The following is a 288,358-nucleotide window of genomic DNA, read 5'->3' as shown; positions in this document are numbered from 1 at the left end:
TTTTGCAATTTTTGCGGATTTGAGCTTTGTTACCTTTGAACTCAACAATTTCTATTTTCTGTTTGGTGCTACAGAACCCACAATTATCTTACTTAGAAGGCTCCACAATAACAGAGCCCATAGGAATGACGCTAACTTCAGATTTTTTCAGCATTGAAGTGACCGTTTTTCCTTTCTCCTGAACCCTCTTTGGTGTCTGCATTTTTATGATAGGTTTTATCACTGGAGTTTTCCTCCAGGTTTTGATATTGCTTTCAGAGCTTCACCACCTTTATCTCCACGCTATGTTAGCTATGTTACTATGAGCAGAGGAGACATGATTCTCAAATTATTTATACATACCAAAAATGGCTGTACACACTGTGTACTTGTAAGACAAATGAGCTGACTTCAGTGTCATGTTGTGATCACGAGCTACGTGAATCAGAAGTGGCCATTGATAAACGTCACAACAAACAGGGAAAGACCAGCATCTTGACTTCTGCAAGCCGATTCCTGCATTGACGACGTGACAAAACCGTGATTACCCAGCAATGGTTTCCAATAACGTGCGAGACTTAGTGTGAAAGGTACAGAACATACATTTTGTATTGACATTGCAAAGGCTTCATTTTTCCTGTTTAATCTTTTCTAAGCCATTTTTCTTTGCTTTCCTTTTACTCTGTTCTAAAAAGTTATTCTGTACAAATTCAGTTCTTGGGAGAATTTACTAATTAAGCTATCTAAGAAACTTCCTGGTTTTTCCGATCGAACTACTTTAAGACTGACTTCTTTGTTCTCTTCCTGTTTTGGTTCTTCATTTTCGACTTCCGGTTTTTCTTTATTTTTATCAGCTTCTCTCTCTTTGGGTTCTTCTTTATTCTCTTCTTTCTTGTCAGATTGCGGTTCATCTACCTGCATTTCTTCTTCATCCCCTGACAACTTCTTTTCTAGTTCTTTCAGCTCTTCTTATCGATTTGATAAAAATTTGCCAGTACTTTTGCCTGGTTTCTCAATCGAATAAGGTACCACAAAACTAGGAGCTTCAATAATACACGCTGTGTTAACCATAGTCAGCAACGACTGGATAAATGAAGTGGGCTGATATGGCGTTGGCAAATCAGCAACTGGAGTCACGGATGGACTTGTAATTATTACACCCCTCCCCACAAGTATGAGCATTTGGCTCATAGGATTTTTGTGATTTGTCAGAGGACTGTCGGTGATACCTGGGAATGAGCTGTTCAGGCTGTGAGAAATGTTCAACCCAAACTTCACTTAGAGCTTCATCCTCAGAATCTTCTTGAGTTTCAGGCTTCACCGAAATTACTTAAGCGTTCCTTTGCCGAAGAGTAGCTGTTCTATCTGTAACTTTTTCTGCCTTAGCTTTTGATGAATAAACACGAAACTCATCCATCTTCTTTTTCTTTGCCTTCTTCTTTTCTGTATTCTGAGCAATAGCTTGCTTAATTTCTTGAGTGCCATTTAATTCAATGACAACTGGCTCTGATACAGTCAAAGTTAACCAATAGAATTTCAGGGTATTCAGCAATGGTATCATCAGGGTCAAAATCATGTGCACCATTTATACCGTTCACAGTAGAAGTTTCATTATTTTACACAGGTGGAGCTGGTGTAGTGGAAGATGATTCATTATGCTCCCTTATTCCATTTTGTTGTACGTTTTCAACTTCTTGACCATATTCAGCGTTATCTTTGATCACTTGTTGTTGTGGAGCAGGGGCAACTTGGCTCAATAGTAACCAAAATTGTAAAAAATGGAATGTTGATGCCAATAGATACATCAAAAGAATCAATCTATCATGCTGATTTCAAATATATAAGTTTCATTAAGTTTGCTCTTACCCATTAAAGGCTACAAGCCTGAGAATATTTGCCTGATTTTTGAAAAAAAAGGAGGAAACGTCGCTTAAAAGTTATAAAATCTTAATGAAAATCATACCATCAGGTTCAGTGTATCAGAAAACCGTTTTGTAGAAGTTTCAAGCTTTTATCTGCAAAAATGTGGAATTTTCTATTATTTGCCAGAAGAAAGATCACGGATGCGTGTTTATTCGTTGTTGTTTTTTTTACAGCGCTGATCGTATCGACCTAGTGGTCTGAGAATTTGGCGAAAGGGGCTCATTCGAACGGAAATCAAAAGTTCTACTGCTCTTTTTAAGCGACCAAAAAGATTGGAGGGCAACTAGGCCCCGTCCCCAGACCTCTTTTTTCCAAAATCGTCCAATCAAAATTTTGAGACCATCGTAATTGAAAGGGCCAATTGTCTATGCCTTTGGATGTACCACGCCCCCACCCCCAGCTACAAGGGAAAAGTCTTTAAGTTATAAAATTTCCCCATTGTTTACGCATAGTATTTGTTATTGGGAAGTATGTATACATTGTCGTGTGGGGGTGGACAAATTTTTTGCTGGGTGTTTTTCCACAAGGAAATTTTCCATGGGATGGAAGTTTCTGGGGGATGAACTTGTCAGTGAAAATTATACACTGGGGGTATTAGCCAGAATTCCTAAACAAAATACTTTTTATATGTCTTGCTTTCTCTTTTCTGTTTCAATTTTACGCATGGAGTTTTTAAGGAGAGTTTTTAATTCATTTTCGAATTAAAAAAAGGGAATAGTTGTGGGAAAAGTCAAAGTCATGGCCAATTGTAGAAAAAGCCAAGACAGATTGTCCAATTAAATGGGCATCAAGTGCAAGGTTAATTTTAACCCTTTGATTGCCGTTGTTACTGTCTCCCACTTATGCTACACCTCTCATGCATGTCACTCCACAATGCCGAACTAGAGTCAACCTGTTGAGGTTCTACCTTGCCTTTTCGCAATTATAATCGCCAAATTGGCCATTATAATTGACAATTGTCGATTATAAGTGACGAAGGCAAATTGTTTATGTATAGTCCAATTTGCCTATATATGTAATACTCAATGTATATGTATATGTAATATACATGTAATGCTATATGTAATACTCAAGGGTAAATTTTCACTGGGATCAAATTGTCTAGATAATATTTCCATGGGGTGGGGGATTTCTCTATGGAGGTGGGGCCAGATTTACTGGCATTATTTAAAAAACGTTTCTTGAAACTTTATTTAAAAAAAACAAGTTTTTTCAACTGAAATTAAGGAGTAACAATAAAATTTAAAAAGCACTGAAATTATGAAACGAACTTCTTCTCAGATTAGCATTGAGACGCTTTCGCATAATTGCATCGCCGGAATCAAATTTCAAGCTCTGAAGTCAGTGGCGTCGTTTTGAGGGTGCAAGAGGGGTTATTTCCCCCCCCCCCAGTAATTTGGTGAAACAATTATTATATAGTCCATGTCCCTTAACTCTCCGGATGTGGGCCGCTTTTACCGTCCCACTCCCAATAAACATGCTGGAATTACGCTCCTGCCTGCAGTGTCTACTGAGTCTTACTGAGTGAGCGTCTTACTGAGTTCGAACTCAGTAAATATATAGTAAAATTATATCGTTCTTCTAGTCATGGCTCACAAACTAAATAAGTAGGTTTTTCAATTGGCCAAGTCTGCTGAGCTACCACCCCAATAAAATGGGGTTAGTTTTACTTTAATAAAAAAATAAGGTCCTATTTAGTTTGTGGATTTCATGCTTAAAATTTACTTGGTTTATTATAACATTAATTGTACAATATGTTCTTTGCTTATCTAAGGATTTATGTAATGGAATATGGGCCTTCGATTCTACTATGCTAGTTCAGTCAATTAGGTAGATTGTATAAGGCCGATCGTGAAGATCTAAAATTTTGGAAATAAATTTTATTATTTGGAATAATTTCTTCATGCCAGTTGAGAAGGAGAGTTGTAAAAAAAGTTTGGATTACGAAACAACACAAACATTCCTAGAGTGATTGTATTTGGTCAATGCTAGTCAAAAATGTAGATAATAAACTGCAACTCTATCGTCATTTCGTTCAGCAGTGACTATGTTCACCAACTGTTACAAGCTTTAGATTTAACTTAATCACAGAATTGACTTACGAATGAATCCTGTCAATATGAAAAGGGCTCCAATTCCAAAATAACAGTTTTCCTGTTGTCTTCTAATAATAAAGAATATAATTTCAGAGAAACTTTCTTTTTATAGTTAATTTTGCTTGTCGAGCCACTGATTAGTATGACTCAGGCATATACAAATTTGAATCACTATGTTTAATATACTTGTTAAACTATTATTACGGGTGAGGTGCAAACAAATTTTCATTAAATTTGGGAAATTACAATTAGCAAAACTAATATTATGCATTTACTAATTTTTTGAAAAATCACAGGAAGACTAGTCACTAGTCTGAATATTTAGTTATTTTGATGTGACAATCATTATAACCTATCCTGATCAGCACAACTTTCCTTTTACATAAAATATTAAATAATTTGTAACACATATACAGCGTTTTGATTTTGGTTAAAGGATGTCTTGTATATAAAAGGAAACGTTGCCGATTTTCCTAATTCTGGGTTTATTATCTCCACGGTCCTTTTTGTTAGAGACCAATCGATTTTTTTTTCACTAGAAGTCTATTTGATAGTATTTTATGAATTAATTTCTATGCAGTAGAGTTTGATTACTGCAATTTTAGCTGATGATAATCAAGCTCGATTCTTTTTTTTTCTAGAACTTGGGCTCGTGTCTTTTGATTGTGAACCTCCAGAAAATAATATGGAGAAGGAACGGTGGAAGTATTTAAAGTAAGTATCTACTCTTATAGTGTTATTTAGCAATTTTGCTCTTGATGACTCTGTGAATGGGTGTGGATGCTGCTTTTAGGGTATATATTCTAGGCTGAATTCATTATAAAAGTAAAATAAAATTATTCATTGAATGACGTTAAAAGATACCAACAATAAACATGGTTGGGTAAGACTTAGCTTGTCACATGATCAACCTAATTTTAAACTACATTTATATTTTAATAAAATGGAACATTCAAGTTTGTCGTATCTAGTGACGATTTTGTAGTATCCATAGTTTAATAACATGAATATCATATGGCAAATGTTCCATCAGTTGGTGTCGAACACTGCAGTAATTGAACTCGTATTGCTGGATCTCGGCAAAAATAAATTTAAGCTCGTCTAAAATTTTAAATATCGAAATATATGAAACAGCCATAGAATGGCAAAGTTCTAAATTTGAAAAGATTGCGAAGGCTTGGTTTTGGTGGTATATTTGGTCCAAATCAACCTGTAAAATGTTGCAAACAGGTGAATTATATAGGAATGTTCGCAATTATTAGCGATATTTTTTTTATCTTGCATTTCGATTTTTTTGCACAAATATTTGAGCTCGGTTATTTATTTATTTACAAATTTGGCTAAAGAAGACCTTTTGAATGTTCAATTCTAATGAATTATTTTCAATTATTTGAATAATTATTTAATAATTATTTCAATCCAAAGAATTTGAAGTATTTTAATAAACATTGTATGCATATGAAAATATTGGAATTTAATTCGAATTTCGCATATGAAAACGGCGGTTCTGTAGGATAGATGTGACCATTATTTAAGAAATAATTGCTTTTATTGTTTGATATTCTTAGCTATAAAAAGGCTCCTCTAATATGCTCTTAATATAACCAACTGACTTCCCCCTTTTATGGCACTTGGTATTTACCAAGTGACATATAGCGATCGCAAATTCTGTCGGTCTGTCTGTGTGTCCCGTTTTTGCTAGTTTAGGCACTTCCAGATAAGCTAGGACGATGAAATTTGGCAGGCGTATCAGGGACCAGTCAAGATTAAATTAAAAATAGTCCTTTCCCGCCTCTTGTTCGTATTGTATAATCTATTATTACTACTTTTCTTTTCATTTTCAAATTGGTTTTAAAATTCAATGCAATATTAACGCATTGATCCAACATTACCGCTGAACTTAAAGCAAATGTGTTATACTAATTTTTTTGTATGTTGAAAGGGAAGCAATAGCGCTAAGGGAGGGATTTTATTGCAATAGCTTGATTTTTTTTTGCTTTTTAATACGTATATAACACATGGAAATCGGTGCATAATACTAAATTCTTCAATTTTAACTACAAATTTTTACTTTATAAAAATAAGCGAAACTAAATATTTATAATAAAAAAAGCGTTAATTGTTTGTTTCGTTTTTGGAAATGCTCCCAATGTCCAGTCTCTCGGAATTTCAGTCTTCCTCTTATTTCACTACTTTATCTTCTTTCTTTTGCATTCCTCCATCATTATTCAATTCTTTACATAATTATTCTTCATGTTTTAAAATTGCTTTATCGTTCCAGGTCCAGCAGTTCTCCAAAGTCTTGACAGTGCAAATGAAGTTCAAAAAGTTACTTCGCAGAGAAATACTAGTGATACTTCCAGCAGCTTACAAAGAAGATAACTTGTGGTTCCAATATGATTCAATATCAACCTCCAAAATAGAAGAAATTATCAATTACAGAATTCCAATTTTACATTTTAATCATCATATACTTTGTGTGAGTGTAGATAGTGTCGGAAGAACGCAACCCACCTAGCAATCCAACTCAATTTGCCCCATTAAGGAAAGTTGGCGTAAGATAAGGCCTCTCCAATTTCTTAGTTCGTATTTTGCCTATGTATCAAACTTGAATTACAAATTCCAACTCAAAGCTCCAATCCTTGAATATTACTTGCCAGTACTGCAGGCACCCTAAGCTAGTTTTCGTGCAGCAAACTGAAGCTAATCTTTAGGCTACGAATTTGGTCAAGTAATTTAAGGAGAATCTTTTGTGAAGTAAAGTAATATGATTTGCCTGTGGGCTTTCGAAATTCTTTTATCATCAAAAGTTCATTAGTGAGCTCTTCAATATTTAAGCCTGCAAAAAGAGCACTTATTCTATTGCATTAGATTTTGTTGTCACTAGCCTATTTCATAAGTTCTTATCTTAGTTGGTTATAATAAAGAAACAGTAATGTTAAAACGTATAATCAAATTTTCTTGCGAAATTTAGCAAAAAATAAGCAGATTTCTCACTGTATAAGATTAGTGTCTCGTCAGTTGGGTATCAAAAGATCATATCTCCATGATTGTAAATTTTCAGAAGAACAAAAAAAACCTCACAGCTTTTTTTTATTTTCCCTACGATAACCGTAAAACAAAAAAGTACTGATATGTAAAGTCAATACATATCAAACCGTTTTTATTTTATGGTTATCGGAGGAGAAATAAAAAGTTGTGAGGTTTTTTTGCTCTTTTGAAAATTTACAATCATGGAGATATTAACTTTAGATACTCGACTGAGCTCTGTATAAATGCTTTAATAATAAAAGAAGATAGTTTTAGTTTCAAGGTTTTATTTAGTTTCCTTATGAACTGCTTGTTTATGAAGGTTAGTTTCAATTTCAGTTATAGATGGAAATTATGAAAACTCTACTATCACTTGTTTCCCCTGTATAATGTGATAGCAGTGTATTTAGAATCCTTAGAAATACTGGCGAAATGAGTATACTTGATAACGTTCTTAGAAACTAGCAGTAAGTAGCAGGATTCTGCAGTTAGGATTTGATTTTGGTTTTCTTAATACGCGTTCTTTTTTTGAGTTCTGTGGAATCAAGTCAGCAAGGATTCGATGTGTTTGTAGACAGTGTAGATGGAACCGACTCTAGCCTAAAGTGTAGCCAGGGCCGTTTTTTTGTTGTTGTTTTGGAGCTAGTGTTGGAATCCTTAGAAATACTGGCGAAATGAATAGACTTCACCTTCTTAGAAACTAGCAGTAGTATTTTTTTTTTATTCTGCGGAATCAAGTTAGCGAATATATATATATATATATATATATATATATATATATATATATATATATATATATATATATATATATATATATATATATATATATATATATATATATATATATATATATGTAGACAGTGTAGGTGGAACTGACTCCACCTTAAAGTGTAATCAGGGCTAATTTTTTAAACATAGAGCTAGTGTTTGATAGTTCTTTGCTCCACCTTAGAGCCCTGACAAGTTTTTATTCTCAAGTAAACTTGAATAGAGTGCATACCGATTGTAACTTATCCATAGGATTAGTCTAAGAGTACCTGTATTTTTTTTCTTTTTTATGTGAGTTAGTAATATTTTATATAAATAATTATTGACATTGTTTGTTGAAATTTCGAGATTTGAATTTTATTTTTTGCATAAAGGAACTTTTGTGTTATAACTGAATTTTGGGAAGGTTTATTGTTTCTTGTATAAATCGTTCAAAGAATCACTGTACTTATTTGAAAAGAGGAATATTTTTAGAGTGCTTGCTTTAGTGTTTTATTTATTCCAAATATTTTTACATTGTTACTTTTCAACTAACATTTTGTTCTTTTGTACTGAAGTATTTTTATGTGTATTTGTTTTTATTCCAAAATCACTACTTTTCTTGTTTTTGCTATCTATCAGACCTTTACGTTAAAGATTTATTTTATTCAGGGTGTAAAGTCAAAAGCAAATTTTCTAGTCATAGATTTAATTCTTCATTTATATTTCTTTTTCTTCATTCCAATTCTTCAGTTTACAATATTTTAAAAACATTTAAGAATGTAAATATTTAAAGTACACTCAATAAAATAATTTATTAGGGGCTATTCTTTAGCAACCTATTCTTACATTAAAAGTGAATTCGAAAATACAACAATATTATTTTTTTTTCACCTAATGTTGCAGCACCATAAGTTTTATTTTTTAACCAAATCGGTGGTTTTGATTTTATTTTTTTGAATATCTTTTTGACCAACTAATACTAAACGCCCAAGATGACTGGTAGATTAAAAAGATCAATGGCTTTTCTTTCTTGTCTATTTTTGTTTTACTATCATCCATTCCCCCTTCTTTTATTCACTCACAACTCTTATTTTTGTTGATTTTATTCGCTTGTTCTCCAAATGACTAAATTAACTATTTAGAAAGTATTTTTTGTTTCTAAGTTTGCGTTATTCGCTATCATTAGATCGGCACTTAATCCATCTGTACCTCCTGTTTTTAACTACTTGAAATTAACACGCCACCCTTCCAGGGGTTTTAAAATGTTTTAGCACAACCTGTTCTTGCAGTTACTTTTTATACCAGCTACTTAACGATACTTTCGAGACCAGTTTTACTGGCTGGCCGAATAAGGTACACATACTCAACTATTTTCAGTGGGTTATTCAGACGGATACCTGGTTTGTTTTCCGGGCGAGGTAACAATAATGAAAAAATAACAAGAAATACCCTGAAATTCAAAAAAAAATATAAATACCGGGGGGGGGGGGATTCAACGCCTTCTTCACCTGGGTATGTTCCTGAGGGTACTATATTTTTGGGGAAGAGGGAGGGGGGATGAGTTGACCCATATAGCATAAAAAATCTGGTCTTCCCAGAATGAGGTAAGGAGAGGTTGTAAGAAATAATCTAATAAAAATTGGGACTTTTTTGCAGTGTATGAAGAGCTTTGAATAGATTGGGATGGAGGAGGAGCATGTGTAGCCGTATTGGCTCAGGCGGTTTGGTAAGTTGTTGTTGTAAGTTGTTAGTAGAAGTAGTAGAGTATGATTGTAAATACATATATATTTTTGGAAATTAAATTATATAAATAATCGGCATTTAACGGAATATGTTTTGTACAAAAGTGTGTCCAAAGATTTGTACCAAGAGTATAGGTAATTTACAAGAGTAGAAATTTGTGCTAGTGTCGACGAAAAAAACCTCGACGCAATCTAGCTTTTGGCGACCCTTGGCATTTTTTAAAGTTTTGTAATCGTTTTTCTGGCAGGAACTGAATTTACACACTTATTACTGCACTCATTTTACCAGCTACAAAAATTAAATTAATTATTCATAATTGTTACAACGAAAAAAATGCCAAGCATCACCGAAAGCTAGATAGCATTGGAGGTTTTCTGTCGACACTAGCGCCAGTTTCCACTTTCGTAAGTTACCCATACTCTTCGGTTTACACCATAATTTCATATTGGCTAATGATACACTTACGATTTCTTGTGTCTCATGTACCTAGTCTAAATACTGACAATGGAACTAGATAAAAAATTGTCGAGAGTTATGGTGCGTTCCAGAAGCCAATTATCGTTAACTATGATTACTTATTTTTGGCTATCTTAATGCTAGAATGGTGCATTACTACCCCAAACAACGCCTTTGTTTATGAATGTTGTGAAACAATCTCTGTTTATAAACATTGTATATTAACATTTCCATTTGGAACTATTACCTTGTTATATATATTCATGTATGTTCGTATTTGTAATAAATTGTTATGATCATTTTTAAAACTCGCTCCATCTTAGGATTTTCATTAGCTACACGCCTTAGTATTCACTGCAATGATTCTCTCACCGCCCTCCCGCTCAAGTGAACTTCAAAACAGTCACGAATATTCACAAGTTAGAAATATAGTCTTGCATAGTTTAGGTAAAAAAAAGAAGACAAAGGATATGGCACTAGACCCTTAAAGTCCAAACCGGCGGTGCTGATCTCCTTTTTAACCCTCTTCAGCCAGGTGGTGCAATGGGGGGTTGGGGGCTAGCCATCCTGTGCTTTCGCACACCCTTCCTGAATACTAAAGCATAACTGCAAGTTTTTTTAGGGGGGGGGGGGAAGTTATATATGCTTACGGATGTTTTACTTATCAGCTTTTGATCTCTTCCCTGAACCGAAACGATGTAGTTAGATTTTTTTTCATATCCCTAAGATGTCATCTCTAAAATACTAGTAAAATTAACGATCTTAATGATTTAAATGAACGTTCAATGATAACGATTTTCTCTGTGAACATCTTCACGTGTATACGCTTTTGAGAATTTAGAAAAAAAAGTAAATAAGAGCTCATGTATTTTTTACATTGATTGATTCTACTGCTTTTCACATCACCTTTCTTTACAATGGTATCTATTTCCAATTTCCATACCTGGTCTAATATTTCTCCGAGGTGTTGCTTGGATGGAGAGTAACACAACCATGCATTCGACTCTCAAATAAATTCCAGTAATATTCCAGGTAGAAAGATATTTATTCTGACTACCAGTAACCTGAGAAGAATTTCAACAGAATTTTCCAATCATTAAAATATAAACAAATTTTGGCATAAGAACAATTCAGGTCAAAAAGCTGTTTTTTGGAAAAAAAATGGCGGAAATTAATACTTTTATGTGGTATGATCTCTAATTTTACTTAGAAATGGCATTCAAATCCAAATTTCTGTTCGGATGAAACATCTAAATCTCCTCCGACCGTTGGTTCATAAAGATACACACGAAAAATGAACAGACATCTATAACTATAACGAATATTCGCTATTCAAAACGAATATTCATACCCCCCCCCCTCCCCCCGACTTTCTATGAGGATGTATATTTTCTTTTCTAATAACGTTTGATGAGCAACTTTGAACTTCACAAATCTTACGTATTTAGAATCTGAATAAAAATTTGTTCCTTTCGTGTATATATTGTTAGTAATATTTGCTATTTAGATTTTCGTTTTAAACAGTTCGATGTGTAATCAAATCCTTTAAGTTGTAACATTTACAGATAATTTGTACTCGTCTCTACAGGTAATATAAGTTATATGTGCTACCGGTTCAAAGAAATTTCAAAACCATTCATATAATAAGAAAAAGGATGAGATGACTAAGACATGTTCTGCGAATGACTGACTGCCAAAGATCAACCATTTTAGCCATCTAGAGCCAAACGAAAAGCAGATCGTCTCCGAATGGGGTGAGAGGACGTTGTACAGAGCAGTGGCGTAATTTTGTCAAAATCCTGGGGGGGGGGACAAAGCTGGAGCCCACTTTCCCAAATCAAATGAAAATGACAGTGAAAACTGAAAGAATGAGCCATTTAGTACCATAAGAGAAAATATATGCTAAAGAAAACTGATCCGTTTCTGTTGATGCTTGAATTATACAGGCTTGTCTTAGTTTTGACAAGATTTTTGAAGAAAGTACATCTCAGCTGGGGGGCAAACTGGAGTCGGGAAGGGGGGAACCGATATCGGGGAGGGATAGTCCCCCCTGCCCCACAGTAAATCATGCCCCTTGTAAAGAGGGAGGCTATGAATAGATTGAGATGGAGGAGGAGCGTACGTAACTGTGTTGGCCAACCCTTTATACGAAACTCACCATCTTTTCTGTGTGCTAACGATTTGTAACAACAGAAAGAACAAAAACCTATAAGCTGTATTATGTTTTTGTTATACATTGCATAAAGTGCCTTGAAAGGAAATAACCAATAAGGATCTATAGGAGACAAACTATAAGAATAAACAAAAATAAAAACAAATATTTTAATAGAAAACCATACTTAGTATATAAAAATAAGGCTCTTAAATTTGAAACTGCACTGAGCATGTACTCTTCACACTGACAGAAAATCAGAAAAAAACAACAAAAACAGAAAGGTTGAAAATCAACAAAATATTAGAAGTCCTATCACTTCTTAGCATGGTCAAATTTTAGTGGTTTTTGACATCGGTTTATAAAGTTTTTGAGACTTGCTTGAAAATTATCGGAAGAGCTCAGTAAAAAATTTGATAGATCGCATGAATCCAGCAAAGAGAATTAAATTAATTCGGATTCGAGATCAGATTAATGATTAGACTGCAAATAGATCTTTACTTAAGGTAATTTCTCTGAAGGTAAGCAGTCCAACCTAAAATTTTAATGAAGGTAAATTACGTCCAAAGTTTTTCATCGGGATTTAAAAACAAAGTAGTGATAACGCGCCAACAAATTTTAGACTGAAGGTAATTCTCTTGAAAATAAACAACCTTGCCTGAAATTTCACTGAAGGTAATATTATACTCGAAGTTTTTTAGTAGGGTTCAAAATCAGAGCAGCAATTAGACTACAACGATATTTTTACCAAAGACAATTTTACTGAAGGTTAACAACCCATACTGTAATAAAAATAAAATGACAAGAATAAAAGTTTACCTAAGCTACTTTTCCTGAAGGTAAACAACCAAATCTCAAAACTAATGAAGGCTTAATTACATTCAATTACATTCATTATCAGAGCATTGATAAGATTTCAATAATGTTTTTCTCGGATGTAATTTTACCAAAGGTAAACATGATCATCTGAAATTTTAATGAAAATAAAATTACATTCCAAGTTTCTCGTCAGGACTCAAAATCAAAGATGTAATCACGCTATAATAAAATTTTCACCGAAGGTAAGCAGCATAACAAAGTCTTACCAAACGTAAAATTGATCTCGAAGTTTTGATAAGGATCCAGAATCAAAGTAGCAATTAGACTAAAATGACCAAAGATTATGAATTCGAACAGCTAAAAAATAAAGCTATTACACGAATTGAGGGCCTTTATTTTGTTCCCTATCTTTTAAGTTTTGGAATAAAAACATTATTACCAAGAAGATAAGTCAAAAGATAATTTCAAAAGACAAGCCTACTTTTTACTAATGTATTCAGTGCGTCAAAAAAGAAATTGAGATGTCACGATCAAACATAGGATAACAACATAAGTTCAAAAAGTAGACAAGGTAATTCCACAAAACTCTTCATATATGTTTCATGATTTTTAAGGCATAGTGACACTAGAGAGTGTGTGAAACTGATTAGGGGGGTGGGTCCTTTGGCTCGTCAAAATGAGTTTAGCAGGTATTAAAAACTTACCGACCCACTGGCAAAGCAGCGCTACCCTGAAGAACTAGAAAAAATTAAAAAAAAAGCTTAATTTAATATATTGAAACTTGAACTTATATTTAACCTTATTTGAACCTAACCTGAAACTTTGAGAAACAGAGGCCTCGTATGTTCATTACAGATAGTTAAGTCATCATAAGTTTTGAAAATTATTTTGATTAAGATAGTAAGGACTAGATTAGCAGAGACCTTGTCTTAGAGTCTAGGAGCACAGAATCTAGCATCCTGGTATTAAAACAAAAAATTGGCAAATATTGGTTCTTTCTATTTTCACTCTAAAGTAAAATAAAATTCAAATTTTTTATAATTATTATTATGCAATAATTGTTCAGGTTTATGATTAGCTTTATAATAATCCTGGATAGCGCTAGATGACAATGATTGTTTCTTTCTCATTGACGGCCTTGGGTTTCTCTCTTACTCTTAGTTTCCACTCGCTGTGTTTTGCGGAAAATCGCAGCGATGTTGCAGATTGCGGACGATTTTTTATCAGTATCTTTACAGAAAAACGCAAATTCACATGCATTAAAATTCTCAAGCGAGAAAACGTGCTCCAAAATCAAATAAGTAGCTGATTGTTCAATTGTTTGCATGCCGTAATCTTTTCATCTATATGCCTTAGGTAATGACATGGTAATGACATTGGTAATGACATTGGTAAAGTCATTGGTAATGTCATGTCTAAGGCATGACAATAACAGACGATCAACATCAGCAAATACTTTTACACTCATTACACTCATCAACACTCATTACACTCATATATCAAAAGATATAATACTTTTACACTCATCTTTTGTAAGATAAGCTAAGGGTAGTTGCGATTTTTCCACATACATACGATTTTCCAAGCTTTTTTTGCGTGTTTTTTTTTGCGCAAAATAAATACGTCATTCGAATTACGCTTTTCGGCAAATCACAGCATGAAAGAACAAAGGATCCCCAGTTTTCTGTACTCTTTAACTTACACTAAAGATATTTTTAATTATATAAATATTTTGAGTTTTCTTATCAGTTTTCCATAGTTTTTATCAGTTTTCTATATTTTTTATGTGTTTTCTATAGTTTTTATTAGTTTTCTTATCAGTTTTCTATAGTTTTTATCAGGTTTCTATATTTTTATTAGTTTTCTTATCAGTATTCTATAGTTTTTATCAGTTTTCTTATCAGTTTCTTATCAATTTCCTATTTTCATCAGTTCAGCTAAGGATATTTTTCGTTGTACACTTGATTTCCTACCATAATTTTTTGAATAAATGGTGGTTGTTCACATTTCAGAATCGCGAAATCATTGAACCAAGTTTCATTTAATTTAAACCGCTCATCCTCCTCCACTTTCTTTAATAGCTTTTGACTATCAAAGCGTTTTGGCTCTAATAATAGAGATTGACTAAAGCGGACAAACTTTGAATACATGGAATCGTGTTCTTTTAAAATGTCCACAAGATTGGACTGAGTCTGAATCTTGGGTATATTCTCTTTACTTGGGTTCACTGTCCCCTCTGTAAGCTTTTCACTTTTCTTATTCACCTTTTCCCTTCTTTTTTCATTTCTTTTCTTACAAATTTTCTGACTATTTTCAATGAATATATCTATTTTAGTACATCTATCAGTATCGTGTAAACCAATTAAATCAGAATGACTAGATGTACTTTCCACATTAGCCTTGTCTGAATCATGTACCTTCTTCTTCTTCTCTGAAGCTTGACGGTTCTTTATCATTGTAGAGAGTTTCACGCCTTTTAACGAGTTTTTCTTCTTAGGGTCTGATATATCAATGAGACTATTCCAAACGTAACCACCAACCGTTTCGAGACTTATGCCGGTACAGCAGTTTAGCGCACTTATGTCGATAGGATGTGCCTCTGAAAAAAAGTAAAACGAATTACTTCCACTTCCGTTTTTAAGACGAACAGTAAATCGTTTTTTTTTTCCTGTGGGCTTGCCGCCCCTAAATTTAAAATGTATATAGTTATTCTCCATAACTTCTAATTTGTTACACATAATTTGGCAGTTTTTTATTCTAGAATTCAGCGCCCATTCCCCAGATGAAATTTAAAGGAACATGCCATTTGAGGCATTTGAGGATAATTCCTCGAGACAAAAAGATTATATTAAAATGTTTTGTTTACTTGGGGCTTGTCCCCTCTAAAATTCGTTGTGTTTACTATTGATGAGCGTCTACAATATTTGTTGCAATTTTCTGAATATATCCCCCCCCTTCCTGGATAGAATTCCAAAGAGTGCCCTGAAGAAGGCAGCATAGCAACAACAGTCGAATAAAATTATTGAAGCTGAACTGTGAAAATGTAACTTTTGCGTTGCAATGAGTAGCTTCCCATTAGACAAGCCATGGCGTTTCAGAGCTCGAAACCTGAATCTTCAAAGATATTTGAATGCTGACAATGTATTTGAATCGTCGAAATGGTGACTCGAAACCGACTTTCCACACGGAGAAAACAAACAGACAATAAAATGTTCTTGTCAAATTGCTCATGATAGGGACATGTCAGAGGAAGGAACTGAAATATTTATAGACTCAAACGATATCGGTCAAGAACGCTAGAACAAGAATGGAAGAACAAAAACTAAAAAAAAAAAAAGTTCAGTTATTTTGAAACTAAAAAGTAAGTTATCTTGAGTTGTCCGGCAATATCTAGTGGTACCGATCAAAGCAATTTTGGATACTTCCGCTGTCGTTCGAAAGGCGTTACCTGGTTCTTTGTGTAAACCTTACATTTACGGCCCACATACTCAAACTAAGCAACTTTTATGGATTGGTTAAACCAGATTTTCTTATCTCATCTTCCCATCTTATTTGTTTCCTGGAATATAGAAGTTTCTAATCTTTGAAGATGAATTATATTCTCTTTTCTAACTCATGCTCATTTTGATATCAAATTAATTTTGCTGTATCTTGCATACCTGGTCCTTATTAAAATTAAGAAGTCCGAACTGATTTTTATTTCGCCACTCCCCCTAAAATTGAAATTATGCTACATAATAGCTTTCGAACTACCGCAGAAAATGATGATTCACCGTACCGATCCTTAGAATCTGGCGTTATAATTGCGCCCATGACGTTGACTATAAGACCCAAGCTGAAAGACACTAATGACCCCATAGAAAGGATTGTAAAAAGGGTTTTTCACCAAACCTAAAAGAGTGGTAGCCTAAAGACTGAATTTTGGAATTAATATTCCCCTTACACTAGGCTAACGTATCACTTTTCAGAACCACCATGGAATTCTTTCTTTTTTTTCCAACTCCAACGGGTTTGGTTTTTTTTTCCTTGGACGTCACTCACACACAGTCTGATATACTAACTGTAATGAAAGAAATATATTGCAATAACACAAAAAAGAAACATTGCCCAACAAAGAAATTAACGAATTCTAAAACAAAAGACCCTGCAATAATAACCTTCGGATCTCTGAAATAGTATGAGATAAAAATAAATATTTTGCTTGCCGCAAACATTCAGTTTAGATTTAAATCTTTTAATTAAACATTAATTGATTTATTTAACAAAAGTCACACTACTACCATAATTTTGTCTAACAATTAATCAACTCTTTAATTTAAAAATTTGTCAATATACAGTTTTGGCTGTGATGGTAGCGATTCTCCGTTTACTTCTATACATAAATTCTTCTAATTGATACTTTTACAGAAAAAAAATGTATATTTATTAACTTTAAAATCTGTATGTCAATCTCAATAATAGCCGTTTTTACGGGTAATTCTTCTTTGTAGGCAATTCTCAGAACAAGAATATTTTTCCTGAATTGACTATTCTTTGTCACTGTAGCAAAAATAAAATAAGTAAAAAATAATAATAAAAAAGTAAAAAAAAATAAAAAGTGAAAAATAATACAAAAAAACAAAGAACGACAAAAATATCTTCCTACGGTAAAATTAACGAGCAAAGTAAAGCCAAATCGTTTTTCTTAAAACACTTAACAAGCCCGTGTCAATTTTGTTGAGCTTCAAAACAAAAACTAAATTTCTTTAAAAAACGGAGGTTTATAAGCAGAAAGTCACAACCAAATTTGATTCAAAATCCCCAATCTAATAAATTCCTTTTTGCAGCGTATATTTTTGCGTCTAATTTTTATAGTCAAAAAGTCGTGTAGCTTTCTTCGTCCGGTTAGGATTAGTATGAAGACACTTTCCCATATTCTGAAACACTCGATTTTTTCTTTAAAAACTCCACTGAAAATGAATTTTGCTTTAATATTAAGCAGTGATATTTTGATTTTTAATTTCTCAACCCAAACTTTAGCAAATTTGATATCAAATTTGCCTTATTTTTAAATCAAATCCAATAATAGAAAATAAAAGCCGAAAAAAATCAAACGCCCTAATTGTTTGGGGTTTCTAAGATTTTTATGTAACATATTTTTTTGCTGTTTTACAAGTCCCTCCCAACAAAATAAAGTCCTTTTTACGGGCCTAGTTTAAATGATTGAGGAAAAAACAGATTAAGCTAAATATAAAACATAAAATTCATACTTTAGTGTTACGGCGAGTAAACATATGCCTTGATCTTTCAGTCCTTAGTTTCTTCGTAAAATAATACTTTTAAAACAATTTTTTGAAATGCAATAGCCAGCCTTCAAAAGAAAAAAAAGGCAATGTCCCCTTGAAATCCACCTGGAATGTATCTATAGATTGTATAATTATACTAATAATATGCTACGCAAATAAAACGACATATCACGCATATCATGAACGACTGTCATCCATAGAAGTAAAAATATACGCAACAGAAAAAATTAACTTTGGGATGTTTTTTTCTCTAAAAGCATTGATATTTTCTCTGGAATTACAACTTATATCGTGGTATTTGCTGTAATACTACTTCTTCTTTTCATGTTAAAACTCAGCGCCAATTCTCGTAGGAGTTTCGACCTTAAAAATTGATTATTTCCTTAAATACAAATTCTGGCGTGCTTAAACGAAGTAAACTTTTGATTTAAGGAAAGATGATTTTGTGTCAAGATTGATTTTGTCAACAATTTACCTGTGTTAAAAACATATCCAGCATCAATAACACAGGAGCCAGCAGGTGTCTTGTGCACCTTCCCCGTCTGCCCAACGTTTAATAGGAAATTGTCAGGGTCGAACAGTAGATACAAATACTTCGTTGTTTCTGCTAAGAAAAACGACTCCATCCGGTCCTCCAAAGAATGATCTTTTACGTCTCTAATCTAAAAACATACAAGGCATTACTTTTAAAGTACACACACACATATATATATATATATATCTATATATATATAAATAAGTTGTCTGTGTGTGTGTGTGTCGAGTGACGTCATGTTTGTGTGTCGACTGACGTCATGTTTGTCGACTGACGTCATTATAAGGATTGAGCTGTATGCGTCATGAAGTTGTTTGTCGACTGACGTCATGTTTGTCAACTGATGAAATTACATACCGGGACACCACGACACAAATGATGACCGGGACACAGGGAATATAAATGACGACCTGGAACCTCAAAGAGAAATTACAGACTGGGACACCCGGACACAAATCACGACCGGGACACAGGGAATATAAATGACGACCGGGACACAGGGACACAACTACAACGGGGACGCCGGGGGCACAGGCGGGATATATAAATGACGACCGGGACACAGGGATTGTTCGAATAGAAATTACAGACCGGGACACCCGGACACAAATGACGACCGGGACACCGGGACACATCATTAGAATAATGAGGTATAGATCTGAATACGGATTGTTTTACTTAAGCACAGTTCGAACATACGCGTGAGTAAGGCTCCTGCTTTTCCGGAAATTTCTGATTTTGTTTCTAAAATAGCATTTTTTCATTTTTTTTTTATTCACGAAAATAGAATCATATCCTGCATTTTATCAACAGATGGATTACATTCAAAGTCTTGAGATATGCGCCTTTTCTTGAAACTTGATATATCGTCAACAAGAAATCTTTACTCAAAAACTAGAATTCTGATGGGTCAAATTCCTGAAAACTGCAAGAAAAGGATAATTATTAAAAAATATAGTATGAATTACCAAAATGCCAATGAAAGTTTTCAGCTATATTCTCGTTTTCATTAGCTTATTTAGACTTATCATTATTACCTCAACCTCTGGCTCTCAACCTCTTTATTATTACCTGAAACCTCTTTATTATTACATCAACCTCTTTATTATTACTGGCTCTCAACCCCTTTATTATTACCTGAAACCTCTTTATTATTACCTCAACCTCTTTTTTATTACTTGCTCTCAACCTTTTTATTATTACCTGAAAAAGATAAAAAAAAACAAAACTAAAAACAAGATAGACTAAAAAAAATAAGGGCATGTTCAAACTATGCTTACTTTGCTTAACACAACACACTTGTTTTTTAGACAAAGTTCACTAGTATAATACGGACTAGCCTTAGGTTTTAATTATAATAGATATACTAAATTTGTAAATTTCCAAATTGAAGCACTTGAGTCACACTGGAGTATTTATCCCTTTTGATGTATTTATTTATCTTTTACATAATACTATGTTTTCAACGTCTTTTGAGTAAAACATCGCCTAGATATGAGCTAGATGTGAGCCAGCCATATCTATCATATCATACAGATATGAAACATCACCGATTACCATTTAACTGTTCCGTAATTCGAAATTAAATTTGGAGTTAATCAGGGTTAATGAAAGCAAAACTGGATCCCAGGATAAGTTTCTTCATGCCTCCTCCCCCATTTTGCCCTTTTCTAAGAATCAAACTTGTAATGCAAATTTTCATACTAAGAAAAAGGAGAAAATCTTGTACTTGATTCTTTGGAGACTCGGTCCTTCGTCCCCCCCCTCTTTCCAACCATCCCTGGTTATAAATGAAAACATTGGAGGGATTATAGTTTACCCGATCAATTTTCTTCGCCAAATATACCAAATATGAGAGACTCGTATATTACCACGTTCCAGATGGAGGAAAAAGGAGGATCTGAAGGATCTGGTGCCACGAGTCTTCAGTCCTGGAGAAGTGCACGCAGTTTACAGACATTCTCGCCTTAAAAAGATAACATTGCCAAGTTTCGCCTCTTGTTGCTCTTGTTAGAAGAACCATGAAATTCGAAGTTTTCGCAGCCAATTTAAGCAAATAACAAGCAAATTGTGCCGTACTTTGGAAGTCACTCTGCAAAAATGCTCATCTATTGTGAACTAATTAGGTTTGGATACAAAGTATGGTGCATGACATCTTCAGGAAGAAACCCTTTCAACTTCAAGGTATAGAGGGGGAAGAGTAGTAGCCAAGTTGAAGAGAACTGCCTTGGAGCTCGACTTGTCAGTAAGATGATAACAGTTTCCTAGAATCCTTCATGTCAAACTATCTAATGTTTTAGGCCGTGAGAACTTCTGGTGATCTTGGGAAACTTTTGGTGATCTTGGGGTTATACTACGAACGGCACTACTTGGTTAAATCGTCTCAGGAAATACCCAATGAGGTCAGACGAAGACTTCAAGAGAGATTAAGGGCATCATTTGATTACCAATCCAACCTTTGACAAAATCGACCCAACTCATAAATTCACAAGATAGCAAGCTGGAAAAATGTGAACCCATGCTGGTAGCAAACTACATCAAGTGATGGATAGTGTCGACCGGCTGGAAAGGTTTTTGTCATTCTATCGTCCAGTAATTACAGCCAGGAGTTTGTAGAGGCCAATTTTCACTAATGTCATCGGTTATCCAAGAGTCACGTCATGGTGCTTGGCTGTAGCTCAAGAGAACGAGTCTGTCAAGTTGCTCGAAATTTTTACTCAAGAAATCGTTTTCATTCCTGGAAATCCACCTGGCGAGGATCACCCACCCTCCTCCTCCAAATTCGACTCAGACACTGAGCTTCTCAAGACATACATCACACAGTTTGGTGCCCATAGAAAAGCAAGTGCAAGAAGAACTGTGCAAGAAGAACTGCAGAGTGAAATGTCTAGCCTGCAGTCTTCACCTTCAAATTTACTGCTCTGCTGCTCTTCATAATATTTGACTCCATTCGTTCACTTTGTAAAATCCTTTCCATTAACTGAAGTTTTTTTTTTCCAAAAAGGTAAATATAGCTATCAGTTCCTATGGTTGTTCCCTTTCGGAAACACATTGTAACACACGAACTGATGGTAGAAAAAGAGAAAAAAAATGCAATGTGATTCTTAATAGATAACAAATCAAGATTCTAGAAAAGCGTCACTTATGTCCTGTATCTACGTCCCAAGGCTAGGGAAATTTATTGCTTGCACCAAAATCTAAATCAGGTACCTCTTTTTAGACAATTCAACTCCAATAAATTTGACAAATCAGCCTTTAGACTGCATTTACACTAGGCTATAGTCAAACTTGTCTAAAGAGCATTGCATTTTCTGTCTTTAAGTGGCATTTATTCAAAGATGACACTTTTTTAGCAACAACGTCAAGTTGGACTGACGTCACATTAGTTCAACTGGCGCCCTGGAAATATTTGGTTTGAAAACTGAATTTATATATTTATTTCAGTATATTTATTTCACTATTAAATTATAGAGTCCTGCTCCAATTAGTTTAACAAAATAGTTTTTAGACTACATTCACACTAGCATATTCACATGACATTTTATCCCCCTTAAATGAGCGCATTCCCTGCCACTTACCTCTTAAATAATTTATTTTTTAATGAATCGATTAGATTTCTTCTACAGCTTCTTGGCAGAAATAATACCTCTGCTTCCAATATTCATTTACCATGATTTATAATTCCATAATTATTACAACGTTTCAATCACTAGAATTTTTTGTTTACAAATTTCAACTCTAACTTCCCAACATTACAGATTTATATTTCGTTACATTTAATATATTAATCCAATTTAATAGATCAGAAACTGGATATTGTTCCTGTTAAAAGTCCTTACGAATTTCAGATAAAATTCCAAAAAATGAAGAAATATGAAACAGAGAAATTTTCTGCTGTTTCCTCACACAGTCAAATGAGGACACAGAAATCAATTCCAAAGGAAAAAACAGATATTACTATCATTCCTTCCATACTAAAAAGAATTTTTTAATTTCATTAGTTATTTGTGTGGCGTATTTCAGAAAATTAATCACATTATTTCTTATTAGAGATAAATCGCCCAGCTATTTTAAAATCAGGTGATAAAATTCTCGTTTAGGGGTTTCTTGCTATCTTGGAAAATAGTTGAGACAGGTGAATAAATCTCTCAGGAATGTATCCCGAGCCTTAATAATCTCATGTGAAGATAGTTTGAAGCACCTACCACCACTTCTCCTACCTCCAGAGGGCACTGACCTTTGAGGATCTCTAACAGTTTTTCTGCAATAAAAGTGAAACTTACAAACTAGATCTTCTGCTCTAAGAAGGCAAAAGAAAAATGTTATGTGCTCCACGCCTTTGGTCAATACCAATCTATGAAGTTACCATCTATGCCATCTATGAATACCATCCACCTACACCATCTATGAATACCAATCTATGAAGTTTCAAACATCTTTAACTATTTTTCTTGTTTTAGAAACAACTCTTAATATGGCTTAAAACTACACTGAAAATAATATAAATTGCAGTTTCAAAAACTAAACTCAATGAAGAAGAGATTAGAAACTCAAAATCCAGATAAAACATTTTTGTCAAAACTCAGAAAAGTACAAGATGTATAAACTCTTTAAATCTCTGGAAATAAGGAGAGTGTAAACATAGGAGCTTATTAATAACTTTCCAGAAAATATTTTTGGCCTTGGATTCATTCCTAAAAGTTTTATTAAACTGATCCAACTACTTCCCAAGGTAGCAAGAACCCCCTAGACTAGAACTGCACCTAACTAGTTTAATTAATGCTGAGACACAAATCTAGACAGACAAGGAAATTTCATTTCTGGAGAGACAAATAACTCCGTCTATTTCAAATCTGTATTAAGTATTAAGCCAGTAAAAGAACGGAATGTTTCGAGTCACATTTTTTTTATACAAGTAAACTCTCTATCCCTCTGTGAGAACACTAAAAAGGAGACATTTTTTATAACATCAAAACAGGAATCAGCTCCATCTTGGTTAACAATCTTACCCCAATAAGTTTAAAAAGACAGGGTTTAGGCTATACTCACGCTAGCATAACCGCAAGACGTCTTAGCACTATGCTCAATGGCGCGAAGGACATCTTCTCCCATGGTGATATATATACTATCTTTCGTAGCTCTGTACAAATACACCAAAGATTCAACAAATTCGGGCCTTAAAGGATAGCCTTCTCGTTGGCTCCTTACTTCACTGTTGTATACGTCGTACATCTCGGGCACGAAGCCATACTGTTTCATTACTTTGTGATAATTGAGTATGCTCCGTTTGGCTGAATTAACGTCTCCTGGTGAAGAGAATTTGTTGACTAAAGATTTAGTAATGAAAAAAATTACACATTTGGTTGAGTTTACATAGCTTGTGAAGATTACATATTTACTAAATATTTAAGGCAATATAAAGAGCATGATTTTTATGGCTGGTTTTAGCCTCTTGGCGGAGAAGTTATGTTGACTGAAGACTTGAATATAATATGATGAAGCATAATTTCTTGTTTTAATAAGGATATGTTTTGGCCGATTGGCCCAGACAAAAGCAAGACATCCTGTACAAGGGTAGAAGGAGGTCCTAAGGAGGGATTTAAGGAAAACAGGAGGTTCATGGGAGGCTATAAAGAGTGAAGCTTTGGACAGTAAAAAAAAAGTTGATTTTAAACGCAATGATTTATCAAAAGCTGATTTAACTGTGTTTGCCCATTTTTTTGGAAGTTGGGTAGGTAAATTTCAAGGCGGCTCAAGCTACCAAAACTTTAGATCTAGAAACAAACATTCCTGTTGTTTCTATATTTACTATTTCCAATTCTTTGTGCGAGTGCAACACTAAAGCTACATAGCTATTTAGGCTCGGAAAGCTTTATACTAAAATAATATTATGGTTCAAATTTTATGTTTTACATTACTAAGTATGATTTCAATTTACCTTATACACATAAGCATATGAACACAAAAAACTCGGAAATAAGTTAATAAGAAGCCTGCATTCACAATTCCAATGAAAATAAAATATCCATTAATATTTATATGCGGAAAACTAACGTATGGTCGACATGTTTGACATGAGCGTGGTCAATTGACCCTATTGTAAAAACTGGTTTCAATTTCAAATTTATCAAAAATCAAACTGTCATGGATTTCCCTGTAACTATAATATATATGTATATGTTTATAATATATATGTTTATATAAGAAATTCTCAGCTTACCATACATGGACACATGCCAAAGGTTCGCAAGGCTAGCTACAAGTTATAAATTTCTGATCAAGTATAATTATGTCATCAAAAATAATGCTCTGAGGAAAATGATTCGTAAACGGGTTTTCTGTAACATACAGAAATTTAATTTTTCGAGTATTTGTTTTTATACAATTTACCCGTTTTCACGTTCCTCTCCCTACAGCTACTACTACTGCTGCTAATAACAGCTCACTAGACCACCAGGCCACCTGAGGCCAGCACCGCTTATCACACTTCTCCTCCCCTCCAATATATTGAAAGGTTCACTCTTTACTGCTTCCTTTGCAGTTCTGATACCGTTTAAATCCTTCCTTATGACTTTTTCCCACCTCACTCGGGACAATTCCCTTGGAAAACGCCTAACAAACCTTCCTCATCCTTTCGAAGCACCCACTTGACTACTGTGAGGACCGTCATTTCCAATGTAAAATCCTAGTTTGTAGACTCTTCTATCCTTCTAAACTTTTCTCAACTGCGTAAGAAACACTGTGTTGCATTGGCTGTTTCACTTTTCGCATCTTTGAGGCATCGACACTCCTTACTAATAATACTATTAAGGAAAGTGAAGTTATCCACTTACTAAACTTTACCGTCATCTAATATCCCCTCTTTCCCCTCATTTATCCCTAGCCAGAGTGACTCAGTCTTCTCAACATTAATTTTCAAACCTATTGTAGTACCCTGAACTCTCAACACCTCGAAAATTCATTCGCTTTGCTAAGACTTTTGTCTAGGACAATCAAATCATTCGCATAATCTAAGTCTAGAAAAGTTTTATCTTCCCAATTGACATCACATTCCCCTAAAGCCTTTGCGGTGCTCCTAATCTACGATCCACATAAACGGGTACAGGACACATCTCTGCGTAACTCCTAATTCCATACAAACAAACTACTCATCTCACTTTTTACCTCAGCTGCAGCAACATTGGTATCTAACATAACACTAATCACTTTAATGTACTAAACTGGCACAGAATACATGAATAGACCTTCACTAAAGCTACTCTATCATCCAAATTAAAAGCCTGTTTATCAGTAAACAGGTCTGATGATTCAAGTGCCTCTCAATTATTAGCCTAAAAGTTAAAATTTGATCGATACATCCTCTATCCTTCCTAGATGTGCACTCTTCTTCTCTTAAACCTTACATAGAGTATTCTTAATTCTAAAAAGTATCATCATACTAAGTAATATACTTCCTGTAGAAACCTTCCTTATAGAGGGGTTTAATTAGTTTTCCAAAAATTGTTAGGTACTTTCCCTTGTTCAAAATCCTATTCATAATCTTCAATAAGGGGATGTTGGTTTGATAATTCAGACACTTCTCAATAATTAATTTACGAGTAAAAAAATTGATTGACCCCTCCTCTCCCCTTTCATCTTTTCTTCTCTTAAAAAATTTATCTATTAGATCTTTTATATCTATTGATACAGCTTCTTGGGCAAGCCTGAATTAGGTTGAACATGAAAGTCTGATCAAATCATGAATCAATCTGGTAATAATGAAAATAGCAACAACTAAAGAATAGATTATGGCAAGGCTTTGGCACCCTTTCTCTAAATTTTCTCTAAACAATGTGCATATAAAACACAGTATAACTTTTAAAAAAGACAGTGAAAAAAATACACATATGTGTGCAGCTCATATATTTTGATTTCACTCCTAGAAGTCTTTGTCGGGAAAATAAAATTCAAAATCCAAAAAGAAAAAAGATAGTTTAAGACAGACAAAACTCAGTGGGAAAAAAAGACTAAAATTCATATTTGAATAAAACTTCGGTGGTACTATTTTTGAATTTAAATCGATGTTGGTGGACTGTGATGAAAAAGTTGAGAGCCATGTTTAATTGCAGAAAAGGGCAAAAAAGACAATTTGAGTGAGAAACAAAGCTGACATAAGCCCTTCCAAAAAAAAGGCATTTGGAAAAATCCTCTATCTGTGTAAGAAATTTTACAATATGTGGCACACACGAATGCCGAAAATGGCAAACTGAATGGCATACTTTTATAATTTAATGGGAAGGCAGTGTTGTCTAATAGACTATTTAGGCTCAATCTAAAAAGTTGATATTTGATTTGACATCAGAGGCAACCAGTCCACAGAGGATATCTCGAAAGAAAAAAGGCACAAAATGAGCTATGTAAAATATATAGATAATTAACAATAATAGACTAACATAAAACAATCAGAAAGATTTCACATGATTGTGGAGTGGAGAAAATACAGACAAATGGATTAGGTATAGATAATGAGGTGGCAAAGATGGTAGAAAACTTTTTACGTGATCAAGAGGTACAGGTTTGGCAGCATGAAAAAAGTCCCTCTCATTCTCTTCGGCTCTGCTTTGTGGTAAAGGAATATAGGGCGAAGAGGCATTTTTAAGGTGAGTTTATGGAAGGGAGAGTGAAAGTACATTATTAGAATTAGTGCAAATAGTTTATCACTCGGGGCAATAATAAAGTATTCAGGGAGGAGGCAAGGACAGGGTGATCCTTACTTTTGCTTCATGTGTGGAGAGATGGAGGAGACTATGGGTAATATGATGTGTAACTGAGAAGAATTTAGTGAGTTTTGAAAGGAAATGCATGGAGAGTTTAAATCTGATAAAAGATGGCTGAGAAAAATAGTCAGGGATGAGTGCTTTATAAGTGTTAAAAGATTGAGATGATTTCTCAGACTACCAACAGAGCATAGAAATATATTTTTTAGATTTGTATGATGTTTTTGTTTATGTAGTGACTTGATTAAAATTGAATTTTTCGCTTTATATTACCATGGCCATAGGGCTTTTAGAGTTACAAAAGTTATTACTATTATACAATTTATATTATTCCCGATTTGAAATAGATCTATCAGTATTTAGCTTTTAACATTCGTTTTATCATCTGTGCACTGCGATTGTTTGATATTTTTTCTGATTAGCAACGATGTCTGATTAAATTTATCAGCGTTATTTGATTGTTTTTTTTTTTGTCAAATTCCAGCATCTTATATACTTTATTCTATTCTAGTTATCTCTTCTAATTTACTCTATTATAACAGTATTATAATTTATTCTTTTCTACTTCTAATTTATTTTATAATCTGTTCAAATTCAATAAGTAGTTATTTGTTGCAGTTGCCATCGTATTATTTTTAAGAGTATACTCTTTTTATTACTTTCGTATAATGAGCATTTATTTATTGCAGGTATGTGGTAAATTTTAAGAAAAAAACTTTAATTTTTTTGTTCATAATACTGGTCACATGATTTACGTGCTCTTCTTTATGTTATAGGCCTCAGAACCTAGCTGAGCACCATTGCCTCGTATCTAACATTTTGCACCAGCGTCTATAGTAAATTTTTTTTCTAAGCAGACATTATCTCTACCTACCAATTAGCGTCAAGAGTCCAGGCCAAAATGCTTCCAGATTCTGGAACACAGGCATAGTAACACTTCCTCGAGTCATGGATGCCCAAAAATACCAGTCTTCATGCCTCAAGTATTTATCCACAGCCTTCTTTCCTTCCAAAAACATTTTCATTAGTTCTGGTTTTTGAAGCAAGATAGCGCCTTTCACAAGATATTCATAATAGGAGTCAACAGCCGCACCAATGCCAGCATCAGTAGCCACCCATTGTCCATTCTGAGTATTCAAATGATTACCAAACAGACCGATTGATGATTTATGATGCCATAATGCATTCAAAGCTCTCAATGCAACCTGCAAAAACATTGATCAATATAAGACAAATAGTAAAGGTTAAAATAGGCTAATAAAATTGAATAATTATACAACAAGACTGACACACACCCACCGGCATATTTAACCACCCACTACTATTTCTGACTATTCGAAAGGCTATCAGACAAACAGACTAATGATCCCATATTGCTTTCAAAAGTCTCAATGGCACCTTCAAAAATAACTGATCAAAAATGGAAATCGACTGCCACGCCAAAACTGGCTTAATTAGCCACACACTGCCCATTCTAATTATTCAAATGGTTATTAAACAACCTGATTGACTGCTGATGGCGCCCCATAGCGGTCAAATTTCTCGATGCCACCAACCAAAATAATTGATCAATATTGAAAAATAAAGATAAAAATAATGATAAAGAAAGATGAGAAATGTTGAAGGATAAATAGGAACAAGGGAATTGTCAATGAAGCCAGCGGTTAGAGGGAATCCCAAAGTCATTCAAGTCCTGCTTTAGTTTCAGAAAGTCTTCCGTGGCATACGGCCATTTTATTAACCGTAATGGATCAAGCTGTTCCTTAGCAGCACGAAGGGGAAAGCTCCAACTGTGGCTGGACCAGTGGCAAAACGTCATCGAATAGTTTTATAGTCCACATTTGTTAATAAGAAGTACAGGTGAACCGCAACTTTTTTGTCAAGTGGTTTTACTACTCTCAACCAATGTCCCGAACTTGCACTTTTGTAACTTTTGATACTACTCAGCAGGTGAATTTATCTCTTGTACAACAAAAAAAGAAAAAATGACAAATTCCTATTAGGGTTTTGTTCCCTTTATTACGTTATTCCGCGAATTACCAAGCTATGGAAAAAAATTTAAATTGACTTAGAATGACGGCTCTTTTGAATATATTTCAGCAGCCCATTTAAAAGACACATTTGCAGTTTTTAGTTTTTCTTTGTTTTCTGGTTGAACAAAAGAGCAGAGTACAGTACAGAGTGCTACACAAGTTTGCAAAATCAATTTTGTTTCAGAACGGCTCGAATATGACTCACGCATTTGATGATGATTCCACAATTCAAATTGTCAAAGCAATCTAGGAATACCAGTAAAATACTTTTGCTAAAACAAAAAATGATATGGATTTCATTAAGTTGTATCAACTTCTCGGTTTACTTAAAAATAAATAAATAAAAAATTTCTAAATTTTAAAAAAATAAGATCTTTTAAAACTCCTCCTCGGCGTCTTTTACTAAATGAGCAGTCAAGAAGCGAATCATTTATCTCCATAAGACAAACAAGAGAAAAGTATAAAATATTATCTCAACCTTGACGCCAATAAAAGTACCAAGAACCTCTTTGGAGGTTCCGAGTTCTGAGCCTGCTTATAACTTTAGACTGCATCTAAGCTAATGACATTCTGAAAACTCTCTAAGTTGAGCATAATTTATCAGAGCAAGCATACAAGGGACCCTTAGCATTAAAATGAGCGTTTTATTTAAATGTTTCAACCATCTGGTGGAAATACTGTCAAGATCTTTGGTGTTAGGTTAGGATCACAAAGTATGAAATTAGTTCAGAGCATTTTAGTAGGGACTAAGTCAAACTCAATTGAGGGAAAATATTTAGAATATAGTGACAGAAATGTTTCTTATGATTTAATATTTCATTTTTAGCGAATTTCAGGATGAATGAACGAAACGTAAGTAATATATTTTACATATACAAGTATGAGTCATATATATAAATATTTCAGTCACTTATCACTCATCAGTGCTTTGATTTCTTTTAAACGGTTCCCTACAGGTTCAAACAGTCTTCAAGTCAGAAGTTAACTTTTAATGAAACATTATACACTTATTGGCTACTGTTCGTCCTGGCAATTCAATTTTAGTGCAAAGGATGAATGTTGCTATTAAATTTACTCAATGTTTTTCAGCTTACAGATGGCTACAGATGCGTTTTGTTACCTATTAAAGATTATACCCAAAAAAGTGAAACCCGAGTAAGTTGACTTGCAGCCCCTTTGACCCTGAGATGCCCTTTCGATGTCAAATATAATCGCGCTTAATTATCTCAAATACTAGATTTATAACTTTCCTTAGCATTTTATGAAAAGTTTTAGAGATTAGAACTTTTCTATTCAAAAAGCAGGGAATTTGGGAAAATCCGGGCTTTCTTTTCCTACCAAAGACATTCAGCCTTTCACCAATGCTCGTTCAATACATAACTTCAATGTGAATCCCGGTTTTTTAGATAATTATGTACAAATTCAAAAACATCATCAAAAAGAAAAAAAATTACTGTCCTCTGCATTTTTGTTTTATTTTGTCTTTTCTTTAATTTTGTGACATATTTTTGTAACTCAACAAACAATATTATTCCTTAATTCAAGAAAGACTAATAGCCAAAGATTTTTAAAATCTGATTTTAAAACCATATTAAGCCAGGAACTTGCATCAAATATACTGTTTCCGAAAGATGAACGTATGTTATTCAAAACCTGATTGGTTCTCTTGTTTGGAGTTTTAAGCCATTAAAAAGAATGAAAAAATTTTCGAGTCAAGTAAGCTCTCTATTTTTCTCTGCTATTACAATCTTCACTTGAAGTTGATGATTCTTTCAGTTTGAAGAAACAGGCAGAATGTGTAGAAAATATACAAAATAAGGGAGCGAGAGGTTTTAAAAATCTTGGCATTAGAAGGGAGCCAATCCTGTAGGAGGTTCAACCTTTTATCTAAGGGTTGATTCAAACATTAAAGAAACTGACAAAATCCTAGATAACTTCCGCGACAAACCAATTTTTTTTTTAATAATTAGATATAGAACAAAAGACAACTCACAACTTTTGCTTGCATTTGGTGCTGTTTTACAATATCGAAGTTTACATAATTAATTATTTACATTATTGAAGAAGTTTACATTATCAATGAAATTCATATTATTAATGAAGCTTACATTAATAATATAAGTTTACACATTATTCCCTCTTTACAAACAAAACATGAAAACACAATAACTTGAGCAAGGTTGCCAATATTAGTAGATTCATCATCTTGCACTGCAAACTGGGAATATAAAGTTACACCATTACGCTTTTTATATCTCCTTATACATCCATTATCCTGCCTTGAATGGTATCATCTAGTATCCGTGAAAATTACTTATTTTAGTGGGGACGGGGATACCAAATACAAATTTTGCAGTGTTAGGAGGAATTATCTGTCTCTTCTAGCTTATATCTTTGAGTGTACACAGATTGGATTTAATCGACTTGGCTTCTGAACAGCTTAAATGTCATGACTAAATTTCACTAAGGATTCAATAGCCCTGATAGACAACGAAAAAAGCCAAGAATTAAAAAATAAATCAAAATGAAAAAGCTAACATATTTTCGGCTTCCATTAAGTTAGATCGGCTTCTCGGTTTCATCAATTAGTCAATTTATAAACTTCAAAACAGTATAAAGAGAGACAGACTAGAGCATATTCCCCACCAAGACTCCATGGCCAGGATTTGTTTTCTGAACAACAGATATACAAATCTTTTGAAATCTTCGGTCCTTGGTTAATGTTGAAAGAGATTTAAATTGGAAATAACAGATAACAGAATGAAATAATGGAATACCCTTTTAATCTTGAAATATAAGGGGTATTTTTTAAGTAAGGTCCGTTTGTAGATAACTAAACAATGAAAGATTATTTCAAAAAAGTAAATTCATTTTCAGAAAGTACGTACTTTACTCTATTTTATTTGACGGCATAGTCACCATGTTTGTTTGAACACTTGTCATACCTCTCAACTAATTACAAAGTGACCTTTTTATGAAAACTTGCGCCAGCTCCGATAACCAAGAATTCCCTGCCGTTTTTGGTCATCATCATCATTGTAACGGTTGCCACTGAGGTGTTGCTTGAGGTGAAGGAACAGATGGTTCTTGGTGCAAGATCAGGACTGTAGAGTCGGTGGTCTAAAACTTCCCTGCCAAAGCTGTCCAGAAAATTGCGGGTTTGACCTGCAGTGTCAGGTCTTGCATTGTCATGATGAAGGACAATTCCCTTTGCAGCATCCCAAGGTGTTTGTTTTTTTGTCGCTCTGCGGAGCTTTCTGAGGCTTCTGCATTGATAGTCGCTTCTCGTTGCACGAAGTTGACCAACAAAACATCAAGTCTGTTCCAGAACACCAACGCCATGATTTTGCGGTAGGAGAGAGTCAGTTTAGCCTTCAACTATGCTGGGGAGTGTGTAAATTTCCATTCCGTTTTCTGTTGCCTCGATTTGGACCTGATATGCGAAACCCATGTTTTGTCTCTTGTTCAACCGGTTACCACCACAGTGGCAACCGTTATAATGATGACTACGACGTAAAAACGGCAGTGAACTCTTGATTATTGGAACAGGCGGCAAGTTTTTATGAAGAGGATAATTGTTTTAAAAAACTTGACAACTATTCCGAAAAATACAGTAAAGTATGTACTTTCTGAAAATAAATTTACTTTTTTAAAATAATATTTCATTGTGTACTCATGCTCAAAGGGGCCTTACTTAAAAAACACCCCTCGTAGCTTCAAATACCAAACCTAACAGACAAAACAATCAGAATAACAGATAAACAGACCTTTTCAAATATTGGATCCCCCGTTAATCTTGAAAGAGCTCCAAACTCGACGATAAACGTTCCAACACCAGCAGTACAAGTGATTGTCGTCTCGCCATGTGGAACACCGTTTCTAAGGTTTACTGTTCCATACGGCATGCCAGTATTGGTATCAAAAGCGGGAAGTAGCCTCCTTGCAGCATCTTCTGCAAGCCGAAGTAAAGGCCCATTGCAAGGCCATCCAGGTTCTAAGTCCATGCCTGATCTAAAACAATATAGTGTAAGGCGTATAACCTGATTAAAGATGGATTATTACTACTAGGAAAGTCTTTTTGTTAAGCAGCATATAATAGCCATTTAATTATTGAAAAAAAAACAACTAAAACATGCTATATAAGGTGTGGAATTCAAAAGTTTGCTTGACCAAAATTCGAAAATACACGGAAAATGCCAAAAAAAAAAATAAACAATAAAGCTGACATAATAAACGGTAGGAATGGAAATAGCCACAACCTGCTCCCTCACCACCCAAGATGATAAAATAAATGTGTTCGGGATCCTTAAAAGGCTAAAAGGTAACAACAAAGCAATTCTTAAATGACCACATATAGTTCACTCATCAAACTATTTAAGGGCCAAATTTTGCATTTTGATATTTTTTAATGTTTTATTTTTCAAAAAAGATAACTCAAATATTTAATAAATTTTGACCAAGAGTATAGCTTTTATAGTGCACATGTTTAGTTTCTTCGTCACTGATGTCCTATAAAGCCTAATTTCTGTTTAACCACACTTTCCGCTTCTAATGACACTTCCTCTGCTATACCATGTTTCTATAGGCTGTAGAGCCTCAGGGAGATGGAGGCAGCACTTTCTAGCCCGTGGCAAAGGGCCACGAAACAATCAAAGCATTTCTCAGCTTTTACCAAAAATTAGGAAAATTAGAATTCTCAAGGGGTATTTCAAGTATTTCATCCTAGTTGATACCAGGGCTAAGCAATAAATGCAATTCTGCTCTTGAAGAGCCTTGTCAGATAGACCTTTATGGCTTATCTGACAAAAAAAAAGAGAAGGAATAAAATTACCATTAAAAGCACTGCGCAGATACTTCTTCAATTACTCTCATTTTAGTGAACATAGATACATAAAAAATACAAAAAAATAGAAATATTTGGAACCGAAAATATACATGTTTCTTTTTTCGCGCATCAGAAAATAATTTTAATCACTATAAGTTTTTTGGAGAAGTTCTATTATAATCAAGACTGTCATTTTTCCATTGAGAGATGCCTTCCCTCCTGGAATGTTCACTCCAGCTGAATGTTGCAGTCCCAATGAGCAGTGTTGTCACGGGTACTATGAAAGTACTTTTTCAATAAAGTAGTTCTTTTTGAATACCTTTGGTGACAGAAGTAATTTATTAGCACTTTTTCTCAAATATTTTGTCACTTACCAATTAATAATAATAATAATTACCAATTAATAATAGAACTTTTCCAAAAGTAATTTTTGGAAAAGTTCTATTATATTCAAGCCTGTCATTTTTCCATTGGGAGATGCCTTCCTCCTGGAATGTTCCCTCCAGCTGAATGTTGCAGTCCCAATGAGCAGTGTTGCCATGGGTAGTATGAAAGTACTTTTTCATTAAAGTAGTTCTTTTTTAATACCTTTGGTGACAGAAATAATTTATTAACACTTTTTCTCAAACATTTTGTAACTTACCAATTAATAATCTTTTTATTTGTATTATTTTTCTTTTTCATTTTTATAGTTTATTTCAAAAATTTAATAGGTATTAGTTATTTCATTATTTATTTATTATATTAGTATTTAGTTCATTGTTAATTAACTATTTATATTCCTACATTTTATTTTAAAAATTAATTAGCGTTGGAAAAAGACTTTTCATTTCACTAATTAGCAAGCATAATAATAATAATAAATAATAGTAATTTTAATAAATAATAATATTTCAAATCCAGAACCTAAGAAAATTTTTCTATTCAACAAAAATTCTATGAAGAGAGTCTTCTTAAAAAAAGAAACAGCTCCTCCAATTCTTTTTATTTTTATAATATTACATCAGCCATTCCATTCATTCCCAAAATCCCTAGCTATAATGAGAATTGACAAAAAAATTCATAGCTACAATTTTTTTTTCAGTGAAAAAGTAATGTATTTTCAACACGCAATATAAAGTTGCTATTAAAAAAAACAACTTTAAACTAATAGAAAGATGGTTAAAGGCATTACTGCAGCCGTCTATCCAGTAAGGACAGAAATACATATGGCATTTCAAACAATGTCCGTTATAATACAATCACACTGATATATACTCTGCCAGCCTAACTTTCCATTTTCATTTAGAACTTTGTAGACAAAGCAGAAAGCAAGCCAATCAATAAAACGCAAGAAAAGTGGCTCCAATGGAAAAACCTATATCTCATCGTTTAATTTCCTTTCCACTTTGTCCGTAAAAAGTCAACTAAAAACGTGAGTTAAAGCAATAATCACGGCACATTTAGTTCCTTAATAATTTTAGGAAGAAAAGTCAAAACTGTTCAACAAGACTTGTAATACTTTTAATATAGCATAAAAGTCCTATTTTGTTGTCACTACCAAGTCACTCTGTTGGGGAAAAAAGTACTTAAAATTATAAAATTACTAAACAGTACAATCTTCTTCTTGTTTCTGCAGCAGGACCAGACATCCAAAATTCAGCTGTCACTTGGGAATCTGTTAAACGACAAGCTTTCCAGACTCACGTGCAGTACACTACTGGCATCTATTAACCAATTGAAGAAAATGTGCACAAATAGCATAATGCAGGTTTTCCAAATTAATTCCAGCATTTATTCTATCTACCTTAGACAATACCTATAGCACACCAATTTCATAAATAATGTTAGGAATCAAAGTAGTTTACATACTTGTGAGCTAGGAGATGAGCACTCAAAAGACCCCCGATGATTCTAATATTGGTTTCAAAGACTGATACATTGATGTTGCTGTCAAAGTTCTTGCGATTATCCACCAGCAGTTGAACCACCTTTGTATATTCTGTTACATTTCCTAGTACTAGCAGTGTGTCCAAAGCATCTATTAATGTTAATGAATAGCTAAAAAAGTGTTAATGAATCAAAATTCAAGGTTAAGAACAGAGAACAATAATTTTAGCATTCAGAATGAACAAAAAATTAAATCAATTTTCCCAACACGAGCACCAAAATCACTTGTTGAGTTAGAGACAAGGTTTACCTATCAAGCACAGACTTTCCAAACAAATAATGTTACAGGTTCTGATAACTTTAAGGGGAGGGGGAACAATTTCCATCTAAGAGTCCCCTGCATAACTAATAATACAGTATGGGTGAATACACGTCATTCTATTACAAATCTTACTACTACTGCAATTTCCTCACAACACCAAACTACCAAATACTCTCAAGCCGCAGGATTTCTTTTCAGTGATAAGTAAGGTTTTTAATTATAAAGAGAGATCTTAAAAATTTATGATATTACCCATTTTGCAAAAAAAAAACTAATGTCATCTAGGATTATCCTCCATAAACAGTTATTTGAATCGGATACGATCAGGCTCACACATACACTACGAGACCCCCCTCCCAATATGAGAGCCTAATCTGAATTTCAAAAAGTGAATGCTTGATTTATATTAAGCTATTCGAATAAGAAATTATATTTTTTAATTTGTTTGCCATGCAAAAAAGTTGAATACAGGAATAAAATTTTACCAGACTGCATTGTGTGCATTCAAAATTAAAGGCCGAGACAAGGCCAGCATTTTCTTCCAGTTTTTAGGGGTGTGTATGTACAAAAAGATATTCTGGCTTTTCACAGGAAAAGGGAGCAGTTTCTTAGCAAATATTTTAGATTAGTAAAAAATGACTGCTCAAAGAATAAAATCGTTAGAAAAGCGATCAGTCGCCATATTAAACGAGATTGGATTAGCTAAGGTGTGTATAGCAAGTATACCCTAAAATTCAATAATTAAAAACTTAGTCTTATTGAGTCAAACTTAAATATAAATATACCGCCATAAAAACACTAAAAAAACATAAAATATGTTCACATTAAATGAATGAATTTTTAACAAGAAAACACCACGTCTCTCCAGCCCTTGAGTTGTATGAAAACTAGCCTACCTGCCCCAAGTATCTGCTCCTTTGCATGAAACAGGTTTCAGTTCGTCCAGAGGATAAGCGTATTTCATATACCCATCATAAGCATGATAAAACATTTTCTTTACGTCATCTCTGAAACGAAGAATACAGTTAGGTAATTACTAAAAATACCATGCTTGTGGAAGTTTAGCTTTGTCAATTTACACAGTACATTAAATTATATTTTCAAGGTCCACTGTCCACCTTTTGATGTTTGTACATGAAGATTTATATTCCATTGTTGCACTTGTTCGCAATAGTCTTCTTTTTGTAAAACTGCTGAAGTTTATTTTATCTCTTTTATATTATTTTAAGAATTGTTTGTTTTACAAAGAAATGAACTGAATTTAAAAGAAGAAAGCTCTGCCTACATTGCCTCAATAATACCTGGAAAAAAGACGTTAATATAATTTTGTTAGTTTGTAATCAGCGTCATCAGCTGGTCTCTAACATAATTTCTAAACATTTCTAAACGTGCATACAGAAAGATTTAACAGCTTTGAAAACCACAGGAAAAATTACAAGCTTTTAGTTGCTTTTATTTCGGGAAAACGGAATGAGACCATCAGAAGCCCACTCTCAAGCTTCATCTACCGAAAACCACAAAAATACAAAGAAAAACCATACAACAGCATATTATTTGACGCTTACATGATATACCCCTTACCTAATATTACTCTAATATGTTTCTCTGACGCTCAATCCTAATGAAATATACCAAAATAAGATAAAAATTAGAAACAAATACTTTGGACACATATTTGGGCTGTATATTTGCACATTAGAGGGGAAGGGGATAATGTATAGCAGGTTTGCGAGCCTAATGTGTTAGGTACAATTATTCTGTATGTTATGTAGCAAGAATTGTTTTTTACCTTCACACTATTTAAATACTCTCACATATGATAGAAGACAAAATAAAGAGCAATTGTAACAAATGAAGATATAAAGCCTGCAGTCTTAACAGTCTTCCCTACACCATCAGCAACTTCACAAATTACTTTTCTAAAATTATTCCATCCATTTTCCACATTGTCAAATTTTAAACTCTTAAGTTTAGCATTCAACTGTTCCTGCAAAATTTCTTTCAAATTTTCACCCTGGAGTCTACCAACATCACAACTTTCTGGGAGGTAGTTATCCTTCGGAAATTTCAGCTTTAAATTAACCTTAGACACTACTTGACGGTGATCTTTACTTTTAACATCAATAACACCACTTCTATATATATACCCTAGTACCTTGTACTGATCCTGCTAGCCTTTGGTTCATAATAACATAATCAATGAGGTTTGCCGTCTTATCATTATGTGAATACCATGTCAACCTATGGGCCATTTTATGACCAAACACTGTTGGTTATAACTAAGTTTTTATACCTACAAAATTACAAAAGTCTGTAGCCATTACTGTTTTCTTTTCCTACACCAAATTTACCTAGGCTGGGATATCATCTATCCCTATTTCTACCAACCTGGGCATTAAAATCTCCTAGCAAAAATACCGTATTTCTACCTGATACCTGTAACTGTAAGTAAAATTCATCTGAGTCACTAGTATCTCCATCAGTTGGTTCAACAGGGGCATATACTACTATAACTGATATCCTGAACTTTTTAGTCATCAAATGAGCAATTAGTATTCAATTATTAATATTTTACCATCCTAAACATGACTTGGCAGCTTCCTCATTCATCATGAGCCCTACTCCCTGCTTAAGTACCCCATCCTTCCTGCCTTAGTAAACAAATTCTATGTCACCTAATTTCATGCTTCCTACCCCTAGGATATGAGTTTCTGAAACTCCTAATAAATCCAGTTCAAATGGTCTGAATTCATCAGTCAAAATGTTGATACAATAGTCAATTTTTAACATCATAACATTCCAAGGTCAAATTTTTATGTTCTTTAAATCATTGAAATTATTTTGGCCTCGGGAAAAGCAATGATTCTGGATACCAGTGCAGGACAGGGACCAACATATCTTCTCAAGTCTACACTGAAGTACTTTAGCTGGCTTAGAACTGGACAGCAAGAAGTCCCTGGGACCTCCAGTAAGTTGGAGGCTTTGCGCAATCCTGGGCCCATTTTGGTCACAACAAAGTTTTTGGTACTTAGTGATGCTCTTCTATCAACAAGAGTTGAAATCCTGCATGGACAGTCCAAAGCCTATTAACTCCAACTCATTATATATTCATGCTTAAAAATATTATGAAGAAAGAATATCCAACAATCAGAATCCCATGCAAATACTGTGTTGTTTACTATGCTATAATTTCCTCAAGAGCCACCATTCCTCAAGTGGGAAAAGTGGACTGCAAGTTCCCCAGTCTTGCAGGTACCCCAAAGGGTCCAGGGAGCCCTTTGTAGAGGCTGTTGTCCATAGATCTGGATCTTATACCCTGCTGCAGTTATCCTCCCATAGAAGATCCTCTCATGATGATGTTCTACATTACCATGCAATTTGACCCATTACTAGGAGAACGTTTGTAACTCATGGGACATGTGGACATGCCAGTGGGCCCTGTTGACAGTGCTGTCACTTACTTGAAGTACTTTTACTTGAAGTACTATTTAAGTAAAATTTTCCATTACTTGTACTTGTACTTAACTAAAAACTCTAGGGTGTACTTATTACTTGATACTTAAGTAAGATTACGAAATACTTATTACTTAAGATACTTTTAATGTACTTGTTTTTCAAATACTTTACCTTTGACACGAAAATTTTGTGTGTGTGTGCTTTGATGTTTACAAGAAAACATCACCTTTAGATTTAGATCAAACTCGAGATAGGTTTTGTGTGTCTGTGCTTTGGCAATGTACAAGAAAACATCACCCTTTAGATTTAGAGTAAACTCAGATACAGCTCCATGCCCTATTTTTGGATATGAAATAAGGTATTAGTTTTTGACGAAAACAAAATTATAGTATGATTAACACTTGGTTTAATTTTTTTTCTAAAGTTATATAACAAAGAAAATTGAAATTATTTCACAGTTCACTGGTCGACAGTGAGCTAAAATCCCTTGTTTTGTGTTAAATGTTGCATACTGTAGTCCATGTGGGCTTATATTTCTGACATTAGTGTTTAAGTTTTGTCATCTCGTCAACTAAACCAGATTTCTACCATTTCATCATCTTCAGAACCATATTATTGGTAAAACTACTGAAGCTATGAATCTTTGCCCATCTAAATGTTATCTGCAATAAACAAGAATAGGGAATTCTAGCTGGATCCAATGCAGTGGTATTTTGTCAAATTCGTTCCAGCAAATTCAGGTATTCAGACGAATCTCATTTCAGATTTGTCACTCCATTCATAAGTTATAGGTTAATTCGTTAGGTTAATCGGTTAGGTTAACTTATTAGGTTAATAAGTTATATTCGTTCCAGTAAATTCAGGTATTCAGACGAATCTGACTTCAGATTTGTCACTCCATTCATAAGTTATAAGCCCTACTAAATTAAAGGAAAACTCAACTTTCTTAAGACTTAAAACCCTCTCCCCCTCGCCCTATTTGAGATAGGGTTTTTGATACCAGAACTTGGTATGAGCCTTGAGCTTAGGCATCTTTGGTCTAGTTATCATCCACTCCCCCTTGTTAAATTTGAGCTAGGGTCCTTATCTCAAAACTTGATATGCGTCATGGTCTTAGGCCTCTTTGATTCAATTTTCATTCAGATCCATCACTCAAGTCGCAAGTTACTCTGAATTAAACAAAAAACTGTTTTAGCAGGTAAAGCCCTCTCCCCCTGTTTTATTTGAGCTAGGGTCTTCATCTTTCAACTTTATGTGTGTCATGATCCTTGGCACCAAATCTGGCCAATAAAATTTTTATCCAAATCCAACCAGCGTTTCTCCCCCTATACGTGATTACACAGACGGACGGACAGACAGACAGACGGACGGACGGATTTTGCAGCTTCTTAGGTAGCCATATTGGCTAATTGGATCCAAAAAAGGAAAACAATGGCATATCGTCATCCAGGTATCATCATCTATTTGGATAGTGGAAAATATCCATCAAGATAGGTTTTTGAGATCTGTCTGTCTGTCCGCCCGTCTGTGCAATCGAGTATAGCGGGAGAACCGCCAGTCAGATTTGTATTGAAATTGAACTATTTGGATTAAAATTGAGCATAATTAGGGCAATGGGGCTTTAAGTGTTAAAAAAGAATTCGAGTTTTTCATTTAATTCACTGTAACTTGCATATGGAGATGAAAATTGAATAAAGATGCCTAAGAGTATGATATGCATTGAGTTCTGGGATGGAGACCCAAGCTTAATTAAAAGTTGAGTTTTTCATTTAATTCAGTGTAGCTTGCGAGAGATTGATGGATCTCAGTGAAGATTGAACCAAAGGTGCCTAAGACCGTGACAGGCATCAAGTTTTGAGATGAAAACCCTAGCTCGGATAGAACGAGGGGGGAGTGGGTTCTAAGTGCTGAAAAAAGTCAAGCTTTTGGTTTAATTTAGTATAACTTGCGAATGGAGCAACGGATCCAAATGAAAACTAGACCAAAGATGACTCGGATCAGGGCTCATAAAGAGCTCTGACATCACAAGCCCTGTCTAAAATAGGGCGAGGGGTAGGGGGTTTCAAGTTTTGAAGAAGTCGAGTTTTCCTTCAGTTTAGTAGGGCCTATAAGTACTTCCACCCATGGCTTGCCCAAAGCCTGGAAATAACCCTTTTCCAAAATAAGTCATACTGAAGCCAACCTTCAACCTAATATTCTGTCCTGAAAAATTACTTTGTATGACACTTGGTATTTACCAAGTGACATATAGTGATCGCAAATTCTGTAGGTCTGTCGGTCTGTCAGTCCTGGTCTTGCTAGTTTAGGCACTTCCAGATAAGCTAGGACGATGAAATTTGGCAGGCGTATCAGGGACCAAATCAGATTAAACTTAAAATAGTTGTTTCCCCGATTTGAACATCTGGGGGGGGGGGGGAGGGAGGACGGTTAATTTGAAAAATTAGATCGGATCTTAAATACAAATTTTTATTTGGAAGGATATCATATCTCGAAGCTCTTACTTTAAATTCCGACCGGATCAGGTGACATTGGAGGGGGAAACCTAAAATCTTGGAAAATGCTTAGAGTGGAGGGATCGGGATGAAACTTAGTGGGAAAAATAAGCACAAGTCCTAGAAACGTGATTGACATAAACAAAACGAATTCACTCTCTTTTGGGGAGTTGGGGGAGGGTTTTTAAAACATGAGGTACTTCTAACTTACGAAGGAGTGATCAGATCTTGAATTTCACCGGATGAATTTTCATATTAGAAGGACCTCGTAACTCAGATCTCATGTTTTAAATAACGACCAGATCCGGTGTCATTGGGGGGATTTTTTTTTTTGGGGGGGGGGCGTAAATCTTGAAAAACGCTTAGAGTGGAGGGATCAGGATGAAACTTAGTGGGAAGAATAAGCACAAGTCCTAGATATGTGATTGACATAACCGAAATGGATTCACTATCTTTGGGGGAGTTGAGGGGGTGTTAATTCGGAAAAATTACAAAAATTGAGGTATTTTTAACTTAAGAGCGGGTGACCGGTCGTGAGGTATTTTTGAATTTGATATTAAGAAGGAACTCATGTCTCAGATCTCTTATTTTAAACCCCGACCAGTTCTGGTGACATTGGGGGAGAGTTGGGGGGGAAACCGGAAATCTTGGAAAACGCTTAGAGTGGAGAGATCGGGATGAAACTTGGTGGGTAAAATAAGCAAACGTCTTAGATACGTGATTGACGAAACCGAACTGGATCGACTCTCTTTGGGGTAGTTAGGGGGGTCCAGTGCTTTAGCGAGTTCGGTACTTCTGGACGTGTTAGGACAATAAAATTGGTAGGCGTGTCAGGGACCTGCACAAATTGACTGGATAAAGTTGATCTCCCCGATTCAACCATCTGAGGGGGGGGGGGCTGAAAGGAGAGGAAAAATTAGGTAATTTTAACTTGCAAGTAACTTGCAACCGCAACGGTTGTGCATGATGGAGCGACCTTTTGCGGTCGCTCCATTCATTGCTGGGACTGCAATTCTGCCATGTTCTTCTTTAGTTAGTTGGCTTGGTCTGTGTTTCGGTCCAACACTTTCCACTACCTTTTCATCTCTAGTGAATCAAGCCGTAAAAAACCTACGCATCGCTTACGGAAAAATATCCCCAAACAAAAGCCGATAGAACCGCAACGGTTTGTGCATGATTTATAACGCTTATTGCGCTTGTTTTTATCAGGCATGGCTCATCTGTATCGTAAGAAAAATCACCATACTCTTCGTGCGGCTTATTTCAGATATTGCAAATTCCTCCTCGGGCTTCCTAGATAGCACCAAAACAGAAAAATAATTGCTCGATTTGGTTTAATAGATATGCCTTCTTGGATTCAGTCTTCCAGTGATGATTTATGTAAAAAGACTATCTACTTTATTCACGTTTATGACCCTCTGCAGCCTTTTTTCAATATTGATACTGGTTAATTAGTCCATATTGTCTTTTGTTAGTTTGAATTTGTTTTCTTGCTGTTTATCGTTTTTGTTTATTTATAATACTCAGTACTTTGTGTTTTTTTATACTTTTACATATAATAAAGTTCGTTCATTCATTCTACAGTTTGACCAGCCGTATGGAATGCGTCCGAATCAGCGGGCTTGCTGCAGGCCCGTGATTTTATAATATATGCTTGTAGGGAGTTTTACTGACATCTGAATTGACTACACAGTATGCGGTTTGCTTGACTCAAAACCAGCCAAAGGATATAGATGTCATATCATTGTAAAGGTGCCGAGGGCGTGACATTACATCAATTGATTTTTGATTATTGAGCTTTAGTTTCTTTTATTAAAAAAGTCTGCAACTGACTCACTTGGATCCTTACTTTTAAATTTGAGTTTTTTTGTTGCTAAGGTTTTTACTTATTGAATCATAGAATGAACTACTTTATTACCTTTTATCTGTTTTAAAGCCAATCCAAAGTTTATTTTTCTATTTTCAATATTTTTTCCACCATTTCGACATGTTTCCAGTTCCAGTTCCAAAAATTGTAGGGAGGTATATGGACTAACAACAAGTCCTTTCACCTCTTTGACTTCTTCTTCAGAAAAACTAGCAACTGGAAGCGCTATTCTCCTCCAGTCTGCGAACAATGGATATATACGATTATGAACAATAATACACTGTTATTGATTATGGGAAGTGCGAGTACCTGAGCTACCTGTCCCCAGCAGTTTAAGGCACTAGGCCGGCCGGTACCAATACGGCTCTTCCTACTCATTCCCGCTCTCTTCTGCACAATCAAAAACTATGGATAAATCGCGTCCCATTAAAAATTGACTTCTTCAAGCTTTAATCCTTATTAAACAATATTTCTCTTCTTTAAGGTATCAATTGCTGCCTTAAATATCTTACGATCAATTTCCCATGGCAGGTTAGAATCCAGGATAGCTGTATAAGTATTTGGAATTTTAGCCAAGGAGCAGAAACGCTTAAGAGCAACAGTCTCCTCACTCTGAGCCTGGCAATCAAATAAAATATGCTGGATTGTTTCCTCTGTTGAAAAGCAGATCCGGCATAAAGGGGAATGATGTAGCTTCCAATTAAATAACAAGCTATTTAGAAGTAGGGCACCTGATTTCAGCCGGTAATATAGCACTGTATTTAATCTTGTATGAAATGGAGATAACATTAATGTACTGTGATTAACTTTGGATCTTTGCCTGATAATATCTCGTGAATTGAGGTCAGAGGAAGGACTAGGAGATAACATGGAAGCCTTTGCTGCTAGAGAATCAGCCATATCATTATATTTTATACCTTTATGACTAGGAACATGTTGAAAATAAACTTCATTTTCCTTGATCTTTAGATTAAGAAGCTGTCTTCTAATATTATATAAATCTTTGTCATTAGCAATTCTATTAATATTTTGGATCAGTAGTAATGCTGATTTAGAGTCGGAGAGACAGAGTATATTTTCAGATTCAATGTTATAATTTATAAGAGCATCCAAGGCCAGGCGGATGGCACATAATTCAGCAGACAAGATAGAAGATCCCAATGGGAGAGGAGAATAAATATTCAAATTCAGGGATGGGATACATGCTCCTGCTCCAGCTCTTTCCCTCTGGACAGATCCATCAGTATATATTTTTCTATAGTTGGGGTAAGCCTTTGAGATGTGTTCAGCCAAAATAGTCTGGATCTCATAATTAGGAATCAAATCTTTACTAATAGAGATAAGTTCTACTTGACAGCTTGGAGGACTCATTTCCCATGGGGGGGACTCAGTAAAGGGATATGCATGAAGCGAATGTTGATTCCAGTTTGGGACCTCCAGTTGAAACTGATTCCATGATGAATGGGCATTGGGACAGGCTGACTTCTCAGCAAAGGTATGTGCATATACAGCATGCTTGGCTCCATAAGCCTGGATTTGCGAGAAATACTTTATCCTTAGACTAGATGCTCTTTCACTTAAGGACACCAATCCCAACAGCGTTCTTAACTTTGACAGAGGAGTATGCTTATGCACACCCAAAGCTATTCGAATAGCAGAATTTTGTAAAGATTCAAGGATTTTGAATGAGGATGGGGGACGAGCTGAAAATATTTGAATCCCATATTCTATATTTGAACGAATATATAATTTGTAAAAATCCAAAATAATCTTTGGGTGACATCCCCACTTACTTCCAGCAAGTCTTTTTAGAATACAAAGTCTCTGAATAATCAGAGATTTCAAAGAATTAATATGTTCATGCCACTGCATTTTAGAATCCATTAATAAACCAAGTAACTTCACTGAATTGCAATATGGGATCTCCCTTGAGAAAATTGTCAGTGGATTAGGAGGATCTAGAGTACCATTAGTAAATATAATGGCTTTAGTTTTACTGATTGATATTGGGAAGCCAAATGCTAAAGAGAATCTCTGGACTAGACTTATATCCTGTTGAATAAGGCTTTGAAGAAGGCTAATATCCCTTCCTGACTTCCAAATGATCAAATCATCTGCATAAAGGCCAAATGATGCATGAGATACTTGAAATTCAGAAACATACAAGTTGAATAGAAGAGGACTCAATATTGCACCTTGAGGAAGTCCTCTCGTAATGGGGCATTGCTCACTTCTAGACTGATTTACTTGAACGTAAAAATATCTATCAGTTAGAAAAGACTTTATAAAACTTATAAAAGGATACGGGAAGTCAAGATTTATTAGGATTTCCAATAATTTATTGTGGACTACATTTCCATAGGCATTCGACCAGTCAAACAGAACAGCCATTGTGACATGTCTTTTTTTGAGGGAGTTACAAGCATCAATTTCTAGCCGGGTAATGTTATCTAAAGAGCTATGTCCTTTTCTGAAACCTGTTTGTTCACTAGGAAAGAGATTGTTGACTTCAGAAAACCACACAATTCTTGATAAGACAAGCCTTTCCAGAACTTTACTAAAGGAAGGTAATACTGATATAGGACGGTAAGACTTGAGATCATTGGATGAATAAGAAGGTTTTAAAGCTGAGAATACCTGAGCAATCTTCCAAGCATCTGGGAACTTTTGACTTGACCAAATAAGATTATAAAGACTTAAGAAGGCTGTATGAAACACCTTTGGGGACTCAAGAGTCCACTTCATACAAATACCATCATAACCTGGGGAAGACTTGATGTTAAGAGAATTAAGTGCTACACAAAATTCATCTTGGGAAAAAGGTTTCATCAGAGTCCCCTTATAAGAACAGGCAAGAGGGAGATTACAAAAAGGAGGTCGGCTGGGATGAAAATCTGAGCAATCGTTTTTAAAAACATTGGTAAACAGATCTGCCTTCTTTTTATCTGATACAATTGGATATCCATTCTGAATGATATCATATCTACGGTCATCATTAGGCTGCTTTCCACTATTTAGTTGGCTAATGAAATTATGGACCTTTGAAATTGGGGTTCTAAAACTGATACTTGAGCTGAAATTCAGCCATGTACTCTGTTTAGCTCTCCTACAAATTAGTTTCACCTTAGCACATGACTGCTTATAAAAGATTGCTGTTGACTGAGATGGGTGCTTTTGAAACATTTTACGAGCCTTTCTTTTTGCCAGAACTGCAACCCTACACTCATCATTCCACCAGTTCTTGGGTCTTTTGGAGCCATTGTAAAAACGTACCCTTGTCATTGGAATTGCCGATTTAGCTGACTCCAGCAGGATTGATCTCAAATTAGACTCAATGGCATTAATATCATAATTAGGAGAAACAAAGGAAAAATCTACTTCATTTAATATCTCACGAAAAAGGGACCAATTACCTTTGGAGTTGATAAATGTAGGGACGTAGGGTTTGGGAGTGTAGCATAAATCTTGAAATGATGTAAGAATTGCACAATGATCAGATTGAAGAGACGACACCTTTACCATCTGAACTAAATCATAATATGAAGAAGGACCTAGAAGCAAATCTATAGTTGAGAAAGAGTTGGAAGAAATATTATACCTGGTCTGAAAGTCAAATGGAGTGAAAATCAAGGTGTCAGGAAAATTAGACAATATGTACTCTATTCCTCTTCCTGCTTTGTTGCTACCTGCTGATTGTTCCCAGAGAGGACTGTGGGCATTAAAATCACCAAAAATAAAGGTATTATTACCTGATAATTCTGTTTCCAAGATACTTTGGATGTCCTTACTCCCACATGGATTATAAAAGGATTTTATGGCAAGATGGTTACCATTAGCTAAGGTAATTAATATGCCTACAACATCTATTTCATCCCTGTAGATAGTTAAGGGTTGAGGGGAGTGTTGGATTGAAACATGAACAAAAATTGCCACACCCCCTCCCTTTCTGTTAGTTGATCTATCCTTCCTATAGCACTTGTACCCAGGCATTTTGATTTTCTTGTACTGATGAAGATTAGTCTCTTGTAGACAAATAATTCCAATTCTCTTATCATTTGCACATTGGATAAGATCAGCAAGTTTATTTGAATTTAAAGAGACGCAATTCCATTGTAAGATCTGCAGCTTAGTTAACATAGGAAGGGTTGAATAGGTGACATGCATGATATTTTGAGAGAATGGATGATAATTCTGTTCCTATTTCATTGAGAATAGAATTGGAAAAGTAGTATTCTGCAATTTCTTTTGTTATACTGGCTTTTTTATCTTTAGCCATATTTGATTGTAATATTAGGTCCACTGATGCAACATATTTAATTAAATTAGTAATATGAAGTCCAACTCTGTCTTGCATAGTTATGGCTTGAGTAGAAATATTAGGAAAAGCTGCCACTCTTTCAGACCAAGATTTAGGCTTAGTTTTAGGATTGTTGAGGGATGGACTAGCTTCAGCCGCCTTGGGATGCTCCTTAGCCAATGGAGGGTAAGAAGTCTCAGTAGGAGGTATGAGTGCCTGATTTGGGTGGTTCTTGTTGACCTGTAGCCAGTCAGGTTTTTGAGTAAGGGCTAAATTCCCTTCTTTGGCCTCATTAACTCTTGGACCTGATGGTACTTTGGACCGCTTGGCCAGTTCCATTGCAGCTATTGGGAAAGGAACATTTTCTTGAAGAGCAATCTTTAAAACTTTAGCTCGTTGAACATATTTAGGACATGAATTGTGATCTGTTGATTGATGTCTACCATCGCAGTTTGTACATTTAGGCACTTCAGTGCATCTACTTTCTGTAGACAAGGAGTGATTACCAAGGCAATTAGGGCACCCTGGCACAGAAGAAGAACAATACTTAGATGAGTGACCAAGCTTAAAACATTTTGAGCATTGAAGAGGTTTTTCTTGGTATATTTTATGAGCTTTTTGCTGACCAAAAAGGAATACTGAGTCAAATTGGGAACTAGCAGGTAAGATAAAGAGAACACTCTTACTACTTCTTGTTCCCTTAGAATCTAGTTTGCCCATACGATGAACATCCAGAACCTCCAGCATTTCCCCCTTATTGTTCATAAGGCCATCTTTCAAGTCGTCATTTGACAGTTCCAATGGTATGTTGTACAGTACTATTTTCTGAGAATTTTTCAGGGTTGGTTTCCACCATTCAGGTGTAACAGGGATATTGCCAATTTTATTTAGGCTAAGGGCTTTGTAGGCTTCATTTCTGTCTAGAAACATAACCATTAGTGAACCATCTCTGTTCACATTCACAGTGAAGCTGCATCTAAAAGTTTTGAAAAGATTCATTCTAATGTTAGTAATATTTTTGATAGAGAAAGATTGATCTTTTACTGTTGGAGTAAAAAGGATAATGGATTTGTCCTTATCTCCACAGCTGGATTTGGGTTTGAGAGTCCCATTATTTCAGGAGGACTCATAGAAGGTTTTTTTTTCGTTTCTGTTTTCTGCCTACTGTCTGAAAATCCTCATTTAGCAGGTTGTCAGTTTCAGAGATTGGTGGCTCAGAGACAGTAATCATGGTTTCATTCAGGCTATCATCATTGGATATTGGAGATACAACAATAGGAATATCAGCTTCTGACAACCAATTAGATGCTTGGCCCCCTTCCCTGAGGGGGCTAGAAGTGTTAGGAAACATTGGGTTCAGGAAAGGGAAATTCCAGAAACTCTAACCACGCAATAGATTTATATGAAAAGGCAAAATAATACTTCTCAAACAAAAGGAGTAGCAAGAGCTTTAGTTCCATTCCCTCAGAAAATAAATGAAATCAATAATATAAATTTTTCGTCAATTGATTTCTTCTTTTCATCTCATTCTTAACACCCATGTTTCAGAATAACCCTGTATTTTTTCAAACGTGCCCGATTTGACTGAACACTAATCGCCAGAAGTTTAACAATATGTGCACTGTATTAATCCTATCATGTGATCTGTCTGATCCAATCAGAAGTTTTTTGACTGCACTTAATTGTTTGATAGTCTTTTTCTTTCAAGCTGTTGTGTTGAAAATTGGTTCAGATTATTTTTTGGACTTCATTGGGTGTCTACCAGCCAAACAAGGGAAAAAAAATATTTTCAATATTTTTTTTTATTATTCCCACATGTTTCAGAATAACCGTGTATTTTTTCAAATGTGCCAGATTTGACTGAACACTAATCACCAGAAGTTCAACTCTATGTACACTGTGTTAATCCTGTCATGTGATATCTCTGATCCAATCAGGAGTTTTTTGACTGCACTTAATTGTTTTGATAGTCTTTTGCTTTCAAGCCATTGTGTTGAAAATTGGTTAAGATTATTTTCTTGGACTACATTGGGTATGTACCAGCCAAACAAGGGAAATGGTTAAAAACGATAAAATGGAAATTCTGGTTCTTGATTAAGATTTTCAAGAGAGGAATGAACAGGGACATTTTATAAGCAAGGGAAGGGGTTAAGAAGCCTTCAAAATGGCTTTAAAAAAGGTAGCATGGGCTTTATATCAGAATATATATATATATATATATATATATATATATATATATATATATATATATATATATATATATATATATATATATATATATATATATATATATATATATATATATATATATATATATATATATATATATATATATATATATATATATATATATATATATATATATATATATATATATATATATATATATATATATATATATATATCTAGATGGTGGGTTCCACCACAACACCTAGTTGGTGGGGGGCGCCCCCCAAGCCTCCCTGCACGCGTAAGTTGTTACGCGCCATATTAGTTATGCGCCATTGTAGTTGTGTCCCTGTGTCCCACCTGTGAATATAGATATAAAACTATAAAACTGAATATAGATGTAAAACTTGCGAATATACAACATTCTTCACTGTCCCATTGTCTGTGCATATAAATAGATTGTCAGGTTTACCAACTCTTGAACATGCAGCATATAATTGTCCATGGGACAAACAATCTGTATTAAGATCTATACCTCATTATTCTAATGGTTGCCCTTGAGCTTTGTTGATGGTGATTGCTAATCAAACATTCCCTGTGTCCCCATCATCATTTATATATCCCCCTTGTGCACCTGGCGTCCCCATTGTAGTTGTGTCCCTGTGTCCTGGTTGCCATTTATATTTCCTGTGTCCTGGTTGTCATTTGTGTCCCGGTGTCCCAGTCTGTAATTTCTCTTTGACTGTCCTGGTCCTCATTTATTTTCCCGCGTCCTGGTTGTCATTTTGTCCTGGTCTGTAATTTCTCTTTGAGTGTTCTGGTCGTCATTTATATTCCCTGTGTCCCAGTCATCATTTATATTCCCTGTGTCCTGGTCATTATTTGTGTCCTGGTGTCCCAGTCTGTAATTTCCCTTTGAGTGTCCTGGTCATCATTTACATTCCCTGTGTCCTGGTCGTCATTTGTGTCCTGGTGTCCCAGTCTGTAATTTTGTCAGTTGACAAACATGACATGAGTCAACAAACAACTACATGACAGCATAATGCTCAATCCTTATAATGACGTCTATCAACAAACATGCATGATGTCAGTCAACACACAAACAACTTATTTTTATATATTTAGATATATAGAATAAATACATTAAGTAATACTTAAGTACAATTTTGGTAAGTACCTGATATTTGATACTTAAGTAAGAATTTGGAAAGTACTTATTATTTGATATTTAAGTAAAAAAGCAATGAGTACTTAATACTTGATACTTAAGTAAAAATTTGGAGTACTTGTTGCAGCACTGCCTGTTGAGTTTACATTAAAGGGGGCTTCTTCCTTATCCACCTTTATTTATGTCCCCAGGAGAGGTTGCAGTTCCTATTATGGACCCCCTTGGTATATGCCTCCAATGGAGGTACTCTACATTTCTGCAGGGCATTCCCCTATCTTTTGTCCTCTACCAAAACCTAGCATGATAATCTAATAATTAACTAACTAATGCCACTAATAAATAACTGCAGTAAATTGCAACTTTACTTTTAATTTAGACTGTAAAGTAAAGGATAAAGATAACACATACAAGGTCTATTATCCTCTGCCAAAACCTAGCATGCAAACTAATCATTAACTAACTAACTCAAAAAATCAATAGTTGCAGTAAATTGCAACTTTCCTTTTAATTTATACTCTAAAATAAAGAAAAAAGATAACACAAAAAAGCTCTATTGTCCTCAAAAGAAAACCTAGCATGTTAACTAACATGAACTAACTAATTCAACTCATGAATAGTTGTAGTAAATTGCAAATTTCCTTTAAATTTAGAGTAAAATAAAGAAAAAGATAAGACACATAATCTCTGTTGTCCTCTGCCAGAACCTAGAATGTTAACTAGCAATTGACTAAATAATGCAAATAGTTAATAGATATGATAAATTACAACTTTCCTTTTAATTTACTCTGTAAAATAAGGAAAAAATATAACACACACAAGCTCTATTGTCTTCTGTCAAAACCTAGCATGTTAACTACTGTATTTTATTGAAACTGCATTTTACTGAAAAGCAACTGTATTTTACTGAAACTGCAAAAACTTCAAAGCTTGGTCAAGACAGACTTTATAGACTATTTTGGTGATTGATAGCATGGAAACAGAGCTCTAATGAAAATTTAGCACCCTTATTAAAGGCATATTAAGCTACCTTAATGAACATTTATTTTCTTTTGAGGACAGTGCCTAAATGGAACTTTTGCTAGCCTATTTTCTATCCAACCTTAGAAATTTCAAAGGCCTAGGCAAAGCATTAAGTAAACAAAATAACCTACCTTAAATTGCTTAACCGCTTCTGAAAATCTCTGTCATTAAGCTGTAAAGAGGGGCACACAGTGAACAAAACCCAAATAGTAAAAATTAAAATGATGCCCTTAGTCCACATGAGCCTAGTTTATATATTGAAATGAAATAGTTTTGTTGATTGAGGAAGCTACTTGAAGGGAAAGCCACTAGATATTATTAACATAGAATGAGAACAAGAATTTTCCCAATTTTAAGATGGAACTAAGAAATCAAGCATTTTACGTTTTTAAATTTTACAGTGTATGAACAGGATTGTTAACAGATATTATTACATCACAAAATCAGCAAAATGTCTATAGATTTTGAAGATGTCAATCAATTTGGTGCTTGCGCAGTTTTTGGCATTATAAGATGAAGTTCATAAATATAAGCATCGTATACTTTTTTTCTCTTAAACAAAAACACTAGATACATAAAAAACCTAAAGCTGTAAATTAGCTGCTTCAATAGAGAACATGCTTTTGTCGTTTGAAATCGGTGATTTTTGTTACACTTTAGGCTTTGATCAGTATGATTAATTGTTTTATCACGTGTAACACAGAGACACCAATAGGGGAAGGGGGTAAAATTCCTCTCTATTAGATTTTCAAAAATGTGTATTTCGGTTTTTTTAAGCAATAATCACTATGGATTACGAAAAGTTCCTTTTTCGTTTATAATTACATTAGAAAAAGTAATTATCAAACACCTTGTGTTTTCCCTAGTCCCCGAAGACGTTCCGAATCGAAATTCGGCGGTGGTGGAGAGAATTTATGTCGGCGGTGGCGCGCCACCGAAAAACTATCGGCGGCGCACCACCTATTTTTCGGCGTTTTCGCAATTTTTAAGGCATTTTTCAGTAACTTTTTTAGTTTTGTTTGGAGTTTTTGATACTGTCTTTATAGAAATTCTTAGCATTTTTCACAATATTTATAAGCCATGAATTCTCTTTCTTTCATCGTTACCTAGTTATATAATATCTTGTCCGAGTGTTTAGGCAGTGCTTATACATAGGCTACTTAGATCTACAATATTCGCCTTACGACATGACTTTGCAAAAACTAGCGGAGGTTTCTAGATCGTGAGATTTACGCTTAACTCAGCAAGCGGTAGACTAAAAAATATGAGTGTAGGACTATTCATAAGATTGAGAGTTTAGAATCCGTGTTCAAATACCAAATACCCTTTAATACTGAATGTATATAATAATAACAAAGAAAAGAAGAAAAAAAGATCCATTGTAGCTGAGGGAAAAAGCTTAAATTATTCTTTTGAAAGCTTTGACTGCATTGTAATTATCACGTATATAAATGAGATTGTTCACGCGATGTGGAGCTAACATCGAACGTTTGGCAGTGACTAATCGCTAAATTCAGCGTAAAATCGCTGAAAACCACCCACAGATGGCACAGACAATAGAACGTCCGTTGTTCCAGGTGTACTCTCTTGGATAAGCTATATAGGACTAAATAAAAATCGGCAACACTTATTCATTGGCAGACCGCCGCCGCCGAACCTCACGGCGGCGCGCTGACGCGCCGACATGTTTTCGGCGGCGGCGAGTTGAGTTATTTTCGGCGGCAGGCCGCCGACTTTCGTCGCGGCTTCGGGGAATAGTTTTCCCAAATTAACGCTTTTGATTTATACTCTCCGATCAGTGAACCTGATCAGTGACTAGCGGCAGTCTAACCAGTAGGTATCCTTTTTCTTTTAGAAATTTTTCGTTGTCCATTTTAAATCCCTTGCAAATTACCAACCATTTTTTGTATTCTAGCTGAGCTCTGAACATTACTGGGGCACCATCTAGGATTCTGATCATTATTTTTGTATTTTTCATTGACAAAACAATAACTCCCTCCCCCTTCCATATTTTGAAAAATATTTTTGGCCAACTCGCTAGCAAAATCTCGTGAATGGCCAATATTGTGCATATCTTTAAATAAAAATTACAGTTTTCAATGGTGCTAATTCATAAAAATATTAAAGACACACAAAGTCTTTTTATATTTAATATTAATGAAGATAAGTAAGTATGTTTAATTTCCCCCAGAAAGTCTCTCCCACCCAAAAATAAGGATTACCATGGTAAATTCCTACCACGTTAAATTCCTTCGTAAAATTTCCTCTGAACCAGTGGCGGATTTTGGATTTTAGGAAGGGAGCGGCTCATTGTAAAAAGTTCCCTTTCTTAGTTAATCCTAACATACTTGTTGATAATGAAAATTGTATGCCTCTGCTTGTCAGTTCGGTAAAGCTATCCGCAAAACCACATTTGTAGAAACACTATCAATAGAAAATAGCGAATTCTAGCCTCTATTTCCACTATTGGCAAATCTATCAATAATGGTATTGACACTTATGTCAATGTCTTGGTAAATATGAAGAACCGTAAGCCCAGTGAGTCTTTCCCCCACCATTTTAATTCTTAGCCATCATTTCAATCTTTTCAAGGTAGGAAAATTTTGTTCAACAGACGCCAAAGTGACAGAGTTTCATGTAAGCGCGCTGAAATAGTTGGAAAATATCTACATCACAGTAGTGTTTCTGTAAATTTCCCCCTAGTGTATCAGGTATTCTATATGCACATACATTGCTTTTTTTCAGCGAACTTGCCTAGCTTTCCATTTTGCTGCTTCTCCAGTGAAGGGAGATTCACAAACAGACTGGGAGGGAAACTGATTATTGATCAGTATCGTGCTAGAAATTCATGAATCTTATCAGCAAGTTGCCGTTCTTTTGTTTCTATACAATGTGTTGGCAAGGAAATACTGAGCTTAAAAGTGTTCGGCGTTAAAACAGAAAAATGGCTTTCCAAGTCCGAAATAAACGTGTCCAAAGAGGAATAAAATTAACCGTCTATAGTAACCCTCGCGTGAACTCATAGCACATTAATCTGATCCGTTTGTTTTTGTTATCATAAGGACGGTTATGTCTAAACCTGGCTCGGTTGCTACTTTAGTTACCTCATCAATTGTTTTCTTTTTTGGACTCGCTTTCACTCTCCTAACGCTTGATTTCTAAAAGGATATGAAGGTCCTTAACATGGCTTGCTGCAGACACAGTTCATACTCTTTCAGAGATAACGCTATTGTGTTGCCTTTAGTAAAGAACCATAAGGCTTCAATGTTTATTGTTGTTGTTTTTTCTCCAGAAGAAACTTCACATAGAATGGCTGATCGAATAAATTTCAGAGGGGGCTCATTCGATTGGAAATTGGAAGTTCTAGCGCAATTTTTAAGAGTCAAAAATTATTGAGGGACAACCACCTCTACACTCTTTTTTTGCCAAAATGTTTCCGATCAAATTTTGAGATAGTCACATGGAAATAATCCAAAGGTTAAGCAACCTCGACTCCAAATTTAAGAACTCCTTCCCCCAGCCCCTGGAGCAAAGGCTATAAGCTATGCAAGTTGCTCATTGTTAACACGTAAGGATTTTTATCAGAAAAGAAGGCATTTTTGATCCTGGGTCTCCAAAAACACTTACGATATTAAGGTGAAAATTAAAAAAAATGTTGAAGGGATGCTGAATAAATCAAAATACGCTATAGGCTTGCTGGTTGTGAAAAGGGAATATTAGAGTATTTAAAGAACAACTGAGGGTATTCAGTCGAAAATTTTAAGGTGTATTGAGAAAATGTTGAAGAGAGATATAAGGGCAGTCAGCCCCCCACCTGCTCGTTTTAGCAGACCGCTTTGCTCAATACTGATTGAAACTTTAGTATTGTCAATTAGTTCAAACTGGTCAAAAGGTCTAATAGCTATTCTTCCAGGAATGCCACGTCCCCATAGCCCCAGGACAAGGATTGTAAATTATTCAATTTTTCCATTGTTGGTCTGCTGGATTTATCATTAGGAAAAGGGAAATATTTGACTATGAGTGTTTCCAAAAAGGCTAAGGTTCGAGGTGAATCTTTGGAGAACGCTCACGGTTATTTTATGCTAAAAAAAAAAATCTGCAATATTTGTAAGAACGGCTGAGGGTTTTGAGTTGGAAATTTCAGGACCAATTCAATTAAATAAAAGTTAATTAGTATTCGCTCATCAAATAAATAAAAGTTGATTATTCTGTTGAGAAATATTCCTATTGTGTCCTACTATTGCTGCAATTCTCAGAGGTCTTATATTTAATATCGTCCCCAGGTGATTTTGTAAAACCTTATTAACCCCTTTAACTACTGGTTCACTTTTCAGAAGAATGTTGTAAATCGGGTCAATATTCAAATTACCTGTATCTCTGTTTACTGATAAACTAGCAAGAATATGCTTTTTTTTATTTCAATAGCCTCACTTGTCAATTGTGTAAACCCTCTATCATTAGAAATGGCCTTGTCATCATCAAATTGTGCATAATGATCAGGGTGGTAGAAAATGTGTTCTCTCAAAGCCTAAACAAAGGTTTTAGGAGGCTTATTCAATTTTAGAGCTTTTTCTATCGAGTTACAATGCTCAATAAATCGTTCATCAAACTATTGGTTAGTACGGCCAATGTAAAACCTCATACACAAACAAAACCTATTGTGGACCCCACTGCCCAAATTGTCATGACTCAAATCCTTCTCGGAATTTAGGAAACTGCTTAATGGTCTTGTTGACTGATAACATGTATCAATGTTATATTTGCGTAAAATCCTTTGAAATTTTTCTCTTAGACCCGGTACATATGATAAAGAAATATAACTTTTAGACAAACTCAATTCAGAAGACTTTGAAACTGCATTTATTTTATTATTATGTTTGACGTGTTTATTTTCTATTATTTCGCTTAAAAGTTTCTGGGGCAGATTCATGGATAACATAGTATGTATTTGGAAACACGGGTTTGAATCATTATACCTTTTTCTTCAACATTTAAATAGTTTTGATAAAAATGTAAAATTTACAGTTGAATTTGAAGAAAATAACAAGCTACCATTGAAGCCCTTGAAGCCACTGAGTAAATTAGAAACCTTTTTTTAAAAGGATCGTCAGAAAACAATATTTTCATAGAGTTGTTGAGATGGATTTTTAGGCAACAAATTTCTGTCGAAAAAGCTTTATTGTTGATATTGCTTAGTTTTAGAAATAAAGTTGTTTTTTCAAATACTCCAAATATTTCACTTTTTATTCACTTTTGGACTTCAATATCAATTTATAAAGGTATAATCGGCTTTTACTACATGTGCAGATTGTTTGAAACAGTTGTTATCTTGGTTGAATCAAATTGTGTGTTCAATTTCTTCCATATAATATTATTATGGTTTAATTTGTAAATGCGAATCGAAAGTATTTGAAAATCAAAGTGTAAACAAAACCTTAATGCAATCCCAAAGTGGAAGTGCAATTAGAAGTAAGCTTAAACTTAAACTGCAAACTAAAAGTTACAAATTGTGACTAATTCAGGTTTTGATTAGCTTTGCGATTACAATGGGCTAGCCTAGATTGGACTAGTTTTTTACATTTTTTTTTTTGTGAATTTGTGTTTTTTTTAGTGAATATCCTGTAACATTTGAATGTCCCTTAACACATCCTCTTGTTTCATGTGATTTTTTCAAGTAAGATAACAACACGGTTGTTTATACCAAATAATGACGAAAAAGATCAAGATGTCTGTTCCTCGTTTCAAGATGAAAAAGACGTTAGATCGAAACGGAAAACACAAGGTCAAAATGTCAGTGCCTTGTTTACATGATTTTAAAATTTTATTTGAAGAGTTCAGAAGAGTAATTGAGACATTAACGTTTACAATAGTAGACATCTTGGCCTTGTGACGTTTTTTTCATTTATTTTTATTTTAAAATGAGTTTTTCATCTTTTTCTTCTATCATCTGTGTTATTATCTTTGTCTTTTTTAATTTTATTTTAGACTAATTTCAATTGGTTTAATTTTATACCGTTGAGAAAAACCTTCCGGGTGTAAGACAAATTTTGTCGTTGTCCTCTGTCTTGCTTAAATATCGCACTTGTTTTTCCAATATTTTTACATTTACTTAAATTCGAAAACGGAAAGGCTGTGTGGCCTTAATAATGTAATTAAGTTGAAAATATTTATGATGATTAAGCAACAACTTGTGCACCATTTAGGGAAGGGAAGGATTCAGCCACACATAATCAGTCACTGTTTTCTGCCAGCAATAGGTAACTTTAGGCTATTTTGAAGCCAACTATAGGGTGGCCGTTTAAAACTGATTAGTTAAAAAAAGTTGAAATTTGCACATCTTCAGTATCTTTTCATTTCCTTTGTCTTTGGTCATGTACCAAATTAAAGCAGCTATAAACGGTGTGTAGAAAAACTAGAACCAGTTGAGAGTTTTTCTATTACAATGAAATCTTATTCAAAACTGTTGTTGGACATAAAATTTCACAGGTTCTGAAGGTTTTGCCCACCATTTAAACATTAAAATATATTCTTCAATTCCTGAATTTGTTTTATGTTTACGTGTTTACAGCTGTTCTTTGACGTAGCTTCACAAAAAAAATTAAAGAATAGGTCTTTGTCTTCTGTATTGCCTATTCTGGTTTTAATATAAAAGAAAAAAAAACACACATATCTGAATGTTTTGTTTTTAATTATTTTGAAATTAAAATTGACATAGGACCGTTAGATTGCCGGAATGAGATGTTAACAAGGCACGCCTACCTATAATCTTGGGCAGGCGAATGAATGTTGCTAAGGGGGCAGGTGCTACTATTTCAAGTGATTCGCATTAGAAAATTATTCTAATACGCCATTCCAAAGATTTGTGAAGCTGCTTATAATTGAACATCAGTTACGACTTTTCATACCCTCACTTTTTCAGTGACCATGCTGTAAAGGTTGTAGTAAAAAATCTTGTGACTCAAAAGCTTTGCGTTCTTCTCACTGGCTTAAATATTTGGTACAGGAGAGCCAATCAGGCGAAATTTAATTCTTCAAGGTTTTTACTGTCTTGAAATTTTAAACAGGAGAATCACCAAATTTTTAAACCCGGGGTTGATTGGCTTTTACTTTCAGACATACATTGAATAAATGATGTGATTGGCTTGCGAAAGCACAAAACAAGTGTAATCTAATGAAGTTATAGCATGTTTCATTTTACAACTCAACTACATAGGTTACATAGGTAACTAATCTCTTTTTTTATCTTCGCTATTCTACCGCTGACAACTCACTTACTGTCGCATCAAGCCACCTGAGGGCTTTAATGCTGCGCGCATTGCCTCCACCCAACCTGTTCAATACTTTGCTCTTTACGCTCTCCCATGAAGTTTTCTTTCAAATACTAGCAAATGATCTCTTCTTGTCCCATTCTTGGACAACCTCCTTCTCGTTTCTCTCGTTTGGCCACAGATGGATGACTGAAAGGAACAATCTATGACAATCTGTCATCAACAATCCGTAAAACATAAGCAACAATTTTGACATACAGCCTGAAAAGGGTTATACGTCATTCGGTCTTCATTCTTTTTTTTTTCTACTATAAAAACACAAACAAAGAAGTGGAGTACATAAGAAATAAGAAAAAAAAGACATTAGAAATCACTCAAAACACTATTCACAAAAATAGGCACGAGGCGTGACTTTGCTGATACTGATTTACGCTTAGCACGGAGTTCAATACTATCTAAATGATGGAAAGGATCCCGGACTAAAATTGTAGCTAAGTTAAGTCTTTTCTTCGTTATAGCTTTTCAGGCGAAGTTATCAGAGTAACATAAATTTTAGTTCACTGGATTAGCCTTTTCCTATAAATGAAAAGTCACTTCAAACTAAAGAGCTCCTGATTTCTGAGGTGTGTAATATGAGGGCTCATCCTGATTTCATCTTCAAAGGAAAGGCAAATGTACGAGTTGATACACGACGCCTACATGGAGTTAACTTTTCTCTGAATCTCATGGACTGAACATCTCAGCAAAATTATATCCTCTTGCTCTAAGAAGTTACATGTTATCTTAAGATGGAAGTCTCCTCCTTGATAAGTCTATTCAACTGCTATTCATTTCGTGCATCAGACCTGTCATGGAATCTGCATTCCTCTCTTCACCGGAGCACCAAAAACTGCATCGTTCTACTCCAACGGGCTCAAAATCGAGCAGTTCGTGCAGCAACCTCTGGCAACACAATAGTTAAAACCCAACAATTGATCCAGGAACGCTTCGACTTGCTGTCCATGTCGGTTTTCTACAAGTACATGTATAACCCTCTATCAGACGATTATCAAATCTCGTTCTTGACAGAGCAAAGCCCTTACGACTAACTTGCCCAAGTGCAGCTCGTCAAGTTCACCTTGGGCAGGGTACTCCCGGCCAAGAATAATCTGAAAACGAGTTTCGTCCGACAATCGGTCACAGCATGGAATAGCTTGCCGGCAGAAGTAATACTGGAAAATCCTTCCCTTGACGCGTTCAAGAGAAGGTATAACAAATACCTCAGTATTAGAAAATGAGGTAATTGCCAGGACTAGTGGTATATCATTGCCTGTGAAGGAGCCGCAAAGCCTGTAATAATAATAACAAAAAAAAAGTAAAATCTTTACTTTTAATGTTGAAATTTCAAACATTTTTAATTCTGACCAAGTATCCTTTTCAGGAAATTATTTTTTTTTTCTGCATTCATCAATTCGTTCTGTTCAGTTGATAAAGTTAAGATATAAACTGTCTTATATTATTGTATCAAATGTGCATTTTTTTTCTTTTTTCTTTATTTAAGTAAAGTACAGGTTAAACTACACCATCAGGACTATATCCAGGATCAGACAGTTCGTGGTAAGAACTGTAGTAAGGGACGACCCGGCTCAATAGTAACCGAAACTCTAAAAAATGGAATTTTGATACCAATAGCTATATCAAAAGAATTGCATTTTAATGTTGATTTTAAATATATAAGTTTCGTTAAGTTTAGTTTTACCCATCAAAAGTTACAAGCCTAAGAAAATTTGCCTTATTTTAGAAAATAAAAAGGAAACAACCCCTTAAATTCATAGAATCTTAACGAAAATCACACCATCTGATTCAGCATATCAGAGAACCCTACTGTAGAAGTTTCAAGCTCCTATCTGCAAAAATGTGGAATTTTTATTTTTGCCAGTAGGCAGATCACGGATGCGTGTTTATTTGTTGTTTTGTTGTTTTTTCCCCAGGGGTGATCGTATCGACCCAGTGGTCCTAAAAACTTGCGAGAGGGCTCATTCTAACGGAAATTGGAAGTTCTAGTGTCCTTTTCAAGTATCCAAAAAAATTGAAGGGCACCTAGGCCCCCTCCCACGCTAATTATTTTCCCAAAGTCACCAGATCAAAATTCTGAGATAGTCATCTTATTTTGCGTAGCTGAAAAACTTTATAACTATGTCTTTGGGGACGAAATACTCCCCCAAAGTCCCCGTGGGAGGGGCTATAAGTTACAAGCTTTGACCAGTGCTTACACATAGTAATTGTGATTGTGAATTGTATCGACGTTTTCAGGGGGATTTTGTGGTTGGGGGAGGGGTTGAGAAGAGGGGGATATGTTGGGGGAGCTTTACATGGAGGAATTTCTCATAGGGGAAGAAAATCTCCATGAAGGGAGCGCAGGATTTTCTAGCATTATTTAAAAAAAAATGAAAAAATAAATATGAAAAAGTTTTATCAACTGAAAATAAGGAGCAGCATTAAAACTTAAAACGAACAGAAATTATTACGCATATGAGGGGCTCACCTCCTCCTAATATCTCGCTCTTTACGCTAAAGTATTTTTAGTAATTTCAACTATTTATTCTACGGCTTTATGATTCAGGGGTCATTCTTATGAAATAGGTACAACATTTAAGCTTTAGTGTAAAGAGCGAGGTACTGACGAGGGGGTGAAACCCTTCATATACTTAATTAAAACATGAGAATACAGAAGTTCGTTACGTAAGCTAATTTGTGAGTTATGTATATCTTTTACTAATAAAAACATTCGTAAAAAATTAAAAGTTCTAGTTGCCTTTTTAAGTGACCAAAAAATCGGAGGGCAACTAGGCCTCCTTCCTCGCTCCTTTTTTCTTAAAATTTTTCGATCAAAACTATGAGAAAGCCATTTAGCCAAAAAAACAAATATGCAAATTTCGTTTTAATTATTCATCTGCGGAGAGCCAAAATCAAAACATGCGTTGATTCAAAAACGTTCAGAAATCAAATAAAAAAAAGTTTTTTTTAACTGAAAGTAAGGAGCGGCATTAAAACTTAAAACGAACAGAAATTACTTCGTATGTGAAAGGGGCTGCCTCCTCATCAACGCTCCGCTCTTTACGCTAAAGTTTTTTACTGTTTTAAAAAGTAGAGTTAAGAGAAAGAGTCAAACTTTAGCATAAAGAGCGGGGTGTTGATGAGGAGGCAGCCCCTTTCACATACGAAGCAATTTCTGTTCGTTTTAAGTTTTAATGTCGCTCCTTGTTTTCAGTTAAAAAAAACTTGTTTTTTTTATTTTATTTAATTTTGTTCAGGGACGGGAGAGAGAATGGTCATTTTTTCAGGTGGATAGGATTGCCAAAAAAAAGAGAAGATATTTATTATGTTTTTACAAGTCGGAACAACTTTTCCGGGTAGGGGGTTCAAACCCACCTAATTCTAGCCCCGAATAAGGCCTTGCGCTCCATCAATAGTATATTATTGAGAGAGTTAACAGCTTCCTTCATATTTGGAGTAATTTAATTTCAACTTAAGTTTCATTACATTTCTTACTTTCCATTGAAAAAACTTTACTTCTCATTAAATCAAAATAAAGTTCTAATAACTATCAAATAGTTCATGGTAGCGGCTCAATAGTAACCAAAATCTTTATGAAACAGAGTCTTGATGAAAATAGATACGTCAAAAATAGATAGATCGAATTTTGATGCTTATTCAAAATATATAAAATTCATCAAGTTTCATGTTACGCATCAATAGTTACGAGCATGAGAATATTTTCCTAATTTTTGAAAAAGGAAGAAGACTTCCCAAGACTTTCAGATGATCCTAATGAAAATGATAAAATCAGATTCAGCATATCAGAGAACCATCTCGTAGGGGTTCCAAGCTCCTATATATACAAATATGACATTTTTCATTTTTTGCCAGAAGAAAGATCAGAGATGCACGTTTTTTATTTTTATTTTTTTATGTTTTTTTCCAGGGATAATCCTATCAAACCAGATATCCTAGAAGATCTAGAGATGATTCATTTATCAGAAATCAAAAGTTCTACTGCCCTTTTTAAGCGACCAAAAATATTTGGGGGCAGATAGGTCCTCCTCTTTGACCGGTCGTTTGAACTTTTAGCCCTACGCCCGGGGAATGTGTGGGGACTAAGTCATCTTCGAAGACATATTTATTAGATTTTTAGACTATGGTAAACAAAATGGCTATCTCAAAATTTTAATCGTGTGATTTTGGGAAAAATGGACGTAGGAGGGGACTAAGCCCTCCAATTTTCTCGGTCACTTAAAAAGGGCACTAGAACTTTTAATTTCAGTTTGAATGAGCTCTCTTGCGATATTCAAGGGCCACTAGTTGCAATCACCCCCGAAAAAAAAACAAAAAACAACAACAACAACAAATAAACACGCATTCGTAATCTTTCTTCTGGCAAAAAAATTTAAAATTCCTGAATTTGAAATTCCTGGAGCTGAATCTGATGGTTTCATTTTCATTAAGATTTTAGGGGTATTTCCCCCTTTCTGGAAAATAAGTCAAACTTTTTCAGGCTCGCAACTTTTGATGGGTAAAATTAAAACTCGATGAAACTTAAATATTTGAAAATAGTATAAAAATCCGATTCTTTTGATGTATCTATTAGTATCAAAATTCCGATTTTTAGAGTTTCCGCTACTATTGAGTCACTACTTACTTAAGCTCGTGTCCACGGACTGTTTGATATTCTTGTTTTTTATACTTGGCTTTTGTGTTTTCACTAAAGCGCTAGTTTTCTGTAATTCTAGAAACACAGGGAAATATCAACAGTTGATTTATTGGCACTAGATTCATTAACATGTTCTGGTCCGTGGAGTGACACATCCAAGTAATAATTTTCGTTCTTTTTAAGTTTCAACTTCGCTCTTTACTTCCCATTGAAGACCTTCGTGGGGCTTGCCCCTCCTCAGTACCTCATTCCTTACGCGAAGTTTTATTTAACTTTTAAAAGAAGCTTATTATTCTCATAAAACGGCCCTTGTGTTTCAAGAGTTAGTTTGTGTTATTTTGGTGTTTTAATGTTGATCAATATTTTCAGTTAAAAAAAACTTGTTTTTTTAATTTGGTTTTAATCTATAGTCAAGAGACTTCGGTTTTGTTCGTTTGTTTATAATTATTTTCGTAAGCTTTAGCCTACAGATTTGACAAAGAATATTGGTATAATCCATTTATCACAAAATGTTTCAAGATCAATATTCAATGGTCATGTATGCTTAGGAGAGATAGAAAGAAACAGTACTATAAAGGCTTAGGCTCTGTTAGGTGAACAGTATTTTTTTTAGAACAGTATTGTTTTACCATTTGCCGTTTTGGCGCAAGGACTAGAAATAAAGGGATTTAAAACCACGTGCAAGTCAAATTTCTGAAAATTACTTTTACAAGTATGTTGTCTTCCAATTCTTTAGGAAATAAAGGTGCTTCTAATGCATACAAACAAATTGGTGGTGGGAATTCAGAAAATATTTTTTTTTGCACGATAAACAGTGCTGTATTTAAAGCTTTAAAGCTCCTTGGCCCAAGCACTTTTGCCGCTCCCTTTTTGCAGGATTTTCGGGGAATCCCCCAAAAATTCGGGGTTAGTGGAAGCACTGAACAGATTGCAACTGATGAGTCAATAGTAATAAAAGAGAGGGGTGATACCGAAGTAACAGCTGCCATTCTTGGGAGACATCAAAAAGCTTATAAGTGGCCTGGGAATTCCTGTGTTGTTTTGAAGTCACTTTTCTGTGAATAGGCAGCGCGGCAGCGGTGCAAACCTGCTACTTCAGCGATAGTGAAAAAAATTATCACTCAGTGATAATTTATTGCACCCCCTGACATTGTGCGCCCCTAGGCCTGGCCCTAGTGGGCCTGTTGGTAAATCCAAGATAAAACTTCTACTTCATGAAAGTAGAAAAACAGAGAAATACAGTTTGGGTGTTTTCTTGCTATTATTAATAAATATTTATTTTTACAAGGGAGTTTGTCGAAATTCAGTATTTAAAAAAAAAATCTGTTTCAACGCTTTCTTCCATTTCATCTTCAAAAACGAGAAGCACAGATACCCTTGGGTATCCTGAGTGCCCGGGAAAAGAGGATGATAAGGGGAGCAAGAAGACTAATATGAGGGGATAGTAAATTAGTCACACTTATAGAAAGTTCTGAATTTACGGGGTTAATTTTAATCCCGCTTTCTTAGGCTATAATGAGAGAAAGGATGTTCTTATGACACGTTCTACGGATGAAAGATGACAGATTGCCAAAGTTTGTCCCTGTTGGCCAACCATCTAGGGCCTAACAAAAAAACAGATCTCACCCAAATATGGTGGGAGGATGTCGCAAGGAAAGAAATAAGGCAAATAGGAACTTCTTGGAGGGTGTAAAAAGGGAAGTTTTGACTAGTTTGGGATGGAGGAGGAGCGTACGTGGCTATGTTGGTCTCAGGAGACTTGGTGCTGCAATAAGTCGCTAGTAGTAGTAGTAGTTGATCCATAGTTTAAAAAGGATATATAAACAAACAGTTATAGTATTGCCGTGTGTATTAATGCACATTTGGGATCATAAAAATAACTCTAATATATTACAGTCTAACAACATAATTATTATTGTTTACACACCACATTGCTTTTCCATTATCACTTTTAAAGGCTTGGAGAGACCATTGGTCAGTATGGCTTAACTTACCATAAGATAGGCACTGGAACAGCCTATGAATAATACTTAATTTTAAATTAGTCGCTTTAAAGCTATTTCATACCACATGGAATTGCGTCATACTAAGTAGGTGTATTGCCAAAGACAGTAACCAATTCTTTATTTAAGCCTTCTACAGTTTTCTATATATCTTTTAATAGTACTTTTTTAATGTGAATAATTCTTTCCTGTTATTCATTTACTGAAAGAAAAAGAAAAATTAAGGCGATGAAGGATTTAAGTAAACATTTGTTTCTTGATGTCTTCCTTTTGCCTAAAATACACCTGATATAAATAAAGCGTTCTGGCAATGTCTCTTGAAAGTTGTGTCTGATTCGAAATCAACAACTTTTAAAGGTTTCTTAATTATTGATCCAAAAGAGAAATTGCTAAGAACATTTTTACATTGTATGCTACTAACAAAAAGGATCATTTTAAAAGTTCTTCCTGCGATGAACCTATCGGAAGCACTGATTGTTGGGAGTATGCTTGTTACTACTCGGGTTTTAAATTTATTTACTGCAATGAAAGTACTTGGCTATTAGTTAACACTTGGAATTAGTTTTTATTCTGCTCCCGTTGCGGATAGTTTCAATGCTTTGAAAGGTGTGTATGAATAAGCTTTTTTGAGATTTGCGTCAAGCGAGTTCCCTAATCCTTGACGAATGAAATGTTGATTAAGATAAATGAGGCAGTTATGCAACTTATTGAAATAATGTAAGCAGTTTCGATATTACGTAGCTCTGACCGCCAAAATTTAGGTCGAAGGAAAGTTTCGCCGTAAACAATTCTGAACTTCTAAGTGAAAGGGTGTATCTAAGGAAACCTTAACTTTTAGTAATAAGCATTTTAATGATACCATCATTCCATTGACACTACTAAAGAATACCATTAAAAAAGACAAAAAAGAAGAATACCGTTTAGTTCCCCATTCCACTTCTTACGAATGTAATCATCACTACCGTCGCAATTGTGTCCCATTCCCCTTTCGATAATCGAACCAGGTATCAGAGGCAGATCCAGGGTGTCCCTTCAGTATTTTTTCTGGCGCCCTCTTTCTTTTTTTCCAATTTTTGAAATAAACTTGTCAATTTAGCCAAGTATTAGCGCCCTTGTCACATTAGGCGTCCCCTCCAAGATTTTACTCAAGGTCCGCCTTTGACAGGTATAGCATTAGGCTATATGCAAAAGTCTGATAAAATTGTTTTTCTTTCAGGTTTTTTTATAGGCACGGGTAACCTCCATGATTTTTTTTTGTCGGGGTATCACATTTTTGGGGGAGGCCCAAATTCAAATAACAGACAAATTATATTAAAGTCATTGCAGATATCATGAAAATTCCTCCAATATAAGGAAGCCTGGGTCTCGAGGCCTGGCTTTGTCTAAAAAAAAGTGTGACGAGTTATTATCTGCTAAACTATGGATAAGACTTAACGTAGTATAATAGACTATAACGTAGTATATACGTAGTATAATCGGTATCCTCGAAGAAAAAGAAATGGGTTTTGTGAAAAAATGCCAAAAAAGAAAAATGCTTCAATTGAAAGTTATGAGTACTGACGTTCAACGAAGACAAACCTTTTCAAGCCAAAAACTTTACACAACATTTTAAATCAGATAAATTGATTTTGATTACTACTACTAAGCTTCGTTAAGCAAAAAAAATGTCATTTTTGTTCTACACTTTTCGGGGGGGGGGAGTAGCTTTAAATTTCAAACGTTGGCCTCTATGAATTTTAATTCTAAAAATTAGCAATGATTACCAGTAGGCTAAAATTTATCTGATATTCATAAAAATATTTGCAGTCAAAATTTTAACTATCTGCCGATTTACCATACTTTATTTTAAAATTTGGGAACTTGACGTTTCAAGTGTAGCATCCTTGCAAAAAAAGATGTATCTTTTGGAGAACAACGGAGATTGGAATTTGTTAAAATCCCGAAAACCAGGGATTATATATATATACATATATATATATATATATATATATATATATATATATATATATATATATATATATATATATATATATATATATATATATATATATATATATATATATATATATATATATATATGTATACATAATATATATATATATATATATATATATATATATATATATATATATATATATATATATATATATATATATATACAATGGATTTAGATTTTAAGTAATTGTAAAACCAGTTCAAGTCGCAAAAGATGTGTTTTAGATGCATATATATTGAGAAAGTTGCTAGATATGTTAAAAAAAAATACTTCGCTAATTTTAACCATCATGAAGTGTTAATTTCACTATAAAGAAGTTATTCAGGTATTGTAAAGAATCTATATCATAGCTGAATTAGTATGTTCTTTTGTTGATATTCTGTATTTGTAAACGTTTAGTTTTATTTATTTTATTTTTTTTTTTTAGACAGGGCCTGATACCTCTGGTCCATGGTTGTCAGACAATTTATTCGAATACTGTTTTGTGATGATATTTTCCCGTAAATAGTCAATTATCTCGCTAAAATCACATATATAGATAAACTGAGCCCCGAGCCTTCCTCCTCTTATACTACATTTCTCCTTTTCACCAAAGCCTGTCTTTTTTTAATTTCAGTTTTTCCTAATATGTTAAAATCTTCCCCACTAAATACCGGTTGCTTTATATTATTAGGGGAACAAATCAAGGAGGCACACTCATGCCTCTATAAAGAGGCGAACCACGACAATGTTAAGAGATCTTCGGTTCCAGTGGTTGCAGAGGGATGGGAAGGGATGCATTTCGTAGCCCGAGCTCCAACTAAGAAACCTGCCAAATTTCACCCCCCTCCGACTTTTTCTTCATGGGGAAAATCTGGCCGAAAGTTTCGACCCGCCAACCCCAGCTCCCCTTTAACGTTGTCCGATCGGGCTGAAATTCACAAGTTAAGGTCCCCTAGGGCCCAGGAGCTTATCCGCGAAATTTCAGCTCGATCCGATAAATCCTTCCCTGTTTTCCAGAAACCACGCATAGCCACTTAATCTCCATACTCTTTTTTTTCCTCGACGCCTACAGGTCACAGCCGACATCGGATCTGGGTGTACGAAGACTCATTCGATGCGGAATTCTCCGAGTAAGTTTCCTTGAAAGTTTCGTAGGAAAATCTTAACCCCCCGAAAGTTTCGACCCCCCAACCCCCCACCCCCCCTTTAACGTTGTCCGATCGGGCTGAAATTCACAAGTTAAGGTCCTCTACGGCCCAGGAGCCTATCCGCGAAATTTCAGCTCGATCCGATAACTCCTTCCCTGTTTTCCAGAAACCACGCATTATCCACTTAATTAACCAATTTCTCCATAAGAGCCCATGTTAATTTGAAATTTTTAAAAGTTATTTTAAAAGTTATATTTACACACATGCAGGTGGTTAGCTCAGTCGGTAGATCGTGGGACATTTTATCCTCGGGTCAAGGGTTCAAGTCCCTTATCGGGCGGTTTTTTTTTCGCAAAATATGAAAAAACTTCGTTTTCTTAAAGAGTTAAAGAGGCTGCGTCCCAAAGTCGAACCTTAAAACGTACAGGAACTAGGAGAGGCTATCCTAATTCCTGTACGAGAAGTACAGGAATTATTAAATTACATCCACCATGGATTGTAGAAAAACGTACAGAAATAATATGAAAAAAACTTCGTTTTTTTAAAGAGTTAAAGAGGCAGCGTCCCAAAGTCGAACCTTAAAACGTACAGGAATTAGGAGAGGCAGTTGGGGGGCTGCCGCCCCCAAAATCCCCCGCTTTTAAAGACTCTTTTGTACAGGTTTTTTGTTTTGTTAATTAAGAGGGCCTTTCCGAAGCCAAGAGCGGGGGGTCAGGGGGCGGCAGGGCAGTCCCCCACAACAAAAAAACCTGTACAAAAGAGTCTTTAAAAGCGGGGGATTTGGGGGGCGGCAGCCCCCCAACTGCCTCTCCTAATTCCTGTACGTTTTAAGGTTCGACTTTGGGACGTAGCCTCTTTAACTCTTTAAGAAAACGAAGTTTTTTTCATATTATTAGAAGATAAATCTAATCTTTTTGTCATTTTAATTGCTTAAAAATCTCTCGCGATAAACAAGACATAATAGGAAAGATATTATGATTTATCAAAAATATCCTTAGCTGTTCCTGAGATGTTGCACACATGTCTCTTTGACCACTTCTATGCCTATAGTGTCTTATGATTAATTCGACATCCTGCCAGGGTTCCCTGAAAGTTTCAACTCAGTGCCTTGGACGAATTATAGATAAGCCCTTTTGAAAACCTGGTTGCACATAGTGGGTTTTGATTTAGTTGAAAATCCTCCACACATTCCCTTAAAGCTCAGCTTAAATCCCTTGTCCAATCCTAAGATATTATAGATTCTCATTCTTGACAATCAGGAGGCACATACTGTCTTTTTATTCAGTTCAACGTCCCCTTTAGCATTTACTGAAAATTTCAGTTTAATGTCAGTTAAGCATAGAAATGGATCCTTATAATTTGTGTAATGGCTTTGTTTATGTCGTGTAGTCAAGGAGGCACACTCGTGCATCTTTAAAGAGTCGAAACACGACAATGTTAAGCGATCTTCGGTTCCAGTGGTCGCAGAGGGATGGGGAGGGATGCATTTTGTAGCCCGAGCTCCAACTAAGAAACCTGCCAAATTTCATCCCCCTTTGACTTTTCCTTCATGGGGAAAATCTGGCCGAAAATTTCGACCACCCAACCCCACCCCCCTTTAACGTTGTCTGATCGGGCTGAAATTCACAAGTTAAGGTCCCCTAGGGCCCGGGATCTCATCCGCGAAATTTCAGCTCGATCCGATAACTCCTTCCCTGTTTTCCAGAAACCACACATAGCCACTTTATGTTCATGTTCTTTTTTTTTCGCCACGCCTATAGATCACAGCCGACATCGGATCTGGGTGTACGAAGACTCATTCGACGCGGAATTCTCTGAGTAATTTTCCTGGAAAGTTCCGTCGGAAAATCTTAACCCCCCAATTTTCTAGCTTAGAAAAACCCATTTCCCCATGAGAGCCCATGTTAATTTTTGAAATTCTTAAAAGTTATATTTATACACATGCAGGTATTTCGACTGCAAACATGCCCGGTTAGCTCAGTCGGTAGAGCGTGGGACTTTTAATCCTAAGGTCAAGGGTTCAAGCTCCTTATCGGGCGATTTTTTTCACAAAATATGAAAAAAAACTTCGTTTTCTTAAAGAGTTAAAGAGGCTGCGTCCCAAACTTGAACCTTAAAACGTACAGGAATTAGGAGAGGCAGTCCTAATTCCTGTACGAGGAGTACAGGAATTATTAAATTACATCCACCAAGGATTGTAGAAAAACGTACAGAAATAATATGAAAAAAACTTCGTTTTCTTAAAGAGTTAAAGAGGCTGAGTCCCAAAGTCGAACCTTAAAACGTACAGGAATTAGGAGAGGCAGTAGGGGGGCTGCCGCCCCCGAACCCCCCGCTTTTAAAGACTCTTTTGTACAGGTTTTTTGTTTTTTTTAATTAAAAGAGGGCCATTCCGAAGCCAAGAGCGGGGGGTTAGGGGGGCGGCAGCCCCCCACAACAAAAAACCTGTACAAAAGAGTCTTTAAAAGTGGAGGGTTTGGGGGGCGGTAGCCCTCCTACTGCCTCTCCTAATTCCTGTACGTTTTAAGGTTCGACTTTGGGACGCAGCCTCTTTAACTCTTTAAGAAAACGAAGTTTTTTTGTATTATTTATTTAGAATTGATCTTTTGATTGTATGTTGTCATGACCCTGGGGCTTTTAGAGATATAGAAGTTATTATTATTATTATCATTATCATCCTTAGTTATTCCTGAGATATTGACACAGCATAGGTGAAAATGCTGTCTTTTGATTTAATTTAAAACCCTCCTCAATATACACCAACAACTTCAACAGAATGCCCTTAGCTCGTCCTATATCGATATATTGCACATACCCCTTTTTAACAATCTGGAAACAGATAGTGTCTTTTGACTTAGTTTTAAATCTCCCTCAACTTTCCTTCGAAACTTTAACTTAATACCCTAAGCCGTTCCTTATATATCGCATATATGTCATTTTTACAATCTGGATAAACTTCTAAAGTCTTTGGATGTAATTCAATATTAAATTTAAAAAAGGGTTTTCAACTAAAAGCAAGGAGCAACATTAAAACTTAAAACAAACAGAATTCATTTTGTACATGAGGGGATTGACCCCTCCTCAATACCTCGCTCTTTGCGTGAAAGTATTTTAGTATTTGAAAAAAAAGCTTCTTATTCTAATTAAACCTTTTCTTATTCTTATTCTAATTCTGTCAAAATTGTTTTTTAGGAGTTGTTCCTAAAAATTGGATAAATGGTCACACTTTAGCGTAAAGAGCGATGCATTGAGGAGGAGGGTAGCCTCTTCATTTACGGAATCATTTCTAAAACTCGTTATTATTTTAATTTAATCTCTGATTATTTTTCAAATAATGCAGGGAAATCTGGCTCCCCCTCCATGAAAAATTCCCTGCCCTTACGGAAAACTCCTCCATGGAAATTTTCTCCCACATAAAATACACCCCCCCCCCTGGAAAATTGCACGCTGACAATTATATCCTCGCTGAAAATTCCCACAGCAAAATTTTTTGCGGATGATTCCGCCTGAAAAATTCTCCTTAGCATACTTTCATTTGAAAATGATTTCAATTCCTAATTATTTCCACGGAATTTTCCCTTACATGGAAAATTCTTCCCGAAAATCAACCCCCCCCCTCCAGCGAGAAGTTGCTCCGCGGAAACGGAAAATTTCTATAACAGAAAATTTCCTTGTGGAATTTCTCCTATAGAAAATTCCTCATGGAGAATTTCTCCCCAGAAAATCCCCCATGGAGAATTGGAGAATTTCTCTCACAGGAAATTCCTTCATGGATAATTTTCCCCGCGAAAAATCCCCCTGCCCATGGAAAACCCTCCAAACAATACCACCCCAGCTGGAAGTTTCCCCGTGGCAATTCCCCCGGAACATCTCCACATGCAAAATTGAGTCGGCAAAGAGAAAGTAAGATAAACAAAACGAATTTCATACAGTAATTCTGTCAAATTCTCTCAGTGTAAAATTTCTCCTGGAAAGTTTTTTCTCTGGAAACATCCCTCTCCACGGAAAATCTCCCCGTGGAAACCCAGCCCCAGGAGAGAACTCCCCTCGAAAAATGTCTTTACACTTCAAAATAACAAATACTATGCGTAAACAAAGGGAAATGTTTTAACTAGTCCTTTCCTCAGAGGCGTTGGGGGGTCATGCAAGCCCCAGAGGATATTTAATGGACCTTTCAACTATCTTGAACAAAATTGATATTTCAAAATTTCGATAGGACCACTTTGGGGAATTTTTTTTCACTTAAAAAAGGCACTATAACTTTTGATTTCCGATCAAATGAGCCCTCTCCCGATCATCTAGGATCACTATTTGATACAATCACCTCTGGGATAAACACCTATCAGTGATCTTTTTTCTGGCAAAAATACAAAATTCCACATTTTTGTCGATGGGAGCTTGAAACTCCTACAGTACGGATCTCTGATACGCTGAAACCGATGGTACAATTTTCACTAGTATTCCTGTGGGGGTGTCTCCCCCATTTTTCAAAAACCGGGAATTTTTTTTCTGGCTCGTAGCTTTTGATGGGTTACACTAACTTAATTAATCTTATATATTTTGGACCATCATAAAAAGCTAATTCTTTTGATGTATTATTTGATGTCAAAATATTGCTTTTAGAGTTTCAGTTACTATTGAGCTGCGTTACTCCTTACTTACAGTTTGTTACCATGTGCTGTTTGATGCCTTTCAACATTCCTTGTTAATTTCAAGTTAATACCCTTAGACGTTTCAGAGATATTGCAGATACACCCTTTTGGAAACCTCGATACACGTAGTTTCTTTTATTTTAGTTCAACCCTGCCTACCCCAACATTCCCTGGAAGTTCCGACTTAATGAACTCGGCCCTTCACGAGATTTTGCATTGACGTCCATTTGACATCGTGGATGCACATAGGGTAAAGGGTCGTTTATTTAATTCAGCCCAGAAAGTTTCAGTAATTGAGCACAGAAAGCTTCAGTAATTCAGCCCAGAAAGTTTAAGTAATTCAGCCCAGAAAGTTTCAGTAATCCAACTCAGAACCCCAGAAAGTTTCAACTGAATACCCGTAACTGTTTCTGAGGTATTGCAGATACGCTGTTTTGAAAAATGGACGCAAACAGTGTCTTCGATCTAGTTCAACGTCCCGTTTCTACTGAAAAAGTTTCAAATTAATACTCTCAGTTATTACTAAAATGTTGCAAATACAGGCTACAGCTACTCTTAGTAAACAGAGCTACTTTTAGCAAACACAGCTACACTTAGCAAATACAACTACTCTTAGCATTTTCGGACGCACCCATTATCAAGCATCCAAGCATAATAGCATAATATCCCTTTCCTTATAGTAAATCTTATAAGTAAACAATGAACAACTTGAATAATTTGTAACCCTTACCAAAGGAGATGTAGGGTGTCATTTCATCCCCAGAGAGATAATTATTGGTCTTTGCTACTATTTTGAACAAAATGGCTTTCTCAAATCTTGATGGGTGTTGGAGGCCACTGAAAATGTCGAGGGGGAGCTAGTTGCCCTCCAATGATCTTTGACTATCAAAATGACACTAGAACTTCCAATTTCCAATCGAATGAGGTTCCTCTAAAGTTTCTACTACAACTCCTTCCGTACGAAGTTGCCTGGTGAAATACAAAAAATAAAAACAAAACAAAAATAATACCTTGAAGCAGTCGCCCCAATCTAAGAAAATATTGGGGGATGCATTTTTCAAAATTTAGTGGGGGACAATTTTGTTTATTTTCGATTTGATCAATGAAAAAGCCAAAAAACGGCAATTTTCAATGCAACTACAAAACAGAAGTATTTTTAACATCAAATGGGGAAAAATCGTGATAAGGAGCGCAATTGAATGATAGGTTTCTTTTGCTTTGCTAATATCTTGTCGTTGAACCTTTCGTAATACATATTGTAAGAAGGGTATTTACTGTCCAGCTGTTTTATGATTTATTTGTTTAGTCTAGCATAATTAATCTATTATCACAGGTAGTTTTTAAGATTACTCTCGAATCTCCTACTCAAATTTGATTCTGTAGTTTTTAGTAAGATTGCCTTTTTTTAAGGATATTTTTCTATTTTTCTAAAATTATGCAAATCTTCTTATGCTAATACCGTTTTATGCTCAAATTTAATTTATGTCAAACTTTTGATGTTTGAACTTCAAACTTAATGAGTTTTACTCATTTAGAATCAACATAAAAAGCTGATTGTAATTATGAATATATTTTTATCAACATTCAGTTTTTTTTGGTTTTGGTTTCTATTGACATTGGTGACTTTCTATTTACAACTTCAATGCCATGAACAGTTAGATACATCATTGTCAAAAATTCAAAGTTAAATTTTGAATATTTTTTATGAGAATATGGTTGTAATTGCTTGCTATGAAAACATTTGCACAGTTGAATGTGATATTGTTTGCTTAGCCTGCATATCTGATACGCTGAATCTGATAGCATGGTCTTTCGCTATATGTCACTTGGTAGATACCAAATGACCATATAACGATCGCAAATTCTGTCGGTCTGTCTGTCTGTCTGTCCCGGTTTTGCTACTTTAGGCACTTCCAGGTAAGCTAGGACGATGAAATTTGGCAGGCGTATCAGAAACCAGACCAGATTAAATTAGAAAGTGTCGTTTCCCCGATTTGACCATCTAGAGGTGAGTGGGGGGGGGGGCGGTTAAATCGAAAAAAAAGAAAAAAAACGATATATTTTTAACTTACGAACGGGTGATCAGATCTTAATGAAATTTGATGTTTGGAAGGATATGTGTCTCAGAGCTATTATTTTAAACCCGACGGGATTCGGTGACATTGGGGGGAGTTAGAGTGGAGGGTTTAGGATGAAAATTTGTGGGAAAAATAAGCGCAAGTTCTAGATACGTGATTGGCATAACCGGGATAGATCTGCTCTCTTTGGGGAGTTGGGAGAGGGGAGGGTTTAATTCTAAAAATTAGAAAAAATTAGGTATTTTTAACTTACGAACAGGTGATCGTATCTTAATGACATTTGATATTTAGAAGGATATCCTGTCTCAGAGCTCTTGTTCTAAGACAGCTCTTGAATCCAGCGTTATTGGGGGAGGAGTTGGAGGAGAGCTTGGAAAACTTGGAAATCTTGGAAAACATTTAAAGCGAGAGATCAGGATGAAACTTGGTGGGAATAATAAAAACAAGTTCAAGATACGTGACTGACATAACCGGACCGGGTCCGCTCTCTTTGGTGGAGCTGGGAGGGGGAGTAATTCGAAAAAATAAGAAAAAAATGAGGTTTTTGTAACTTACGAACGGGTGTTAAGATCTTAATGAAATTTGATATTTAGAAGGATCTTGTGCTTTAAAGCTCTAATTTTGAGTTCCGACCAGATCCGTCGACATTGGGGGAATTGGAGGGGGAAACCGGAATTCTTGGAAAACGTGAAAATTGAAGTATCTTTATCTTAGGAATGGGTGATCGGATCTTAATGAAACTTGATATATAGAAGTATCTTATCTCTCAGATACTCTATTTTCAATTCGAATCGGATCTGGGGACATAGGGGGTTGGAGGGTGGGAAACAGTTATCTTGGAAAAAGCTTAGAGTGGAGAGATCGGGATGAAACTTGATGGGAAGAATAAACACTAATTCTAGATACGTGATTGACATAATTGGAATGGATCTATTCTTTTTGGATGAGCTGGGGGGGGGGGGGGTAATTTGGAAAAATTTGAAAAACTGATGTTTTTTTAACTTAAGAATGGGTGACCGGATCTTAATAAAATTTGATATTTAGAAGGAACTCATGTCTCAGAGCTCTTATTTCAAATACCAACCAGATCTGTTGACATTGGGGGGAGTTGGAGGGGGAAACCGGAAATGTTGGAAAACGCTTAGAGTAGATGAATCGGGATGAAACTTTGTGGGTAGAATAAGCAAATGTCGTAGATACGTGATTGACGTAACCGTACTGGATTCGCTCTCTTTGGGGGAGTTAGGGGGTTGGGTTCAGTGCTTTGGCGAGTTTGGTGTATCTGGATGTGCTAGGACGATGAAAATTTGTAGGCGTGTAAGGAATCTGCGCAAATTGACTTGATAAAGTCGTTTTCCTCGATTCGACCATCTGTGGGGGGGGGGGGTTGATGCTAAAGAAAAAATTAGGTGTTTTAAACTTACGAGTGGGTGATCGGATCTTAATGAATTTTGATATTTGACCTCGTGACTCAGAGCTTTTATTTTAAATCCCGACCAGCATTAAGCCTCTGATTTTCCTTTTAAATCAATCTATTTGTTCTCAGTATTTTGCTAGAGCTCATACCATATGAGCTCTTGGGTCTTCTGGCCTCGTCACAAGTGCCATATGAGCTCTTAGCTCTTGTTTTTTAAAGATTCCTTGACTTATTAGGTTTGTTTCCCTCTCTTTTTAAAAATCAGGCAAGTTTTCTCAGGCTCGTAGCTTTTGATAGGTAGCAACAAACTTACTTAATTAACCATATATGCTTGGATTCAGCGCAAAAAGCAAATCCTTTTAATATGTCTATTGATATCAAATTGCGTTTTTTAGAGTTTCGGTTACTATTGGGCTGAGTGACTTCTTACTTACAGTTCGTTTGCACAAACTATTTGTCTGCATCAACCTGATCCGATATCTAAATGGTTTTGCTATTAAACACCTAAAAGAGCACTTTTAATGCCCACAGAATCTTCCACTCAAGGATTTTGCTACAAAAACTTTCCATGGGGGGGAATTTCCCAGCAAAACGATCAGAAACTAAATTAAAAAAACTTTTTTTTAACTGAAAGGTATGGAGTAGCATTGGAACTAAAAACAAACAGAGATTATTCTGTATATGAGGGAGGCTTTTCTTCGGTAGGGGGGGATACAAGAAAAACACATCAACAATTTATTCACATGAGTTTTTTTGACGTTTTTACGATTTGGACAAAAATTTCTAGGAGGAGGTTCAGCAGTATAGTGTAGATGAAAAGGTTCAAAGCGTGATTGAATAAACATTGCCCTAATTATTCTCCCTTTGAATATAGCACATCAAACGGTTTATGGCAATTATTTCAGAAGTTCGGAAATGTCGGATACAAACTTTAGGCATAAGAGCAACAATATATATATATATATATATATATATATATATATATATATATATATATATATATATATATATATATATATATATATATATATATATATACATTTCCAACATATTTCTTCATTAAACGAGTGCGTATTTGTGTTTTTAATAATAGCCGAAATATTGTCTATATATTAATCCTCAGACAAAATAATTGATATGGGATGGAACTTTTCTTGTCCTTTGTTGTTCCTGCACTCTGATTTTCAGAAATAGCTTTGGAAATCATCTTTTGAGATAGTTTAGTAAGTTTATCAGCACGGTTTAGATGCATAATAAAAATGACACTTTTCTTATATAGCCTATAAAAATGACGTCGGAATTTAACAGCTAATGTATCTATTGTTTGCTGTCAATTCAGCGGGTTTTACCTTTTGATAAGAAAGTAATGATATTTCAGCAGGGAAGTTTTTGACACGGGGACTTAAGGCCATTTAATCATTTCTTCGATGTGACCCCATAAGGTCGTCTCTGACATTTTCACATTTTTGAGATATTTACTGAAAAGCATTTGCTGGGTTGTCCTTAAAAGGTGGATGAACAGCTTTAGGGCAGGGATAGAGGGGGGACTTGCCCCGGATGCAGAAATTTTAGGGGCAGAAGATTTCAAATAAATAATCTAACGGTTATAATTATTTTTAATTTTTGAAATTTTAATTTACTGAAATAAAGCAGAGTTCACAGTTAATAAATGGAAATAGCTAATAAATTATCAATTATCTAATAAATTAAAATCATTTTGTTAATGAATGAAGATGTACTAATAAAGATTTTACCCGGGCGCAAGATAGGCCAGAACCACCACTGATCAATCGTGCAACGTGAATGAAGAGGATGAAATTATGATTGAATGCGCATTGCGCTGTTGGTTCTCCGTCTGAGCACAATGCAGCTAAATGTTCGTGGTAGCCTGGTAGCTATCGTAGTAATGTGAAATTGCCAAGCTTTAGAGGGTGATCAATTAAACAAGAATTAGCCGAGCAGTTAGGCATTGTAACATCGATATTTTTTTTATGGATTTTGAAAGGGAAGATCGTGTCACAGGAAGTGTGTGTAGGAAACGTCGAATCGGGCTGAATTTTTCCATCTTGAGGCAGGGGCGGATCTAAAGCGAAATCTTGGTGGAGATCCAATGTGACAAGGGCGCTAATGAGCAGCATCTTGGGGGGATGGGATAAAGGTGCCAATAATTAACCAAATTAAAACACAAAATCGCGAACAAATATTTCGGTCAAGACCTCCGCTTGACCGTCCTTAGTGCAGAATAAAACTGATAAAAATATAAAAAACCAAACCTTGAAACAAAACACAAAACTAAAATAGGATAACCCCTTCCCGAGTAACGGTGAAAGGATAACTGAATAAAAAACACAAGTCTAAATGGCATTTCACAGTTTCATCTTACGTAAATTATCTTAAAGGCTAATCGCTTTCCAGTTAGATTATTATCATAGATTCGATTTGATTGCACAACATAATTTTGGGGAAATATGTAAAAAAGATCAGAATTAATAATTTCATCATAAATGGGACTTGAAAAAGTTTCTCCAGTGTCTATTGAGAGCTACCTTTAGGTCAATGTACCTTCTTTTTTTTTTTATCTCAACCGCCTCCCTGAAAACCTGCATGAGACCTTTAACGGGGGTAATAATGGAGGTGCTGTCAAATGAAATGGCGTGGATTGTTGTACAAATATTGAGCCAAGGTGGAATATAAAAAAAATCCCTATGGCCTTGTCGATTAAGGGCCTATGTTCCAGTAACCTGTCCTCGTTTTCTTCCTTTCTTCGTGATTTTATGTTTTATCATGATTAGCCAGTGTGGTCTCAGAAATTATTTATTAACCAAGTTGACAAATTTATTCTGAAAAAAAGCAAAGAAAAGACAAAAAACAAAGAAAGATGGCGCCAAAAAATTTTCATTGGGCCCAGGTCACCCCCCAGCCCCCTGGGTCCGCCAGTGTCTTGAGGAGTGCTTGCTTTGGTGAATTCAAAAGTATAAAGGACCAAACATTCCCGTGGATAGTAGAAAAGGTTCTAACCACTATCGAAAATTACTGGGATGGATGGTGCTAAATAAAACTCCCCCCACTTAAAATTCCCCCACTTAAAAGAAAATAAGCAACTTTTGAATGAATAATCTTGAAAATGCTGTGAAACGAAAAATCACCAGTTTTAATCAAACTTTTGTTTACATGAATGCTTTGTTCTTCCTCTTAATTATCTGAGATCCTATTTTTTTTTAACTCTTGGCAATTAATAGTTTTTTGTCTTATCTCCTGAGTGTCAAATTATCGAGGAGCCGACCATTTTCATTCAAGTAAAATCTAGTGTGATAGAAAAAAAAGCCCTATCTTATGTCTTTACTGTTTTTGTAATCATAACTGGTATTCTTATCTAACATTTTGCAAATACACAGAAACGTAAATTAAGCAAATAGCAAAAGATTAGAGTTGACAAAATTAATTTATATATTGTTAAAATTATAAGCGTAAAGCTTGGAAACCGTCATGTCGACAAAGACCCACCGGAGTCTATACCGAAGCCTTTATTGAGGAGCATGCGTACTTCCCTCAAGGGATCTGTATAAGCAACAAAAAAAAAGAAAACAAAACAAACAATCGTCAACTGAATTCCATACGGTCATTTATCTTGTTTTAAGCATCCCCTCCCTTCAAAAACTGAAGACTAATGCAACGAATATAAACTTAAAAAATACCCTTGTCTGGCCAATCAATTTACAGTTTCGGATTTATATAATCTTATACAAGAAATAAGACGACGCTAAAAAGATGGATGGTAATACTTTTTTTCGAGGATGTTAGGGGTGTGTTATTGCAAAATGAGTTGTTTTTCAGCCAAATATTTGGATCTTTATTCATTTTGATAAGGTTGTCAATAAATCAGGATCTTCAATCAGTTTAAGGGTCTTTCCAAATATGTAAGGAAGGCGAATCTAATAAACTGAACTTAGGGGTATATAAGCCTGAGGCTTAAGACTTTAAAAGCCTGTGATTTTGTATTAGTTGTTAAAACAGTTCGTGGTAAAGAACTATAGTAAGGAGTGACCCGGCTCAATAGCAACCGAAACTCTAAAGAATGGAATTTTGTATACCAATAGTTACATCAAAAGAATTGCATTTTAATACTGATTTTAAATATATAAGTTTTATCAAGTTTAGTCTTACCCATCAAAAGTTAGGAGCCTGAGAAAATTTGCCTTATTTTAGAAAATAGGGGGAAACACCCCCTAATAGTCATTGAATCTTAACGAAAATCACACCATCGCATTCAGCGTATCAGAGAACCATGCTGTAGAAGTTTCAAGCTCCTACCTACAAAAAAATGTGGATATTCGTATACTTTGCCAGAAAAATTGAAAGTTCTAGTTGCCTTTTTAAGTAATCAAAAAATTGGAGGCAACTAGGCCTCCTCTCCCGCTGATTTTTTCTCAAAATCTTCCGATTAAAAGTATGAGAAAGCCATTTGGTGAAAAAAAAAATTAATATGTAAGTTTCGTTTTAATTATTTATGTTCGGAGATCCATATTCAAAACATGTATTAGTTCAAAAACGTTCAGAAATTAAATGAAAAAAAAACAGTTTTTTTTAACTGAAAGTAAGGAGCGACATTAAAACTTAATACGAACAGAAATTACACCGTATATGAAAGGGACTTTTTCTCCTCAACGCCCTGCTCTTTACGCTAAAGTTTTTTACATTTTTAAAAAGTAGAGTTAAGAGAAAGAGTCAAGCTTTAGCGTAAACAGCGGGGCGTTGAGGAGGAAAAGTCCCTTTCATATACGGGGTAATTTTTGTTTGTTTTAAGTTTTAATGTCGTTCATTACTTTCAGTTAAAAAACTTGTTTTTTTTATATTTAATTTGGTAGAAACAAATTCAACAGGCCGCGCGTTTATTTACAAGTACAATTGATTATCTTTGCAAGAACATAAATGAAAAAAAAATGGAATAAGCACGTGCCAATTTTCCTATTTTATTTGTGTGTTTATCGTATTCCATTTTTTCATTAAGTAAGCCTACTCAATAAATTTTTTTGTTTTTTCCTCATTTCTTTATTCTTGGGTGTTGTGGAAAAATGTTTAAATTTGGTACGGCAATCAGTATAGAGGACATGCATTAAGGTCAGAATTAAAAAAAAAAACTATTAATCCTTAAAAGTAATTTTACCTGGTGTTGACTAGCGCATTTATTGAAATCCCTGGAAGAAATGAGTTTGAGCCACGCCTTCCCGTTCTTGAGCTGAGGAGGCCTGCTCTAGAGAGAGTTAGAATCGTCAGTTAGGTCTATGTCTAGAGCTTCTCCTGAGTGTGTCTTCTTGGACCGGATATTTTTTCTTTTCTTTCCTTTATTGTTGAAACTCCTGGGGGGAAATGTGTTAACTGGTGCTTTATCCAGTTAAGAGAGGGAAAAAACTAAGGTTAGATTTTTAAACTATTAAGGCTTAAAAGTAATCTTGATGTTGAATAGTGTATTCATTGAAATCATATAAGAAAACGGATTGTAACTGCACCATCTTTTTCAATTTCTATGTAGGATGCTCCAGGAATTATTCTGGAAGAATTCCTCAGGAAATATATCTCTTTTTCTTTCCAATTTAATTCAAATGAGCGAAGTATAAAATACGTTAAGCTTAGAAAATATTTCCAAAAATAATTTGTGTTTTGCAACCTACAACAAGTGACACATCACACATTGCCGATTTGCACCATGATGTGACAAGATTCGCCTATAGTAAATATTTAATTACCTTCACAATTAAATTAAACTACATAATACATAGTTTCAACAAAAATTTAGTATGATTTTTACCTCGCAAAAATAGAGAGAAAACATTTCATATGTATTATATTAACAATATGTTAACGTACGGCATGTCTCTGTCACATAAGATAACACAGAGACAAATCATATGGCAGAGGCAAAATCTTTACACACTTTTTATAAATTAAATAAAAAAACAATTTTTTTAACTGCAAGTAAGGAGCGACATTGAAACTTAAAACGAACAGAAATTATTCCATATATGAAAGGGGTTGTGTCACCTCCTCAACGCCTCGCTCTTTACGCTAAAGTTTGATCTCTTTGTCATGGTTCTACTTTATAAAACAATAGAAAGCTTTAGAGTAAAGAGCGAGGCGTTGAAGAGGGGACAACTCCTTTCGTATACAAAATAATTTCTGTTCGTTTTAAGTTTTAATGTCGCTCCTTACTTGCAGTTAGGTTTTTTATTTAATTTCTGAACGTTTTTGAATCAATGCATGTTTTGAGTTTGGCCCACCGCCCATGAATAATCAAACGAAATTTGCACTTTTTTTTGGCTAAATGGCTTTCTCATAGTTTTGATCGGACGATTTTGATAAAAAAAGAGGTGAGGAAGGAGGTCAAGTTGCCCCCCCCCCTCCATTTTTAATTAATTAAAAATGCAACTAAAACTTTTAATTTTTAACGAACGTTTTTATTAGTAATAAATATACGTAACTTACGAATGAGCTTACATAACGAACTTCTATATTTGTATATTTTTATTAAGTATATGAGGGGTTCGCCCCCTCATCAATTCCTCACTTTTTGCGCTAAGACTTGGATTTTGTCCCAATTCCTTAATAATGACCCTTGAATCACAAAGGCCGTAGAATTAATAGTTGAAATTACTAAAAACACTGCAGCGTAAAGAGCAAGGTATTGTAGAGGACACAAACCCCCTTATATGCGTAATATTTTCTGTTTGTTTTAATGCTGCTCCTTACTTCCAGTTGAAAAAACTTTTTTATTTATCTTCTCATTGTTTCTTTTTAAATAATCCTGGAAAATCGTGCACCCCCTTCATGGAGATTCTCTTCCCTCATGATAAATTTCCCCATGGAAAGATCCTACCAACTAAACCCCTTTCCCCAACCCAGACTCAACCTAACACGAAAAAGCCCCTCTGAAAACGTCTGTACACTTCCCAATAACCATTACTATATGTAAACAATGGTCAAAGTTTGTAACTTGCAGCCCCTCCGCTGGGGACTGTGGGGGTTAATTCGTCCCCAAAGATATAGTTATTAGGTTGTCCTACTACGTTTAACAAAATGACTATCTCAAAATTTTGATCTGGTGACTTTGGGGAAAAATTAGCATGGGAGGGGGCCTAGGTGCCCTCAATTTTTTTTTGTCTCTTAGAAAGGGCACTAGAACTTTTAATTTCCGTTGGTGAGCCCTCTCGTGGCATTCTAGGACCAATGGGTCGATACGATCACCCCTGAAAAAAACAAACAAAAAACAAAATAAAAACAAATAAACACGCATCCGTGGTCTGTCTATAAAGCTAATAAACTTCAACCTGAGGCTCTCTGATACGCTGAATCTAATGGTATGATCTTCGTTAAGATTCTATGACTTTTAGGGAGCGTTTTCCCCTATTTTCTTAAACAAGGAAAATTTTCTCGGGCTCGTAACTTTTGATGTGTACAACTAAATAATAATAACCTCTTTTAATAGTTAAAAAAGAAACTTTAGCATAAGAGCGAGCTATTGAGGAGAGGCAACCCACCTCATTTAAGTAATTTTTCTGTTTGTTTTGAGTTTTAATGATGCTTCTTACTTTTAGTTGAAAAAACGTGTTTTTTATTTAATTGTTGATCATTTTTTAAATAGTGCCGGGAAAATTAGCTCCCCCTCCATGGCAAATTCCCCTACCCCACGAGAAATTTCTTTACGGAAAGATTCTCCCACGTAGCCAAACTTAAATTATCGATATTTGCGAAACTGTTTTTGTGAGGTATAGTAACAAAACAACCAAAGAGGTCGAAAGTATTTTTATGAAAATGAAAGTCAACAGGTTGAGCAATTTTCAAATGACTCAAATGAATGATAGAAAATATCTTTAAAAGATATGCGCAAAAATTTATGTTCGTTTCATGTTTTAATATTATTCCTTAGTTTCAGTTGGGAAATAACCTCTTTTTTATTTAATAACAACCACAAGCCGAACGCATACAATATCTTTGGTTTATCGTCACATAAAAATCATAGTTATGAAGCTGCTTACGGTAAAATTAAATGTTAAGATAGGCTGCAAAACGACACAAACTAATTACTGCTTATATCGGCCATTATTTAACAAAATTCGAACTTTAATGTAAAGAGCAAGATATTGAGGAGGGGGAGAAATTCCTCATATACGTCATATGTGGGGGTTCGCCCCCTCGTCAATACCTCGCTCTTTACGCTAAAGGTTGAATTTTCTTCTAAGTCTTTACCCTAAATCACAAAGGCGTTTAATTAGAATATATAGCTCTTTGAAATTACTAAAAATGATTTAAAGCCGAAAGTGAGGCATTGACAAGGGAACGAACCCTTTCATATACGCAATAATTTCTTTTTGTTTTAAGTTCTAATGTCAATCCTTACTTTCAGTTGAAAAAATTGTTTTTTTTTAATTTAATTTCTGATATTTTTTTAGATAACGCTGGGAAATCCAGCGCATCCTTCATGTAATTTCTCTTCCCCATGAAAAATTTCTCCATGGAAAGATTCTCCCACATAACCCTCTCCCCCGATCCCCCACCAGACGAAATCCCCCCTGAAAACGTCTGTAAAATTCCCAATAACCAATACTAGGCTATATGTAATCAATGGGCGAAGTTCATAGCTTTCAGCCCTTTCCCCGGGGACTGTATGGGATAAAGTCGTCCTCAAAAGCATAGTTTTTGATATTTCGATTATGCTGAACAAAATAACTATCTCAAAATTTTTTATCCGGTGACTTTGGGAAAATATGAGTGTGGACGGGCCTAGTTGCCCTCCATGTTTTTGATCACTTGATAAGGGCACTCGAACTTTTAATTTCCGTTCGATTGAGCCCTCTCGAAAAATTTTAGGACCGCTGGGTCGATACGATCACCCCTGAGGGGAAATACAAATAAACACGCATCCGTGATCTTTCTTTTGGCTAAAAGTACAAAAATTCCATATTTGTGAATAACGACGAAGACCACACTGCCTTTCCATCACAAACACCAAAAACAAGAAGAACAATAGGGAAATTTTTAAGACAGTGGGAAACAAATTAGAATGAGTATTTCGGCCCTATGTCCAAGGGCTGTGGGGTTCGATGATGCGCTGAATCTGATCGTGGGATTCTCGTTAAGATTCTATGTCTTTTAGGGGGTGTTTCCTCCTTTTTTCGAAAATAAGGCAAATTTTCTCAGGCTCGTGACTTTTGATAGGAACTGAACTTGATGAAACTTATATATTTGCAATCAGCATAAAAATTTGATTCTTTTGATGCATCTATTGGTATCGAAATTCCGTTTTTACGGCACTTGGTATTAACCAAGTGACATATAGCAATCGCGAATTCTGTCGGTCTGTCGGTTTGTCGGTCTGTCTGTCGGCCCCGGTTTTGCTACTTTAGGCACTTCCAGGTAAGCTAGGATGATGAAATTTGGCAGGCGTATCAGGGACCGGACCAGATTATATTAGAAACAGTCGTTTTCCCGATTTGACCATCTCATAAAAAATAGAAAAATTGAAGTATTTTTAACTTACGAACGGTTGATCAGATTTTGATGAAAATTGATGTTTGGAAGGATATCGTGTCTCAGAGCTGTTATTTTAAATCCCGACCGGATCTGGTGACATTGGGGGGGGGAGATTTGAGAGGGGGAAACCTAAAATCTTGGAAAACACTTAGAGTGGAGGGATCGGGTTGAAACTTGGCGGCAAAAATTAGCACAAGTCCTAAATACATGATTGAAATAACCGAAACGGATCCGCTCTCTTTGGGGTAGTTGGGGGGGGGGGGTAATTCTGAAAAATGAGGCATTTTTATCTTACGAACGAGTGATCGGATCTCAATGAAATTTGATATTTAGAAGGATATAATGTCTCAGAGCTCTTATTTTAAATCCCGACCGTATCTGGTAACATTGGGGGGAGGGGGAAACCTAAAATATTGGAAAACACTTAGAGTGGAGGGATCGGGATGAAACTTGGTGGGAAAAATAAGCACAAGTCCTAGATACATGATTGACATAACCATAACAGATCCGCTCTCTTTGGGGTAGTTGGGGGGGGGGGTTAATTCTGAAAAATTAGAAAAAATGAGGTATTTTTAACTTACGAACGGGTGATCGGATCTTAATGAAATTTGATATTTAGAAGGATATCGTGTCTCAGAGCTCTTATTTTAAATCCTGACTGGATCTGGTGACATTGGGCGGGAGTTGGGAGGGGGAAACCTAAAATCTTGGAAAACACTTAGAGTGGAGGGATCGGGATGAAACTTGATGGGGAAAACAAGCACAAGTCCTAGATACATGATTGACATAACCGGAATGGATCCGCTCTCTTTGTGGTAGTTGAGGGTTGGGGGTTAATTTAAAAAATTAGAAAAAATGATACATTTTTAACTTACGAACGGGTGATCGGATCTCAATGAAATTTGATATTTAGAAGGATATCGTGTCTCAGAGCTCTTATTTTAAATCCCGACCGGATCTGGTGACATTGGTGGGGGAGTTGGGAGGGGAAACCTAAAATCTTGGAAAACACTTAGAGTGGAGGCATCGGGATGAAACTTGGTGGGAAAAATAAGCACAAGTCCTAGATACATGATTGACATAACCGGAACGGATCTGCTTTCTTTAGGGTAGTTGGGGGGGAGGAGGGTTAATTCTGAAAAATTAGAAAAAATGAGGTACTTTTAACTTGCGAACGGGTGATCAGATCTCAATGAAATTTGATATTTTGAATGATATCGTGTCTCAAAGCTCTTATTTTAAATTCCGACCGGATCTGGTGACATTGGGGGGAGTTTGAGGTGGGGGAACCCAAAATCATGGAAAATGCTTAGATTGGAGGGACCAGGATGAAACTTTGCGGGAAAAATAAGAAAAAGTCTTAGATAAGTGATTTACATAATTGGAACGGATCCGCTCTATTGGGGGGCGGTGGTTAATTATGAAAAATTAGAAAAAATAACGTATTCTTAACTTACGAAGGAGTGATCGGATCTTCATGAAACTTCATATTTAGAAGGATATCGTGTCTCAGAGCTCTTATTTTAAATCTCAACCGGATCCCGCCTCATTGGGGGGGGGGGCGTTGGGGGGACCAGAAATCTTAGAAAATACTTAAAGCGGAGAGATCAGGATGAAACTGGATGGGAATAATAAAAACCTGTCTAAGATACGTAGGTGAGGATTTATTTAAAATCCCCACCGGATCCAGTGAAGAGGAAGTTTTTTTTAAGGGGCGGAACCTAAAATCATGGAAAACGCTTAGAGTGAAGGGATCGGGATGAAACTTGGTGGGAAAAATAAGCACAAGTTCTAGATACGGGATTGACATAACCGGAACGGGTCTGCTCTCTTTGGGGGAGTGGGGGGGGAGGGTTAATTTTAAAGAAATAGAAAAAATCAGGTATTTTTGACTTACAAAAGAGTGATCGTATCTTAGTGAAATTTCTTATTTAGAAGGACCTCAAAACTCAGATCTCTTATTTTAAATCCCGACTGGATCCAGTGTTCTTAGGGGGGGGGAGGACCGGAAATCTTGGAAAACGCTCAAAGCGGAGAGATCAGGATGAAATTTGGTGGAAAGGATAAGCACAAGTCCAAGATAGGTTACTGAAATAACCGGACCGGATCCACTCTCTTTGGAGTTGGGGGGGGGGGGGGGTAATCCGGAAAGATTAGAAAAAAATTAGGTATTAGTAACTTACGAACGGGTGATCAGATATTAATGAAATTTGATATCTAGAAGGATTTTATGCTTTAGAACTCTCATTTTAAATCTCGACCAGATCTGGTGACATTGAAGGGAGTTGGAGGGGGAAACCGGAATTCTTGGAAAACGTGAAAATTGAGGTATCTTTATCGTAGGAATGGGTGATCGGATCTTAATGAAACTTGATATATAGAAGAATCTTATGTCTCAGATGCTCCATTTTCAGTTCAAATCGGATCCGGGGACATAGAGGGTTGGAGGGGGGAAACAAAAAATCTTGAAAGCCGGAAATCTTGGGAAATGCTTATAGCGGAGAGATAGGGATGAAACTTGATGGGAAGAATAAGCACAAGTTATAGATACGAGATTGACATAATTGGTACGGATCCGTACTCTTTGACAGAGCTGGGGGTAGTTAATTTGTAAAAATCAGAAAAATTGAGATATTTTTAACTTAAGGATCTTATAGAAATTCGATATTTAGAAGGAACTTAAGTCTCAGAGCTCTTATTTCAAATCCCGACCAGATCTTTTGACATCGTGACTCAGAGCTCTTACTTTAAATCCCGACCGGTATTAACCCTCTGATTCTCCTTTTAAAGCAATCTATTGATTCTTAGAATTTTGCTAGAGCTCATACCATATGAGCTCTTGGCTCTTCCGACCTCGTCACAAGTGCCATACGAGCTCTTAGCTCTTGTTTTTATTCCTTATCTTATCGGGTTTAAGATAAATTGTAGAATGCCAGGCTTTGACACCCTCAACCCCTTGGGCTATAACGTGGATTTTCAAAATGCTTATATATGAAAAGATGCATGTAACAAGTGGTTAACATCTGTGTGTGCATTTGTATTGAACTTACAGAGCTGCAAAATCAAAGTTAATTGGGGCATAATTGTCGAAAATTGACAAAACCTGCTTCAACGACAAAAATAAACTATTAAGTAATCAAGTCAATTTAAACGAATTTCTCAGAAGTAATTCTAGAACAAATTTTGTCGAACCAATTCAAACTATAAAGAAGCTATAAAAGGAACCTAGTTTTCAACCCAAATTTTGATTATTTGTTGCTGCTGTTGATTATTTGTTGATTGTTTGTTGATTATTTGTGCTGCTTGACAATGTTTATTATTTGTTAAAGCAAATACAAGTTTCCTGAGGTCACCGCGTTATTTGTAACCGCTCGACATAACGCATCAGCAAAAACTCTTCAAATATATATATATATATATATATATATATATATATATATATATATATATATATATATATATATATATATATATATATATATATATATATATATATATATATATATATATATATATAGTACATGAATAAAGGTATTCCAGTGCGTTGTAACTGTTCATGTTGCTCGTAACAAGCAGCAGCATGTCTAATATCTTACTTGTTAGTCTGGACAAAATATTTTGCAATAAGCTCAGTTCAGCTCAGAAGAAGGATGCACAACCAATTTCATTTTCAAAAAGATCATGGGACATTACAATGCACATCGTCGCTTCAATTAAAGGGTAATAATAAACTAGCTTTTGATGGGTATAGACAACTAGTCATAATAACGGACAGTAGGTAGACAACGACCCTCGTCCGTAGTAAGATAAACTCTAAAAACGGAAGTTTGGCAATTGGCATACAAGAACGTTATATTTGTTTAGTATTGTTGCATGTGACTCAGCTTAATTTAATTTTGGATTAAATCCAAGATTTTATCTTGCATGGGACCACTCCATATTTTCTGGGAGATAAGTGACCAATACATCATCAATTTTCTTAGGTTGTCAATCCTCATGTGACCTCTTCCAGGCTATACCACGGATAATGATCCTTTATATATGGACAGCTTGCTTAAGGAGCTATGTACTATTTCAGTTCATGTACACAAGAGGCACGGGTATCAAATGAATAAAACCCAAAAACTATGGCTGGGGCACTAATAAACGAATATATAGGTGGGAGATGGAAATTCGAATGAGTGCAGCGCGTCTAGCTTAGAAGTCTGATCGTTAATGATCCTAGAAATGGTCATTTCTTGACATTTTAGCCTAGAAATGGCCAAATCATTAGGTATATCACTGGACATGGATATTCGGCGCAGAATATTTCACGAGTGGTATAAGAATTACCTGCACCTGTTATTACCATTACCTGTATTTACCATAACACTGTTATTACCATAACCCTGTTATTACCTGCACGTTATTTCATTGCTCAAAGATACAAAGTTTTGTACACCATTGACAGACAGTATTTAGCCCCCTGGCCCATGGTTGATCTGATGCTGCTGTATACATGCTTTGCTATTCTAAAGGCAAGCACTGATACTCGTTGTAAATTGATTTATGTATGTTGAATAAATTCCTCTCCATTTGGATTATTAGATGGCAGTATCAGCAGCCTCATTCATGATTTATTAAACTTAAATATAAATCCCTCAATAGCCGAAAGCTAATTCCAATTGGAAGATAATAAGCGTATTTTATTAGACTCTGTCGAAGTTTTTACAAATCGAAATTGCCAGCTGATACCAAAAGCTAAATAAGCCAACTGCCAGTAATTATTTGCTATTCCTAAAAAAATGAAGGTAACTTCCGTCCCATATGCATATAAATTAAAAATATAATTGACCATGGCAAGTACAGCAGTGAAGGTTGTGGTTTGTATATACGTATATGAGCTTGATTTTCCTTTTCTTTTCCATCATCTGTAATAGCAAGCAGACTTTTTTGGTGAATAACATCAAGTTCACCGGAATGAATGGTAGTAAAGACGTATTTACTATGAAATTTTACTAATACCAGTATTTAGCGTCAATTTGAGCGAATCAGATTAAAAAAAATAAATCTGATTGGCTTAAAATTTCTATGAAATTTCTGATTGGTTCAAATTAGCACTTGTTAAATCTTGGTATTAGTATTCCCAATGAGCCCTAAACCCTGTCTTGCGTGATAAACTGCTAGAATAAAATTTATGTATCAAGCAAAAACTTCAATTAATACCAAAGAGACATATAGTATCTAAAGGTATTTGTTTTAACTTAGCTTTTTCAGGAGAGGACGTATTTATAAAAAGGATTATTTAATTGGGAGGAAAGAAATAATACAGATTTTGAAAAAAATTGTGCTTTTTAAATGGGGGGGGGGTAGGTCTGAAGGCATCTACCATGCCTACAGCGCATATACCTGATAAATATTCAATACTATTGGCAAGGGAAAGTCTTTTAGGGCCCATTATCTGTCTAGGACAAATGACACCCGTCTTGAGTAGGTGCGTTAAGTTCAAACAAAAATATATATTCTGAAACAACTAGAACAAAATTAGCAATTATGTACACATAAAAATAAGTTTAATATGGTTCAAAGTTACAACAAACATTGTATTCGGCAAAAATCCGGTGGATTGTCTTTTTCTCCAAATAAAAACTTTTCTTAAACTTTTTGAGAAATTTTGAATTTGGCATATAAAGCTGGATTTTAATAAAAATCGTAAGGATAAACATTTTAATGATAAACATACCCACTCACCGAAAAAAAGAACATTAAACGATTACATCAAGCCCAAAAAGATCCGCTAGAATCATATAGTTTTGCCTAAAGGGTATTACAAAATTCAAAAATTGTTGTTCATTGTTATCATTTGAAAGAAATGATAGGGATGAAAGAGGTCAGAAATATGCCAAGTAAAAGGTCTTAAGTTTAAAAGAGAAATTAATTAAAATCTTTCCATAAATCATGCTATTTAATCCCTGTTTCTTTTGTAATTTAACATCATATTTATTCCTTTATAGTCTCGTATTTATTCCAAATAGTCTCTTTTTCACCACTGCTATCAGCTATTTCATTACATTAATTTTAAAAACTTTCCGAAAAAGAAGTTAAAAAAAAAAGAGAAGTAAAGGTCATATTAAATTTGAGATCAGAAGAAATAGAAACTTACAATAATTCAAACTCTTAAACGAACAGAAATTACTATTAAAGAATAAATAAAACCCAAAACGAACAGACATTAAATAAGCAATAATAGCAAAAAACATACAACAGGTACTAATATAAATGAAAAATAAATCTTAAAACGAGTAAAGCTTAAACTGAATATGCAAATCTAGATTAAAATGAACAGAAATGTTTTGCTTTTGAAGCATAAATGAAACCCAAAACAAATAGAAATTAAATAAACAATCATAGCAAACAAACAAACAATAGATACTAATATAAATGAATAAACAAATCATAAAACGAGCAAAACTTAAACTGAGTATGCAAATAAAGCTTGAAACCAACAAAAATCACTGCAAGAAAGAGTTTGGGTTTTGCCTCCTTCCCTCACTGTAAAGTCTAAAACCTACTGTGTCATTGGCGCTTTACTGAAAACTATATGTGTCTTGAACATCCTTGGAAAGTACAAATAAAATCAAACTGAATATTTGAAATAATGATAATAACTATTGAAAGGTCATCGTTTAAGATTTTATTTCACTGTAATCTTATTTTCATTTTCAATGCTGGAAAAGACTGGAAAAGGAAATATTTGTAATATAATTTGTTTTTTGAAGCGCCAATGACTCAGTAGGCTTTAGAGTTTTACAGTTAAGAAAGGGGGCAGTATCCAAACTCTTGTTTGGATTTGTCTTGAATAGTCTTGGAAAGAACTAAAAAAATTAAACTGAATATTTGATATATAATGATGTCAATTGCTGGAAGGTCATCTGTTCAAAATTTAATTTTACTGTAATGTTTATACCTATTTTCAATGTTGTAATAAGTACAAAAGAAAATATATGTAATATAATTCGTTTTCAGTAAAGCCCCAATGAAACAGTAGGTTTTAAACTTTTACAGTGAGAGAAGGAGGCAAAACTCAAACTCAAGTTTGTAGTGATTTTTGTTTGTTTCATTGGTCTAAAAAACCCCTCCTCTGTGACAAACAGAAAATATTGGCTCGAAGCCGTACTTTTATCCAGTCCTGACCCCTTCCAGGCAAAATGCTGTGTATACTTTCTTGTAATTGATCAAACTGACTGTTTTACCAATTATTGGTATCTTGGTAAAATGGGGAAAAAAATCATAGCATAATCACGACAAAATTGGTAAATCTGCGGTATAGCTCTTTTTTATTATGATTTCATAAAAATTTCAAAAAACCAAAACTACGATTTTTCTGTACTTTACAACAAGATTGGAGTTTCTGAAATCCTTTTAAACAGTCCAAGTCCCAGAAGACCAATCACCGAAGGGATCTTAATTCTATAAGCAAAAGCTAGACTTGCTTCAACTGCGTTGCAATGCTTAAAACGCAGTTTCAACTCCCACAAAAAATTTCCTGGAAGTATTTTTTTTATTTATATGCATATATATATATATATATATATATATATATATATATATATATATATACATATATTTATATATATATATATATATATATATATATATATATATATATATATATATATATATATATATATATATATATATATATATATATATATATATATATATATATATATATATATATATATATATATATATATATATATATTTATATATATATATATATATAATATATATATATATATATTTATGTATATATATATATATATATATTTTGTATATATATATATATATATTTATATAATAAATATATATTATATGTATATATTTTTTTTTAGTTTTATTTCGTTGCCCTGAAGATGTCTTCCCCATTTGACACAAATGTGACACAAGTGAGTCTCCTTAATGAAGAGAGTGACGATTCTCCCGGCAAAAAGTTAGTTGAAAATGGACAGGAAACAAGAGCGGATAACGCTGCCAAAATGATAGCATATACAAACGAATGTCGTGAAAAATTCAAAACATCACCAAAGTCCGATAAAGTGAAATCTTCTGGGCCTGTTAGTTTATCTCAGATTCTAAGTAAAACGAAAATATCACCGCCACAAATTGTTTCTCCCAGTTTAGTAGTGTCAACTTCAGTGTACAAACCACAAATGGGTAATGGAACTTCTTGTTTCAATGACTCGGAAATACCTGGCATAGTGTCGAATAGTGTTGCTGGTGCTAATAAATCTTCAGTAATCCCAACAAGTGTTCGCCCATCAATTGACGTTGTTAAATCGGCAGATTCTGATAAAAACAGTAAAGTTGGACAGCTAGAAAGTGAAATTGTTCAGCTAAGACTTCAGCTGAAACGGAAAGAAGAAACAGTAACAAAACTTGAGAAGGAAATACACCAGTATATAGGGTAAGTATATATATATATATATATATATATATATATATATATATATATATATATATATATATATATATATATATATTAAAATTGTTGGCAACTCCGATCTGGATGAACAGATTTGGGTGTTGAAATAAGAAGAGAGTTGGCTACAAGCCTTTAATTGGGGCTATTGAGAAGGATTTTGTCAGCGTTTATTTGATCTACGGGTAGCCTATATAGGTTGAAACAAGAGGGTCGCATTGCAAACTGTATGGGACCTTTATGAATATGGCTCTATTCGTATTTTAGGGGGGGGGGTAATTTGTAGTAGAATTGCCTTCAAAATGAGTTAACTACAATTTTCTTCCGTATCTTGAAGTAAGAACATGTTCTTAACATGTTTCCTTTTCAATAGCCCCAATTCTAGACTTCTACCTTCTTCTTAATCTCATGGTTTAATATTCTGTTTCTCATTCTATCTTTATGCACAATGCTTGCGGGTACTTAGTTAGTAATTTATTGGGCTACTGTCGTATCCCATGGTGCTTACTTCACAGTCAGTTGCAGGATTTTGAAAAATATTTCATTTGAAAAGACAAAATGCATTTGAGAGATAATATACAAAACAAATCGGAAAGGATAAAACTAAACAGGAATTCCCAAAAACAATTCACGAACTAGGGTGTTGATTGTAATTCGCTGCCGTTGTTTTGAAACTGAGTTGGGCGATAAGGCTGAATCATTGTAATTGTATTTTGAAAATCTCACTTTTAAATTTTTTACTCTGAAGTCTAAAGTGTTTTTTTTTTTCACGAATTTGATTTACCTTTATCGAATTGTAATTTAATTCTTGTTAAATAAAAAGGTTTCTGCTACGTAATTTTATACTATTACATCGTATTATGGCATTTGCCTCATAGTATATGGCATATAATATAGCAAAGGAGTTGAAATTTGCTTTTTCCAATAGCTTCGTTTTTTCTACCATGCTATTTAAAGATAACGCTAATAATGTTTACTTGAAGCCTACGCTATTTGGAAACTTTTCATAAATTTGGTTTTGTTGGGGCTTTGTCTTTGTAGCGAATTCTGTCTTTGATTTGATTCTCAAAATAGTTGAAAAACTTTAAGAACCTAGGGATAAATCCTTTTTCGGGTGACTGACCCAGGAATTCACATTTACAATATAGGCTAAAATAAACACATACAATGAAAAGAGCCAAAAAATAACACATATAATAGAAAAAACAAAGAACGGAACCCTAGAAAAAATACGTGAGACGAAATATTGTGAATGAAGTCGAGAAAAAGAACCTACAAAGTAAAAAGAAACAACCAAAAAAAAACGCAAAAATATATACACCACACAGAGATACTAAGTACTTCGAGCGTGTCACGGAGAGGTTAGGAAGTAATGCCCCTGTCCTTGGGAAACGGAAAAAAGCTTCAATCTAAGACATAGGTCTACTTAAGACCAGGTCACTGTAATTTTGAAGAAGAATTACTAACTGCACTTTAAATTACTACCACATTTAAAGAGCTTTAACTTCTCACCATCACATCTACTCATTGACTAATAGGAAAATTACCCCACCCCTTCACTGGGAAAATTATTTGGTTGCGTCTTTGCAATGCATGAAATTACATACATCTTAGAATATGCAAAAATGATTGACACTTCTTGAGATGCTAGCGATTGTAGTTCCAACCAGATAGGTTAATACACAAGCTTCTCCGGTTTCAACTTCTTTGTTGGTGACGAAACATTAAAATAACAACGAGATACAGCTTTTAGGTTTAGAAGGGCAGAACTGATTTCTTTTAAACTGAACATGAATTCTAATTTTGGAATTCCTTAAAGACATAAGCAGCAAAATACGATTTTTTGGGAGTGATTCATAAGTAAAATGGAAACGTAGATATTTCATCAAAACTGAACAAAAAAACAAGTTTTTTTTTAACTGAAAATAAGGAGCGACATTAAAATTTAAAACGAACAGATATTACGCTAAAGTTTGACTCTTTCTCTTAACTTTACTTTTTAAAACAGAAAAAAACTTTAGCGTAAAGAGCGGGGCGTTGAGGAGGAAAAGCCCCTTTCATATACGGAGTAATTTCTGTTCGCTTTAAGTTTTAATGCTGCTCCTTAATTTCAGTTAAAAAACTTGTTTTTTTTTTGTTTAATTTCCGAACGTTTTTGAATTAATGTATGTTTTGATTTTGGCTCTCCGCACATAAATAATTAAAATGAAATATGCATATTAATTTATTTTTTTGGCCAAATGGCTTTGTCATAGTTTTAATCGGAAGAGTTTGAGAAAAAAAGGAGCAGGGGAGGAGGCCTGGTTGCCCTCTAATTTTTTGATTACTTAAAAAGGTAACTAGAATTTTTTACGAACGTTTTCGTCAGTAAAAAATATACGTAGGTTATGAATAAACTTACGAAACGAACTTCTATATTCGTATGTCCTTATTACGTATATGAGGGGGCTCACCCCCTCGTCAATACCTCGCTCTTTACACTAAAGCTTGAATTTTGTCCCAACTCTTTAAGAATGACCCCTAAATCACAATAGCCGTATAATAAATAGCTAAAATTACTAAAAATACTTTAGCGTAAAGAGTGAGGTATTACGAAGAGGTGAAACCCCTCAAATATGTAATAATTTCTGTTTGTTTTAAGTTTTAATGCTGCTCCAAACTTTCAGTTGAAAAAACTTCATATTTATTTGTTCATTGTTTTTTCAAATAAGGCTAGAAAATCCTGCGCCCCCTTCATCGAAATTTTCTTCCCCATGACAAATTTCTCCATGGAAAGATCCTCCCAAGTAACCCCCCAACCCCCCCCCCCCCCCCGAACCAAAACAATCCCCCTGAAAATGTCTGTACACTTCCCAATAACGATTGCTATTTGTAAACACTGGTCAAAGTTTGTAACTTGCAGCCCCTCCCATGGAGACTGTGGGGGAATATGTCGTCCCAAAGACATGGTTATTAGGTTTTTCGTCTATGGTGAATAAAATGGCTATCTCAGAATTTTGATCCGGTGACTTTGGGGAAAATAAGCGTGGGAGGGGACGTAGGTGCCCTCTAATTTTTTGGTTACTTAAAAAGGGCAATAGAACCTTTAATTTCCGTTAGAATGAGCCCTCTTACAACATTCTAGGACCACTGGGTCAATGCCATCGCCCCTGGGAAAGAGAAAGAAAGAAAACAAACAAAACAAACAAATAAACACGCACCCGTCATCGGTCTTCGGGAAAAAATACGAATATCCACATTTTTGTAGATGGGAGTTTGAAACTTCTAGAGTGGGGTTCTCTGATACGCTGAATGCGATGGTGTGATTTTCGTTAAGATTCTATGATTTTTAGGTGATGTTTCCTCCCTTTTTCGAAAATAAGGCAAATTTTGTCAGGCTCGTGACTTTTGATAGGAACTAAACTTGATGAAACTTATATATTCAAATCAGCATTAAAGTGCAATTCTTTTGATGTAACTATTGGTATCAAAATTCCATTTTTTACAGTTTCGGTTACTATTGAGCCGGGTCGTTCCTTACTACAGTTCGTACCACGAACTGTTTGATAAAAAGCAAATTTTTACACCTTCTCTACTTGTCTTGGATTTGGGCAAAGCAAACAGTTTCAAACATTAGTTAATATAAAATAGCGGATAATTAGTAATGAATGTAGGTAAATAGTTACAGGTAATAAAGTTCTTAATCCCCACTGGAGTTCAACTTATTAATAAAATGAAAATATAATTTACGTTCAACGGGTAAAATGTGTTAACTGAGTAAAAAAACGAAGCCAGATGGATGTCTTTCTGATATGTTTTTTTTTCAGTTTTTTTTTCTTCAAAGGCTATAAACCAATTTTTCTTTTTTTGTCTTTTTCTTCTGTTTTTTTTTTTATTATATTGTTTCTCCTCTCTGGTTATACAAGTTCTCAGATGAGAGACGACTATTTGGGATGTGAAGAGGGGGAAGTGGGGTCAGACCAGGCATTTTCTCAACCTGAAATCTGAAGAGAATTAATTGTTTTATATTAAAATTGTTTCATTATATAACTAATCCATTTTAAATTTCTTCTTGAAATTTGTAAATTAGTAGTTACTTAGTTTTACCACTCACGATGGGAAAACATAAATGTTAGTAGGTCCTTCGGTCAAAGAGAACAACGAATACATGAACACAGGATAATAAATGGGTGCAATTATAGGTGCATTTCAAATGGGTGCAATTTTCTTTTGAAAAAAAGAAGAGTGTGAAACTTCGCATGTCCTCCTCACTCAGCTAATTTAATGCAGGTTTAATGGTAAAAAAGAAACAAAACAGAAACAATACGAAAATATAAAACAGCGACATGTTAAAAAAAACTATTTTGCTAATATTGCCACCCTCGCCAACAAAAATTACGCCATCTCCCTCCATACAATGTCCTGCATGCGCCGGTGCTTCGTACAGAAATTGATTACCATACAAAACCAATTCAAAGCCAAGGAAACAGGTCAACTCTTACGCGTAATTTCTACATTTTCGGTAGTTTATTTCTGATAGCCTGGAGATTTTTTTTTGAAATTTGTATACTTCAAATAGTGAAAGCGAATTTTAAGCTGGAAGACGCTTTATGCTCGTATTTTGCTGAAAATGTATTAAATAAAGGTCCGTGGCTAATAGGGCGAAATCGCCGCCTCTCTAAGCTGTAACTTATAGCTTAGAACCCAATGATGTCACTAGAGTAACAGCTAAGGGCATTTACAATGCATTACACCATTGGAATGGCTTCAGAACCTTCCAATGGAGAAAACCTTAATGACGTTTTGCTAAAATTGTCACACTCATGGTGTGAGAGCAACTTGGACATAAAATATGTCAGTTATATTCAAAGCGCCGTTTTTACGCCACATTTTTATCTACCTTGGTGTTAAATATATGACGAATTCTATCTCGAACTTCCGTTGGAACATGAAAAGCTAAATAATTGTGAGATCATGGCTTACCATAAAAAGATAAGATTTAATAGTTTTAGTCTGGACATCAACTAACATTATATCTTTGCCCGTCAGATCTTTAGCAGCAGTACGTCAAACTTATTAACTGTTAGGGCGTGCCATACTAGAAAACGATAAAGGTTAGTCTACAAGTTTCGTTATGGTTAACAGTCGACATTTATTTTTAACTGTATGTCAATACATATGCTCCTTCATACTTTTCTTTGAGGCTATACATTACAATTAGGAAGAAGAAAGAAAATGACAGGATCTGCTCCTGGCGGTCATAGAAAAACAGAAGTTAATTCATCAATTATATATGACGTCACTTGAACCGATACTGTCAAATTTCAAGATGTATTGACTGAAATGGCCTAAAGATTGGTGAGACTACTCTTCGATTTGTCAGCCGGCTGGATCAAGTCCAACATTTTGAATCTACTGCCGCCTTCATTCAAGCAAAATAGGCTTTAAGTGGTATACAGAGAAGTGACATTTCATTCCCTTTCAAGTTTGATCAATGAAATTTTGGAGATTTTTTTATTATCAACAATTTGTCATACATACTTGACAGATTTTTTAATTCATCAAATTCTACCATGTAAAATTTCCGAAACATAGTGGTTGAACGTAAGTTCTGACGGAAAATCCTTTTTGTCAATATTTTACTTTTGAGGGATCACGGAAGGGGCTGTTCGCCTTTAAAAACGATGTACACTATGTGGGATAAGGTGGTATGATGGAAAGTGGCTTAGCATGACAGAGGTTGGCGCGAAATAGTGGGAGATTGCATGGTGTCGTGGAATACGGCACGGAGTGGCAGGATATTCTAATCTAAGGTTTGTCAACCGGCTGGACCAATACCAACATTTTGAATCTAACGCCGCCTTGATTCAAGCTTGACTACTACAGAATATCATTTAAGTAAAGTAGGCTAATATACATAGCAGCAATATTTCACTGCTTTTTAGTTTGATTTATGAAATTTGGAACTTTTAAATTTGTTTTATTATCAACAATGTGTCACATAGACACTTGACAGTTTTCCAATTTGTCAAAATTAATGATGTGAAATTCTTTCAAAAATAGCAGTTACCCATTTATGATCCTTTTTACTTATTTTTTTCTTTTAATGAATCATCCCAGGGGCTGCCCACATTCGAAAGAGTATGGATTACTTGGCAAATGGCGGAGTGACGGAACGTGGCATGGTGTGGCAGAGAATCGAAAGGCCTGGTATAACACGGCATTTCGGTGACGTGGCATATCGTGTTAGAAATGGCGTGACATAGCGGGAACATTTCTCCACGCATTATATCAGGGAAACAAGGCACAGTATCCTTCTGTGGCCCCTCTTTTATGTAAATTATAAATGCTTGCATTATTCTGATTTCATGTGCAGCTTGACGAAGCTGGGAAGAATTACTATTCTAGTTAAATCATGTGATAATTAGCTAATTGAACTACTGATGCTAAAATATATTAATAATTGGGAACTGACATTAAAAATCGGTCCCAGGACCCCGCATTGAGGCCTCTATATATATGAACAAACAGCCTTAGCTAATGATAAGACTGGGGGAAATGCTGGGTAATATAATTATTGGCTAAGTTTATTCACTGATAAAATGGATAATTGACATGAGATTATGATGTGTGTATAATACAACCCCCGTTTAACTCAACCCTCGTTCAATTTAATCTTCGTTCAACTCAACCCTCATTCAACTCAACCCCATTTAAATCAACCCTAATCGAACTAAAATCCAACTTAACTTAACCCAATACAACTCAACCCATTTAAGTAAGCCCCCATTGAACTCAATCCCAATTAACCCAATCCCCATTCAACTCAATCCTCTTTTAACTTAACCCCCATTCACCCCAACTCCATTCAACTGTCCCAATCTATCGTATGGGATGAATTGAATTGGTGCTAAGTTGAATAGGGGTTGAATTAAACGGTGTTGAGTTAAAGAAGGCTAAATTGCGTTCGGGGATAGTTAAATGACGGCCGATTTGCAAGGGGTTTCAGTTGAATGGAGGTCCAGTTGGCTGAGGTTGAGTTAAATGAGGATTTAGCTAAACGGAGGCTCAGTTGCATGGGAACCTTAAGATATATCTTGCAATTGATCAGATAATCAATAATTGTTATTGAACACAATTTATTTGCTAATTAATAATAAATGATAATAATTTTCATCTTCTAAATTATCCCTTAACAATTATGATTTGAAAGGAGCGTAACAAGGCTCCATCTACAGTGCGGGAGCGGGATATAGAGGTCAGATGATGCGACGAGATTTGCGAAACCCAGTTGTGCAGCTTTATATGATTTTGATTTAAACAGATTCATTTTTCTACTGAATTAAAAAAAAAGGGATTCGAAGAAAAGAGGAGAAAAGTAGAGACTGAATATAAAAGTCAGAGGAAGCTTAACTTAAAAATGGGATTTGAAGAAAACAGGAGAAAAGTAGAAACTGAACTTAAGAGTAAGAGGGAGCCTAACTTAAAAAAGAGATTCGAAGAAAAGAGGAGAAAAGTAGAAACTGGGACTGTTTAGAAAAGTAGAGACTGGGACACCGGGACACAAATGACGACCGGGACACAGGGAATATAAATGACGACCGGGACACAGGGACACGACTACAACGGGGACGCCGGGGGGCACAGGGGGATATATAAATGACGACGAGGACGCAGGGAATGTTCGATTAGCAATCACCATCAACAAAGCTCAAGGGCAATCATTAGAATAATGCGGTATAGATCTGAATACGGATTGTTTTTTTCATGGATGATTATATGTTGCATGTTCAAGAGTCGGTAAACCTGACAATCTATTTATATGCACAGACAATGGGACAACGAAGAATGTTGTATATTCGCAAGTTTTACTTAGTTAAAAACATATATATATATATATATATATATATATATATATATATATATATATATATATATATATATATATATATATATATATATATATATAAAAAAGCTAAAAAACTAAAAAAAACTAAAAAAAGGTAAAAATCTAATAACTAAAAAAAACTGAAAAAAATAAAAAAAGGCAAAAACTACAAAAAAAAAATAAAAACTAATAAAAAAAACTAAAAAAGCTAAAAAACTAAAAAAACTAAAAAAAACTAAAAAAAGGTAAAAAACTAAAAAAAAACTAAAAACTAAAAAAGAAAAAAACTAAAAAAGAGGAAAAAACTGAAAAATAAAAGAGAAAAAGAAAACTAAAAAAATATGAATAAATATATATAAAAATAAGTTGTTTGTGGGTTATATATATATATATATATATATATATATATATATATATATATATATATATATATATATATATATATATATATATATATATATATATATATATATATATATATATATCTATATATATATATATATATATATATATATATATATATATATATATATATATATATATATATATTCACAGGTGGGACATAGGGACACAATTACAATGGCGCGTAACTAATATGGCGCGTAACGACTTACGCGCGTGGGAGGGCTTGGGGGGGGCGCGACGCGCCCCCACCAACTAGGTGTTGGGGTGGCGCGAAGCGCCACCCCAACAGCTAGTATATATATATATATATATATATATATATATATATATATATATATATATATATATATATATATATATATATCTATCTATCTATATTCACAGGTGGGACATAGGGACACAACTACAATGGCGCGTAACTAATATGGCGCGTAACGACTTACGCGCGCGGGGGGGCATTGTAGTTGTGTCCCTGTGTCCCACCTGTGAATATATATATATATATATATATATATATATATACTACACAGGCATCTCACTCTGCCTGTGTCTTTGAGCGGGTGTTTCATGTATCTGTGTCTGTGTTTGTGTGTGTATGTTTGGCTCTTTTTGTTTGCATGTGTTTTTCTCTCTCTCTCTATCTTTCTCTCTCGCTCTCTGTGTCTTTTTTTCTTAGCGGGTGTTTTTTGTCTATCTGTCTGTCTTTGTGTGTTTTTGTCAGATTCTGTGTGTTTGCATGAGTTTCTCTCTCTCTCTCTCTCTCTCTCTCTTTCTCTCTCTCTCTCTCTCTCTCTCTCTCTCTCTCTCTCTGTGCCTGTGTGTCTCAGTGACTGTTTGCTTGTCTCTGTGTCCGTCATTTTGTGTTTGTGTGTGGATTTGATGATACCTTGCAAGGTTTCGATAATGCAATAAAGGTTTCTCGTTATATCAGGCCAGAGTTTGATAATATCAGACAAGATACTTGTAATATGACCTAAGATTTTGAAATACTTGGCTAAAATTTGTATCAGTATCACAACTTTATTATCATGTGACACCTTTCTAAAAAAAATCACTTGACAGAACCAGTTGCTAATAGCCTAAAAATTGTGAGTCAAAAAATTCTAAGTAAAAAAAAGAAAAGTGTTACTACAAACATTATTTTTCTAAAAGGAAAAATCATGACTAACATATCTATATCATCTTCATTTCGTTTTTCGAAAATGTCACTAATGACTTTCTTTTGTTTTAAGTATATTTTATGTCATTTTAAGACGTGAACAAAAAGTTGGAAAAATTCTAAGTAAAAAAAAATAAAGTTGAAAAACTTTAAATAAATAAGTAAAAAAGGGGGATGGGCAAAAAATTAGGGGGAGGGGCATTTGAGGCCTTGGAAGTTGGGTCATGGATGACCATAAGTCCTCTCTAAAAGAAGTATTGATATAAGTACTCATTACAATGAATATGACGATACAAGCTGTTACACTATGTCAATGTTATATAATGCTGTCATAAAGTTTAGTACTATATCATAAATTCTATTAGTCCAATTTGAAATCAAAAGAAACGGTTCACTATATCTTGTTAATCATATTCAGACAGGTATTTGAAAAAAGCCCGCTGGATTATGCCAATGAATCATCTTTTGTATTATGATTTGTTCTAGTTTAGTATAGGCAATCTTTAGTGCCCAAATCAGGAAGTTCCATCTGGACCCTTCTTTAGCATACTACTATCTTATACAAGTTGTCAAAATCTAAAGAAACAGAAACCATTACGAATTTAGGTTAAGGCAGTAGCAGTCTTTTACTGTAAACTGAAATGATTGGCTAAATTGAAAGTTTTGCTTAGCCAATTTATTTTCTATAGAAACGACTGGATTAACAATTAGATTATAAATCAAGGATTTGAGTTGCATCATACCAGCAAAGCCCAATTGATTTAGTTAGAAATGTAAAAAAAGGAAATGTAAAATGTTTAAAAAAAAATGCGAAAATTTAGCAGCTTTCATTTTCAGCAGCGTTGTATAAAAAAAGAAAAACTGCTTACAATATGTTTTATTTCCAACATAGCAATAAATATTAAATAGAAAAAACTTTTGAGGGTTTGAGGGGGTTCCTTCAATGATGCTAAGTCGATAGAGGTGCAAAATATTATTGTGCATATATCGTATGCACAAGACTGGGGAAATTGGAGCCACCTCCTATCTCCTAATATGTTCTTGGGACTCACCGATTATAACCCTGAGCACCTCTGTGCCAATCTCGTTTCAACAAGGGGTAGCATGACCATCCTTCCGGTAAAATTAAATAAAAAAACAAGTTTTTTTTTAAATGAAAGTAAGAAGCGACATTAAAACTTAAAACGAACAGAAATTACTCCGTATATGAAATGAGCTTTTCCTCCTCAACGCCCCGCTCTTTACGCTATAGTTTGACTCTTTCTCTTAACTCTACTTCTTAAAACAGTAAAATACTTTAGCGTAAAGAGCAGGACGTTGAGGAGGAAAAGCCCCTTTCATATACGGAGTAATTTCTGTTCCTTTTAAGTTTTAATGTCGTTTTTTACTTTCATTTATTTAATTTCTGGATGTTTTTTAGTTAATGCATGTTTTGATATTGGCTCTCCACACATAAGTAATTAAGATGAATTTTGCATATTAATCTTTTTTTTTGGCTAAATGGCTTTCTCATAGTTTTAATCGGAAGATTTTGAGAAAAAATAATAGAGGGAGGAAGCCTAGTTACCATCCAATTTTTTGATTACTTAAAAAACAACCAGAACTTTTAATCTTTTTACGAAGATTTTCATTAGTAGAAAATATACTTAATTTACTAATTAACTTACGTAACAAACTTCTATATTCGTATGTTTTATTGCGTATATGAGGGAGTTCACCCCTCGTCGATACCTCGCTCTTTACACTAAAGCTTAAATTCGGTCCCAATTCCTTAAGAATGACCCTTGAATAACAAAGGCCGTAGAATAAATAGTTGAAATTATTAAACATACTTTAGCGTGAAGAGCGAGGTATTACGAGGAGGTAAACCCCTCATATGCCCAATAGTTTCTGCTCGTTTTAAGTTTTAATGCTGCTCCTCACTTTCAGTAGAAAAAACTTTTCATATTTATTTTTTCATTGTTTTTTTAAATAATGCTAACAAATTCCTGCGCCCCCTTCATTGAAAGTCTCTTCCCCCATGAGAAGTTTTTCCATGGAAAGATCCTCCCGCTTAACCCCCCCCCCCACCTCAACTCTCCCTCCCAAACCAAAAAAATGCCCCTGAAAACGTCCGTACACTTCCCAGTAACCATTACTATATATAAACACAGGTCAAAGTTTGTAACTTGCAACCCTTCCCACGGGGACTGCGGGGGAATAAGTCGTCCCCAAAGACATAGTTATTATGTTTTTCGGCTATGATGAATAAAATGGCTATCTGAGAGTTTTGATCCGGTGACTCTGGGGAAAATGAGCGTGGGAGGGGGCCTAGGTGCCTTCGATTTTTTTTTTTAACTTAAAAAGGGCACTAGAACTTTTAATTTCAGTTAGAATGAGACCTCACGCGACATTCTAGGACCACTGGATCGATACGATCACCCCTGGGGAAAAACAAAAACAAAAAAAACAAAAAAACACGCATCCATGATTTGCCTTCTGGCAAAAAATGTGAAATTCCACATTTTCAGAGATAGGAGCTTGAAACTTCTACAATAGGTCCTCTGATACGCTGAATCTGATGGTGTGATTTTCGTTAAGATTGTATCACTTTTAGGGGATGTTTTCCCCTATTTTCTAAAATGAAGCAAATTTTCTCAGGCTCGTAACTTTTGATAAGTAAGACTAATCTTGATAAAAGTTGTATATTTAAAATCAGAATTAAAATGCGATTTTTTTTATGTAACTATTGGTATCAAAATTCTATTTTTTAGAGTGTTGGTTACTATTGAGCTGGGTCGCTCCTTACTACAGTTCGTTACCACGAACTGTTTGATCTATCTGAGCCACCTCTTTGTTCGATGTATTATCTACACGATGTCTCTGATGCTGCACGCATCTTGCTGCCCTTAGATGCATTTTTTCTTTATTTTAACTTTCGACCATTTTCATTTTAAATTGCTACTTACATTTAGACCCTGTGCCTTTTTAGGCTGCAGGGGACCTTGAAGATATAAACAGCGTTCAAAATCTCGCAATCTACGGTAAGGTTTCGTACTCTTAACTTCAGATTTAATTACATTTAAATATATTTTGAATAACCGTGAAAAGTAGATTCTTTTGATGTAGTGTCAAATTTCTTTTTAGAATTTCAGTTGCTATAGGCATATTTCGCTCTTTACCAACAGGTCGTCACCACGAATTGTTTGATAACGCCAAGGAGTGTCAAAAGAATATAGTTTCTTGAACACTATTCTCTAAAGAAATTGTAGTGTCAAATAAGCAGAAATCAGTTAAATTTCCTAAGAAATCTTGGGAAAAAACCCCTGACAATTTTTCTGCCAGAATTAACTAGGCCTCCCATTAGGACGGGATCCGAAAAGGAAACGAATGGTCTGATCCTAGCTTCAAGAAATGATGATAAAACCTTGTTAAAGCCTTGTTTTAATTTATATAAATCGAGTCATAAAATATGCCATCCCCTCCTAAGTGTTTCTGGAAATGCATCTCTTATAGCTATGGCAGTTTATAAGGATGGCTTGATCATTTTAAAAGCAAAATCAAATCTTACTAGTATGACTCCTCTGTCCAAATGCAGGGTTATCGAAGCAGAGTGACAGGATTATAAACTGTTATTGTAAGATCAGTTTTTAATGGCTGAAGGTGCTGTAAAGCCAAAAGATTCGTTCTTTGTTCTTCGTTTCTTTGCTTGTTCTGATACCACTAGTTTTTACCTGTCTGATGACTTGGTATGAAAACCTAAAATTATTGTTTTGAGGCTATATTTTGTCTTTTTACCATGTTTTTTCTTTATTTTTTTTTGTAGTGACAGTTACGCAAGAACACGTGGAGTGGGGTCCTAGTCGTATCCAGGAAGGAGGTCTTATGAGGTTTGGCCCTCCCCCCCCCAATGAAATTTTTGTTTGACTCCTAAAAATGTAACAGAAATGCATATAAACAAATTTTGATGCGTTTTTTACAGTATTTTGTAAAATACCCCCCCCCCCACCTGAACATCAATCTTGGATATGCCCTTGAGTGTGGTATCCTAGCTTATTCCAAAATGTTTAAAACGTTAGACATATCTCTTGTCGTTATGATAATTCGTTGTTAAGTCTTAAACTGGCAGATGAAATTGAAAAAAGGATTTCACTAGCGTTATTATCTGATAATCAGAACATAAAATGCCAATATGGAACGTTTCAGGCAATATATCATCAAAAGTTCAAGGAAGTCAATTACTAATAGTTAAGCATCAGTGGTTTGAATTAAGTATCTTCGGATTAGAGAAATCTGGTAGGTACAGTAAATTTTGATTGAGAAGTGAAGTCAAGCCGTTTCAGATGGATTCAGATATGTAGAAGGTCTCATTATAACTCTTTAGCTATTACGTGACATAATATTATGTATTTGTATTGTCCACATGTTGGGGGTGCGGTTTCAAACCCCTCACCTCCTCTGGACACTGCCTGGTGAAAAATCATCACGCGATATATTTTGCGCTCAAGCTGAAATTCATATGCTGAAAAACCGACAACTCCACGAAAGGGAAGTAGGAAACTTATACTAATTTATGGAGAACATAACTGATGACATTATAGCTCTCTCAGAGTACTTTTCCAACCACAAACAAAAATTTCTTTGAATGCGTTGGGCGATGGGCATAAGTGTCAAAATTGTCATTCAAAAATTTTAGTATTCTGTAGGGCTAAAATGATGCTATTATTTGAGCTAAATTTGTTGCCATAAATTTTGCCCTAAGTTTTAGCACTTCTCCTGGGCATTCTATGATACCAAACATTTATTTTAGTTGAAACCTTTTAAAATAAATACAAATACCGCATCATTCGGAATGATGCGGTATTTTGGCAATACCACACTGTTCAGTATGGCCATTTATATTAAGGTTTAGCCAGATGATTTGACATAGCTTTAATTTCCTATGAAGGAATGCTTATTTTTCAAACTGTTTTTTCTTACTATTTCTCTGGATGTGTTTTACCTTTATTAGAAGTAGTAATTGCTGCCGCAGCGTATATGGTACTGATGATTATTGTTTATCCTGTTTTGAGTTAGCGCCGAACAAAATCACCTGTTATAAGAGACATGGACTACCAATCCTTTGGTAGGCATGTATTTTGTGGGTATGAGGAATAAAAAATGGCCGAACAGTAGTTCGCACCGTATGTATGGGATGTGCGGCCTGGAACATGGACGTGGAACCCAAGACATATAATCACGCGCAGATGGAACGAACAGTGCAATCAAGCCCGTATCTAAGGGAGGGGATTAGGGGGGTTCGAACACCATTCTCCTCTTAAATGTTTGTCCGATTCTTAAAAAACACAACAAAAATGAATATAAACCATTTTTGATGTGTTCTTTCAAGTTTTTTGGTACGTGTGTCTTATAGCCAGCACACTTAGTTCTGTCGTGAAGTGAAGTTTGGTTAATGCTATGATGAAAATATAATACTTTATCAACAAAATTATGAAAAGTACAACTTAGAAATATGCGCCCACAACGTAGAAATGTCACTAAGAATCATATTGAAACGAGCTCTGCCTTCTGCCGTTACTGCCACCCTCCACATGCACTCTGCTAGATATGATTTCAAATGATGGTAGGGTGTAACTCGGTGCCATTTATTCCTCCACTTTGTGGAACCCCACATTCTTTCTACTTTTTGGGTAGATGCGCCAGTTTCTTGGTCGAGTAAATTCTTTTTGTGGTTCACACTCAAATGTGTGAAACCTGCTTATTCCAGCTCAGTTGTTGTCGCATCCATGTTAATACACTATTTTCTATCAACACAGAGGGCAAACTAAATGAATTTCACCCATGGTCTGAAAAAACGGTCATTTCGTTAACATTAACCAAACTTCACTTCTCGACAGAACTTGAGTGTGGTCAAACAAATCGTGGTAACGAACTGTAGTAAGGAGTGACCCGGCTCAATAGTAACCAAAACTCTAATATTCTTACCCATCAAAAGTTACGAGCCTGAGAAAATTTGCCTTATTTTAGAAAATAGGAGGAAAACCCCCCTAAAAGTCATAGAATCACACCATCAGATCCAGCGTATCAGAGAACCATACTGTAGAAGTTTCAAGCTCCTATCTTCAAGAATGTGGAATTTTGTATTTTTTGTTTGTTTGTTGTTTGTTGTTTGCTTATTTGTTTGTTTGTTGTTTTTTTTTTTGTTTTTTTTCCAGGGGTGATCGTATCGACCCAGTGGTCCTAGAATGTTGTAAGAGGGCTCATTCTAACGCAAATAAAAACTTCTAGTGCCCTTTTTAAGTGACCAAAAAAATCGGAGGGCACCTAGGCCCCCTCCCACGCTAATCATTTTCCCAAAGTCATCGGATCAAAATTCTGAGATAGACATTTTTTCAGCATAGTCAAAAAACCTTTTAACTATGTCTTTGAGGACGACTTACTCCCCCCATAGTCCCTTTGGGAGGGGACTATTTAAAAAAAAACAATAAAAAAATAAATACGAAAAAGTTTTTTCATCTGAAAGTAGGGAGCAGCATTAAAACGAACAAAAATTATTACGCATATGATGGGATTCGTCCCCTCCTCAATACCTCACTCTTTACGCTAAAGTATTTTTAGTAATTTCAACTATTTATTCTACGGCCTTTGTGATTCAGGGGTCATTCTCAAGGAAAGATGTCTATGGATATGGTGTCTCAGAGCTCTTATTTTAAATCCCGAACGGATCCGGTGAATGGGAAGTTGGGGGGGGGGGGTTTGGAACCTAAATTATTGGAAAACGCTTAGAGTGGAGGGATCGGGATGAAACATGGTGGGAGAAATAAAGTCCTAGATGCGGGATTGACATAACCGGAACGGATCAGCTCTCTTTTGGGGAGCTAGGGGGGAGGGTTGATTCTAAAAAATTAGACAAAATGAGGTATTTTTGACTTACGAAAGAGTGATCGTATCTTAATGAAATTTCATATTTAGAAGGACATCGAAACTCAGATCTCTTATTTTAAATCCCGACCGGATCCAGCGTCATTAGGGGGAGGGGGCGGAAATATTGGAAAACGCTTGAAGCGGAGATCAGGATGAAACTTGGTGGAAAGAATAAGCACAAGCCCAAGATAGGTGACTGACATAACCGGACCAGATCCGCTCTCTGTGGTGGAGTTGGGGGGGGGAGTAATTCTGAAAAATTAGAAAAAATGAGGTATTTTTAACTTACGAACGGGTGATCAGATCTTAATGAAATTTGATATCTAGAAGGATCTTGTACTTTAGAACTCTCATTTTAAATCTCGGTGACATTGAAGGGATTTGGAGGGGGAAACCGGAATTCTTCGAAAACGTGAAAATCGAGGTATCTTACGAGTGGGAGATCGGATCTTAATGAAACTTGATATATAGAAAAATCTTATGTCTCAGATACTCCATTTTCAATTCAAATCGGATCCGGGGACCTAGAGGGTTGGAGGGGAGAAACAGAAATCTTGGAAACGGGAAAGTAAAACAGTTCAAAATAAGGATGAAACCTTTTAATTGACAGTGAACAGATATAAAATTTTTTGACTGGATATTTTGAACACATATACAGTGTTCATCATCAGCAGTAAAAGTTTACTGCTGATGATGAACACTGTATATGTGTTTGAAATATCCAGTTAAAAATTTTTATATCTGTTCACTGTCAATTAAAAGGTTTCATCCCAATTTTGAACTGTATTACTTTCGTCTTGGAAAGGCAGTGTGATCTTCGAAGTTATTGGAAACGGGAAATCTAGGAAAACCCTAGGAGTAGAGAGATCGATATGAAACTTGATGGGAAGAATAAGCAGAAGTTATAGATACGAGATTGACATAATTGGTACGGATTCGTTCTCTTTGAGGGAGCTGGGGATTGTTAATTTCGAAAAATCAGAAAAATTGAGGTATTTTTAGCTAAAGTACGGGTGACCAGATCTTAATGAAATTTGATATTTAGAAGGAACTCATGTCTCAGAGCTCTTATATCAAATCCTGACCAGATCTTTTGACATTGGAGGGAGTTGGAGGGGAAAACCGGAAATCTTGGAGAACGTTTATAAATGTCGTAGATACGTGATTGACGTAACCGGACTGGATACGCTCTCTTCGGTGGAGTTAGGTGGTGGGGTTCAGTGCTTTGGCGAGTTTGGTGCTTTTGAACGTGCTAGGACGATGAAAACTGGTAGGCTTGTCAGGGAGCTGCACAAATTGACTTGATAATGTTGTTTTGCCCGACTTGACCATCTGGGGGTTGAAAGGAGAGGAAAAATTAGGAAAATTGAGGTATTTTTAACTTACGAGTGGGAGATCAGATCTTAATGAATTTTGATATTTAGAAGGACCTCGTGTCTCAGAGCTTTTATTTTAATTTCCGACCAGCATTAAGCCTCTGATTTTTCTTTTAAAGCAATCTATTGATTTTTAAAATTTTGCTAGAGCTCATACCATATGAGCTCTTGGCTCTTCCGACCTCGTTACAAGTTCCATATGAGCTCTTAGCTCTTGTATCTTAGTAAAACTCCCCTGAAAAAAATCTATTTGTAAACCCTCCTCCCCGAAATAAATCGTGGATACGTCCCTGAGTGCAATGGTTTTTTCACAGAATGCCGTAAAACCTTTAGTACTTCTACAACTTGAGACTTTATCTTACGTTGTGTAGTCTTATGGAGCAAGTTTATCCGTAACGTAGGTTCTACCAAGTGGAATCTCTAGGTTACGTTATTTTACGTAATTTTATTTCTTTACGAAATTTTTGTCTTTAGTTATTTTATGCTTAATTTTACGTTACATCAGTTTATGTTACGACGTTCAGGCAACAAAGGGAAATTTCTGGATGAAAAATCAACAAATTTTGAAAAAAAACAAACATTTCCTAAAAAAGCCCTTCATGTCTGATCAGAGCTTGAATCTCCATTCCACCACCTTCATTCTGCTTTTATTTTATTATTAGTTTACTTGTGATATTTGTGATGATTTTAGACGATGATTATGATGGTTTTAGGAATTCTTAAGTTTGGTTAGTGTGAAAGGACATGCTGAAGTATGAAAAGTTTCACCTTACGTAGCACAACTTAAGCATTTAGCATGCAAGATGCCGTATGTATGATAAAAGCCGCTGAATTTATCGACCTCTTTTCAAATTTAGATAATTACGTAAGGGCGACTACCCTCGACTGAAATTCTTATTATTTGCAATATCACTGAACAATTATCGGCACGCAATAGATACAATTTTGATATTTGAGGCTCATTTACGTGGGTGTGTCCTTGATCTTACTTCTAGTTGCTGAAACATTTGTAAAACAATAACTGCGGTTGGGCTGCGGCTATTCGATTGAGCTGGAAGCAATGCATCATCATTTCGCGCGTAACTAATTGATGTGAATTTGTGGGTTATAAACAACAGAAAAAGTAAAGACCTTGGTTCGATTTGTCCGTGAACATTCCTATTTGTGTTAAAATTGTAAAATTAATTAAAATCTATTGTCAATCATCTGTCACGCAATTCTGTAAATTTAGAAGAATTTTTCTTTCAAAAAAAGCGAAAATCGAATTGTATAAAAATTTGTTATTTTAGAAGTCAACGAATATTTCCAAATGTCTTCGAATATTTCAAAGAGATCAGAATTCATGCATCATCAAAAACTTCCATAATTAAGTAAAAGCAGGTGCCGTGAAATAAAATAGTGGAATAATAGTAGAATAATAAACTGAAATAAATAGTAGAAGCATTAAAACATCTTTCATCTTTACTCAAACCATACAGCATAGGCTTCACATCAAAGTAAAATTGTATAGTGTCTCAGTCAACTATGACATGGTGATAGAGAACTTAAATACATATTGATTCATCCTTATCGAGAGGGCCGCGAGGATGTTCCCTACGGAGGGGCAAGAAATATCAGGAGGTTCGATCTTACCAAGATTTAAAGTGGAATATTTCTCTCTTCCCTGTTTTATGCATTTTTTAATATGCTCTTGTTTACCAGGGGAGTATTACCCTTTGTCCCCCACCCTTACCGGGATCCATGATTGATATATTTTCACTGACCGTGAGTAATTCATGAGTCATTCAATTTAGCATGTATTTTGGGCTAGCATAAAAATTAAGATTAGACTTGACAGGGCATTATGAACTTTTGCAATTGACATCCTTTTAAATTCAGTTAGAAATAAATTCGAGAATTTATTGAATCTTAAAAAACCATTGGAATCACACCAATATTCATTTGTCTGTATAAAATTGCTGTCAGCATTGAAACTTAATTGACGCACACAATTTTACAGATTGATAAGTTCTCACAAATTCTGAAAGTTGCTTTATTTTCAACAGCAGTTTGAAAAGCAACTTTTGATCATCACAATTCTGGCGATTAGAAGAAAGTGATGCTCAATAAAATCAGATGTCAAGACCATAGAGATAGAAAGGAGGGTGCTTTTGTATTATCCAGTACACACTTGAGAAGTAAAGTTACTTCTCAGTAAGGGGTAGAGACAATTTGCCTCACGACCTTCCTTCATTCCAAAGAACACTTTCTGACAAAGGCCTTAACATTAGAACATCTAGGTGACAACTCCCAATCTTATAGCTGCAATTTTGCAAATGTGACATAAAAGTTCCCATCCACATGCTTATCTACAAGGAAGAAGAATAGGCTTAGAAAAATTGTTCTAAGAACTCCACTTGAAAGTGATGAGAATAATTTTAACCCTAAAATTTTCTTTTTTTATGGTCATCCTTAAAAGGGTTGTACTTTTTTATGTGTGATTAGTAATATTAATGCACCCCCATACATATATTAAATTTGAGCATAAACACCCATTATTAAGAGTTAGCCTTCATCCTATTCAAGAAAGCCCCGGATTAAACATTATATTTTAATTTTGCTGTTCTTATATACGCTATTACAACAGATTTTATAAATGAAAAAATTATAAACAACTCCTAACTTAAAGAAATTCCTGCAAACTTAAAGAAATGTGTTACTCACAAACTGCTGGCCATTTCTCCCAAAAAATGAAACAACGTTAGAGGATGTTGCTAAAAGAATTCAGCATGATGTACAAAATAATTCGAACCATACGAATAAAACATTTTACTTTCTTTATTTAGCGCTTATTCTCTTTTGCTTCTGGGTTTTACAACTTTACCTTTATTTTTCCTTTTTTTCAGTTTTAAATCTCTTCTAACGTATTTTTCCATTTTAAACTTAACATTAAATCATGTGTTTCAGTGAATTATCAAGAAATACTATTTTTAAAAATAGTCTTGTAGCAAAAAGACCCCGTTACCGTTTACAAAAGAATTGTTGTCAACAGTTGTTAGTAGGATTGGGGACGGTGGAAACACCTTTCTAGACGATTGTCGTCAACTTATTCCTTTTAAGACACTGAAAATTTTAAATCATCCATATGGTTTAATGCTAGTAAGTAATTTTCGTAAGAAAAAAATCATAAAAGAAAAAAAGAAGAGGAAGTTAAAGCGTAATTCACACAATTCTAAAAGAAGAAGTTGATAAAAAATAATGATTAGATTTTCATAACGAGAAAAAGAGCTTAGCAGTTTTAATAGCATAAGAAATGTTAGAAAGAGGCAGGTTGGTCAACTATTTGACGGTGAAATTATGTACTTATGAAATGTATTTATGGTATTCCCCATAACATTTTTATTCTTCAGCTCCTTTGATGACCCTATTTCTTCCTCCCCCAAAAAAGAACTGGTGTTCGTATTTGATTTAAGATGAATTTTTTCTGTATCTTACAAAGACTTATTTTAAAGCTAAATATGTATAGAAAACATTGTATATTTTCTCTTATAGTCTACTCTATTCATCAAAATTAACTGTAAATATTAAACAGGATGTTAGTATAATGTGTTGTTTTGTACCTAATTTTTGTTCCTCAAGACACTTTGTGTCTTTACTAAAATTATGAGATATGAAATTATTTGTTGCAGCGTACTTTCAAGCAATACAATCGGAATAACTCAAATCCTTCACCAAAATTAAAGAAAATTGGTTCAAAATTTATATTTCCCATAGTAAAAACCCTTTTCGTATAAATGCAAGGACAAAGATAATTTTTTTTTTTGCCTGTGAAAGTGAAAACGGCCGATTTTATAGGCTAATTCACATTGTGAAATATCAAACAGTTCGTGGTAACGACCTGTAAATAAGGAGCGACCCGGCTCAATAGTAACCGAAACTCTAAAAAATGGAATTTTGATACCAATAGTTATATCAAAAGAATTGTATTTTAATGCTGATTTTAAATATATAAGTTTCATCAAGATTAGTCTTACACATCAAAAGTTACGAGCCTGAGAAAATTTGCCTCAGTTTAGAAAATAGGGGAAAACACCTCCTAAAAGTCATACAATTTTAACGAAAATCACACCATCAGATTCAACGTATCAGAAAACCCAATTTAGAAGTTTCAAGCTCCTATCTACAAAAATTTAACTACTTTATTATCTACTATTAACTACTATTAGTAGTTATTTATCTTAACTACTAATTATCTACAAAAATTGCATTTTAATGCTGATTTTAAATATATAGGTTTCATCAAGATTAGTCTTACACATCAAAAGTTACGAGCCTGAGAAAATTTGCCTCATTTTAGAAAATAGGGGAAAACACCCCCTAAAAGTCATACAATTTTAACGAAAATCACACCATCAGATTCAACGTATCAGAGAACCCAATTTAGAAGTTTCAAGCTCATATCTACACAAATTTGGAATTTCGTATTTTTTGCCAGAAGACAGCTCATGGAGGCGTGTTTATTTGTTTTTTTGTTGTCTTTTTCCCGGGGTGATTGTATCGACTCAGTTGTTCTAGAATGTTGCAAGAGGGCTCATTCTAACGATAATGAAAAGTTCTAGTGCCCTTTTTAAGTGACCAAAAATATTGGAGGGCACCTAGGCCTCCTCCCATGCTAATTATTTTCCCAAAGTCACCGGATCAAAATTCTGAGATAACCATTTTATTCATCTTAGTCGAAAAACCTAATAACTATGTCTTTGGGGACGACTTACTCCCCCACAGTCCCCGTGGGAGGAGCTACAAATTACAAACGTTAACCTCCGCTTACATATAGTAATGGTTATTGGTAAGTTTGGTTTGGGGGGGGAGAAGTTGAGGGGGATTACGTGGAAGGATCTTTCCATGGAGGAATTTGTCATGGGGCAAGATAATTTCATTGAAGGAGGTTCAGGATTTTCTAGCATTATTTAAAAAAACAATGAAAAAATAAATATGAAGAGTTTTTTTCAACTGAAAGTAAGGAGCAGTATTAAAACTTAAAACGAACCGAAATTATTACGCATATGAGGAGTTCACCTCCTCGTAATACCGACCTTTGTGATTCAGGGGTCATTCTTAAGGAATTGGGACAAAATTTAAGCTTTAGTGTAAAGAGCGAGGTATTGACGAGGGGGTGAGCCCCCTCATATACGCAATAAAAACCTACGAATATAGAAGTTCGTTCCGTAAGTTAATTCGTCAGTTTATTTATTTACGTATATTTTTTTACTAATTAAAGCGTTTGTAAAAAATTAAAAGTTCTAGTTACCTTTTTAAGTAATCAAAAAATTGGAGGGAAACTAGGCCTCCTCCCTCGCTCTTTTTTTCTCAAAATCTTCTGATTAAAACTATGAGAAAGCCATTTAGCCAAAAGAAAAAATTAATATGCAACTTTCGTTTTAATTATCTATGTGTGGAGAGCCAAGATCAAAACATGGATTAATTCAAAAACGTCCTAAAATTAAATAAAAAAAAAAGTTTTTAACTGAAAGTAAGGAGCGACATTAAAACTTAAAACGAACAGAAATTACTCTGTATATGAAAGGGGCTTTTCCTCTTCAATACCCCGCTCCTTACGCTAAAGTTTTTTACTGTTTTAAAAAGTAGAGTTAAAAGAAAGAGTCAAACTTCAGCGTAAAGAGCGTGGCATTGAGAAGGAAAAGCCCATTGCATATACGAAGTAATTTCTGTTCGTTTTAAGTTTTAATGTCGCTCTTTACTTTCAGTTTAAAAAAAAAACTTGTTTTCTTTTTATTTAATTAGTACAGGGACGGGATTCAGGTGATGATCAGCGGAGCTAAGCCTCACATATAAAAATAATAACTTCAAGAAAGGGGAAAGTCTCTTTAAAATAAGGTTGCGCTCATTTCTCCGGTAAAAATAAATATTTAGTATTTAACCCAGTATCACCTTTTTTTAAAGCATGACTTGTCATTTCCCAGCATTTATGGTTCACCAAAATAAAGAATAGAAGGAAAATGTTTGCAGATCAAAAGAAGGAATAAAAACAAACTACGAATCAGCAAGGACATAGGCATAGCAAGGACGAGTACATAGGTTTTGTGAGCCCACCTTCCCCCGAAACACCAAAAGCATGTAAAATTACAACCTTTTGCAATATCCCGAAGAACTGAAGCTCATGTAGCTATTTTTCTACGGTTGCCCCTTGGAAATATTCTGTGGCGTCCCCCTCCCAGGATTTTTTTTTTTTTTCATGAAGCAGTAGAACCAACGACATCACTATCTCGAGATGAACACACATTGAATTGTTTCGTCAAAGAATCTCTTGGTACGAGGGGCCCTACGGGAAATTTTAGAGAGGTGGGCTAACAGTGTCCCAGAGGGATCAGTTTGAAAAAATTCACAGGAAAGATTAAATTTTGTATTTTCTAATATTGTTAAATACGGTGCTGCCAATCCCTTCGAACCTCATATAAGCTTGGATGTCGTTTGAACTCTTCTGGAAATAAAGTTTAATTCAACATACTGCAAACTTTTCAAAGAAAACTCTATTTTCCCTTGAAGGAAATTATCAAACAGTTCATGGTAAATAATTGTAGTAAGGAGGGACCTGGCTCAATAGTAACTGAAACTCTTAAAAAATGGAATTTGGATACCAATAGATACATTAAAAGAATTGGATTTTAATACTGATTTTAAACATATAAGTTTCATCAAGTTTAGTCATACCCATCAAAAGAGACGAGCCGGAGAAAATTTACTTTATTTTCGTAAAAGGGGGGAAATACCCCCTTAAAGTCATAGAATCTTGATGAAAATCACACCATTAGATTCAGTGTATCAGAGACTCTACTGTAGAGGTTTCAAGCTCCTATCTGCAAAAATTTGGAATTTTGTGCCAGAAGAAAGATCGCGGATGCATGTTTTTTTTTCTCCAGGGGTGATCGTATCGACCCAGTGATCCTAGAATGTCACGAGAGGGCTCATTCTAACGGAAGTTAAAACTTTTAGTGCCCTTTTTAAGCGGCCAAAGAAATTGGAGGGCAACTAGGCCCTCTCCCACGCTCTTTTTCCCAAAGTCATCGATTCAAAATTTTTAGATAGCCATTTTGTTCAGCATAGTCGAACAATCTAATAACTATGTCTTTGAGGACGACTTAATCCCCCCGGTCCCCGGGGGACGGGTTCCAGGCTCTGAATTTTCCCCATTGTTTACATATAGTAATGGTGATTGCGAAGCACACAGATGTTTTCAGGGGGAATTTTTCTACTGATGGGGGGATTGTGGGGAGGGGTTTACATGGAAGGATCTTTCCATTGAGGAATTTATCATGGAGGAAGAGAGTTTCCATGAAGGGGGCGCTGGATTTTTCAGCATTATTTAAAAGCAATGAGAAATTAAATAAAAAAAACAAGTTTTTCAACTGAAAGTAAAAAGCAACATCAAAAATTAAAACGAACAAAATTATTACATATAGGAGGGGGTTTGTCCCCTCGTCATTATCTCGCTCTTTAAGCTAAAGTATTTCTAGTGATTTCAAAAGAGCTATTTATTCTATTTCAACGGCCTTTGTGATTCAGGTGTCATTCTTAAAGAATTTGAACAAAATTCGAACTTTCGTGTAAAGAGCGAGGTAAGGAGGAGGGGGTGAGCCCCCACATATACGCAATAAAAATATACGAATATAGAAGTTCGTTACGTAGGTAAATTCGTAAGCTTCGCATATTTATTACTAATAAAAACATTCATAAATAAATTTAAAGTTCTCGTGGCCTTTTTAAGTAATTAAATAAAAAAAACAAGTTTTTTTAACGGAAAGCAAAGAGCGACATTAAAACTTAAAACGAACAGAAATTACTTCGTATATGAAAGGAGATGCTTCCTCAGCAACTCTTTCTCTTAACTCTACTTTTTAAAACAATAAAAAAAACTTTAGCGTAAAGAGCGGGGTGTTGATGAGGAAGCATCTCCTTTCATATACGAAGTCATTCCTGTTCGTTTAAGTTTTAATGGCGCTCCTTACTTTCCGTTAAAAAAAACTTGTTTTTTTATTTAATTTCTGAACGTTTTTGAATCAATGCATGTTTTGATTTTGGCTCCCGCAGATGAATAATTAAAACGAAATTTGTATGTTTATTTTTTTTGCTAAATGGCTTTCTCATAGTTTTGATCAAATGATTTTGAGAAAAAAGGAGCGGGGGAGGAGGCCCAATCGCCCTCCGATTTTTGGTTACTTAAAAGGGCAACTAGAACTTTTAATTTGTTTACGAATGTTTTTATTAGTAAAAGATATACGTAACTTACAAATTAGCTTACGTAGCGAGCTTCTGTATTCTCATGTTTTTATTACGTACTAGCTGTTAGGGTGGCGCTTCGCGCCACCCCAACACCTAGTTGGTGGGGGCGCTTCGCGCCCCCCCCCAAGCCCCCCCGCGCGCGTAAGTCGTTACGCACCATTGTAGTTGTGTCCCTATGTCCCACCTGTGAATATAGATATATATAGATATATATATATTGTGAATATAGATATATATATATATATATACTAGCTGTTGGGGTGGCGCTTCGCGCCACCCCCAAGCCCCCCCGCGCGCGTTAGTCGTTACGCGCCATATTAGTTACGCGCCATTGTAGTTGTGTCCCTATGTCCCACCTGTGAATATAGATATATATATATATATATATATATATATATATATATATATATATATATATATATATATATATATATATATATATATATATATATATATATATATATGTTTTTAACTACGTAAAACTTGCGAATATACAACATTCTTTGCTGTCCCATTGTCTGTGCATATAAATAGATTGTCAGGTTTACCGACTCTTGAACATGCAACATATAATGGTCCATGGGAAAACAATCCGTATTCAGATCTATACCTCATGATTCTAATGATTGCCCTTGAGCTTTGTTGATGGTGATTGGTAATCGACCATTCCCTGAGTCGCCATCGTCATATATCCATCGTCATTTATATATCCCCCTGTGCACCCCGGCTTCCCCTTTGTAGTTATGTCCCTGTGTCCCGGTCGTCATTTATATTCCCTATGTCCCGGTCGTCATTTGTGTCCCGGTGCTCCAGTCTGTGATTTCTCTTTGAGTGTCCCGGGCGTCATTTATATTCCTTGTGTCCCGGTGTCCCGGTCGTCATTTATATCCCCCTGTGCCCCCCGGCGTCCCCATTGTAGTTGTGTCCCTGTGTCCCGGTCGTCATTTATATTCCCTGTGTCCCGGTCGTCATTTGTATCCCGGTGTCCCGGTCTGTATATACATTCGTTTTTTAGTTTTGTTTTTCTCCTTTATTTTTTTCCTTTTTTCTTTTTTTTCTTTTTTAGTTTATTTAGATTTTTAGATTTTTTAGTTTTTTTATTAGTTTTTAGTTTTTTTGTAGTTTTTACCATTTTTTTAGTTTTTTTAGGTTTTTTTTTACTTATGTCCTGGTCGTCATTTATACTCCCTGTGTCCCGGTCGTCATTTGCGTCTCGGTGCTTTGTTGATTGCTAATTTATATTATATTTATTTTTATATTTTTTATATTTATTAATATTTTTTAGTTTTCTTTTTCTCTTATTTTTCAGTTTTTTCCTTTTTTTTAGTTTTTTCTTTTTTAGTTTTTAGTTTTTTTTTGTTTTTTACCTTTTTTTAGTTTTTTTAGTTTTTTTAGTTTTTTAGCTTTTTTAGTTTTTTATTAGTTTTAGTTTTTTTTAGTTTTTGCCTTTTTTTAGTTTTTTCAGTTTTTTTTTAGTTTTTAGTTTTTTACCTTTTTTTAGTTTTTTTTTAGTTTTTTAGCTTTTTTAGTTTTTTTTCTTTTTAGTTTTTTTTTGTAGTTTTTACCTTTTTTAGTTTTTTTTCTTCTTTTGTATTAGTGTGAAATAATTCAGACGTCATATGCGGACAAACACGACGTCACTCGACAGACAGACAGACAGACATAACCCACAAACAACTTATTTTTATATATATTTATTCATATTTTTTTAGTTTTCTTTTTCTCTTTTATTTTTCAGTTTTTTCCTTTTTTTTAGTTTTTTTCTTTTTTAGTTTTTAGTTTTTTTTAGTTTTTTACCTTTTTTTAGTTTTTTTTAGTTTTTTTTAGTTTTTTAGCTTTTTTAGTTTTTTTATTAGTTTTTATTTTTTTTGTAGTTTTTGCCTTTTTTTATTTTTTTTCAGTTTTTTTTTAGTTATTAGATTTTTACCTTTTTTTAGTTTTTTTTAGTTTTTTAGCTTTTTTAGTTTTTTTTTCTTTTTAGTTTTTTTTTGTAGTTTTTACCTTTTTTAGTTTTTTTCTTCTTTTGTATTAGTGTGAAATAATTCAGACGTCATATGCGGACAAACATGACGTCACCTGATCCACAGATCCACACACAGACAACTTATTTTTATATATATACTAGCTGTTGGGGTGGCGCTTCGCGCCACCCCAACACCTAGTTGGTGGGGGCGCTTCGCGCCCCCCCAAGCCCCCCCGCGCGCGTAAGTCGTTACGCGCCATAATAGTTACGCGCCATTGTAGTTGTGTCCCTATGTCCCACCTGTGAATATAGATATATATATATATATATATGGTTTTAACTACGTAAAACTTGCGAATATACAACATTCTTTGCTGTCCCATTGTCTTTGCATATAAATAGATTGTCAGGTTTACCGACTCTTGAACATGCAACATATAATGGTCCATGGGAAAACAATCTGTATTCAGATCTATACCTCATGATTCTAATGATTGCCCTTGAGCTTTGTTGATGGTGATTGCTAATCGACCATTCCCTGTCCCGGTGTCCCGGTCGTCATTTACATCCCCCTGTTTCCCCCGGTGTCCCCGTTGTAGTTGTGTCCCTGTGTCCCGGTCGTCATTTATATTCCCTGTGTCCCGGGTCCCGGTCATCATTTGTATCCCGGTGTCCCGGTCTGTGTATACATTCGTTTTTTAGTTTTGTTTTTCTCCTTTATTTTTTTCCTTTTTTTTTCTTTTTTAGCTTATTTAGATTTTTAGATTTTTTAGTTTTTTTTATTAGTTTTTAGTTTTTATTTCTTTTTAGTTTTTTTGTCCCGGTCGTCATTTATATCCCCCTGTTTCCCCGTTGTAGTTGTGTCCCTGTGTCCCGGTCGTTATTTATATTCCCTGTGTCCCGGTCGTCATTTGTATCCCGGTGTACCGGTCTGTATATACATTCGTTTTTTAGTTTTGTTTTTCTCCTTTATTTTTTTCCTTTTTTTTTCTTTTTTAGTTTATTTAGATTTTTAGATTTTTTAGTTTTTTTATTAGTTTTTAGTTTTTTTTTCTTTTTAGTTTTTTTGTAGTTTTTACCTTCGTTTTAGTTTTGTTAATTTTTTTTTTTTATTTTAGTTTTTTTATTAGTTTTTAGTTTTTTTTTCTTCCTTTTTCCTTTTTATTCCTTTTGTCCTGGTCGCTTTCTCTTTGAGTGTCGTCATTTATTTTTTTCTTTTTTAGTTCTTTTAGTTTTTACCTTTTTTAGTTTTTTTTTTTAGTTTTTAGTTTTTTTAGTTTTTTACCTTTTTTTAGTTTTTTTAGTTTTTTTAGTTTTTTAGCTTTTTTATTTTTTTTATTAGTTTTTAGTTTTTTTGTAGTTTTTGCCTTTTTTTTTAGTTTTTTTAGTTTTTTAGCTTTTTTATTAGTTTTTAGTTTTTTTTGTAGTTTTTGCCTTTTTTTAGTTTTTTTTAGTTTTTTAGCTTTTTTATTTTTTTTTATTAGTTTTTAGTTTTTTTTGTAGTTTTTGCCTTTTTTTAGTTTTTTCAGTTTTGACGTCACCTGATCCAGTTTTTTCAGGTGACGTCACCTGATCCACGATCCACAGATCCACAGACAACTTATTTTTATATATATAGATAGTTTTTTTTTTTTACTTATGTCCTGGTCGTCATTTATACTCCCTGTGTCCCGGTGCTTTGTTGATTGCTAATCGAACATTCCTTTTGTCCTGGTCGCTTTCTCTTTGAGTGTCGTCATTTATTAGTTTTTTCCTTTTTTTCTTTTTAGTTTTTTATTGGTTTTTACCTTTATTTTAGCTTATTTTTCAGTTTTTTCCTTTTTTTAGTTTTTTTTATTTTTTATTTTTTTTAGTTTTTTACCTTTTTTTAGTTTTTTTAGTTTTTTTAGTTTTTTAGCTTTTTTACTTTTTTTATTAGTTTTTAGTTTTTTTTTGTAGTTTTTGCCTTTTTTTAGTTTTTTCAGTTTTTTTTTTTAGTTTTTTATTGGTTTTTACCTTTATAGTTTTTTTAGTTTTTTAGCTTTTTTATTTTTTTTATTAGTTTTTAGTTTTTTTTGTAGTTTTTGCCTTTTTTTAGTTTTTTCAGTTTTGACGTCACCTGATCCAGTTTTTTCAGGTGACGTCACCTGACACATCCATCCATCCATCCACAGACAACTTATTTTTATATATATAGATAGATATATATCTATCTTCTATCTATATAAAAATAAGTTGTCTGTCTGTGGATGGATCAGGTGACGTCACCTGAAAAAACTGGATCAGGTGACGTCAAAACTGAAAAAACTAAAAACAGGCAAAAACTACAAAAAAAACTAAAAACTAATAAAAAAAATAAAAAAGCTAAAAAACTAAAAAAACTAAAAAAAGGCAAAAACTACAAAAAAAACTAAAAACTAATAAAAAAGCTAAAAAACTAAAAAAACTAAAAAAAAGGCAAAAACTACAAAAAAAACTAAAAACTAATAAAAAAAAATAAAAAAGCTAAAAAACTAAAAAAACTAAAAAAACTAAAAAAAAGGTAAAAAACGAAAAAAACTAAAAACTAAAAAAAAGGAAAAAACTGAAAAATAAGCTAAAATAAAGGTAAAAACCAATAAAAAACTAAAAAAAAAACTGAAAAAACTAAAAAAAGGCAAAAACTACAAAAAAAAACTAAAAACTAATAAAAAAAGTAAAAAAGCTAAAAAACTAAAAAAACTAAAAAAACTAAAAAAAGGTAAAAAACTAAAAAAAATAAAAAATAAAAAAAAAAATAAAAAAAGGAAAAAACTGAAAAATAAGCTAAAATAAAGGTAAAAACCAATAAAAAACTAAAAAGAAAAAAAGGAAAAAACTAAAAAAAATTTTCATCTAAAAAACTAAAAAAAACTAAAAAAGGTAAAAACTAAAAGAACTAAAAAAGAAAAAAATAAATGACGAAACTCAAAGAGAAAGCGACCAGGACAAAAGGAATGTTCGATTAGCAATCAACAAAGCACCGGGACACAGGGAGTATAAATGACGACCAGGACATAAGTAAAAAAAAAAACTATCTATATATATAAAAATAAGTTGTCTGTGGATCTGTGGATCGTGGATCAGGTGACGTCACCTGAAAAAACTGGATCAGGTGACGTCAAAACTGAAAAAACTAAAAAAAGGCAAAAACTACAAAAAAACTAAAAACTAATAAAAAAAATAAAAAAGCTAAAAAACTAAAAAAAATAAAAAAAGGCAAAAACTACAATAAACTAAAAAAGAAAAAAAAAGGAAAAAAATAAAGGAGAAAAACAAAACTAAAAAACGAATGTATATACAGACCGGTACACCGGGATACAAATGACGACCGGGACACAGGGAATATAAATGACGACCGGGACACAGGGACACAACTACAACGGGGACACCGGGGGAAACAGGGGGATGTAAATGACGACCGGGACACCGGGACAGGGAATGGTCGATTAGCAATCACCATCAACAAAGCTCAAGGGCAATCATTAGAATCATGAGGTATAGATCTGAATACAGATTGTTTTCCCATGGACCATTATATGTTGCATGTTCAAGAGTCGGTAAACCTGACAATCTATTTATATGCAAAGACAATGGGACAGCAAAGAATGTTGTATATTCGCAAGTTTTACGTAGTTAAAACCATATATATATATATATATATATATATATATATATATATATATATATATATATATATATATATATATATATATATATATATATATATATATATATATATCTATCTATATTCACAGGTGGGACATAGGGACACGACTACAATGGCGCGTAACTATTATGGCGCGTAACGACTTACGCGCGCGGGGGGGGCTTGGGGGGGCGCGAAGCGCCCCCACCAACTAGGTGTTGGGGTGGCGCGAAGTGCCACCCCAACAGCTAGTATATATATATATATATATATATATATATATATATATATGTTTTTAACTACGTAAAACTTGCGAATATACAACATTCTTTGCTGTCCCATTGTCTGTGCATATAAATATATTGTCAGGTTTACCGACTCTTGAACATGCAACATATAATGGTCAATGGGAAAACAATCCGTATTCAGATCTATACCTCATGATTCTAATGATTGCCCTTGAGCTTTGTTGATGGTGATTGCTAATCGACCATTCCCTGAGTCGCCATCGTCATTTATATATCCCCCTGTGCACCCCGGCGTCCCCTTTGTAGTTATGTCCGTGTGTCCCGGTCATCATTTATATTCCCTGTGTCCCTGTCGTCATTTGTGTCCCGGTGTCCCAGTCTCTGATTTCTCTTTGAGTGTCCCGGGCGTCATTTATATTCCTTGTGTCCCGGTGTCCCGGTTTTTATTCTTAATTTTTTTTTATTAGTTTTTAGTTTTTTTTGTAGTTTTTGCCTTTTTTAGTTTTTTCAGTTTTTTTTTTTTAGTTTTTAGATTTTTACCTTTTTTAGCCTAACCAGGATTTGAACCTGGGACCTTCATTCTCTGTTCTGACACCCTCTCTCACCGATTGACTACTCCAGCATGTTCATTTTGGTGTTTTAAATGGTATATTATTAACCAAATTAATGTGTTTTACAATATACTAAGCATCGTCATAACAAAAATGACGACAACTAATTTCATGACGTCAGTCAACACAGAAATTAAGTTCTGAAATTAAGTCATGAAATTAGTTGCCGTCATTTTTGCTTTGACGGTGACGTCATTCAAGTTGTATAAGACATATGTTCACGTAGAAATCTATTAATGTTTAAGTTTACAATGACTGATGAAGATGCTCAAAGAGTCTATGCCAAAAAACTTGCTGCTGATAGAGAAAGTCAGAAAAGAAAGCGTGCCGAGGAACTATCAGCAGCAAGTTTTTTGGCATAGACTCTTTGAGCATCTTCATCAGTCATTGTAAACTTAAACATTAATAGATTTCTACGTGAACATATGTCTTATATAACTTGAATGACGTCACCGTCAAAGCAAAAATGATGACAACTAATTTCATGACGTCAGCCGACACAGAAACATGACGTCACCTGACAACTAATTTCATGACGTCAGCCGACACAGAAACATGACGTCACCTGATCCACAGATCCACAGACAGACAACTCATTTTTATATATAAAGGTGCTTTTTCATTAGTGATAACACAAGAAATAGAGCAATAGAAACTTATCAAATTACTGCATCTCAATTTTTAAACGTTCCATTGTAAGTTTCACTAGACCAAAGTTGGGACAGATTTTTATGAGTATTTTTAATTGGGTTGCCAGGGATGGATCGCCTAAGTTTAGTCCATCAGCTGTCTGTGGGAACCTGTCAGGGATGTAACCAAAAAGTCAAAAGTTCTTAGATTTGCTTGAAATTTTGTAAACAGGTACCTATACTCAAGGAGAATCTACACATGAAATTTTAAAGCACAGATTTTGATAATCTTGACTAAGTAGTCTCCAAAACTTCATATTTCGGGGAATCCCCGACTTATGACAGTTCGAACCCTCTACCTCGACCAGTAAAAGCCAGCTGCCTAATATTTGTCGGGTTGATTGATTTTGGTTGTATGCCCATCAAATTTCAAGCTGATCTATTCAAGCGGAAAATCTCGATAGGCCCCCGCAGCCCCACTGGGTATTGGACAAAAACATTGATACAGCTTTTTGAGTGTGATAGTATTGTCCTAGGGGAAAGAACACGAAAATGTAAAAATTGTTGCTTCGAGCAGGGGTTCCATTAATACGTTTTAGTATCAACATCAATCTGGTACTCGTGGTCAGTCTTAGGAAAAAACAGTATTCTAAAGAGTTACTGATAGACAGTTTCTTCTGAAGCCAAGAAATATAAAGAAATATAAGTAAAATGGAAAATAAAAATATGAAGTATATTTTTCGAATATGAAGAAGGAAACCCTCAGGTTTTGACAGTCTCCTTAGAAAAAACTGTGGCTTCTGCCTTACCCGCAATAGTATACTGGCTGCTTATAGGTTTGGAAACTTAGGTTATAGGCTTAATAATAAACCCTGTAAGGGCTATACGCGGGATTGTTTGTTTGGGGGGACAAATTCAAAAGGAAAGAAATATATGTGCGGATCAAATGGAAACCATAAGAAACCAAAGGGGCGTAAGAAACCAAACATAAAACCAAAACCAAGCTTAAGAAAACCTAACCATAAGAAACCATAAGAAACCAAGTTCTGAGACATGGCAAGCTGGCAGTAATTTATTTCGGAGAGGGGGGTAGAAATTTCAAAATGGGTAAATTATAGGAAAATGCAAGAAATCAGATGCCTTCTTTCAGACCTCTATCCCCCTAAGAAAAGAGCAATATGAAAGGTTCTCTGGCATTTTTTGTGGAAGTCACTGAGCGGGATTCAAGAGTGCGCCCCCTGCGTAAGCTGCTACGCCCAGTTCCTACTTTACTTAAGATTTCTGCCTCCTTGCTTCTGCCTTTATTTAAGATTTAGTGACAAGCCTGCAGCTGCAAGCTGCACTGAAAAGACATTATACTCACACTCATATCACTGTATTCATTACTTTCAGTTCTATCCATTCAGAGGGGCGGGTAAATGTGGTCCTCCAGTCTCATTTGCGTACCCTCCCCCTCCCGTATCGCTATTTTGGCAACCTGTCTCAAATTTGGACCACTGTCTGAAATTCTAGACAATCTGTCAAAAATTTCACCCTCACAGGGATCAGTTTTAGGGCCTCTGCTATTTTTCATTTATGTAAATGATCTTTTTTATGCAGTAATAAAGCAGAAGCTTATTAATTGCTGTTGACTTTGTCATCCTAAGCCTTCCCTTGCCCATAGTGGCAACTATAGTTAGCCTTCTTCTAATGTCCTTGTTCGTTTTGCCGATGACTGCACGTTTGGCACTTAAGGAAATTGCGAATCAGAGCTTTGATTAAATTTGGAAGATTTGTTTGAGAGAGTAATTTTATGGCTTGATGCTAATTATCTTACCTAAATTTTTCTAAGTCCAGTTTTTTTTTTCACGTGTTTCTCAGGTTTATCCCCAGTTATCTGAAATTCACCAGCCAAATGGGATAATTCATAGATCTAAAGATCGATATGTTCGTTTTTTGGGCATTCTTGTCGATAAAACCTGTCTTTCAAGCGTACTTTGATTTTATTAAAATGAAGACATGCAGAAGTCACGGTATTTTAAGGATTAAATTTAAAAAAACTAGTTTTTTTTAACTGAAAGTAAGGAGCGACATTAAAACTTAAAACGAACAGAAATTACTCCGTGTATGAAAGGGGCTGTTTCCTTCTAAACGCCCCGCTCTTTACGCTAAAGTTTGACTCTTTCTCTCAATTCTACTTTATTAAACAGTAGAAAAAACTTTAGCGCAAAGAGCGGGGCGTTGAAAAGCGAACAGTCCCTTTCATATACGAGTAATTTCTGTTCGTTTTAAGTTTTCCTGTCGCTCCTTACTTTCAGTTAAAAAAACTAGTCTTTTTATTATTTTTGAACGTTTTTGAATTAATGCATGTTTGATTTTGGCTTTTCGCATATAAATTATTAAAATGAAGTTTGCGTATTAATTTTGGCTAAATGGCTTTCTCTTAGTTTTGACCAGACGATTTTGAGAAATAAGGGGTGGGATAGGAGGCCTAGTTGCCCTCCAATTTTTTGGTTACTTAAAAAGGCGACTAGAACTTTTAATTTTTAACGAATGTTTTTATCAGTAAAAAATATACGTAGTTTAAGAATTATCTTACGTAACAAACTTCTATATTATTATATTTTTATTATGTAGATGAGGGGGATTGTCCCCTCGTTAATACCTCGCTCTTTACACTAAAGCTTAAGTTTTGTCCCAATTTTTTAAGAATGACCCCTGAATCAGAAAGGCCGTAGAATGAATGGTTGAAATTACTAAAAATACCTTAGCATAAAGAGCGAGGTATTTATGAGAAGAAGAACCAAACCCCTCATATCCGTAATAACCTCTGTTCGTTTTAGGTTTTAATGCTACTCCTTACTTTCAATTGAAAAAAAAAGTTTTTCATATTTATTTTTTAATTATTTATTTTTTATAGTAATGCTAGAAACTCCTGCACCCTTTTCATTGAATTTCTCTTCCCTCATAACATATTCCTCCAAGGGAAAATCCTCCCATATAGCCCCTCCCCCCAAACCAAAAAATCCCCCTGAAAATGTCTGTACACTTCCCAATAACCATTACTGTATGTAAACACTGGTCAAAGTTTGTAACTTGCAGCCCCTTCCATGGGGACTGTGGGAGAGTAAGTCATCCCCAAAGACATAGTTATTATGGTTTTCGACTATGTTGAACAAAATGGATATATCAAAATTTTGATCCGTTGACTTTGGTAAAAAATGAGCGTGGGAGGGGGTCTAGATGCCCTCCAATTTTTTGGTCACTTAAAAAGGGCACTAGAACTTTTCATTTCCGTTAGAATGAGCCCTCTTGCGACATTCTAGGACCACTTGGTCGATATGATGACCCCTGGGAAGAAAAAACAAACAATAAACACGCAGCTGTGATCGGTCTTCTGGCAAAAAATACGAATATCCACATTTTTGTAGATAGGAGCTTGAAATTTTTGCAAAAGGGTTCTTTGATACGCTAAATGCGATGGTGTGATTTTCTTTAAGATTCTGTGACTTTGGAGGGGGGGGGGTGTTTCCCCCTATTTTCCAAAATAAGGCAAATTTTCTCAAGCTCGTAACTTTTGATGACAAAGACTAAATTTGATGAAACTTATATATTTAATATCAGCATGAAAATCCGATTCTTTTGATGTATCTTTCAGTATCAAAATTAAGTTTTTTAGAGTTTCGTTTACTATTGAGTCGGGTCGTTACCACGAACTGGTTGAAACTTAAACATACTTTTCCTAGATCAATTTTGAAAATTCTTTTTTATTGTTTGATCCAATCTTACGTTTCTTACTGTCCAATAGTATGTATGTCAACCTGTCCTTCACTATTAAAACTACTTTCTAAGGTTTACAATAAAGCCAGAAACCTCATTCAGGAAACTAATCATTCAGGAGTTATCCTGTTACTTGATCTCGAGTCACTGTATATTCTTTCGTGTGCATGTTTTACTTTTTTCAGCTTCATACTGACCTCCCCCGGCCCCTAAGTGTTCAGACATCTTTTACTTATGATCAGAATTATTAGAATCTTCACAACACAAAGAATCATATTCAAGTTCCTTTTACTCCTTGTGTAAGGTCAGATTTTAATCCTTTAATGGCGAGTCATATTGTTGCCTGAACCAGCTCGAAGATGCCACTCTTTCAGTTTGTTAAAAAAGAATGTAAAAAATTCTTTGGCTTCTTAGAAGTTATTTTTATCTATTTATTTTTTTTTCTTATTTTTTTTTTGTTGTATTGGATTGGATTTAATATAATTAATTAACTCAGTCTATTCAATCTATTTAGTTTTATTTTCTATGGTTTTTATTTTATTTATAGTTTCTTTTCTTCTCTTTTTTGCTCTTCTCTCTGTGAGTAAGTGACTATTTATTTTTGTTTTGTTTTTTCTTCTCTGAATAAGTGACTCGTTTGTCTCCCTTCTTTACAGGCCAATGAGCCTTTGAGGGAATAGTAAAATGTAATATTATATATTTAATTCACGATGAATAAATTTTATCTTACCAGGGAAGAACCATTTGATCAGTTGAGACTGAAGTCGTGCGATCCCTTTCATCCAATCAAAGACTATTTCACGATCCATCTGCTTTGAATTTAGGACTTCTGATACAGTTTCCAATACCCACAATACATGGCCATGCTCATTGACAGTGTACATGCATAATGGGCTAAAATAGTGAAGCTGGGGAGGGGGTACGTTTGTAAAACGGCCGTGTTGCATGTGAATCATGTTTGTACCCTAATTCACCGAGTCAGAATTATGATATTATTCAGACTTTCTCTTTGAATACTATTACTAATAGCTCACTGTAGTACCAAGCCGCCTGAGGCCAACACAGCTGCGTTCCTCCTGAATCCCAACCACAGGAAGTTACAATTTCTTTTAAATTCATAATCATAACCTCCGTCCCACTTCATTCGGGAACGATCTACTTTTCGTTTGGCCCTAGATGGATGGCAGAAAAGGACAATCCTTGGCAATCTGTCATAGTTCATCCACAAAATGTATCCTAGACATGTTTACCTTACTCTCATTATAACCAAGAAAGCGGTTTCCCTTTTCAACAATTACATAAAAAAAACTAGTTTTTTTTTAACTGAAAGTAAGGAGCGACATTAAAACTTAAAACGAACAGAAATTACTCCGTATATGAAATCGATTGTCCCCTCCGCAATCCCTCGCTCTTTACGCTAAAGCTTTTAATTGTTTTAAAAAGCAGAATTGTGGCAAAGAGTCAAACTTTAGCGTAAAGAGCGAGGGATTGTGGAGGGGACAATCCATTTCATATACGAGTAATTTCTGTTCGTTTTAAGTTTTAATGTCGCTCCTTACTTTCAGTTAAAAAAACTAGTTTTTTTTTAATGTAATTTCTGAACGTTTTGAATTAATGCATGTTTGATTTTGAATCTCCATACGTAAATTATTCAAATGAAATTTGCATATTAATTCCTTTTTTGGCTAAATTCCCAAAGACATAGTTATTAAGGTTTTTGACTATGCGGAACAAAATGGCTATCTCAAAATTTTGATCTGTCGACATTGGAGAAAAAATGAGCGTGGGAGGGGGCCTAGGTGCCCTCCAATTTTTTTGGTCACTTAAAAAGGGCACTAGAACTTTTCATTTCCGTTAGAATGAGCCCTCTTGCGACATTCTAGGACCACTTGGTTGATACGATGACCCCTGGAAAAAAAAAACAAAAACAAACAAATAAACACGCACCCGTGATTTGTCTTCTGGCAAAAAATACGAAATTCAACATTTTTGTAGATAGGAGCTTGAAAATTTTGCTATAGGGTTCTGTGATACGCCGAATGCGATGGTGTGATTTTTGTTAAGATTCTGTGACTTTTAGGGGGTGTTTTTCCCTATTTTCTAAAATAAGGTAAATTTTTTCAGGCTCATAACTTTTGATGACAAATACTAAATTTGATGAAACTTATATATTTAAAATCAGCATAAAAATCTGATTCCGTTTTTTAGAGTTTCGTTTACTATAGAGCCGGGTCGCTCCTTACTACAGTTCGTTACCACGAACTGTTTGATTTCAACCAAATATAAATCTATTTTTCAATCTGAAACAATGTAAAGCAAACTTAAAATTCGGCTGATGAATTAGTAAAAATGCTGGTTTTGTTGAAGCATTAAAACGATAGAATGACAGAAAAATAGCTATAAACTTGAAGAGAAAACACAACCCTTGAGGAAAAAAACAAATCGTTGGATAAACTTTTAAGATAAAGGCAAATAGCATAAAGGACATTGCTCTATTCTACTGATTATTTTTTCTACTATCTCATATCCTGTTTGTTAATCTTAAAAAATAATTTACGTAGGCTGAAGTTCAATCATTATTGTAGAAAATATCCGGTTTACATTTATCTTTAAGTAAATTATCAATTACTTAAAAAAAGTCAAATCGTGAATATTTTTTTGCTGTTGAAATTTCTGCGAAGCGTAATCACAGATTTTTTTTTTTTGGATTTTCAGTGACTTTCCGAGGAAGCCTGTTTCGGCGAACTCATTTTGAGGTATCTTTCTTGAAATTGCCTAAGAATGACTTTCATTCTACTTTTTTTAATGTCTCCTTGTCTTTGTTTTAGAGCGTGTTAGAAGTTACTCAACGATCGCGATTAGAGTCGGAAGCAGGCGTCAATACTTCCCTCCTAAGACCTGGCTACCTTAGTGCAAATTTTACAAAAAGACAAGGTGTTTCGGGGGAGTCAGAACAATCCAATGGAAAGGAATTACTCTCTCAGCAGCTCCAAATTCATGAAAAAGATTTCAGGTAAGATCTATAGCATAAATTAATAATTTCCGACGCATGTGTTGTCGAGTAATACTATTGTTTTTTCGTTCTTTTTTCATTAATCTGCAGTATGTAGCTCAGTAACGGTAAGCGATGAAAATCAGAAACTTTCTCCAGTAGGCTATGGATCGTAAAATAGATAAGAAGTGTCGGCACTTATAGGTTATATAATAGACACTCGGGAAGTGAAGTTCGATTAATGCTAATGAAATGAAACAAAATATGATGAATATATAATAGTTTAGAAGCAAATTTGGGCTATATATTTGCACATTAGGGGGAGGGGGTAAAGCATAGCATATATTAAATGCGTAAACTAACCATTGCTGTATTTGATATATTATATGCTTTACCCCCAAAACCCTCCCCCCTAATGTGCAAATATATAGCCCAAACTTTTGATAAAGCTAATCAAATAAAACAAAATATGATGAAAATATAATACTATATAATAGTCAAAGCAAACTAGCCGGTTATTATACCATATGATCTTTGCCATCCAAATGATCGACAGTATAAAGAAGTTACTTGACGAGTTTCTTGTGACAAAATTTTATAGTGTCTATTATATAACCGATAAGTACCATAAAATCTCCCTGAAGCTTATGGGTATAAAGTTTGGAACCAGAACTTGACTGAAATAAGGGCAACTGTGATGTGCCTGATATATAGGGGGGGGGGGGTTATAAAATCTAGCAAGAGGTTACTAGAATTCGACCAAACTCGGCAGACTCTGAATTTGTACGGTGACGATTATTAAATGTTTAGTGCCTATCTTTTACTGTAACAGGAACTGCCACTGATCGGCATGACAGTGTAAGGCGTTTTGACAATAAGATCGTTTGAGTCTTTACCACCTCTTCGTGTTAAACTGAAAATGTGAATGAGAAGTTCCTATTTTTGGAGCTAGAGAACTGGAAGCAAAACAAACATCCGCAATGCTTGTAGCTTTTGATGACGGGTTCATTTGACTTATTCATCACATATTGCTATTCAAGTAAACATGCTCTGTGAGAATCCGTCAATTTATAAATGGCGGTATCTTCAGAGTTTTCTTCTGTGCCGTATTTGCCGTTGGTAAACAGCCAATTTTTTATAGGATTATTAGGTGTAGAATGTGGGTACGTTTCAGAAAATTATCGATTATCAAACAATCGGGGAAGCTTTATACGAACTCTTTATATATATATATATATATATATATATATATATATATATATATATATATATATATATATATATATATATATATATATATATATATATATTATATATATATATATATATATATATATATATATATATATATATATATATATATATATATATATATATATATATATATATATATATATATACTAGCTGTTGGGGTGGCGCTTCGCGCCCCCCCCAAGCCCCCCCGCGCGCGTAAGTCGTTACGCGCCATATTAGTTACGCGCCATTGTAGTTGTGTCCCTGTGTCCCACCTGTGAATAGAGATAGATATAAATATATGTTTTTAACTACGTAAAACATGCGAATATACATCATTCTTCGCTGTCCCATTGTCTGTGCATATAAATAGATTGCCAGGTTTACTGACTCTTGAACATGCAACATATAATTGTCCATGGGAAAAACAATCCGTATTCAGATCTATACCTCATTATTCTAGAGTGTCCCGGTCGTCATTTATATTCCCTGTGTCCCGGTGTCCTGGTCTTCATTTGTGTCCCGGTGTCCCGGTCTGTAATTTCTATTCGAACAATCCCTGTGTCCCGGTCGTCATTTATATATCCCGCCTGTGCCCCCGGCGTCCCCGTTGTAGTTGTGTCCCTGTGTCCCGGTCGTCATTTATATTCCCTGTGTCCCGGTCGTGATTTGTGTCCGGGTGTCCCAGTCTGTAATTTCTCTTTGAGGTTCCCGGTCGTCACTTATATTCCCTCTGTCTCGGTCGTCATTTGTGTCCCGGTCTGTAATTCCTCTTTGAGTGTTTTTTCTTTTTAGTTTTTTTTTTAGTTTTTTACCTTTTTTCTTTTTTCAGTTTTCTTTGTCTTCTTTATTTTTCAGCGTCACTATGAAGTACATATCGACGAACCTTTGTTTTTTTAACTTAAATCTGGTAGGCATTGATGACCTTATCCAAGTCAAAATCCCAAACCCAATCATCATCGCTATCATTTTCAGTTTTGATATGTTTTGACTCTCGCTGTCCAGGTGGATTTTCATCTAACTGCGCGGTTTTGCGTTCTTTAGCCGCAAGCCTGTTTTCTTGCTGTTCTTGTGATTCCTCGGAACGCTTTCTTTTCTTACTTTCTCTATCAGTAGCAAGTTTTTTGGCATAAACTCTTTGAGCAGCTTCCTCGGCTGTTGCCATTGTAGGTTCTTCAGTCATTTTACAATTAAACATTTTTCCGTGAACAAATGTCTTAAATACCGTTAATGACGTCACCGTCAAAGCAAAAATGACGACAACTAATTTCATGACGTCAGTCAACACAGAAACATGACGTCACCTGATCCACAGACAGACACACAGACAGACAACTTATTTTTATATATATATAGATATATATATATATATATATATATATATATATATATATATATATATATATATATATATATATATATATATATATATATATATATATATATATTTATATATACTAGCTGTTGGGGGCGCTTTGGACACAGATTTCGGGGGAGGGGGGGGGGGGTTCAAACCCTGAGCTCTACCTGGATACGGCCTTGGCAACACATTTGTCTTAAAAAGGCCTCATACTTCGAGACTTGTCCCTGAGTCTCAATTTGTTTTGATTCAGCATAAAAAATCTGACCCGTAAAATGCATATAGCTCGATCTTCATCATTTGTCCTCTTATCGTAAGGATAGGTAGATATCTGCGCCATTAGATTTTATTACTTAATATTTAACCGTCGATTGTATTATTCATTAGACACCGTCTTATCTTCAATGAGCTCCTTTTATTCATGTTAATTATCTGCTTCAGCATTGTATATAAATGCATATGGCGATAGAAGACTTCACATTAATTTATTGTCTATCAATGCAACCATTTATCGCTGTAGAAGTGTATTTGCGACTGCTGATTCTAAAAAAAAGACGCAAGTAAAGCATCCACACTTTAATACTTCTGGGAGCTGATTTTTCATACAGACAGGTACACAGGAAGGGGGAAGTAACGAATCCTGGAAGTATCGAAATTCGAAAGATTATTTCCTATTTCTGCTACTTTATCAAGGATATTCTACCACCAGACCCAAATACAAGTCTCGTGCACGTACTTTTTTCACCATTTAAGTAAGTTTTAATCTCTACAAAAACTCTTGGACTTTTAAGATCTTCTAATAAATATAATAGACTTTGATTGTGGTATTGCCCCTTACCCAATGAACAAGATTACTTGTTCTAGGCATTACAGGTGCTAGAATGAAGTCGAGGAATCTAAAGGCAACTACCTTGAACATGAGTGAAGATAAGTAGTTTATCAACGACTATGGAATGCTACCTGTTCATTTTTCTGTACAATTTCAAAGTTCATGTATTTCTTTTTCGATTTTAATTATGCTAAATACCACTCCGCGAGCTTTTTATTATTTTTCCCGCTTACTGTGGTCGATAATATCGGTCCGCGCATTAGGCAAATATGACATCGTTCTAAATAGAGTTTTCTTTATCTTCGTCTTTTTTGGCGGGGAGGGGTATTTTTATAGTTTACAATCATTCCCGAGGTCCTAAGATTATTAGGAAACTGTATATACTAGAAACCTATATCGCTCCACTCGTTTCATTCGCTACAGTTGCCAGCTCCGACATTGGATCCTTGCAATCAAGCCTTAAGCCCTCCCAAATTTGCCAGAGCGAAAAATCTATGCATAAATCAAATGTGTGTTCTTCTACTAGTATGTGCAGCATGAACAAGCGTTCCCGACTTAAGCGACATCTGAAGAAAGCTGTTGAATGAACCCCTTCTACGATGGTCGGTCTTGTACCAACTCTTCAGCCAGAAGCGGAGCTAGAGTAAAATATTGGGGGAGGCCCAAGGGTACAAGGTTACCAATCAACAAAATCTTGGGGGGTCCCAATATGATAAAGGTGCCAATAATTAAACAAATTGTCAAATTTATTCTAAAAAGAAGAGTCAGAGAAAGGAAAAAACCAAGGAAAGAGGGTGTCAAAAAATTCTTTGGGGGTGAGGATGGGGCCCCTTAGCCCCTCTGGATCCACCACTGTCTTCAGCGAAATTCAGTCAGCATTTGCCCCAGTTTTGTCCAAATTTGTGGAAATCTCAAGCTGGGGCTGAATCTTGTTTAACTTGCGTCAATCCATGATTCTTTAGCTGGCTCCTTGTCTTCCTTTACCATGTTGTCAAGGGTTCAGTAAGCAGTGTCTGTTTGATGAAGCCATCCCAAGAGTGAGATAATGTGTGTTCAAGAAAGATAGCGGTGTCGGCAGAGTATGATGATGAATGTTGTACTAACTTCCTTTGAAGTCTGATCTGATATTTGGATACGTGAGATCGAAGTTTGGGCGTGGTGGTCACAAGTCTCCTGAGCACGCCTCTGAACGACTTTCATGAGCCACGATTCAATACTATAGAGCAGGACTGTCCTCACTGTCGACTTATATATATATATAGATATATATATATATATATATATATATATATATTTATATATATATATATATATATATATATATATATATATATATATATATATATATATATATATATATATATATATATATATATATATATATATATATATATATATATATATGTATTTAACCTATTCCCTAGCTCGTCTTTCGGTGCACCTAGAGATGCTTTCCGAGCAGAGCGAATACTTTCTGAGCTCTATATATTCTTCTACTGAAATCTTGATCACACCCTTCCATGGAAATTACCTTGGATCACAGATAAACAAAACTGTCACCTTTATCGATAAGTTAAGAGGGTAAGTCGATAGTCTATTGTGATGCTCAGATGAGGAACTTTTTTTCCTACTTATTTGTAGATCAAGTTAAGCTTAGAAATGATCCGCTACCTCAAGAATTTGGTCAACTGAGTCTGAGTTCGGCACGAGAAAATCTACAATGTCTGTGCGGACAGACAGATCTGTCAAGCAGATAACCTACCTGCTACCATTGCTTAAATTTAACAAAATTGCGTTCAGTCGAAAAGAGCTGGTGAAAATATGTCTGAAGGAACTGATGACGAGGGAAAAGAACTGGTGTTTGTGTTCTTGAATGTACATGTGCATGTGTGTGTACACTTAAAAGCTAACGTCAAATTAACGTTATTATTAAAACTATAGACGAACAGGAACTATCCGGTATGTAAGGAATGTTACCACCTTGTCCTCTCTTAATCCCCACCATTTTGTACGCTTAAGTTTAAATAATGCTTAGCTTGGTTAACAGGGTATTTTCTGTTCGATCTGAGCTTTAATGTTGCTCTTCACTCTCATCTGAAAAACTTGGTTTTTAAAGTTTAATTATAGTCTATGTTATAGAAGATTATCTGAAGTTGTTCCACTTTTGTTGCTTTGAGTCAAGTTTCTGCTTTCGATTGTTAAGTCCTGTTCTTAAGGGCAAGGAGGAAGAAACCAGTTTCAGTTAAAAAAAATTAAATAAAAAGTGCTTGAGACGCGTTACGGTCTCCTTACCGCGTCGCCAAATAAAGAAAATTTGATATGCAACAAGGCGCTTTATCTTATATGTGCTCGTGTGGTGCCATCAACTGTCACTAGCCATTTCTAATCCTTATTTCACCTGAGCATGTTAATGCATATCTGTATTTCGGACACTGGCAGAAAAAAGGATATCACGTATACCACCTAAAACTTAATATTTCTTTCATCGCCAAAGGAATCGTAGCACAGAAATTCGGATGCGACGGGCCGTGATTTGCTCTTCACTAAATTGAAGCTACTGTTGTTAACCAAAGGTAGGCAGGCAGCAACCTCTTTAGATTAGAAATATACAATGATTTTTACTCTGCATGATTAGAGTTACAAATTAGGGCCGTGATCCCAGAAAGCGCCAATTACCAACAATATAGGAGAGGCTGAGATTTTTTTTTTTTAATGAAGATATGAAAAAAATGTGTTTTTCGAAACTTAGGTTGGCAATTTTTTCTAATGAAAAAAAAACAAGACAAAAGTGTATTTTTCAAAAATCTAGACCCTCCCTAATTGGCACCCTGGAAGCCCTGGTGGCGTCAACATTGAAAGTGTGAAATACATTCCCCTCTCCATGAATTTTCGTGAATTGAGGTTGCCATGTAGCTCCTGCATCACACCCCTTATCGCAATCCACTTTTTAGCAGGTCGAAAGAAGTAACATAATTCTTTTGCTTTACTGCTGTCTATTTGTCCATAAAGACGGTACGAAGGAACCGAGAGATTCTTCTAAGCATACCAGCGGAAGTTATGGTTTTATTTTGGGAACATATTGACTAGATGTTTTCATCCTTTATTAGTTTTTAAATTTTATTAAATATATGTTTATTTTAGGACAAAGCAGCTAATTAAAGACGCACTACAAGAAAATGATTTCCTTAAGAATTTGGATACCGGGCAGGTCCGTGAGATTGTCGATTTCATGTACCCTTGTAACTTTGATGCAGACAAATATGTAATACGCGAAGGAGATGAAGGTAAGATACCTATTGTTCCTTAAGGTAAATCGCAGTGTCATTTAGGTCGCATTTAGGCAGTATCATTTTTGGTACTCTTAGTTGAAGCTGGGGAATTAATTTCAAATTTTTGTTAGTTTTAAAGTTGTTTAAAAAGTTTTTCTTTGCTTGATCAAATAGAATATTAAAGTAATCTAATCAGGCTTAAATACCCATTTCATGGGTAGTTGAATATTTGATAAAAATTGAATATTTGATCAAAATCTATTTCCCTATCTATTTACGCGTTTTATCCATTTCTTCCGTGCGTTCATAGCCTTTTTGTTCTGTCACAAAACCGTCATAATTCCCCAGATATTGGCCCTGTATATGTGGAATTCTTTAGTTTCTTCCTACTGTTTACACTAAAGTTTGTTTGTGATTTAAAAACGCTTTTTGTTCCAAATAATCGGCTTTTTTGTGTCAACAGTCGTTCTATAGAATTGAGACAAAAAACTTAAGCTTTAGCGGAAAGAGCGTAGGATTGAGGAGGGGGAATCCCTCCCTCCTTATACTTAATAATTTCTGTTCGTTTCAAGTTTTAATGTTGCTCCTTGCTTTTAGTTGAAGAAAATTCTTGTATTTAATTTCTGATTGTTTATCAAATCAAGCTAGGAAATCCCCCTCAGATGAAAATTATTCCCACAGGAAATTATCCTACCAAAAATGTTTCGTATACTTTCCGATAAGAAATACTATATATTAACAATGAACGCCATCTGTTATTTACAGCTCTTTCCGTAGGGCTAGGGGGGCCATGAAATCCCCAGGGGCTTAGTTTGATGTCACTGTTCACGTCAAAGTCTTATAATAATTTATAAATACTTCCCATTCCAATAAACAACCCTTTTGTTTGAGCAGATTTCCTTAGAGAATGCAGACAAAAAGTTGCTCACCCACCTGTGCAATAATCAGGACGACCTACCTCTCCCCTTTTTGTGCCCTAAGTATGTGAATGTAGTATTGTATGTAACAAAAAATCTGTTCTTTTGGGTAAATAAAGAAATGCGTGTTATAACTTTTTTTTACATTTTGCCATCTCTTGAAAGGAATTTATCCGTAATAGAATGTTTTGTAAACATGACCTCTTTTTTAAGGATACACATACCTCCATAACAGCCTCAAATTGTCTCTTTATAGTCAATGTCGTTCAAACCCAAAATTAAAAGCTTTCACAATACAAGTACCACAGAAGAGCTTCATTAGTCATGAAACAAAACTTTTTCCATGCTTACGGGAGTCTGCAACCTTCCTGAAATAAAACACCTTCCCTGTTATGGAATCGGACAAATCAGCTGCAGTCTGAAACCATATACTACATCATTATCAAAAAGAAGTACTCGAAGTTCACTCCATTCGTTTAAAACAGAGGTCAGAAGCCTTTTTAGCTAAATACCCAATTGTAAACAATACGACGATTAATTAATATGTGAGAACAAATCTGTTCATTAATGTATCAAAACTCTATTATAACTTTAGACCTTCATTAAATTACGTGTACCCCCCCCCTCTCCATATATATGTCTTATATATTAGAGATGAGCTAGATTACCTTATCTTATTTTCCCTATGACTGCAAGCTCCTTTTTTTTATAGAATTTTTCGAACTGATGAAATTCACCCTGTCGTCTGCTTGGGTTTCATTTTGATTCGAGAACATCCTGAATCGAGAGTTTTCATTGTGTTTTTATTGTTAACTCTTAATTTTCAGTTGGTTGTACTTGATGCACAGGGAGTTGTTTTTGTGACTTTTGGAAGTCGGAAGTAATTATTCACGAAAAAAGTATCAGTGTGCTTAGCTTATCTATTATCTTTATTGTGGCAAATAAGATCAGGATGAATTAAATAATTTATAGATGAAAGAATGCAAACAACTTGCGGAGAATCTTGAGGTAATTACATAAAGTTTGTTTCAGAGAAGAGCGAGCAACTAAAAGAAAAATTAGGCATAAGATGTGAAAAATAAGTAGATTTTAAGATTTGGAAGTGGAATAGTCGAAAAGTATGTATTCTCTCATACTAATGAGATGAAGTGAAAACACTGAATATAAAACATAAAAAACTTCGATTATGCAAATAAATGTATCCGAAACCCAGATTTGAAAGTACTTGGGCTCAAGACAAAGAAAAGTGAACTACTGACAATTTTTGGTTATTCAAAAACAGAACTATGTCGATGTTTTTCCATGAGGGTTGGTGATTAACTGACTAGCCGTGGAAAATACCCTCTCAGAAGGGACACTAGATGCTGGCGAAGCATGTCCTGCATTGACTACTTAAACTTCGTCGTGTGTGTGTGGTTCCCACAAACTTGCTTGATTCTGTCGTGGCAGAATCACAGGGACTGTCACGCCACTTGCATCTACTGATACAAATTCAGCAGCGAGCAAGGCCAATCCATCTCTCTTTCTATTTTGCTTTCAACTTCGAGAAGATCGTCAAAAGAGATTTACATTTTCTTAAAAATACGGATCATGGTATGTGGCAATGATGACGGGTGTGACCTGACCAAGGCTTATAAACCTAGAAGCAATTCTATCCAGCAACATTTTAGAGTCCACCCTCACTAAACGTAGTTTGAGAGCAGACTAGTAACTTGTTGTTGAAGTTATGTATGCTACGTATCAGTATGTATGAGTCATTGGATTGAACACGCTATTCTTCTTTTTCTTGCCCGTTTGTGACACAAATTTTCTATGCTAGATCTTTTCTGTTGGGTACTCACCGGTAGATAGCAGAAAAAGCTGAACATAGTCAAAAATTTCCAAACACCGTTTTCGATATCGGTAATTTGGTCAGATATGTCGATATCGAATATCGCCCAAAGCTAGCTGCCTCAGAATATTCAGTCGACACCTACTTAGCCCTTTTCGGGGCAAAATTGTGGTTTTGTACCATAAGATGGAAGAAAACGTCACTTTGCCGTAGCACAATCTTTTTGACTGCTTAAAAGGAGCACTTCTAATTCCTGTTTGAATAAGCTGTCTCTCGATTATCTATTAGGGCCTAGGGCCTACTGCTGATTCGATGCAATCACCCCTGAAAAAAATAACAACAAATAAACATGCACACATGAAATTCTTCTAAAAAAAAATATACTCTACATTTTCGCGGCAGGTTATCTAATATACTGAATTTTATGGTGTAATTTTTGCCAAAATCACTAGCCCTGTTGGGAGTGAAGTTTTATGTATTTGGATTCCTCATAAAAAGTTGATTCTTTTGATATATACACTTATGTAAAAACTTCTATTTTCAGAGTTTCAGTTACTATTGACCCAGGTCGTTACATACCTACAGTTCGTTACCATGAGCTATTTTGCGAGCTTCCCTAAGCTATAGCTCCACAATTCAGTAACTGCAACTCAATTTTTTCCTCCTCAATAGATTTTTAGTGCCAAAATTAAATAAAACAGTGACTATTTTATGAACAATAGCCGTATTAATGCTAAACAAAGTTTTTTAATTAATAACAAGGAATTTGTTCACTTTATTACTGAGCTCGGTATTTGTCGGTTATTGGAAACACACCCAAAAAGTTAAGTTAGTTTAATCCTAATGAAAAATAACAAAACAAGATGATAAAACGATATTTTGGAAGCAAAATTATGAAAACCTAACCCAACCTAACGTAACCTAACCCCCACCCCTAATGTCCAAATATTTAGCCCAAATTATACAAGTCCAATGCATTTTGTCTAAGTTCAATGCATTGTATCATCCATTACTTGTTTTTGTATTTATGAAACCGGTTTTCTGAGATGTAACCCAAGCATAATTCTTGAATGTGTTTCCAGTAACTGACAAGTACCCTAAACTCTCCCAATGTTCCTAAATAAATATCACATTCGTTTTTAACATTCTTATTTAGTTATAAGAGCAAACCCTATAATGAACATGTTGGACCGTTAACCACCATTATAAACAAGTAGGCTACTGCATTTTAGGTGTAGTTATCGCATATTAGATGCACACATAAATATATTGATTCTTCTGGAGTACATCATTATCATCGTGATTTATGAGCAGAACAATGGTTCTAAGTAAGCTTATATATTAAGTGAGTTTTAAAATACAAAAGATAATTGTCGGTTTTTGAAAAAAAATTATTTTATAAAAGGAAGTTTAATTTTTCGAATTAGGAGCCCTATTCTCTGAGAGATTCAAAAGACATATTTTGCATTATATTGATAATTCATAGTCTCATTTATTAAGGATTTAAAAAAAAATTTCTTCCAAAAATTCGAATATCTTTGTATCTTAAAAACATGTCTCTCGGCCAACCATCTAGGGCTAAACGGAAAGCAGGTCGTCCTCGTCTCAGGTGGGAGTATGTGATAAAGAAATATTTGAAGGAAATGAGAACTTTCCGGGAGGGTTTAAAGAGGGAGGCTTTGAATAGATTGGGATGGAGGAAGTGTGCGTAGCTGTGTTGGCCTCAGGCGGCTTGGTGCCGCGGTGAGTTGTTTGTAGTAGTAGTAGTAGTAGTTAAAAAATAAGAACCATCCTCAAAAAGAGCCCCGAAAAGATCTCATCAATATGTGCATGTTTCTATAAACTTACATGCATTAATACCAAATTTCTGCTTCGACTATTTTTCAGCTAATCATGACCGTAATAAATCGCTTTGGAGCCACTCTAGTGAAGAGAGATGTAATAAAAAAAAACAAGTTTTTTCAATTGAAAGTGAGAAGCAATGTTAAAACTCAAAACGAACAGAACTATACTGTAGTTAAAGAGGTAGCCCCCTCCTCAATGCCTTAGGCCTACTATTCACGTTAAAGTCTTTAGCACTTTAAAAAAAGCTTCCTATTCTAATTAAACGGCCCTTGTATTTAGGAGTAATTCTTAAAAAAAGTGGGTCAAACAGTTAAACTTCTGCGGAAAGAGAAAGGTATTAAGTAGGGGGGAAACTTCTTCCCATTGGAAATAATTTCTGTTCGTTTGAGCTTTAATGTTGCTCCTTACTTTCAGCTGAAAAACTTTTTTTTTATTTGATTTCTGATCGTTTTCAAATAATGCCGGTAGATATAGCTCACCATAACATACTTTCATTTGAAAAAAAATACTTTCAATGATAATCGTTTTTCCAATCACTCCGGAAACATACTCTTCTGTAGAAATTTTTCTCAGAAATCCAAACCCACTGAATATTCTCCCTGAACGTGTCCACATGCAAAAATGAGTTGGTAAAGAGAAAGTAAGACAAATAGAAGTAATTTCGTATAGGAATTCTGTCAAATCCGCCCAGTTTTAAATTTCCCCTGGAAATTGTCCTCCCCACGGAAGTTTCTTCCCATGGAAACCAAACCCAAGCACAAAATACCCCTCCCCCGAAAATTTATGTACACTTCCCATTAAAAAACTATTCGCGAACAATGGACAAATTTCATAACTTATAGTCCTTTCTCCTCGGGCTATGGGGGTCTTGTTACCCCAAAAGGCATAGTTAATGGATTTTTCAAGTATGCTGAACAAAATAGCTGTCTCAAAATTTCGATCGGATGACTTTGGGGGAGAAGGGACATGGGAGGGGGGTAGTTACCCTCCAATCTTTTTGGTCACTTAAAAAGGGCTCTAGAACTTTCAATTTCCACTCGAATGCACCCTCTCCGAATCTAATAGGACCATTAGTTCAATACAATCACCCCTAGGGAAGAAAAGAACAACAAATAAACAAGCAGCCGAGGTCTTTCTTCTGGCAAAGAAAAATCTAATATTTTTGTATATATGAGCTTGAAACTTCTACTATAGGATTTCCTGATACGCTAAATCATATGGTTTAATTTTCATAAGATTCCTTGACTTTTTAAGGACTATTTCCCCATTTTCAAAATCAGACAAACTTTTCTCAGGTTCATAGCTTTTAATGAGTAAACTAAACTTGACAATTCTTAGGTATTTGAAATCAGCATAACAAGCCGATACTTTTAATGGATTTATTGATGTCTAAATTCCCTTCTTTAGAGTTTCGGTTAGGCCTGCTATTGAGCAGAGCCGCTCCTTACTTACATTTCGTTACCACGAACAGTTTGATATCAAAAGGAACCCAAGAGTTAAGCCAATATAGAAAATAAAAAATGTGGCTCAATGCTCACAATCTGGATTCAATGTTGATTTGAAATGAACAGAATCTTATTATTCGCATGATGAAAGCAAACGTTTACAAAGTTATAAGAAAAACTGGATCAAAACAACAACTAAGAAAACAACTTGAAACACAAAGAAAACAACTTTGTAATTCAGGATTTAAATTTTAAACAGGAATATCAAGCTTTCCTTAATTTCCCATTCCTTCCGCTTTTCTTATGTTTTATATTGGCGTAATCCTGTTAGTTTCTTCTGAGATTTTGCGTAGTCATGTCTGGCTGATTCGATAAAAAAAAAAAAAATATCTTGGGTAATCTTATGAAGTCTTCAAGGCGAACAATGGAGAAAAATTTAAAATAGGATGTAGTGTATTCCTTGTTGTGGTTTTAATGTGCCGATCATCTGGCAGAAGAAATGTCATAATTCTAGAGGAATGTATGCGCTTGAGTACGAAGAACGTGGTTAACCACATCGCTGTATGAACTTAGTTTAACTGCCTTTTAAAAATCTACTGATGAATAACCAAATTCTTATTTATCTAAGTCATCCTCAAAGACATAGGTATTAGATTTTTCGACTTTGCTAAACAAAATGACTATGTCAACCTTTTAATCGGGCGGTTATAAGGAAAAAATGAGCGTGGAAGGGGGGCTAGCTGTCCTCCAATATTTTTGGTCACTTAAAAAGGGCACCAGAACTTTTATTTTCCGATCAAATGAGCTCTCTCCCCATCTTATGCGATCGCTGGTTCGATATGATTACCCCGGGGGAAAAAACAAACAAATAGACACGCATCCGTGATCTTTCTTCTGGCAGAAAATGTAAAATTTCACAGGTTCTCTGGTATGCTGAATCTGATGGAGGGATTTTAATTAAAATCATCTGATATTTTTGGGGGTGTTTCTCCCTTTTTCAAAATTGGGCAACTTTTCTTAGGCTCGTAACTTTTTATGGGTACCATTAAATTTGATGAAGTTTACATATTTTGAATAAGGATCAAAATTCGATTCTTTTGGTATATCAATTGTTATCAAGCCTCTGTTTGTTAGAGTTTCAGCTACTGTTCAGTTCGTCACCACGAACTGTTTGATTTTACTATTGTCAGTTAGTATTTTGTCATATAAATTTTAAGCCATTTTTCGACTACTACTGGGTGTTCAGTTACTTCCAAATTTATCAGTATATACGCTTCCGAAGTCAGTGCTAAAGTATAGCATCAAAATTGCCCCCTATTGTATACTCCCCCCTTGTATAAATGAAAAAAAATAAACGTTTGACTGGGCAAAGCAGAAATTATAAAACAAACACTATTGCACAAGATAGCGCTTGCGGCACTATTAGACTTGATAGCGCTGCGGCAAGAACACTTGCCTGTGGTGATTGTAACTTAGGTGCGAATATTAAAACAAATTTTAGTCTCAGAGAAGACTAACAATTGAAAATATACATACATACAAAACATACATACAAAAATATGTATAAATATGTATATAAATATGTATGTATACATACATACAAAAATTAAAAGAACTTGTTGGACTTAACGGGCTAAAAAGTAGAAATTTTTCTCGAGAATCTATAAATATAAGTGAAAACAAGAGGCACAAAACGAATTGGGTACTTGATCACTTTCTTTTCCACCAATTTTTTCCATCTAGGACTTTATTAAGCAGCTTGTGGTAACGAACTGTAAGTAAGGAGCGAGACGGCTCAATAGTAACCGAAACTCTAAACACAGAATTTTGAAATCAATAGATGTATCGATAGAATTGGCTTGTTATGCTGATTCCAAATACATAAGATTCATTAAGTTTAGTGTTACCCATCAAAAGCTATGTGCCTGAGAAAATTTGCCTGATTTTCGAAAAAGGTGAGAAACACCCTCTAAAAGCCAATTGATCTTAATGAAGATTAAATAAAAAAAACAAGTTTTATTTAACTGAAAGTAAGGAGCGACATTAAAACTTAAAACGACCAGAAATTACTTCGTATATGAAAGAGGCTGCTTCCTCATCAACGCCCCGCTCTTTACGCTAAAGTTTGACTCTTTCTCTCAATTCTTCTTTTTAAAACAGTAAAAAGCTTTAGCGTAAAGAGCGGGGCGTTGATGAGGAAGCAGCCCCTTTCATATACGAAGTAATTTCTGGTCGTTTTAAGTTTTAATGTCGCTCCTTACTTTCAGTTAAAAAAACTTGTTTTTTTTTATTTAATTTCTGGACGTTTTTGAATCAATGCATGTTTTGATTTTGGCTCTCCGCAGAGGAATAATTAAAACAAAATTTGCATTTTTTTTTTTTTGGCTAAATGGCTTTCTCATAATTTTGATCGAATGATTTTGAGAAAAAAAGAGCGGGGGAGGAAGCCTAGTTGCCCTCCGGTTTTTTGGTTAATTAAAAAGGCAACTAGAATTTTTGATTTTTTACGAATACTTTTATTAGTAAAAGATTTACGTAACTTATAAATTAGCTTAAGTAAAGAACTTTTGTATTCTCATATTTTTATTACATATATGAGGGGGTTCCCCCCTCGTCAGATCCTCGCTCTTTACATTAAAGCTTAAATTTTGTCCCAATTCATTAAGAATGACCCCAGAATAACAAAAGCTGTAGAATAAATAGTTGAAATTACTGAAAATACTTTAGCGTAAAGAGCGAGGTATTAGGAGGAGGTGAGCCCCTCAAATGGGTAATAATTTCTGTTTGTTTTAAGTTTTAATGCTGCTCCTTACTTCCAGCTGAAAGAACTTTTTCATATTTATTTTTTCATTTTTTTTTAAATAATGCTAGTAAATCCTGCGCTCCCTTCATGGAGATTTTCTTCCACCATGACAAACTATCGATGGAAAGTTCCCCCAGCATATCCCCCTCTTCTCAACCCCTCCCCCAACCAGAAAAATCCTCCTGAAAACGCCTGTACACTTCCCAATAACCATTACTATATGTAAGCACTGGTCAAAGTTTGTAACTTGTTGCCCCTCCCACGGGGACTGTGGGGGAGTAAGTCGTCCCCAAAGACATAGTTATAAAGTTTTTTGACTACGTTGAATAAAATGGCTATCTCAGAATTTTGATTTGTTGATTTTGGTAAAATAATTAGCTTGGGAGGGGGCCTAGGTGCCCTCCAATTTTTTTGGTCACTTAAAAAGGGCACTAGAACTTTTCATTTCCGTTAAAATGAGCCCTCTTGCAACATTCTAGGACAACTGGGTCGATACGATCACTCCTGGGAAAAAGAAAAAAAACAAACAAAAAAACAAATAAACACGCATCCGTGATCTGCCTTCTGGCAAAAAATACAAAATTCCACATTTTTGTAGATAGGAGCTTGAAACTTCTACAGTAGGGTTCTCTGATACGGTGAATCTGATGGTGTGATTTTCGTAAAGATTCTATGACTTCTAGGGGGCGTTTCCTCCTATTTTCTAAAATAACGCAAATTTTCTCAGGCTCGTAACTTTTGATGGGTAAGACTAAACTTGACTTATATATTTTAAAACTTATAAAATTTTAAACTTATATATTTAAAATCAGCATTAAAATGCGATTCTTTTGATGTATGTATTGGCATCAAAATTCTATTTTTTAGAGTTTTGGTTACTATTGAGCCGAGTCGCTCCTTACTACAGTTCGTTACCACGAACTGTTTGATCCCGTCGTCAGGTTAGGTGTATCTGAGAACTTTACTGTAGAGGTTTCAAGCTCCCATCTTCAAAAATATGGAATTCTGTATTTCTTGGCAAAAGAAAGATCATGTATACGTGTTTTTTTTATTTTGGTTTGTTTGTTTGTTTTCCCCAGGGGTGACCGCAACGAACAAATAGTCCTAGAATATCGGGAAAGGGCTTATTTGAACGGAACTAAAAAGTTCCATTGCCCTTTTGAAGTGACCAAAAAGATGGGAGGGTATCTAGCCCCCCTTCCACCCCTCTTTTCCCTCAAAGTCGTCTGATCAAAATTTTGTAATATCAATTTGGTTCAGCATATATAGTTGCAAGGCCCAATAACTATGCATTCGGAGATAACTTGACCCTCCCCCCCAGATGACCCTGCGGAAAGGTCTTTAAGTTATAAAATTTGCCCATTGTTTACGTATAGTATTTGTTATTGGGAAATATGCATACATTTTTTGAGTGGGGCGGGGTGGTGAAATTTCTGCTCTGGGGATTTTCCACGGGTAAAATATTTCAGGGGGAGTGAACTATCCATGAGAAATTTTACACTGGGGGTTTTGCCAGAATTTCTATACGAATCTCTTCTTATTAGTCTTCTCTTTGCCGACTCAATTTGACATCTGGAGATGTTAAAGGGAATTCTCCGGGGGGGGGGGAACCTTACCGGTTTGGGGTTATATAGTATATCTTTCCGTAGGAAGGGGGTTTTTCACGGGATAAATTTACCATACGAGATAAACTCTCCAGAGGGAATTTTCTGCGAGAGCAAATTTCTACTAGGGTGCGGATTATTTACGGGAAAACGGAGGAGGGGATTTTCGGCATGATTTTAAAAATAATTTTCAAATAAAAGTCTTTTAAATGAAAGTGCGCTAAGAAAGAATTTCAGCGAGAATGGAACTGTCTGAGAGGAATTTTCTAGGTCGGGGGGTATTTTACGTGGGAATAGTTTTCCATAGAGGGAATATCCGTTGGGAGGAGGAATTTTCCGTGGAAAGGAAGCCGAATTTCCCGGCATTATTTAAAAACGACCAGAAATTAAATATATAAAAAAGTATTTTTTCAGCTGAAAGTAAGGAGCAACATGAAAACACAGGAGAAACACAAAGTATTGCTTACATGAGGAAGGCTACCCCCTCTTCAATACCTCGCTCTTTATGCTAAAATTGTAATTTTATGTCCCAATTCTTTAAGGAAAACTCCTGAAACTCACCGGCCGCTTAATTGGAATAGTAAGCTTTTTTGAATGTTCTAAAAAAAAAATTTCCTACAGAGTGAGGTATTGAGGAGAGGGTAGCCCCCCTCATGTAAGGAGTAATTTCTGTTTGTTTTAAGTTTTGACGTTGCTCCTTACTTTCAGTTGAAAAAAAAGTTTCATATTCCTTCTCTTTTTCACATATTTGCATAGATTTTTGAGAAAAAAGTTCTACTATTAGTCAATTTTGAATTAGTGTTCAATTTTCTTTTTTGGGGAGGGGGGTGTATTAAATCTTCTGCTATTATTTTTATGGGTATATCCACTTATCTATAGGAACCTACAAGCCACAAGTGAATAAAATAATTAATAATAGCGAACCAGAAAGTAGAATAAACATTGAAAATAAAAACTAGCTTTTGGATTCTTATTGACTTGATTTTGAGCGGTCAAATAGAAGCTTTATTTTATTTTTGTTTTTGTATGACCAAATGTAAAATAGAGATTGACAGGAAAAGAAGAGGAACTTCCACACGTCAAAACAAAGAATGTAAAAAATATGTAAAACATATAATATGTAAAAAAAATATTAAAAAGATATAAAAATGAATAAATAAAACCAATAAGTGTCTTCTATATACATTAAGAAGAAGTTTCTACATTTTTGGGGAAACATCTGAAATAAGACATATTACTCACGTTTATTAATCGAGCTTACAGTTTTGTTAGAATTAAAGAACGTTTTTTTTCAACAACAGCAAAAAAAGACATGCGACAAACAGGACCAGAGAATGTTGGAAATAAATTTTGAATCTTTGAGGATCATGTTCTTTTTCTTATCTAAATGCAAGTTGACTCCCAAAGAAAGCAAACATGAATTTTTCTATATTCTTTTCTGAGCATCTAAGCCATGATTAACATTTTCATGGAGATATTTTTTCGATCTACCTTCCATGACGAAAAAGGATAGAAAAATGAATTTGTTTATTGGCGTTTTTTAAGGGAAATAATCAACGAAAACAGAATATGAAACTGTTTAGACTTAGTTTCAGAAAATACGTGAGGAAACAAGAAAAGTATAAAAATAAAATATGTACAAAAAAATAGATTAAACTAAGGTAAATTTATTAATCCCGGGCATCAACTTTGAAGTACTTGAAATACAAGTTATTCAATCACCAAAATGAAAATATAAGGTGTTTGGAAAGTCTTATACTGCTTAAAAGATTTGTTTATATCCACCGTTTGCAACACGGATGTTTAAACTGGTGCCAAATTGTTTCAAAACTTGTCCAGTTGTCTTATTGTAGGTTAGGAAAATATGGATGGCAGAATAGTAATTTCCCCCGGGGATTGGTGGCTAGGAATCAATAGATATGTCACATAAAACTTTCGTAACATGGCAAAATTTTGGTCCTCAGTGTCGGCTGCATTTTGGTATCCGTCTTTCAACATTGTCATGGACCACTAACAATTAAATCACCACCTACCTCCAAAGCGATACTTCTGTCGGAGGTCCTAGTCGATTTGCAAAATATCTTGGCTTTTCCAACAGGAATTTAGGGACTCCAGGTTTATTTGAAATTATTCTGTATATGAAAGGGGCTTTTTCTCTTCAAGGCCCCACTCTTTACGCTAAAGTTTAACTCTTTCTCTTAACTCTACCTCTTAAAACAGTAAAAACCTTTAGCGTAAAGAGCGGGGTGTTGAAGAGGAAAAGCCCCTTTCATATACGGAGTAATTTCATATAAGGAAGTATGCGCATATTGCCTTTTCGTCAGTTGTACATCCCCCTCATCATTCCCTGAAAGTTTCCACTTAATATTCTTAAGCCATTCATAAAATTAAAAATCTTTATTTCGATCTGAATGTCTCTATTTCTCATGATATCAGAAAAAAAACGTTATAACCGAGATTACCGAAAAAAATGAATTTAATTCAAACAAGATGCCTGCAGCATACTGATATGCTGCAGTATTGAACTAGCTCTCAAAGGGATTACACCTGTTTGAACTTTTGAATTGTTTGAACTTGATTCCTTAGCCATGAATTAACTCAGTGACTACAGAAATAGCGCAATCTGATGCTGGAATTTATCACACAATCAGATTTTTGGCGTTTTGAATTGAGAAAATCAGATACGATAGCCAAGTGTGGTGTGTTGAGAAAATTGGATATAATTTGCCTGCGCGTTAATTACACTTTTTAGTGTCCAGAAGGATTAGCAGTTGGGCCGACCTCGCACAGTTTGGACTGATTATTCACTTTCATACATTAGTGAGGCTCGGCCCTCACGGAAAGATAAGTTTCTTTCACTTTATAATCTTTCATTTACTAGGCATGAATCCTGCGAATATTAAAATCGGTGATTTATTCCTAGCCAAATTTGTGGGCTATCCCCTCTGGCCAATCCGAATCCGAGTTAATGACGACGAATACCGGAGACTGCAAATTTGCTGTTTTTTGCTACGGCAAAAAAGGGGCTGTTCCCTCTTCAACGCCCTGCTCTTTGCGCTAAAGTTTGACTCTTTCTCTCAACTCTAATTTTTAAAACAGTAAAAACTTTAGCGTAAAGAGCAGGGCGTTGAAGAGGGAACAGCCCCTTTCATATACGCGGTAATTTCTGTTTGTTTTAAGTTTTAATGTTGCTCCTTACTTTTAGTTAAAAAATCTTGTTCTTTTTATGTAATGTGCTCAACAGATTTATCGATATTTAAACGTTTGAATTGAACTGAAAAGAACGTTTGAGGTTTTTTTGTTGAGTTTTATCTTTCTTTGTTGTTTGTGGTCATGGCTGGCCAGTTCGGCTGAAGAACTTTCATTTGAATTGAATATCTGGAAATCACAAGATTAAAAAAAAATTAATTAGAAATCTATCACAGCTTGAAACCCTGAGAATTTAAATCACCAATCTATACATATCAAATACAAAAATAGCAAACACATAATTATTTGTTTTTTTAAGGAGTATTTTCACTCATATACTCAGTTTGAACCAAATATCTACTGCATCTTTATTAGAGCTTATATTTTTCTGACGATTTTGATGTTTATTCAAATATTTTAGAATGAAAAGTAGAGGAAGTACTAAAGAAGAGCTCTAAAAAGACAGGACTCTAGACTGACAGGACTAGCCATTATAAAGATTCACCTAAATATTGAGGTAGGCATCGGCCGTGTTATAAATAGATATGGTGGGAGTGGAAATAGAGAAATAGACTTTTTCTTATAAAATTATGAATTCTGTAATTTAAGCGAGATATATCGTGGAAAGATATCCTACGTTGTTATAAAAAGTAAAATTTTGATTAGTAATTTTTGAGATCTCGCCAAAGTTGACTCGGTTTGTTAAAACACTATTTTTTTAAAAGTGATTAGTTAATGCTTTATTGCCTATACTTAAAACGCTCATTTTAAATTCTTCCAAGTATTTCCATGTCTTTGTTCTATTTTTCTTGTTATATTCCTAAAAGAACTAGCAATTAATGTTTAATATATCTTTTACGAACATACAAATTTCCTACTCTTCTTTACTATCATAGTTACTAAATGATGCCACAAAGTTAGGAGACATAGTTAGGCACTCACAAAGAGTGCATGACCTTGAAAGATGGTTCAAGACCATATATATATATATTTTTTTTACAGTAAAAAGCGTAGCTCACTCGCTATAGTGGTCAGAAGTGCAAAGGCAAATATCATGCAAAAAATATTAAATATCATTTTTTTATAGATGGTGATCAGTTTTTTATTTTTCTTATGGCGGGATTATTTTTATAACTTACTATTTTTTGTATCAATATTTTTATACCATTTTAATTTCAATAGATTTATCAGAACTACAACCCCTCACCAGATTTTACATTAAATTTACGACCATTTCCACTACCTACCTGCGACGCATAATTGTTGAGGTTCTCTTTAAATTGCGGGTATTTCTTTGTTCGTAAGTTTATCCAGGCAACCTATTATATACCTCCCCTAAAGAAAATCCTGGATCCACCCCTGTCCTCCCTCTTAGAGGTTGCTTGTACCCTGATCACCAAAAGACACCGATAAAGTGGTAGGTACTACTTCCTTGAAAATTTGATTGGGATCGGATAATCTCTTCTCGTTGATGTGCACATTATAAGATTATGTAAATATCGTCAGTAATCATAGCATTGTGAATACGACCGGGCAGATAGGGGGTGTACTATTGGAACTACAATCCCCTCAAGACGGTATTACGTACACTTGGGTCTTACGTAATACTATAGTGCGCTTGTAACTTTTTACTACACCTTCATCTTACGTACTAGGCTTTGTTTTCTTCAGGATTTCATTGTTGTTACATAATAGAGGTAGTTTACTTTCGGTTGTTACATAATAGGACTTGTTAGAATCCGCCAGTTTGACGGGGGAGCGTACGTAAAACGGAATGTTTACTTATGTTGAGGGTGATTCAACATTGTGTGACTTGATAGATTTATCGGGAATCAGGCAATTTCGCATGACATGCTAGATCTCAAGGTCAGCTAGTGAAGCGGGGGGGGGGGGCTACGCAATATAGGATGTTTACTTATGCTTAGGGTGATCCAATCTTGCGTGACATGGTAGATCTATTGGGAAGGATGTAATCCTGCATGACATGCTAGACTTTAGGTCCCGTGGGGAATCCACGTATGTAACTAAGCATGGAACACACGTAGGGATTATGTAATTACGGCACACATGTGGGTTTTAGGTAATGGCGTTACTCTGTGAAATGAATAAAGTCACGAAAGATTGCATCACCTTTAAAATAAGTAAACATAAGTAATCTATTACGTAGGCTCCCCTTTCTGACTAACGAACTCTAACAACTCCTATTACGTAACAACCAAAAGTAGACACACCCTATTATGCAACAAACGAATAAATCCTGAAGAGAACAAACCTTATTACCTCCCTTACAGGTTTACTATACCACTATAAGGAAACTATATAATCGCGTAAGACCCAGGCATGTATAATAGCGTATTCAGGGGATAGCAGTTCCAATAGTATACCCTGTATCTGCCTGGTTGCATCCACAATGCTGTCACTACCATTGTCACCTTCCCCATCTGTAAGTTGGGCCATAGTCGCTCTATTTCGATCGATTTTCGGAGTCAAGCTTTGTATGCACATAAAATATGAAAAAAAACGAGTAAAAAGAAAAAAATTTGAGATCGAACTTTGCAGTACTATTTCCTAGAAATCAAGGAAAGATACTGAATTTTGACCTTATGCTGTTGAATAGATAATTTCATGTTCTAAACAGGTCTGATAATTCCCAAGCAGTGTACTTTAAAAGGTAGGAAACCTGGTGTAATTTGAAGAGGAACAAACCATATTTTGGCAATTCCTTTTATAGTTAGAATGGTGATGGCAATTGCTTCTCAATCTCCATACTCCATCTTCAGTCAATCGCCAGTGAGAAAAGTGGCTGAAGCTGTTTAAGTCTGTAGTGTAAAAAAAAATATTCATAAAATTATGAGAATTGTAGACTCTTAGACTTCTAGAGACCTGGTCAGGTCATTTAGCAGAGGAAAGTTTTAGATAGTTCATTGGGAGTTACCGCTTAAAATCAAGATTGTTCTGTCATGGCATGCCTTCGATAAGTTTCTTTCCTATTTATTAATCATCAGGCCCTGCACTGAATGCAGGGCCTCATAATGTTTTTATGATGTATTTAGGAATAACTTCTAAATTTTATCAGTGCTATGAAGCCTTGCAGAAAACAATACATTGTTTCTTTTACATAAGGGGTATTGTCAAGCTCTGTGTCCAGGAGTTTTTTTTTTTTTTTTTTTTGTTGCTGTTGAAGCCCCAGTTAATTAGCAAGATATACCTTTAGAACAGCCCTAATAGATGGCAACTGGCTTATTTGCAAAATTATTTTTCAGAAACGTGGTCTTAAAGAACACACCCGTTCAAAACTGGCCTGAAAAAATAGTCATTCTACGAGAATTCAAAACTAGGAGCAAGAAAAAAAGGGAAATATTCTCTGGCAGTTAAGAAAATTTAAACAAAATCAAATGCTGTACTTAAATATATTTATAAAGTCAGATGACCAAAAGTCATTTCCCATGCTGTCTTTTTTGATTTTGTGAGATTCAAAATGCAGAAATGGACCTACGGTTTAAATAATGTTAGAATAACTTTTTTGTGAAATGCAGAAAAACATTTGGAGATCACAGGCAATTCTACCCGTTTCTTCTTATAATTTAAAAATTCTGTGAAAAGACCGACAAAGGGAAAGGTAACGAAATAAGCAACCTTGATTATTCAAAACCGAAGGCTTCTAGCCCAAAATATAGGAAAAATTGAACTTTGTCATATTTAAACAGTCTGTGAATACTTTTTCTTGCGGCGGGCGGGATTGAACCAGTAAACCTCTGATCAAGAGCTACGGCCTGATCCACTGCAGACGTCATAAGGTTTTAGCCAATAACTGATTTATCAAAGAATCGGCTGACATACTTTTGATAGAAGTGATCAACCTTGTTGATCAAAGTAATACTTTGATCAACCATCAGCCTAATGGTTGATGTGCACCACATTTGAGTTATGTAGCTATGTATGCAAATATGTAGCTAATGGTTGATGTGCACCACATTTGAGTTATGTAGCTATGTATGCAAATATGTAGCTATTGGTAAAGGCGGTCGCAAAATATATTTTTCAAAGTCTAGTTTTTAACAAGAGACAGCATGACGTCATAGCTGCTGCTCAATTTTTGGCTGCTCAATTGTTATCATATCACATTTCAGCACTGATTTAATTTCTTCAAAATCCTGTGGAGGGGTGGAATTGGAGCCTATTTCCTACACCAAGCGAGAATGAGAGTTAAAACTGGAAAATGAGCCATATAGTACCATTAAGGAAAAGATATACTAAAGAAAACTGACCCATTTTTATCGATGCTTGAATTATGCAGGCTTATCTTAGTTTTGACAAGAGGTGGGAGCAACCCCCTGCTCCATAGCGAATCAGGTGTTTTGATTTGGTTTAAATAAATAAATTCGCTAAAGATAACTCGCCTATGATTAAGTTTTAAAATTAGGATTCGGTTACCAACATGAAAAAAGAAAAAAGAACTACGGCAGGGTAAATAATAATTTTCATTGGAACGACTACACAATTGTTTTCTCCACCTTCTCCATGAACAGGTGCTGCTTTTTACGGGAGGTAGTCAAAGGTCCTTTTTATGTTAATTATATATCGTATAAATAAATCCTCATCCCTTACGACCTGGTTCCTTAAATAAAACATTTGGCTGTAATTTTTTTGCTTTGCTTAGCGCAAAATTTACAGAAATAGGGCAACATTGTTACCCTAAAATAGCCCAAACAACATATTTTTTGATTCTGTATATTTTTTTTTCTACATAGTTTGTTGCAGGAGAATTGATACTTTCCCCTAAAACTAAACCGATTACGATCTTTACCCTAGCTGAACGTTTTTATTTTTTTTAGGATCCCATCTGTACGTATTAGCAGAGGGTGAACTCGAAGTTGAACAGAATGGCGTCAAGTTGAGAAGTATGGGCCCTGGAAAGGCTTTCGGTGAACTAGCTATCCTATATAATTGTACAAGGACAGCGTCCGTGAAAGGTAAACAACTTTGATAATATTTAACGGAGAGAAAGAGAAATTTTGAATTTGAAAATATCTGATAAGCATGGTTTTATATTGAACGGACACGCTCAATATATATAAATATATATAAATATATATAAATATATATATATATATATATATATATATATATATATATATATATATATATATATATATATATATATATATATATATCTATATATATAAAAATAAGTTGTCTGTCTGTGGATGTGTGGATGTGTCAGGTGACGTCACCTGAAAAAACTGGATCAGGTGACGTCAAAACTGAAAAAACTAAAAAAGGCAAAAACTACAAAAAAAACTAAAAACTAATAAAAAAAATAAAAAAGCTAAAAAACTAAAAAAAAACTATAAAGGTAAAAACCAATAAAAAACTAAAAAAAAAACTGAAAAAACTAAAAAAAGGCAAAAACTACAAAAAAAACTAAAAACTAATAAAAAAAGTAAAAAAGCTAAAAAACTAAAAAAACTAAAAAAACTAAAAAAAGGTAAAAAACTAAAAAAAATAAAAAATAAAAAAAAAACTAAAAAAAGGAAAAAACTGAAAAATAAGCTAAAATAAAGGTAAAAACCAATAAAAAACTAAAAAAAAAGGAAAAAACTAATAAATGACGACACTCAAAGAGAAAGCGACCAGGACAAAAGGAATGTTCGATTAGCAATCAACAAAGCACCGGGACACAGGGAGTATAAATGACGACCAGGACATAAGTAAAAAAAAAAAAAACTATCTATATATATAAAAATAAGTTGTCTGTGGATCTGTGGATCGTGTATCAGATGACGTCACCTGAAAAAACTGGATCAGGTGACGTCAAAACTGAAAAAACTAAAAAAAGGCAAAAACTACAAAAAAAACTAAAAACTAATAAAAAAAATAAAAAAGCTAAAAAACTAAAAAAACTAAAAAAAGGCAAAAACTACAAAAAAAACTAAAAACTAATAAAAAAGCTAAAAAACTAAAAAAACTAAAAAAAAGGCAAAAACTACAAAAAAACTAAAAACTAATAAAAAAAAATAAAAAAGCTAAAAAACTAAAAAAACTAAAAAAACTAAAAAAAGGTAAAAAACTAAAAAAACTAAAAACTAAAAAAAAACTAAAAAAGGTAAAAACTAAAAGAACTAAAAAAGAAAAAAATAAATGACGACACTCAAAGAGAAAGCGACCAGGACAAAAGGAATGTTCGATTAGCAATCAACAAAGCACCGGGACACAGGGAGTATAAATGACGACCAGGACACAAGTAAAAAAAAAATTAACAAAACTAAAAAGAAGGTAAAAACTACAAAAAAACTAAAAAGAAAAAAAAAACTAAAAACTAATAAAAAAACTAAAAAATCTAAAAATCTAAATAAACTAAAAAAGAAAAAAAAAGGAAAAAAATAAAGGAGAAAAACAAAACTAAAAAACGAATGTATATACAGACCGGTACACCGGGATACAAATGACGACCGGGACACAGGGAATATAAATAACGACCGGGACACAGGGACACAACTACAACGGGGACACCGGGGGAAACAGGGGGATATAAATGACGACCGGGACAAAAAAACTAAAAAGAAAAAAAAACTAAAAACTAATAAAAAAAACTAAAAAATCTAAAAATCTAAATAAGCTAAAAAAGAAAAAAAAAGGAAAAAAATAAAGGAGAAAAACAAAACTAAAAAACGAATGTATATACAGACCGGGACACCGGGATACAAATGACGACCGGGACCCGGGACACAGGGAATATAAATGACGACCGGGACACAGGGACACAACTACAACGGGGACACCGGGGGAAACAGGGGGATGTAAATGACGACCGGGACACCGGGACAGGGAATGGTCGATTAGCAATCACCATCAACAAAGCTCAAGGGCAATCATTAGAATCATGAGGTATAGATCTGAATACAGATTGTTTTCCCATGGACCATTATATGTTGCATGTTCAAGAGTCGGTAAACCTGACAATCTATTTATATGCAAAGACAATGGGACAGCAAAGAATGTTGTATATTCGCAAGTTTTACGTAGTTAAAACCATATATATATATCTATCTATATTCACAGGTGGGACATAGGGACACAACTACAATGGCGCGTAACTATTATGGCGCGTAACGACTTACGCGCGCGGGGGGGGCTTGGGGGGGGGCGCGAAGCGCCCCCACCAACTAGGTGTTGGGGTGGCGCGAAGCGCCACCCCAACAGCTAGTATATATATATATATATATATATATATATATATATATATATATATATATATATATATATATATATATATATATATATATATATATATATATATATATATATATATATATATATATATATATATATATATATATATTTATATATTTATATATATATATATACATATACATATATATATATATATATATATATATATATATATATATATATATATATATATATATATATACATATATATATATATATATATATATATATATATATATATATATATATATATATATATATATATATATATATATATATATATATATATACTAGCTGTTGGGGTGGCGCTTCGCGCCACCCCAACACCTAGTTGGTGGGGGCGCTTCGCGCCCCCCCAAGCCCCCCCGCGCGCGTAAGTCGTTACGCGCCATATTAGTTACGCGCCATTGTAGTTGCGTCCCTATGTCCCACCTGTGAATATAGATATATATATATATATATATATATATATATATATATATATATATATATATATATATGTTTTTAACTACGTAAAACTTGCGAATATACAACATTCTTTGCTGTCCCATTGTCTGTGTAGATTGTCAGGTTTACCGACTCTTGAACATGCAACATATAATGGTCCATGGGAAAACAATCCGTATTCAGATCTATACCTCATGATTCTAATGATTGCCCTTGAGCTTTGTTGATGGTGATTGCTAATCGACGATTCCCTGTGTCGCCGTCGTCATTTATATATCCCCGTGTGCCCCCCGGTGTCCCGGTCGTCATTTATATTCCATGTGTTCCGGTCGTCATTTATGTCCCGGTGTCCCAGTCTGTGAATTCTCTTTGAGGGTCCCGGGCGTCATTGATATTCCTTGTGTCCCGGTGTCCCGGTCGTCATTCGTGTCCCGGTGTCCCAGTCTGTATATACATTCGTTTATGAATTGGTCTTTTTTTTAGGTTTTAGTTTTCTGCCTTTTTTTTAGTTTTTTTTTAGTTATACCTCATGATTCTAATGATTGCCCTTGAGCTTTGTTGATGGTGATTGCTAATCGAACATTCTCTGTGTCCCCATCGTCATTTATATATCCCCCTGTGCCCCCTGGCGTCCCCGTTGTAGTTGTGTCCCTGTGTCCCGGTCGTCATTTATATTCCCTGTGTCCCGGTCGTCATTTGTATTCCGGTGTCCCAGTCTGTATATACATTCGTTTTTGAAATGGTAAATGATGAAATAAATTTTTTGTATTTTTCCCCTTTTTTTCTTTTTACTTTTTTTTTTGGTTTTTACATTTTTTAGTTTTTTTAGTTTTTTTTTCTTTTTTCTTTTTAGTTTTTTTTATTTTTATTTTTTTAGTTTTGTTTTTCTCCTTTATTTTTCTTTTTGTTTCCTTTTTTTATTTTTTTTTATTTTTTAGTTTTTTTTAGTTTTTTAGCTTTTTAGTTTTTTTATTAGTTTTTAGTTTGTTTTTTTTTCTTTTTAGTTTTTTTGTAGTTTTTACCTTTTTTTTAGTTTTTTTTTACTTATGTCCTGGTCGTCATTTATACTCCCTGTGTCCCGGTCGTCATTTGTGATGGTTTGTTGACGGTGTTTTGTTGATGGTGATTGCTAATTGAACATTCCTTGTGTCCCGGTCGCTTTCTCTTTGAGTGTCCCGGTCGTCATTTATATTCCCTATGTGCCGGTGTCCTGGTCGTCATTTGTGTCCCAATGTAATTTCGTAATTTCGTCAGTCGAAAACATGACGTCAGTCGACACAGAAACATGACGTCACCTGACACACAGACAGACAGACAACTTATTTTTATATATATATATATATATATATATATATATATATATATATATATATATATATATATATATATATATATATATATAGAGAGAGAGAGAGAGAGAGAGAGAGAGAGAGAGAGAGAGAGGGGGGAAAGGAAAGGTAGAAAAACGAAAAAAAAAAGGTAAATGAAAAAAAAAAACACTTTTACCATTTTCTACTTAAATGCACTATACTATTTTTATTAAGATCTGGCAATTTCCTTAGGTTGTAATTTTTGTTAACATTATTTAGAATTGTATATTTTTTGGGGCAATATTTCAGAAGTAACTCGAAACGGGTACCTACATATGGAATTGGACCGTGTCCCTTCCCTAAGAAACCTAGAGGGTTTTTCTTTTGCCCAAAAAATTGTCTGTATTTTCTGGTTAATTCGTCCGTCATTTTTGCGTCTTAGAACTGACTCATTGCTAATGCTCAGACGAAGGACATTTTCTCTGAGGGCACCTCACTTTAGTATCTGAGCATGGGGCACATATTAAAAAAAATGGGGGGCATTATACGAAAGATGTAACAAATTTTTGGAATGGTCATAAGGTTTCCAAGAATTTGGAGGTGTCAAACTGGATCAGACGCTCCACGTTGCACTTATATCCCCTAAATAAATCCTTATTGTCTCCGAAATAAATACTTTTGGTCCCTTATTGTCCCCGAAAAAATTCACTTGCGTGCCTGGCCCCAAAAATTTGTTACCAAATTTCATGCCATGTCATACTTTGCAAAATTATTGACATTAGTCAAGAAACAAGACTATCGCCTTAATCTAATATAAAGATAAAAGGCTAAAAGCTAATATTAAGCTGATCAAAAGAGAAAGTAGGAAAAAATAGTCATTAGAAAAATGATAATTGAATTTCATCTTGTCACTGATGCTACTGTATAGCGTCCTATTATGTACAATAATACCTGCCCAGAGGGGGGGGGGGAGATTGTTAGAAGCCCATCTCCTTCGTCTGGGAAATCTGAAAATTTTTAGCATAAAAATGCACTAACTCCAGTTTTTAAACTCAATTTCATTAGGAAAAATCCATTTGACACAATTCCTTCCCCTAGGGTCGGAAAATAGTACATTTATGTATCGGATTCCGTAGTTTTCTTTTCGTCACTAAAAGTTTCACGTTTAATTGTTCCTCCACAGTAGAACTTTATGGGCTCTAAAAGCCCCAGGAAAGGTAAGACTAGATTAGATTTATTGGTTATATCTAGGGAATGATAAAAATGGATTTTTTAATGGTGCCAACTTGGGTTTTTTTTTTCTTATTTTTTTTTAATGCCAACTTATGGATTTTTATTGGCTAATAGAGCATTAGCCACCTTCTTTGATCTGGAAAAAGTTCAAATAGAGCCTAGACAGAGTTTTTAGAGGCAGTACTCAGCAATGGCCTATAACATTTTTACCTTCAATTTTTTACTGTCAGTGGATTTGAGAGCAAGACGAATAAAAATCCGTAAGAAGATTTGGCCTTCCCTAATATCCCTTGGAAATATACTTAATTTGTTCAAGTGGATTAGACTATTCTTGTTTTCACTTTGCATATCTTAGACCCAGCCTCTAGCACATAAATTCCCTAGGAATTAGATCCCCCCATGCATACCATAGTAGAACTATAAATAGACATAAAGCAGAAAATCATGTGATATTTGAAACAAATTTCATGCTGTTCAGAAAAAAGGATTTCATATAATGCTTTGAACCAACCCAAAACCAAAAGTAGCAAAGCTTTCTTCTGTGGCTTGTCAATGTTTGAGCTTCTGTAAACGCTTACATTCCCACTAATAAGGTTGAAAAAGAGAAAGCTCATAAATCTGGAACATACTATTACCAATCCTTGGATTTATAATAAAAAAGTGGATCGTTCGAAAGAACGGGACGACTCGTATCTTGCATGATGGTTTTGTTACTTGCGGTTCTGAGCAAACGTCAGTCAAAATCAAATTCTTGGATAACATGAGTTCAGACTAAATATTTCAACGAAAATGCTCGAACTGAATAACCAAAAAAGACTTCGTTAAATGTGCAAACCAGTGACTGTCTGTCATGATTTTATAAATCTTTTGCCAAAATTGAGAGTATTTATTCGAGCAATCAAATAAATTCTTCAAAGAATATTTTTCTTTTCAAATTACTATCTGAAAAACATGTCCTCATTCAGTTCAGATATTTGTGATTCAAGTCGGATAAAAACGCCACGAGCTTTTTACAGACAGCGCTCCTATACAAGCTTAATAAAAATATTGACAAATTTTTTTCGAACGAAAGTAAGGATTGACATTAAAACGTAAAACAAATATTGTTTAGTCTTTATATAAAAGGGGCCGTTTCCTCCTCAACTCCCTTACGTTACAGTTTTATATTTCTTAAAAAATGCTTCTTTATGTAATTCAACGACCCTGGTGGTAGAACAGGCATTCTTCAAGAATTGGTGCAAAAGGTCAGGCTTTTGCATAAAGAGCGGAGAGATAATGAGGCAGTCCTCTCAAACACGGAATAATTTCAATTCATGTTTATTTTAATGTCACTCCTTACTTTCATTTCAATTTTTTTTCAAAATTTCTGTTCGTTTTAGTAGCATACCCACTGGGTGTGCTGTATTAGAGGAACCCAGGGTTCCTCTAAATACAAGGAAGCTTACCTCACCCCACAAAGACGACTCTTTGAAGGAAAATTTAAGTTTTGCGGGTGATGCTTTGAGAAAAAGAACTCAAACGAGAATTGTATATACTTAAATAAGAATAAATATACGGTGTAAAAGTAACGATCGCCTAATATATCAAGAAAGAAGAAAATGAATTTCAATTGGATTTAACACTAAGTTATAAAACGAAAAATTGATAAATAAAGTCATTAAGGTATTCTGTTTATTTTGAATTGGTAAACTATTAATTGGTAAATTAAATTGATGATGATGTATTATTCGCAACAGATGGCTTTTAAAAGAAAGCCATTTTTCAAACGAAAATAAAGAATTGCATTTAGACTTCAAACGAATAGAATTTGTTTTTCTCCTTTATTTTTTTCCTTTTTTCTTTTTTTTTCTTTTTTAGTTTATTTAGATTTTTAGATTTTTTAGTTTTTTTATTAGTTTTTAGTTTTTTTGTAGTTTTTACCATTTTTTTACTTTTTTTATATTTATTAATATTTTTTTAGTTTTCTTTTTCTCTTATTTTTCAGTTTTTTCCTTTTTTTTTAGTTTTTTCTTTTTTAGTTTTTAGTTTTTTTTTGTTTTTTACCTTTTTTTAGTTTTTTTAGTTTTTTTAGTTTTTTAGCTTTTTTATTTTTTTTATTAGTTTTTAGTTTTTTTTTTAGTTTTTGCCTTTTTTTTTAGTTTTTTTTTAGTTTTTAGTTTTTTACCTTTTTTAGTTTTTTTAGTTTTTTAGCTTTTTTAGTTTTTTTTCTTTTTAGTTTTTTTTGTAGTTTTTACCTTTTTTAGTTTTTTTTCTTCTTTTGTATTAGTGTGAAATAATTCAGACGTCATATGCGGACAAACACGACGTCACTCGACAGACAGACAGACAGACATAACCCACAAACAACTTATTTTTATATATATTTATTCATATTTTTTTAGTTTTCTTTTTCTCTTTTATTTTTCAGTTTTTTCCTTTTTTTAGTTTTTTTCTTTTTTAGTTTTTAGTTTTTTTTAGTTTTTTACCTTTTTTTAGTTTTTTTTAGTTTTTTTAGTTTTTTAGCTTTTTTAGTTTTTTTATTAGTTTTTATTTTTTTTGTAGTTTTTGCCTTTTTTTATTTTTTTCAGTTTTTTTTAGTTATTAGATTTTTACCTTTTTTTTATTTTTTTTTAGTTTTTTAGCTTTTTTAGTTTTTTTTTCTTTTTAGTTTTTTTTGTAGTTTTTACCTTTTTTAGTTTTTTTCTTCTTTTGTATTAGTGTGAAATAATTCAGACGTCATATGCGGACAAACATTACGTCACCTGATCCACAGATCCACACACAGACAACTTATTTTTATATATATAGATTTTTTATATTTATTAATATTTTTTTAGTTTTCTTTTTCTCTTATTTTTCAGTTTTTTCCTTTTTTTTAGTTTTTTCTTTTTTAGTTTTTAGTTTTTTTTTGTTTTTTACCTTTTTTTAGTTTTTTTAGTTTTTTTAGTTTTTTAGCTTTTTTAGTTTTTTTATTAGTTTTTAGTTTTTTTTTAGTTTTTGCCTTTTTTTAGTTTTTTCAATTTTTTTTTAGTTTTTAGTTTTTTACCTTTTTTTTAGTTTTTTTAGTTTTTTAGCTTTTTTAGTTTTTTTTCTTTTTAGTTTTTTTTGTAGTTTTTACCTTTTTTAGTTTTTTCTCTTCTTTTGTATTAGTGTGAAATAATTCAGACGTCATATGCGGACAAACACGACGTCACTCGACAGACAGACAGACAGACATAACCCACAAACAACTTATTTTTATATATATTTATTCATATTTTTTAGTTTTCTTTTTCTCTTTTATTTTTCAGTTTTTTCCTTTTTTTTAGTTTTTTTCTTTTTTAGTTTTTAGTTTTTTTTAGTTTTTTACCTTTTTTTTTAGTTTTTTTTTTAGTTTTTTTAGTTTTTTAGCTTTTTTAGTTTTTTTATTAGTTTTTATTTGTTTTGTAGTTTTTGCCTTTTTTTATTTTTTTCAATTTTTTTTTAGTTATTAGATTTTTACCTTTTTTTAGTTTTTTTTAGTTTTTTAGCTTTTTTAGTTTTTTTTTCTTTTTAGTTTTTTTGTAGTTTTTACCTTTTTTAGTTTTTTTCTTCTTTTGTATTAGTGTGAAATAATTCAGACGTCATATGCGGACAAACATGACGTCACCTGATCCATCCACAGATCCACACACAGACAACTTATTTTTATATATATAGATTAGAAAATGCAGTCAACTTCGGTATTGCCTGAATTTTTTCATATTTAAAAAAATTTGAGTCGTTCGGATGAAAAAATCCTCAAGCAAATACAATAAGCTATATAGATAAAGTTTAATCACATTTTCAAATTTATCACGCAAATGTGTATACCCAGTACAGTTTTTAACAACCAAAAAAAAAAAAAAATTTTTAACAAAAAGATTCAAATGTTCACGAAAAATTTGCAGGCGAGAAAAAACGATTACATAGTCGAATTCAACATCAAAGTTTTATTACCGTTTACGAAAATTCGCTTTGGTTTTCACTGTTTTTGCAGTGTGCATTTAAAAATTCTAAAGTTTGGAGGAGAATAATGCTGATGGGTTTTAATTCATAGTATAGTATTTTTTTGTGTGTGGAAATGATAATGTAAAAAGGAAAACTAAATTAGCCACATGCCAAAAAGCGTTATTTCAGCATTTATCAAAGACTGATAAAAATAATATTAACGTAAAAGAGCTAGAAAAGAATACAAAAACGCTGAGTATTTCAGAAATGTTTGTTTCAGCATTTTATGAAAAGGATTGGACTTCAATTTATTAAAGAAAATCTTTTTTTAAAAGGGTGTTTAGTTTCATTACTGTCCAGGCCTGAACTAGAAGTCTGACTACACTTTTGAGAATGAATAATCAGTTAATCTAAGATACAATATTTTCAAGTTAGATGGATAATTCAAAAGTTTGAAGAACAAGAATAAACTGAAAAATTTCTTCAGTTGAGAACTAACTTTGGATGAAATTTGTGTTCACAGTTTTTTTTTTTTTTTTACTGCATTTTTAAAGTGTTTTGAAATTTGAATTCCTACTTTAAATATTTGTTTTACATTTCAATATCCAGTTTCTAATTTCCACACATCAAACGCATCTCCACTCACTGTCAAACAGTTCGTGGTAACGAACTATAGTAAGGAGCGACCCGGCTCAATAGTAAACGAAACTCTAAAAAACGGAATTTTGATGCTAAAAGATACATCAAAAGAATCGGATTTTCATGCTGATTTTAACTATACAAGTTTCATCAAATCTAGTCTTTGTCATCAAAAGTTACGAGCCAGAGAAAATTTGCCTTATTTTGGAAAATAGGGGGAAACACCCCCTAAAAGTCAGAATCTTAACGAACCATTGTCATACTCTTTGCCACAATTCTATTTTTTAAAAGAATTAAAAACTTTAGCGTAAACAGCGAGGGATTGCGGAGGGGACAACCCATTTCATATACGGAGTAATTTCTGTTCGTTTTAAGTTTTAATGTCGCTCCTTACTTTCAGTTAAAAAACTAGTTTTTTAAATTTAATTAACAATAAGGTATTGCTAGTTATCAATCCTGTTCTACAAGCTAACGAAATGTTTCTTTTTATAACAATTGGGGATACTTGTATAATATACCCCCTGCAGCTCAATTCGTGCATGCATTGACGCAATGTAAACCGTTTTCTTTGGCTAGTTTCTTTCTACTTAGCCTGAGAAAAGAAAATAGAATTGACAGAATAGATTGGGAATGTATAGTTTTGCTGTATATTTGCAAATTATGGGGGGAGGGTAAAGTATTTGGACAGTGGGAAGTCAGGAAACTATTCTTACTTCATAATATCTGAATAATTGTAGCTAACACATTTAGTATATTACAAAATGGTAAAGTACCAACCCGCTGTACTTTATCCCCCTCCCTAATGTACAAATATAAAGCCCAAACATGTTTCCAAAGTACTATATTTTTATCATGCTTAGGTATGTTTTATTAGGATTAACCTAACTTCACTTCTTGAGCTGCAGGGGTATATCACACAAGTATCCAATTGGAATTGTAGAAACTAAGGATTATAATTTTTCGAGTTCCTATTCTTCTATTACATCTCTATGTTACGTGCTTCAAGCGAATTACGACCCCATTATTTTATCTGTCGATTTGTTGTAAGATAAGTAGGAAACAATTGACGAAAGGTACCATTAAGTGCATGAATTACTAGCACATGATGAAGACGTTCTGTCTCTAAACATGAATTCCGACTAAGAAGCTCATTCAAAATGTACGCCTCTTTCAACTTTTACAAGTGAGAATTTTATATTTACAGCCACAAAGCCGTCGCTCGTGTGGGCGTTAGATCGTCGTGTATTTCAGCATGTTATGAAAAGAACTGGACTTCAGCGTATTGATGAAAATCTTTTCTTTTTAAAGAGCGTTCCATTGTTGTCCAGGCTTTCAACTGGAAGTTTGACCAAATTAGCGAGCGTACTAGAGCAGGTACTGTTATTTATTTATTATCTGAAAAAATACCTTAGATGATTGTAGATAGTTATTTATTATAATAATTACTTACTTTTAATAATTGTAATTGTTCTACATAAAACCTGACATCTGTTGTCCTCCTTTGATTTACAAAGTTATTTGTAGCCACCGGGATACGACATGACTTACTTGACTTCAAGCTCCTGCTCGGCAGCGTCCCCGTCGTAGAGGGAACCACATATCCGTGCCGTTACGGCCAGTCAAAAATTTCATATAGCAAAATATACTTCTAATATGACTCTGCCACCCATTACAATAATTTGAAATAGATTAAATGCAAGTGAAATTTTGAACCACAAAGGAAAAATGCTAAAGTCATAAGTTCCTGCAGTGTTTATCAGGTCAAGTGTAAGCGTAAGAATTTACAGATCTTTAAATTTGTTTCATTTTTGTGTGTGTGTGTGGGTGTGTCAGCACCTTATCCAGACATTATGGGTTTGCTTACTTAGTTAAAGTGTACATAAAAACCAGTATGACGACATTATTAAGAAAAACAAAGTTTTACTAAGAGTAAAAAAAATTGTGGAAAGATTTCGAACCCTTTTGCCCAAGAATTACAAACTTTTGAGAAAACATTTCCCCCAAATTGTATTGTTGGAGGAAAAAAAGGGGGCGGACTCTTGACTAAGTTCTGACCGAATGTGGTGCGTCCCCCCTCCACCTTGCGAAGAAAATTAGTTAGCACTTACTAGTTGGGGTTTAAGGTTTTGGTTATTTTGAATTATTATTTCCAGTTACAAACTAATTATGAGACTCAAAAAGAAAATAGCTCGACAACCGTTAGATCATTAACACAATCATAAACATAATATAATCACACAATCAATGACATAATCTGCAGCTCCTACATATACTGTTGGAAAGTCTGGACCCAAAGACAGTTTGTTGACCTCATATTTGGACCACCTCTAGATTACGATAAATAAGGAAAACACTTTTTTCCAACTGAAAGTAAGGAGCAACATTAAAACTTGAAACAAACAGAAATCATAACGTATATGAGGGTGTTCGCATCCTCGTCAATATCTAGCTCTTTACGCTAAAGGTCGAGTTTTGTTCCAATTCTTTCAGAATAACCGCTGAATCACAAAGACCGTTTAATTAGAATAAACAGCTCTTTTGAAAGTCCTAAAAAAACTTTATCGTAAAGAGAGAAGTATTGAAGAGCGAGTGAACCCTCTCATATATGTAATAATTTCTGTCCGTTTTAAGTTTTAATGTTGCTCCTTTCTTTCAGTTGAAAAAGCTTGTATTTTACTTAATGTCTAATCAACTTTTAAATAATGCTGGGGAATCCGGCGCCCTCTTGATCGAAAATTCCATTCCCCATGGAAAATTCCTCCATGAAAATATCCTCCATCGTAAAAACCCTTCCCCTCCTCCACGCCCCACAACAGAAAAACCGCCCTGAAAACGTCTGTATACTTTCTAATAGCCCATACTGTATGTAAACAATGGTGAAGTTCATAGCCTGTTGCCCTCCGCCCGAAGACTGTGGGGGATCAAGCTACCTCAAAGACAGAGTTATTAGATTTTTCGACAATGCTGTGCAAAATGGCTATCTCAAAATTGTGATCAGGTGAAGTTGGAAAAATATGTGCGTTGGAGGGGGCCTAGTTGCCCTCCAATTTTTTGGTCACTTAAAAGGACACTAGAACTTTAATTTCCGTTCAAATGAGCACTCTCTAGATATTTTAGGCCCACTGGGTCTATACGATCACCCCTGAAAAAAAAATATATCCGTGATCTTTCTTCTGGCAAAAAAAATACAAAATCCCACATCTTTGCTAATTGGATTCTGAAACCTCTACAGTATGTTTCTCTGATACGCTGAATCTGATGGTGTGATTTTCGTTAAGATGCTATGACTTTTAGGGGTAGTTTTTCCCTTTTTTCGAAAAATAAAGCAAATTTTCCCTGGCCCGGAACTTTTGATGAGTAATATTAAACTTGGTGAAACTTATATATTTGAAGTGAGCATAAAAATTCAATTCTTTTGATGTGTCTATTGGAACAAAATTCCGTTTCTTAAAGTTTCTGTTACTATTAAACTGGGTCGCTCCTTACTTAGAATTCGTTTCCACATACTGTTTGAAAATCGTTTCTCGTGAACAGAAATCGGTTTTGAGGACGATAGGACAAATGAAAAGGCTTTAATGCTATGAGTTAGAATTTTTTTCGCCGAAACATCTAAGAAACAACTAAACAGATAACATCGAAATCCAACGCCTGTTGTAGGTTCTATCTTATCATAAATAGTTGACGTATATTTGCTTTTTTATAAATGATAAAATAAATATGTTTATTGTAGAATGAGCTTGGTGTCTATATATATATATATAAATAAGCTGTTTGTCGACTGACGTCATGTTTATCCACTGACGTCATTATAAGGATTGAGTATTATGACGTCATGTATGCATTTTGTATGTTTGTATATGACGTCAAAGGCTTTGTATATGACGTCAAAAGCTTTGTATATGACGTCATTATAAGTATATAAGAAGGCGTTTCAAAAATAAATTTTTAGTATAGATCTTAAAATGACAGAAGAAAGAGCCGAGGAAGCTGCTCAAATAGTCAATTCAAAGAGAAATTTAGTATAAATCCTACAATGGCAGAAGAAACAGCCGAGGAATCTGCTCAAAGAGTTAATGCCAAAAGGCTTGCAGCTAAAGAACGCAAAACCGCGCAGTTAGATGAAAATCAACCTGAACAGCGAGAGTCAAAACGTATCAAAACTGAAAATGATAGCGATGATGATTGCGTCTGGGATTTTGACTTGGATAAGGTCATCAATGCCTACTAGATTTTAGTTTAAAAAAAACAAAGGTTCGGCGATATGTATTTCATAGTGACGAAAGACAAGCCAAGGTAAAACAAAGCAAACAACTTGAAATTGATACCGATGATAAAAAAAAACGACGTTGAAAGGACTATCGTTTCCCAGTTGCAACATCTTTTCCACAAAAATAATAATTTAGTGCTTCTGTTCAAAACAGCGATCGAATTGATGCCTACTGATACGCAACTATCAACGAAGTGGCAATCGTTATGGTCGGTGATCAGTTCTTACCTCGAGATAATATTCTTTATAGGCGAAACAATCAGTTGACAAGAATTGCTTAAACTCATCGATGCTACGATGCCCTACAGTATCCTGTCATTTTTTGGGATGGAGCCGACGGCTATCACTTTAATATTAAATTGATAAATCCAGCCACTAACAAAGAAATGGATAAGAAATGCAGCGCAATGCAATATTATGCCTATAAATTAATGATTCGTCATTTATTACATTTACATATAATCCATCTTGGGATTAGATACAACAGCTTTTACATCCTGGACAATCGCCGGTTCATAGACATGACATTACGGCCCGTGTCTTCCGGCAAAAGTTGCTCTCCTTCGTCTCCTACAGAGTTATGGGAGAAATACAAATCGCAAATGGCCGAGAATATACTCCACCGAATACGGCTAGAAAGGTCAGATATGACCTTGGACTTTACAACAGAAATTTATAACTGTTGTAACTATATTAATATATTAATAATATAATATTAATATAATATATAATTAATATATTAATATATAACTATATAAATAGTTATAACTATTGTCGTATGTTACAGACCAGGAAACAAGGAATATAAATGACGACCGGGACACTCAAAGAGAAATTACAGACCGGGACACAAATGACAAGCGGGACACCGGGACACAAATTACGACTGGGACACAGGGAATATAAATGACGACCGGGACACAGGGAATATTCGATTATCAATTACCAGTCGTCATTTATATCCCCCTGTTTCCCCCGGTGTCCCCGTTGTAGTTGTGTCCCTGTGTCCCGGTCGTTATTTATATTCCCTGTGTCCCGGTCGTCATTTGTATCCCGGTGTACCGGTCTGTATATACATTCGTTTTTTAGTTTTGTTTTTCTCCTTTATTTTTTTCCTTTTTTTTCTTTTTTAGTTTATTTAGATTTTTAGATTTTTTAGTTTTTTTATTAGTTTTTAGTTTTTTTTTCTTTTTAGTTTTTTTGTAGTTTTTACCTTCTTTTTAGTTTTGTTAATTTTTTTTTTTACTTGTGTCCTGGTCGTCATTTATACTCCCTGTGTCCCGGTGCTTTGTTGATTGCTAATCGAACATTCCTTTTGTCCTGGTCGCTTTCTCTTTGAGTGTCGTCATTTATTTTTTTCTTTTTTAGTTCTTTTAGTTTTTACCTTTTTTAGTTTTTTTTTAGTTTTTAGTTTTTTTAGTTTTTTACCTTTTTTTAGTTTTTTTAGTTTTTTAGCTTTTTTATTTTTTTTATTAGTTTTTAGTTTTTTTGTAGTTTTTGCCTTTTTTTTTAGTTTTTTGTCCTGGTCGCTTTCTCTTTGAGTGTCGTCATTTATTAGTTTTTTCCTTTTTTTTTTTAGTTTTTTATTGGTTTTTACCTTTATTTTAGCTTATTTTTCAGTTTTTTCCTTTTTTTTAGTTTTTTTTTATTTTTTATTTTTTTTAGTTTTTTACCTTTTTTTAGTTTTTTTAGTTTTTTTAGTTTTTTAGCTTTTTTACTTTTTTTATTAGTTTTTAGTTTTTTTTTGTAGTTTTTGCCTTTTTTTAGTTTTTTCAGTTTTTTTTTTAGTTTTTTATTGGTTTTTACCTTTATAGTTTTTTTAGTTTTTTAGCTTTTTTATTTTTTTTATTAGTTTTTAGTTTTTTTTGTAGTTTTTGCCTTTTTTTAGTTTTTTCAGTTTTGACGTCACCTAATCCAGTTTTTTCAGGTGACGTCACCTGACACATCCATCCACACATCCATCCACACATCCACAGACAGACAACTTATTTTTATATATATAGATATATATATATATATATATATATATATATATATATATATATATATATATATATATATATATATCTATATTCACAGGTGGGACACAGGGACGCAACTACAATGGTGCGTAACGACTTACGCGCGTGGGGGGGGGGCTTGGGGGAGCGCGAAGTGCCCCCACTAACTAGGTGTTGGTTTGGAGCGAAGCGCCACACCAACAGCTAGTAGGTAATAAAAAGCTTATTTTGTCTCTGAATCCTTCTTCTACGGATATATTCGCCTTTCTTGAAAACATGTATTAGGACCTCATCCAAAATTTTGTTTCATCCACAGATTCTAACCCTACTTATTTGCGGTTGGCGGTGGGGCACAATACTCCTCAATTAAGTAAAAGATCTTTATAATGTCTGTGTGGTGATCAATGTGAAATATTAAAACATAGCCTTTAGGGTTTTGGGATGAGGGCAGTAGTGGTTCTGGCCTCTCTTGTGCCTTCGTCAAAACCTTGATTAGTCCTCTCCCCCTGTTTCTAACTAAATTTTCAGCTAAAATTTTAACAAAATATTAATTTATTAGCAAAATTATTTTCAATTTATCGATTAATCAACAATTTATTTTTAAATTATTTAACACTAGTTTAAGGTATCTTGTCGAAAATTTATTTTGTTTTGATTTATTTTTATTTTATTAATAAACAGTAATTTGTTGAGTATTTACATTTATTAACCATTTGCATCGAGTAATCTATTGAGTATTTACATTTATGTTCTCTATTTTATTAATAAAATTTCAAAAGTCACAAAATGATTATAACCATTAGATTATTTGTTTTTAATTTTTCGCTCCTCAATTTTTCTGTGTCCGGGGCAAGACCATGTGCCCTAAATCCGTGCCTAGATGAAGGAGGTCCTGATACTTACCCCTGTAGATGATCCAAGCATCAATGTTCATAGGATGATATTCAAACACCACAATTTCCATCGCAAACTTTCAAGCTTTTTAGTTTGTTCAAATGGCCAATATCAATGCTAGCTGCCACCCAAATTGCTGAACTAAGGCGACGATTCTTTGATTTTTGTGCTCAACCGAAAACTCTAAGACGTTGTTGTACTTTGAAAAAGAGTTACTGAACTGGGGGAACACATCTATGTCAATAAGGGAAAGAGGAGATGAACAGTACCATCTCGGTTTGAAACAACTTGATATTAGCAATGAAAACATTTAAGGCCTAGCCAAAGTCCAAGCATTCAACTCCCTAGTCAATTTTTTTTCTTAGTTTGCAACTCGGTCAAATACAAAGCTGTCAGTTTTCTTCGTCGCTTCAACTAAACAAACATAAGAAGGTTGAACTTAAGGGGTTTCTCACTCAAAATTACGATTAAGTGCAGGGTATCCTTAGCATTCTTCTTGTAATTATTTATATAATATAATTTTGTATATGTATTTATTAACCGGCAGTTTGATGTCTACTCACCACTTATTCTCTAGATTCTGTTTAAACAGGTTACAAATAAATAATACCTGACTGAATCGCTCCTGAACAATCCGAGTGGTTAGTCCCTTGGTGTAATTTATGCATTCTCACACGCTCCGATTACAGCTGGATCTAGTCTTTTGAGGGAAATATTTGACTTCGGAACACAAAAATGTAAGAATATAATATAGGGAGCCAGGGAGCCTACTATAGGGAGCCTATGCCAGGAAGTATATATTATAGAAATTAGTTTCTGATTGTTGAATAAGAAATTTTTTGCTCTATTTTTTATACCCCACAACAACAATGTCAAATATAGCAATCTAGAATGCAAACCCGAAATAGGTTTTATAATTATTTTGGAATTATAAAAAAAAATAATTGTCGGCTTTAAGATTTGATTAGATCATAATATTCTCCACATTTTTTTTTATTTCTATTGACATAAAAACCTCCGAAATCACTAATTCATGAACGTCAGGCGAACTCCAAATGTTTAACATGGGAGGTATAGGAAGATTCCTTGAGAGTGTGTCCTTCATTAAGCATCATGGTCGATAACAACCTTAGCAGGTGGTTGTATGTCAATTCCAATATGAAACAGCGTCGCGTCCTTTCTCCATTCATTGAAGCTGTTCTGACTGATTTATTTTGGCGTAAAATGCAAGGGGGGGGGGACGGAGTATTGAAGAAAATACAACGTGTTTTCTTAACTTTGGAGTGTATGGGAGATAGTAAGGACCCTATTCGTAGGGGTATTCACATCAACACTGAGGTGTGGACTATGCCGCAGAAGCATTAACGCTAAGGAAAGAACAGGGTGCGGTACTAGACGTTCAGAAAGCATTTTTTCTAGGATAGGAACAAGGCTTGTCGATTTGTTGCGAAATAAGACTTCTTATGCAAGAAGTGGTCCTAGCCCTGCACATATAGATATGCGTCATAAAAAGTGACTTAGATAGCTTAAGCATGTTGTGCTTATAATCAAAGGTCACCTCCCTAGAAAAGTTCTGGTAATTAGTCCTCGAAGTGGTAATGGAAGTGCAAGACACACAGATAAGCCTGGGACAAGACTATAAAAATTCCTAAAGTTTCTGAGGATTTTTTTGCGAGACGGCACTAATACGGAATTTTCAAGCATGGTAATTTCTCCCATTCTGTTGGCACTAAACAGCTCAAAGCTGTGGTGAGCTCGTGGGTGCAGGAGTAGTACTTAAGCAGATAATAGTAATATGGTTTTTGCACTTTAAGGGCCCAGGTATCTCATTATTCCGAGTGCCCAATTATCCCATCATACCGAGTGCTCAGGAATCCCATCATTCCTATCGCACTGTACACCCATCATTACTACGATACCTATTGCGTTATAATAAATTCTGGGCGATAAGAAAATTCCTGAAAATGCATGCCAGCTGTTATTTATTGGTGAAAAGGGCCTTTGGATATAAACAGCTAGGGACAGAGTACCCATCACGCAATCATTGGTATAAAACTTTGATGGTAAGTTTCTTAGTGTCACAGTTCTGCTTAGACATTTGATTAGTTTACACTGTTTCAAATTGGAAAAACGTTCCAATGTTTTAAAAATGAGTGGTTTTACACTACTGCAACTTGAAGGAGTTGACAATGACAATATGACGACAAGAGATCCAGCCGTTGAAATTGGAAAGGTTCGTCGACTAACATTTGAGTGGGATGAGATGTTGGTAGATGGGTTATATCTTTGAGTAAATTCAAGTCAGAAGAACAGACGTTTTTCAAAGCAAAAGTGAATATAATGCATTTATTTTGACTATAACATGGATTGAATGTAATCGTGAAACACATTGAGGACAATGGACTGACTCACCTCATGAAAAAAGAGTGAAAATGTATATTATTCTTTTCCTACATTTCTGACAGTAAAATAGGTCTTATAATGTTTTGTTTTTTTGTTAGATATTTTAGTCGATAGTTTTCTCCTCTCTCTAGGGAACCAATAGGCATTGAGAGTATGCACAAAGTAGAAACTTACAATTGTTAGTTTAGTCTGTAACGGACAATGGGAATATCAAGAACCAAAAAATGAATAGATTGAGAAATAGACAATCTTACGGAATCTTGTAACACTGGAAGAGCGTTTGAATATAAATGGTCAGCTTCAGATGTTAACCGTGCAAAAGAAAAATATTCTCTGAAAAAATGCTTGACATAATAAAGGAAAATTATTCTCCAACTTTGGATTATTGTATGAGGCTTTTACGTTGTGGACCAAATGCATTTACTCGCTCCGTTGACATACTAATTTAGACAAAAACAAAAGGATAATGTGGATTTGCTTTTGAACACTACCTAAAAATTTACCAGTTTTCATGATGATTTTTTTCAGTCTCTGTTTTTTTTAAGCAGTCGACGATTTCAAAAAGCCTGTCCAAAACATATATAATTGATTTTAACGTCATTTGATTACTCCTGTCTCTCTATAGAAGTAAAAAGAACATTCCCATTGTTCTCATGTTAGTTTCCATTTGTTGGTGTGAGAGTCAAAACTGTGAAAAAATGTTCTACACATGTATTCCAAGTTTATATACATTTGTCAGTTGGTTAAATGTGATAACTGCACTACAGTTCATGACTATGGCGAAAAGTGTGCATTATGCAATCCATGTAAATTGCATAGAGGATATGCTGTACAAATTAAGGGTTACTCTCACCTGTTAGGATAACTACTGCTCCAGTTGTCACTATGCCAAGTACGATCAATGGGAAAATACTTATCCTGGCATGATTGGAAAAAGCCCTAAAAGTGATTCCTATTTATTTCTAAGGGATTGGTATCGTCATGATTTAAATTTTTTTGAGATGAAGAATTTGAAGCATGTTTCAATTATAAAAGTAGAAACATCAAAAGAGTATGGCTTCTACGTCATAGTTGTGGGGACAATGGTAGTTATAATTATAAACCCACTGAATTTTTATTTAGCTGTTACAGAAATTGCTTCTTCATATGAGAATATCGTGTGTGAGACTTCATCGAATAAGTAAATTGAAACATAGGAATTTTACAATACGAATCATAATAGCATCACTGACTGTACAAAGAGATATAAGAAAAATCAAGTTACATTATATTTTGGAAAATATGACCCTCACTCTGCACACCAAGATCAGTACAAGTTGAATCCGAACGATCTGCCACCACTAATCTTTGTCGACGGCGACCATCTAAATGATAAAGAAGAAGAAGAAATCCAAAAGATGAAGACAACATACTTTTTTATTGTACATGTATGTTTTATTAATAAACAAATTTACATAATTATTAAAACATTTCATTCTTTTGACACGAAAATCAATATAATACAGGTACGATAGGGTATTTTCCTCTATGAAGTCATTCAATCGAGGATTTTCTACATAAATGTTGAGAAATTCACTGTAAGTACAGTCACGACATGGAAAATAAAATATAGTAATGCATGATTAATAAGTCTTGTACAAACTTCAAATTTTGAATAAATAATTTCCCACCTCCTTCTAGGATGTTTTTGATTTGAGTTGTGTAGAATGCATATGCTTGGCCAAGAGCATCAAAATTTCCCTATTCTTCGCTATTTGAAAGATGCATAGCCAATGCCCCATCTGCACAGTCGATGGACTACTGTTAGTAATGATAATGGCATTGCTAGCACTATGAATAAGTTCAAGGAAATACGAGGGCACGCAATAGGATTTGTATTTTGAAACCACATGAAAACCACAGCTTTTGGCTGATAAATCTTGTACACGCTTCAAATTTTGAACAAATAATTTCTCACTTCCTTCTAGGAAGTTTTTGATTTGAGTTGTGTAAAATGCATTCGATAGACCAAGAGCATCAAAATTTCTATATTTTTCGCTATTTGAAAGATGCATAGCCAACGTTCCGTCTGCACAGTCGATGGACTACTATTAACAATGATAATGGTATTGCTAACACTTTTTATAAGTCCAAGGAAATGTGAGGGTATTTAGTAGGATTTATATTTGGGTATGTGTGGATCCAAGTCAAATACGTCGATTATTTGATTTGTGTTCATTGTGCCAAGTCTAATAGAACACTACGGTTGGGGGGTAATTTCTCACTGGGTTTCAAATTGAACTAGTGAGATTAATGCTACACTATTCGTCAACGGTTTGAAAAAGGTACACTCTAGACCTACAGTGCCCGTTCGAACAATACTCATATATTGAGTACCATGCAAGTCCAAAACAATAATGCCGTGACTTTTAGCGAACATTGTATCAGTTTTACCACTTTAAAATAGTTATAAATCTTGATCCAGGGATTGTATTGTCAATTCATATAGGGTCCTATAGGATTTACCAAAAGATAAATTGTAAAAATAAATTCCATTTGCTTTACATACAAGAGAGGAAGCAAATCAAATTTATGGGAAGAACTGGTCCATGATGCAATGGCACTGGAATTTTTTACCAATGCCAAAGCAAGTATTGAAAGAATTTTACCATTGATACATGAAGAGTCGGTGTCGATACTTGAAACAGTGGCAATATGTCGTCGACTGGTGATTGTGTAAGGAGCGAGTAGTTTGATATTATTTCCAGAAGGCTCTTAATGTTTCATTTGCCAAAGTAACAGAACTCATAACATTTTGTTTTCGCACATAAATTATTGTCGAGGTGAGATTGAAATTTGCATCGGGTGATGCATCAAGTGTTTTTCTCAAGATAAAATTTGACGGTGCGAGTTGTAGCTTTGTGTCAATCTTAACAAGAGGCATTAATTGAGGTATATTAAACATTTCATGATTTAGCTTACCAACTAAATGATACTACTTGCTCACCACCCAAGTGGGTTCACCATCAGTATCAACAGTCGATCTCTAATCATAGCCCATTGCCAAACCTTTGGAGTCTCCTTAGGACATAAGAATCATCAATATAAATTGTATTTAGCTTGCAGACCTCTGTAGTCAGACCTCTGGAGGACTTTGGAGTCATCAACATAAATTGAATTTAGCTTTCATAGTTTGATAGATTGTTGCTAGTGCTCGTCAATGTTCCATTTATGTAGACATATTTGTCTAAACAAATTGTGTAGTACACAATTTTCATAGGATAACCCATGGATAGTGGTGGGTGTTTAATTATGAGACTTTTTCCTCACCACAAATTTAAAACCAATAAATTTGTATAATAAATCTATGAAGTAGTCTTCAGTGGAATAACTTCAGTGGAATATCCCCCCTTTATTAAAATATTGTTTGAGAAAAGTGTCAAGTGTATTACCATCTCCTCGATGATGTTCTATAGGGCTAGAGATGGAAAGGGATCGACGAGGATGTTGATTATAAATCGATATGATTTTATCCAAATCATGAATAAAATCAGCAGTATTTTTCAATGTAAAATATCTTGAAATTAAAAGTCGGATAGTTCTTATCAATCGTTTAGGCAATGCTGCCCGTTTTGGACTATGACTATTATAGAGCATTGTATTTTATTTTAAAAGAACCTTATTGACAATACGGATTAAAAAATTCACTACCCTGATCCGTTTGAATCTTCTTGTAACAATCCTGTTCAAAGATGGTTTCAAGAACCTTAGTAACTTCATCACCTCTTTTTGACCGCAATTGGCTGGCATATGCATAGTAACTAAAAATACTAATTGCAAGTAAAATATACTTGTATGGCTCATTGTGGCGCATTGGGTCTAATTGAGAGTCAAAAGATCTGTTTGTAATATGTTCAATGGTAAAAAAATAAGTTTTTCGATAGTGACTTTGGTTTTCGATATGATTACGATATAGGATGTAACTTAATTCATTCTGTAAATACTCTGTCACTAGCTTTTTTTCAAGTTCAGTGACTTGAGCAAGTATGATGGGTGGACTTAAAGTTCCCACTTCTCCAATATTCTCATAAACATGTTTCAAAGTTCCAACCATTTCGAACGTAAACATGCACAGAAGTGTCCACCACCCTTTTACGTACCAACCGGTGAGGGTTATGCAGCGATATTCCCCACTCTCGTCAAATCATCGTCACTTGGCGTACTAGTATTTTCCAAGCAGGATTTAAAAACATCTTTTGATATTTGACTAAATTCGTGTAATCTTTTAAAAATATGATTATTGGCAAAAAGGCTTTTGGGGAACTTTAACGAGTTTAAAAGTTTATGCAAATGACACAAGTCTTTTGCGATTTATTATCAAATCTGATAACAAATCAAGAAGAATGTAGGTCTTGCTATGGATCATAGCTTGATTCCCATTGCCATTAATTTGAACATGTTAACTTTCAGTAAGAAGTTAAGAGTATTTTGCACTGCCTACGATAGAAATGATGCATTAGCTTTGCAACACTTGTCAAAAATGAAGACAAATCTTCTTCTTTTTGAGGTGGTGGTGGCGAGGGTTGTGCTGAGTTCTGAGTAATTTCCTTTTTGTGATCAATACATTTACATTGAGTTGCCTCTCACGGTAGAGTTTATGTTTGTCAACTCCTCCGGAGGCATTTTGAAGCAAAATTAATTTTTCATCGTCGGCAATTGTCTCTTTGTTAATGAATTTATTGGGAATGTCCTCGAAATGCTCCATTGACGAAAGAGCCAACTCATCCTCTAATGATAGGTTAATCGGAAAGGATATATCGAACAGCCGTGAAATTGACTGTTGTTGTTTTAGTAAGTGCCTTCATAGCTGCTCCCATACGATCTTCCCCACCCAATCTCCGAAAAACCTCTACCGATGGCATGTTATTACACGATTCTCTTCTTGTGTGGTCATAAGAGACTGCAATGGTCTCACATTTTTTTTTACCATGATTTAGATTCGGTGGATTGGACACATCTTTTGAGTTTGACTTCGCAGTCTAATTCCCCCTTGTCACTCTTTAGGAGTAAATTCTGAAAGTTATTAAATCTCAAGATTGTCCTGTCGTCGATCTTCCGCTCCCAATCTCTCAAAAACCTCTACCGATCGTTTGTTATTGCACGATTCTCTTGGTCATAAAAGACTGCGATGGCCTCATTTTTTCTTGCATGATTTAGATTCGGTGGATCGGACACATCTTCAAGTTTTACTACGCAGTCTAATCCCACCTTGTCACTGTTTAAGAGTGAATTCTAAAAGTTCTTAAATCTCAAGTTGGCCCTGTCACCGCTAACTGCTTCTACAAATTGTTGTCCATGACGCTTGCAGTGCCTCATATGATGTTTTAACTTTTATTTAGTATAGAATCTAGAAGACATGTTGGACAATAGTAGCATGCCCCCCTCACGCTTTTCACCCGTACTTAAAACTCAACTAATATCGGGTATTGGAAAAAATTTCCAATGAATGGAGTTAACTGGCAGGCAAAGAACCATACCCAGTGTTTTACTGATTCAGTGGATGGAGTCCTGACTGGATATATTAGCCCCTTTATATTACTGTGTTTACCCTCCTCAAATTCTGTATCATATTATAAAACAGTAATATTAATCTTGAAATTTTCGTTAGCCTTTTGAAAAATATTTATCTCTTTCAGTATTACTGAATATTGACCATTTAAACAATTAAAATCTACTTTAGGGAATTTTTGGCCCCTATTAACTGCCAAATTGTCCAACTTCGTCTTAATAGCGTCCTATTGCAGGTGTTTGAGCTGCCACAAGGAATCAATATTTGAAGCACTGAAGCCCTGTGTAGAAGGCATTTTACATTTTTAGGCCCCTTTAAATCTGCATTATAATTTATACCCATCTCCCCTCTACCAAGTCTTATAATAAAATTCTTTTTAAATTTACTCACATTAACACCTAGACTGTCAACCAATAAAACTACCGTCCCGCTACACCTGTCACTATAAGTGTCCATTTTCGTCACTATGTTTTCCACCCAATCCTTAGATACACCCTCACATTATGTAAGTGTGGATGAAGTTCTAGCTTTTCAGTTTACGCATAATGCCAATATACCTCATCCGCCTTTTCATGCAATGGATGTCTTAATCCCATCCCTCCAACCCCCTCCTCGAATCACTCCTTCAACAAGGGCTCGAAACGTGCCCATACAGGAGAGCACTATGTTTACCGGATACGTCATTATTCTGCTCTCCATTAGTGAATTCAATGGATTCCTAAAATCAGCCCTATAAATATTTTGCAACACAGATTCGGTTAAAAAACTCAGGCAAAACTCCCGATACCCCTGTCACTATAAGTGTCCAATTTTGTCACTATATTTTCCACCCAATCCTTAGATACACCCTCAAATTATGTAAGTCTGGATGAAGCTGTAGCATTTCAGTTTACGCATAATGCCAATATACCTCATCCGCCTTTTCATGCAATGGACGTCTTACTGCTATCCCTCCAACCACCTTCCCGAATCATTCCTTCAACAAGAGCTCAAATCTTGCCCATACAGGAGAGCACTGTGTTTACCGGATGCGTCATGATTCTACCCGCCATTAGTGAATTCAATGGATCCCTAAACTCAGCCCTATAAACATATACATTGTGCAAAACAGATTCGGTTAAAAAACTCAGGCAAAACTGGGGGCGTTACGGGAATTTCATGTACCGTGCTAATTTTTCCGCCTTCATTGTGAACGGTAGGGATGTTGCGCTGTATGAAATCCTTCTGCTCACTCAACATACTCTCTAATGTATCAGGACTGAGGCGACCAGTCTAAGCAAAAGCATTTTCTGATACAATTTGGAGTTCAAAGGTAGTTGATTGAGCCGAACCCCCTGTTAAAGTGTTTGTTTGTGTATCACTATTGACAGTACCGAAAAATCCGCGTACATATTTGTTTAATATGATGTTATATATATATATATATATATATATATATATATTTCTTGTGCTGTTTTGAAGACGGCCCTTGGATATAGGGCCGAAATATTTATTGAATTGAATTCCACCTTCTTGAGAAAAAAATTTCCCTATTGTTTCTAAGTTGTGTTTGGTTGAATTTTAGATTCCTTTTTTCAAAAATGCTAAGCTAAAAAAAATTTTAAGCCCCTCCCAAAAAAGAAATGTCACTACAAACACAGTTTTTCTAATAGAAAAATCATTATTGACGTATTTATAACATCTTCATTTTTTACTTTTGAAATATCATGGCTATTTTTCGCTATAAGTATATTTAATTTGATTTTAAGACAAGAAAAAAAGTTAAAAAAAATTTAGTTTCAAAGTTTAATAAAAAACTAAGTAAAAAAATGTCACTACATGCATTATTTTCTAATAAAAAATCACGGCTGATGTATTCATATCATCCCCGTCTTATATTTTTTAAATACCACTAGTGATTTTTCTCGTTATAAGTATATTTAATGTAATTTAAGACATAGGAAAAAATTCCAAAAAATCTCGGTTTACTAGTTCAATAAAAAAAATACGTAAAAAAATGTCACTACAAGCTTTATTTTTCTAATAGAAAAATCACGACTGACGTATTTATATCATCCCCGTTATTTTAATATCACTAATGATTTATTCTTGCTATAAGCATGTTTTGTGTGATTGTAAGACATAGAAAAAGAGTAGAAAATTTTCAGTTAAAAAATTTAAGTAAAGAAAAGTTAACCCCCCTTAAAAATTTGAATCCCCCTCTTCTCCGAGGGGCATGTAATCCCTTTCATGTTCATTGCGATACTATGTCCATTCACTTCTCGTTCACAACCAGAAAAATATTTAAAGGGGAGATGGACCCTGTCATGCTCATAATAGGTATTCTATTAATATTCATGTTAAGGCTTGAGTTCAAAATAATCTACGGACTGAATACAAAAGTTTAAGAATAACTAGCAGGGAGGTTTTTTTTAACTAATGACTATTTGATGTACAAACACATAAAATTCAGTAAGTGTTCTTTTTTAGACTTGATATTGCTCTTTGCCGTCCCCTGAGGTTTCAGGCTCAAATATTCGAGTGAGTTCAATAGGTCAAGAATAGGTAGTAAGAGGGAGGATTTCAAAACCATAGATGATGTACATACAATTCGCTAACAAAATTGGACTGTCAATGCCATTTGATAAACCTAAACTGTATAAGAAACAATTCCCACCCTCTAATAGTAAAAAAAAATATATAGATTACAAACCTCTTGTATATATGAGAGTCCTTGTTAAGATTCCGTTTAGACATCTCGTTAGTTTAAGCTCACTTCATCAAATGAAAACGACTTGGACGAACGTTGTTTATATCAAAATATTTGTCTGAGATATCTTACACAATGGGGGTACTGTGCGCTTGTATCAATGGCAATGTTTCAACAAGAGCTAAGAGCTCATGGCACTTGTGACGAGGCGAGAAGAGCTAAGAGCCAAGAGATCATATAGTATGAGCTCTAACAAAATTCTATGAATCAATAGATTGATTTAAAAAGGAAAATAAGAGGCTTAATGCCGGTCAGGATTTAAAATAAGAGCTCTGAGTCACGATGTCCTTCTAAATATCAAAATTCATTAAGATCCGATCACCCACTCGTAAGTTATAAATACCTAATTTTTTCTATTTTTTCCTCTCCTTTTAGCCCCCCCAGATGGTCGAATCTGGGAAAACGACTTTATCAAGTCAAATTGTGCAGCTCCCTGACACGCCTATCAATTTTCATCGTCCTAGCACGTCCAGAAGCACCAAACTCGCCAAATCACTGAACCCCTCCGCCCAACTCCCCCAAAGAGAGCGAATCTAGTACGAATCTGTCAATCACGTATCAAGGACATTTGTTTATTCTATCCATTAAGCTTCATCCCGATTCCTACACTCCAAGTGTTTTTCCAATATTTCCCCCTCCAACTCCCCCCAATGTCAAACGATCTAGTCGGGATTTGAAATAAGAGCTCTGAGACATAAATTCTTTCTAAAAATCAAATTTCATTAAGATCCGATCATCTATTCGTAAGATAAAAATACCCCAATTTTCACGTTTTCCAAGAATTCCGGTTTCCCCCTCCAACTCTCCCCAACGTCACAGGATCTGGTCGGAATTTAAATAAGAACTTTAAAGCACAAGATCCTTCTAAATATCAAATTTCATTAAGATCTGGTCACCCTTTCGTAAGTTACAAATACCTCAATTTTCAAAATTACCCCCCCCCCTCCAATTCCACCAAAGAGAGCAGATCCGGTCTGGTTATATCAGTCACGTATCTTAGACAGGTTTTTATTCTTCCCATCCAGTTTCATCCTGATCTCACCGCTTTAAGTATTTTCTAAGATTTCCGGTCCCCCCAACTGCCCCCCCCCCAATTACGCTTGATCCGGTTGATTATTTTCCCCACCAAGTTTCATCCTCATCCCTCCAATCTAAGCGTTTTCCATGATTTTAGGTTCCCCCACCCCAGACTCCCCCAACGTCACTAGATCCAGTCAGGATTTAAAATAAGAGCTTTGAGACACGATATCCTTCTAAATATCAAATTTCATTGAGATCCAATCACCCGTTCGTAAGTTAAAAATACCTCATTTTTTCTAATTTTTCAGAATTAACCCCTCCCCCAACTACCCCAAAGAGAGCAGATCCGTTCTGGTTATGTCAATCATGTATCTAGGACTCGTGATTATTTTTTCCACCAAGTTTCATCCCGATCCCTCCATTCTAAATATTTTTCAAGTTTTAGGTTTTCCCCTCCCAACTCCCCCCCCCCCCCAATGTCACCAGATCTGGTCGAGTTTAAAATAAGAGCTCTGAGCCACGATATCCTTCTAAATATCCAATTTCATTGAGATCCGATCATCTGTTCGTAAGGTGATACGACCAAATAGTCGTAGGAATGGTGATGTGGATATGGGAGATGTATGTGCTCTGACTAATGGGATATATGTGTGCTGGTACCAATTGAAGGGATATGGAGGGTTTAAGAAAGTGCCGGTACCAGGGATCGGAAAAGTATGTGTGCTGTCGGAGTGCATATAGGGACGCTACTCGTACTTGTCGGTTATTGAAAACACATTCAAGAATTACTCTTAGGTCACGTCTCAGAAAACCGGTTTCATAGCTACAAAAACAAGTGACGGATAATACAATGCATTGGACTTAGACATTATACATTAAACCTTTATAATTGGACTGTATATTTGCACATTAAGGGTAAGGGTTGCTTAGGTTAGGTTAGATTGAATTAGGTTAAGTTTCCATAATTTTGTTTCTAAAGTATTATTTTATTATTATGTTTCGTTATCTTTCATTAATATTAACCAAACTTCACTTTTTGGGCATGTTTCCAATAACCGACAAGAACCCTCAACTATATTAATTTCTATTGATTTTGGCACTGAGTACATTTCTCCAACGAGACACGATTCAACCATGAATTTCGCTCTAAATAGAAGCTTATCTTCTTATGGTGAAAATCTTAAAAGATTGATTTATTTTAGCTTCCTATACCTTACCAATTACAATGGTAAAATCAGTGACTGTTTTGATTAAATATTCTAGACAGGTCCGGAGCAAAATGTTTGAAAGTGAGACCACCTTGTCTCTCTTTGATTCCCTTTGTTTGTATATTCATTCCAAGGACCTTACTCTTAGTCTAAAGAATACAAATGAAAACTCCTAGCCAAACTATAAGAATTGTACCTTGAAACCTGACTTCCTTAGAGAAGTAATTTTCAGTTGGTTGCTTATTTTTATTTCAGTTTGAGCCACGGTGTTGATTTACTATTAATTGGTGAAGAAATCTTTTTTTTTTCATTTTATTTTTTTTTTCATAAATATTACTTAGACAAGTTTGCAGTGACTACGTTGGAACGTTTCTAAAATTTTCCTTTCGTTTTATCATTATGCAAACTGACAAAATACGATTGGTGTTTGGCTAAATAGTGTCTAAACTAAGAATTAACATACAATGATTCTTATTTTAAATAATGGGAGAAATAACAAGATTAATATGTAAAATAATAACTGTGTATTTTTTTCAGTTTATTGAACTTTATTCAATAAATAAGGCACAAAATTTGACAATGGCGAGTACAGCTTCAATTTCATCTTGTATTGGGGTTGAGGTGTTGGGGGGGGGGTTGTGGTAGTACGAGGCCGAACCTCCAGAAACTTCTAAAGTTGACTATTTTTTATATAGATAGGTGATACAAATAAGCAAAATTAATAAGTAGATGCAAATAAATAGAAGAAAACTTCTATTTTCCATCCTTTAAACCCTTTAAAATAAAATTGCCTATTGGCACTATATATCTAGGAGGCGTTGATTTAAGGATTCCCAGTAGAAGCTCATCATTTCCACCATTAAACCAATAGCCCCTTGGATTTGTCTTGTCATTGCACCTAAAAAGAAAATTTAAACAGTTTTAAAGATATACAAAATAGTTTTCTTTAGTGTCCATTTTTGCAGTAGCTCAAAACTTTTTTTCCTATTTTGAACCGGTGAGATTTTTAAAGGTTAGTTAACACATATAAAGCAATCACATAGTCATTTTGATGCCATTTTATAGAATTTTTTATATAAAGGAGTGAAATATGATGCAACAAGTGATAACGCTAGTTTTACGCGAAAACACTAATTTAAACCCAAAACTAGGTTAGTAGGGAAACTCCAGTCCATAGAAATTGTACATTGTAATAAAGGGTCATGCTGGTAAGGCCAGGAAGTGATGACAATTAAAGAGGGGATTATTTTTATCCTAGATCTCTCCCCCCCCCTATATTTGAAAAATATCTGTTTGCGCGGTACTTTTATTAGAAAATGTTTTTTTTTGTATTTTTCATTGATAAAATTAAAAAAAAACTGTAGCTTTGCCCCTATAGGTTTTGGAAAATAAATTCCCACCTCCCACACACACTTTCACGAATTGACGCAATGGTAAGATTTTTTGTTAGTTTTATTTGGAAAGCCTCATATGCACTTAAAAAAAAATAACAGCCGTTCTAGAATATCTTTACCAGCAGAGGGGTCAAAATTGGAAAAGAATGTATACTGACGCCAAAAGTCCCTCTAAGGTTTCCACTCAGATTTTACTGGTTGTTTATTTAAAGGCTCGCAATGTCTTGCCTGAAAGAGAAGGTGTATCACAATTTGTTTCAAAAGAAGTTATTGATTCACAAGAATTGGTGGAGAACGACAGGGACTGGGAAGATAAATATTTTAGCATCTTTAGCTCAAGAACTACCTAAGAAATTTCATGTACTGCATGCTAAAATAAAGCTGCATTATTTAGCTTCACACCGTAATTCCAACATTTTTCTTAGTAGAATACTTAAGCAAAAAGTCTTCTTACCCTCAAGAAAAAACTCTAACTTTTGCTCTCCCGAAAATCACTTGCGAGTTCCGAAAATCGCTTACGGACATGCGATTTTTATTTATTTATTTATTTATATATGTAAAGTAGCTGATTCATGTGCTTTACCGCCAATGAAGCATGTCACGGTCAATTGCTAGAGCAGAATGTAAGAAACAAAAATTAAGTTATCTAAAATCTCGGTACCTTATCCTTGTTGGCATCTTCTAATTAAGCATTGAAATGTGTAAAGCGAACTAGAAAGATTAATCACTGCTAGCTTGCTAAGTATCTTATCTGATACACCTTTCTTTTATATTCAATGTCAGAAAGTTAAAAATTTATCTTATACTTTTCACGATTTCCCTCGGATAGAACTTTATGAATGGAACTGATATACAGTTTGGTGTAATTAATAATAATACCTTAGATAATAACATTCTCCATACCCAGCATAATATTGACTTAAGTGTGTTATAATGCTTTGAGATAAATGATAGTGTTACTTTTAGTGCCCTTAGACATGACATATGTTCAATTAAATAGATTTCTGTTGCGCAGCGATTTTATTACATTCTGCATGCCAATCGAGGGGGAGGATAGGCCGTATCTAAGGGTGGGGGTAGGGGTTTTGAACCCCACCCCGAAATGTTTGTTTGACTTGTGAAAACGTATCAAAAATGAATGTAAACAAGTTTTTGATGCGTTTTCAAATATTTTTTTTGTAAACCCCCTCCCCCTTTCACCCGAAAAAATTGTAAACCCGCTTCCCCTGGAAAAAATCCTGGATACGACCCTGGTACGTGCACAGGAATAGCATATAGTGAAATGTGATTCTTTGGTTACAGAAAAAGAAACATCTAAAAATATATAATCAATAGTGATCTTATTCTTTTACATATTATATAAAATAGTTGTCCATAGTGAATATACTTCTACAAATTTACATCTTCCAGTCAAGGGCACACCCAGATTTTTGTTCATTGGGTGGGGATACAACAAAAACCTTAAAAAACGTATCAGAAATTTCTTTATGTGCATTTTTTTCTGTTTTTAAGAGTCATACAAAATTTCGTGGAGGGAAGGTCAAACCCCGTAACCTCTCCCCTGGATATGGCCTTGCTTCCAGGTTTTGTACTCAAAATTTCACTAGCAGATAAATTTTGCAGTAAAACTATGAGTATTTGTTTGTTGTTTTTTTTTACTACCAAATTTTCCACGAAGATTTTTCACACTTCGCTCAACTTATAATTTGTTCGAATCTCTGAATTCAGCCCTTAAACTATACCATCTCAAGAACACTAAAGCCATTTATAGGTTGCAATTTCTAATTACAAAAAAAAAGTTATATTCAACTATTATTAAGCCTATCATCTAAGTTTCTTAGGCAATTCAAGGCCTATTGCCTTTTTGTAACCCTCACGAAAATGACCAGTTTTGTTGAATTTTTCAAATCCAACTTTTGTTGAATATTCATTAAATGATACACTTGTTTCTATTTTGTCCTTTGTCTTTTAAGCCGTCATTAACCATATTCAACCATGATTGAACGATTGCATTATTAGTTACTTAATAATAAGTCATGAATTTTGAATTTCGAACTTTTGTGGATGGAACATATTAGATTATTAATTGAAAATTAGTAATATTAACTTATTTTTAATGATGAATTTTTTTTAGGAGTCGTTTTCAGCTGGTACATATATCATCCGTCAGGGTACAAGGGGCGATTATTTTTACATAATTTCGAGTGGAAAGGTTAAAGTCACACAGCAAGTTCCCGGTGAGTCATTAAGTATATGTAATACAAGTTGCCTAAATATAAAATTTTAATTAAACTGGCCTGATCATGTATGTCTACTAGTATGGTTAACTTAACTGTATTTTTGATCGGTTGAATGTTTCTATTCTCTTCCAGTGTCGATAAACTTTAATGTTATGTTCTTCCGAAACAAAGAAGATAATTTTGTTTATGCTATTTCATCCTCTTGTCCGTAGTATGTTGAACACTTGGATACTATTATCAACACCATAGCGTGGACATAGTAAAGAGTGATATTTCTTTCAAGTACTATTTCTTCATTTTATTTAAATTTTTTCACCTGCCACTTTGTATGTAGTATGGTCATAAAATTGGGGAGGGATGTATTCAATCAGTAATTGTAAGTAATACAAAATACGTCTAGATAAGCCCAAGTTAAGGACTGACTCTTGAGCGAAATTAAATAAAAAAAACTAGTTTTTTTAACTGAAAGTAAGGAGCGACATTAAAACTTAAAACGAACAGAAATTACTCCGTATATGAAATGGGTTGTCCCCTCCGCAGTCCCTCGCTCTTTACGCTAAAGTTTGACTCTTTGCCACAATTCTACTTTTTAAAACAACTAAAAACTTTAGCGTAAAAAGCGTGGGACTGCGGAGGGGACAACCCATTTCATATACGGAGTAATTTTTGTTCGTTTTAAGTTTTAATGTCGCTCCTTACTTTCAGTTAAAAAAACTAGTTTTTTTTATTTAATTTCTGAACGTTTTTGAATTAATGCATGTTTGATTTTGGCTCTCCGCACATAAATTATTGAAATGAAATTAGTATATTAATTTTTTTTTGGCTAAATGGCTTTCTCTTAGTTTTGATCAGACGATTTTGAGAAATAAGGGGTTGGGAAGGAGGCCTAGCTGCCCTCCAATTTTTCGGTTACTTAAAAAGGCTACTAGAACTTTTAATATTCAACGAACGTTTTTATTAGTAAAAAATATACGTAACTTAAGAATTAACTTACGTAACAAACTTTTATATTCTTATATTTTTATTATGTGTACGAGGGGGTTTGTACCCTCGTTAATACCTCGCTCTTTACACTAAATCGTAAGTTTTGTTCCAATTCTTTAAGAATGACCCCTGAATCAAATAGGCCGTAGAATAAATAGTTGAAATCACTAAAAATATTTTAGCATAAAGAGCGAGGTATTTATCTCCTCCTAAATACCTCGCTCTTTATGCTAAAGTATTTTTAGAACCCTTCATATGCGTAATAATCTCTGTTTGTTTTAAATTTCAATGCTATTCCTTACTTTCATTTGAAAAAACGTTTTCATGTTTATTTTTTCATTGTTTTTTTTTTTTATAGTAATGCTAGAAAATCCTGCGCCCTTTTCATTGAATTTTTTTCCCCCATGGCATATTTCTCCAAGGAAAGATCCTCCCACATAGCCCCCTCCCTCAACCCTACCCCCAAAACCAAAAAAATCCCCCTGAAAACGTCTGCACACTTCCCAATAACCATTATTATATGTAAACACTGGTTGAAGTTTGTAACTTGCAACCCCTCCCCCAGGGACTGTGGGGGAGTAAGTCATCCCCAAAAACATATTTATTAAGATTTTCGACTATGCCAAACAAAATGGCTATCTCAAAATTTTGATCCGTTGACTTTGGGAAAAAATGAGCGTGGGAGGGGGCCTAGATGCCCTCTAATTTTTTTGGTCACTTAAAAAGGGCACTAGAACTTTTCATTTCCGTTAGAATGAGCCCTCTTGCGACATTCTAGGACCACTTGGTCGATACGATGACCCCTGGGAAAAAAAAAACAACAAAAAAACAAACAAATAAACACGCACCCGTGATTTGTCTTCTGGCAAAAAATGCAAAATTCCACATTTTTGTAGATAGGAGCTTGAAACTTCTACAGTAGGGTTCTCTGATACGCTGAATCTGATGGTGTCATTTTCGTTGAGATCCTACGACTTTTAGGGGGTGTTTCCCCCTATTTTCCTAAATAAGGCAAATTTTCTCAGGCTCGTAACTTTTGAATACTAAGACTAAACTTGATGAAACTTATATATTTAAAATCAGCATTAAAATGCGATTCTTTTGATGTAGCTATTTATATCAAAATTCAATTTTTTAGAGTTTTGGTTACTATTGAGCCGGATCGCTCCTTACTACAGTTCGTTACCACGAACTGTTTGATAGTAATTCGGGGCAGAAACTAGCTTGCTGGTTTGGTGTAAAAGCGAGCCAAGTCCTGATTCGTTTCAAAAAACAAGCCAAGTCATGACTAATCACAAAAACGAACTAAGTTATAACCGGATGCATAGACGATTTAACTTCAAGCCGTTAAAAGACGATTTAACGTTTAAAAAAACCTATATCCTGACTCTATGCAAGAGCAAACTAAGTCATGATTTGCATAAGCAAAATAAGTCCAAGCGACAGAATTCCGGAGAATAAGTTCAAAAACGACCTCTGTTCGAAATTCAGTCTGAAATTTGGTCACATAGCACAAAATTGACCTTAATCCCGACTCGGTGCACAGGCAAGCTAAATCCTGAGTCGATGCAAAAACAAGCCCAATTCCTGACTTTGTGCAAAAATGAGCTAAATCCAACCTATAAACTCGCTGCAAAGACGAACAAAGACCTGAATTGATGCTGTAACAACAAGCAGTTAAATTATGACGAGCTGCGGATTGGTTCAGTGCAAAAACTAACACAAGTTGTGACTGGGTGTAGAAACGGGTTTTTCCCAAATCATGGAATTTTTGTGGCGCCTTGCAAAGTAACAGTTTCAACGCATTAAAAAATGACATAAATCCTAGCCCGATGACAAAAAAAAGAAAAAAAGGTAAATCCTGAATTGGTGCAAAAATGACCTAGGTCAAAACTGTGAAAGTTTAGTGACGCAAAAACAAAATCTGTCTAATCTGTCAAACTTCTGTGATTAAAATGAGACAAATCCATCCTTCATTTTGACTGACTCAGTACAAAATGAAGTTTGTCCCGGTTCTTTAAAACATCAGGCTCAATCCTCACTCTATGCAAAAATGAGCTAAAGGCACAACAATGAAAAAAATATCCCCTTGCTACCCCCACCCCCAATATAGCCAAGAAATGTAGTCGAACACATAGTAAGTATAGGCAAAAACAGACACAGCTTTATACTGCTGTGTTGAACTTAGGTGGCTGTGTGCTGAGAAGAGTTTCTTTTTTCTCTGTTGAATTACTACTTGATTTCATATAATAGCAAATTGTATTTTCACAGTTAAAATTTATATTAGTAATTGCTTATGATTCAGATGTTTAGATCAATGAGCTGCCTTATAAATCATTCTATCCTTTAGGCTACTTAATGAATTTTCAAATACGAAAATAGAATTTTCGTAACTGAAATGACATGCAGAACAGTGAAAGATGAACGGTGGATTTTATAAATGAGACTTTTGTTTTCTGTGCTCTGCTTTTGAATTTTTCTGCTCTTAAGAGAATACCTTGGTTTTTGGGTGGATTGTGTTTTCTTGAAAGTGCTAGTTTTTCAAAATTGTGCAAATACACGGGAATTTCATTATTTGGTGTATTTGAGCTAGTTCTGTAGATACATCTTACAGAGCAACGAAACAATTATTTTGTTTTGTTTTAAATTTAAAAGTTCTCTATTCATTTCCATTAGAAAACTTTGTTTTTGCAACTTACCTTTTGCTCGTCTGTGGGTTATTTTCTGTTATAAAAATAAACTGAAAAAAGTCTTTGTCAAAGTTGGGTGATAATATGAACAAAGATTGCCATCAGCTTTGTTAAAATACCACATTAAGCATTTATTTGAACCCTACTTCTCTGAAATTTCCCGACGAAATATGGACAACTTTGTCATATAGTTAGGAATCCCAGGGGGTATATTATCACCATTGTGTCTGAGAAGACATGGATGAAAAATTCAGTCGTTTTATATTATATTTTTTTTTACTGTTATGTTTTAAATTATATTATATATTTATATTATATTGTTTCATATACATCAATTATTCTACACTATAAGGTTCAAAGACTTAGCTTATAGCATCAGAAAAACTTGTGAAAAATTCACCACCCAAAAACAAGCATAGTCTATATAAAAAAAAATCGAAAAATAAAAACAGTCTTTCGATACCCACACATGACTTTGCCTAACAGCTGTTTAAATCCGCGAGAGGTTTACTTTCCATATGCTTGCAGTATAGAAAGAAACCAGGTTGAATTTATAAAAATAATATAAATATGAATATCTCCCAACCTATACTGAATGGCGACTTAGAGTATTTTGACAAAAACTACTGCAGTAATCGCTTTTGAAAAATTGGAAAAATAAACTGAGCGAAGCCAGGAAAATCAGGAAAAGTTTTTTAAAGGATATTACAAGACGCCCATGAAATTCCTTATCGACCCTTCTTAAAACTAGCATCAGAGTAGTTAATCTATGGAAAAGACAATTTTTCTTGTGAGAATGAGAATAGGTACACTATACCACAAACAGAAAAACAAAACCAAGGAAACAAAAACCAAGCTTCTTTTGATTTTTTTCTATTTCATTTCAAGCCAGTAAGTTTGTAGTAGCTCTAAATTTGCTGTTAAATTACATTCTACTTTCTTGTAAAGATGATTCAATTAGTGCTTGGAGATTAAGACTAAACAAATTAAGACTGGTTTGGAATTTTTTTTTCATATTTTCTGGTTCAATTAGACTTCAAATTGTTTTCGCTTCATCATGGCGAAGTGACTCACAAAAAATCTAAATTTGCTCTAGGAATTCTCCAAATTATTAGTTGTATGTCAGACTTTAATTTGAGACTCTTAAAACGACTTAACTGAACATGCGAGCCTTAAAGTTATGTCTCAATAATAGTCAGGACAATTGATACAAAGTAAGAGTAATGGATACAAATTAATCAAACAGTTCGTGGTAACGAACTGTAGTAAGGAGCGACCCGGCTCAATAGTAACCAAAAGTCTAAAAAATGGAATTTTGATACCAATACCTACATCAAAAGAATCGCATTTTAATGCTGATTTTAAATATATAAGTTTCATCAAGTTTAGTCTTACCCATCAAAAGTTACGAGCCTGAGAAAATTTGCGTTATTTTAGAAAATAGGGGGAAACGCCCCTTAGAAGTCATAAAATCTTAACGAAAATCACACCATCAGATTCAGCGTATCAGAGAACCCTAATGTAGAAGTTTCAAGCTCCTATCTACAAGAATGTGGAATTTTATATTTTTTGCCAGAAGGCAGATCACGGATGCGTGTTTATTTGTTTTTTTGTTTTTTTTTTTGTTTTTTTCCCCAGGGGTGATCGTATCGACCCAGTTGTCCTAGAATGTTGTAAGAGGGCTCATTCTAACGGAAATGAAAAGTTCTAGTGCCCTTTTTAAGTGACCAAAAAAATTGGAGGGCACCTAGGCCCCCTCCCACGCTAATTATTTTACCAAAGTCAACGGATCAAAATTCTGAGATAGCCATTTTATTCAGCGTAGTCGAAAAACCTTATAACTATGTCTTTGGGGACGACTTACTCCCCCACAGTCCCCATGGGAGGGCAACAAGTTACAAACTTTGGACAATGCTTACATATAGTAATGGTTATTGGGAAGTGTACAGGCGTTTTCAGGAGGATTTTTTTTGGTTGGGGGAGGGGTTGAGAAGAGGGGGATATGCTGGGGGAACTTTCCATCGATAATTTGTCATGGGATAAGAAAATCTCCATGAAGGGAGCGCAGGATTTACTAGCATTATTTAAAAAAAAACAATGAAAAAATAAATATGAAAAAGATCTATCAGCTGGAAGTAAGGAACAGCATTAAAACTTAAAACAAACAGAAATTATTACCAATTTGAGGGGCTCACCTCCTCCTAATACCTCGCTCTTTACGCTAAAGTATTTTTAGTAATTTCAACTATTTATTCTACGGCTTTTGTGATTCTGGGGTCATTCTTAATGAATTGGGACAAAATTTAAGCTTTAGTGTAAAGAGCGAGGATCTGACAAGGGGGCGAACCCCCTCATATATGTAATAAATATATGAAAATACAAAAGTTCTTTACGTAAGCTAATTTATAAGTTACGTAAATCTTTTACTAATAAAAATATTCGTAAAAAATTAAAAGTTCTAGTTGCTTTTTTAACTAACCAAAAAATCGGAGGGCAACTAGGCTTCCTCTCCCGCTCTTTTTTTCTCAAAATCATTCGATCAAAATTATGAGAAAGCCATTTAGCCAAAAAAAAAAAAAAATGCAAATTTCGTTTTAATTATTCCTCTGCGGAGAGCCAAAATCAAAACATGCATTGATTCAAAAACGTTCAGAAATTAAATAAAAAAAAAAGTTTTTTTTAACTGAAAGTAAGGAGCGCCATTAAAACTTAAAACGAACAGAGATTACTTCGTATATGAAAGAGGCTGCTTTCTCATCAACGCCCCGCTCTTTACGCTAAAGTTTTTTACTGTTTTAAAAAGAAGAATTGAGAGACAGAGTCAAACTTTAGCGTAAAGAGCGGGGCGTTGATGAGGAAGCAGCCTCTTTCATATACGAAGTAATTTCTGTTCGTTTTAAGTTTTAATGTCGCTCCTTACTTTCAGTTAAAAAAAAACTTATTTTTTTTATTTAATTAAGTACAAAGAATAAGTACAAAGGAAAAAAACTAATAGAGAAATCCAGTAATAGTTGGTAACACGAGCTTATGCATTTCTAGAAGAAATATTTAGGAACTCGTTGATACCCAAGGGCGATATAATTAACACCAAAATGAACCTTTAAAGATTTATTTTCTCGAAACAAGTCTACACTTTGTTTTGTTTATACGCTTCTTAGTTAAGCTCATTTTGAGGAGTATTTGTTTTGTCTGCATGCTTCGTTTAGCTATGATAGAAACATAGTTAAGAGCAACATCTATGATAATTTAAATCTTCTCTTACTGTAGTCATTTCATTCCATTTTTTGCGTTTCATTCCACACAGAAAAAAAATAAGGTCCAGATTTTGCGAGGCTTTTTCATCAACTGGAGTAGCGCGCAAATTTAAAATCATGGTCGCAATTTTAAGAGTTTAGCGAAGTAGCAGCAAAATTGTTGTCATGACTGTATCAAGAGGGGGTTACCAGGTTCGAAGACCCTCCCTCCTTCCCTGGAAATTGTGTTTGACTCATAAAAACGTGTCCCCCCGAGCAAAATCCTGAATAAGTCCTTGTTTTTTATCGTCGTTTTTTCGTAGACCACACAAAAGCAAAGTCAACAGCAGACTTAACTCCTGAAATTACGAGAATGATTTCACACTTAATGACTCTGGGCTCTCGGCAAAGACTGAACGCGAAACTTTCAGAATCTGGTGTATTCTCTTTTATCTCTATGAGTATTTCCGTTTAGTATCTAGTATCTAATATCGAGTTGATAGGTTTTGCAATATAACATTATGCCTAAAACATTTCATAACTCGGATTAGAAAAAAAGTCCAATGGAAGTATCTAATATCGAGTTGATAGGTTTTGCAATATAACATTATGCCTAAAACATTTCATAACTCGGATTAGAAAAAAAATTCAATAGAAGCAAGAAATGTGGGAGAGAGAGAAAGAGGAGATAAGAGGGGGAGTGAAAGAAGGGATAAGATGGAGAGCATGTGTGTTTGCAAGAAGAGGTAAGGAAGAGGTTAATTTAGAATTGAAAAAGAAAGAGCAGTACATCTTGTAAAGATATCTATTAACTGGATCGATTGACAGTAAAAATTGTTTGACCTCAAGTAATGCTAGTCTTTGCAATAAGCATAAGCACATACAATTTAAATCCTTAAGGTTGTTTTACTCCAACGAAAGTATCCACTTCTTTTAGTGTAACCTTATATATATATATATATATATATATATATATATATATATATATATATATATATATATATATATATATATATATATTATATATATATATATATATATATATATATATATATATATATATATATATATATATATATATATATATATATATATATATATATATATATATTTATATCTCTATATATAAAAATAAGTTGTCTGTGTGTCGAGTGACGTCATGTTTGTGTGTCGACTGACGTCATGTTTGTTGACTGACGTCATTATAAGGATTGAGCTGTAGGCGTCATGAAGTTGTTTGTCGACTGACGTCATGTTTTTCAACTGATGAAATTACATACCGGGACACCGGGACACAAATGACGACCGGGACACAGGAATATAAATGACGACCGGAAACCTCAAAGAGAAATTACAGACTGGGACACCCGGACACAAATCACGACCGGGACACAGGGAATATAAATGACGACTGGGACACAGGGACACAACTACAACGGGATCGCCGGGGGCACAGGCGGGATATATAAATGACGACCGGGACACAGGGATTGTTCGAATAGAAATTACAGACCGGGACACCGGGACACAAATGACGACCGGGACACAGGGAATATAAATTACGACCGGGACACTCAAAGAGAAATTACAAACTGGGACACCGGGATACAAATGACGACCGGGACACAGAGAATATAAATGACGACCGGGACACAGGGACACATCATTAGAGTAATGAGGTATAGATCTGAATACGGATTGTTTTTCCCATGGACAATTATATGTTGCATGTTCAAGAGTCAGTAAACCTGACAATCTATATATATGCACAGACAATGGGACAGCGAAGAATGTTGCATATTCGCATGTTTTACGTAGTTAAAAACATATATATATATATATATATATATATATATATATATATATATATATATATATATATATATATATATATATATATATATATATATATATATATATATATATATCTATTCACAGGTGGGACACAACTACAATGGCGCGTAACTAATATGGCGCGTAACGAGTTACGCGCGCGGGGGGGGGGGGGGGGCGCGAAGCGCCCCACCCACTAGGTTTTGGGGTGACGCCACCCCAACAGCTAGTATATATATATATATATATATATATATATATATATATATATATATATATATATATATATATATATATATACATATATATATATATATATATATATATATATATATATATATATATATATATATATATATATATATATATATATATATATATATATATATATATATATATATATATATATATATATATATATATATATATATATATATATATATATATATATATATATATATATAAAATATCCAGAAAAACATATGAATACTGGAAGGGATTTTGTGAAACTGCAAAATTATAAATGATGTTTCTTGTAATTTTTTGTTGCCAACTCGATGATTTTGTTTCATCAGTTTAACCTTGAACTAAACCACGTACAACCTATCCTAAGTGCATATTTATGAAGCAAAATAGTCTAGAAATATTACTTGGAAATACTGGAATGATTTTTTTTTATATTTGCAACTAAGATTCCCATGAAGAAGTTGAAATCCGTGAGCTGCAATCAGGGGACTATTTTGGCGAACAAGCTTTAATTAAAGATGATGTAAGAACAGCAAATATTGTTGCCTTACCTCCTTCTGTTCAATGTCTTGCGATCGATAGAGAGTAAGTAGAAATTAATTTATTTTCAAAGAACAAATAAATCTTTCTCTCTCTCTCTCTCTCTCCACTTACTCTCTTTTCCCTTCTCTTTCTTTTAACATTCTCTCTGTGAAGTTTTTTTTATATGAAATTATAATAACGTATGACATTGCTTGGATTAAAACATACTTTAAACAAAATAAATATTCTCTTAATATTGTCAACTTGTACTTAATATTCAAAAATAATACATAAAAACAGATTAAGGCCTAGCCAAAGTCCAAAAATTTAGCTCCCTTGTCAATTCTTTTTCTTAGGCGGCAAGTCGGTCAAATACAAAGGTATCAGTTTTCTTCGTCACTTCAAGTAAACAAACATAAGAGGGTCGAACTTAAGGGGTTTCTCACTCAAAATTACGCTAAGGTGCAGGTTATCCTTAGCAATTCTTCTCGTAATTATTTTATATTATATAATTTTTTATATGTATTTATTAACCGGTAATTTGATATCTGACGCTACTTATTCTCTAGACTCTGTTTAAACAGGTTACAACTAAATAATACTTGACTGAATCGCTCCTGAATAATCCGAGTGGTTAGTCCCTTTGTGTAATTTATGCATTCTCACACTCTCCGATTACAGCTGAATCTAGTCTTTTGAGGAAAATCTTTGACTTCGGAACACAAAAATGTGTAAAGTATTTGAAGGGACTCCAGCCAGGAAGTATATATTACAGAAATAAGTTTCTGATTGTTGAATAAAAAAATTTTTGCTCTATTTTTTGATACCCCACAACAACAGTGTCAAGTATAGCAATCTAGAATGCAAACCCGAAACAGGTTTTATAATTGTTTTGGAATATTAAAAAAAAAAATAATTGTCGGCTTTAAGATTTGATTAGATTAAAATATTCACCAGATTTGTTTATTTTTATTGACATAAAAACCGCCGAAACCACTAATTCAGGAAGGTCAGGAAAACTCCAAATGTTTAACATGGGAATTATAGGAAGATTCCTTGAGAGTGCGTCCTGCCTTAACATTATAGCAATAGGCCTACTGATGAAGCTTTAAAGACATCTTAACATCAGCGTAATATATTCGCATGACCTTAGAAATTAAGTGATGGACGTAACATAGAATTTCATCTCTAGAGCCTATTTTTTCTCATTGTTTAAATTTTTTGCTATTTTACTGAACACCCATTTGAAAGTCAAATGTTATCGTTATATGACTCAATTCGCGGAAATTTATTTATTAATGAATATCAAAATATATTTCGGAAAAAAAAAATAATTGCAAGAGTGATTACTAGACCATATTTAGGCTACATCAATCATGACTCATAGCACTACCTGCCTTTTAAATAATTTTTCATTGGCAATAAACTAGCAATCGTAAACAGTAGTCCAGTTCTTGGCAGGTTTTCTGAATAGCCCTTATCGTAGAAAGCAGAGATGTTGACAAGATATATAGCCATCAATAATTGTATAGTAAGCTTTCATGGACCCACACTGTAATTAATCACAACTACTTATCCGGCAATGAATAAAATTATCTGGGTAGAAGCAAACTAGAGTCTTGTTTGTAATTGACTGATCTGTTTTTAATGCCTGATCCAAATGATTGGTCCAGAAGCAGAATGCTCACACCAAATTGCCACCTAGAAGCTGTATTTTATAACTGAAAATCCATCAACATTTTGGAAAATGCTAGGTATTTCTTGTGACTTTCTTATTCGATGCGCAACTAGGTAGATTTAAAAAAGAACGATTTTTCTCCTACGTATTTTCCCCTTCTCGTCTCATGGAACGTATTATCATATAAATTCAAAATGCGGGGTTTGCAACCCCTTTGGGCTTGTGATTGTTTACGAAACATGTATAGAATGTCCTAAATTATTTAATATTAGCCTTTAAAGATCAACTAAACTCGTTAAATAAATTGCCCTGATAAATCACCAAATTTATATTTAAAGCGAGAATATAGTCCACATAAGTTTAAAATTTGTAGAATACCATCAGTTGTACGCTGCCACTGCCACTACCACAGCTACTCCCTCACGACTGTTCTTACCACATCTGCTGCTGCTTCTGCTGCTACCATTACTACTCCTACAACAGGAATGTCTTGGCAATGGCTGCTAATAATTCCACCGCTACTGCTCTTAGCACATGAATAACTTCTGTGACGACTAATTACATTACAACTAGTTGCTCAACTTCTAATCCTTGTCGAAACTCCTGCCTGATCTACTGCTACTTTTAATGACAGTACTACTCATACAACGATTTGATCTCCACTATTGCGATTTAAACTGCTGCTACTACACCTACAACAACTACTTTTAATGGATTGTTGCAAATTGATAAGCTTCAGCCGTATATTTTTGTATATGTTATAATAAAAATTGAAACAATATTCAAATCATATCTCATTTTTATGGAAGCATAAATGACGCTCTATAATGTTTTAGGGGGTTTATGTGGTCCCTAATTTTGCGAGGTAGTTATGGCTGAAAAACCGACAATGCAAAGAATCATGATTCATATAGTCTAAATATGGTCTAATTTGCCACGTGTTTTTTCCAGGAATTCACCAAAAAAGATTTTTCTCTAAATTTCCCGCTCGGGTTTTGACAACAATATCTTCTCACAAAGCACACCTCTAAGGAAATCTATTCAAAGAAGTAGAAAAAAGTTAAATTGGTGCATTATTGAACCTTGCACGAAATATTCAAAAGTTTATACACTCATAGACTTGAAAAATCCTCGTATTTTCTTTTCTTGGGAAGATTAGTGTTGTATGCCTGTGTTTTGACTTCGAGGTACGTTTCTTGCTTCAAGGACTACTAATCAACGCTGTATGTCCAAAGTTATTGACCCACAAAAGCCTTATATGTTTTATATGGTTGAATTATGTTTTGGTAATGGTTTCCAATCTCCTGATCAATTTGCTTTTACTGTCAACGGATAATAGGAGGTTCAAAATACATTGTTCTTCTAACAATAAACACCAAATTCTATATGTGAATATTTTCTTCATTAGGTCGTTCGTACAACTAATTGGTGATATCAGTGAATTGAAGGACAAAAATTACGACGATGAGGGAAGGAGAACAAGCCAAAGCACACCACCTGCACTTTCTAGTCCTATACATTTCCCCTTGGAGCCGATCGGTAAGTTACTCAGCGCAGAGGCTTCCTGTGTCTGATAAGTTACTTCGTTCGATCTATGAAGAAATTTTGATGATTACCTGCCAAATATAAAAAATGAAATGCACTAATTTAGATTAGTAAGGAAAATAGATTTAATTATGTGAAAATATCAGTCGATTCTCAGAATATCCGATCACTTCAGTTGAGTGAAGGCATCTTGTTCTGGAAAACTGAGATTTATATTGTGTTGCTGACACTATCTGCATTAAGACCACGATTAAGTGTGCCTGCCCTCTTTTCGCTTAGAATGAAACAATCGTGAAACTGTCTTCACTTTACCTTTCATTACTCAGCCATTGGGGAATCAAGATCGACCGAAGTATATTAAGGCATTATCCGATGAACCCACCTTTTAGTCACTTCCAAAGCATTTCAACGTGATCACAGCTTAAATATTATACAGTATGGAAAATCTGGTTCAAATGGGACACATCACAGCGCGCGATTTGGTAAGTTTCCCAAAGCATCACAGCAAATGCTTCAGCAAGTCTCCTATATTTCCATTGCAGTGCGCAAAAAACATGTCATTGTGCACGTGCAAAGGCGAAGTTATGACGAAAAGTGTGCGACTGATGTATCCCAAAATCTTTAATTGTGAATTTTGGAATCTTTGATACTGTATAATATTTATGCTGGGAACGTGATGTCTCTACTAAATATGAGGTGACAAGAGTAATATCAGGTTACAATTTAGGATAAAATTGAAATGTTTATCCTGTATGTTACGTATCGAGTTGATCATTGCTCAACTTTCAAGCGTAAAATTGATAGTTGACGGATTAGAGTAAAAATTCAAGACATAGCTTTTCCTGCTGCCTAATTAAATAGAAAAGAACACTGTTAACATTAGTCTAATCTTTTAGACTAATTTTAAAACTCTATATGAATTTTAAACGCTAGACTCTAAAGGTTTAAAAAAAATGTGCCGTAAAGGCCTTAAATGTAATTTCGAACGTCTTTTTTTTTTTTTTTTTTTTTTTTTTTTTTTTTTTTTTTTTTTTTTTTTTTTTTTTTTTACAGGAGTAAAAATATATCCTAGGTCCTCTTTCAGCAGACTTTAAAAGTAAAATATATTAGAGAATTCTTGAAAAAACATCAAATTAATTCTGCTTGCTGAGCTCCTAGGTTTCTTTTACAGCGGTCTTTCAAAGGGATAGTTTTTATTCACTAGTCCATATGAAAAAAAAACACGAACAAAACACTAATCAACTCAAATTTTGGATGTAAATCATATCACAAGTTAATTGGAAGGTGAAATAATGATGCTGGAGAAGAGCGGAAACTCTTTAAAGAGAAAACTCTCTGAGAATGTTTTTTGCTGAAGAACTCGTTATATCTACAGCTTTGATGCACGGGCTAAGTAATAAAGTATTTACATTAAATTTATTTGAATGATTATTGAATAATAACAGTGTGTTCAATATGCTATAGATTTACTTATACAACTTTGTAAACAAACGAATAAAAAAGAACATAAAAAAGGTGAAAATTTTGATACCACTTAAAATTGTTGAATCACCTGAAGGGTCTCTGATTTTCAGATTTCCTGAACACTCGGTAACGCTGCCAAGTGTGGCGGAACTAGGTCAAGCGTTTTGGGGACTTTGCCACGCTTGGGAGGACTGTGCAGCATACATGGTGCTCTGGGATGTCACTGGAATAACCGTGCCTGAAGCTCCCATGAGATCGTATTATTTGTGGGTGTTTTGAATAATTAACTATAAAACACTTTCCGAAAAAGACGTTTTTCAAAAAAAAGTATAGAGCCTTTTTAAACTTAAGACCAACAGAAGTAAATTCATATAAAAATTCAAATTCAAAACGACCTAACTTACTTTAAACAATATATGAAACCCAAAACGAACAGAAATTAAAATAAACAATTTTAGAAAACATAGGCTATAGGTAGCAGGTTCTAATATAGATGAATTGATACATTTTAAAACAAGTAAAATTAAATTGAATATGCCAGTAAAGCTTAAAACGAATAAAATTACCGAAAGCAGGAATTTGGCCACTACCCTTTCCGTCTTTCCTAACTGTAAAAAGTCTAAAGCTTGTTGCGTCATTTACGCTTTATAGGAAATTATATGCATCTTGGACACTATAGCTTGGTTTTTCAAAACGTCGACGAAAAACATATAAAATCCCTATAACAATGAAGACAACTGGAAAGAACTAATGAAAATAAACTGAATATTTGATATATAATGCCATTAATTATTGGAAAAAAAGTAATTCAACATTTTATTTCACTACAATTTCTATTTTTATTAATACTTGTAATGCGTTTTGTTTTCAGTAAAGCGCAAATGACGTAACAAGCTTTAGGCTTTTACGGTTAGGGAAGGAGGAAAAGGGCAGTAGCCAAACTCATCTTTATAGCAATTTTGTTCGTTGTAAGTTTGACATTAACGTTCAATTTAATTTTTACTCTTTTAAGATAATTTACTCTTCTATATTAAGACCTGCTATCTATATCGTTTATTTTAATTTATGTTCTGTTTGGGTTTCATTTATTCTTTAATACTAATTTTTGGTCGTTTTAAATTTAAATAATTGTAGGAATTTACTTCTATTGGTCTTAAGTTTAATATGACTCATTACTTTTCTTTGGAAACTTCTTTTTCGGAAAGTATTTTAGTTTATTTCTAATCGTTTTTGATTACCTAAATTTTGGTTAAAATAATAAATATTTTCCCAGTTTTTCATGTCTGGTGTAAGAATTAAAATATCGATGTATAGTTCAATAGCCCTAATTAGGGGCTTTTGATTTATTTCAACACCCCCTTGATGTCCCCAAAAAGCTTCAACTAAATGTCATTAGCCGTTCTTGAGATATTTCATAGACGCCCTTCTGACAATCATTCTATTCTCGAGGCCATTCTAGCTAAAACATAGGTGATCTTTCTAGAACTATTGTTGCATAGGTAAGTACCATCTCGTGTTCAGGAACAAACCCGAAGTGTCTTCCAATTTTGTTTGTCTAGGTAAATACTCATTTATCTTCTGCGGAATTTTCTGCGCAAGGGGGGCAATTCTGGGAAAAGGGTTTTCTACAGGGGAAATTGTTCGTAGAAGGGAGAATTTGGGTGGGGAGAATCGTCCGTGGGGAAATTTTTCAAATACTTTTAAATGTAAAAATACGATCGTTATTAATGAACGAAGGGATTCAGGGTGAAATTTTCTTTACATTTTCTTTCTTTTTGAGATAGCGGCAACGACAACCTCTAATGATAAATAGGGCTTAGATAAGTCTTAAATAAAATTTAATGACAGTAGAAACTCATTCAATTCCTTGTAAAAGTCTTAAGATTAAGTAAATTGTAATTTGACTCGTTTATTGCTTTCATTTAAAAGCGTTACTCTGGGCTATTTGAGTAGCATAATTTTTGCATTGTTCACACTCAAGCCGAGTCCTAAATGATCATATTAATCACCTAATAATGAATGCGTGGTACGAATTAAATTTGTTTTTATTCCTCTTCTTTGCTTAATGGTGAATTGTTGAAAACGTATTAGGTATTTTATAAAGATGCTGGTGACAACTTGTATTTTCAAGTAGCAATTGCATTTCGAAGTAATAGTAATCTAATGTACCATCAACTGTCCAAATAATGATTAAGATGATCTATGAATAAACAAGGCTACTTTTCAGAAAAATTAAGTTTTAATAGATTTATCTATTTAGTAAGATATAGCTATTTTGACCTTTCAGTACAGAAAATATGGGACAGTCCCGGATTTTTTGTCATATCCTTGTGTACAAATGTAGACCTACTATTGTTGAAGCAATATGAGTTTTATATGCAAAAGAGAAAGACTTGCTGGTAAAGTATCAAATTCTCCAACTTTCCAAATGTTCATGGTAACGAATTGACCCATGACGAACATAACTGAAACTATAAGAAAAAAAATTTAGGAATGTATATTTTATCGTGAATGCCTGAAATTCGTGAATGTTGACATTTACTGGTGAATGTCCGAAATATCTTTTTTGTCTCCTTGGATTTAGTCAACATTACCAGTCAACTTTTTCAATTTAATGCAGGGTTGGATGATGACAGGTTGGGCTAGATTAGGTTGGTTAGGTTGGGTTAGGCTTTTAACCCATTTCTGATATTTAAAACAAAATTAAACGGTATCTAACCTAAACTAACAAAATTTAATTTAACCTAACTTTAACCTTTACCATCATAACCTGCATAAGACTGAAAATGCTGACTTGCAAAGCTAATTGAATCAAAACAGAGAAAAAAGAATTTCGGACACTCACCAGTGATTGTCAACATTAACCAGATAGATTTCTGACATTCACGGTAACATATACATTAAAAGAATTAGATTTTTACGATACTTCCAAATATGCAAAATCCACTAACTTTAAAGTTATGCATCGGAAGCTATTAGCGAAAGACATAAATATATTCTAAAACTTTATTATTTAAGACATTCCAAGACATTTATAATTTTGCTTCTTCTTTGCTTCAGACAGCCCAAGACAATTTGCATTTATACAAAAAGAAAACAATCCTGAAAAGGGGGTAATTTTGATGAAAATTACATGCCTCCAAATCAGGGATGTCTAGGAACCACAATACAGATACTTCAATCCCTAATCTACAAAATACGCAATCTAGTATTTCTCTAGAGAAGGATAGTCACTGATACGTGTTTCATTTGTATTAATGAATTTCTTTGTATTATTTCTAAAGGGAAGGGGGCTTTAACAAACTAGTGGCTAAAGAATATCACAAAAAAGCATATTTGGACGAAGGTTGAAAGTTTTAGTGTCCTTGAAAGTATCTAAAGAGATCAAGCCACAGAAAAGTGGCGATTTTTGCCTGTTATGGAGAAAGCCAACAATTTTAACCAGAAAAGAGCCAGAATGCATCGTATAAAAAATTTTGGGATAGCCAATCGAATGAAAATTATTGGAAACCTATTTAAATAGCCTTCCCGTTCTGAAGGTGATATACTGGTGCGACTTGGCGTGTTCGTCCCAAGAGATGTATCCATGCAGTACTCATAAAATAAACAATTATAAGATCTAATCTTTCTATGTTCCTCATAAAGCCACAGAAAAAACGTAGTTTTAGGCTCAAGTTTTCTAACTCCGAGTGGAAGCTGTTTCAGATGAATATGGGGTGAGGGTTATACCCTCCAAAACCCCTTCATTTGCAGGAACTGATCTGAATCAAGCGTGCAATATGGAGTGCTGAGGACTGACAGCTCCAAATCTGGATATAATTTGGGTATAGATGTAATTTGTATGCTTACCTGTAGAAGGGACGGGTTGGGGCTTTACATATCCCCTTTCAAAATATTCGAATTGAAAATTTGTTGCTCAAAGGAAGTGCAAATAAACAAGCGTTTTTTTTTCTCGAAGCATTGCAAAAAAGAAATAAAAATATAAAATTCCTTTTGTGTTAGGGAATTCGATATAATCGATTCGAGAAGAAAAATATCGAATTGTTGCTTAAAGAGCGAGGTGTTGATGCGGGAGGTAACACCTATCATTGCATACGGAACATCTGTTGCTCGTCTTAAATTTTAACGACTCTGTTTACTGGGCTTTGGAAAACTGGGCTTTTCCATTGCTCGTATCTGTTTACCGGACTTTGGAAAAAACTTGTTGTTAGTTGAATGTTATTTCTCGAAGTTTTAATTCTTGAAGCACTGTTTTTTTTTCTTTTTTTATCTTTTTTTAACTTTTTTCTTATGTGACAAATTTTTTTTCTTTAAACGGCTGCACTTTTTTTTTCTTTTTATTTCTTGTTTTTTGAAATTGTTGAAACTTGGTGCTTATTTCGTCTATGGTTTGAATGCTTAGGAATTTTAGTGACTAGGCTTTGGCTTTCTCTCTGTCACACTCACTTTCTCTCTCTTACGCTCCCTTTTCTGTTGCTCGTATCTGTTTACCGGACTTTGGAAAAAACTTGTTGTTAGTTGAATGTTTTTTCTCGAAGTTTTAATTTTTGAAGCACTGTATTTTTTTTTTCTTTTTTTTTTAACCAGCCTTTAGAAGATAAACAAATACATTTCTCATAATTTTACTCAGTAGAAACATTTTCCTCTGTTTTCTGGAAATCATAATTACATTTAAAACTCCTATCTTTACTATCTAGATTTTGCTATAATATTATGGTGGAAATGATAGGATATGTCCCAGCTTATAATATAAAAGTTATAGTCACCAATGATGCAGCCAATAATTTACTGTTCTTAGGTTATCTTGGGTCAAACTATCATTTACGTGACATGTTTTGTTAAAACCTTTTCAAACCTTTAATATTCGATCTGTCATCCTCTATTCTTCAATCGTTCGGGCAATATACTTTTAAAATCTTTGATAAGCTGATTTTTCTCGGGTGGAAGGGGCCATTTTTGTTTATTGTCTAAAGTGGCTAATTACTTAGGGCCAACCTTGCAGCCTACAATTGCTTATTGTCATTATTTCACACATATTTAAACCTTGAAAAAGGGAGAAAATAAAAAAAAGAGATTATTCTAATCCACTAGTCTTCAATTTATCTAGGGAAGGCGGGATCCTTCGAGCTGAAATAAAAGGCAAGATTTCCTCTTCCTTTGCAATAGGCTAATCTCTATTTAAATCATCCTTAATCGTATTAGTCTCCTTCTGCGTCTTTCCAACCGATTATTCATTTCTTAAGATTTTAGAATTTTCGATTCATGACTGATGGAAATAAACTAGTTTAAGAAAATAAACTAGACAGGCTAATAAACTAATTATAAACTGAGCAGTGTAGCGAAGAAATCATCATGAGGTTCATGGTTTTGTTGCTTTTGCATGGATAAAATCAAGGCCGTATCCAGGGGGATAGGAGGGTTGAACTTCCATCTCATCCTAAGTTACTGTTCCAATCTTAAACCCGCAACAAAAATGCTTATAAACAAATTTTTTTATGTATGTTTGTAATCCCTCACCCCCAAGAAAAATCCTGGATACGGCCCTGGATACAATTCTTAAAAGAGCATTTAAAAAGAAATTCTATCACATCTTAAAAAAAAAGAAAAAAAAGAGGATTGTCTACGCTTTATTATATTTCCACATTGAATGCCACAATATCCAGTGGCAGAACAAGAAGAGAACTTGTGGAATTCTGACTTTTGAATCGGAAAACTTATATAAATGTGTGAAAATAAGTACATAATGATATTAATCAAATCTTCACTAACCAAAATTTACCCCTCCCCCTAGTAAGTGATCTAAGGCCTTTCTGAAACAGCACTGAAATTTCTTCTCTTCATGAAAAAAATCGAATCAAGAACGAAAGGTTCTCAAGACTAGCTTTTATACTTTCTTGTTATTAAATACATATTTTCTTCGTTAGTAAATATGTCAGTGTTATTTCCTATTGTTTTGAATCTAATCACAAAACTGTTTCAGCTGAATTCACTTCTGTTCACTTACATGAGCTGGAAGTGATTGCCACTTTGGGAATCGGTGGGTTCGGCCGCGTTGAACTCGTTCAAAATACTAAGGACAGAAGCCAATCCTTCGCTTTAAAGTGCCTCAAGAAACAGCATATTGTTCAAACACAGCAGCAAGAGCATATCTACAATGAAAAAGTTATAATGATGGCATGTCGTTCTCCTTTTATTGCACGGTAAGAAAAAATCTTGTACTTATTTCTCAAATGCTCACATTAAAAGCACTAAAACATAGAAAAAAAATGATACTTGTAAAATATACAGATTACAATTAAGAAGTAAATTCAGGTTGATTCTAATGAAATATCCTAAAATTCCATGAAAATTGAATACTCAGAACCAAAATTGTGGAAACTACGGCAAAGAATTATGGAAAGCAGGCCACGAAAAATGCATTGTATCAAATGCTTGGCTTAACCTAACCCCTAACCACCTCTGTATATTAAACACTTAATTAAAATATACAAACATCGTAGTTTTTCTCACTCAAAATAATCAAATCATAACCGATTGCAGAGAGGCAAACCGGTTTTTACACAGCAAAATTCTTGAGTGTGTTCTGTATAATTAAAGAGTACCAAAAGGTTTTTGGTTCGTCTAGTCACTTTAGTCGCATTGGTCTTTTTAGTAAGTATTCAGGGACGGATCCAGAGGTACCCTGCCCCCTCCCAAGATCTTTTCTGGTGCCCCTTCCGTTTTTTTCCCTTTAAAAAAAATAAACTTGACAATTCATTCAATAATTGACACCCTTGTTATATACTCCCCCCCCCAGATTTTGCTCTAGATCCACCTTTGTCAGTATTGACAGGGACTGGTTGGTAACTCAGAAACATCTAAACAATAAACATAATCTGGCAATATTTGTTTTTGTAGAGGAAGTTTATTATAAATTTAATTTACCAGGCAAGGTCTTATATCAATGGATGTAATTAAGGGCAAACTGTCTTCCAATTGAGAGCAGAAAAAAAAGAATTTGACAAAGAGAATGTGATTTTTGAAAAAAAGATGTGCTTGTCCCCTTTGTAAGGGGGAGGACGAAGATTTGAACCATTTTCATGGTAGAGCATGGTGCTGTCTGATTTCAGGGGAAAATATTTAAAGATGATTAGTTTGTACCTTCCTGCACTCTTCAAAGTTGTAATTCAACGGCAATATCTCGAGTTGGTTTGTGGAAGAAAAGGTGTATATGCTTATGTTGTTTTGTATAGACTAGGTTTTTGTTTGGCTTTGCACTCCGCTTTTGTGTGCTTTGTACTTTGTTTTGTTGATAATTTACTTATTTTGTATACATTTTTCGTGTATATGACCCTAGGGCTTTTGAGATACATTTATCAATGTATCTATAATCAAAAATGTTGAATATTTATGCCATTTCTCCAATTAGTGAGTGGACGGTAAGCTTGCCGCCAGTTTCAGGGTCAAATCACTACTATTTTGATAAACAAATCACAAAGTGAGTGAGAAAGTCACCAAAATTATAATTTGCTTGTTTTCTTTTTAAAGCAGTGGAAAGAGTACATTTTATAATTACTTAAGCTTTTACAAAAAGTTTTAAACGTCTTTTCTAAGGAGATGGAAGTGTTATGCACGGACACCATTTTTTTGTAATTTTCCTACTATTCCTGATTCTAGAAAAAATCGCTGTAAAAAAAAAGGCTAAAAAAGGACTAAAACTTCTGAAGTCAAAAAACTTTCTAGTCAGAAAAGAATCACTATATAGGAAAAAATCGCGAGAAATAGCGATAAATCACCAGGAATGACAGCCTGTAGGGCTGGGTAAATTCAGAAACTCATCCACCACTGGGCAGGTCTTTGACCACATTCACTGAAGAAATACCTAATGATGGCATGTCACCCTCCTTTAATTTCACGGTAAGAGGAACTCTTGTACTTCTGCTTAATTGCTCCCATTATTGCTAATCGGCCATCCTGGTTAGCTATGCCGTTTAGTTACTTTGACAATGTCTAACTTGTTCAAAGGATAATTACTGAGTAATTGGACATTATCACTACCCTTTTTTACATGTTTAGATTCGGATAACTCATTTTTAGACATGTTTCAATGTCTTTTTTTTACATGTTTAATCTCTGATTGCTCGTTTTTAGACGGTGTCTATTCAAATGGAGTTTTATATAGTGCTAAATTTTTCTTGACAGTTTGGCTGACGGCTAACTTTGTAATTCCTTTTTTGCAGTTTTTAGTCTATAACTTTTTTTTTCTAATTGCTCATTTTTCGTTAAAACGTTGTAGTGAATCTATTACTATTATGATTTAAGATCTTATAGAATTCCTCCTATATGTGTTATTTTTATCCCAATTAATTCAAGAGGTAATTAGAGGGTAATTTGACGGTATCCGAAAGGTTCTCAGTTTATTAATATGTTTGGATTTACATTACTCGTTCATCCGACTTGCCCCAGTTGAACTAAGTTGAATAAATCATTAAACTTCTTTGACAGTTTGGCTGACGGCTAACTGTTCATTCCGTTTTGGCGGCTTTGTAGTGTCTAAAATATTGTTACTGATTGCTAAGTTTTTGGTGAAGCATCCTGGGGGGGGGCACGTCACAGTTAAGGTATATGATATCACGAGATTGGTATGTATTAGGGGATTGTTATAATATTCAAAATTATTTAGCCTATTTAAACCCATTTATGTTTATAATTCTATATTAATTAACCAAATGAAAAAAGAACACATACAGGAACGTGGGTGGTAGAATTGTTTGGTATTTCTTATTCAAATGTTAATATAAAATGTGTTCCACCATTATTCCCCCCCTTCCCTAGAAAAATGACAATTAACAAAGCCGAGAGATGACTTACGCAGAGAAATGAAGTAAACTATTCATTCCGATAAGTTACCATCTTTCCAACCTCCCTAATTTTGAATCTTGGGACTATGAAACAAGATTGACAGCTGACCGGACACATTTGTTGAGAATGTATCAACATGACCCAACTCATTCGAAATTTATTTAATAGAATGAAATGTCACAACCCCTTGGTATTCAGAGATTTGCTGGTGGAGGGATGGCGGGAAATCTCCCTTCGCATATTTTAAAGTGGTTTATCTTCACCTCCACCAGACCCATGGTACGAAGCATAGTCAGAGAGAGACCAATCCGTATTTTCCTTCTTGTGGAAAGATCGTCATATTTTTGAACTCCTCTGTAAAAAACTGATAATTTTGCCACTGCTTGAGCAGGGTTGCCACCCGATGAGAAAAATCACTAGATTTTTGGGATTTTTTGTTTCATTTAGTGATTTTCTTCAATAATCTAGGGACGTATGTGCTGATTTAGAGTTTTTTGTTTAGGCTTTAAAAATTCACTAGAAATAGTGACAAATCGATAGGGGTTGCAACCCTTAGCTTGAAACTTGGATCAAAATTAAGACTCGCCCGGTCATTTAAATTAAGCCAGGCTTAAAGGAACTGGGTTGACAGCTGGTATACTTATTTGTTTACCATGTTACGGAAGCAACAGTTTGGTTGTGCCCTGTTTCTTTTATTTCTCCTTTTCCTATGCCATTGATTTTAGTACATTGTGAGAAAGTGGTAAGGTTTAACTTCTGAGGTTTTTACAGAAAGTAATGTCATGCCGGATAAATGAATATCGCATTACATTTTGGAAAAATATTACCTTAAATCGCATTGTCCAGCGAAATAAGGATTAAATCCTGTAGAATCGCTGGTTAGTGATGATGATGGTTGGACGTCTCAACGGCATCCCACTCAGTTCGCCACGGCTTTGATGACCATTCTCCACCAACGGCTCTTTTAAAGGCAGCAGTACTGGGGGTATTGACCGTTTCTTCGGTGAGAGAATCCCACAAACTCATTATTCTGTAAGTGAAGAAGTTATTGCGTAGTCTATTGGCAGCTCTCTTCTGATGTAGTTTCCGACTATGCCCCCTAGTTCTGGCAGACTGGTCAAGTTGAAATAGCTTATTTAATGGAGAGTTATAATTCAGGAGCTTATGCGTCATAATAATATCACCCCTTTTATGTCTGTAGACAAGAGTGGGGAGCTTCAGCCTCTTCAGAAGGGATGAGTAGTTTAAGTATTTGCATCCCTCAATTGCTTTCGTAGCCCGTCTCTGAAATGTTTCTAACTTCTGCTGGTCACCTTTGTGACCAGCAGAAGTTATTAATTATTATATGTGCCATGTAATTCTTGCCTGTAGTTAAAAGGGATGGATTTCGACTGTCCTTAGGCCAAAACTGACATCGTGGGAGTTTAAGTCTTTTTTTATAGCTCCCCAAGCTTTCTTTTCTTCGAGCCATAATTCTGCTTTTGAGTTAGTGATAACACCACTTTGTGGTATTATGTACCACATTGTGCTTTTGATAAGTAATAACTTCACAAAAACACAATGTGTGGTGTTTTAAATCGGATCCCGATTTAAAGAATCCCGGGCATCAGTGCAAAAAAAAATTCTTTGAATAAGTTATTCGATTTTCTGCGTTTAGAAATGGGGCATAGAAAATGCAAAGCGTGTGCCTCCTAAAATGGAGGAATTACCTCATACCTAAAGAAATTGGAGTTACCCTTTGCCTCTTCCTAAGTAGCTATATTAGAAAGATTGCCCACGGGTAGAAGATCAAATTTTAAACTAAGAGACTTGTTTTTTTTTCTTATAACGCTGATCATTTTGTCAGATCAGAACAAAATGAGGGGCCTTGCGCATGGATACATGTCCGTCACTGAGAAGCCAGTCTGGGACTTGCACAAAAAGGGACTAGCTGGGTATGTACGGTGAGACACCTTATTATCGTAAATTGCCCATTTTGGTCCCGAAGGTAGCATATGGCGCTATGTTTGAACTGGAATCAATTGAGGATTTTGAGTCATCCAGTCAGAAAGGAAGACATGCTGGACCTTGTTCAAATCAGAATCGTGCAAGGATTTTCAATCCACATAAAAGGGGGCAGGCATTGAGCCCATGATGCCAATAATGTCCCCTTGCCCGTTCAATTAAAAATTTCACACAGTAAAGGTAGGCATGTTTCCCCTTGTTTGAACCGGAGTGGACTAAGGATCTTTAATTTGCATGATTAGTGTACGAAAATGCCAGAGTTCCAGTGCTGTCCAACCTCTCCTGCTGCCAACTTTTTTTTATAGCAAAAATAGCCTCTTTCTTGAGCCAGAATCAAATAAAGATTTGTAATCTCTTTGATTAGAGGTCCTAAGCGGGTCCAAAATCTTTTAAAAGGCCACGTCTCCCCACAACCAACTTCTTAGCAGAAATGTAGCCAGGTGGCGTTTTTTTTTTAAATAAAAAAAAGGCTTTGAATCTGTGTATAAAATGGGTCCGTGACTAATCCCGTACCCTGCCTGTTTTGTAGCAGAAATTTGGGCATGTTGTACCTTGTTCGAAACAGAAGTCATGCAAGGAGTTTTAGAGTGGATGATTGAAATCACAAAGGTAGACCACTCCAATAGACCATCATTTTCTTTTTACAGAATAGCCTGAAAGTTATGGAGCTAATACGTTGAGGAAATGAGACACGAGAATGATGATTTTCAGAGGCTATTACGAAACTTCTAACTTTAGCATGAAAGTGCTCAGGCTCACTTAAAACTTCACCAAAGCTCTTTATCTGCTTTAAGGATGAGGTGAATCCAGATTGATGCTATATTTCACTACGCATTTGTTACACCCTGAATTTATAAAAATGGCACCGGAACAACCACTTTCTGATATTGGAACTTAAGAACTTTTTTGTATTCTCACCAATGGTCTGCGTGTTGCGGGTGTCGATCTCCTGATTCGATGTCTTCGGCCAAAAGTGCAATGCGTGGTTGGGGACGAATATTGGAACGAAGAGTGTCAAGTTTGAATCGAGAGCCTCATGGAACCTTCATTCTTTTGAGTAGTTAAAATTAATTTCCCTTACCTTTCACTGCTAGTTCCGTGTATTTGTCAACGGTGGCTGCTTTTTTAGATGCAATGAAAGCGTGTCTTTTTTATTTTATGCTAATTTTAGCTAAAGATCTGGCCATTAAGAGCATGACCTGCTCTGAATAGGTAGGTATTAGGATATACAAGCAGAACACGGAATATATTGGGCGAAGTAGTTATTTTGATTGGCTGAACTATTGCAGAGGCTCTATTTTGTCAGTGCAAGTGCGTTGATTCAATATTTTAGTAGGTAATTACAAAGTAGAGTAAAGAATCACTTTTGAAAAAAAAACTACATTGATAGACCTATATTGATACCTATATCGATATTGATATTGAATATCGCCCAACACTAATAGGCTGAGCTATTGCAGAGGTTCTATTTTTGTTAGTGCGGGCGTGTTGTTTCAATATTTTAGTAGGTAGTTACATAGTAGAGTAAAGAATCACAATTTTTACACTGGTAGATATACACCATCCGGACAAATATTCGTCAATATTAAGAAGAAAGTGCTTGATTTAGATGAGTGGAACTTTTAGAGTATTTCAAAAATTGACATTTGGGTTCATTCTTTAAAGTTTCATTCGCACAGATCAACTACTTTCTTTGAAATATTGAGAAGAGATGGGTTGGTAAGCTATTGTATACCTTAGGACTCTGTAATTTCGTGATGACTACCTTATTATTTCTAGATATTCCATATTCCAAAGAGGAAAAATTCTAGTGGATAATTATATAATAGCCTAGTGTAAACAACTTCTCTCGGAACCCACTTTCTTTAGTAAATCAAAGGAAGTGGTTGTGTAATGTAAACGAAATTTTCTAAGCAGCCCTTCCCACCATAAAAAGATCCACTGAACTAAGAAATTCAAAGATCAAAAAAACGTCCAAAGATGTTCAAAATAATGTTTGTTTTCAACGTCAATATTTCCGTACCGCTATCAAGGATTTATCTAGGGGGGGGATACCCGGTTTGACCCACCCCTTTCTCTTAATTTTTGTCCGACTCGTAGAAACGTAACAAAAATTCATATAAACAATTTTTTTCAAGTTAGATAAGATAAGATAATATTTATTTTCAAAAGACTATCACAAGCTCTATAGAGCCGAATTCGCTTTATATGTCAGTAAAAGCTAAGAAAAAATCAAAACAGTACATTAAGTCAAACACTTAAAATTAAAAAGAAATTAAAAAAGCAAAATCATCAAAAATCTTTTTGATGATTTTGCAAGATCATCAAGTTTCTTTTCGTCCCAACCCGACGAAAAAAAATCCTTGATACACCCTTGACCTCTATGTAATCTCAAAATTGGAAAGAATAGTAAACCTCGATACAATCTCATTTACATATGACGCTTGGGGGGTGGTGGTAAGGGTCCATATTTAATGAACCTACGAGCTTTTTGCAAACTCCCCCATAATTTCTTATATTTTCAATAGATATTTCGTGCGTTGTCACTATGTTTCAAAGTTAGTTCCTCCTCGTCCTTCGAAATAAATTTTTGCGTAAATGTCTTACCTCAAATATCAATTAGTGTGCATATGTAGGCCTAATAGTGTAAGATATGTTGGTTTTTTTTTTGAATTTTACACAGAACGTTGAAAACACTTTGAAGGATTCTAAGTATCTGTCTCACAATGAGACATTTAGTCAACAAGATAACTAATAACCTAAATTCAAAATAGTGGGTTTCAAACACATTGACGAGTCATAAAAGTAAGTTCAGGCCAAAGCAAAAAATCATGTAATGGAAAGGGCCAGACACAAGTAACTTTCGGCACCGATTTCAGCAGCTAAATGGGCAAACAACAGGGGTCAAAATGCTGCCCTTTGTGCGAGATTTTCACATCATGAACACCATGCAGTTTATCAAAATTGCTAGATTGATCTAAATTTAGTTCTTTTGATTTTCAAACTCAGAAGAGAAGGAAACGACTGAGGATTAAAACACCTCAGGAAGAACATTTCTCTTTTTTTTAATTAAAATCAAGTAGTTGTGAACATCAAGCCATAGCTAATTGTAGTAAAAGCCAAGACAAATAGTCCGATTGAGTGAGAGGCAAATCTGACATAAGCCCTTATTAGGATGATCACGATAAATTTGGGCGCCGTTTTTGTAAATTGCCACCGAAGACTAGAAAATTTTTGCAAGGTCAAATCGCTGTCGTTTTCTATGTAATTTGGTGCCGATTTTCCAAATCGGTGCCGGAAAAAAACAGTGTCCAATTGTTAAAGGATAAAATTTACCAATATTGCAAAAAGTTTTACACAACGGATCAAGATAAGGATTCAAAACACATTTAAACAAAATACGACAGAGAATAATTACAAAAAACATGAATCAGAGTGATGAAAAGAGGTTGTGGGTCAGGAATTGAGGGTAGGGGGCCTCTAGTGAGTCCTTTTTACGTCCTTTATTTTGTCTGACACCTTCTCTACTCTAGAAGTTTACAAATCCCTTCTAAAATAATCATGAGTATTATTCTTGATATAACGTTATTGTAGTTTACAAACAAATTAATAAAAGTCTGGCTTTTCTAAGTAAACACATTTCAGGTTAGCTCTCAAAACCTAAACTGTCGTGGACAATCAGTTATATATGCCACAAATGACACATATATGTCACAGTATTTGTCTTTCATCAAACCAAAAGTGTTACCTTTTTCTATATATATTCGCTTTCTTTAAACCTATAAAGAATGGAACTTGGGCCAAACAGTAGCTTGACTACTCCCTAAATTAAAATCGTACTAAACCAGATTGGTGATTTCAAGTAACAGTGAACGATCTCACGTTGAATGAGAAACTGAGAATTTCCGATATCAAACAGTTCGTGGTAACGAACTGTAAGGAGCGACCCGGCTCAATAGTAACCGAAACTCTAAAAAACGGAATTTTGATATATATATACATCAAATATATATACATCAAAAGGATCAGATTTTCATTCTCATTTTAAATATATAAGTTTCATCAAGTTTAGTTCCACTCATCGAAAGTTGAGAGAAAATTTGCCTTATTTTCGAAAAAAGGGAAACACCCCCCAAAAAGTCGCAGAATCTTAATCAAAATCACACAACCAGATTCAGCGTATCAGAGAAACCTACTGTAGAGGTTTCAAGCTCTTATCTGCAAAACAGCTAGAGGACCTTCCCATGGAGGAAGAGAATATCCATGAAGGGGGCGCTGGATTTTCCAGCATTATTTAAAAAAAAACAATGTGAAATTAAATATAAAAAAACAATTTTTTTCAGCTGAAAGTAAGGAGCAGTATTGAAACTTGAAACGGACAGAAATTATTACGTATATGAGGGGGTTCGTCCCCTCCTCAATACCTCGCTTTTTACGCTAAAGAATTTTTAGTAATTTCAAAAGAACAATTTATTCTAATTAAACGGCCATTGTGATTCAAGGGTCATTCTTAAAGAATTTGAACGAAATTTGAGCTTTATTGTAAAAAGCAAGGTACTGACGGGGGGCATTTTTATATGAAATAAATATATACGAATGTAGAAGTTCGTTACGTAAGTTAATTTGTTAGTTATGTATATTTATTACTAATAAAAACGTTCGTAAATAAAATTAAGTTCTAATGGCCTTTTTAAGTAACCAAAAAAATTGAAGGGCAACTAGGCCCCCTCCCCCACCCCTTTCATTCAAAATCGTCCGATCAAAACTTTGAGAAACCCATTTAGCCAAAAAAAAGTAAAATTGACGTGCAAATTTTGTTTAATTGTTCAGGTACGATGAGCCAAAATCAAAATCTGCATTAATTCAAAAACGTTCAGAGATTAAATAAAAAAACAGCCTTTTTAATTGAAACTAAGGAGTGACGTTAAAACTTAAAACGAACAGAAATTATTCCCTTGGCCTATATAAAAGGGGATGTCCCTTCCTGAACACCCCGCTCTTTACGCTAAAGTTTCACTCTTTCTCACAACTCTACTTTTTAAAACAATAAAAAAAACTTTAGCTTAAAGAACGGGGCGTTGAGGAGGGGACAGTCCCTTTCATATACGGAATAATTTCTGTTCGTTTTAAGTTTTAATGTCGCTCCTTAATTTCAATTAAAAAAAAAACTTTTTTTATTCAATCAGGTACTAAAGGCTATAAGAGTAAATCTAAAACAAGTAATCATGTTTTTCAAAGCCTTTTTTCGTCCTTTCCAGCCTTTTGTGTACACAGAGACTACAGCTTCGTTATATGACTTGAAAATTATTGGATTCAAATGAGATATGGATTGTTGAAGAAAATAATATCTTTTCTCTGAAAAAGTAGTTCATGCCAAAAATTAAGCGAGATCACAGTAAAATAAGCCAATATTCAAACCGGCAGGTAAATTCAAAATTTATCAGCCAGTCGGCATCAAAGTAAGCCAGTCTGGCGGGAAATAACTTAATATGCCAGCGCTGCCAAATAAACTAGCAATACTTGTCGGAAAACATTATAAGACATGTATTTATTTTCATGGTGAGCATTTTTAAAATCATTGAATAATCAGTGTTGTTATTCATAATATTCTATATTTCCTGTTTTGAATAAACATTATGTAAAATATTAGTAATTTAATTTCCTCTAAGCACATTTACCTCTCTATTTACACCGGGCCTCTTTTATCTTGGCCACCCTATACAGCACAGTAAAGGTAATATACAGTAGCGAAAAGTCCTATACTCACTATTGATTTTTTTTGCACACTTCTAAAACCACACAAGCTTCATGAACCCCCCCCCCCCCTCTTCGCTTTCGAAATATTTCTTATGAAAAACCAAGCAGAAGCTGAAACTATGGCTCTGACGTATATACTTCTGCTGACGTATTGCTCTGACGGTCCGTCAACTTGCTTAATTACGCGCTATGAAATGTGTGTCATATTTGGAGAAACCCTTTGCTGCTATATTATATTTATATTGTGCTATACAACCAGTGGATAAACATCGATTGGGCAAATATTTTTAACCATCCAACTCATTTCTCCAAAAAGTTTGGAGATAATCCCTTTCGTTCTGGACTCAACGGCATCTCTGCAGCTAGTACAACCCTAGCGTTAAACTTGTCAACCGATTTATTTCATAAATCTATTTATACTCTCTTGTTTTATACCATAAAAGAATGAGAGATAATCAAAGCGTTTTTGACGTTTTAAAAGAGAGGTATATTATGATCAAGCTCTTGTTTAGGAGACTAGAGAACCTTTAAAAAGGCTTCAAACTAAGTACTGTGAGAAGATCAACTCAAGCATGTTTTTCCATTCAAAGGATCTAATAAAATGCTCGGTCATATTTTGTGTCTTTTAAACGATAGATTTATGTGGAAGCTGGAGTCATTTAGCTGTGGGGTAACTATAAGCTCCCAAAACTTAAACAAACGGATTTTCACTGTTGTTTATTGATGTTTATTGATATAAAAATAAGATTAGTCTGCTAACGACGAACTTGTCGTTGCCTTAGCTTGCAGATATGTACCGGAAAAAGATTTGAAGAAAAGAGAAAAAGAATTGTTTTCTAAGTAACAGATGCTTAAGCTGAATTAGGAGTATACATCATTCTTCCAAACTAATGATTCCAAGAAAATGAAAACTGATTTGGCCAGTGTCGTGTAGCAAGTAAGCTCCAAGTCCTTTTTTCCTAGATTTCATCAAGAAAGTCACTAAAAAAGGTTGAGGGGATGCTCATTTCCTGGTAAAATTTTCTTCTGATCTTTGAAAGTCGGTTTGACACTTTAAACTTATATTGTATACACTATATAATTCAGATGATGCACTATTGAAGAGATAAATTCTTTGTTGGGAAAGATAAATTCTGCTTTAAAATGAAAGTTGTGTTGCATAAGGTCTTCACGGTCGACCGTTAGTTCAAGTCCACAAGAAGATTTATCTTTTTGCCCCTAGCGCCTGAACAACATCCTAGATACGACCTTGCACACGGCATATTAATATATTGGCAATGTCGTTAATAAAACGCGGCTAGGTTTGGAAAATCATTATTTTGAAATTGTCTTTTAAGATCTACCTCTTTCTATAGGCTAATTACTTATATTTAAATAATGGTGTCAAAGGCCGTGTCCTTTTCCAGGAGTTATCTTAGTAAATTGTTCTTAATGTTAACTCTGTAATGCTTGAAATTTATCCGATTTTGGCTCAAGATTTTGAATTTATTCGTATTTTGGCACTATAAACTGTTTATTTTCAAATCTCTGTGATAGACATTTAAATTTTTTCCTTTGTATTCTACGTTTAATGTATAGAGTATTAAAAAAAAGAACGAAAAACCCACGGGAGCAGCAGCTATTGGTGAGGCATCATATTCATCAGTCAGTTTGATACTTAATAGTTTACCATTACGTCACGCCTGGGTTTCTTTACTTCTGTTTACTTGTTCAATGATCTGAGCCTCTCCAAATCTATTGTGGCTTCCAATTGCTGCTGGCGAGGCCAGTGCCACTATATTATATCAGATCCACCGTTTTTAGCTATTCGTGATCTAGATTAGCTTTGATTGTAGAGAGCCATATTCTCCTTCAGATACCTTCATTTTTTTTCTAAGTTGGAACAAGTAAATAGTTGAAGAGTTGTTGCCTCATTTTCTAAGGAAATTCTGTAAATGAAAAAAACAATTGCATTATGCTCCCCGGGTCAGATCCCTTTCCATTTTGCCAAAAGTGACAAATGAGGTGTGAATCAGAGTGAAAGAGAGAGTTTATTTGTCTAGAATGTAGTAACGAAATTCATACAACTTGAGTTAACCACGGAAACGGAATGCAACTACAATATTAATTCAGAGTTTCTCCCCTTCTCAATACCAACCAATCCCAATATCCCGAGTTCAAAACGTGACCAAAAAGAAAACTCACCATTGTAAGGTTTAGTTAGCTTAACATCGTTATCAGTGACTGGCCCAACGCCAAAATGTATCAGATCTAATTCACACTCAGTTGAATAATATGAACTTAAGAATATGAACCAGTCACAAAATAAAGTTATATTTGTATAGCGGTTGCATATATTTGTCCATAAAATTGTCTAAACTGTTATATATACCGCTGAGGATTTTTATACTTACTTTAATACATGCCATCTAATCATATATCCACGAGTATTTGTTTATAAATCAAAGTTTTTACAGGACAGTTCTCTTACTCAATGCTAAACCTGAGTCAAATTTCAAATTTTATTTTTGTGCTGAAAAGACGTATCGAGATTTAAACATTTGAAGTGAATATCTGAAAATCTTAAGATAAAAAAAATTAATTAAAAATCTACCACAGCTTGAAACCCTGAGAATTTAAATCCCCAATCGATACCTATCAAATACAAAAATAATAAACACATAATAATTTTTTTTAAGGAGTATTTCGACTCGTATACTTAGTTTGAAGCAAATACCTACCTGCATCTTCATTAGAGTTCATATTTTTCTGACGATTTTGGTCTTTATTTGAATATTTTAGGATGAATAGAAGGGGAAATACCAACGAAGAGCTCTAAACTGACATGACTCTAGACTGACAGGACTACCCATTACAGACATTCACCGAAATATTGAGTTTGACATCGACCGTGTAATAAATGGATATGGTGGGAGTGGAAATAGAAAAATAAACTTTTTCTTATAAAAGAGGGAATTCTGTAATTCGAGCAAAATATATCAAACTTTAAAATGTGGAAAGATATGGTACGTTATTATGAAAGTAAAATTTTGATTAGTATATTTTTGAGATTTGTTCAAAGTTGACATTGTTTGTTAAAACACTATTTATAACAAGAGCTAAGAGCTCATATGGCACTTGTGACGAGGCAAGAAGAGCTAAGAGCCAAGAGATCATATGGTATGAGCTCTAACAAAATTCTAAGAATCAATAGATTGATTTAAAAGGAAAATCAGAGGCTTAATGCCGGTCAGGATTTAAAATAAGAGCTCTGAGTCACGATGTCCTTCTGAATATCAAAATTCATTAAGATCCGATCACCCTCTCGTAAGTTATAAATACCTCATTTTTTCTAATTTTTCCTATCCCTTTAGCCCCCCCCCCCCAGATGGTCGAATCTGGGAAAACGACTTTATCAAGTCAACTTGTGCAGCTCCCTGACACGACTACCAATTTTCATCGTCCTAGCACGCCCAGAAATACCAAACTCCCCAAATCACTGAACCCCTCCCCCCAACTCCCCCAAAGAGAGCGAATCCAGTACACTTACGTCAATCAAGTATCAAGGACATTTGCTTATTCTATCCACCAAGCTTCATCCCGATTCCTCCACTCCAAGCGTTTTCCAAGATTTCCCCCTCCAACTTCCCACAATGTCAACAGATCTGGTCGGGATTTCAAATAAGAGCTCTGAGACATGAATTCCTTCTAACTATCACATTAAGATCCGGTCACCAGTTCTTAAGTTAAAAATACCTCAGTTTTTCTAATTTTTCTAATTTTTCCACATTAACTTCTCCAAAGAAAAAAGCTCCTCCAAAGAAAATGGATCCGTTCCAATTATGTCAATCACGTATCTAGAACTTGTGCTTATTCTTCCCATCAAGTTTCATCCCGATCTCTCCACTCTCTCGTTTTCCAAGATTTCTGTTTCCCTCCTCCAACCTCCTATGTCCCCGGATCCAATTCGAGTCGAAAATGGAGCATCTGAGACATAAGATCCTTCTATATATATCAAGTTTCATTAAGATTCGATCACCTATTCGTATGATAAAAATATCAACTCCCCCCAATGTCACAGGATCTGGTCGGAATTTAAAATTAGAGCTTTAAAGCACAAGATCCTTCAAATATCAAATTTCATTAAGATCTGGTCACCCTTTCGTAAGTTACAAATACCTCATTTTTCCGAATTACCCCCCCCCCAACTCCACCAAAGAGAGCAGATCTGGTCCGGTTATGTCAGTCACGTATCTTAGACAGGTTTTTATTCTTCCTATCCAGTTTCATCCTGATCTCTCCGCTTTAAGTATTTTCTAACATTTCCGGTCCACCCCCCCAACTGCCCCCCCCCCCCAATGACGCTGGATACGGTTGAGATTTAAAATAAGAGATCCAAGTTACGAGGTCCTTCTAAATATGAAGTTTCATGATCACTCCTTCGTAAGTTAAAAATACGTAATTTTTTCTAATTTTTCAGAATTACCCCCCCCCCCCCCTAATAGAGTGGATCCGTTCCAGTTATGTCAATCAGGTATCTAAGACTTCTGCTTATTTTTCCCACCAAGTTTCATCCCGATCCCTCCAATCTAAGCGTTTTCCATGATTTTAGGTTCCCCCAAACTCCCCCCCCCCAATGTCACCAGATCCGGTCGGGATATAAAATAAGAGCTTTGAGACACGATATCCTTCTAAATGTCAAATTTCATTGAGATCCGATCACCCGTTCGCAAGTTAAAAATACCTCATTTTTTCTAATTTTTCAGAATTAACAAACCCCCCCCCCCCGCCCAACTACCCCTAAGAGAGCGGATACGTTCCGGGTATGTCAATCATGTATCTAGGACTTGTGCTTATTTTTCTCACCAAGTTTCATCCCGATCCCTCCACTGTAAGTGTTTTCCCAAGATTTTAGGTTTCCCCCTCCCTACTCCCCCCTCCAATGTTACCAGATCAAGTCGGGATTTAAAATAACAGCTCTGAGACATGATATCCTTCCAAATGTCAAATTACATTAAGATCTGATCAACCGTTCGTAAGTTAGAAATACTTCATTTTTTCTATTTTTTCCGAGTTAACCGGCCTCCACTCCCCCCCCCAGATGGTCAAATCGAGAAAACGACTATTTATAATTTAATCTGGTCCGGTCCCTGATAAGCGTGCCAAATTTCATCGTCCTAGCTTACCTGGAAGTGCCTAAAGTAGCAAAACCGAGACAGACAGACCGACAGAATTTGCGATTGCTATATGTCACTTGGTTAATATCAAGTGCCATAAAAAGAAACAGTGATTAGAAATGCTTTATTGCCTATGCTTAAAACCCTTGTTTTAAATGTCTTCTATGCATTTCTATTTCTTCGCTCTGTTTTTATGGCACTTGGTATTAACCAAGTGACATGTAGCAATCGCAAATTCTGTTGGTCTGTCTGTTTCCCTATAAGTTTGACTCTTTCTCTCAACTCTACTTTTTAAAACAGTATAAAACTTTAGCGTAAAGAGCGGGACGTCGATGAGGAAGCAGCCCCTTCCATATACGAAGAAATTTCTGTTCGTTTTAAGTTTTAATGTCGCTCCTTACTTTCAGTTAAAAAAACTTGTTTTTTTTATTTAATTTCTGAACGTTTTTGAATCAATATAGGTTTTGATTTTGGCTCTCCGCAGAGAAATAATTAAAACAAAATTTGCAATTTTTTTGCTAAATGGCTTTTTCATTGTTTAGATCGAATGATTTTGAGAAAAAAGGAGTGGGGGAGCAAGCCTAGTTGCCCTCCGATATTTTGGCTACTTAAAAAGGCAACTTGAACTTCTAATTTTTTACGAATGATTTTATTAGTGAAAGATATACATATCTTATAAATTAGCTTATGTAACGAACTTTTGTATTCTCATGTTTTTATGACATATATAAGGGGGTTCACCCCCTTGTCAGTACCTCGCTCTTTACACTAAAGCTTAAATTTTGTCCCGATTCATTAAGAATGACCCCTGAATCACAAAAGCCGTAGAATAAATAGTTGAAATTACTAAAAATACTTTAGAGTAAAGAGCGAAGTATTAGAAGGAGGTGAGTCCCTCATATGCGTAATAATTTCTGTTCGTTTTAAGTTTTAATGCTGCTCCTTACTTCCAGTTGAATTTTTTTTCATATTTATTTTTTCATTGCTTTTTTCTTTGAATAATGCTAGAAAATCCTGCGCTCCCTTCATGAAAATTTTCTTCCCCCATGACAAATTCGTCGATGGAAAGTTCCCCCAACATACCCCCCCCCCTTCTGAACCCCTCCCCCAACCAAAAAATCCCCCTGAAAACGTTTGTACACCTCCCAATAACCATTACTATATGTAAGCACTGGTCAAAGTTTGTAACTTGTAGACCGTACCACGGGGACTGTGGGGGAGTAAGTGGTCCCCAAAGACATAGTTTTAAGGTTTTTCGACTACGCTGAATAAAATGGCTATCTCAGAATTTTAATCCGTTTACTTTGGGAAAATAATTAGCGTGGGAGGGGACCTCCCACCCTAATTTTTTTGGTCACTTAAAAAGGGCACTAGAATTTTTCATTTCCGTTAGAATGAGCCCTCTTGCAACATTCTAGGACCAATGGGTCGATACGATCACCCCTGGACAAAAAAACAAAACAAAAAAAAAACAAATAAACACGCATCCGTGATCTGCCTTCTGGCAAAAAATACAAAATTCCACATTTTTGTAGATAGGAGCTTGAAACTTCTACAATAGGGTTCTCTGATACGCTGAATCTCATTTTGGGATTTTGGTTAAGATTCTATGACTTTTAGGGGGTGTTTCCCCATATTTTCTGAAATAAGGCAAATTTTCTCAGCTCGTAACTTTTGATGGGTAAGACTAAACTTGATGAAACTTATATATTTAAAATCAAAATTAACATGGCATTCTTTTGATGTAGCTATTGGTATCAAAATTCCATTTTTTAGAGTTTTGGTTACCATTGAGCCGGGTCGCTCCTTACTACAGTTCGTTACCATGAACAAGCTCAAAGTGTAAGGAATCTTAATAGTATTAAGACTACAGACTCGCTTTAAAATTTGTATCACACCTTGAAATCCTCCGTTTTATAGATAGAAATAACTGGATTTCCAGAGTGCCAGAAATAAGTTTTTTGGTATTTAAGGTCAAAAACAAAAAGAGAAACTAAAACATGAGAGCTAGATATTAGATTGTAGGTCTAGGAAATTGAACAACACTAGATATGGAAATCCAATAAAAGAACAGGAAATCCAACAAACAAGATTGACATACAATAAGGATATTAAAATCCATCATGTTGTTTTGTCAACAAACTGAAACTTAAATTTGGGCATGGGAATCTAACATTTTTGTTTCTCAATAAATTGCAAATTCAGTAATGATCAGGGAATCCCAATAAGGTCTTTAATATTCAATTCGCCGATATTCAGTGTTGAAATTTCAATTTTGGTGTTGATAAACATTACAAACAATTTTTGTTGAATCTCATTTTTTTTTTTTTTTTTTACAGTATATAAGTAAACCTGATTTTTAAAATGTGAGGCTATTTCTCCCTCCAGAAATGGGGAACTACGTAATTGTCTTGTGAGAATGTATTCCAAAAATAAACTAATGGAATTAAAGCACAACTTCTTCTTGACATGAAACAACTAGCTCCATCTCCACCTGTGGGGGCTTAAAAGTTTGTTTTTTCATTTCTTCTATTTCTAGATGTTCCATACTATATGTTAATGTTCTTTTTGGCATTGCAGTTTTTGTTAATATTTTGAGATAACCCCTTGCATATTTAGGCATTCAATACACGCATGCTCCCTTTTCCATACTCATGATTTCAAGAGCAATTAATATAATTTCCTCATGGAAAACATTAACGTTAAAAATATTGCCCCAAGATTTCGGATGGTCTCTGCAAGCAAAGCTAAATCACCTTCTAAAATCATTTAGATTTGTATTCAAAGACACTATTTAAGTATAAGGGGTTGGGTTCATTTTTGCACGTGACAGATTGCTATTTCATGTTGTGTAAAATAATATTAATTTTGCGCCTCTTCTCTTTTTGTTAGCGATCCTTCCATTAAAGTTATGTCACCTTCATGTCGCGTTTATTATCATATATGTACCTACCCGAATTATAGATCTTAATGACCTAATGACACTTTTTGAATGACTTGCAGTTTAATAGCACAGAAGAATTGAACATCATTGGGACAACTTTGGTAATTGAACATATGTAGTCATAAAAACAAGACAGTACTTCCGTGAAACTTGAATTTAAAATGAAAATATTAGTTCCGAATCAAAATATATACCAGGGGTACAGTTTGTTTGTGGCAATTCAAAAGATGTTATGTAGCAATATTTGACAAAGGGGTATTTAGAACTCACCCTATTAAAAAGCAATCCAATCCACGTTCTTGCACTGTAAAAAAAAAAATGTTTGAGGATTGTTTGTAATGTTTATCAACAACAAAATTGAACTTTCAACTCCAAAAATAGGTGAAATGAATATTAAAGACCTTATTGGGAATTTCCTGATCATTATTGAATTTCTAATTTGTTGAGAAACAAAAATGTTGGATTCCCATACCCGAATGGAATTTTCAATTTGTTGACAAAACAACATTTTGGATTTTAAGATCGTTATTGGATTTCTGTCTTGTTTGTTGGATTTCCTGTTCTTGGATTTCCAACACTAGTGTTGTTCAATTTGTTAGGCCTACAATCTAATTTCTAGGTTTTTTTATTCGGCTTCTCTTCCTAATTTTGAACCATCAACCATATTTGTTGCTCGATTTCCAGTTCTCCCATTGGGTCTCCTTCGCTAGCGTTGTTCAATATCCTAAGCCAACACTTAAAGTCTAGTTTTCATGATCCCCTTCCTAGTTTCAGAACCATCAATAAATATCAAACAAATGCTCATTAATTTTACAAAAACAGAAAATTACAAAAAAAATTCTCCGAGATAATATGACCTTGACGCCTGTACTTTTTCATGGTAGAAATCAGTAGTTCGACGCCGTAAACAGCTCACCGAGAGAAGAGACCAGAGCCAGAAATATCTTCACATCAGGAAAAACAGTGTGACACACATACCTCAAATAAAGATTAATTGAAATTGATACACAAATAAAAGAGAAAGTCTCCCCTCCCCCTTTTTTAGCAGTCCAAGACTGAGCGGTTGCAATAATTATGCTAAGATCCTGGCTTTTCTGAATACCTTTAGCTTACCAATCAGATTGTAATGAAATCAATTTTCGAGTCAAACTTAGAACGAACTGAAAAAGGAAATAAAATCAAACAGCGGAGCGACCCGGCTCAATAGTAGGCTAACCGAAACTCTAAAATACAAAATTCTGATACCAATAGATACGTCAAAAGAATTGGATTGATATGTGTTATTTTCAAATATATAAGTTTTATCAAGTTTAGTCTTGCCCATCAAAAGCTACGAGCCTGAGGAAATTTGCCTTATTTTCAAAAAAGGGGGAAACACCCCCTAAAAGTTATAGAATCTGAATGAAAATCACACCATGAAATTCAGCGTATCAGAAAACTCTACTCTAGAGGTTTCAAGCTCCTATCTGCAAAACTGTGGAATTATGTATTTTCGTCGGAAGAAAGATCACGGATGCTTGTTTATTTTATTTTATTATTTTTTTTCCCAGGGATGATCGTATCGACCCAGTGCTCCTAGAATATAGCGAGAGGGCTCATTCGAACGGAAATTAAAAGTTCTTGTGCTCTTTTTAAGCTAACAAAAAATTGGAGGTCACCTAGGCACCCTCCTACGCTCATTTTTTCCCTAAGTCCCCCAATCAACATTTTTAGATAGCATTTTGTTAAGCATAGTAAAAAAACCTAAAAACTTTGTCTTTGAGGATGACTTAAAAAACGATCAGAAATTAAATAAAAAAAAAGTTTTTCAACTTGAAGTAAGGAACAACATTAAAACGTAAAATGAACAGAAATTATTACGCATATGAAGGGGTTTGCCCCCTCGTCAATGCCGTAACAGCTATTTATTCTAATTAAACGGCCTTTGTTATTCAGGGGTGATTCTTAAGGAATTGTCACAAAATTTGAACTTTAGCGTAAAGAGCGAGGCATTGACGATGGGGCGAACCCCTTCAAATACATAATATTTTTTTCATTTTAAGTTTTAATGTTGCTCCTTACTTTCAGTAGAAAAAACCTGCTTTTTTCATTTAATCTCTACAAGAACTGAGATGACTGGTTTAAACTAATAAAAATAAACTGACATATTAAATCCTGGAAATGACAGCACTTCAAAAGCAAATTGAGCATATTTCTTTTACATCTTATTTGAAGACCACTCCTCTGCGACTTGATTGTATTGCAATTCTAAAATTTAAATAAAGCGTTGGAAATAGACTTGGTTTCAGTAATGCGCGAATGAAGTAATAGCCTTTCGAAGGAATACGAGTGGTTTTAGTTTTTGGTTCAACCGAGCTATTGATTCAAAAGAGAATTTTTAGATAGCGGTCATGCTCGAAAGAGTCATCCTGACAGAATTTTTAAATAATTATGTACAAATGATAGCAATATCATGGTTGCAGCAGTAGCTGCAACCTAGTAAAGAGCTACTCACAGCCCATAGTGACTAAAAGTTAAAAAACCGTATTTCGGAAAAAAAAAACTGCTTAGTTGGAAAAAGTTGCCATCTGACGCTGACTTAGGAATGATTAAATAAAAAAAAAACAAGTTTTTTTAACTGAAAGTAAGGAGCAAAATTAAAACTTAAAACGAACAGAAATTACTTCGTATATGAAAGGGGCTGCTTCCTCACCAACATCCCGCTCTTGACGCTAAAGTTTGACTCTTTCTCTCAACTCTTCTTTCTAAAACAGTAAAAAACTTTAGCGTAAAGAGCGGGATGTTGGTGAGGAAGCAGCCCCTTTCATATACGAAGTAATTTCTGTTCGTTTTAAGTTTTAATTTTGCTGCTTACTTTCAGTTAAAAAAAACTTGTTTTTTTTAATTTAATTTCTGAACGTTTTTCAATCAATGCATGTTTTGATTTTGGCTCTCCGCAGAGGAATAATTTAGCATAACGAAAATATACTCTACGAACATATAGTTTCTGAGGTTCACTAAAAAACTGCCAAACCGGACAAAGAGAAAGGAGATGAGGTACAACTAGGCTATTATAAATTTTCGCAAGATTTAATTTATCAATGTGTTTAATATTAGATACTTTTTTGCTAAATGACTTTCTCATAATTTTGATTGAATGATTTTGAGAAAAAAGAGCGGGGGAGAAAGCCTAGTTGCCCTTCGATTTTTTGGCTAATTAAGATAAAGGCAACTAGAACTTTTAATTTTTTACGAATCTTTTTTTTAGTAAAAGATATACGTAAATTATAAATTAGCTTACGTAAAGTAGTTTTGTATTCTCATGTTTTTATTACATATATGAGGGGGTTCGCCCCCTCGTCAGTACCTCGCTCTTTACACTAAAGCTTAGATTTTGTCCCAATTCATTAAGAATGACCCCTGAATCACCAAAGCCGTAAAATAAATAGTTGAAATAACTAAAAATACTTTAGCGTAAAGATCGGGGTATTAGGAGGAGGTGAGCTCCTCATATGGGTAATAATTTCCGTTCGTTTTAAGTTTTAATGCTGCTCTTTGCTTCCAGCTGAAAAAAACGTTTTCATATTTCTTTTTTCATTGTTTTTTTTTTTAATAATGCTAGTAAATCCTGCGCTCCCTTCATGGAAATTTTCTTCTACCATGACAAATTCCTCGATGGAAAGCTCCCCCAGCCTATCCCCCTATGCTCAACCCCTCCCCCCAACCAAAAAATCCTACTGAAAACGCCTACACACTTCCCAATAACCATTACTATATGTAAGCACTGGTCAAATTTTGTAACTTGTAGCCCCTCCCCCAGGGACTGTGGGGGAGTAAGTCATCCCAAAGACATAGTTTTTATGGTTTTTGACTATGCTGAACAAAATGGCTATCTCAAAATTTTGATCCGTTGACTTTAGGAAAAAAATGAGCATGGGAGGGGGCCTAGATGCCCTCCAATTTTTTTGGTCACTTAAAAGGGCACTATAACTTTTCATTTCCGTTAGAATGAGCCCTCTTGCGACATTCTAGGACCACTTGGTCGATACGATGACCCCTGGGGAAAAAAAACAACAAAAAAACAAACAAATAAACACGCACCCGTGATTTGTCTTCTGGCAAAAAATACAAAATTCCACATTTTTGTAGATAGGAGCTTGAAACTTCTACAGTAGGGTTCTCTGAGACCATGAATCTGATGGTGTCATTTTCGTTAAGATCCTATGACTTTTAGGGGGTGTTTCCCCCTATTTTCCTAAATAAGGCAAATTTTCTCAGGCTCGTAACTTTCGATGGGTAAGACTAAACTTGATGAAACTTATATATTTAAAATCAGCATTAAAATGCGATTCTTTTGATGTAGCTATTGATATCAAAATTCAATTTTTTAGAGTTTTGGTTACTATTGAGCCGGATCGCTCCTTACTACAGTTCGTTACCACGAACTGTTTGATAACTATTATTTGGGTTTGTCTTAAAAGTAAAAGTTTGTTCCATAAAGAAATGTATGGTGATTTCGGAAAGAAGCCTGAAACCCCTCGAACATGGCGCCATCAAAATGAAAAGTGTACTATTGGATCAATATGGTCGAAAACCGTATACAGAGAAATTACAGTCCCCCTCCTTGAACAACAAAGATAATCACTTTTTTTTTATATCGGTAGCACTGATCTGTCTCCCGTTTTTTTACCTTTTTTTCCAGGCCTAGCAGGTTACCAGAACATCATAGAGAGATGCTTAATAGCTCATTCCAAAGCTAAATTTTATAGCTACGTGATTTTTTTTTATTCTACCATCTGTAAGTGCCATATGTCACTAAAATGGCACTTTGTGTCATTTCTCAAATTGTGGCGCTAGCAGGCTACCAGTACATCGTAGACAGATTTTTTTTTTATATCTCGTTTAAAAGATATTGCTCATATATATACGTTCTTCCTATAAATTCCACCATCTGCAAGTTCCAGATGGCACTAATTACGAAACTTTTGGTGCCATGTCTCATGTGGAAAAGTTGAGGCTATTGGGCTAGCAGAACATATAAAGGTTATGGCTCATTTGAAAGCTATTGTTCATATCAACATGCTGTTTTTTATCAAATCTACCATGTGTAAATGTGGTATAGCACTGAAAACAACACTTTTGGTGCCACTTCTTAAGTGCAAAAACTCTAAAGTACAAAACAGGTACTATTGTGATAGTTAGTCTGCTCACCAGTAAGCTATTGAAATATTAGCAAGCTACCACATCATCCTAGATAGATGTTTAATGGCTCTATTATAAGCTATTGCTTATAATTAATAGGTTTTTACAAATTCTACCATCTATTATATTTCACAGAATTCAATGTTGACTAGTTTCTTGGGAAAATTTGCAATGAACTCTTTATCATGGTTGATGCATTAGCTGCAACCTTGTAAAGAGTGAACCATAGCTCATAGTAACTAAAAGTTAAAAAACGTTAAAACTGTCTATTTTTTCTTCGTTCTCCATCCCTAGTGGATTACCAGAACATCATAGAGAGATACTTAAGAGCTCATTCAGAAGCTTTTTCTGATATGTACGTGGTTTATATAAATTTGGCATCCGCAAGTGCCATATGGCACGAAAAAGGGCTCTTTTTATGCCATTTCTCAAGGGATGGGGCTAGCGGGCTACTAGAACATCTTAGATAGATTTTTGATAGCTCATATAAAAAATATTGTTCATATTTACGTTCTTCCTATAGATTCGACCATCTGCATGTTTCAAGTGGCACTAAAAATGGCACTTTTAGTGCCATGTCTCAAGTGAAAAGGCTGGGGCTATTGGGCAACCAGAACTTCTTAGAGTGATGTTTAATGGCTTATTTGAAAACTTTCGCTCATATCTAGGTGCTTTTTTTTTACAATTTTACCATCCGTAAGTGGAATATAGCACTAAAAACAATACTTTTGGTGCTACTTCTTCCAAAATCTTAAAAGTATAAAACGGTATAATTGTAATAATTATGATCCAAAAGCCTTAACTGGAGGTTTGCAAGAACACCTCCCGCATGTTCCTCCTCTAGACCCCTTAATAAGCTACACAATTAAAGTCCTATACACACCAGTATATTAAATTAGATTATTAGAGGTGTGGTTCTGTTAGTACAACGCTGGACTTCAAATTAGATTATCATGCGTTCGATTACTGCTTTGATTTTTTTTTAATCATGATCTGTCCCTTCTTATGATTACTTTTCAGATAATCCACTATTTTTGCAAAAGTGACGCACTCATTTATTAAAGTATATCCCGGGAAGGGTGATTTTAAAGCTATTACTCATGTTCTCGAGATGTTTCACATACGCCCTTTGGACAACCTAATATATAAAATAATTTTGATCTATTTCAACGTCATCCTCAACATTCCTTGAAAGTTTCAACTTAGATCGCATAGTTTTCATGAACAGTATCATCTTAATACCCTTAACTATTCCTGATATTTAGCAGACACACCAATTTTACAAGATACAGCATGACATTCAAGATACAAGATACAACATGAGACACAGAAATCATTCTGCTTATGAGGGGGAGCTTCGCATTCTCATCTTTCACTCTTTACGCTGAAGTTTAACTCTGCCTCTTGTCCTTGACCAGTCATTCTTAAGGAATTGAGACACAGTCGCTTTAGCTAAAAGAGTGGAGAGAGGGAGGGGGACTGCTGAAGGGACAGCCACCCTCATATAACGAATAGTTTTATGCTTCTTTAAGTTTTAATATTATTCTTTACTTTTATTTCAGAAATCAGTTTTATTTTATTCGTTCGTCACTCTAGAAGGAAATACAATAGAATTCTGAAAACTGCCATAAAGAATTCTAAATCGCTAACTTAGTTGTATAATTCCTAAAATCACTTCACTTAATTTAGCTCATACCTAATGATAACCCAAATTATAAAAGAGCCCAAATTACATATATTAATGAATTTTCTGAAACATGATATACGAATAAACAGTATCGTCGGATTCCCTGCTAAGTTTACTTCCGTTGTTATATACTTTTTTTTTATTATTTTAAGTGATATTTCTATTTACAATTATATTGCTCACACTCAGACAAAACTAGATTTTATGTAATTTGAACCTCCAAAACCTATAATCAAAGGGTAAAACTATAGGGTAAGAATATGGAACTTTCAGGGATGGGTCTACAGACTAAAGTATGTCCTGAGAAAGTATTTTGAAGTAACTACCTCCAATCCTTCTCCCTGTAGAGGGCCCTGCCCATTGATTACCTTTTTAAAAATTTTATGTTTTAAAAGTGAAACCTTGCAAAATAGATCTTTTACTTAAATTAAGTACAAGAAAACTGTTTCCAGCTTCACAACTTTGCTCAGTCCATTGATATGCCTAAAAACTCTACTCAAATAACAGGAATTGCGTTTTAAGAACCAAAAACGAAAAGGAAAAAGGAACGAAAACGAAAAAGGAACGAAAAGGAAAAGGAACCAGAGAAAAGAAACTGATAGCTGACAATTAAGGTTAAATATTGTTTTTCCAAAATTTCAATGGGTCAAGCATTCAAATATCTAAGACTTAGAAATCAGAAGAGGGTTAACATAGAAGCTTGGCAATACTTCCTAGAGTGTGGTTTTGGTCCTGGATTTATTGCTCTATATCTGAGACCATCCGAAGGGAAGGAATAAACCGCCAGAGCAGTAACCATAATATTTAGAGATGACATAAAGTAAGGAATCTAATGATACTACTTTTACTTGTATAGCATGTTTCAAGAAACTCCTGAGACCATATAATCTGGGCCATATATTTAAGCAGTAGAAGAGGGGGGGGGGTCTTTCAGAGCATGCGAATAGGAATGATATAAGTAGGTATTTTAGATTTTTTTTTTCTTTTTTCTTTTTTTTATAGTCTTTATAATTGTACTGTTTCCTTCTGGAGAAACCAGCCACTAAACTGGAACCAAGGAAAACTTGTGTTTTTTATTTTATAAAACTACATTAACTTAAACACTTTGGAAATCATAAGACATTGATTATCAAAATAATAAAATATAATGACCACTTACCATTATTGTTAAGACTATGAGCCACAGTGCTATTCTCTTTGTAAATGCCAGTGTTTCCACTCGACATGGTCCAGAAAAAAGTAGACGAGACCAAAAAAATAGTAGATTGGAAGTCGAAACGGTTTCAAATATATGTAGAAAATAACTAGTTTATACAAAAATTACTTGGAAAAATTTGGACAAGAAATTAGATTTTCCGAGGTTCACATAAGGTTTTTCTCTGATAAATGATTTTAATCGTAAAACCGACACAAAAATAGAAAGGGATAATGTCAGATAAAATACTGGGTAGCTAAGCCATGTGTGATCGGACCAAAACATTTCAAACGCTTCCTGCTATAAAAGGAGGGATTCACATCAAAACGCTGCTTGACATTTCAAATCTAAAGGGAAAGTATCTGTTTTAGCTTTCTGAAGCTGTCACGTTAGATCTTAACCCGCTTCAAATGATTTTAAGCAAATCGTCTACGACCAGTGGCCACGTTTTCGTTTTAGTCGGCACTTCGTCTGAAGACTGGTGCAAAGGGTTGCACTGGCTAGCTGATTGTGATTTTCGGTCTTGATCGATTTTAAAAGACTAAAGAGTCTTTCTGCTACGACATTTGAAAATTGCAAACAAAAGGGAAATTCGAATAATTTCAAGACGTTTTTGAACTTCTTACGTCCAGTAGGTGTTTTTACACTTGTGGCATATTTCCAGAACAAATCTGGGTCAACAGTTTCAAAGTCCATGTCATGTGGGGGACAAAGTAAAGCCAATCTTCGGCACTCCCTTTCAATGCTTGCTTTTCTCTGGCAATACTCTTGACTTTTTCGATACTTTTGGTGAATTAGGGATCAGACATCAAATTTGAAAGACTGCTTTCGGCGTTCAAACCAAGATACACTTGGCCATGCTTAAGATAATTTTCTTCGTTGACCAAGTCTACATCCTTGGATTTTTTTTTGTTCCAAAGGTAGAAAGCATCAAGGAAATTCACGTAGAATGTCCTCACAATATATTCTTTTTGCAACTTCAAAAAAATGGGTGTCTCACTCTGAAAAAGCGTATTGAATTCGTTGAATATTGCAAAAGAATATTCTACAAATTCCACCAGTACCCGCTGATAGGGGTCCTTAGCGTCAATAAAACCTGGTCGTTACCATGCGACAGGTCTTCTACTGCTAAATCCGCACAGTAAAGTATCAAACCGTCCCATTGCTCCAACAGGCCTCTTGCAGTTTTTTGAAAGAAACCCGTTGTGCAGGAGTAAGAGCAACAAACTTTCTTACAGGAACTTGGGTGAATATTTGAAGTTGCTTGTTTGCATTTATTCGTTTGGTACAAAGCCTAAAATTTGAAGTTACTGTTCAACAAAGATCCTCAGCTCCTTTAGGCAGCTTTTTGCAGGCCTATAGAGCGCACAAATAGAAACGATGGCACGAGCACTTCACTATCACAGCCGAATGATGCTTGGTTGTGTTGAGCGTTGACAAACTATGGCAACAGCCAATCATAGAGTTAGTTGTGGCTGTACAAAAGCCGACCCAGTTCCGTAAGTGTTTTTGCGAGCACTTTACCAGTGCTCATAGACATTTGCTTATTTGTCAAATACCCCATCTGCAGTACTGTGTGGGCAAGAGAATATATCGACCATACCAACTTTCGTCTCTAAGCCACCCTTAGCAAAAGTGACGCAAATCGCCAGCTGTTTATCAGCAGACACGTCCGTGGTTTCATCCATGACTATAGAAAAGCAGTACTGTTTCAACATGCCCAATAGGTCTTTCCAGAAGTGTGGTTCAAGTGCCTGACGAACCACGTTTGTCACTTTCTCTTTGCCCAGAGGAAGCCTACTCAGTAGGTCTGGCCCTGGTAATGACTTTGCTAATGTTGTGAGGTTCACATAGGGTTTAAGGCAAATTGTGCTCCACTATAAGCCAAAACTCTAGAAGCAGAATTTTGATATCAATCAAAGATCATCGGCTTATTACGTTGATTCCAAATATGTAAGATTCATTAAGCTTAGTTTTACCCATAAAAGGCTAAGAAACTGCGAAAATTTTCCTGAAAGAGCTAGGAAATACCCCCTAAACACATTGTGAATCAATTGTGACAAATTTTCACAAAAAAAATTGTGACCAGCATATCTTCTCAGGGCCGTAGCTTTTGATGGGTAGCACTGACCTTAATGATATTTTTATGCTTGGGATCCAAATAAAAAGCTTATTCTTGTAGACAAGTAAGTTCAACTCATTTAAAAAATAAAAATATATTTCGTTATGTTTACTTTATATTTACTTATGTTAACTTTTTAAACTCGAAAAGTCAATTAGCATCCGCCTTTTTCTGTTTGTTTTTTGTGTTTGTTTTGTTTAATGTTTGAATTAAATTTATACTGAGCATATTACTTTCAATGGTCCCATAGTCAAATTTAATATGAAATTCAAGAACTTTCAATCTACTGTTGAAGTCCAAAACAACCCATTTACGTTAAAAATTACTCTTTTTCTATTGAAAAGTACATAAATCTTAATAGTTTTAGTAACTTGTCGGAATTCAAGCAGCAAGTCACAATTTCAACAAAACAATTGGATTTTTTTTTACTTGTTTCATTTTCGGCAAAACATTATTTTAGGATGTTCGCTCTCAGAAAATTTTTAAAAACATATTTAAATTAATTTTGAGCAAGTAAATTTGCTTGTGGAGATTAGTAAAACTAGGTAAGACATTTTCAGAAAACTGTGAAAACTAGGTCTTCGCTTTTATTATGACAGTAAAGAGTAACATTAAATTCCAAAACGGGCAGAATTTCTTCCGTTTAGGACGTAGGCTGCCTCTTCCGCACCCCAACCTCCACCTCGTGGTAATGGAAACTTTGGAGGATGCTCACTTGACCGGCAATTGAGAATTCTAGTCCTTATTTATTAAGCCGAAAGTGATTGGAAACCAATCAGTCCCCGTCCTAGATTTTTTGTTGTTGTCTGGTCCTTTTGTTACCCCTTATGACATTTGTTCGACATCTTTAGGTACCTATCTTGTACTTTCTCTGTGACTCACTCAATTTTGTACACGAGAAAACTTTCCAGGGATGGGGGGGGGGCACTGACTCCCTGAAAAAATAGCCGCTTACCGCAAAGCTTATTGGTACATATTTTCGATCACAATGGTTATATATTCATGTTGATAAGTAGGTATCAAGGTAAAATACTGTATATGCATTATATAATTATGGTCCTTATTTAAGAAGACTTAAGTATCTGATTTTCATTCATAAAAGTGACTTATATTTATTTTTGTTTAGTTGTGGTTTTGCGTTATTTATTGCGTATGCTGTAATTATAATAAAAGCGAAATTGTGCTTCATAAAGACTGTTTTGGAACTATTTCAAGGCAAAAGACTCACTTGTCATAGTGGAATTGTCACGACAAGTAAGTTCTATATCTGATCTATACTAGCCTCTATGCTGTTTCGTAAAGGAATTTGTGTATTCCACTTTCTCACCTTGTTTTTTTTTCTACAATTACTTGAACAAAAGTAATCTATAATCAACCATTCCTCTCTTTTCCAATAGTAAAACCTATATGAAAATAATGGACGAATTACGGAATCTAAGCCTTTGTCCCAGTTACTGTGGGGAATCCTGTCATTCCTGAAGCCATATTCATTGGGCCTTTTGACTATTCGAGACAAAATGGCTATCATAACATTTTTACTACTGTTGATGTCGGGGAGGAGCATATGAAAAGGACGAGCGGGACCTGGTTGCCTTCAAGATACTTCCAATCACTTTTGAATTTAAAAATGACATTAAAACCTTCAATTTTCAATAGAATACTCTGAAGTTTCTACCGTAACTCATCTGATACGAAGTGACGTAGTAAAAACAAAAAGTAATACATCAAAGCCTTATCATTCTTTACGAGCCCGTGTTATTGCGCTGCCTATTTTTTTCTGATTTTGAGAAATAAGCTATCTTTTATAAATACAAATTTGAAAGGATTGATTCTTAATTGACAATATTTAGGAGAGCAATATTAAAACTTAAAATAAACGGAAATCACCGAACTGCAAGTATGTGCTGGCCGAGTCAAATCTCAATTATATTTTTACATTTCAACTTACGTGTTAAAAAGACGAACCTCACTCTTAGACGCGTGGCTTAATGAAACAGCCAAACTTTAGTTTAGAAAGCAAAGGAAAGACAAAACATAATTTCTTCCCGTCATATTATAGTTGATGTATTATAGATGATGAAAGTTCATTTTAGCGTAAAATCTGGAGAGGCTGCTAGGAAGTCATAAAAGTTCCCATACTCTAAACATCATTTCAGTTTTTCAAGTTTCCCTACACTTTTGAAAAAATACATTTTTTGAATGAAATCAACATAAGTTTTACCTACTGCACTCAAAGTAATTACCTGTACTCAGTTACCTACTACACTCAAATCCTCTACATAATCTAAATCCCTGAGGACTTTACTTCCCGTAGAAAATCATGTTCTCCCTCAGCATTTACTGTATTCCTAAGGACAAAATCCATAAAAATAATCTATGTAAACGATATTAAAACATAACATGCTGATGTTGCGATTCCACAGCGAACCAGCCATATTACTCCCGTCTAGCACTAATCACTTTATAGATTTAAAAAAAGTGTGAAAGATGAATCTTTAATTTTCTTTCAGTGTCTCTTTCTTTTCAGCCCTTTCCTTTCCTTATAAATTCTCTGCGCATCAAAACTTGCCGTCTTGGGCCGTAACCAACTAATCCCATTTGTAAATAAAGCCCTGACTATGATAGCAAAATAACATTATTTGTTTAACCACCACTAAATGGCTTTCTATCAATGGAATTACTGTCTGCACGAATAGATATTAATGATCCATTTATATGGCTCATTAAATCTTCGAAATGTTTAACAATAGGTTGTTGCTGTTGCTTAAATTGGACTGATTTGTCAATAAAAGAGAATTGTTGAAGATCATAAAATTATTCGTGTATTTTATTCTTGCATATGAGCAGGCTTATAATCATCTTATTAGCGAGGAAATTAATTTCCAATGTCTTTTTTCCTTATTTAAATACCGAAGTGTTGCTTTGTTAACCCTGGTTTCTACGTGTGTGGCCTTAAGTTCTATAATTCTACAGTGAGAAATTTAAATGTACTAGAAAATTTGAATAATTTTTTTTCCAATTTTAAATGAGAATAGATTTTTTGTTTCGCCATGGAGTTTAGTTTTAGCCTAGAGTGGAACAAATCAGTAGATTATACTGTCTAGCATTTTATTTGCGATTTCATGCGTGCTATACATTATTATTATGCAAGAATTCCTATCACACGTGATTGGTAGACATGGAATACAGAATGACCGAGGTTTTGTTATTTTGATTTTTAGTTAAAATGAAGATATAAATTAGTTTTATAATTTATGAATTACTTAGACATAAAATGAATAAGAAAATTGATTGGATTAAAATCTAACGTTTGAATTTCTTGTGTTTAAGGCTTATTTTCCCTATGCAAGATTTTGGTATTTATTTGTCTGCAGTCCTACGGCTGTAATTCTTCAACGTAAGACGACAATTTTGATACCATTCCATATCTGAGATTCAAGTCTATCCATCGCCGAACTACATTTTTGAATTCTGGTGTACAAGGCCGTGTCCGGAGGGGCGTACAACAGGGTTTGAGCCCCCCCCCCCGAAACTTCCGCATGGTTTGTAAAAGCATTACAAAAATGCATATAAACACATTTTTGATACGGTTTGTAGTGTTTTCTTTAACCCCTCCCCACCAAAAAAAAAATCTTGGATGTGCTTTTGCTGGTGCATATTGTTTTTTAGATTTAAAATACAAATTTGTTGAAAAACGGGTAGTTTTACTCTTTTTAAGCAATTTTAGATCCTACCCCCCAAAAAAATCAATGTAATGGATAGGTCTAGGACTATTAAATCCAATAATACAAACATCTTGTTCTTTTAGTGAAAGTTATCGCTGCAGGCTTGTTAAAAAAGCAACTTGATTGAGAGGGAACACCTACCATAAGAATCTTAAGTCAAAATCAAGCTAACAATAATAAAAAGATTCTTATATTCCAAGTTTAAACAGACTTTGAGAATATTTGGCTCACTTTGTTTATTTATTTACCCATCCCCACCTACCCGCAAACCCCCAGAGGTTGATTTCATGGAACCTACCTTGATTGTGCTGCTTTTTTCTACTGCCTAATGTTAATTCAGACCAAAACAGCTCTAACTAGATGATATGACATACAAGTAATGAGTATCCTTCCAAACCATGGTAACTTAAAGGTTTAAGCGCAAGGTTCGATTCTCAAGTCGCATCTATTCGTGTAGGGGCAGTCTTTATTCTGGAAAAACAGAAATCACTGGAAATGTTTTCTTATTTTGCATCGTAGAGTGACTAGGTGGGCTAATGAAGGTTCCTATTCTGATGTTGAATTTAATACATCCGAACAAGAAGTCCATAACAATCACGTACCCCTGAATTGTCATTTTGCATTTCATTATTAATCTCGAGGACGCTTTCTTAGTTTCGCTTTTAAATTTGAAGTTTCATAAACGTATGTCAAAAAATAGATACGCGAAATATTTATTTATATATCAGTGTTCGAAGATTTTGACTTAACTTAAGCATTCTAGCAACCTATTCAAAAAGGAACATATAACTAGCAACAAAGCCAAACATAGAGATACCGAGGCAAACATATTGGTGCCAGGCTCCTCTCCCTCCCTCTTTCTCTGTGTCCCTGAATCTCTCTTTGGCCTTTCTCCCTCTCTCTCTCTTTCTCTCTCCCTATCTTTCTCCCCCTCTCTATCAGCGTGAAGAACCTTGATGCTCTTTCATGCATAAAAATATTAAAAGATCATGTGCTTACTTTGCTAAATGATCTTCTGTGATGACAATTATTGTAGTAAGTCATTCAGTGCAAAATATACAAATTATGCTGATGAATAAAAACCCAAATAAATAAAAACATAAGGCGTTCTGAAGAATAAGACTTTGGGTAAGTAATTTGTCTACCCTGTCAAATCTTGATGACACACAAAGATAAATTAATGCTATGAAAATATACTAGGCTAAGTGGGGTTGGCTTTATTACTACATTTCTTTGTTTGCATCAAAAAAACATTTTGGAACATAAAAAATTAAAGTTAAAATATAAATAATAACTGATAAAACATGTGATTCAAGAGCAATGATTTTGAATTGCTACTCTAAGAAACACTGCATTATTATTCCATAAATTTGCTCTTCGAATCTTCTGTTTTTTTATTCTTATTTTATCTATCTTGGTTTGTTTTTTCCTCTGTTCCTAAAGACCAAAAATTTTTGGAAGAAGGGAAAGGGCTTACTCACATGGACGTATCACGCAGTAAAACTGTCAAAATAAATATTTTGAAATAGGGAAAATTAAATTTTTATTTCTTGCATATCCAATAAATTCAATAAGAAAATTATTATTTCAGGCTCTACAACACATTTAAAGACAGAAAGTACATATACATGCTAATGGAGCCGTGTCTTGGTGGCGAAGTATGGAGTATTTTGAGGGATCGAACCCATTTTGACGAAAGTACTGCACAATTTTACGCTGCATGTGTTATTGAAGCCTTTGACTATCTTCATGCAAGAGGAATCGTTTACAGAGACTTGAAGCCAGAGAATCTTCTCTTAGATTCCCAGGGTTATGTGAAACTAGTAAGTACAGTCGGGCATTGTTTAGACCATAGAGTAGCTCTAATAGGAGGGTAAGCATTCACAAAAACAATCGTTGTAAATAGTAGGCTAATTGATTTATTTGTGAGGGAAACACTTTGGAATTAGTTTACACCTAGATTCTTTGAATAAAAGCAAATGCCAAGTAAGTATTGTTGTCTTTTCATTCTCTTAAAATTGGTTTTGAAGCTTCGAAGTGGCTTTTTTTTTTTTTTTTTTTTTTTTTTTTTTTTTTTTTTTTTTTTTTTTTTTTACAATAAAAGTACAGGAAAAAAATTTTTAGCAAGCTTTCATTCAACTTTCATCAGTTGGTTACTGTTGCCCGCCGAAAGCTTGAACAAAAAAAAAGGGGTTTTTTGTTCGAAAGATCGGACATAAAAAAATGGGACTCTTGTTCGAGAAAGTTGTCTTTTGCGCGAGATGCCGTTTCCACATTCTGACTCTAATTTTTATAATCAACTTAGAAGTGACATTTAACAAATGAAGAAGAAGACAAAGGAAATATTGAGTTTCCAAACACATTTAGTATGTATATATAATTTAATATCCATTATAATGCACAAGACCACATAACTGATGGAGTTAAAAAAGAAGAAGAAGACAAAAAAAAAGCTAAACACAAATCAACATCTTCCAACGACATTGCTAACCTACCGAAAGGCTTCTGGAAAAGCACTTTTAAATTGTGTCACCATTGATACTTTTCATTCTTCTGCGGACAGCAGCACTCTGTGGACAGCTTCATATCTGGTCGATACAGTGCAGTGGTATATATATATATATATATATATATATATATATATATATATATATATATATATATATATATATATATATATATATATATATATATATATAATATATAGCATATAATATATTTATGTATTATATTTGTTATATCAAAAAGTTCTGTTATTTTTACCATTGACAATTTGAGCATTACAAGAAATTCTGCCTGATGTTTTGATTAAATAGTTGTCATATATTCTTAATCACAGGATGAGAACTTTATGACCTTTTACTAAATTTTTTGAATGAAAATAAGAACAGATCTATGACAGCTCCATCCTATGTTTGTCAATAGTGAACGCTTGTTTAGAAATCAGAGGGAGAATTTGGCAGTCATTATGTCTTAAAATAACAATCGTATGGATGGTATAGAATGAATCGACTTTTAAGAAGTGTGTTTGAACTGGAAATGCTTTTTCAATACGTCTTTAAGAGAGCAGAGATGAATTTTTAACTTATTTAAATTCTTTCGTAATCTAGCGTCCTTCTTCCATATCCATCGGTGCATTACTTGAAACCATCTTTTTTCTGTTTCTATTTTAGTAAGATTTTCTATTTTAATATTGAGCAATTTTTCTATTTTAGTAATTGTTTATATATCACTTAATTTTTTTCTATCGCTCCCAGGTCGACTTCGGGTTCTCTAAGCGCCTTGGTGTTAGTGGGAAAACATGGACCTTCTGTGGAACTCCTGAGTACGTTGCTCCTGAGGTAATATTGAACAAAGGGCATGACCGAGCTGTGGACTACTGGGCAGTTGGAATCCTGATGTACGAGCTTCTTGCAGGAACGTAAGTTGATGTCGCTCTCTATAGTTAGATTGGTATTTAGATTGTGTTCTATCCCCCTTTATATGGATCATTTTGATGGACTTCGTCTTAAGGAGCACAGGAAAGACAATTGGAGACCACGGAATCAAATGGGGAGGAAAAACGCTCCTGGACTTAGATTATGCTGATGATTTAAGCATATTAGATGAAAGTGTGAGGAAAATGAATGAATTTTTAGGGGTTTTGCGAGTTCAAGGTGCTAGAATAGGCTTGAAAATTAATGTGAAGAAGACTAAGTCACTTAGGCTAGGAATAAGTGAAGATGAAAAGGTGGCGTTGGGTAACGAAAAGATTGATCAGGTTGACAGCTTCATTTACCTTTGTAGTATTATTTTTAAAGACGGTGGGAGCAGTGAAGATGTTAAATTTAGAATCGCTAAGGCTCAGGGTGTTTTTTCACAGTTAAAAAAAGTTTGGAAGAATAGAAAGATAAGTCTGCAAACCAAGATTAGAATATTGGAAGCTACAGTGATGACAGTTGTCAAATATGGCTCTGAAGCATGGGCGCTCCGAAAAGCAGATGAAAAGTTACTAGATGTTTTCCAGAGAAATTGCCTACGGATTGTTCTGGGTACCCGGCTGACTGACCGTATTTCAAACAGTAGGTTGTACGAAAAATGTGGTTCAATCCCGCTTTCTAGGGCTATAATGAAGGAAAGGTTGAGATGGCTAGGCCACGTTCTGCGGATGAAGGATGACAGATTGTCGAAGATTGTCCTTTTTGGCCAACCGTCTGGGGCTACACGGAAAGCAGGTCGTCCTTGTCTGGGTTGAGAGGATGTCATAAATAAAGATTCAAAGGAAATGGGAACTTCCTGGGCGGGTGTAAAGAGGGGGGCCTTGAATAGATTAGGTTAGAGGAGGAGTGTGCGTAGCTGTGTTGGCCTCAGGCGGTATGGTGCTGCAGCGAGTTATTAGTAGTAGTAGTATGTAGGCAAGGCAAATCTTAGTTAAAATTAAATAAAAAAAACAAGTTTTTTTTAACTGAAAGTAAGGAGCGACATTAAAACTTAAAACGCACAGAAATTACTTCGTATATGAAAGAGGCTGCTTCCTCATCAACGCCCCGCTCTTTACGCTAAATTTTGACTCTTTCTCTCAATTCTTCTTTTTAAAACAGTAAAAAACTTTAGCGTAAAGAGCGGGGCGTTGATGAGGAAGCAGCCTCTTTCATATACGAAGTAATTTCTGTGCGTTTTAAGTTTTAATGTCGCTCCTTACTTTCAGTTAAAAAAACTTGTTTTTTTTATTTAATTTCTGAACGTTTTTGAATCAATGCATGTTTTGATTTTGGCTCTCCGCAGAGGAATAATCAAAACGAAATTTGCAAATTTTTTTTTTTTGGCTCAATGGCTTTCTCATAATTTTGATCGAATGATTTTGAGAAAAAAAGAACGGGGGACGAAGCCTAGTTGCCCCCCAATTTTTTGGTTAATTAAAAAGGCAACTAGAACTTTTAATTTTTTACGAATCTTTTTATTGGTAAAAGATTTACGTAACTTATAAATTAGCTTACGTAAAGAACTTTTGTATTCTCATGTTTTTATTACATATATGAGGGGATTCGCCCCATCGTCAGTACCTCGCTCTTTACACTAAAGCTTAAATTTTATCCCAATTCATTAAGAATGACCCTCTGAATCCCAAAAGCCATAGAATAAGTAGTTGAAATTACTGAAAATACTTTAGCGTAAAGAGCGAGGTATTAGAAGGAGGTGAGCCCCTCATATGGGTAATAGTTTCTGTTTGTTTTAAGTTTTATTGCTGTTCCTTACTTCCAGCTGAAAAAGCTTTTTCACTTTTATTTTTTAATTGTTTTTTTTTGAATAATGCTAGTAAATCCTGCTCTCCCTTCATGGAAATTTTCTTCTCCCATTACAAATTCTCGAAGGAAAGTTCCCCCAGCATATCCCCCTCTTCTCAACCCCTTCCCCAAACTAAAAAAATCCTCCTGAAAACGCCTGTATACTTCCCAATAACCATTACTATATGTAAGCACAGGTCAAAGTTTGTAACTTGTTGTCCCTCCCACGGGGACTGTGGGGGAGTAAGTCGTCCTCAAAGACATAGTTATAAGGGTTTTTGAGTATGATGAATAAAATGGCTATCCCAGAATTTTGATCCGTTGACTTTGGGAAAAGGATGAGCGTGGGAGGGGGCCTAGGTGCCCTCCAATTTTTTTGGTCACTTAAAAAGGGCACTAGAACTTTTTATTTCCGTTAGAATGAACCATCTTGTAACAGTCTAGGACCACTGGGTCGATATGATCACCCCTGGAAAAAAAACAAACAAACAAACAAACAAACACGCATCCGTGATCTGCCTTCTGGCAAAAAATGCAAAATTCCACATTTTTGTAGATAGGAGCTCGAAACTTCTACAGTAGGGTTCTCTGATACGCTGAATCTGATGGTGTGATGGTCTGATGGTGTGATTTGAAAAGATAGTTGCAATAAAATCAAACAGTTCGTGGTAACGAACTGTAGTAAGGAGCGACCCGGCTCAATAGTAACCAAAACTCTAAAAAATGGAATTTTGATACCAATACCTACATCAAAAGAATCGCATTTTAATTTTGATTTTAAATATATAAGTTTCATCAAGTTTAGTCTTACCCATCAAAAGTTACGAGCCTGAGAAAATTTGCGTTATTTTAGAAAATAGGGGGAAACACCCCCTAAAAGTCATAGAATCTTAACGAAAATCACACCATCAGATTCAGCGTATCAGAGAACCCTACTGTAGAAGTTTCAAGCTCCTATCTACAAAAATGTGGAATTTTGTATTTTTTGCCAGAAGGCAGATAACAGATGCGTTTTTTTTTTTTTTTTTTTTTTTTTTTTTTTTTTTTTTTTTTTTTTTTTTTTTTTCAGGGGTGATCGTATCGACCCAGTTGTCCTAGAATGTTGCAAGAGGGCTCATTCTAACGGAAGTGAAAAGTTCTAGTGCCCTTTTTAAGTGACCAAAAAAATTGGAGGGCACCTAGGCCCCCTCCCACGCTAATTATTTTACCAAAGTCAACGGATCAAAATTCTGAGATAGCCATTTTATTCAGCGTAGTCGAAAAACCTTATAACTATGTCTTTGGGGATGACTTACTCCCCCACAGTCCCCATGGGAGGGGCAACAAGTTACAAACTTTGACCAATGCTTACATATAGTAATGGTTATTGGGAAGTATACAGGCGTTTTCAGGAGGATTTTTTTGGTTGGGGGAGGGGTTGAGAAGAGGGGGATATGCTGGGGGAACTTTCCATCGATAATTTGTCATGGGGGAAGAAAATCTCCATGAAGGGAGCGCAGGATTTACTAGCATTATTTAAAAACACAATGAAAAAATAAATATGAAAAAGTTCTTTCAGCTGGAAGTAAGGAACAGCATTAAAACTTAAAAGAAACAGAAATTATTACCCATTTGAGGGGCTCACCTCCTCCTAATACCTCGCTCTTTACGTTAAAGTATTTTTAGTAATTTCAACTATTTATTCTACGGCTTTTGTGATTCTGGGGTCATTCTTAATGAATTGGGACAAAATTTAAGCTTTAGTGTAAAGAGCGAGGATCTGACAAGGGGGCGAAACCCCTCATATATGTAATAAAAATATGAGAATACCAAAGTTCTTTACGTAAGCTAATTTATAAGTTACGTAAATCTTTTACTAATAAAAATATTCGTAAAAAATTAAAAGTTCTAGTTGCCTTTTTAATTAACCAAAAAATCGGAGGGCAACTAGGCTTCCTCCCCCGCTCTTTTTCTCTCAAAATAATTCGATCAAAATTATGAGAAAGCCATTTAGCCAAAAAAAAAAAAAAAAAATGCAAATTTCGTTTTAATTATTCCTCTGCGGAGAGCCAAAATCAAAACATGCATTGATTCAAAAACGTTCAGAAATTAAATAAAAAAAAACAAGTTTTTTTAACTGAAAGTAAGGAGCGACATTAAAACTTAAAACGAACAGAAATTACTTCGTATATGAAAGAGGCTGCTTCCTCATCAACACCCCGCTCTTTACGCTAAACTTTTTTACTGTTTTAAAAAGAAGAATTGAGAGACAGAGTCAAACTTTAGCGTAAAGAGCGGGGCGTTGATGAGGAAGCAGCCTCTTTCATATACGAAGTAATTTCTGTTCGTTTTAAGTTTTAATGTCGCTCCTTACTTTCAGTTAAAAAAACTTGTTTTTTTTATTTAATTACAACCATAGCCAACAGCGAAGAGAGCTCAGTGTATCAGCTCAATACATAAATAACTGGAGAGTGACAACCAGTAAGACAAATATCTTCAGACACAGTCTTGTGAACAAAAAAAAAACAACGGAGGAAACGAGCAGCACAGTGCAAAAACAAAAAATAGGTATTAATACAAAAGGTTATAATGTACAATTCAATCATCAAATAAATAACATAAATTAATAAAGTCAATCAGTACAAACAAATATAATCATTAGAACAAGGCTGAACGAGAAAAAATTGTCAAAATCAATCATTGTCCAGGGGTGCAGCTATGGTTTTGATATAAAGAAAACCAAAAACCAGAAGTTTTGAAAAACCAGAAGCCAGAAGTTTCAAGCTTAGTACATATCGTTGTTAGAAATCGGGGAAGCTTTAATAATTAAATATTCTTGAAAAGACTTTAGTCTGAAAAGACATTAAATTGCGTAAAGAGCAAAAAACTGGTAATCGTAAAAATATTTATATATATTTTAAAAAGGGATTACAACAATTCAAAAACCTTAAAATAGAAAACAAAAAGTTTGAAGCTTATTAGATATCGTTGTTAGAAGTCGGATTTACTCTAAGAATCAAATTTCTTTGAAAAGACCCTAGCATGAAAAGAAGGCAAATTGTCTGTGGTTAGAAGACAAGCGACAATGAGAATCTATATATATAGAAGCCTGCCGCGTGCCTAGTGCTGGGGCCCGGATGCTGGTAATTGCAAAAGTATTGGTATATATTTTAACAAGGGATTAAAACAATTCAAAAACCTCAAAAAAGAAAACCAAAGTATGAAGCTTAGTAGAAATTGTTGTTAGAAATCAGACTTGCTTTAATAATCAAATATCTTCGAAAAGAATGCAATATGAATAGACAGCAAATTGTCTCAAATGGTCTGCGGTTAGAAGACAAGCGACAATGAGAATCCATATATAGAAGCCTGCCACGGGCCGAGTGCCGGGGCCCAACGGTGAAGCTGCCCGGCTCCTAGTTCTATATATACATATATATATATATATATATATATATATATATATATATATATATATATATATATATATATATATATATATATATATATATATATATATATACATATATATTTATATATATGTGTTTAGATATTAAGTTAACATCCCTTAGCCATGGCTCAGGGAAGCCATGGCACACCTAATTTGCCCGCTATATATGCTTATCTGCGTGTCGATAAATGGAAATGTTTAATTGTCAGATTTATTTATCTGAATCGTTACATGTGGTCAACCTGAAATTTGTTTATGTAAAAGCTAGTATTTGATTGCATTAGAGTTAAGAAACTACGTCTTTCTTGAAATTTAGTTTCAGTGTCAACTTCTTGAGTAAATATATGTAGGCGAAATTGTGTCTTATAAGTCGTGCTTTATTTTAGACAACCTTTTTCTAAGGATCCTGGATTCTACTAATTGAGCAAAGTACTATTATTTCCTGGATTAATTATAACTTAGGATTTACGACAAAGGGTATTGAGGTAGTTTTATTTAAATTTTATTATAATTTCTTCTATGTAGAAGTAATCTAAAAAAAAGAAAAAATGAGGTGATGATCTTTTGAAGGAACAAATTTTTATTGAGTGATTAAACTTTTACAAGTATTTCACTACAAATAGTCTACGAACTAACACTACTGAAAAGAAAACTAGAATAAATGAAACTACTAAATGCTACAATCAAAGGGAGCAATCAAATATAAACATCCAACCAGTCTTCTATTACAATGCAAAAACCTATTCAAACATTGTCTTAACACTGTCAGAAATTGCTGAGCTAGGACAAAATGGGACGTTAATTCCTAGAAATCGGAGTTCTATTTCCAATCAGAAATGTCGTAGAAAATAAATAGGACAAGTAAACAGGAATTGGCTACAAGTTTTGCTTGCACCACAACCATATTCTTCACTTCTAGTTAATTTTATTAAAGAAATAATATAATTGCCAATGTCCAGTTATAATGAGATGACCCTTTATAAAGTTTAAATGAAGATGAAGTGGTTGCTTACATGTAAAAGCTATAAAGTTACAGAGGTAAAATTTAGTAAGAACATCAAAAATATTTGTAATAACAAATTGGTTGACAAATAAATGTATATAAAAAAAAGATGTTTTTTCTTCAGACTCATGTAAACAGGGGTGTACAACTTAAAATGAGCTTAAATTATACTGAAGGAAAGAAAAGTTGTTATTCCCCTCAACCTCCCGGGTTGACCGGGTTGCGTTTAACCGGTTACCTGGCTGAAAACATAATAGTTTCAGTGTTTCCGTTGACAAACTAAAAAAAAAAAAAATCTATTTTTTGAAATTTGGTATAAATTTCTTGTTTTACATGAACTGCAAAAGACACAGAAAAACACAGAGTCAGACTTACAGGCACAGCGAGAGAGAGAGAGAGAGAGAGAGAGAGAGAGAGAGAGAGAGAGAGAGAGAGAGAGAGAGAGAGAGGAGAGAGGAGAGAGAGAGACAGAGAGAAAGAGGGAGAGAGGGAGATGCAAAAACACACACACGACACAAGAGTCAAACTCACAGGCACAGAACAAGAGACAAACCACACACACACACACAAACACCGAGAGTCAGGCACACGAACAAGCGACAGACACAGAGACAAAAACGCAGAGTCAAACACACATGTACAAACAGAGAGAGAGAAAACGCAACTGCAAAAGACACAGAAAAACACAGAGTCAGCCTTACAAGCACAGCGAGAGAGAGAGAGAGAGAGAGGAGAGAGAGAGAGAGAGAGGAGAGAGAGAGAGAGAGAGAGAGGAGAGAGAGAGAGAGAGAGAGAGAGAGAGAGAGAGAGAGAGGGAGAGAGAGAGAGAGAGAGAGAGAGAGAGAGAGAGAAACCCACAGAGTCAGACATACGAACACGCAAAGACAGACGCAGAGAGAAAAGCACACACAAGCACATAGACAGACACAGAAACAGAAACACACACATATGAACACACAAGAAAGACAGAATCAAAAACACACACAAACACAGTTAAACACATGCACAGAGAGAAAGAGATAAAAACACACACACAAACATACAGTTAGACACACGAGCACACAAAGACAGACACAGAAAAAAAAAGATACACAAACACAGATAGTCAGACACACAGGGACAGATAGACAAAAACACACACAAAAATACTGCCAGGCACACGAGCACAAAGACAGACACAGAGACAAAACACAGAGTCAAACACACAGGAGCAGAGAAAGAGACAAAAACACAAAGTTAGGCGCAAAGAGAGAGACGAACACACACACACACACATACACACACACACACAAACACACACACACGCACAGAATCAGACACACGAACACACAATGACAGACACAGAGAAAAAAAAAATCACTATTCAATGAAAAACACACTCTGAAAGAAAATTTAGTTTCCAAGATAATTTAAAAAAGTGCAACTTCCATCAGTTTTGGATTTACTGCGCCTGTTGGCCTTACAAAAAAATCCCCCCCCCCAAAAAAAATGGCAAGACTTCTAAAAAACAAAGTCACCGAATTCAGCACATATGAAAATATCACGGTCAATTTTTGCATTTTTCTCTGATGGAACTGATCTAAAGCGTTGAAGATCCTTTTTATGGTAATAACATTACGTTAGATCAGTGGAATGATCATAGAAAACGTGATAAGAGCATGCCTTGATTCTCAATTTTAAGGTATGCATGTCTATTCATACTTAGAAATGGGTATTTCTGTATGGCTAATTAAGAATTAAAAGCCACTCTAAAATAAGTTGGTTTGACCCTCTTCCCCGAAATGTTTTTCCGACTCGTAAAAAGATAATAAAAATGTATAAAAACAAATTATGATGCGTTTTTTACTCCCCCCCCCGAACCAAAATCCTGGATTTGGCTTGCTGTAATTGAAGACATTTACACTTAATCCCTCAGTTTGCCAATACAAGCACTCCAGGGTTTCCCCTTTGATGCGAAATGAAAGGGATCAAATAAAGATTTGATCGAGATATTCCTCGTTTTTTATTAAATAGAATGTTGTCAATGGAATTTTCGAAAAAAAACAAATGTTTCCTCTTGTTTAGTAGGATTAAGCTCCAAATCAAAATATAAGATGCAAATCCTTAATTTAAAACAAATGCAATGTTCTGTGCACCTCATTGTTTATAGTGAAAGCCAAATTAAGGGAACTACAGTAGGAGTTGAAAGAATATATTTTGATCTGTTAATAAAGAAAGATATGCCGAAAGACCAAAAAATAAAAACAAAGAACGGGTGAATATCCTTCAGTAAAAACACTTGAATAACGATACAAATAGATACTTGTGTGGGTTAAGACTGATTAATACTAAAACAGTACCGCATAATTCATTAACAAAGGAATGTATGATTTCTTTCAGTTATTCTTCCATGTTTCAGAAGTGGTTAAGCACTTAGGGAAAGGACGGAATGCACTTAACCATGAAAGCAATTTCAATAAAATTATTTCATATTTACCTGGGGGCTGAAACCACCGAATCTTCCCTCTAGCTACGTCTCTGATTGAGAATACACGTTGAATATATTACAGGCCACCTTTCGTCGCCTCAGATCCTATGAAGACCTATAATTACATTTTGCGGGGTATCGACCAAATTGATTTTCCACGAACAATTGGACGACAAGCTATCTTTCTGATTAAGAAATTCTGCAAAGAGCTACCAGCGGAAAGACTTGGATACCAAAGAGGAGGCATTGATGATATTAGAAAACAAAGGTAATAGTTGAAACACACATCATTTCTTTTATGGCATTGCTTATAGAGAAAAAGAATAACCATAGTGTTTAAGTATGTATGTAAAGGGGGCCTTTTGAACCCCTTCCTCCCAAAGCTTCCTAACCTCAAGATTATAACAATTTTTGCTTAATTTTCTTATTTTCTACATAATTTGCCTGGATTTGTTATTCTCAAATACCTTCCACGTCGACGAAATTCCAACGTAGGCCACTATTTCCACACTAAGAGGCCACTATTTTGCTTGGGTCTATATTTTCACCAATTAATTAGTTATTTTATAACCCATCAAAAATACAAGGCATGACGATGGAGTATAATAAAAAGAAAGAAAATGAAAAAACCGCATAGAAAAAACAGGAGCAAATGCGTACAAACTAAAACTCGAATAAACCAAACATTTCTCTTTTTTCAAAAGCTTCGCTATAACCTCTTTAATCAAGTTACTTCCAACGATTACCTGCTCAGATCTAGCTCGACTGTTCAAAAAACTACTAGTTTCTTCATCAAACTTATTAGCCTGTGGAATATCAGGGGCTTCAAACTGGGCAGAAAAATGAGCCATCCACTCAGACTCGGGTATTTCTAAAGCACTAAAATCAGTAGATTGACCGAGACGAGACTTCCAAAGTAAATTTGGATCGTCAGCGATTTTTGCCGCCAGTTCAGCTTTGATGTCGGCAATATGATCACGGAGCGCTTTACAAAACTTTCTTTTCGTATGAATATAGACGGCATTTACAGCACCAACTCTAGGCCTATAACACTCTTGTCATATACGCAACCATACTTTAGCCTGGGAAGAAGCACTAACTTAAATTGGACTTTGAGACCAAACACATTTTCAGGAGATGGTAAGGAACTTTTATTTTAGTCAAAATATCATCGCAAACTTCCCGTAAAAGTCTTGTGTCGGTAAGATCCCAAGATTCCCCGACGGACCATTTAGAACGTAGGGGGAGGGGCCTTGGAGAACTAGATACTGGAGTACTCGTGATAATAGAAATGTGATCACTAGACAAAAAGTCATGCAAAACTGAAACTACATGCACAGACTCGCCGGAGAACATAACATGATCGATTTTTGGTGTAGTTTTAGCTACGGATATGAAGGTCAACTGTTGATTTTTCAGGAGTACATTGAATATATTAGGCATCATCTTCTTTACGATTCAAGCTCGGGGGCAACGATCACTTGATAAGTCACAGTTGAAATCACCAATAATGAGACAACGTGGGAATAAATGGAGGAGTTGTTCTAAATATTTAGCCAACTTGTAATATGCATTATTAAACCTTATCTCTGGGGCCTGATAGCCTTAATTAGTAGGTAAATAAATATTCATAATAGCGCAATCATTGCCACTAACGGCAAGAAAACGATCTTTCGAACGTAAGCATTTAAATTTATACTTGCTCAAGACAGCCAGCCCTACGCTATGTCAGCCCTTCGGTTTTTGAAGAGAAGCAGGGTATATCAAAGTAGAATTAGCACAATATATTTCTAGTATGTTTTTGTAATCTGGTATAAAAAAGAGCTGCTGGATGCACACTATGTCATATTCTTCAACCATTTCGAAAGTAAAACAGTTCAAAATAGGGATGAAACCTTTTTATTGACAGTGAATAGATATAAAATCATTTAACTGGATATTTCGAGCACATATACAGTGTTCATCATCAGCAGTAAAACTAAAAAAATTATTTTACAGCAGTAAAATGTCTTTTAGTTTTACTGCTGATGATGAACACTGTATATGTGTTCGAAATATCCAGTTAAATGATTTTATATCTATTCACTGTCAATAAAAAGGTTTCATCCCTATTTTGAACTGTTTTACTTTCGTCATGGAAAGGCAGTGTGGTCTTCGAAGTTATCTATCTTCAATCATTTTTTCAAGCAATGCAAGTTTGTTCAGGACGCCGCCATTTATATTCCAAGATAATACCGATACGGAACTGTGGTTAGTTGCCATTTCCATCAATTTGCTGGGATTCTATTAGATTTTGGTTTTTGGGAGAGTTAAAAGAGAAACAGCTGTGTTTTCTAGATTTGCATGATACATGACATAAACTATTAGTGTAAAGGAATTCTTTGGAATGTCCTTGTCCAGTTTGCGCACAGTGCCCACGTATCTCGGAAAGTTTGCAATCTTTTGCCTCATGACCATCATCCTTGTGGCAATTATAGCATCTGCGGAGTAAATACCGATATTTTTGACATGGAGAATCTCGTATCCAAGTTTAGGGCTTAGCCGTTCTAACATTTTCTACAAAAACTTTAAACTCTGATTTGCGACGATGAACTTCAATCTTATTTCTTGATAGATCCGTATTACATACTGAATCAATAGCTAATTTACGAACTTCGGAAGTCACCAAGGATTTAGGGGGATTTTTCACCACTACAGAATAAAATAGAGGGGTTACACCAGTACTTCTACCCAAATCAGGGATAGCCTTACACAATGATCATTTCTTCCGTCTTTCTACACATTTGATTCACCGTAGAGGTGATGCAAGCCGAATCTAGTTCAGTACCCGCCGGGAGTTCTGATGGCTTCCAAATCATAAATCTGGGAAGTATCTTTTTCTCTTTTGAGCATTTGTAAAACATTTTTGCAATATACACGATGTTACCCTCATCATTAAGATACTTCACGCATCTGTCATTACAGCCGCTTACTTCATGTAATAATTTTTCCCCTCGAGAGTTGTTTCTCAAGGAAAAAACTCCACACAACTCTTGACAAATTAATCAGTTTTTACGCCGGTATACATGCATTGCCTAATAAAGTTCAGTATAGGACAATGCAAAAATTGATCAGAAGACATAATTGCATACCAAGTCCACGCAATGCAGTCGTGAAATAATCCAACACATAATCCTCTATTAATGCTCTATGCTTGAGAGCTGAATGAATACTGGAATACAATATTATATATGTATACATAAACAATGTATTCCCTTAAGATCTATCATACCATGTACTAAAGCCCCCGCTTCCAATATTGGAAAATGACTTTGCACAGCTTTCAAACCTTTACTGTATTCCCGAGATTGCTATATTCGTAATTCGGCAGATTTAGTTAAAAAACCTAATAGCACGAGTATTTCAGAAAACACAACAGTTAGTAGGTTTGACATTGTTTCCATATATACGAATATATATGTGGCTATTTCTGAGCGATTATTAAAAAAAGAAATAGAAGGAAATTATTACTTAATCGAGGTTTCAGCGACAAGAATTGATTGTGAAGTTTTAATGACTCTAGTTAAAATTTGTAATAAGTTTTCAATGTATTTTCAGTTTCGTGATTCTTTTTATCAGCAAAAAAATGGGTTATCCATAGGGGCAACTTTATCCGGGGTACTGGCAAATATTTGGCAAACCTTGAAAATTGGGCATTAAATTCTTATTCTCTAAAACCTGTCTATTGGGGTCGCTATATGGATGATGCAGTTTGATTTTGGAATTATGGGGAAGCTGAACTTTGGGATTTCTTAGATCATCTTAATACTTATGACATAAATTTGCAGTTTACCCTAGAAGTTGAAATTCAACATAAACTGCCGTTTTTAGATGTGTCAATTATTTGTAATATTGATAAACTGGATTTTAGTATCTATCGAAAGCCAACGCACAACTATAGATCAATTCAAATCCCCCCCACAAGTTGAAAGAGTAGTTGTAACTTCTCTCATTGATCATGCCCTGAATATTTGCTCCGATTCGTATATAAATGTAGAAATGAATTTTATCAGAGATATTCTTTTTGGTAATGGATACTCCATTCCTTTTGTCAATAAGATAATTAAGCGTAGACTAAAAAAACATTCCCATAAAATCGAAGACATGTCACAATGTGAGCCCTCAAATGTTATCTATCTTCTGTGCATCCCAAAAATCACAACAAAATTAAAAGATGTTTGCACAGAAAATAATCTGTATGTAGTTTTCACTGATAATTTTAAAATCATTAATATTTTAAACACCGGTAAAGATAAAACCCCAGTTACTCGCCAAAGAGGAGTTTATCAAATGCCTTGCGACTGTGGAAATTACTATGTTGGTCCCTATAAAAACGGCTACACCAGCATAAAGAAGACATAGACAAGGCATTAATTTCAAATAGTTCTAATAACTCCTTTGACTCTGCTTTAGATTAGCATATATTTAATAATTCCTCCCAGACGATACTTTTTGAAAAGTCTTCACTCATTAGTAATGATTTGGGGATAAAACAGGTGGTTCGGGAATCAATCGAAATTAGTCTCAAAATAAATGATAATATTTCTTTGAATATGGACTCGGGGGAGTACTCACTAATTTCTTTATGCTCAAATTTAATTAAAAATGATCTAACAAAATATTTTACCAAACCAATTTATAATAGCATTTACAAAATAGCCAGTTACAAAAAGATTTTATGGCAACCTGCCAAAAAAGCAAGATTAGCTTTGAAAACCTGCATTTAATCGTTTTGTTCTGTTTTGTTTGAATGAATTTATCATTTCACAATTCACATCATTTTATTTATCAGTCCTGGTTGAACTTCGTTGAAGTATGGACGCTAGGGCTGTTTTGAAAACCTTTTTGAAAACAATATTAGTTTTAATTCTCATATTTTAATGTAAGTTTATACTTTGTGTTTCTACTTTGTGTTTGTTCGATATGGAAAGGCAGTGTGGTCTTCGTCGCTATTTTCAGCTTTACTTAAAAAGCAGTGCCGGTTCTGGATTTTCTTGCACCCGGGATAGAATCTTGATTAGTATCCCTCACTGTCTTTCAAAACTTTTCTGGCAAAATTGAAAAAAAAAATTCATTTTCTAAAAAAAATTCCTTGATTAATTAAATTTTCAATTTGTTAAAATCTTTACTGTAACCTCTGCAAAATTATCAGTTATCTTGTATTAATTATCTCACTATGAATAATGATGAAGATATTGGAAAATAAAAATTTTAGAATATTTGTGTTAAGACCTTCGCATCATTCTTAGAGTACCAACTCACTCGCCTCTATTGTATCGTGATAATTTGTTTCAGAAACATTGTAAAAGAGGCAAGTAAAACAACTAATATTTGAGCTTCTATTCCAAATATAAAAGATGAATAGACATTGGTATGAAAATGACTGACCGAAAAAATATGAAATAGGCTGTAAGCAATATAGACCACTTACCAAATTACTTGCTGCCGCATCAAAAATATGAACAAAATATGTTCTAAAATTTAGTTCCATAGAATCCTAATAGAGAAATATTTTGAATTCTGTAAATTATGACTGATTTTGTAATTCTTACGCGCAACAACGAACATACTCAGTAAAGCATAGCACTATTAATTATTTGTATCTTCAGTTCTATTAATATACTCAAATAACCAATACAAAGTTTACTATAGCTTGCGGAACGCTCGCTGAAAAAGCTGTTAAACAAAGAGACCTACCATCAACGATGTATTATTCTAATTAATTTTAAGAACGTTCGAAACCGAAAATCTCATTTTGCAAGTCTTAGCGTCGGCTGATAGTCTCTAAGACAAAGGGCCAGTAGCACGTTTTTCTCGAAACCGCAGGGAGCTTCCGAGGCAACTCTGGTATAAATTGATTGAGGTTTTCAGATTCGTCAACAGTTCAAAATGCTAGTTTAAACAAAAATAACCTGTAGTCTCTTAGCAGTTGTCAAGTTAAACGCTGTCTAATCAATGTACGTACAGCATAAATAATGTACATCCTGTGTCCGTAAAGATTTCAATGAAGGTAGTTAGTCCTATAAGAAACTTCAAAAGCTCTCAAACTATTCTATGATACTTCTTTTACGTTGAATTTTAATGTTTTTCAATCAGGTATACTAGAAAATTCTTAGGGACTATCCTTTCATGAACTCGAAAAAGAAAATTCTGTTCCCTTCAATAAAAAAAAAATAAATACAAAATTACACTTACTAATGATGTAAGTCTCATTAAAGCTGAATATCCCTATCTCTGGCACAAAACAGGAGAAGTTTTTCCAAGATGTCCGGGAAATTAGTTGTCCGCTTTTAGTTTTCGGTCTGCCGCTTATTCAGGTCTCTTATCGAAGCTATAGAAGTTATGGCAAAACTGCCCAAATAATTCTGAATAGTTTAGCGACACAAACTAAAAAAGCTCGTAATGGAAGAGATAGGGTGATTCTTCTTGGTATCGAACGACCTTAAGGAAATTACCAGTCCTCTAAGTTTCTACTTTTCATTTCCTCTTTTAAAAGTCTCACTACATCTCTTATACACCACAAGAGTTGTGATGGTACTAAAAACAGTAAACTTGCGCTGCCTATTTTAATAAGAACTAGCAGCTCTTTGTAAATCCCCATTGTCCTTGGCAAATACTGTATTTAGATGATTATAAACGAAAGCAGAGCTGGCGGGGAACTCTGCGGAACTCCCATGCTTACATGACAAATATTTAACAAGATAGATAATTATACATATTTGTTTAAGAAATGAAGGCAATTTGAAATTGCAGATCAACCTGTGAAAATCAGTCAGAGTTTATTGCATTGAATTAGTAAATATTTAGAGTATAAAAAATTTTTTGGTGAATATTTGACTTAATGTCGGGTTCACACAAGTATTTCAAACAAGCACATGAAATTTTTCTTAAACTGTGCAAATAAAATTTATGAAAAGTTGACGTTAGTCTTAAGATCTAATAAATACTCTCTAAGACGTTTTGACCAACATTTATTTTTAAGGGATTCTTGAAGTGAAAGTATTTTGAGGTTTACTTTTATATTATGCTCATGTTTTATAGGTGGTTCCTTGGCTTTGACTGGAATGGTTTGCGAAGTAGAGTTTTGCGACCACCCTTTCAACCTATGGTAAGTTTCGTATGTTCGAGTTGATTTTTTTTTTTTTTTTTTTTCATTTGACACTAAAGCCACATTTACTTAAGAGTCTGGTCAGATCAAACAGCAGATTAATGAAAGTCTAGCCAGTCTAGTCAAGTACCGTTGTATTTATTACTTTGTGGTCCTAGTAGATCGAGTAGACAACCCAGTTCAAATCTAGATAAATCTAGATTTGTCTAGTTTTATGACCGAACCCTGCAAATTGAATACGAATCGATATGACCAAGATCATCTATCTATTCTGTTCACCAAAAACGGATAGTGCTTCTATCTGGATAGAAATCTAAAGCTGCAAAGAGCTAGCTATATCGGATTAAGCTCAAATCAGAAGCGACCGCTTTTTGCGACAAAATTCGGATGAAAATTAATGTTTCGTGGCACAGAACAGGAGAGAACGGAACATCACTTGCGCAATTTATGTTTAAAGAGTATTAATTGAAAATTAATGTTTCGTGGCACAAAACAGCAGAAAACGGAACATCACTTGCGCAATTTATGTTTTTACTTAAAAAGAGTATTAGACATTTTCATTGAAATGAGCCCTATGCTGATAAATTAGACCGCTTGTTCAATACAAATACCCATTGGGACAAAAGAAGGAAAAAGGAGATAAATCTTTTCAAAGAAATGAATCTTTTCAAATGAAGCACATTGACGAAGTTTGTGCAACTTGAAATTTTCAGTTTGGTTTACAAGAGTAACTTGAAACGTAAGGTTTATGTTTCCTCTGAAATAAAAGGCTTAGTGACCAGCTCAAAGAGTATGGGCAACTTGTATGAGAGGAAGCTGTTGTTTGTGTAGACAAATGGTGTTTCTTAGCATTTTTCTCAATCTTCTTAATTATGTTTTTCATCAGACGGTAGTTATTAAACTAGTTTTGTATGTTACACTAATTACACAAATGTTGCTTTATTGCACCAAAAATGTCAAGAAACGGCAAAACTAGATGACGCTGATGGTTTTTGTCGACACTGGGACCAGTTTCACTTTTATAAGTTACCTGCACTCTTTGGACCATCCCAGAGCTGTAAGTTAGAGCTGTACTGACCAATAGTCCGTGTCGCGCAGCTACCGATGTCCTGATTCACTGCCTTCGGTCGGGAATGCATTGCGTGGTTAGGAGAAAATCATCTGACGTCGCCAATGTACCACTACTGCTACTAAAGCTAAGCGTATTAAGGCCAAAAATTTGGGTAAAATTGGAACTGTATTGTACTAAATCAAAACACTATGCCTACACTAGCTGTTAAGCTAAATTTAACAATGCTACTTGTGTTGAGATTTTCAAAAAAATGTATGCTGTTAAAAATTGTTGAAAAATTTTCTACAATATACAAATAGCAACCCTAACTATGGATTCTTACAGAAAAAAAAAGATTTCATACTACTACTACTATCACTACTGCTACTACTACTACTGCTTCTAAGGCTTAGGCTAGTACTATTAATTCTGCTGCTACTACTATTACTACCTTCTGCTACTACTACTACTAAAGCTAAGCGTATTAAGGCAAAAATTTTGGGTAAAAGTGGAACTGTGTTGTACTAAATCGAAACACTATGCCTACACAAGCTGTTAAGCCATATTTAACAATACCATTTGTGTCAAGATTTTAAAAAGAATATATGTTTTTAAAAATTGTTGAAAAAGTTTCTCCGACAAATAGCAACCCTAACTATGGATTCTTACAGAAAAAAAAGAAAGATTTAAACTTTTTCCACAAAATAAGTTTTTCAAAGAAAAGTGCAAAACTCCATTCAACCGAAAATGAGCAGAAATAAAATCGAATAACCTACCAATCGTAAAACTAACACAAATCACCATCAATGAATAAATGAAACCCAAAACGAATAGAAATTACAACAAGTAAACGAGTTTGGGTTACAAACTCAAAACGAGCAGAAATTAACATGAGTAGGGCTGACAATTTCCATGCCTTCTCAAGACCAGAACATCATTTGGACTCAACTGAAAAAAAAATACAAATGAATGTGGATTGTCAGTTTAATATAGATATGCTTTTGTTTATTCCTTTAATTCTTAATAATTTTCAATCTATTTAAGTTAAAAAGTTGTATCTTTTGTATTGCTCTACCTTTCATACCCTGCTGAGTCATTGATTAATACAGTGCTGATTTCATTCGTTTTGTAGGTACGAAGCTCTTCTGATGCTGGAAATTTTGATATATATCCAAGAGAAGTTGAACTGCCGCCAGACGAAAATTCCGGTTGGGATGCCGACTTCTAAATCCTCTGCAAAGTAGATAATACTTCTTCAGTCCAATTTTTCCTCACCTGTTGAGTTCTACAAGAACTGTTTATTCGTTCTAATAATTTCTGTTCTATTAACAATTTATCAAAGCTGGTTCCAACATTGGAAGAAGGAATTAGACTGCTATTAAAATTCAGGGCTTCCTCAAGAATAAAGTACCCTAGAAGTATCACAATCGCTGTGGAAGGTCCGAGGCTCTGAGTTAAGCCTCAGAATTTACTATAAATTGCAAAAAAATTAAAAGTTTGAAATGGTAGGTCAAGAACAAAAAAGTGAAGAATTACTAAAAAATGAAATATCCCAAAGAGATGGAAGTTAAAATTATTGTGATTTCTGACAAGTAGGTACCATAGCTTATACGTTACTGTTCGATATTAGAATTCCCAATTATGGCTTATGTTCCTTGTTAAAATCTATTATTGCTTTTTTTCGCATTTTCCTAACTTTTTTGTGAAGTTTAAAAATTTGTTTTGTCTTCCCAGTGAATTAACCCAGTAATGTTCACGAAGTGCATTTATCTAAGTGTTTAGATCCCATGTTCTTTACAGGGGTTTGGTAATAAAATGATATGCTATTTGTGTATTTAATTTCGTAATCGTAGAGAAGAAAGATGTTAGTCAATACTGAATCAACACTTTATTGCGGGAAAGGGTAGCAAGCTAAAACAAAACTACTCAATTATAAGAAAACTTTATGGAAAAAAAAAGTTTAAAACAGATGCCAGGAGGGAACTGATCTAAATCCGTCTTCGCCTTCCTTTGTAAATGCCTATGTGTAGGTATTATATTTCTACTCTCTTTAAAGGAGCAACTGTTTATGTATTTATGTGTATTTAAAAATAATGCATATATTTAAAAAAATTCTTGAAAAAGGCTCCATTTTCTTTTCTTTTTTTAACTGGTATTCTGCGATTTTCTGGCCTGAAAAAAACCCATCTAGATAGGTCAAGGGTTTGAGAAAGTTCGTTTAGAGCCTGAATTTTGATTAAAGAAAATCATGCGAGGGATGTCTTAGTTATATACATTTTTCAGAACATGAATTAATTCATTCCTCCTCCCCCTCCGAGTGGGTGTATCGTTTTTAGAATATACTAGCTGTTGGGGTGGCGCGAAGCGCCACCCCAACAGCTAGTATATTCACAATAATAATTCAGACGTCATATGCGGACAGATAGACAGACAGACATAACCCACAAACAACTTATTTTTATTTATATAGATAGATAGATATATAGATAGATATATATATATATATATATATATATATATATATATATATATATATATATATATATATATATATATATTGACGTAAATTGCACATTCCTAATCTGGCCCTTTCTCTTTGAACCGCAAGCCTGATTTAACTTTTTGGTAACATTCTATCTTTTTCAATGTTTTTCAATTTGTCAATGTATATATAGATAAGTTGTTTGTGAGTTAAGTCTGTCTGTCTGTCTGTCTGTCTGTCCGCATATGACGTCTGAATTATTTCATCATATACCAATTCAAAAACGAAAGTATACAAGCCGATGTAATTGAGTTGGTAACGCGGTATGTTCCAGGTTCTAGGTTCGAGAGGTTCCAGGTTCGAACCTTGAATACAAAAGAAGAAAAAAAAAACTAAAAAAGGTAAAAACTACAAAAAAAAATAAAAAAACTAAAAAAGCTAAAATACTAACAAGAAACTAATAAAAGGTAAAAAACTAAAAACTAAGAAATAAAAAAATAATAAAAAAACGTAAAAACTACAAAACTAAAAACTAAAAAAAAAATAAAAAAAAGGTATAAACTAAAAAAAACCAAAAAGAAAGAAAACTAAAAACTAATAAAAAAAACTAAAAAAAAAACTAAAAACTGAAAAAGAAAAAAAAACTAAAAAACTAAAAAGAAAAAAGAAAAAACTAAAAAAGCTAAAAAAAAGGTAAAAACCACAAATAAAACTAAAAGACACAGGGACACAACTACAATGGCGCGTAACTAATATTGGTAGAGTGTTATGTTTCAGGTTGTAGGTCCGAGAGGTTCCAGGTTCGAACCCTGAATACAAAAGAAGAAAAAAAACTAAAAAAGGTTAAAACTTCAAAAAAACTAAAAAAAAAGAAAAACTAAAAACAAAAAATTTATTTCATCTTACACCAATTCAAAAACGAATGTATTCAAACCCGAAGTAGCTGAGTTGGTAATGCGTTATGTTCCAGGTTCTAGGTCTGAGAAACTACAAAAAAAAACACAGGGAATGGTCAATTAGCAATCACCATCAACAAAGCTCAAGGGCAATCATTAGAATCATGAGGTATAGATCTGAATACGGATTGTTTTGCCCATGGACAATTATATGTTGCATGTTCAAGAGTCGGTAAACCTGACAATCTATTTATATGCACAGACAATGAGACAGCGAAGAATGTTGTATATTCGCAGGTTTTACGTAGTTAAAAACATATATATATATTTACTAGCTGTTGAGGTGGCGCTTCGCGCCACCCCAACACCTAGTTGGTGGGGGCACTTCGTGCCCCCCCCGAGCCTCCCCGCGCGCGTAAGTCGTTACGCGCCATGTTAGTTACGCGCCATTGTAGTTCTGTCCCTGTGTCCCACCTGTGAATATATATATATATATAACGTATGCAAAAATACATAAGATAATAAATAACTTTCAACAACTAAAGCAAAAGGCATGGAGCAAGGAATAGCAAAAACACACAGAACTGCAGAGGAAAACGTTCCACGTTGAAATCTGTTGTTAGAAGATCAAGTAAAATTACAATGGAATGAAAGAACGTGTAAATTTAGCGTGCGCGAGTCTGTGAAGGATAAAAAGGAAGGAAAAAATTGAATTTACGCCAGAATTACTTAATTCAATTGCAATTGTCGATTTTTCACCCTAGAATGAACAAGTTATTTTGGCGTCTGCATAGATACATGGAAAACAAGAATGAATTCACACATTAGCTTCTTAATCACCCTGGAATGGAATAGTTTTTTTCGTGTCTGTAATGGGTAAACCGGAAAGAGGAACTGAATTCGAGCCCAAAAAAAAACATCATGCGAGCTATGTCACATTTATAGACAGTCAAACAGCAATAATTATGCCATTTTCGCTCCAAGGGTGGTTGTAATTGCAAAAGATGACATATAATAATAATAATAATCTTTATTCTTCCCCTTTATCACAATGCAATAACATGGGTAACGTCAAACAAAAAAAGACAAAAACGCAAAAAGACGTAACATAAAGAACTCACATGATGAGCTATCACTTCGATTTGAGGATATTGTCGTTGTAGTACTTCACGTAGTATGGAACGAAGGAGTTTAAAAATCTTGTCGTTGAGTGTGTAGGCGGGCATTCTAACAGTTCTTTTCCCTCTTTAAAAGTTGCCAGCCTCGTCTTGTGTGCGTGGGTCGCTGAAGTAAACTGAGGCAGGATATCTTGGTGCGCTGGGGACTTCAGGATGTCAGCTTCAAACTTCATCAGCGTTTCGTGCCTCCTTTCATCCAGGGTTGGGAGCCTGAGTTCGCTCAAGCTTATTTCGTAGTTTTTGTAATTTGATCCAAGAATTATTTTGCAGGCTCTTGTCTGAATTGTTTCAAGCTGACTTCTGTGTTTCTCTGTGAGCGATGGGTGCCAGACAGGGCAGCCGTGCATGACTATGGTTATTACATAAGTTTTGTAGCACGAAAGAAGTAGTTGTTCTGTCATTCCAAACCTTCTGAGATTTGCGAAGGATTTTAGTAGACCAGCTACTTTTGCTGTGATCTGGTTGATGTGATCTCCGAACGTAAGATCGTGACTTAGTATGATGCCGAGTATTTTGACTGATTTCTTTGTTTGGAGAGGTGCAGATTCGTCAATGCTCTTCTTCTTTAGGAAGTTGACACGCAACACACAGCTTTTCTCGAGGCTTAGCTGGAGCTTCACTTGATCTCTTGATCCCAAAGCTCTGCAACCAGGGGCTCTAGTTGGCCGTGTGTTTGTGACAGGAATCGTAGTAGACTTATTGAACAATCATCTGCGAACTTGTACCTTTGTTTATGTTGTCTCATCAGTCAGTTGATTACTATGACAAATAAGATGGGACCTAGCTTGCTTCCTTGGGCTGCTCCACATGTGATGTCTAGGAAGTTGGATGCTTCCCCGTTTTCAAGTTGTACGCACTGTTGACGACCAGAAAGGAAACTTGCGATGATGCACAGGAGAAACTGCGAGACCTCCAGGGCACGGGCTTCATTGATAACAGTCTCGTGGTCAAGGAGATCGAAAGCTTTGACGAAATCAGAAATTATTATATCAGCAAGGGCCTCCGAAATTTCTAGGTGCCCCAGTAGATCATGAAGTAATCGGACCAGATAATGTGTTGTGCTGTGCACTCGACGAAAACCGAACTGCATAGGGTCGATTTTATGTTCTACTTCTACTAGTAGCCACTGTAGAATAAAGTCTTCAAAATCTTTCGAGACTTGGGCGTCTTCGAAATCGGCCTAAGGTCTGACGGTGAGGTCGGTGATGTTCTCTTCGGAATAGGTGTTATAAATGCCTTTTTAAACTCATCTGGAAAAACGCCTTCCAGTAGACACTGGTTATACATCATATAATATCAGCCTTATAGGAATTTCACTGGGGTAAGAGGCTTTCTTAATATCTAGGTGTTCGAGTTTTTCTTGGACCTGTGAAAATGTGATGACAGGGATGGTGTCGATCGGACCATTCTGTGGTAAAGTCTTGAGGGGAGGCTGTTGGTGGCAAATATTTGAGAAGTGGGCATTAATTATTTCTGCGGTTAAATTATTTCCTTGCTCGTCCCTCAGAATGTATTTTGACTTCTGCTGTCCCATTAACTTCCGTACAGTTGTGTGGAACTTCCTTGGATCACTGGCTGACAACTTATCGAATATTTGGTGAGCTTGCTTTAGTAGTCTAACTACTATATTTCTCTTCCGTTTATATTCATCAGAGTGGGGCTTTGTCTCATAAAGCATGTCTCGCTCTCTCATTGCAGCTTTCATGTTCGGAGTAACCCATGGTTTGCTCTGGGCCTTAATTGTAACTCGCTTCCCAGGGAAGAATCGTTCGTACTCTCGATTCGTTTTCTCATAGAAGAGTTCGGTCATGCTGTTTGCATTTTTGTCTTTGAAAAGGCGAAACCAGCATACCGAGTTGAGCCACTCTCTGTAGCCACTTATGCCTTCCTCCGTGAGCGGACGGTAAGTGAATTGGGTTGGTTTACTAGCTTTCACTGTAGACTTTGGTCGCAATAGAATAGTTACGTGGTCGCTGGTTGAGTGGTTGTTCCGCCGAGGGATCTAAGTAGAAATCACCAAGTGTCGTGAAGATCAAGTCGAGGGTGTTTTCTCCCCGTGTTTTTACTTTAACTATTTGACGAAGGGCTGCAGAGCTTTCGATCCAGTTCGGCCTCAGGTCGTTAAAGTCCCCACAAAGAAAGATTCCAGCATATGGGTATATAGTTCCGATGAGGTCGAAACTTTGTTGGAGATATTCCACTAGTTTTCGCCGGTATGGTCCTCTTGGAGGGAAATATACCGTGGCATATATCAGTGACGACACTTGACGAGGTAGGCCTTTTGCTCGTGCCCACAGCCATGAAACTTCGATGTCATGGGTCTCTGGCACTGCGACATCCAGGATTCTGTGAGGTATTTTTCTTTGCAGTAGAAACTGACACCGCCACCGTGCGTCGTAGGATCACCTGATGCGCTGCAGCGTGGGGAAATATAACAGGAGTACCGGTCGATAATGGCCAAAGCAGAAGATGAAATCCATGTTTCTGTCATGCACATGACGTCAATGTTGCGTTTCCTTGAGAAAACTTCTATATCTTCTGTCTTGTTGAGAGAGCGAACATTTGACAGGGCTATTGTTGGAAAGCGGTAAGTTTGGGTTGGCTTCGTATTAAAATCTGTTTTCTTTTTCCCTCTTTCCAGTTTGCAGGAAGAAGGATCAGGAGTCTCTAGCCTTAGATCTTGAGCATTTATTGAGGTGGAGGTGGTGATGATGCATTTTGGATTTTTTTTTATTTGCTGTGGCCAGGGGAGTCCCTTTGCGGGTAGAAGGTTATGTGACAGAGTCGATTTGGTTTGGGATTTACCTGTTTTCCTCTCTTTTTGCAGGTCGTCGTGGCGATTGTCAGATGGGTTCTGCAGGTTGCAGAACGCTGGGCTGGAGCTTTGTTAGTCTTGCTCCCGATTCGACAGATTATATGGTGGAGGTATGTATCTGTAGAATTGGCACCAAGAAGGTGACAGCTCAGATAAAGGTGGGATACGGATTCCTGGCCCTGTCCTAGTTATTGTTTGTAGGGCTGATGGTGTGGGTGTCAGGCGGTGGTAGTCAAGGAACATATTATTCACTGTTTTGTTTGCAGAAATGCTGCTTCTGGTGCTAGCATTTCTTGGGCAATTTGCTGAGGTGTGGAGTTTTTCTGTTTGAACTCTATGTTGACGAAGATTCTGGTACCTCCGGGATGGTTGCGCTTCATGTTTTTTGGATCGGTAGGTTCACTGTGGTGAGTGGCATCTGTTGGTTTACTTAATTTATGACTGAATTTGCAATTGTTGCCGAACCTACTCTTTCCTATCATATAATGTCGGCATTTACTGTCTGTACGTACTTCTTCGTTGTTGGACTTCGAAATTGGCGTATCGTTTTGCCAGGGCTTCCAAAGGCTGGGTGTAGGCATATGTTCGTCTTAGTGACTAGTCGTATTTGTAGAGGTACTCAGATGGAAGTATTGGCATTTGTCTCCTAATCTACATTTCCCTGACGTATATCTTCTGCATTTTTCAGAATGGAGATATGAATAGGCGTCAGATCCAAGTGGACAGCTACCGAGTGTCAAATGGCTGGGGCAAATTTCCTGGCGGTTTTTCGGGTGGATAAACTTGCAATTCGTCCCACGTTTACAGTGTCCTTTTTTGTGGTAAAAACATTCAGTCTCGTCTTTACGTAGAGTAGGTATGTGGGGAAAGATGGGACTGTGGTCAGTTCACATCCGACCTCGATAGTTGGTGCTGCGTTTAAAGCTTGCGAAGTTTGAGTGAGTTTCTCTTCATTTGATGAATTGGGACTTGGGTCATTTATACAAGCAGTGCCAGGCATCCTGTTATCAGGAGGTGGGTTAACTAGGCTACAGGAAATTACAGTTACACATTCCTCTGCTCCATTAGCAAGATTTGCGCCTGCATTTGCAGAAGTAGGCTCATCTTCGATCTTCAGTCCGAAATAACTTAAGCAAGACTCAACAGCTTTGTCTTGAGACCAGACAACAATTTGCGTGTCAAATGGGTCGGAACCGGGGGGAGTCAATGAGTCGGCTTCAGAGTTTTTAGACAACTGCCAAAATGAAGCATCCGTCTGGTTTGCGATTGATGTTTTTGAAAAGCCCGAGAGCCGAGGTTCTTCGGTGTTAACAGGGTCCGTCTGCGTAAAGTTGTCGCAAAAACTTGCCTTTGGCCTGAGCTCAACTCGGTGTCAAATGTCACGCAGGAGTAAATTTGACTCGGCCAGAACTGAAGTAACTTTCTGTTGTTCGTTCATAATGGACTCCCGCTCTTCAGATCTTGATGTCAGTCGTGAAAAGTTGAGTAGGAACTCACTGGAGCGAATTGCTCCACCAGAAGGGGTGACGTCCCAGTCCAGAGAGAAGTTTTCAAGTCGCTTGTTTGCAGACCCACAAGCTTCAGCCGTTTTGAGACTAACCACAGGGGTGCCTATCGGATTAGTTTCAATATCAATGTGATTCGCTTTCTGAATGCTAGATGGCGTAGAGTCGCAAGCTCTTGTATGACTGCTAAGCTTTCTCGCTGCATTTTCATTGCGTTCGTTAGATTGCGGTACTTGCCGCTGCTCGTTGATGGATTCGTGGATGTTTGCGGGACGAACTGTCGTTTCGGCATTGGTAGCATCGCTGAAGGCGGGCGTAGAGCTATGGATTGGGAATCTGTGTCCATTTGGAAAATACTGGGACTGAGGCTTCCTAATCTTCTTAGTCACTTCAGGTGTCAGATAGGTCAATGTTATTGCACTTGTTGGCGTCACTGCATCATTTCGTGATATAGTGTGTTTCAGTTGCCGACACGGGGCACAGTACCAAGTGGATCCTTTCTTAATACCAGCTAGTCTCTGGTTGATAGTAATGTCACTGCACTTTGCGTGAACGTACTCATTGCAATCAAAACACTGCATTGGATTTGTCCCCACTCTGTTTTTGCAAACTGGGCAGAAATAAGTAGATACTCCTGCCTTCTGTAAATCCCAAACCAAATCGACTCTGTCACATAACCTTCTACCCGCAAAGGGACTCCCCTGGCCACAGCAAATCAAAACAAATCCAAAATGCATCATCACCACCTCCACCTAAATAAATGCTCAAGATCTAAGGCTAGAGACTCCTGATCCTTCTTCCTGCAAACTGGAAAGAGGGAAAAAGAAAACAGATTTTAATACGAAGCCAACCCAAACTTACCGCTTTCCAACAATAGCCCTGTCAAATGTTCGCTCTCTCAACAAGACAGAAGATATGGAAGTTTTCTCAAGGAAACGCAACATTGACGTCATGTGCATGACAGAAACATGGATTTCATCTTCTGCTTTGGCCATTATCGACCGGTACTCCTGTTATATTTCCCCACGCTGCAGCGCATCAGGTGATCATACGACGCACGGTGGCGGTGTCGGTTTCTACTGCGAAGAAAAATACCTCACAAAATCCTGGATGTCGCAGTGCCAGAGACCCATGACATCGAAGTTTCATGGCTGTGGGCACGAACAAAAGGCCTACCTCGTCAAGTGTCGTCACTGATATATGCCACGGTATATTTCCCTCCAAGAGGACCATACCGGCGAAAACTAGTGGAATATCTCCAACAAAATTTCGACCTCATCGGAACTAAATACCCATATGCTGGAATCTTTCTTTGTGGGGACTTTAACGACCGGTGGCCGAACTGGATCGAAAGCTCTGCAGCCCTTCGTCAAATAGTTTAAGTAAAAACACGGGGAGAAAACACCCTCGACTTGATCTTCACGACACTTGGTGATTCCTACTTAGATCCCTCGGCGGAAGCACCACTCAACCAGCGACCACGTAACTATTCTATTGCGACCAAAGTCTATAGTGAAAGCTAGTAAACCAATCCAATTCACTTACCGTCCGCTCACGGAGGAAGGCATAAGTGGCTACAGAGAGTGGCTCAACTCGGTATGCTGGTTTCGCCTTTTCAAAGACAAAAATGCAAACAGCATGACCGAACTCTTCTATGAGAAAACGAATCGAGAGCACGAACGATTCTTCCCTGAGAAGCGAGTTACAATTAAGGCGCAGAGCAAACCATGGTACTCCGAACATGAAAGCTGCAATGAGAGAACGAGACATGCTTTACGAGACAAAGCCCCACTCAGATGAATATAAACAGAAGAGAAATATAGTAGTTAGACTACTAAAGCAAGCTCACCAAATATTCGATAAGTTGTCAGCCAGTGATCCAAGGAAGTTCCACACAACTGTACGGAAGTTAATGGGACAGCAGAAGTCAAAATACATTCTGAGGGACGAGCAAGGAAATAATTTAACCGCAGAAATAATTAATGCCCACTTCTCAAATATTTGCCACCAACAGCCTCCCCTCAAGACTTTACCACAGAATGGTCCGATCGACACCATCCCTGTCATCACATTTTCACAGGTCCAAGAAAAACTCGAACACCTAGATATTAAGAAAGCCTCTTACCCCAGCGAAATTCCTATAAGGCTGATATTATATGATGTATAACCAGTGTCTACTGGAAGGCGTTTTTCCACATGAGTTTAAAAAGGCATTTATAACACCTATTCCGAAGAAAACATCACCGACCTCACCGTCAGACCTTAGGCCGATTTTGAAGACGCCCATCATCTCGAAAGATTTTGAAGACTTTATACTACAGTGGCTACTAGTTGAAGTAGAACATAAAATCGACCCTATGCAGTTCGGTTTTTGTCGAGTGCACAGCACAACACATTATCTGGTCCGATTACTTCATGATCTACTGGGGCACCTAGAAATTTCGGAGGCCCTTGCTGATATAATAATTTCTGATTTCGTCAAAGCTTTCGATCTCCTAGACCACGAGACTGTTATCAATGAAGCCCGTGCCCTGGAGGTCTCGCAGTTTCTGCTGTGCATCATCGCAAGTTTCCTTTCTGGTCGTCAACAGTGCGTACAACTTGAAAACGGGGAAGCATCCAACTTCCTAGACATCACATGTGGAGCAGCCCAAGGAAGCAAGCTAGGTCCCATCTTGGGTGAAGGAGGAGTAGGAAGAAAAGGTGGAGGAGTAGCTATCTTAATAAATGAAAATCATTTCCAAATAACAGAAATATTATTTGTGAGTGATAATATGATAAAACTAGAAGTTGTTATAGTAAAATGTGTAAGAACAGATGGTGCGGTTTATAGCGTGGCAAACATTTATAATAGTAATGGCCAAAACACTATAAAAAATGATCTTGACTTCATTTACCAGAAAATGGAGGGGACCAAGATCCTATGTGGAGATTTAAACGGCCACTCTTTTTTGTGGGAATCTAATGGCAGACAAAATAGGTCAGGACAGGATATTACAAATTTTGCCTATGATGTGTTTGATTTGGCATTGATAACTCCAGCGGATACAGTAACATATATGAATATTCAAACTAATTACTCAAGCACCATTGACCTAACATTTGCATCCTGCCAAATCATGTATGTAGCGGAATATAAAACAAGGGTAGATCTTGAAATAGGTAGTCCGCATTCATTAATACAAATAAGCTTTGACCTACTACTGGAAAAGGAAATGCAGTACTATAAAAAGAGGAAATTTAATCATGTCGAAATTAGTCATATATGTAAAAAACTAGAAGAAAATTTACCAGAAAAACTAAAGTGTCTTGAAACAGATACTAAATCGTTTATGTCAATAATGGAATCCGCAATCAAGGAAATAAGTGCAAATTGCCAAAGAAAGTTGAAAAAGGTGCATTTACACCGCTGGAATGACGAAATTCAGAAACTGGTGCAAGAGAGAAGAAAGGCCAAGAGATACTTACAGCGTCAATTTAGCACTCAGTTATACATCCAATACAAGGAGCTAGATGCAAAAGTAAGAAATAGAATAGTGAACTTAAAACGGGACACGTGGAGAAAGTTTTGTGAATCAAAGTTAAATAAAGATACCCCTATTAAGAAGATGTGGGCCACATTTAATACCTTAACCAGGAAATTCAAGGAAAAAGCAAACAAACCAATACAGGACCCACATACTGGACAAATCACAAATGACCCTAAAACCATTGCAAATATCCTAGCGGCAGTTCTTGTCAATAAAAGGGAGCAATTACCAAGTTACTCTACGGAAGAAAACAATACTATGAAGAAACAAATTGAGGTTGCAGTGAAAGAAAGGGAGATTATGACAAAGACTTTGATACGGAAGAACTGTATCATGTCATAAATAAACTACCAAAGAATAAATCTCCTGGGTTAGACGGAATTACAAATGATGTAATCAAAGAAATGGGGCCAAAGAGTAAGGAATTTTTATGTCATTTGTATAATATGTGTTTAGCGAAAGCAAGATTGCCTAGGGCATGGGATACTAGCCTTATAGTGCCAATTCTCAAACAGGGTAGGAACTCGCTAATTCCCGACAATTATAGGCCAATATCTTTGACAAGTGTGTTCAGAAAAATTCTAGAACATTTAATAAAGCACAGAATAGAAGAAAAAATAGATAAAGCTCTTAGTAGACGCCAAGTTGGTTTTAGAAAAAAACGGAGTACAATAGATGCAGTAGTTAAACTGGAAAATGAGATTTAAATTGGAATGCAGGAAAAGAACTCAGTTTATGCAATATTTTACGACCTAACATCACCTTTCGATTCAGTCCCATTACAACTTGTGGTACAAAAGCTTTCAATGCATATTAAAGGGAAAATGCTCGACCTAATAATCAGCTTAACTAAGATTGAAGAAACTTATGTTGCAATTAAAAATGTAATCTCGGACAAGATACAATTCACAAAAGGTGTGCCACAGGGAGGTTTCCTAAGTCCTCTTCTTTTTAACTTAGTATTGGCAGATTTCCCCTTTAAGAATGTAGACGGCCAAATATTTGCCGACGATATTGTCTCATGGGCAAAAGGGAGAACCCCAGAAGAAGCTCAGAAAACAATGAAGATTTCCGTCATAGAGGCGGTTAATTGGGCAAAATTAAATAAAATGGTGTTTTCAAATAAAACTGTAGCTATGATTTTTAATGCAAACAAAAGAAATGATCTTCAGCGACTAGAGATTGATGGGGATAGCTTACATATCCCATTGGTGAATCATACCACATATTTAGGAGTGTCAATTGATCTGAAACTCAACATGAAGCTGCATATCAATAATATTTTAAGGGAAACTAGCAATATTATTAATCTATTGAAATGTTTAGCTGGCAAAAACTGGAGAGCTGACAGATCAATATTGAAACTTTTTTATACAGCTGCAGTACGGTCAAAAATAGAATATGCGGCTCCATTGATGGCAGAAATGTGTGACAACAATTATTAACAACTAGAAAAAATACAAAACCAAGCCTTAAGAATAATTAGAGGCGGAATGGGAACAACACCAATACCAGCCTTGAGGATGGAAACGGGAATAATGTCACTTAAAGGAAGAATTCAACAACTTGCAATAAAATACATTTTGAAAATATCAGACGAAGTTAACCACCCTAACCAAAAAATAATCCAACTACACACTTCGGAAGCTTGGAAATTTATTCCATGGAATTATGCTAAACCACTGGTCCCTGCTGTGGCCAATATTATTAGCAAATTAGGAATTAATGAAGATCTCATACACATAAGACTAGAATCTCCAGAAATAAATTTCAAAGATGTTATTATCAATATAGATACTTATCCAGTTTGCAAGAAAGAAGACTCATTGCAGGTTAAAAGAAACTGTTTGCTCAATACATTAAGTGAAAAATATCCATCTTTTCAACAATATTACACAGATGGATCGAAAATAGGAGAGAAAGTGGGATATTCTGTATTATCAAAAGAAACAGGTATAACAATAACAGGAAGACTTGAAGAAGGAGTGTCGGTTTTTGATGCAGAAATGACAGCAATAGAAAAAGCGTTAAGAATGATTCATGGAGAATGCCCGCAAAATAGCAAAGCAGTAGTACTTTCAGATAGCAGGTCGGCGATTGCAGCACTAAAAGGAAATAGTCATAAATCTGTAATGGGAATCTACGACGAATTTAAAAAATGTCAAGAAAAAGCTATAACAGTTGGATTACAATGGTGTCCAAGACATTGTGACATAGATGGAAATGAAAAAGCGGACAAACTAGCAAAGGAGGCTACCTTGCTAGGCTCAATAAGTTCAGAGTGCACGAATTTCTATTCAAATTATCGAAGGATTACCTGGCTATTAAAGAAATCAGAAATAAATCGGAACCTTGAAAAATCTAGTAATCGATATGTAGAACATTTTAAAGGAAAGACTCCAAATAAAAAGTATATACCAATTACACGAAAAGCAGCAAACATTATATTTCGATTGAGAACCCAACATGCCGCAACAAAAGAACACTTGAAGAAATTAAATTTAAGTGAAACAAATATGTGTGATTGTGCAAGTGATATACAGTCCATTCGACATCTATTGAAAGAGTGCCATATCACAGGAAACCTAAGATCTACAATGAAACAAATATGCGACTCATTGAACTTCAGTTATGGTGAAGTGCCTATACTATTTCCCCACAAAGTACAAGCCACTATGCCACTCTTATTAATAGAATAGGAAATGTACTTTCAGCTTCAAACCTTGCATGGATTTAGTTAGGATTTAAGTGGAATAAATAAAGAAATTGCATGGAGATTATGCACTTGCGTCTCCAAACAACCAATCAAGAAGAAGAAGAAGAAAAAGGCTTTTCGGTTCAACAACTTGGCATGGGTTCTTATAGACCTGACATTTTTGATTCTCCCAAATGTAAGTAAAGATGAATATAAATTGCTAGTAGGCTACATTCTTCTCTAGGCTTTCAGTTAATTCATTGACTACTCTTAAGAAATGACCCCCCCTCCCCAATATGCTAGGACTAGAAATAGCATAGATGTAAGTAAAGATGAATATAAACTACTAGTTAACTATATTATGCTCAAGGCTTGCAGTTAATTCATAGACTATCCTTAAAAATAAAACCTTGTTGTGTCTTATTTTGATCATCCTGTTCCTATTCTTCCATTTCAAACCTTACCTTATGAGACCTTCCTTTTGCTAGCAATCTGTCTTGAAATGAAGAGGATATCTTTTGTTTCTAGTGAAATTGGCTGTCTCTTCCTCTGCAGAAACTGATGAGCCTGCCCTGTATGAATTTCTCTCCATTAATCCAAGATTTTATTATTTGAGCCCACAGGTTCTCTATCCTGTGTTATCCTCACTTGTACTTTTATTGCTTGTTTTATTATCTATTGTGAAACAAGATGACTCATTGTCATCTTGAATTACATTTCAAGCAAAGACTAACAAAATCTAGCCTTACTGAACCTAAGAGCCTATCCACCCAACCCTATCTTAGCCTAGCCTAACTAAACTCTTGTGACCAGCCCCATCATAGACTAGCCTAAAAACCCACCTGCCCAACCCTATTCTACCCACTGCAAAACCTAGCTTTACCTAACCTAAAACCCTAACCTACCCACTTGCCCAAATCTATCCTAGCATAACAAAATCACATATGATGTCATATATGAGGGATCTGGGAATGGAGCACTGTCAACAGGTGCGAAGATAGAGGTAAATTGATCAGTAAGGGAATTTGCTCTAGCTTGGGTATCATCAATTTTATAGCTGTTATGTGTCAGCTGGGTAATTGAATGCCCTCTAGGGTTTTTATTGGAGGCATAATTCTAAAATTTTTAGGATTTGATTTAGCTGATGCAGCTATTGCCTCCTTGTGCTGCTCAGAAATATTTCTAGAGATACATCTCACCTGTTGCATTCTTGTTTCTATCTTTGTTAATGGTATGCATTAATTACACTCTGTGAATTCAACCACCAGAACTTTTTTTTTTCTTGTTCCTTATCATTTTTAATTCCTTTGACATGTATGGGAGGGTTTGGGATTTGTGTATCCATTTTGTAGATGAATGTCTATTGACAACATCAAGCAAACATGTTTTCTAAATAAGAAACTTTTTTGGGTGTAGTCTAAATCTACAGCTTATGATAATATGGTCACTTGCACCAAGTGGTGGTAAAGCTGCTACACTTAGGACTGGCTCATGGTCACTAACTAGAACAAGATTAAGCAATGAAGGCATTGGGCTATCCCTGTATCTAGTTGGGAAATTTAAAGTCTGGTACAAAGAATGTTTTTTTTTAGACATTTAAGGAAAGGCATAAAACAGTCATAGTTTGTTTCTCCATACTGACTCAAAAGAGAACCTGACACAGAAAAATATCAGTCATTATTAGTAAGCTACAGCAAAGTTGTTTTTTCTTTAAATAATTTAAAATTTCCTTCTTGAATATGAAGTTTCCTTCTCCATGTTGACTCAAAAGGGAACCTAAAAAAGAGAATGATCAATTAGTAGTAGTAAGCTACACCATAGTTGTTTTTCTTTAAGTAATCTATTACTTACTTGAAAATGAAGTTTCCTCCTCCATGTTGACACAAAAGGCTCCTCCTTTCTGATCATGCCATTGGCTATGATGTATAACCAGTATCTACTGGAAGGCGTTTTTCCAGATAAGTTTAAAAAGGTATTTATCACACCTATTCCAAAGAAAACATATTGACCCTAAATATTGACCCTATGCAGTCTGGTTTTCATTGAGGGCACAGCACAACACATTATCTGGTCAGATTAATTCATGATCTACTAGAGCACCTAGAAATTTTGGAGGCCCTTGCTGATATAATAATTTCTGATTTCATGAAAGCTTTCAATCTCCTTGACTATGAGACAGTTATCAGTGAAGCCTGTGCCCTGAATGTCTTGCAGTTTCTGCTGTGCATCATTGCAAGTTTTCTTTCTGGTTGTCAACAGTGTGTACAACTTGAAAACGGGGAAGCATCCAACCTCCAAGACATCACATGTGGAGCAGCCCAAGGAAGCAAGCTAGGTCCCATCTTATTTGCCATAGTAATCAACCAACTGATGAGACAACATAAACAAAGGTACAAGTTTGCAGATGATAGTTCAATAAGTCTACTATGATTCCTGTCACAAACACATGGCCAACTTGAGCCCCTGGTTGCAGAGCTTTGGGATCAAGTGAAACTCCAGCTAAGCCTCGGGAAAAGCTGTGCATTGCGTGTCAACTTCCTGAAGGAGAAGAGCATTGACAATTTGCACCTCTCCAAACAAAGAAATCAGTCAAAATACTTGGCATCACACCAAGTGACTATCTTACATTTGGAGATCATAGCAAAAGCAGCTGGTCTTCTAAAATCCTTTGCAAATCTCAGAAGGTTTGGAATGACAAAACAACTCCTTCTTTTGTCCTACAAAACTAATGTAATGCCCATAGTCATGTACGGCTGTCCTGTCTGGCACCCATCGCTCACAGAGAAACACAGAAGTCACCTTGAAACTATTCAGACAAGAGCCTGCAAAATAATTCTTGTATCAAAGTACAAAAACTACAAAGAAAGCTTGAGCGAACTCAGGCTCCCAACCCTGGATGAAGTCCACAACGCACCAAGATATCCTGCCTCAGTTTACTTCAGTGACCCACGCACACAAGACAAGGCTGGCAACTTTTAAAGAGGGAAAAGAACTGTTAGAATGCCCGCCTACACACTCAACGACAAGATTTTTAAACTCCTTTGTTCCATTCTACATGAAGCACTGCAACAACAATATCCTCAAATCGAAGTGATAGCTCATCATGTGTGTTCTTTATGTTGTGTCTTTTTGCGTTTATGTCTTTTTTTTTGTTTGATGATACCCATGTTGTTGCATTGTGATAAAGGGAAAGAATAAAGATTATTATTATTATTAAGGGAACCTGAAAAAGATAACAATCCATTATTAGTAGTGAGCTTCAGCATAGTTGTTTTTTCTTTAAATAATTTGTAAATTAATGACTTGAATTTAAAGTTTGTTCCTCCATGTCGACTCAAAAGGGACCCTGAAAAAGAGAAAGATCAATTATTAGTAGTAAGCTACAGCACAGCTGTTTTTTCTTTAAATAATTTATAAATTACTTACTTGAATTGGAAGTTTGTTCCTCCATGTCGACTCAAAAGGGACCCTGGAAAAGAGAAAGATCAATTATTAGTAGTAAGCTACAGCACAGCTGTTTTTTCTTTAAATAATTTATAAATTACTTACTTGAATTGGAAGTTTGTTCCTCCATGTCGACTCAAAAGGGACCCTGAAAAAGAGAAAGATCAATTATTAGTAGTAAGCTACAGCACAGCTGTTTTTTCTTTAAATAATTTATAAATTACTTACTTGAATTGGAAGTTTGTTCCTCCATGTCGACTCAAAAGGGACCCTGAAAAAGAGAAAGATCAATTATTAGTAGTAAGCTACAGCACAGGTGTTTTTTCTTTAAATAATTTATAAATTACTTACTTGAATTGGAAGTTTGTTCCTCCATGTTGACTCAAAAGGGACCCTGAAAAAGAGAAAGATCAATTATTAGTAGTAAGCTACAGCACAGCTGTTTTTTCTTTAAATAGTTTATAAATTACTTACTTGAATTGGAAGTTTGTTCATCCATCTTGACTCACAAGGGAACCTAAAAAAGCGAAAAATCAATTATTACTATTAAGGTACAATACAGTTGTTTTTTCGTTTTAGTCATTTCATGCCAGTCTAGATGCCTAGCTAAATATTCTTCTGTATTCCCTAAATATTACAATGATGCTCGATGACGAGTTTATATACCCTTTGATTGACAGTTTTTGTCAATTCCAAGGTTCTATGATATCTATCAAGGCATTTGTCAGAATATATCTATATATTTTTGATTTAAATGACGGTTCTTTCTTTGTCTTATGACATTCTTGAAATAAATGCTTTATTTTTTCGTATATTCTCAGTTTCTTGTACCTACAGTTGACAATTGATTTTATCTCCTATTGGACCATTTCTACTGACAAATTTTGATATTAAGATACAAATGTGTCTTTTTTGGTTTTTATATTTGTGGGTTATAAAGATGAAATTGACAAGTATCTGCATTAATATTTTAGACTTAAAATTTTAATTATAAAAAGAAAATCTATTCTTATGAAACAGATCGTGACTATTGACACAATACTTCGCTGTTTGCTATACCTTCGATGCGCCCAAGTCCCCTATGGGGGCCAGACATAGCTGCTAGGCTTTCTGCACAGTTTGATGATTTTGTGGGTTATAATAATTTTTTTGCTTATCTCTTATCCAAAATCATTCTATAATGCTAAATAAAACAAATTGCGAAAAAAAAACAACGAAAAATGTCAGTAAAATTTTATGTACAGCCTAGTGCTATTATCATTCTCCATTAGGAGGGTATGGGGTACAGTTTTAACGGTGATGGCTATTATATTTTGAAAGATCATTGAACAGGGAAGTGAATGATATGGTTCTTTTGTTTTCTATATTTATTATGTCTGTCTATTTATATAATATTTCTGTCTATTTTAAATCAGAATATGCTCGACGAGAAAATTTCCGACCACCCAGAACTATAAATAGTAGTGCTCGATACTCGATAGTTACACAATTATTATCCTTTTAGATCTGTAAATATGTTCAGTTGTTTTTACGAGAGCCTCAGGTTCTTCCATAGGAGCCTTGGATTCTAAGGATTTTTTCTGGTATTTTCTTTAAAAAAAAATGAATAACTTTTATAAGTAAAATCGTTCTCGGTTCGATTTTATTTATTCTTTTGTTGTCTAAATGTGGTTGCTTTGTTTGCCTGTGCCTCCAATTTTAGTGTATGTG

The 288,358-nt window shown here is 34.8% G+C and overlaps 3 protein-coding genes and 2 long non-coding RNA genes across 7 annotated transcripts in view; 4 read left to right on the top strand and 1 right to left on the bottom strand.

Annotated features, from left to right (window-relative positions):
- The window catches only part of LOC136032146 (uncharacterized), a 12,600-nt gene extending 4,832 nt beyond the window's left edge, over positions 1–7,768 (top strand). Inside the window, exons 2-3 of the long non-coding RNA XR_010618666.1 lie at positions 4,640–4,712; positions 6,280–7,768. This is a non-coding gene — a long non-coding RNA (uncharacterized LOC136032146). The remainder of the gene's footprint in view (positions 1–4,639; positions 4,713–6,279) is intronic.
- A 5,513-nt stretch (positions 7,769–13,281) lies between these two features.
- LOC136032142 (ER degradation-enhancing alpha-mannosidase-like protein 2) lies at positions 13,282–53,440 on the bottom strand. Its single transcript, XM_065712311.1, has 8 exons — positions 53,174–53,440; positions 37,470–37,580; positions 36,234–36,422; positions 33,325–33,568; positions 28,399–28,729; positions 23,818–24,074; positions 18,709–18,895; positions 13,282–15,547 (listed from the first exon to the last, which is right to left on the bottom strand). Exons 1-8 carry the CDS (start codon positions 53,281–53,283, stop codon positions 14,886–14,888), a joined length of 2,091 nt encoding a protein of 696 aa, XP_065568383.1. The 5' UTR covers positions 53,284–53,440; the 3' UTR covers positions 13,282–14,885.
- Positions 53,441–67,447: 14,007 nt separating this feature from the next.
- On the top strand, positions 67,448–96,251 carry LOC136032461 (uncharacterized). The gene is made up of 2 exons (XM_065712772.1): positions 67,448–67,609; positions 95,676–96,251. The coding sequence occupies exon 2, from the start codon at positions 95,697–95,699 to the stop codon at positions 96,249–96,251; it is 555 nt and encodes a 184-aa protein (XP_065568844.1). The 5' UTR covers positions 67,448–67,609; positions 95,676–95,696.
- A 39,661-nt stretch (positions 96,252–135,912) lies between these two features.
- On the top strand, positions 135,913–269,937 carry LOC136032145 (cGMP-dependent protein kinase, isozyme 1-like). Its single transcript, XM_065712318.1, has 13 exons — positions 135,913–136,118; positions 142,661–142,803; positions 161,258–161,395; positions 172,416–172,585; positions 194,829–194,931; positions 204,367–204,505; positions 207,529–207,659; positions 215,110–215,329; positions 249,333–249,564; positions 250,999–251,162; positions 259,988–260,173; positions 266,986–267,052; positions 269,236–269,937. Exons 2-13 carry the CDS (start codon positions 142,749–142,751, stop codon positions 269,329–269,331), a joined length of 1,701 nt encoding a protein of 566 aa, XP_065568390.1. The 5' UTR covers positions 135,913–136,118; positions 142,661–142,748; the 3' UTR covers positions 269,332–269,937.
- A 13,315-nt stretch (positions 269,938–283,252) lies between these two features.
- LOC136032139 (uncharacterized) overlaps positions 283,253–288,358 on the top strand; it is a 171,088-nt gene continuing 165,982 nt past the window's right edge. For all 3 annotated transcript variants that reach the window (XR_010618663.1, XR_010618662.1, XR_010618661.1), the window contains exon 1: positions 283,253–283,400. This is a non-coding gene — a long non-coding RNA (uncharacterized LOC136032139). The remainder of the gene's footprint in view (positions 283,401–288,358) is intronic.

The sequence above is a fragment of the Artemia franciscana genome, chromosome 10 (genome assembly GCF_032884065.1).
Source record: "Artemia franciscana chromosome 10, ASM3288406v1, whole genome shotgun sequence".
NCBI lineage: Eukaryota > Metazoa > Arthropoda > Branchiopoda > Anostraca > Artemiidae > Artemia > Artemia franciscana.
This window is presented reverse-complemented; position numbering and strand designations above follow the sequence as displayed.

What these genes read in the sequence shown, in the direction of transcription:
- LOC136032142 (XM_065712311.1), bottom strand. Translation starts at nt 53,283, where the DNA reads ATGTGGACTAAGGGCATCATTTTAATTTTTACTATTTGGGTTTTGTTC. An exon ending in AAGCGGTTAAGCAATTTAAG is followed by an intron (nt 37,581 to 53,173) that starts GTAGGTTATTTT and finishes TCTTCGTTTCAG; the next exon opens with AGATGACGTAAAGAAAATGT. An exon ending in CGTCTTGCGGTTATGCTAGC is followed by an intron (nt 18,896 to 23,817) that starts GTGAGTATAGCC and finishes GTATGTTTTTAG; the next exon opens with ATTAGAGACGTAAAAGATCA.
- LOC136032461 (XM_065712772.1), top strand. Translation starts at nt 95,697, where the DNA reads ATGTCTTCCCCATTTGACACAAATGTGACACAAGTGAGTCTCCTTAAT.
- LOC136032145 (XM_065712318.1), top strand. Translation starts at nt 142,749, where the DNA reads ATGTACCCTTGTAACTTTGATGCAGACAAATATGTAATACGCGAAGGA. An exon ending in AGTCACACAGCAAGTTCCCG is followed by an intron (nt 194,932 to 204,366) that starts GTGAGTCATTAA and finishes TTTGCAACTAAG; the next exon opens with ATTCCCATGAAGAAGTTGAA. An exon ending in TTTCCCCTTGGAGCCGATCG is followed by an intron (nt 207,660 to 215,109) that starts GTAAGTTACTCA and finishes AAACTGTTTCAG; the next exon opens with CTGAATTCACTTCTGTTCAC.